General features: G+C 43.6%; 5 protein-coding genes and 3 pseudogenes across 6 annotated transcripts in view; 6 read left to right on the top strand and 2 right to left on the bottom strand.

The window, feature by feature from the left end:
• The first annotated feature begins 10,904 nt into the window (after positions 1-10,904).
• Positions 10,905-19,731, top strand: LOC143929996 (olfactory receptor 1J21-like). Its single transcript, XM_077453904.1, has 2 exons — positions 10,905-11,047; positions 18,552-19,731. Exon 2 carries the CDS (start codon positions 18,556-18,558, stop codon positions 19,498-19,500), a length of 945 nt encoding a protein of 314 aa, XP_077310030.1. The 5' UTR covers positions 10,905-11,047; positions 18,552-18,555; the 3' UTR covers positions 19,501-19,731.
• A 43,920-nt stretch (positions 19,732-63,651) lies between these two features.
• Positions 63,652-64,819, top strand: LOC143929995 (olfactory receptor 1E5-like). Its single transcript, XM_077453903.1, has one exon. The coding sequence runs from the start codon at positions 63,653-63,655 to the stop codon at positions 64,595-64,597; it is 945 nt and encodes a 314-aa protein (XP_077310029.1). The 5' UTR covers position 63,652; the 3' UTR covers positions 64,598-64,819.
• A 3,209-nt stretch (positions 64,820-68,028) lies between these two features.
• LOC143930929 (olfactory receptor 1J21-like) lies at positions 68,029-84,208 on the top strand. The gene is made up of 2 exons (XM_077455620.1): positions 68,029-68,052; positions 82,652-84,208. Exon 2 carries the CDS (start codon positions 82,661-82,663, stop codon positions 83,603-83,605), a length of 945 nt encoding a protein of 314 aa, XP_077311746.1. The 5' UTR covers positions 68,029-68,052; positions 82,652-82,660; the 3' UTR covers positions 83,606-84,208.
• Positions 84,209-91,622: 7,414 nt separating this feature from the next.
• Positions 91,623-204,700, bottom strand: LOC143930927 (ovostatin-like). Of its 2 annotated transcripts, none has more exons than XM_077455616.1 (36): positions 204,539-204,700; positions 197,984-198,167; positions 194,268-194,424; positions 180,412-180,464; positions 179,701-179,721; positions 176,206-176,374; positions 175,830-175,914; positions 171,213-171,339; positions 166,327-166,441; positions 163,877-163,992; positions 163,250-163,408; positions 161,357-161,587; positions 160,934-160,991; positions 158,450-158,592; positions 155,003-155,152; positions 151,768-151,935; positions 150,083-150,242; positions 136,808-136,883; positions 136,380-136,608; positions 135,407-135,530; positions 131,084-131,202; positions 130,637-130,688; positions 128,260-128,343; positions 123,987-124,163; positions 122,270-122,351; positions 118,168-118,327; positions 117,771-117,845; positions 116,865-117,027; positions 116,466-116,695; positions 114,375-114,590; positions 112,844-112,968; positions 105,108-105,198; positions 104,004-104,066; positions 102,225-102,327; positions 97,532-97,586; positions 91,623-91,761 (listed from the first exon to the last, which is right to left on the bottom strand). In XM_077455616.1, the coding sequence occupies exons 1-35, from the start codon at positions 204,601-204,603 to the stop codon at positions 97,537-97,539; spliced, it is 4,380 nt and encodes a 1,459-aa protein (XP_077311742.1). In that variant the 5' UTR covers positions 204,604-204,700; the 3' UTR covers positions 91,623-91,761; positions 97,532-97,536. The 2 variants fall into 2 exon arrangements, with proteins under 2 accessions (XP_077311742.1, XP_077311743.1); XM_077455617.1 differs by having other exon boundaries at positions 136,808-136,880.
• Positions 124,410-125,409, top strand: LOC143930030 (small ribosomal subunit protein eS6 pseudogene; annotated as a pseudogene).
• A 23,241-nt stretch (positions 204,701-227,941) lies between the features above and the next one.
• On the top strand, positions 227,942-247,624 carry LOC143929830 (olfactory receptor 1J21-like; annotated as a pseudogene).
• Positions 247,625-266,596: 18,972 nt separating this feature from the next.
• LOC143929994 (olfactory receptor 1J21-like) lies at positions 266,597-267,534 on the top strand (annotated as a pseudogene).
• Positions 267,535-269,286: 1,752 nt separating this feature from the next.
• LOC143930928 (ovostatin-like) overlaps positions 269,287-288,358 on the bottom strand; it is a 120,168-nt gene continuing 101,096 nt past the window's right edge. Inside the window, exons 26-36 of the mRNA XM_077455618.1 lie at positions 281,659-281,818; positions 281,293-281,367; positions 280,189-280,351; positions 279,780-280,009; positions 277,528-277,743; positions 276,009-276,133; positions 275,427-275,517; positions 273,944-274,006; positions 272,180-272,282; positions 271,855-271,909; positions 269,287-269,424 (exon numbers count right to left, since the gene is read on the bottom strand). Coding sequence (XP_077311744.1) covers positions 271,860-271,909; positions 272,180-272,282; positions 273,944-274,006; positions 275,427-275,517; positions 276,009-276,133; positions 277,528-277,743; positions 279,780-280,009; positions 280,189-280,351; positions 281,293-281,367; positions 281,659-281,818 — 1,276 coding nt within the window. The 3' untranslated portion in view covers positions 269,287-269,424; positions 271,855-271,859. The remainder of the gene's footprint in view (positions 269,425-271,854; positions 271,910-272,179; positions 272,283-273,943; positions 274,007-275,426; positions 275,518-276,008; positions 276,134-277,527; positions 277,744-279,779; positions 280,010-280,188; positions 280,352-281,292; positions 281,368-281,658; positions 281,819-288,358) is intronic.

Below are 288,358 nucleotides of genomic sequence, written 5' to 3'. Positions count from 1 at the left end.
TTGCTGTATGTCACGCTGCTGATGTCAGTGCTCTCTATCACGGTGCTGTTGTCAGATGACTCTGTCACGGTGCAGGTGTCATTGCTGTATGTCACGCTGCTGGTGATCATCTCCTGCACCCTCTTCTTTGCCTACCCTGGTCCCTGACCTTCCCTCTCCTCCATTGCCTTCATGCGCTCCACAGTCCTGAATTGTCACAACAATTTCCCATATAAAAAAAGAATGCTTGTAGTTGTCGATCCCAGATTCACCTCATACATGTGTTATGTCATTGGCCATGTGGTGGGACTATGTTTGCACAGCTATTAATTATTTTGCGGCTGCAAATTTGACCTGTAGGTTTGCGAAGTTCGCCTCCCATTGAAGTCAATGGGGCCCGCCGTGAACGTTCCAGTTCGCGAACTGTCGGCTGCGTTCACGGTCCGCGTTCGCAAAACGTCCCGTCGGAAGTTCGTCCATCACTACTGTGTACATTGCCTGTACTTTATTAGCAACTGTACTATGGCTGCACTGTAATGTGTACTGTGTACACCACCAGAAGTGTAGTAGAAACTGTACACTGTAGTAGAAACTGTATTAGATACTGTGTACACTACCCAAATAAGAGTAGAAACTGTACTACGGCTGCACTGTATTGTGTACAGTGTACACAACCAGAAGTGTAGTAAAAGTCCAACCTATGTGTGTGATTATATGTCAGTATTACATTGTATGTCCCTGTATGTTGCGGTCGTTCAGGTGCTTATCTAATAGTTTCTTGACCCTCCCCCACTGAGACCACCGCCTGTGGAAGGGAATTCCACATCCTTGCCGCTCTTACAGTAAAGAATCCGCGAAAAAAGTTTTATCCTTATTGTGGGGTCACCAGTATGGTATTTGTATATTGAAATCACATCCCCTCTCAAGCACCTCTTCTCCAGAGAGAATAAGTTCAGCGCTCGCAACCTTTCCTCATAGCCAATATCCTCCAGACCCTTTATTAGCTTTTTTGCCCTTCTTTGTACTCCATTTCCAGTACATTCTTCCTTAGGACTGGTGCTCAGAACTGGACAGCATACTCTAGGTGCGTAGAGGTTAGTAGATTGGTTTGGCAAGAGCGATTCTTCATGAATCCATGCTGATTACTGCTAATTATACCGTTCTCATTACTAAAATCTTGTATATAGCTCCTTATCATCCCCTCCAAGAGTTTACATACTATTGATGTTAGGCTAACTGGTTTGTAATTCCCAGGAATGTATTTTGGGCCCTTTTTAAATATTGGTGCTACAATGGCTTTTCTCCAATCAGCTGGTACCATTCAAGTCAGTAGACTTTACTGAGTTCCCTAAGTACCCTCGGGTGCAAGCCATCTGGTCCGGGTGATTTATTAATGTTAAGTTTCCCAAGTCTAATTTTAATTCTGTCCTCTGTTAACCATGGAGGTGCTTCCTGTGATGTGTCATGAGGATAAAAACTGCAGTTTTGATTACTGAAGCTCCCTGATTCCCTCGTGAAGACTGAGGAGAAGAATGAATTCAATACCTTTGCCATCTCCCCATCCTTTGTAACCAAATGTCCTTCCTCATTATTTATGGGGCCAATATGGTCTGTCCTCCTTTTTTACTGTTTACATACTTAAAGAATTTCTTGGGATTTTTTTTTTCTCTCCGCCGCTATGTGTCTTTCATGTTCTATCTTAGCCATCCTTATTGCACCCTTACATATCTCGTTGCATGCTTTATAAAGTCTGAATGCTGATGATGATCCCTCCACCTTGTATTTTTTGAAGGCCTTCTCCTTTGCTTTTATATGCATTTTTACATTGGAGTTAATCCATCCAGGACTTTTGTTCGCTCTTTTAAATTTATTACCCAATGGGATGCATTGGCTAATGCCCTTATTTAATATGCTCTTAAAGAAAACCCATTTCTCCTCCGCATTCTTTGTCCCTAAGATTTTATCCCAATTTATGCCTTCTAGTAGGGTTCGTAGTTTAGGGAAGTTGGCTCTTTTGAAATTCAGTGTCTTTGTATTCCCCTTATGTTTCCAATTTGTGTGATTTATATGGAAGCCAATTGACCTGTATTCGCTGTTCCCTAAATTGCCCCATATTTCCACATCCGTGATCAGGTCTGTATTGTTAGTAATCAGTAGATCCAGTAACGCCTTATTTCTATAGAAACTGTACACACTGTATTAGATACTGTGTACACCACCTCCACTGTATTAGAAACTGTACAACAGCTGCACTGTTTTTTTATACTGTGTACACCACCAGAAGTGTAGTAGAAACTGTACACACTGTATTGGAGACTGTGTACACCACTTGAAGTCTATTAGAAACAGTACACCATGGAATGCACTGTAGATATAGGCTAGACTGGATGCAGAGTTTTTATATATATATATATATATATATATACACAAGACTGTGTGTGTGTGTGTGTGTGTGTGTGTGTGTGTGTGTGTGTGTAAATATATATATATATAATATACACAAGACCGTGTGTAGTGGTAGTGTGGTACCCCACCAGTGGAAGGATGCAGGGTTCTCAACCAGGCAGGTTGAGGGGCTCCAGGGGAGTTGTTTATTTGGGAGGAAACTGGCTTTTCAGTTTCCTTATTGTTTACAAAAATCCAGTTGGGGACCTGGAGCCCGGAGATTCCATAGCGTTATGGGTGGGACGGAATCTGCAATCCTGGGACCGGGTTTTGGGAACAGCCAGAAGTCTGGTTGGTTGATTGAACAGGTGGGCTTATAACAGAGCCAAGACCAGGGTTCTGGGCTCTACCCTCCCAATGAGTCTAGGCAAGCAAGGGAGAAGTGTGCATGTCTGCACAGTTCTGTCTGTCAGAGCAGACAGAGGGTCCAAGCCTGTGGGCTGAAACAGCAAGGAAGCTGGAAGAGTGCTCAGGTACAGAGTGTACAGGAACTCCGTTATAGAGCCGAGAGGGCTGAAGCATAAGCCTGAGCAGCAGTGCTGCTAAAGAGAGCCAGGTGGCTTGGTATTTTTTGTTCAACTTACAGTGTTTGCTGTGGAAAGCTGATACCATTGTGTGGGCAACCCTTCTGTTATTGGACTTGTTTTCTTTTTCATGTAATAAAAGTGGGCCAGCAAGCCCTTAAATGGCATGACTGGCGTGGACTCTGCTCGCTGGTGTGCTCTACACAGAAGCCAAAGAACCCCCAAATATTACAATATATATATATATATATATATATATATATATATACACACATACATACATATAAAAAAGATATCCCCTGGGTGGGGTTTTTAACAGCATATATTACCTGTGAGGGCTGATATATATACACAGTAGGAATAACTACTGAGATGACGCGGAAAGTTTGTAATACAATTATTTATTGATAAAAGAATTAAATGGGTGACACGGTGGTCAGGAAATTGAACTCCACTTGGTGAATAATGGTACATGTATAGACAGGGAAATTACATCATATGAACCCTATTACATCTGTATACACAGTAAAACATAGATAAAAGTAATCCTTTACGCGTTTCGACCCACTCAGGGGTCTTCTTCAGAAGGTTTATCTATTGTAAAAGAGAGGACAAACATAAATATATATCCATACATTATGATATATTGAAGGTAACCTACTATAGACAGAGTGAATGTCTGATATAGTGATATTGTACAAATATCGGTTACTATATATCACAGGTGAATACCTGTATAATCCACGGTGGAGATCCTCTTTAAAAGACAGGAATATGCTCAGACACATCCCTCATATCAATCATTCATTGATGTGCCACAGCTCATCTAGCTGGTATAGGTCGCTGTGTCCTACCATCAAAGGAGGGCAGGGAAACGGAATCCAACAAACGGGATGGCTTGCGAGGGATCACATCCCTAATTCCACCTCCTGTGTGTAGGTTGGAGGGGAGTATAGACGTGGACAGCCCAGGGTCAAGGGCGACACCCTGCAGTAGGACAAAATATAGAGGTAATAAAAAAGTTTTTATATGTATAAGTGTATATAAAGTACACTAATTGGGTACTATCTGGTCTATAAATGGAGAACACAGGTCCCACCAGAATAGTGTATAAATAGGGAAACTTGTGTATGGATTCCCAGATAGATCAGCACACTATGAAACCACAAAGAGTGAACAACCATAAAAAAAAAAAATAAATAATCATAGAAAAAACACCTGTGAATGACACGGAAGTGTGAAGAAACTATAACCGTGAGAGTAAAGAAACAAAACAAGGGAAAGAAAAAACAAAAAAAGAAAAGGGAAAGGAAAGAAAAAGAAAAGCCAAATACATCACATGCCACAGTGAGCACAGATCAGAAAAGGCTGAATGAAATGGTGAAGCTGTCTGTGTAATTACCTATGTAATCTTGCAATACGTGCTCATGTGTTGGATGAGCCCAAAAAAAGGCAATATATTAAAACAGGAGGAAGAGGTCCTGCGAATTTGCGCAGGTCCACCCCTTTCTATTCAGGAACCGTGCAAAAACAGAGGGAGACTTTCGTCTACAAATAAATAAAAATAATAAAGAGTGAGCAATACAACAACCCAATTGTATCAGAAAGAAGTTGCAGTGTCAGCAAAGACAGACCAGTAGCTTACCCTCAAGCATAATGTCAGTGTATCAGGTGTCCTGTCACAGATGGAATGAATTCCTTATCCATGAAGGTGAGGTATAAATACCTTGTATCTAATTGGTTCAGCTGGCTCCATTACAAGCCCAGCTGAATCAGTTGTAAGCCCTATCAGGGAGTCCTGCCCTTCTGTCAGTCTAATAATTCGGTCGCCATCTTGGGCGACCGGATGTGGTCCCCCCGGCGTTCTGTAAATGACCCTTCCAACATGGCGGAAGGGTACCCAGCTTTGTCGCACCGGCGACAATATATATATATATATATATATATATATATATATATATATATATATATATATGTGTGTGTGTGTGTGTGTATATATATATAATATATATATAACTTCCACTAACTGAATCACCTGCTTAATTTAAATCAAGCTATCTCTCTGTCCTCTCCAACAAACACTACATACAGCCGCCGTCTAAGCAGCCTTATATAGTGAGGGGTGTGGACTGAGGCCCCCTGAGGCGTAGTTGGCCAAAGGCTCCCTGCCTTTGGCTAATTATGGCTCTCTTAGCATAACGTGCTATGATTGGCCAAAGCATGCAGATCAGGTGCATGCTTTGGCCAATAATCATACAGCAATGCACTGTGATCTCAAAGTGCATCATGGGGTATTCTGTGGCACTCAAATTTTGCGCAAACGCCCTATAATGTTTGCTGTTCTGCAAATGTGTGAACACCCAATGTTCGAGTTGAACTTGTGTTCGACCTGAACATTGAGGTCATCCCTAGTGTGCAGTCATGTTGGAACAGGAAGGGACCATCCCAAAACTGTGCCCACAAAGTTGGGAGCATGAAAATGATTTGAGTTCCCTTCACTCAAACTAAGGGGCCAAGCCCAACCCCTGAAAAACAACCCCACACCAAAATCTCCCCTCCACCAAATGATTTGGACCAGTGCACAAAGACAGTCCATAAAGACATGGATGAGCAAGTTTGGGGAGGGGTTCCGACCTCAACCCGATAGAACACCTTTGGGATGAATTAGAGTCGAGACTGCGAGCCAGGCCTTCTCCCCAGTGCCTGACCTCACAAATGCGCTTCTGGAAGAATGGTCAATCATTCCCACAGACACACTCCTAAAACTTGTGGACGGCCTTCACAAAAGAGTTGAAGCTGTTATAGCTGCAAAGGGTGGGCCAACTCAATTTTGGAAAAAAATAAAAAAAACAAAAAAACAGGCACCTTTAAGTGCACAAGGACTTCTTCATACTGAACATCTTTATGAAGAAGGAGTCTATCAGTCACTCTGAAACGTGTCCTGCTATTTAGATGTCCCTTCCGGGACAGTGCGTTTTCACGCTGGTTCCGGGAGCACTTCCGGTGATGCAATCGACGAGTCCAGCATTCTATCCTGGTCCACAACAGCACAGCAGTTTCCTCACTGGTCCTCTGTTATGCAGCTTCCCTCTGCTGGACACTTGGGACATTACTCCACGGCAGACCTGACCATCCCAGAACTACCATCATTGCTGGACTCCTTCACATAATGAGCCTTTTAACCACCACTTTTTTAGTAAGGCCGCGTACACACGCGGGGACTGTTCGGCCAACTTTGTCCGTCAAACAGTTTCGGCAAACAGTCCGCTCAAAATTAGCATGGACGGACATGGCCACACACGACGTACGAACAGTTTGCTGAAACCGTGCGCGATGACGTGAACGGCACGTACGACGGGACGAAAAATACGACGTCCTATACACTGCATTATAACTTTCGGCGTGTAAATCCTTTCTGAGCATGCGCGGAACTTAGTTTGTCGAACAAGCCTACACACGAGGGAACTGTTCGCTGAAACAAGGTTTCAGCGGACAGTTTTTCGGAAATTCCGAAAAACCTTGTTCAGCGGACTGTTCGCTGAAACTGTCCGCTGAAAGCCCACACACGGGCGGACTGTCCGCCGAAACACTGTTCAGCGGACAAAGTTGGCCGAACAGTCCCCGCGTGTGTACGCGGCCTAAGTGTTTTTAACCCCTTTGGCTAATAAAGTCCTTTTGTTCTTCGCTTAGAGGCCTCTTCTTTTTTTTTTTTTTGTTTCTTCAGAGTCGTTGCTTGGTTGCCAGATCCTTACCTACCGGTTTGGGGACAATTCCTCTGGACAGATGTTGCTATCCAGAAGCACCCTTTGTTTTTTTCTTTAATATCATTTAGGTTGTAAAGACTTTTGGAAAATAGTACATATTGTGTTTTTCTTTTCTTGTTTACTTTATTAATTCTCAAAAGCATTAATTATTTTAAATCATTCTTATTTTGTATCTTAATCCTACTGAGGTGTCCTCCCTTAGGCCACAGATGCTCTTTATATATCTCATCACCATATAACCAGATATTTGTGATCGGGTGAATATATAACATGCTGAATTTTTAATATTTGCTGTCCATAACAAAATAAAAGGTTTGCAGGAAAGATTCCTTTTTATATTCCTGATAGAAAAAAAATACTTAAAAGTATGGCTGAGATATAGGTTTAGCTATGAACATTTGAGAGTTGATTAACCACTTCAGCCCCGGAAGATTTGACTGCTCAATGACCAGACCTTTAACTGACAATTGCGCGGTCATGCAACGCTGTATCCAAACCATACTTTTTTTTACCTAGAAATAGAGCTTTCTTTTGGTGCTATTTGATCATCTCTGCAGTTTTTATTGTTTGCGCTATAAACAAAAGAGCGACAATTTTGAAAAAAAACACAATATCTTTTACCATTTGCTATAATAAATATCCCACATTTTTTTCTAAAAAACTAATTTTTCCTCAGTTTAGGCCGATATGTATTCTTCTACATATTTTTGGTTAAAAAAAATCGCAATAAGCGTATATTGATTGGTTTCTGCAAAAGTTATCGCGTCTACAAAATAGGGGATAGATTTATGGCATTTTTATTATCATTTTTTTACTAGTAATGGCGGCGATCTGTGATTTTTATCGGGACTGCGATATTGCGGCGGACAAATTGGACACTTTTGACACATTTTTGGGACCAACTGACAATTATACAGCGATCAGTGCTATAAAAATGCACTATAAAAATCACTGTATAAATGACACTGGCTGGGGAGGGGTTAACATTAGGGAGCGATCAAGGGGTTAACTGTGTTCTCTAGGTGTTTTTTAACTGTAGGGGGGATGGGACTGTCTAGGAGGAGAGAGAGATTGGTGTTCATACTCAGTATGAATACATGATCTGTCTCTACTCCCCTGAAAAAAACAGAATTTGTGTGTTTACAGACACAGATCCTGGTTCTGTCACGAGCAATAGCGGGTGCCTGGCCGTCATCGCCTCCGTCAGGCACTCGCTTCGGCTCCCGGCACAAGTTGCGGGCATTCCCCTAGTGGCCAAAGGGCAAAGTGACGTAAGGTAACGTTTCACCCAGCTATGCCATTCTGCCACAGTGAAATTGTGGCGGCTGGTCGGTAAGCAGTTCATTAAAATGAAATAAAGCAGCACAAGCACATAGAATACAGAATTTATTTCTGATTGAATACATTGCTTTATTTATTTTTTTTTATTTACTTTCTTACCTTTCTTAAATTGGATATTTCTACTATAGGTATACAAAATCATTGTTGTTTAATCTCTTGCACACATGGAATAAAACTGAGATAGGAAGGCCGTCACTATGAGGTTGCACTGTACAGTATTGTTAGTCTGGAGCTTGGAGCTCGCTTCCCGGAGGGGAGAGCAAAGGGAGGACCTCATCAATATCAATTCATCAGGTTGGGAGAGGGGAGGTAATTAAGTTAACAAAACAGCCATTAGGACATATTTCTGGAGCATAAAATTACATAGTAGGTGAGGTTGAAAAAAGACACAAGTCCATCAAGTCCAACCTATGTGTGTGATATTACATTGTATATCCCTGTATGTTGCGGTCATTCAGGTGCTTATCTAATAGTTTCTTGAAACTATCAATGCCCCTCACTGAGATCACCGCCTGTGTAAGGGAATTCCACATCCTTGCTGCTCTTACAGTAAAGAATCCTCTACGTAGTTTAAGCTAAACCTCTTTTCTTCTAATTTTAATAAGTGGCCACAAGTCTTGCTAAACTCCCTTATTATTAGATAATTTTCTGAAATTCTGCTTAAACATCCCCTTCTAATGGGTCTCTGGCTATCTGTTTTCAAACTTTCACCTTGTTTGAAAAAATAGTGACAAAAATATTAGAAAAAAATAAATAAAAATAAGCCATTAAATATTTTCTGTGGCACGTCTCTGCACAGGGGACATTAGATAATACACTGATTTGTGAAAGTATAAACTTTGCTCTTACTGTATTCATAATGATACGGATTTGGGGCTATAATGTGAAAATACCAACAGACCTTCCTTCTTCATATTTTTTGGTATCTGATACATGAATATTAAGTATCTTACTAGTCAGGAAATGCATTTGCCTTTCTCTTATCAACAGCCCTCTAATTGTCTTGAAAACATGTCTAACTTTGATTGTACAATCCCAACAGCGTTATCTGCTTTCTATGTTTTTTAATACTTTTCCTACTTTCAAAAACACAAAAAAGTTTTTTTTGTTTTGTTTTTTACATTTTATATTTATATTTTTTAAATATTGCCATCCATGACATTGCAATTTCCATATGGATTAAAAGTGATTTGTCATTAAATTGTCATAATCGCACCTGACTATATTCTAACTGGTGCTGCTTGACTATATATTATTAATATATTTATGGTTTTAGTGTTTTTGGGGTTGTATGATAAGATGTGTTGCTCAATTTTCTTATTTATTTATAAGTATCTATTTTTCCTATTTATAATTCTGCACTGCTGTATGTTAGGATTTGTTATTCATTTTCACATGAAAATGCTTTAAGTCTATATTTAATTAATTTAAAAAAATCAGCACAAAGAACTGTACTTACTGTACATTTAATGAGACGTAGCCCTTGTGCCGGTGTTGGCTGTATTTGAAATGTTTCATCCTTCCTTAACCCCCCAACAACACTGATACTTTGACTGTCAATTACTCAGTCATGCAATAGGGCACCCAAATGAGTTTTATATAATTTTTTGGGGGACAGATAAAGCTTTATTTTTGTCTTAGTTAATCTACAAATCTCCAAAGGAGTTTTTTTTTTATTTTTACTATATAAAGGATTATAGTAAAGGATATAAAAAAAAACCTCCATTAGCTTCTTGTATACAAAGTTGCAAATACGTTTTTATAAATGAAAGGCAAAATTTATTCTGATACATTTCTTTGGTTAAAAAAAATGCAAATAAGTTCATGTGAAAGTAATAGCGTCTACAAACTATGCTAATTATGTTTGAAATTGATCAGCACTGAAAGGGACAGTAAAAAACCACCACAAAAATGACCCCTTCTTGGAAAGCAGACATGCCAAGGTTTTTAGTAAGAGGCATGCAGAGTTTTTTGAAGTTGTAATTTTTGTCATAATTTATTGGAAAATTAAGAAAAGAAAAACACACAGGGGGTTATTTACGAGTGGGTTTGCCTTTAGTAAATAACCCCCACTGTCACCAGTACTGTACATCATCACATATAACTTGTGTGGTGGTGACTAGGAACACTGACTGGTGACAGTACAAAAAAATAAATAATAATAAAAAAAAATCTATTTAACTTTTTTATTATATTTATTTTTCTTTTCTTTTTTTAATGTTTTTTTTTAACACACTTTGACCAGAGCAATATAATGTTACCACAGTAATATTGTGCTACTCTGGGGAAGTGATCCATATTTTTTTTTTACACATTATGTTTGCCTTTAGCAATTAATTTCATTGTTATAAGCAATTAGTTTACTGAATGAAATTGATTATTGGTATACAAGGGCAAAATGTATTCTGAGACATTTCTATGGTAAAAAAAAAAAAAAAGCAAACATTTTGTTTGCGTGAAAGTTATAGCGTTATGCTATTTATATTTGAAAAATTTCAACTCTAATCCAGTGGACAGATTGATGTGCAAAACTACAATCTTAGTCCACTGGACTTTTGGGTAAAAAAAGTCTGCCAGAGCCCACACACGGGCAGATTGTCCGCCGGACTTGAGACCGGATTGTTTGATCGTGTGTACGGGGCTTTAAAGGGACAGTAAAAACACCCCCAACATAATACCTTTTTGTAAAGCAGGCACTCCAATGTATTTAGTAAGAGACATAGCAAGTTTAGGGAAGTTGTAATATTTGGCAACTTTTACATTTTTAAAAAAAAATTCTTTCAAAAAGTTGGAATTTTAAGTTATTTCTCGCCAGTTACATCCCAACACATGTTATTCTACTTCTCCAGAGTATGAAAATACAACATGTGTGGGATGGTTTTGCTGCCTAGATGCAAAAGGGGAATCTGGAGGCCATGAAGTGCCGGAATAGTAGAAACAGCCTAAAAGTGACCACCTTTTGGAATGCAGAGCGTCTAACATATTTGCTAAGAGGTATGTTGAGTTTTTTGAAAACTTCATTGTTTTTTGCCATAAGTTTTTGGAAAATGAGGAAGGAAAATTAAAAATTAAAGCTTCCAATTAAAAGAACATATATAGCACACAGTATGGGCATATTTAGACTTACACCCTAAAACACATTCGGCTACTCCTCCATTGTATTGGATACAACATGTGTTAGCCCCTGTACACACGGTCGGAGATTTACACAACCAAATCCGTCGGATTTTGCCCGTCGGATTTTGTCCGTCGGATCTTGTCCGAAACTGTTGCATACACACGGTTGGACAAAGTTGGCAAAAAATCCGATCTTTCAGAACGTGATGACGTAATTTCGTTACGATGGGACTACATTCAGGCTAGTAGCCAATAGCTTTGATGTAGGAATTTGATGTGAGCATGCGTGGCACTTGGTCCGATCAAAATTCTCTACACATGATCGGAGTATGTCCGATCAGCCCAGTTGGTCGGGAAATATTTCCAACATGTTGGAAAATTGGGTCCGACGGATATTCAGACGGAATCAGTCCGATGCATACCACACACAGTCGGATTATCCGACGACACGGTCCGATAGGACACATTCCGACGGATTCTCCGACCGTATGTACAAGGGCTAAGACTTTTTGTAGTCTAACCACATAGAAGAGGCCAAAGTCCAAGGAACACCTTCAGGCTTTCCTTACAGGGACGTTAAATTTCATTACTAATTTCCTCACTATCACATTTTTCACCAGGATGTACTGCACTGCTGGTGCTTATCTGCTGTGATTCATTATGATGTTCAGTGCCTTGTGATAAGTACACCTAGCTCTTTTTGCAGGGACCTCCTTCATCCTCAGAATCATAGGTGGTTGTTATTGAACCACTGATCTCCTTTTGTAATTTAAAACTCAATCTGACTGCTGGTCTGACACTGATATGGCAGTGATTAGGGCACTGCTGTTGGCTCTCACTGTCACTGGTGGCGCTGGCACTGGTGTGACCAGCAGTCAGGATGCTGTTGCTGGCTCACGTCGCTCTGGCAACACTGTACTGATCTGGCTAGGGCTCCGGATGCAGTTATTGGCTGCACTGGTGTGGTGACATTGGCACTGGTGTGGATAGTGATCATAAGTATGTAGCTGGCTGCACTGGCTCTGGCTGCACTACCACTTGTGTGGTGATGATCAGAACACTGCTTTTGGTCTACAATGGGACTGGTGTGATTAGCAATTAGGCACACTGCTCCTGGCTGCACTGGTCTAGTGACACTGTGGCTGATGTGGCAGTGATCAGGAACAATGTGGCTGGCTGAAATGGTATGGACACACTGGTGCTGGTGTGACAGGACAGTGATCAGGGACACTGTTATTATCTTAACCTCATACCAGTTTCTATGCTTTTTAATAATTGATTTCAAGTTTTACTAAACCCACACCAGTAAAATCTGTCTGTATATGCAGAATAGCATGTTTTCTATACTCACTGTGGAACTTAAGGGGTTAATCCTCTGCATTGTGTAAAAAGGCTCTTTGATCCTCCCCTCCGACAGGGTCTCTCTGGGTAAGGCCAGATAAGACAAATTCAGAGTGGACCCCCTGCACATGCTCAGTTTTGTCTCTATTGCTGGAAAGAACATTTCCTTGTTGAGATGAGCTGTTCAGGCCACATGATATTGACATCACACAAGTGGGTGTGTATACAGATCCTAACTGACAGCCCAGTCCCTCCCTCCTCCTCCATTCCCAGTAACTAAAAAATAATACAGTGGGTAGGATGTCACATCTTGGTTCATGATCTGCCTCCTATAACAGCATGAGGACACAGGCTATAATGGAAATCTCCTCCTACCTGAACACTCAGCAATCAGACAGACCCTGCAGTTTATCACATGGCGTGGTATACAGATCAGCCAAAAAGGTACATAGTGACAGTAATTTAATGTAAAAAGATTTACTGTATATATTGTGGGCACTGGGGGGCAGATTGATGATTCGCATTGGTCTGAGCTCCACATATACTTTGTAATCCACGTTTTTGTACACTTTTATCATCTTTTCAATCCTTTTTTTTCTCACTATCCCCATTTGGCTTGGATCCTTGACATACTTACAATTTTGATGTTTTCTGTACATTTACCCTTGTGTTTCAATTGAGGTGTAAGTATGCACACCATATAGGTGAATAATGGTTCCATTGGTATATAGTGGGTGTAGAAAATAATCACCTCTCCTTTAAAATAATCACATTTTGTTGATTTGCAGCCTGAACTGAAGACAGACAAAGTTTTTGTTTTATTCAGCACTTAGTAGAGCAACTTATAACTAGGGATGAGCTGAACATCCAGCCCCCAAACCCCCCTCCCCCCCATTTCGGTTCGCACCAGAACATACCGAACAGGTAAAAAATCTGGAAGAACACACGAACACCGTTAAAGTCTATGGGACACGAACATGAAAAATCAAAAGTGCTAATTTTAAAGGCTTATATGCAAGTTATTGTCACAAAGTGTTTGGGGCCCCGGGTCCTGCCCCAGGGGACATGTATCAATGCATTTGTTTTTTAAAAAGTCAGTTTTTTCAGGAGCAGTGTTCTTTTTAATGCTTAAGGTGAAACAATAAAAATGAAATATTCTATATATATATATATATATATATATATATATATATATATATAAAATTCCTTTAAATATTGTGCATGGGGGGTGTCTATAGTATTTTTCCCATGTTTATAACAGTACCACAGCAAAATGACATTTCTAAAGGAAAAATGGTCATTTAAAATTGATTGAGGCTGTAATGAATTGTTGGGTCTCGGCAACATAGATAAAACTCATTAAAAAAAAAAGTGTATGGGTTCCCCTCCCCCCAGTCCATTACCAGGCTCTTTGGGTCTGGTATGAATATTAAGGAGAACCCTGAACCAAAATGAAAAAAAAAAAAATTGTGTTCCCCTAAAATCTATACCAGGCCCTTCAGGTCTGATATAAAAATGAAGGGGAACCCTGCGCCAATTTTTTTTTTAAATGGCGTAGGGGTCCCCCCAAAATTCATGCCAGACCCTTATCTGAGCATGCAACCTGTCAGACCACAGGAAGAGAGGACGGTGAGAGAGCGCTCCTTCCAAACCGTACCAGGCCACATGCCCTTAACAGGGGGAGGGTGCTTTGGAGTAGCCCCCCACAGGACCTTGTCCCCATGTTGAACATGCGAACAACCAAAGTTTGACCTGAACTTATGCTCGGGCTGAACAGTTCGCCCATCCCTACTTAGACCATCCAAGTGAAAGATATAACACCAGCATGTCAGAAGAAATTAAATAAATTCAAAAACAGAATCACTGAGTTGGAAACAAATTTTATTTTCTTACATCAGGAGACACAGAGCCATAGTAATAACTATATAGGTTATATCGGCGTATCAGGTGCTGGACTCTGGCACGCCCCTTAATGCGTGAACTTCCCCCATATAACCCCTCCCACAACTGGGAGTCCTCAGTTGCTTTGCCAGTGTCTAAGGTGTTGGGCACGAGTAAGGATGTGTTGTGCTGAGCTCCATGGGCAGTAACCCTTTGATGAGAGCCAGCCATCCTGACCGGATCCATTCTGATGTCTAAATGAATGGTAGCCGGGCCTCGTAATCCGAATAAATTAGGTTTTGCTTGTGAATGCTTTTCTTTGAGATCTGGGCCCTGGGATCCAGTAGTGAGGCCAATAAAAGTTTACTGGCAGGGTCCTGTCGCATGTCCAGGATTGTGGGTTAACCTAAGAGTTTCCCGGTTCCTGAAGGTTTCCTTTAAGGTCTCGGAGCCTACCGTGAAGGGTGAAGATTTTATTTTATCTCTGATAAGACCCTGCTGCGAGGGAAGGTAGGGGAGATTTTCTCAGGAATCTCTCCTTCTATGCATTGTGTTGTCCTGTCATGTCTATGTGTCACCACTGGGTGCTGTATTGAGCACTCACCATTCTGACGCTGGAAACAGCAGAAGCTTTCTCTCTCCTCTCTTTCAAGCCAGCTCAGACCCTCTGGTAAAAGAAAGGGGGGTCTGATCTCTTCCTGGGCCCCCAGATTAGCAGTTTTTACTTATTTGCAGGCCAGACCAGCTGCCTTGTTCTTTTATAAAAAAAAAAAAAAACGTGCAGGATGCTCGCTGGAGCAGAGGATTTACCCCCCGCCATGCTGCAGGACGCTCGTGCAGGAAAATCAGTTCCTTTGTGAAAAAGGAAGAGGGGGTGCATACTCCGCGCGGGGGCATGGCTAATGGCGTCAGACGTCGGCCACACATGAAGGAAGTGTTTTGTGCACTGTAGGATTAATAGCAGTTATTGTGCTGTACTATAGCCTAACAAGTGTTACATTCTTTTGCTAGTAGCGCCTCTACTTTGTGCTGTAAGCTATGAGTGGAAAAGGGACCAGGAACTTCTCTAAGGGTTCTAAGGGGTTAATGGTATACAACAAGCTAAAAACCCTTCCAAAAGAATGTCAGTCTCCCTGGAGAGGTATACGGCTAGTCAGATGAGCCGTCAAGGGTAGAACACTTCTGTCCCTGTATATATCATACAAACAGGTTTTTTCTTCTACCATTTAAAAAACTGATGGCTATGAGGTCTCTCCATTGTAGGACTAAACATAGCAGATTCCCATCCAGTCCCCAGGGCCTTTTGTTGAGGTGCAGGAGGCTGGGCATCAGGTAGATCTTCCCAAATATTGGAAGATACTTATCTTTCCTCTTCGGAGGATCTTAACAGGGAGGGAGTAGCCTCACAAGTCACGTGTTTGTCTACTCCCTTACTTAACCCTTTTTTTGTACCTACAGCACAGGCTTTTGAGGTATCTACCTCTAATAAGGTTCATTTGAGCCTCCCCACACTTGGGGATGTTTTTTTATACATAGCTTATGTATTCTGAATGGGAACATTTCTATGAAGAAAGGGGGGGGGGGGGGGGTTCCAGCTATTGCTGCATTCACCTCAGTGAGCAGAGTCTCACATGTCCAGTGAATAATGCACTGATGTTAAAGGATCCAGAAAATTAAGGTTGGACTTTCCTTTTAAATACAGGATATCTTTTGCAGTTCTTGCTGCAATTGGAGTATCTCAGTCCATTAAACCTTTAATGTCTGCTCCACTATTTTGGTGGAGCACATTTTGAGTCATGCTAATTCATTGAAAAATGTGGACTCCAAAGGGTTAAGGAACAGGTTGTGAGATACCTGAAATTCTGCCTGATCAGCAGGCCTGGCAATGGGCTGGTGTATTTGATGCACTGTGTCTCACAGATACTATGAAAGACTCGATCGTTTAAGCCTTACAGCTTATACTTGGACTAGTGCATTCTCACAGAGGTCTGTGGCTGAAATATTGATCAGCTGAAGCACTATGTGAAAACCCAGTTTGTGTCCCTTCCTGGGGTACAGTTATTTAGAGTGGATAAGTACATCCAAAAAGGTAAATGTCTCTTTACCAGTAAAAGGAGGTTAAACATGTCTCCTTTATTCGTGCGGCCTCTCCTATGCCTGGGGCATCTGCCTTTAGGCAGTCTCGACGGTCGTAATTTTTTCAGTATGGATATTTAGGGGAACCCTGCGCCAAATTTGAAAAAGAAAATGGCGTAAAGTCCATACTAGACCCTTATTCGAACATGCAACCTGGCAGTCCGCAATAATAGAAGGGAGGACGAGAGAGTGCCCCCCTCCTGAACCATGCCAGGCCACATGCCTTCAACAAGGGGAATATGCTTTGGAGTAGCCCCCCAAAGCATGTTGTCCCCATGTTGATGGGAACAAGGGCCTCATCCCCACAACCCTTGCCGGTGGTTATCGGGGTCTGCGGGCGGGGGGCTTATCGGAATTTGGAAGCCCCCTTTAACATTGATCCAAGTATCACAAATAGTAAAAAATGACAAGAGACACTTTGGAATGAGTCCTTTATTAAAAAATTAAAAAATAAAAATGTCCTGTGATGTAAATCCATTTTACACTGACCGACAGATGCAAAAAAAGAAAACAAAACCCGCCACAGCTCCTTCTAAACATGGGAAAAATGCACCACTTTACATGCTATTTAAAGGAATATTTCATTTTTATTGTTTCACTTTAAGCATTAACCACTTGCTGACCGATGCCTGTATATATACGTCGGCAGAATGGCACGGCTGGGCAAAGTAACATACCCGTACTTTACTTTGAATTTCCTGCTGTGCGCGTGCCTGCCCCCTAGTGGTTAACCCCTCAACTGCCAGTGACATTTTTACAGTAATAAATGCAATTTTATAGCATTGATTGCTGTATTAATGCCAATGGTCCCAAAAATGTGTCAAAATTGTCCGATGTGTCTGCCGCTGATCACCGCCATTACTAGTAAAAAAAAAAAAAATATCAATAAAAATGCCATAAATCTATCCCCTATATTGTAGACGCTATAACTTTTTTGTGCAAACCAATCAATAAATGCTTATTGAAATTTTTTTTACCAAAAATATGTCTAATACATATCGGTCTAAACTGAAAAAAAAAAAAAATTATATATGTTTTTGGGGATATTTATTATAGCAAAAAGTAAAAAATAATGCGTTTGTTTCAAAATTGTTGCTCTTTTTTTGTTTATAGCGCAAAAAATAAATTCCGCAGAGGGGATCAAATACCAGCAAAAGAAAGCTCTATTTGCGGGGAAAAAATTAACGCCAATTTTTGTTTGGGTACAACATCACACGGCCGCGCAATTGTCAGTTAAAGTGACGCAGTGCTAAATCGCAAAAAGTTCTCTGGTTAGGAAGGGGGTACATCCTTCTGGGGCTGAAGTAGTTAATAAAATCACTGCTCCTGAAAAAATGTCTGTTTTTAAAACTTTCTTTTGCTATGATACATGTCCCCTGGGGCAGGACCCGGGTCCCCAAACACTTTTTATGACAATAACTTGCATATAAGCCTTTAAAATGAGCACTTTTGGTTTTTCATGTTAGTGTCCCATAGACTTTAATGGGTTGAACTTACATTCGACTCGAACATCGGGCTCATCCCTAGTGAGCTGTATTGGATTTCTGCTGGATATATCGTTTAGTGTTGAGGCCAAAACATAAAATTTTTATCTCATATGACCATAACACCTTTATCCATGTAGCCTCAGAATCTTCAAGGTATGTTTATGGTGGGCAGATGAGACTAAAATTTTATTTTTTTTGCCTCAACACCAAATGCCATGCATGAAGAAAGGGTCCTGTGTGACTCCAAAATGTTGCACTGCACTGTTTGTATTTGTGATCTTTAAAAAAAACAAAAAAAAAAACAGTTTTGATGTAATTGAAGATCCTTGGTGTGCTGGTGAATATTTACATTGCGATAGCTGTGATTGGTCACAGCAATCACGTGGTGCAAGGCCAAGCACCCCAAAGGTGAGGATATTTTAAAATTCCCTCTTGCCCTCAGGGAGCAGCAGTTCCGTTGTTTAGGTTTGACTACCAGAATGCAAGTGGTTAAATAAATTAAAAAGTAAAATGCATATATTTTCTTTCCATGCAAGGAAGATGGAGGAATGCTCAAACATTACAGAAGATATGTTCTACATTTCAGCTTTTCCCATCTCTGAAACTGGACAATGTCTCCTTTTCATTGCAGTTCTATTGATGTATCTGATGGCTGTCCTTGGAAACCTGACCATTGCTCTATTGGTGTGTCTGGTTCCCCAGCTCCATACTCCAATGTATTTTTTCTTGAGTAATCTTGCTATTAGTGATGTTATATATGTTTCCGTTACTCTTCCAAAACTGCTCTCCATACTCCTAACACAGGACCATCGGATGTCTTTTTCTCCCTGTATGGCTCAGGTATACTTCTTCTCATTGTCCGCTGCTTGTGATATACTTCTACTGACCTCCATGTCCTATGATCGATACGTAGCAATCTGTAAACCATTACAATATTCCTTACTCATGAGTAAAGATGTATGCCTTTCACTGGCTCTGTCCCCTTGGCTTATATCTGTGACTAATGCAGCAGCCCATGTGTTAACCACATCTCTATTATCCTACTGTCAAACACAAAATGTTGACCATTTCTTTTGTGAGCTGAAAGAACTGTATGCAATAACCTCTAGTGATGCTACAAGCAGAAACATATTTATGTTATGTGAGGATGTACTGTTGGCATTTTTTCCTTTTTTGCTTATTATGACCTCCTACATATTCATCATCTCCACCATACTGAAAATTCGTTCCTCAAAGGGACGGCTGAAAGCTTATTCCAGTTGTACCTCCCATCTCACTACGGTAATATTATTCTATGGCCCAATCATTATATTGTATGGCAAACCACAATCTGAAGGTTCCAAGGAACTGGACAAGTTGCTGACCTTGCTTTATACGGCTGTGGTTCCAATGCTCAACCCATTTGTCTACACTTTAAGGAACCAAGATGTTTTGAATGCTATACAAAATATAAAACAGAAGAGAAACATGGATTTCCTAAAATAATATATTTCAAAAGGTAGTAATTGTATCTTATTAGAGCCAATCTAAGTATTTTACAGCATTAGCTGTTGGCGGAAGGATGGACCTCTGAGGAGGAGAGCTCCCCCTCGGGCCTGGGGAAGAGATTGGAGGCTTGTTAATATCAGGACTTGGGAAATTCCTGAACTGTTTGCTATTGCCAACACTCTTTACTATTATCAATAATTGGAAATTGTGTAAAATGTTTACACAGAAGATTATACCATGTTGTGAACTGTTGTATTTTGTTAACCTCTTCAAGTAAAGTTGTAAGAAAATATACTTATTGCCTCATCATTGTCTCAGCCAAGTGAACAGTATTTAATGGATGTTGAGGGCTAAACTACTTATTGAAGAAAAGCTAATGTGTTATTTACTGTTGTAAGCCTGGTCGGCTGAGGAGAGGGAGGTGGTTGGGGAAAGGAATCATCATTCTGCATTACAATTAAGCCCTCCAATAAGGGAGGAAATTTCATTGTGTTGGATAACTATCAATACATTGCTATGTGTAACAAAATTCTGCAAAACCAACACTGGTATATTCTTGCAAATGGTGAAAAATGTATACCTAAACACTACGCCAATTGCAAAACAAAGTGGGGGTGTATATCCTCACATGTGAATGTACCCGTTTTTATATGGGCAAAACCAAATTAGAACTGTGGAGAAGGGCATATTGGCATGCATACAGTATAAGATCCCTGGTTAGCTGAGGAATGGGTGGTGGTTAGGGAAAACTAATCATCCTCCAGGCGGTGAAAGAGAACCCCCTCATGGAACACACACCAGGTGACCTGGGCCCCCATTTAGCATGGTCCCTGGGTGCTCGGATAGACTCCTGGAGCCCTAATATGCATAATGTCAAAGCAAAGGCCTATGTGTGCAATGCTCTGGGTGTTCAAGGGTTAATAGGAACTGTGACCAGGAGAGTTGCCTCAGGCCAGGATCTGTGCATGTGAACATTGTGTGAGCTTGAGCACCCAATGGGTGACCCTGAAGCTCTGTCTGTAGGCAAGAGCTCTGCTGCAATTGCAGGACACATGTATGGAAATTGGGCAGCCTGCTTACAAATGGTTATTAGAGCAGCTGTGGGATTCTCGTCAACTTGATTAAGTGTTTGATCATCATGCTTTTGAATGGGTTGAACGAAAAAAACGGACATATCCCCACATCAACAGAAATGATTTTGATGCAGGGATCTCCTCCGCTTAATTAACTGATAAGCTGAATAAACTGATCAGTGCTTGCAGCCAATGGCTGCAAGAGCTGAGAGAATGCTGGTTTTCCAGCATGACTGTGTGGCAGAAGTAAAAAAAAATTAAGAGGGTTGACAATCAGTGCAAAAACATTTGGTCGGTTCAATCCATAAAATATAGAGAAAAGAAAACCTAATGCACATGGCACGGTATAACCCCTCGGGACTTTAATTGACAGACCAAATGTAATAGAAAAAAATCAATATTTATTATACAAAATAGGTAAAGGTAAATACAACGACATAAAAATATTAAATTGTATAAAGTTGAACAAGATTAAAATACATAATATGCATGAGACTTGCATATCAGGTGTGGCAGAAGTCAGTCGTTAGACCAGCTTCTGTTGAACAGATAGCAGTACACATGGACCAAAAGTCGGCCAATTCTTGCTGAACCACGATTTTCGCTCCGTGTGTAACAGGCTTTAACCTGGATGACTTAATTGTATCTAAATACATTTTAATTGTAACAATGCACTCCAAGTTGTAGTTTTTGTTTTTTGTAAAAGTTTTTGATATGTTAATGAACAGGTTGATGCCACGCAAGTATATGCAATAATAGCATTTTACTAAATGAAAACTCTAAATTCTATTGCATATCTGGAATTGGAACTTTACAATGAACTGTATGCATGTTGTGTTGTGGTGGTTAGCTGTCTAGCTATTGTTATGTAAGGAATGTTTGTACTGTAAGAAATGTACTGGTCAGCTATTACTGTATACTGCTTGCCATCATTATGTGGTACCGATGATAAACAGCAAAAAATGAATATGAGATCTCTGTGTAATGCAATTAATGTTTACTTTGAAAATCCAGTACAAAATAGATTACAGCACACACATACAATAATGGCATTTAAATGTACTTTGTACAGTAAACGTTTATGGGGAGCTGTGTGGATGTATTTTGGCCCTTTTTTAAATATTAGTGCTACAATGACTTTTCTCCAGTCAGCTGGTACCATTCCAGTCAGAAGACTGTCAGTAAAAATTAGGAATAATGGTCTGGCAATTATTTGATTGAGTTCCCTAAGGACCCTCCTGTGCAAGCCATCTGGTCCCGGTGATTTTTTTTTTCACAATAAAGTTTATTGTAAAGATAAGGAGAAGGGGAAAGGAGTACAAGGAAAAATGAGTATTGTAAATACCCAAAATGCAATAGTTTAACAAATAATATAAATGTTATAACATAGATGTCAGACTGTTAACAGTTATATGAGATATGGCAGTATATTATATGAAATTATTTTTGTATAAAACCTAGAAAACTGAATTAACAACCATTGTTCATGTATAATATTAGAATTTGGTTGTGTGATGGTAAATACAAATGCATATGTATAAAAATACAAAGGTATACAAAGGTATATATACAAAGGTCTCAGGTTGAAAATGAACCAGGGTTTCCATCTGAGATGGAACTGAGTTGTGTTTTCTCTTTTAATTTCCAGTCGAAGTTCCCTAGTCCTGACGGTTAATATCCAGTTCCTATTAGCTTTCTGCTTTTTGCCACTTCCAACTCAATTTGGCCCACAGCACTATCAGGGCGTATCTGGCTGGGACTCAGCATTTCATGTTTTTGGAAGACCCTGATAGGCCTTTCTTTATTTTCTGCACACCCTATTAAAGCCATTCTCAAAGGGATCCAGAAGAGCAGCCCTCCTGCTGTGCTCAGCAGACTTCCCATCACGGTCATATTTTTTGTGATATGTCTGACATGCTCTCGAGGTCGCATTTTGGGTTGTTACTCAGCTTGGTGCTCAAGGCAGTGATCTATCTGGCCTTTCTTGGTTTTTGAGGCCAGAGGAGTTTACGCTCTGGCCCAGGGTCTCGCTTACTTTTGGCCAATCAACTGCTTAGGCACCCCGGCCATTTCTATTACATCTGCATGCATGCTAGAGTCAGCAATCGGGAGGTGGCACGGACATCATGTTCTTTGAGACTGGCAAGGCCTGGGCCCGGTGTTGGTGTTAGAACAGCTCGTCAGTGCTACGTCTGATAAACTCAGGGATGGTCCTCTGTTGCCTTTTCCTAGTGTTCCTCTCTCCGCAGCTCAATTCATACTTCATTGCCGTACCCCTTTTGGCCAATCTGTGTCTGGACCCTAAGGCATACTCTGGCCATTCATTCAGGATAGGTGCAGCTTCCATGGCTTCGCGCCAAGGGGTCCTGGCCCATGTTATTTAGAAATGTGTGTAGGTGGAGGTCATCTTGTTTCTCTAGGCATACAGAGCTATTATTTTTTTTTGAGGTGTCACAGATGCTGATTTAATGGCAGCTATGTAAGCTATCATCCTCTTTATTTTTGCCTCCCATTTAGGCATACTGACCACTGACCTTGGCATATCAAGTCAGTGTTCTTTGTTTTTTTTTTCCTTTCTTATACTATCCACAGATTGACTCAGAGTACAAGTTTAAGGCTGACCGCAGGTCATCCTGTTTTTGTAGGAGGAGTCAGGCTGCATAAAGCCTTTGCTTCCTCCCCTTGTGGTTGTAGGCTCTTTTATACCACCCCCACCCCTTTTCTTTTTCTTTTCATTTCATATCATACTCAGGTATGCCCCCTTTTAGGCATACTGACCACATGACCTTGGCACACCCCAGGTCAATGTTCTCTGTTTATTTTTCCTTTCCTATACTATCCACAGATTGACTGAGTACACATGTGAATTAGACAAAAGGCTGCATTATGTTCTAATTGAGTGTCTGTGATGTGGACTATATACATTTTAACTTGAGTCCAAAAGGTTTGAATGAGTGCTCAGTTCCACCATAATTGGAGGAAGGAGCCTGTTTCTGCGTTGCATCTCCAGCAAGTGTCTGATTCCCCGGGAGACTATTTTTTGAGTTTTGTCAGTGTGATGTGTGAAAAATTGGTATTGTATTGTCGGTGAGTGTGTATTTTACATGATATTTATTGTAAATGTGTGCTTAGGGAGCATTTATGGGTAAACGCACTGGCTTTTTCCCATTGTTGGGCTGAAAATTGCATGTTTAGCTCATCTTCCCATATTGTTTATACTTCTCCAGGGGAATCGGTGGTCGGCTGTGACAGCCAATTGTATGTAAGTGAAGTGGATTTTTTTGTTGGAGTTTGGTTGCGGCATATGTATTCAAAGTTAGTAAATGGACTCATTATATAATCGTTCTTTTTGTTGTTTAATATAAAGTCATGAATTTGTAGGTAGATCCAGAAGTTGATGGGTTTTGAGCCTAGTTCATGCTGTATATCTGTATAAGATTTTAGTTTATTGTGTTGAAGATAGTGATAGACCAGTAGAGGTTTAGTAGTCTTAGTTTGTGAAAGAGTGGTATTGTTAAGTCCAGGTGGGGAGTCTGGGTTGTTTGCTAGTGAGGGTAAGGGACCGGGCAGAGGATATTTTATGTTTAAGTGCTATCTTATGAAATACCTTCAGGGTTGTATGAATTAGGGGGTGTCTTTTAATGGTAAGAGTATATTGTCTGGGGTCAGTCCATGGTAGAAATTGTATGGCGAGTTTTGAGCAAGATTTTTCTAAGTTCGCCCAGTCCTTATTCTGATCATGGCAATGCCAATCAACTATTCTAGCTAGATGAGTCACATAATAGTATTTTATGAAATTAGGAAGTCCCATTCCTCCCTTTGTCTAAGGGCGTTGTAACAGACTAAGTTGTATTTGAGAACATTTGTTGGCCCAAAGAATCTATCTTTGGGTTGACATTAATTTTTTGAAGAACGTTTCTGGTAGATTTATAGGTAGGGTGTGGAATAGGTACAATAGTCTTGGCAGTACCATCATTTTTAGGATGGCGCCCCTGCCAAACCACGAGAACTGCTTGGAGTTCCAGTTTTTTAGATGTTTTTCAATCTCTTTGAGTAGTGGTTGGAAGTTGTGTTCATAAAGAGATTCTGTCTTGGGGGGTAAGATGGATGCCTGGGTATTTCAGTGAGATACTTTCTCATTGGGTTTATTTGTCTAAATTTCCATTACAAGGGCAATTCCTAAGTGTCAGTTGCTCGATTGTTTTCGAAAGTGTTAGGCTCATTGCTTCTGATTTTTTGTGAATAATTATAAAATTCAATAAGTAATTAAATTCTTGAAAAGTTTTATTTAGGTTTGGGATGGAAATGTGTGGTTGGGTAATATAGAAAAGTAGGTCATCCGCATAGGCTGCAAATTTGTAGTCTGTTTTGTCTATGTTAAATCCATGGATCGATATTTGTAGATTAATGGTTCTAATTAGTGGTTTAATAGAATGAATAGTAAGGGTGATAGGGGGCATTCCTGTCGTGTTTTGTTATGGATTTCTCTGGTATCTGAGTAAGAATTATTAATTTTAATTTTTTTGCGCTTGGATTGATATATGGGGATTTTACCCATGTCATCACGTTGTTGCCAAACCCAATGTGTTTACAGTAGACATGTGCAGACTGAAATATTTTATTTCGGAATTTCGCTTTCGTCCGAAAAATACATTTATTTAGTTACTCCCGAAATTCGTTTTTATTTATTTATTTTTCGTTAAAAAATTGCATTCGTCCGAAAATCCAAATGAATTAAGGTCGAATTATTGAAGGCTTATGGTGTCTGTCGAATGCTTAAAGAAGATTCGACGGAGCAGCGAAACTCACTGTATGATGCTTCAATCATACATTCCCGGGTCGAATATTTCGACTACAAGCTATAGTAGGATTCTAATGTTGTACGTCTTCTATGGTTTTTTTTAAGGCTATTTGCATTGCACACAGGTCATTAGCATTAGCATTAAGAAAAAAAAAAAAATTAAGAAAAAAAATGTGTGGGGGTCCCCCGAAATTCCATAACAGGCGCGTCGGGTCTGGTATGGATATTAAGGGGAACCCCGTGGCAACAAAAAAAATAGCGTGGGGGTCCCCCTCAAAATCCATACCAGGCCCTTCAGGTCTGGCATGGATTTTAAGGGGAACCCCGCGCCAAAAAAAAAGGGAGTGGGGGTCCCCTTCAAAATCCATGCATCAGAGGGGAGCGGAGTCACCGGGTGGCCCCACCCTCCGTTATATAAGAACTGTCAGAAGAAGAGAAGCGTCACACAGCGGGAGCCTCCCATTGCGTGGAGCAGCCAGAGAACGAAGAAGAGGCACCATGGAGGAAGATGCCAGATGAGAACACCAGAGCAAGAAGAAGAGGATCGAAGGAAGAAGAGGATCGGAGGAAGAAAAAGATGGAGGAAGAAACCATAAGATGAAGTAAGGAAGAAGATAGAAGACCAGAAGAAAGAAGATGAAAGAAGACTTTAATAAAGTACTTGTCAAAGACCGTCTCTTGTCATTTTTAACCCTTTTTTGTCACTTTTTTGGGGAAATGGTAGGGGTACTTTTGTACCCCCTTACCATTTCACACAGGGGGGGCCGGGATCTGGGGGTCCCCTTTTTAAAGGGGGCTTCCAGATTCTGATAAGCCCCCCGCCCGCAGACCCCCACAACCACCGGCCAGGGTTGTGGGGATGAGGCCCTTGTCCTCATCAACATTGGGACAAGGTGTTTGAGGGGCTACCCCCAAAGCATCCTCCCAATGTTGAGGGCATGTGGCCTGGTACGGTTCAGGAGGGGGGGCTCTCTCATCCCCCCTCTTTTCCTGTGGCCTGCCAGGTTGAATGCTCGGATAAGGGTCTTGTATGGATTTTGAGGGGGACCCCACGCCATTTTTTTTTGGCGCGGGTTTCCCTTAATATCCATACCAGACCCGAAGGGCCTGGTAAGCTCTTGAAGGGGAAACCGTGCCTTTTTTTTTACATTAAAGTCGTGTTGTAAGTCGCGCTGTGATTCACATTCAAGTCGTGTCCAAGTTGCCTCCCAAAGTCGTGCTGGAAGTCGTGTTACACCTGTGTGAATGGGCTGTTATGATACAACAAGTTCAGTAGACACAGATTGTTATTGTCAGCGTCAAGTCGAATCTCCTATCTGTATCGAACTGTGTCAATACGAAAATGAAAATAAAGCATTTATGGATCTTTAGTTTTTTGGATTCTGTGCTTTCGTTATCATTTGTCAAAAAATTGGGGGATAGGTAAGATGGGGGAAAGAAAAGAAGAAAAAAGGGGGGACGGAGGGGATTGGATGTGGAACTAGGGGGTGGTGTCTGGGGATGGAAAGAAAATAGGGGTATAGGAGTGTGATTCAGGTATGAGTCACAGCCATAGGTATCAAGTTAACACCCAAAGTTGTGTAAATTGTTAGAAAACTAGTATAAATGATTTAAAATGATGTAGCGGCGGCTCCTGAAGAGCACGCGTTATGCGTTTTTCAAAGTTAAACTTTGCCTAAACTGCAGTTTGGTTTGGGTTTATTTGTCTAAATTGGACCTCTGCATCAGTCTGACTGGATTGCGAGATGTTCAGCCTGGCCACAGGAGGCACTGTCTCTTTGGCAGGCGTGGAACTACAGTCTGGGTGGGTGCTTAAGTTACTCTCTTTCGGGGGCGTGGCTACCGCGCGCTGGTGTATGGACGCTTGAGCAGTGAGCTCCGCTCCAGCAACGGTCCCTCAGCAACACAGACGCGCCGAATAGTGATTCCGCCTGCGATCTCGGTGACCAGAGACCCTGCAGAATCGGACGCTATGTCCCGCGGCCAAACCGAAGAAATTGGTCGATTTCTTCAGACCGGCGGATCGTGGCCTGCGGCAAGATGGCGCCGGCGGAGGAGACTCGCCGCCACCTCCCTCGTGCAGCTCCCGGTCGGATGCATCTAGCCCTGAAGCAACTAGTGTACCATCTGGACGCTCTCCAGTGGCATCCACACCGAACTCCTGCAGCCCTGTGAAGTCTAAACCAAGGCTGGAAGAAGACTGCAGACAGGTGAGCACAGAGCAGGACTCATTAGAAGACACAAGAGAGCTGACAGACCCTTTCAATGCCTTCCCCACTGCTGATAGACCTGTTTCAGACACCATGCTTAAGGAGATGCTGCTCTCCCTCTGCACTTCCATGCATGCAGACATGCTGAAATGTGTCAGCTCTTTTAAAAACGAAGTGGGGGAGGTGAGTGGCAGAGTTGAACATATAGAGTCTAAAATGGGGGAATTTGCAACCTCACATAATACATTGATTGATGCCTTTCATGAACAAGCGGATGAAATCCCATGGCTAAAGAGTAAAATCGCAGACCTTGAGGACAGGTCGAGAAGGAATAATATCAAACTGAGAGGAGTCCCTGAGACTATCCTCCCTGCGCACCTACAACAATACGCCAAGGAACTCATGTGTGCATTCCTTCCCTCTACAGATGAAGCGGAGATGCAGGTAGATCGCATCCACGGGTTGCCTAAACCATCCCATCTGCCAGACAACATTCCCAGAGATGTGTTAATGCGAGTGCACTTTTCCAAACTAAAGAGAAGCTCATGATGGCGTTTCGCAAGCAGCAGTATCCACCAGAAAAATTTGCCCACATTCAATTGTTTGCGGACCTTTCGCAGTACACGATGCAAAAGCAGAAGTCGTTAGTATCAGTGACCAAAGCTTTGAGGAATCACAATATTCCATATAGATGGTGTTACCCAGTGAAACTGACTGTCACCCATGAAGACAACACCACTGTGGTGACTAATATTGAAGAGGGCCTAGCCCTGCTGCGCTCCCTAGCCATCTTGCCGGTGCACGCTGCTGACGAGCCCTCTTCTGCAAAAGTGGCACACTCTCCAGAAGAATGGCATACAGTGTCGCATAAGAAGAAGACGAAGATTAAGAAAAGTAATCTTTAATTTGCTTTCCTCCCTCGCCGAGGTGCAGGCGGATACATATTGGGTCCTTGCCGCACTATGGAGCACTAGTGCGTTCCTTTTCCCCCCCTTGTAATAATGGACGGTTTTTCCGCCCCCTGGTTCTTGTTGAATCCTGCTTTTTTATTAATGTTTTGTTTCCTTTTTATGGACATGACTTTATCCAGTGGCGGAATTATAGGGGTCGCCAAGATCGCCATGGCGACCGGGCCCCTTGCTGCAGGGGGCCCGAGGGCCCCCTGTACTCTTCGATAGGAGGGGAGGCTGAGAGGAGCTCCCCGATCATCAGCCGAACTGAAATCGGCACTGTGCGGGAGCTCCTCACATTAGGCTTAGTGAAAGCACAGTGTGTGCTCTTTGTCTCCCCCTAGAGTGCAGTACCCGGCAGGAAGAGCAAAAGGTAAATGTCTGCTGTTTTTTTTTTAATAAGACTATCTACTGTATTTGTGTTTGTATGTGTGTGTGTGTGTGTGAGCATGCTTGTATGAGTGAACATGCTTGTATGTGTGTGTGTGAACATGCTTGTATGTGTGTGTGTGAACATGCTTGTATGTGTGTGTGAACATGCTTGTATGTATGTGTGTGAGCATGCTTGTGTGTGTGTGTGTGTGTGTGTGAGCATGCTTGTATGTGCATGTGTGTGAGCATGCTTGTATGTGCATGTGTGTGAGCATGCTTGTATGTGTGTGAGCATGCTTGTGTGTGCGTGTGTGTGTGTGAGCATGCTTGGGTGTGTGAGCATGCTTGTGTGTGCGTGTGTGTGTTTGAGCATGCTTGTGTGTGTGAGCATGCTTGTGTGTGTGAGCATGCTTGTATGTGCGTGTGTGTGAGCATGCTTGTGTGTGTGAGCATGCTTGTATGTGCGTGTGTGTGAGCATGCTTGTATGTGCGTGTGAGCATGCTTGTGTGTGCATGTGAGCATGCTTGTGTGTGTGTGAGCATGCTTGTATGTGCGTGTGTGTGAGCATGTGTGTGTGTGTGTGTGAGCATGCATGTGTGTGTGTGTGAGCATGCCTGTATGTGTGTGCGTGAGCATGCTTGTATGTGTGTGTGTGTGAGCATGCATGTATGTGTGTGTGTGAGCATGCATGTATGTGTGTGTGTGTGTGAGCATGCTTGTATGTGTGTGAGCATGCATGTATGTGTGTGTGTGTGTGTGTGAGCATTAATGTATGTGTGTGTGTGTGTGAGCATGCTTGTGTGAGTGTGTGTGAGCATGCTCGTGTGTGTGTGTGTGAGCATGCTTGTGTGTGTGAGCATGCTTGTATGTGTGCGTGTGAGCATGCTTGTATGTATGTGTGTGTGTGTTCATATATGTATGTGTATGTATGCATGTGTGTGTGCATGTGTTTATCAGTGGCGGTGCATCCAAAAGGGTGCACAGGTTCCAGCCCCTCTATGACCAATGGATAGATTCATGCATAGCATAGCAGGAATCTATCCATGACCACCGCTGCCACCCCCATATTTAGGTGTCTGGTCCCTTTTGGGGTGCCGGGTGCCTAAATTACAGCGGCGGGGGGTGTTTTTGCAGCACCTGATTAGAGCCATGGGATCTAATAGGCTTCAAAATAGGTGAACTGTGAGCGCCATGCTTGACGCTCACAGTCTACCCAGGTGTGTTAGAAAAGTGAATTAATATTCACTTTCCTAACACTGAACCACCTCTCCACCAATCAGGTGTGTGGGTCTTTTACCCATCACCAGATTGGCTGAAACGATAGGTGCAGCTATTGGACGCCCATCAGGAGGAGAGGACGGGAGATGGAGATGGCAGTAGCTGCATGGAGGACCCCGCTCATGGCCGTTACCCGATGCCCCACCAAGACAGGGTAAGTGGCGGGCAGACAGTGAGCGGGCGGTGGGGATTCACAGTGGCAGCATTTGATGGGCACAGTAGCAGCATTTGATGGGTACACTGGCAGCATTTGATGGGCACAGCGGTGGCATTTGATGGGCACAGCGGCAGAGTTTGATGGGCACAGTAGTGACATTTGATGGTACAGTGGTGACATTAGATGGTACAGTGGTGGCGTTTGATGGGCACAGTGGCTGTAATTGATGTTTTTTAAATCGGTTCCTTTATATGCAGCCACCCACTTGGGACTGGGCCCTGGTGTTCCACCATCGGGCTCGGAGAAAAGAGCCCTGTCCGGAGGTCGGGGGGGGGGCCCCGCCATGGTTTCCTGCATCGGGGCCCTGAAGGTTCTAGTTACACCACTGACTTTATCCCTCCTTTTCCCCCCTTTTCGTTCCTATTTCCTGTGGTCTGCTCGTCTCCTCCGTCTCTCGAATGCAACTGTTATGGAGAATGGACTCATACAGTCGCATGGTTGCAGTGTTGCCATACAGGACATCGGCAGTCAATATTCCAGGAGCTGTGAGTATCATCATTTAACTGATAACTATGTCTTTTAAAGTAGTTTCTTTTAACGCTAACGGGCTGAATCACCCTGCAAAGCGCTCTTCTGCCTGGAAGGAAGCTATCAAACTCAGAGCAGATGTCCTTTACATACAGGAAACTCATTTTGAAGCAGATAAGGCACCAAAATTCCAAAACAAAAGTTTTCCGTTCCTCTTTATGGCCTGTGCACCAAAGAAACATAGAGGGGTCCTTATTGCTATCAGAGACGCTGTGTCCTTTACCCTGAAAGAGCTAAATGCAGACCCAGCTGGTCGCTTTTTAATAGTTCAAGGAGAGCTCAATAATAAGCCATATACCCTGGTCAACCTCTACGCGCCCAACACCCACCAAATTCGGTTCCTACAGAGACTCTATAGGAAGATTGCAGCTATACGGTGGGGTTCCTTGGTTATTTGTGGAGATCATAACATTACCCCTGATTTTGCCCTGGACTCTACTACAGTAGCTAAGAGGTCTCCTCCTAAATTACAACCTCTTCTACATGCCGCAGACGTTTATGATGTTTGGAGGTGCCAACACAGCGACGAACGAGACTATACATTTTATTCCTCCAGGCATAACTCGTATTCCCGTATAGACTTGATACTTGTAGATAAACAACTGTTACAGGCGGTATCTGCTTCCACTATACATGACATTACGTGGTCTGACCACGCCCCGGTCTCCATGGTGGTGATGGAGGGACACACTCCTGGACCTGCTTACATCTGGAGAGCCAACTCCCGTATCTTCCAAATGCCAGACCATGCTGCTAGCATTAGAGCTCATTTGAAAGACTACTTTGTTTGCAATGAAGGATCCGTAGATGATCCGATGATTTTATGGTGCGCCCATAAGGCATATATTAGAGGGGTGATGATCAAGATTCGTGCAGGGGAGAAGAGGCGGAGGACTCAAAAGGTTGACCAATTGCTCACTACCATAAAAACCCTTGAATCTCTTAATAAAACCAATACTGACTCCCACTTGGCCCAGCAGCTGTCTGGGGCTCGTTCCGATCTCAGACTTTTGTTAATTGATCAAAGTGATAAATACATGTGCTCCCTGAGGATGTCTTATTACTCCTCAGGGAACAGAGCAGGCAAATTTCTTGCTCAAAGGCTTAGAGGCATTAGGACTAAATCTAGAATACCGTATTTATTAAGGGCTCAAGACAATAGAAAGATGGTTAATCTGCAGGAGATTGCAGACTCATTTGCCGAATACTACGCAACACTATATAACCTGGATAGGGATCCAAACACTCCCAAACCGACTGACGAAGCCATACAATCGTTCTTAGCTAAAATTCAGTTGCCAAGGCTTTCGGAAGAGCAGCTTGCTATGCTTAACACCCCAGTGACGAAGTCTGAGATTGAAAGAGTCATTGGTACGCTCCCGTTGGGAAAGTCCCCCGGCCCAGATGGCCTACCAAATGACTATTATAAAGCTTTCGGTGAGCAATTGTCTTCAACGCTACAACAGGTATATGCAGCGGCGGTGTCCTCGGCCTCCTTCCCTAGGGAGATGCTTAAGGCATATGTAGTCACGATCCCAAAACCGGGAAAAGAACCCATAACTCCGGCTAATTTTAGGCCGATTTCTCTACTTAATACTGATGTTAAGATCTATGCAAAAATTCTAGCGCTTAGATTGCTCCCGATACTCCCTTCTATTATCAACCCTGATCAGTCGGGCTTCACCACGGGTAGGCAGGCATCTGATGCCACCAGGAGGGTCATTAATGTCGTCCAATATGCAAGAGCCTGTCGGACGCCTTCTCTGCTCCTTTCTTTGGATGCGGAGAAGGCATTCGACAGGATTCATTGGGGTTACATGAGGCAGGTTCTGATGAGGTTTGGCTTCTCGGGCCCCATACTCTCGGCTGTGCTGGCCTTGTACTCTTCACCCTGCGCACAAGTTTACACATCTAATATGCTGTCATCAGTTTTCGATATATCAAATGGTACGAGACAGGGATGCCCCCTGTCCCCCTCCATTTTTAACCTCCTCATTGAGCCACTGGCGGAGAGGGTGAGGTCCGATCCCTCCATCACTGGCTTCAAGGTACAAGGCAGAGAGCATGTGTTGAATTTATTTGCAGATGATATCATTTTGTTTCTAACTACCCCTGACATCTCTCTTAGACGGGTCCATCAGACCCTGAAGGAGTTTGGAGACATCTCTTTCTATAAAGTTAATTCTACAAAATCTTTAATCTTGGGTCTGGACATTCCCCCTCCTTTAGAGGCTGCATTAAAAAAGGAATTCTCCTATAGTTGGAGCAAGGAATACATTACCTACCTGGGCATTAAGGTAACAAAAGACTTAAAACAATTGGCCCCTTCTAATTATTCTTCCCTATTGGCAAAACTTAAAACAGAAACCGCCCAACTGAACAAAACCAAATTGACCTGGACAGGAAGATTAGCCACCTTTAAAATGATTATCTTACCACAAATTCTGTATATGTTCCGCACTCTCCCGATTCCCCTGGGGGATACTCATATTGGACCTTTCAATGCATTACTGAAGCAGTTCATATGGAGAGGCAAAAAGCCGAGATGCGCAAAATCACTACTGGTGAAACACAGACTAGCGGGTGGTATGGGTCTAGTGGACATCCGGGATTACTACAGGGCCTCGCTCCTTACACAACTTAAACACTGGTTTAATCCCTTATACGAGACACCTTGGGTCGCATTAGAAAAAGCCCTATGCCCGACAGACGAACTGAAGCTATTGCTTCTCCTAGACACCTTGAAACCATACTCCGTGCACACCCTTCCTCCCACTATCCAGGCCTCCTTGCTGGCCTGGAGAACCCTCCAAAAACTCGCTTCAGAAGGACAGGAAATCATGGAGATACCTGTACCATTAAAGGTTATCTCTCACATCGTTCCCAATCTCTCTGTGGTTAAATGGCATGACAAAGGGATTCGGTTCATCGCTGATTTATACGCTGAGTCTAGGCCCATCGACTTTGACATGCTTCAGGACCGATATGGCCTCCTACCCTCAGATAGATATACACACTACCGAGTGATGCATTGCTTAGGGTCCATGAGATCACACCAGGTGCTCATCCCGAAGGTTGCTTGGAAGTTCTATAACTCTAGTTCCCTGGCCCGGGGTGGGATTTCCCTTTTTTATAACATCTACCAAAGCAAATTAGAATTAGTTCAATCTCGCCCCTACGCGTTGTGGGAGAGAGATCTGAACACTACATTCACGCTCCAGCAATGGAAAGCAGCTTTCCGAGCTATTTATGTTTCCTCCAAATCTGTTAATCACTGGGAACTATCACAAAAAATTGCCCTATGATGGTACCTCACACCCTATAAAATCTCTAAGTTTGACCGTGGGGTGTCCCCGATGTGCTGGAGACGGTGTGGAGATATTGGAAACTTATACCACATGTTTTGGAGTTGTAGGAGCCTGACTAGCTTCTGGAACTCCTTGTTCCGCATCGTCTCCGGCATCTCGGGAATCATTACAAGACCTAATCCCTCCCTAGCCATACTGAATATAGGAATAATCAATTTTCCCCCTGAATCCAGAGTAGTGATAACACACATTCTATTGGTGGCTCGTACACTAATATCGAAACATTGGAAGTCCGACTCTGCCCCAAGGGTATCTGAAGTTTTGGTGACCACCCAAACCCACTTTGTGTATGAAACTTTAATTGCTAGTAGACAAGGTAATAGAATGAAGACAGTTGGAAAATGGCAAGTGTGGACTAAATGGTATAAACCTGCTTGACTCTATTATGCGTGTATTATACTAATACAGGAATGACAGATGGAGATGACCACTGGACCAATGACCCACTAACCCCCGTTTTCTCCCCCTCCCCTTATACCCCCTCCCTTCCTCTCTCCCTCCCCTTCCCTCTTTTCCCCTATGACTACCTACTGTCCTATATCAGAGCAGAGAGAATAGCGCTTACCATTGAAAAAACATTTTTTTTGAATGAATAATATACAGTTTGAATTATTAACCTACGCTTTCCGGATGGAACTTAATGTGAAATATATCTAATGCTTGTGCTCTGTCAATTGACCTGTGTACCTTTTCTACTTTAGTGAAATGTACATTTCCTTTGTTATCCCTGTTACTTGTCATCCTCTTTTTTTTTCATTTCTTCTTGTATATGTTTTATACAAAATTTTTCAATAAAAACGAATTGTTTAAAAAAAAAAAAAAAAAGTTACTCTCTTTCGGAGCCAGGTCAGTGGGAGTGGCCCTCTCGCTGTGCCCTCTGGGACAGGGTATTTAAGATGCAGATGTCACGTGGTTCAGGGTTCCGGTCCAGTATGATGTGCTGATTACATGGTCCTGGTCCTCCTGACCAGCCCTCAGGAAGCCTATGGCCTGGGGTGCAGATCCACCCAATTTTAAAGTCTCAGGGCTGGCTAGCCCGAGGCAAGGAAACTAAAGGAGGATTCTGAGGTGGTTGGGTGCCGTCTCTGGTTTGGGAGGGACCCAGTGTACTTCGGGCATTCCGGGGAAGGAATCTTTAGAAGAAGACCACGTACGGGTTGGTTTTCTTAACAAGAGCCTGGAAGGGCTGAAGTAACCGAGAGAATCCGGTCTTGTGGATATTGCAGAGCAGGCTGAAAGATCCAGGTATCCTACAAGTGTTCTACAGCTTAGTTTCCCTACATGTTCTGCAACAACGTCTGTGACAAAGACTTTGTTCCTGAGTAAGCACCTTGTTGGCTGCTTGGCCTTGTGAGAGGGGGACTGTCCAACTTGAGTGCTCATCCAGCTGCGAATGGCTATTCCCTGGATGCAGTCAAAGTAAGCAAGTTCTTTAACCTTTCTGGACTTTGACATTAAGAGTACCTGAACTTCCTTTTCCAACCCTCTGATCCCAAGTTGAAAGACTGTTCAATGGTTTGATTTTTGCAAATAAAATCCATTCAAGTGGATCTATTGTCAGTCTCAAGTTACTGGGCCACCACGGGACATCCCCTAAACATGCAACAAGGAGAACGGAAGGTAACGGTAAGCCCAAAAATAACCAGCAGCTCCTTCAGGGGGTTAGTGCTACAGTGATATCTGATTATATTCTGTTAGGGGTGAGTGGAAAGGTGAGAATGGGGAATATGATTTTTATTCAAGTCAGCAATCAGATAACTATTGTAAATCCTGTGATGATATGTTTCATAGATTGGAGGGCATAATCTCCATTAATGGTGCCTATATCAAATAGTTTATTTATAAGGAGCGATCTTTTATTATTTATATAGAGTGGTGAGAGCATTGATTTCACCCAAAAAAAGGTTAAATTTAGTTTGGTTTTCATATAGTTTAAGTTCTGGCATTTTTAGGAAGTGTGTTGTTGGTCGGGTGAAATCAAGGTATCTTCTGGAACCTGTGAAAAGGTAATTCAACATATTTGCTATTGTCTTGTAACTTTGTAACTAAACTAAATAAATCAATAAAACATTAAACAGAGAACAGCATAACTGTAATGCCATGTACACATGAGCATTGTGTGTACACGGCATGTCCGACAGAAAAAGTCCAACGGGAGCCTTTCATCGTATATTCCAATGGTGTGTATGACTCATTTGACTTTTTACGTTGAAAATTCTGACGCACCTAGAAATAGTTACATGTTCTAAATTTTTCCCACGGAACCAATTCCTATCGGGAAGACCGCTCATCTGTATGCTGTTCCGACGTACCAAAAACTACCCATGCTCTGAAGCAAATCATGAAGTTGTTATCAATTATACAATCTAGTTAACATCAGTAATATTAGGACAATACATATGTCCAAAAATAATATACCTGGCTCCAGCTGGGCGCATCCACTTCTTCAAGGATGGAAGGCCCAGGTTGTTCTTCGTCAGCCTCTGCTGGGGTTTAGGGACGGGTGGAGGGAAGGCTGCAGGGAAGGGTAGAAAGTGATTCCCGGGCTTCAGTCTGTTCATCCAGAAACCACAGTTTGTTGAAGTACCACAGTCTGAGTACATACACTTGCGCTGCTGATGCTCCTGATCTGGGTGATTTATGGCTCTTATTATGCTTCTTCTTACACATGTTCCTCAAGATCCCAATTTTCTTTTCCAAGAACACGATGGTTGCATCGGGGACCTGAGTCTTCACAAATTACAGAAGTTTCTCCAGCGTTGACCTCCTAGCTTGTTTATTATAAAATAAGTTGTGTTTCTCATCTCATCTCCCTGTATTTGTCTATGAAACTGGCCATGAATTCTGGGTCCTTAAATTGATTCATATTTGCTGTAAGACAATACACAAGAGAACAACACTAATGTCAGTCTAAACTCTCATAATCTTACTCCAATACAGGCCTCAATCTTTAATCAGTATAGGCCACTGATGTCCCAAGTTCAAATGTTACCTTTGTTAGAACGTTTGTCTTCCTTTCTCAGCACACAGAACGTACGTACGACACACGTGTGTTAACTCTATATACACTGTGCATGCGTGAAACTACCCGTGTCGCCCGCCCCTGATGTTCTTTCTAGAATATTCCCTGCCCCTTCTTTTTGGTGTGCAGTAGGAGTGACATGGCAGAGACAGAGCAGGTGTGTGAGAAGAGCAGTAATGATGGATGTCTGAAGAAACACCCAAAGACTTTGGGGTAACGGAAATATTATCCTCTCGGGGGTAATGCTTTGGTTCTCTTGGAATTTCTCTCAGGGATGATAGTTAGGAATTTGTGTTAGCCCTTGTACACACGGTCGGACATTCCGACGGAAAATGTCCGATCGGACCGTGTTGTCGGATAATCCGACCGTGTGTGGGCTCCATCGGACTGTTTCAGTCGGAATATCCGACCAACAAAGTTTTAGAGCAGGGCTATAACATTTTCCGACAACATGGTCCGATCGGACTTTGTCCGATCGTTTGTAGAGAATTCCGATCTGACAAAGTGCCATGCAAGGTCAGATCAAATTCCTAGACCAAAGCTATTGGCTACTAGCCTGAACGTAGTCCCATCATAACGAAATAATGTCACCACGTTCTGAACGATCGGATTGTCCGACAACTTTGTCCAACCATGTGTATGCAACAGTTTCGGACAAAATCCGTCGAACAAAATCCGTCAGACAAAATCCAACGGATTTGGTTGTCAGAATGTCCGGCCGTGTGTACAAGGGCTTACTGTTTGAAATATATGTTGTACAGGTATGCATTATACACTGACTCAGAATATGCAATGCCTCATTGTTAGGAGGTAGGGTTGTGCTGTTCCTGGTGCATGGATTCATTTTCCACAACTGGGGACAGTTTTGATTTCAGAGGGGGTGTATGTAGCGCCCACCACTTTAGGTGAATGCTATTAGTTTAGAAGTTAAGTTAAATTGCCAGTGCCTTAATGTATCTTGTACAGGCCTGGAGGTTTGTTTGGGTTAGGGTGGAGTTATAAGTTAGAGGGGGGTGTGGCCACCTGTTCATCACCCTGGGAAAACACTCCCTTTCTTCTCCAGAGAAGTATCTGGAAAGGAGGCGGGTCAGGCCCTGAAGGACAGGTAGTGTGTATGAGCCCTTGTCCAATCATTCATTTGCTTGGTCAGGGGTGCGGTCCATACATATACACTGGGGTCACATATTTCCCTGGGGAGTTGGAGATGGGAAGACTACTAATCCACAAAGGCAGAAAAATGTCACGTTAAGGCCCAGGGCCACAAATCTTCGCCGAAAGGTGATGGAGGATCGGGGACTCCAGAGCTGGAAGGTTTTCACCAAGCAAGAAGTATCTGCAACCCGACCAGAGTGAACCAGGGTTCACCTGGACCTTTCCTGAGCTGGACTGGGAAGAAAAGGGCAGAAGGAGAAGGTAGGTAAGGCCTGGGACTGCTAGCGTTTCAAAGTATCACATGTCTTTCAGAGGGGCATGCGAGTCAGCTCATTAAAGGAGAGGGACTATCACTCACACATTTCAATCCAGAGGCAACTTATATTCTGTGCATCACTGAGGTACTTTGTGAACTATTTGCAACTCCCAAGGGAGTAGTGCGCTTCATAAATATTGCAACAAAGTCCATAAAATTGAATTAAAAATATTCAGCAAAAGTCCATAGTAATGAATAAAGTGATCAGGTGCCTTCATGCAATGTGCACTCCTCCCCCACCAGGTGTACCCTCACCTTAAGGGCTTAAAATTAAGTTTAGAGTAGTTATCAGCAGATGGTCTGGGTCATTCTGATGTGTCCTTTTAATGTGCTGGCTGCTGCATGTAGATACTCCACACTGGTAACCTCCTGATCCCAATGGTAGCCCAGATCTATGTGGATTCTATTATCTCCTGGTTATTTCCACCAAGCCTCCTCACATAAACCACATGGAGAAAAATAATAGAGGCATACAATAGTGTAATACCATCTAAAAAATCTTTAATCTTTAAAATACTCGATTTACATTCAACTCACATTTGTATGACAAAAAAACGCTCATAAAGTGCTGTAGTGCTATAGAAGTGAGAGGGGATAGGATCACCTGTATCCTGGATCTGTAGCCCCGGTGTACACAGCGTTCAGAATGTCCTATGCCTCCTCTCCAGGCTACTTCCTACTTCCCACATGTCAGACAATCAGGCTCCTCTTACCGGTTTCGCCACAGACCTCGTGACTTCCCCTGGGATTTCTGATTGTCTGACGTTCCTCCTTGCTTTATATCCTGGCCACTCCCACCATTTTCTTGTAGCCCCTTCTTGTTCTTATATTGAAACACTGATCGCCGCCATTTTACCATGGTCCCTTATTATATTTAAATACTGATATATTACTTCCTGGAATCTGAATATTCAGTAGCCATATTGAAACATCTTATACATATATACAAACGTAGGAATCGCTGTATGATTTAAACATATTGCCTGTATAATAATAGGTTACTATTAACAAAAAACATACCCCCTCTCTCTAGGCTCATGTTACTCCCTTTCTCAACCTGGAAACCAACATTGGAGCCTTCAAATTGCTGCGCATCCTCCAGCAGTATATAGCTGACGCTGTGGTCAAATAATTCTGGGGACTCTTCCTTGCATGATGGTGGGGATACGGAAGGAGTAACTGTAGACAAGAAGCCGGTGGAATAGGCCGCTTTGGCAGCTATGTTGGAAGGAAAACAGTTAAATAAGACAAACGCACTTTTGAAAAATAAAAAAAACAGATCAGATCAAAACGGATCAGATCAGCCATCGCTGGACCCCAGAGAGATGATCATCCGTTGCTGGAGAGCAAGAGTGGATTACCACCGCTGGAATCTTTTTTTATTTTTAATAAAGGAATTTTTCAAAAGTGTGTTTGTCTTATTTAACTATTTTTTACACTTTCTTTGTGAAATGGTAGGGGTACTTTTGTACCCCCTTACCATTTCAAACAGGGGGGCAGGATCTGGGGGTCCCCTTGTTAAAGGGGGCTTCCAGATTCTGATAAGCCCCCCGCTTGCAGACCCCCACAACCACCAACCAGGGTTGTGGGGATGAGGCCCTTGTCCCCATCAACATGGGGACATGGGGGTTTGAGGGGTCACAGACCCCCAAAGCATCCTCCCAAGGTTGAGGGCATGTGGCTTGGTACGGTTCAGGAGGGCGGGTGGTGCTCTCTCGCCCCCCCTCTTTTCCTGCGGCCTGCCAGGTTGCGTGCTCGGATAAAGGGTCTGGTATGGATTTTTAGGGGGACCCCACGTCAAATTTTTTTAAAATTTGATGCGGGGTTCCCCTTAATATCCATACCAGTCCTGAAGGGTCTGGTATGGATATTTAGGGGGAACCCCATGTCAATTTTTTTTTTAATTTGACACGGGGTTCCCCTTAATATCCATACCAGACCTGAAGGGCCTGGTGATTGAATTTGGGGGAACCCCACGCTTTTTTTTTATATCAATGACTTTCAATGAGTGTTCTCTGTAGTTCATTATCGCCGTGAGTGATTTTAAAAGACTTTTTTTCCTGCAGAAATTACACTTTGTGCAGGAACAGTTCTAAGCACGAGAAACATGCGCCCCTTCATAGGCATACTACAGACACCCCCCAGGTACGAAATTTAAAGGAATATTACACTTTTATTGTTTCACTTTAATCATTATTAAAATCACTGCTCCCGAAAAAACTTCAGTTTTTAAAACTTTTTTTTGCATTGATCCATGTCCCCTGGGGCAGGACCCAGGTCCCCAAACACTTTTTAGGACAATAACTTGCATATTAGCTTTTAAAATGAGCACTTTAGATTTCTCCCATAGACTTGTACAGGGTGTTCCCGGCTTTTCGAATTTGCCGCAAACACCCCAAATTGTTCACTGTTCGCCAAACAGGCAATGTTCGTCTCAAAATCGAAGCTCATCCCTACTGTGTACACCACCATAAGTGTAGTAGAAACTGTACACACTGTATTAGATTCTGTGTATACCGCCTGCACTGTATTAGAAACTGTACTATGGCTGCACTGTATTGTGTATTGTGTACACCACCAGAAGTGTAGTAGAAACTGTACACACTGTATTAAATACTGTGTACACCACTAGAAAAGTAATAGAAACTGCACACATTGTATTGGATACTGTGTACACTACCCAGATAAGAGTAGAAACTGTACTACGACTGCCCTGTATTGTGTACAGTGTACACCACCAGAAGTGTAGTAGAAACTGTACACACTGTATTAGATACTGTGTACACAGCCTGCACTCTATTAGAAACTGAACTACAACTGCACTGTATTGTGTACTGTGTACACCACCAGAAGTGCAGCACATAGTTACATAGTAGGTGAGGTTGAAAAAAGACACAAGTCCATTAAGTCCAACCTATGTGTGTGATTATATGTCAGTATTACATTGTATATCCCTCTATGTTGTGGTCTTTCAGGTGCTTATCTAATAGTTTCTTGAAACTACTAATGCCCTCCCCCCGCTGAGACCACTGCCTGTGGAAGGGAATTCCACATCCTTGCCGCTCTTATGCCGCATACACACGATCAGAATTGATGGTTTTCTGATGGTTTTCCAGACGGAATTCCGACGGAATTTGGCTCAAACTGTCTTGCCTACACACGTTCACACCAAACTCCGATCGTTTATAACGCGGTGACGTACAACACATACGACGGGACTAGAAAACGGAAGTCCAATAGCCAGTAGCCAATAGCTTCTGTCTTGTAGTTGAATCTGAGCATGCGTGATTTTTGGTGTGTCGGAATTGCATACACACGATCGGAATTTCCAATAGAAATTTTTTCCGTCGGGAAAATTGAGAAAATGCTATCAATTTTTGGCTGGCGAAATTCGAACAGCTAAATTCCTATGGAGCGTACACACGGTCGCATTTACCGATGAAAAGCTCTCATCTGTCTTTTTCTGGCCAGAATTCTGATCTTGTGTACGTGGCATTACAGTAAAGGACCCTCTACGCAGTTTAAGGTTAAACCTCTTTTCTTCTACATTTAATGAGTCGCCACGAGTCTTGTTAAACTCCCTTTTGCAAAAACGTTTTATCCCTATTGTGGGGTCACCAGTATGATATTTGTATATTGAAATCATATCCCCTCTCATGCGTCTCTTCTCCAGAGAGAATAAGTTCAATGCTTGCAATCTTTCTTCATAGCTAATATCCTCCAAACCCTTTATTAGCTTTGTTGCCCTTCTTTGTACTTGCTCCATTACCAGTACATCCTTCCTGAGGACTGGTGCCCAGAACTGGACAGCATGCTCCAGGTGCGTAGAGGTAGTAGATTGGTTTGGCAAGAACGATTCTTCATGAATCCATGCTGATTACTGCTAATGATACCGTTCTCATTACTGAAATCTTGTATATAGTCCCTTACCATCCCCTCCAAGAGTTTAGATACTATTGATGTTAGGCTAACTGGTCTCTATATCTCAGGGATGTATTTTGGGCCCTTTTTAAATATTGGTACTACATTGGCTTTTCTCCAATCAGCTGATACCATTCCAGTCAGTAGTCTGTCAGTAAAAATTATGAACAATGGTCTGGCAATTACTTGACCAAGTTCCTTAAGTTACCTCGGGAGCAAGCCATCTGGTCCCGGTGATTTATTAATGTTAAGTTTCCCAAGTCTAATTTTAATTCTGCCCTCTGTTAACCATGAAGGTGCTTCCTGTGATGTGCCATGAGGATAAACACTGCAGTTTTGGTTACAGAAGCACCCGATTCCCTCGCGAAGACTGAGGAGAAGAATGAATTCAATACATTTGCTATCTCCCCATCCTTTGTAAACAGATGTCCTTCCTCATTATTTATGGGGCCAATATGGTCTGTCCTCCCTTTTTTAGTGTTTACATACTTAAAGAATTTCTTGGGATTTTTTTTTTGCTCTCCGCCCGTTATGTGTCTTTCATGTTCTATTTTAGCCGTCCTTATTGCACCCTTACATATTCTTTATAAAGTCTGAATGCTGATGATGATCCCTCAACCTTGTATTTTTTGAAAGCCTTCTCCATTGCGTTTATATGAATTTTTACAATGGAGTTAAGCCATCCAGGACTTTTGTTCGCTCTTTTAAATTTATTACCCAATGGGATACATTGGCTAATGCCCATATTTAATATGCTCTTAAAGCAAACCCATCTCTCCCCCTGTGTTCTTTGTTCCTAAGATTTTATCCCAATTTATGCCTTCTAGTAAGGTTCATAGTTTAGGGAAGTTGGTTCTTTTGAAATTCAGTGTCTTTGTATTCCCCTTGTGTTTCCTATTTGTGTGATTTATACGGAAGCCAATTGACCTATGATCGCTGTTCCCTAAATTGCCCCTTATTTCCACATCCGTGATCAGGTCTGTATTGTTGGTAATCAGTAGATCGCTTTATTTCTATAGAAACTATACACTGTATTAGATACTGTGTATACCGCCTCCACTGTATTAGAAACTGCTGCACGGTTTTTTATACTGTGTACACCACCAGAAGTGTAGTAGAAACTGTACACACTGTATTGGAGACTGTGTACACCACTTGAAGTGTATTAGAAGCAGTACACCATGGAATGCACTATAGATATAGGCTAGACTGGATTCAGAGTTTATATATATATATATATATATATATATATATATATAATATTTACAAGACTGTGTGTGTGTATATATGTATATATATATATATATATATATATATATATAATGAAGTGTATTAGAAACAGTACACCACAGAATGCACTGTAGATATAGGCTACACGGGATTCAGAGTGTGTGTATATATATATAATATATAAAATATACTAGACTGACTCTATATATATATATATATAATACTAACTTCCACTAACTGAATAACCTGCTTAATTTAAATCAAGCTATCTCTCTGTCCTCTTCAACAACACTACACACAGCCGCCGTGTAAGCAGCCTTATATAGTGTGGGGTGTGGACTTAGTCCCCCTGAGGCATGGTTGGCCAAAGTCACCCTGCCTTTCGCCAATTATGGCTCTCAGCATAGCGTGCTGTGATTGGCCAAAGCATGCAGATCAGTCGCATGCTTTAGCCAATAATCATACAGCAATGCACTGTGATCTCGCAGTGCATTATGGGGCATTCCGCAGCGCTTGAATTTTCCGCGAATGCCCTATAATGTTTTGCTGTTCCACGAACGTGCGAACACCCAATGTTCAAGTTGAACATCGAGGTCATCCCTAGTGTGCAGTCATGTTGGAATAGGAAGGAGCCATCCCCAAACTGTTCCCCCATGCAACCCCATACCAAAATCTCCCCTCCACCAAATTATTTGGACCAGTGCAGAAAGACAATCCATAAAGACATGGATGAGCAAGTTTGGGGAGGGGTCCCGACCTCAACCCGATAGAACACCTTTGGGATGAATTCGAGTCAAGACTGTGAGCCAGGCCTTCTTGCCAGTGCCTGACCTCGCAAATGTGCTTCTGGAAGAATGGTCAATCATTCCCACAGACACATTCCTAAAACTTGTGGACAGCCTTCACGAAAGAGTTGAAGCTGTTATAGCTGCAAAGGGTGGGCCAGCTCAATATTGTAAAAAACAAAAAAAACAAAAAAGAAGGCGCCTCTAAGTGCAGAACACAAGGACTTCTTCATACCGAACATCTTTATGAAGAAGGAGTCTATCAGTCACTCTGAAACGCATCCTGCAATTTAGATGTCACTTTCGGGACAGTGCGTTTTCACGCTGGTTCCAGGAGCACATTTCCGGTGATGCAATCGACGAGTCCAGCATTCTATGCTGGTCCACAACAGCACAGCAGTTTCCTCACTGGTCCTCTGTTATGCAGCTTCCCTCTGCTGGACGCCTGGGACATTACTCCACTGCAGACCTGACCATCCCAGGACTACCATCATTGCTGGACTCCTTCATATAATGAGCCTTTTAACCACCACTTTTTTAGTAAGTGTTTTTAACCCCTTTGGCTAATAAAGTCCTTTTATTCTTCAGTTAGAGGCCTCTTCTTTTTTTTTTGTTTGTTTCTTCAGAGTCGTTGCTTGGTTGCCAGATCCTTACCTACCGGTTTGGGGACACTTCGTCTGGACAGATGTTGTTATCCAAAAGCACCCTTTGTTTTTTTATTTAATGTTATTAAAGTTGTAAAGGCAGGCGTCCCAATACTCTTGGCAAAATAGTGCATATTGTGTTTTTTTTAATTTTTTACTTTATTAATTCTCAAAAGCATTAATTATTTTAAATCATTCTTATTTTGTATCTTAATCCTACTGAGGTGTCCTCCCTTAGGCCACAGATGCTCTTTATATATCTCATCACCATATAACCAGATATTTGTGATCGGGTGAGTATATAACATGCTGAATTTTTAATATTTGCTGTCCATAACAAAATAAAAGGTTTGCAGGAAAGATTTCTTTTTATATTCCTTTTAGAAAAAAATACTTAAAAGTATGGCTGAGATATAGGTTTAGCTATGAACATTTGAGAGTTTATTAACCACTTCAGCCCCGGAAGATTTGACTGCTCAATGACCAGACCTTTTTTTGGGCGATGCGGCACTGCATTACTCTGTCATGCAACGCTGTATCCAAATCATCCTTTTTTTTTTACCTACAAATAGAGCTTTCTTTTGGTGCTATTTGATCACCTCTGCAGTTTTGATTGTTTGCACTATAAACAATTTTGAAAAAAAAAAAAAACACAATATCTTTTGCTATTTGCTATAATAGATATCCCACGTTTAAAAAAAAAAAAGAAAAATTTTTTTTTCCTAATTTTATGCCGATATGTATTCTTCTACATATGTTTGGTTAAAAAAAGTTGCAATAAGCGTATATTGATTGGTTTGTGCAAAAGTTATAGCATCTACAAAATAGGGGATAGATTTATGGCATTTTTATTATTATTTTTTTTACTAGTAATGGCGGTGAGCTGTGATTTTTTTAATCGGGACTGCGATATTGCGGCGGAAAAATTGGACACTTTTGACACATTTTTGGGACCAATTGACAATTATACAGCGATCAGTGCTATAAAAATGCACTGATTACTGTATAAATGTCATTGGCAGGGAAGGGGTTAACACTAAGGGGCAATCAAGGGGTTAACTGTGTTCCCTAGGTGTGTTCTAACAGTAGGGGGGATAGGACTGTCTAGGAGGAGAGAGAGATCAGCGTTCATATTCAGTATGAACACACAATCTGTTTCTACTCCCCTGAAAGAAAAAAACGTAAAATGTAACTTTACTAAAACGTAAGGTAAACACACAAATCCCGGTTCTCGCTCTTGCTACCATTAGAGCACATTTCTGGAGCATAACATTACATAGTAGGTGAGGTTGAAAAAAAAGACACAAGTCCATTAAGTCCAACCTATGTGTGTGATATTACATTGTATATCCCTGTATGTTGCGGTCTATCGATGCTTCCCGCTGAGACCACCACCTGTGGAAGGGAATTCCACATCCTTACTGCTCTTACAGTAAAGAACCCTCTACGTAGTTTAAGGTTAAACCTTTTTTCTTCTAATTTTAATGAGTGGCCTTGAGTTTTGTTAAACTCCCTTATTATTAGATGCTTTTCTGAAATTCTGCTTAAACATTCCCTTCTAATGAGTGTCTGGCTATCCATTTTCAAACGTTCACCTTGTTTGAAAAAAATGGTAAGTGACAAAAATGATAGAAAAAAAATAAATAAAAATAAGCCATTAAATATTTTCTGTGGCACGTCTCTGCACAGGGGACATTAGATGACACAGTGATTTGTGAAAGTATAAACTTTGCTCTTACTGTATTCATAATGATACTGATTTGGGGCTATAATGTGAAAATACCAACAGACCTTCCTTCTTCATATTTTTTGGTATCTGATACATGAATATTAAGTATCTTACTATGCATTTGCCTTTCTCTTATCAACAGCCCTCTAATTGTCTTCAAAACGTGTCTAACTTTGATTATACAATCCCAACAGCGTTATCTGCTTTCTATGTTTTTAATACTTTTGCATAATTCCAGAAACATAAATTTTTTTTTTTTTTTTTTTTAATGTTTCATTTTTATATTTTTTTAAATATTGCCATCCATGACACTGCAATTTCCATATAGATTAAAAGTGATTTGTCAATAAATTGTCATAATCGCATCTGACTATATTCTAACTGGTGCTGCTTAAACATATATTATTAATATATTTATGGTTTTAATGTTTTTAGGGGTTGTATGATAAGATGTGTTGCTCAATTCTTTATTCATTTATAAGTATCTATTTTTACTATTTATAATTCTGCATTGCTGTATGTTAGGATTTGTTATTCATTTTCACATGAAAATGCTTTAAGTCTATATTTAGTTAATTTAAAAAAATCAACACAAAGAACTGTACATACATTTAATGAGAAGTGGCCCTTGTGCCGGTGTTGGCTGTATTTGAAATGTTTCATCCTTCCTTAACCCCCCAACAACACTGATACTTTGACTGTCAATTACTCAGTCATGCAAAAGGGCACCCAAATTAGTTTTATATAATTTTTTGGGGACAGATAAAGCTTTATTTTTGTCTTATTTAATCTCCAAATCTCCAAAGGAGGTTTTTTTTTATTTTTTACTTTATAAAGGAGTATAGTAAAGGATATATATATAAAAAAAACCTCCATTAGCTTCTTGTATACAAAGTTGCAAATACGTTTTTATAATTGAAAGGCAAAATGTATTCTGATACATTTCTTTGGCAAAAAAAAATTGCAAATAAGTGCATGTGAAAGTTATAGCGTCTACAAACTATGCTATTTATGTTTGAAATTGATCAGCACTAAAAGGCACAGTAAAACCACCACAAAAATGTCCCCTTTTTGGAAAGCAGACATGCCAAGGTATTTACTAAGAGGCATGCAGAGTTTTTTGTAGTTGTATATTTTGTCATCATTTATTGTCACCAGTGCAGTGCAGAATCATCATATAACTTGTGTGGTGGTGACTAGGAACACTGACTAGTGACAGTACAAAAAATAATAATAATAATAATAAAAAAAAAATCAATTTATTTAAAAAATATATATATATTTTTTAACACACTTTGACCAGAGCAATATAATGTTACCATATTAATATTGTGCTACTCTGAGGAAGTTATCCATATTCTTTCTTTTTTTACACTTTATGTTTACCTTTAGCAATTAATTTCATTGCTATAAGCAATCATTTCACTGAATGAAATTGATTATTGGTATACAATGTTGCAAATAAGTCTTTATAAATTAAGGGCAAAATGTATTCTGAGACATTTCTATGGAAAAAAAAAATACAAACAAGTGTACATTATTTTGTTTGTGTGAAAGTTATAGCATTATGCTATTTATATTTGAAAATTGTCAACCCAAAAAGCACCGTAAAAATACCCCCAACATGATCCCTTTTTGGAAAGCAGGTACTCCAAGGTATTCATTTTTTTTTTTTATATTTTCTTTCAAAAAGTTGTAATTTGAAGTTATTTCTCAAACACAACATGGGCATACAGTACTTACAATTACATCCCAAAACATGTTATTCTACTTCACCAGAGTATGAAAATACAACATGTGTGGGAGGGTTTTGCTGCCTAGATGCAAAGGGGGAAGGGAGGGATCCAAAATCCAAGGAGAATCTTCAGACTTTCAGGGGGCATAAATTATGCATCAAATTTCCTGACTACCTATCTGGAGTCCATGAAGTGCCAGAATAGTAGAAACTGCCTAAAAGTGACCACCTTTTGGAATGCGGACCGTCTAACATATTTGCTAAGAGGCATGGTGAGTCTTTTGAAAACTTCATTTTTTTGCCATAAGTTTTTGGAAAATGAGGAAGGAAAATTAAAACGTATATTTTTTTTTCCACAAAGCTGCCAATTAAAAGAACATCTATAGCACACAGTATGGGCATATTTAGACTTGCAATCCAAAACACAGTCTGTTACTCCTCCATTGGGATACAACATGTGTAAGACTTTTTTTGCAGTCTAACCACATAGAAGAGGCCAAAGTCCAAGGAACACCTTCAGGCTTTCCTTCCAGGGAAGTTACATTTCATTACTAATTTCCTCACTATCACATTTTTCACCAGGACGTACTGCACTGCTAGTCCTTATCTGCTGCAATTCATTATGATGTTCAGTGCCTTGTTATCAGTACGCCTTGCTCTTTTTGCAGGGACCTTCTTCATCCTCAGAATCATAGGTGGTTGTTATTGAACCGCTGATTTCCTTTTGTAATTTAAAACTCAATCTGACTGCAAGGCCTGACACTGAAATGGCAGTGATTAGGGCACTGCTGTTGGCTCACACTGGCACTGGTGCGACTAGCAGTCAGGATGCTGTTGCTGGCTTACCATGGCTCTGGCAACACTGTACTGATCTGGCTAGGGATTGGGGGGTTGATTGACTATTTTCATATTACTGGGTTTAGTAACACTTTAATCTCATTGTCTGAGCTCCACCTATACTTTGTAATCCACTTTTTTGTGCACTTTTATCATCTTTTCAATCTTATTGTTTCTCATTACTTTTATGTTCAATATATCTATTTACACTTTTCAGGGCTCTTTTTTTCTTGGGGCTCTGTTGTGTGTCTCGGCCCCGGGCTTGCTCCTCTTTTAGCTCCTGGACAGAGCTTACCCTGTGGATCTATCCCCATTTGGCTGGGATCCTTGACATACTTACCTTTTTGATGGTATTTTCTATGCATTAACTCTTGTGTTTCAATTGACGTATAAGTATGCCCACCATATAGGTGAATAATCCCTACCTCTGGTGAATAAAGAAAATAATCACCCCCTCCCCCCTTAAAATAATCACATTTAGTTGCATTGCAGCCTGGACTGAAGGCAGACACAGTTTCTGTTTTATTCAGCAATTACTAGAGCAACTTATAACATCCAAGTGAAAGATATAACACCAGCATGTCAGAAAAGAATAAAATAGATTCAAAAACAGAATCACTGAGTTGGAAATAAATTGTGGGTTATTCAGAAATTCAAATGTATCCGAATCTCCAAATAAAATAGTAACGAATTGTGATATATTTAATTGAAATCCATTAAAAAAAAATTTTGTTTATTCGTTTTCTAACAAATTCAAACTTTTCAGAATGATTAGAATTTGGATCGGTCGAAAAATGATGGACCAATTCAAATTCTACGTGAACAAATAGCTGGTTGTTAAGCAAAGGGCTAGGAAGCCGGCCGCCCACATCCTTAACAATCATGACTCATCATCTGTCAGCTGACTTCCCCACTGATGGCTGAATATAAAGATAAAGAATGTCGGCATTGTCCAGCAATAGAAAAATGTAAAACAAATGGCATAGGGTCTGGTATGGATTTTAAGGGGAACGCCAACATTTTTAAAAAAACGGCGTGCCCCCCCCCCCAAATCCATACTAGATTCTTATCCGAGCATGCAGCCTGGCAGGTCAGAAATGAGGGGGGGGAACAAGTGAAAGCCCCCTCCTTCATGGACCAAAAAGTGTCAAAAAGTAAGAAACACAGGAAACTGTTTTTGACAAATCCTTTATTAAAAAAGAAAAAAAAATAGTGTCCCTCAATGTACAGCCATCATCAATCACATTGCCCGCGGACCCAAAAAATTGCAAAATTACAAAAAACGCTTCGCTTCCCACCAACTGCCATCTCTGCACTTTGACAGTTCTTATATAGGTTAGGAGTTGTTTTATATTTATGAACTTTGATGCAATTTATGAACTTATTTTTTACAGATTTAATGTTCATAGATTGATGTATAGCTTGAAGTCACTATTTTTTTTAGCACATAATAGCACTGCACTTATATTTGATTGTTACGTTGTTTGAGGTGAATTCACTGGAAGTGGATAGCAGCTGTTATACATAAATGAATTAATTATTAACACTAATTTTTTCAGCCCATAGCACTTTAGGTAGGTGGCTCTAATTGTTCTTTATACACGATTATATAGGCAAGGGGCGGGCCACACGGTTACTTCACTCTGTGGCACCGCTCCCTTCTTTTTTTTTTTTTATTTACATTTTATAAATTTTTAAAAATATCTTATACAATGCACATATATATATGTTCAACTTTAATCTCGTTACACTTTATCGTGATTGCTTTATTATATTCATTTGATACCAGTCTACCCTCCCTGCCTCCCCCAAATCTGTTGACCTTTATTGAATCCTTTTCTATTTATTCCATTAGCGCCTGAATATAATGATCTGTCTTTTTGAAAGAACTCCACTTTTCCCATATTGGGCAATATCTGTTCATTTTATTTTCCTCCATTTTACTTAAGTATTCCATGTTGTTAATATTTTCCACTCTCAATATCCACTCTCTAATTGGTTTTTTTTTAACCTGTAACCAATTTTTAGGTATCAGCGCTTTTGCCGCATTAAGCAGAATGGGAACCAATGTACTTTTTATCTTTTTTTTAAATTGATTACAGGTATTTTCCTCAACCCCCAAAAACAAACATTCTCCAGGCTCACATGTTATTCTTACACCTGTTATTGTTTCTATATATGCTAATATATTACACCAGTATTGTTTTATCTCTGGACATCCCCACCATATATGAAATGTTGTTCCTGGTAATTTACATTCTCGCCAACACTGTATGGATTTTGAGGGGTCTATTCTATGTAGTCTGTCTGGCGTTAAGTGCCATCTCATTAGGCACTTATAATTAGCCTCAACTGATATTGTATCTGATACATATCTGTGTACTGCATTGATCATCTGAGTCTCATCTACTTTGATACCCATGTCCTGCTCCCACTTGGCTATTGCTGGTATAGCCCCTCGTCCTTCTATTTCTGAAAGGATATCATATACCCGTGACACACTGTGTTTTACTGTTACTTTTGCAGTACAGAGCTTTTCTATTGGCATTAATGTGTTCTCATCTCTGATAGGTTTTGGAAGTGAATTAATAAAATGTTGGATCTGTAAAAATTCCCAATCACTTAGTGTTTGCCATCTAGGCTTCTTTATTAGATCTTGTTTTAACATTAACTTGCCACCCCTCGTGATATCTTTTATTTGTAAATTTACCATTTGCTTACCTAACTGCGTGCCCTTTCCTGGAATAAAAAAAGAAGTGCCCTCTAGTGGTATTAGTGGTGAATTATATGCCCATTTATTTTTTCGGTATACTTTATCCCATGTTTTAAGTGTCGTTAAAGTGATTTCATGCACTGTCTTACTAATTGCTCTAAATTTTGGTGGGATCCATATATTTTTTTGTAGTTGTGATCCAGTAAGTGATTCCTCTATCATGACCCATTTCTTCTTAGTGCCTAAATTTGTCCACTCCACCAGTCTTGCCAGAGTGATTGCCATATAATATCTCAGGGTGTCTGACAATGCCATTCCCCCTCTATTTTTTTTTCTAGTTAGTGTTTTATAATTTATCCTTGCTTTTTTATTTTGCCATATAAATAAAAAAAAAGTGTTTTCATTATTTAAAAAAAAACTATTTGAAATGTTGATTGGAAGCATTTGGAATTTATAAGTAACTTTTGTCAGGACCACCATCTTCAACATATTTATTCTTCCTGTCCACGTGATTGGTCTATTTTTTATATTCCCTAACAATGTTTTAATCTCATTTACCAAAGGAATATAGTTAGCTTGATATAACTCATGGACTGTCTTTGTTATTTTTATCCCTAGATATGTTATTTCTTTTTTTTTCCCAAATAAAGGGGAATTCCTTTTGTAACCTCTTCTCTTCCCTGTTGTCTAAACCTATGTTCAAAATAACTGTTTTTACTGGATTTATTTTAAAATTAGAAAGAGCGCCATACTCCTTGATTTCTTTTATTAGGTTAGGTAAGGATAATCATGGATTAGTCATGTATAGGAGTATGTCATCCGCATATGCTGCCACCTTATGTTCTTCTCCCCCTATTCTGATCCCCCCTATGTTGACATTATTTCGAATCTTTGCCAATAATGGCTCCAAAGCGATCACGTATAGTAGGGGCGAAAGGGGGCAACCCTGCCTTGTCCCGTTTAACATTTCAAATGAGGATGACACACTCCCATTTACCCCCACTCTAGCTGAAGGACCGGTATATAAGTTACCTATCCATTTCAGCATTTTTGGTCCAATTCCTACTTTCTGGAGAGTTTCCATCATAAAACTCCAGTCTACTCGATCAAATGCCTTTTCGTCATCAATCGAGATTAAAATCATTGGGGGCTTACCTTCCTTATCTCCACCCATAAGCAACAGAGTTCGCAGGCTGTTGTCTCGGCCCTCTCTCTCGGGAACAAATCCCACTTGGTCTCCATAAATTAATTCTGGCATAAGGTTTTTTATTCTAGTCGCTAATACCTTTGCATATAGTTTAGTATCAGCGTTCAACAATGCTATAGGGCGGTAGTTGGAACAAATAGATTTATCCTTACCAGGCTTTGGAATTACTGTTATGTTCGCCAGTAGTGATTCTTTTCTTAAAACCTCCTCCTCCCCCAATTTGTTCCAAAATTTACTTAATTCTGGGACCAGTAGCTGTTTGAAGTTTTTATAGTACCTGATGGTAAAACCATCTGGTCCCAGACTTTTCCCATTCGGCGTCTCCTTTATTGCCTTGTAGACATGTGCAGAGTAAAATATTTCGTTTCGGAATTTCGTTTTCGTCTGAAAACTTAATTTATTTAGTTACTCCCGAAATTCGTTTTTATTTATTTCGTTTTTCGTTCAAAAATTGCATTCGTCCGAAAATGAATTACGGTCGAATCTGTCTTGGAAGGCTTATGGTGTCTGTCGAATGTATAAAGAAGATTCGACGGAGCTAACTATATAGCATACTTTAGAACCCTATTAAAGTCTATGGGACTCCAACGTTCAAAATCTAAAGTGCTCATTTTAAAGGCTAATTTGCAAGTTACTGTCCTAAAAAGTGTTTGGGGACCCGGGTCCTGCCCCAGGGGACATGTATCAATGCAAAAAAAAGTTTTAAAAACGGCCGTTTTTTCGGGAGCAGTGATTTTAATAATGATTAAAGTGAAACAATAAAAGTGTAATATTCCTTTAAATTTCGTAGGGGGGGGGTTGTCTATAGTATGCCTGTGAAGGGGCGCATGTTTCCCGTGCTTAGAATTGTCCCTGCACAAAGTGTCATTTATGCAGGAAAAAAAGTCCTTTAAAATCACTCGCAGCTATAATGAATTGTCGGCTCCCGTAATACAGAGAACACTCATTGAAAGTCATTGATAAAAAAATAAATAAATAAATAAATAAATAAAAAAAGCGTGGGGGTCCCCCAAATTCAATTACCAGGCCCTTCAGGTCTGGTATGGATATTAAGGAGAACCCTGCCTCAAATTTAAGAAAAAATTTGACGTGGGGTTCCCCCTAAATATCCATAACCAGACCCTTCAGGTCTGGTATGGATATTAAGGGGAACCCCGCGTCAAATTAAAAAAAAAATTGACGTGGGGTTCCCCCTAAAAATCCATACCAGACCCTTTATCCGAGCACGCAACCTGGCAGGCCGCAGGAAAAGAGGGGGGGACGAGAAAGCGGCCCCCCCTCCCTCCTGAACCGTACCAGGCCACATGCCCTCAACATTGGGAGGATGCTTTGGGGGTCCGTGACCCCTCAAAGCACCTTGTCCCCATGTTGATGAGGACAAGGGCCTCATCCCCACAACCCTGGCCGGTGGTTGTGGAGGTCTGCGGGCGGGGGGCTTATCAGAATCTGGAAGCCCCCTTTAACAAGGGGACCCCCAGATCCCGGCCCCCCCCCTGTTTGAAATGGTAAGGGGGTACAAAAGTACCCCTACCATTTCACAAAGAAAGTGTAAAAAATGTTTAAATAAAACAAACACACTTTTTAAAAATTCCTTTATTAAAAATAAAAAAAGATTCCAGCGGCGGTAATCCACTCTTGCTATCCAGCGACGGACGGTCAGCTCTCCATCGATGTCTAATGTCATCCAGCGCAGCGCAGCATCCTTCTTCTGTCTCCTCCACGGAGACACTGGAGGCATTCCGGCGCTGACGTTTCTTATATACGGAGGGCGGGGCCACCCGTCACCTGACCCCGCCCCCCTCTGACGCAAGGGGAAACCCGGGGTTCCCCGTGACGTATGGGTGACCCCGCCCCCCTCTGATGTAACGGAAACCTGCCTGTGTTACATCAGAGGGGTGCGGGTCACCCCTACGTCACAGGGAACCCCGGGTTTCCCCTTGCGTCAGAGGGGGGCGGGGTCAGGTGACGGGTGGCCCCGCCCACCCTATATAAGAAACGTCAAGCCGCCGGAATGTCTGTAGTGTCTCCTCCACGGAGACAGAAGAAGGATGCTGCGCTGCGCTGGATGACATTAGACATCGATGGAGAGATGACCGTCCGTCGCTGGATAGCAAGAGTGGATTACCGCCGCTGGAATCTTTTTTTTATTTTTAATAAAGGAATTTTTCAAAAGTGTGTTTGTTTTATTTAACCATTTTTTACACTTTCTTTGTGAAATGGTAGGGGTACTTTTGTACCCCCTTACCATTTCAAACAGGGGGGGGGCCGGGATCTGGGGGTCCCCTTGTTAAAGGGGGCTTCCAGATTCTGATAAGCCCCCCGCCCGCAGACCTCCACAACCACCGGCCAGGGTTGTGGGGATGAGGCCCTTGTCCTCATCAACATGGGGACAAGGTGCTTTGAGGGGTCACGGACCCCCAAAGCATCCTCCCAATGTTGAGGGCATGTGGCCTGGTACGGTTCAGGAGGGAGGGGGGGCCGCTCTCTCGTCCCCCCCTCTTTTCCTGCGGCCTGCCAGGTTGCGTGCTCGGATAAAGGGTCTGGTATGGATTTTTAGGGGGAACCCCATGTCAAATTTTTTTTAAATTTGATGCGGGGTTCCCCTTAATATCCATACCAGACCTGAAGGGTCTGGTTATGGATATTTAGGGTGAACCCCACGTCAAATTTTTTCTTAAATTTGAGGCAGGGTTCCCCTTAATATCCATACCAGACCTGAAGGGCCTGGAAATTGAATTTGGGGGACCCCCACGCTTTTTTTTTTATTTATTTATTTATTTTTTTATCAATGACTTTCAATGAGTGTTCTCTGTATTACGGGAGCCGACAATTCATTATAGCTGCGAGTGATTTTAAAGGACTTTTTTTCCTGCATAAATGACACTTTGTGCAGGGACAATTCTAAGCACGGGAAACATGCGCCCCTTCACAGGCATACTATAGACAACCCCCCCCTACGAAATTTAAAGGAATATTACACTTTTATTGTTTCACTTTAATCATTATTAAAATCACTGCTCCCGAAAAAACGGCCGTTTTTAAAACTTTTTTTTGCATTGATACATGTCCCCTGGGGCAGGACCCGGGTCCCCAAACACTTTTTAGGACAGTAACTTGCAGAATCTTTTCTCTCTGTCAAATCTTTTTTCTCTGTCGAATATTTTCTCTATATAATCTTGGACTAATAGAGGTAAGGTTAAGCACATTCGACCACAGGTTCTATAGACAGATTGTTATCGTCAGAGTCATGTCGAATCTCCTATTCTATATCGAACTGTTGTAACAATGAAAACGAAAATAAAGCATTTATTTATGTCGGATCTTTCGTTTTTCGGATTTTGTGCTTTCGTTATCGTTTGTCAAAACGAAAACGAAAATAGCTGAAATTCGGACGAAAATGCATTCGGACGAAAACGAATGCACATGTCTATTGCCTTGTAAATTTTCTCTGATGTGATCGGTTCATCTAGTCTATTAGTCGTTTCTTCGGTTATTTTGGGTAAACCTATATCACTCAAATAATCTTGGATTTTGATTTTCCTCATCCCCTTCTGTTTTTCTGACTCTGTATTCCTAATTGAGTATAAAGCGCTATAATATGTCTTAAAAGCATTTGCTATCTCTGATGATCTAAATTTCATATCCCCGTGCGTGTCTTTAATCTTTTCTATATAATTTGAGGCTTTTTTTTCCCGTACTAATTTTGCCAGATGTTTCCCTGTCTTATTTCCCCACATGTATCTTTCCTTAGCTACACTTTTGTATACTTTTCTTGACTCTTGTTCTGTCATGTCATTTAATTGTGTGCGTTGGCACCACCCCCTTCTGACATCACATGATGTCATATGATGTCAGAAGGGGGTGCCACTGGGTGACGTGACCAGGTGACCCGCCCCTTGCCTATATAATCGTGGAGGAGAGGGCATATGGTGGGTAGCCTCTTAGGAGGTGGAACGTTTTTTGCAATTTTTCTATTTTTACGGTCGGCGGGTGAGGTGATTAACGATGGATATACATCGAGGGCTACTTTTTTTTTCTTTTTTTTCCTATGTTTCTTACTTTTTTATACTTTTTTGATGAATGGGTACGGGTACCCATTCACATAGTGGGGGGGCGGGATCTGGAGGTCCCCTTGTTAAAGGGGACTTTCAGATTCCGATAAGCCCCCCACCCACAGACCCCAACAACCACAGGCCAGGGTTGTCGGAAAGAGGCCCTTGTCCCCATCAACATGGGGGACAAGGGACTTTTGGGTGGGGGGAGAGCATGTGGGCATGTGGCCTAGTATGTTTTGGGGGGGGCACAGCATTCATTGTCAGTGGGGAAGTGCACTGACAAATGATGAGTAATGATTGCTAAGGACGATTGTTCGTTGTTCGACCAATCCAAATTCTAATCGTTCTGAAAAGTTGAAATTCGTTAGAAAATTAAAGTGAAACTCATTTTAATGAAAAGGAAACTAAATTTAACGAAAACTAAATGAAACTAAGCTACTTCCGAAACCAAATTAAGCGAATTCCATAACGAAACAAAATTAGTAACATAATGAATCTATTCAAAACAAAACTAAAACACATTTTTCCATTCTGCACATGTCTAGTTATTTGGATGGTGATGAGCTGTAAGGATGAGCCAAAATAGTATGCCTGTAAAGTGGTGCAGTTTTCCCGTATTTAGAACATTACCACAGCAAAATGGCATTTCTAGAGGAAAAAAAGTCATTTAAAATTGATCACGGCTGTAATGAATTGTTGGGTCTTGGCAATATAGATAAAACTTATTGAAAAAAAAAAACGGCTTGGGTTCCCCCCCCCCGCCAGTCCATTACCAGGCCCTTTGGGTCGGGTATGAATATTAAGGGGAACACCGAACCAAAATGTAAAATAAAATTGCGTGGGGGTCCCCTTCAAAATCCATACCACATCCTTCAGGTCTGGTATGGATATTAAGGGGAACCCTGTGCCAAATTTAAAAAAAAATGGTGCAGAGGTCTCCCCAAAATCCATACCTGAAGGGTCTGGTATCGATTTTAAGAGGAACCCTGGACAATAGGGGGGACAAAAGAGCACCTCCCCTCCTGAAACATACCAGGCCACATGCCCTCAACATGGGAAGGATGCTTTGGAGTAGGTCCCCCAAAGCATCTTGTCCTCATGTTGATAGGGACAAGGGCCTCATCCCCCACAACCATTGCCCAGGGTCTGCAGGTGGGGGGCTTATTGGAATATGGCAGCCCCCTTTAACAAGAGGACCCCCAGATCCTGCCCCCTCATGTGAATTGGTAACAGGTACATTGTACCCCCAAAAATAGTAAAAATTCCAATAAACTTTGGGACAAGTCCTTTATTAAAAAATAAAAAAGTCCCACGATGTAGATCAATCTCATGCCACCCGATGGACCAAAAAAAGCCACAACAGCTCCATCTTCATGGGAGACTCTTGCAGAGTGATGCTTCTTATCGATGACAGCTTTTATATAGCTGAGGGCGGGGCCACTTGGTGATGTAAATGGGTGACCCCGCCCCCTGTGACATCAGAGTAAGGCGTAGTCACCGTTCACGTCACCGAGTGTCCCCACCCTCAGCTATATACTGTAACAGCTGTCAAAGTGAGAAGCATGCAGTGTGCAGGAGCCTCCCATGGAGGCGGAGCTGTTGCGGCTTTATTTTTTTTATTTTTTCGGTCCATTGGGCGGCGTGAATTTACATCACAAGACATTTTTATTTCTTTATTTTTTAATAAAGGACTTGTTCCAAAGTGTCTCTTGTCATTTTTACAATTTTTGACACTTTTTTTGTGAATTGGCGGGGTTACAATGTACCCGTTACCAATTCACATGGAGGGGCTGGGATCTGGGCATCCCCTTGTTAAAGGGGGCTTCCAGATTCTGATAAAGCCCCCACCCACAGACCCCCACAACCAGCGGGCAAGGGTTGTGTGGATGAGGCCCTTGACCCCATCAACATGGGGACAAGGTGCTTTGGGGGGCTACACCAAAACATCCTCCCCATGTTGAGGTCATGTGGCCTGGTATGGTTCAGAAGGGGGGCACTCTCTTGTCACCCCCTCCTTTCTTGTGGTCTGCTAGGTTGTGTGCTCAGATAAGGTCTGGTATTGATTTTGGGGGGACCCCTATGGCATTAAAAAAAAATGTTGGCGCAGGGTTCCCCTGAAAATCCATACCAGACCTGAAGGACCTGGTATGGATTTTAGGGGGCCCCCTACGCCATTTTCTTTTAAAATTTTGGTTTAGGGTTCCCCTAAATATTCATACCAGACCCAGATAATATAGATAAAACCCAGTTTTATCTATATTGCCGAGACCCAACAATATACATTACAGACGCGATAAGTTTTAAATGACTTTTTTTCCTTTTAGAAATGTAATTTTGCTGTGGTCTTATTCTAAACATGGGAAAAATGCACCACTTTACAGGTATACTATAGACACCCCCCCCCCCCCCCCCCCCGCCATGTTATTTTAATATTACATTTTTATTGTTCACTTTAAGCATTAAGATCACTGCTCCTAAAAAATGGCAGTTTTTAAAACTCTTTTTGCATTGATACATGTCCCCTGGGGCAGGACCCGGGTCCCCAAACACTTTTTATGACAATAACTTGAATGTAAGCTTTGGTTTTTCATGTTAGTGTCCCATAGACTTTAGCGGTGTTCCACGGCTTTCAAATTTGGCGCGAACACCATATAATGTTCATTGTTTGGCAAATACATTTGACTCTAACATCGGGCTCATCCCTAGTGAGCTGTATTGGATTTCCGCCAGACATATCGTTTGGTGTTGAGGCCAAATAATTACATTTTAGTCTCATCTGACCATAATGTCTTTTTCCATGTAGCCTCAGAATCCTCAAGGTATGTTTACGGTGGTCAGATGAGACTAAAATTGAATTTTTTGGCCTCAATACCAAATGTCATGCATGAAGAAGGGGTCCTGTGTGACTCCAAAATGTTGCACTACACTATTTGTAATTAGGGATGAGCCCAATGTTTGAGTTGAATGTAAGTTCTACTCGAACATTGCCTGTTTGCCGAATAGCAAACAATATGCGGTGTTCGCTGCAAATTCAAAAGGTGCCGGAACACCATTAAAGTCCATGGGACACTAACATGAAAAATCAAAAGTGCTAATTTTAAAGGCTTATGTGCAAGTTATTGTCATAAAAAGTGTTTGGTGATCTGGGTCCTGCTGCAGGGGACATGTATCAATGCAAAAACATTTTTTAAAAACAGCCGTTTTTTCAGGAGCAGTGATTTTTTTTAATGCTTAAACTGAAACAATAAAAATGAAATATTCCTTTAAATATTGTACCTGGGGGGTGTCTATAGTATACCTGTAAAATGGTGCATCCTGTCATTTTGCTGTGGTACCGCTCTAAAGGAAAAATTGTAATTTAAAACTGATCGCGGCTGTTATGAATTGTCGGATCTCGGCAATATAGATAAAACTCATTTAAAAAAAGAGCATGGGATCCCCCAGTTCATTACCAGGCCCTTCAGGTCTGATATGGAAATTAAAGTGAACCCTGCGCAAAATAAAAAAAAAATGGCTTAGGGGTCCCCTCCAAAATCCATACCAGACCCTTCAGGACTGGTATGATTTTTAAAGGGAACCCTGTGCCAAAAAAAAAAGAAAAATCAAAAATGGTGTAGGGGTCCCCCCAAAATCCATACCAGATCCTTATCCGAGCACGCAACCTGGCAGGCCACAAGAAAAGAGGGGGGAATGAGAGAGCGTCCCCCCTCCTAAACCGTACCAGGCCACATGCCCTCCCCATGTTGATAGGGATAAGGGCCTCATCCCCACAACCTTTGCCCGGTGGTTGTGGAGGTATGCAGGTGGGGGGCTTATCAAAATCTGGATGACCCCTTTAACAAGGGGACCCCCAGATCTCGACCTCCCCCCCCTGTGTGAATTGGTAATGGGGTACAATTTACCCCTACCATTTCACAAAAAAGTGTCAAAAACGGTAAACAAATACATTAGACAGCTTGGGACAAGTCCTTTATTAAAAAATAAAAAAATAAAAATGTCCCCTGATGGAACGAAAAAGAAAAAAAACAAAAACGCTGCAACTGTTCCACCTTCGTGGGAGGCTCCCGCTGACTGACGCTTCTTCACTGTGAGAGTTCTTATATAGCTGAAGGCGGGGCCACCTGGTGACGTAAACTAGTGACCCTGCCACCCTCTGATGCCACAGGGGCTTCCCCGTGTCTTCACCACCCTCAGCTATATAAGAACTGTCACAGAGAAGAAGTGCCAGTTGGCGGGAGCCTCCCACGGAGGCGGAACGGTTGCAGCTTTTTTTTGGTCTGTTGGGAGGAGTGAATTTACATCGCGGGACATTTTTATTTTTTAATTTTTTAATAAAGGAAGAAGAAGAAAGTGACTCTTGTCTTTTTTACCCCTTTTGACACTTTTTTTGAGAAATGGTAGGGGTATAAATGTACCCCATTACCAATTCATACAGGGGGGAGGCCGGGATCTGGGGATCCTCTTGATAAAGGGAGCTTCCAGATTCTGATAAACCCCCCACCCGCATACCCCCACAACCACCGGGCAAAGGTTGTGGGGATGAAGCCCTTGTCCTTATCAACGTGGGGACAAGGTACTTTGGGGTCAGACCCCAAACCACCCTCCCCATGTTGAGGGCATGTGGGCTGGAACAGTTTAGGAGGGGGGCGCTCTCTCATTCCCCACTCTTTTTGTGTGGCCTGCCAGGTTGCATGCTATGATAAGGGTCTGGTATGGATTTTGAGGGGACCCCTATGCCATTTTTTAAAACATCTTATTGCAGGGTTCCCTTTAAAATCCATATCAGTCCTGAAGGACCCCCGCGCAATTTTTTTAAAATTTTGGTTCGGGGTTCCCCTTAATATTCATACCAGGCCCAGAGGGCCTGGTAATGGACTGGGGGATCCCATGCTCTTTTCTTAAATTCATTTAATCTATATTGCTGAGACAGGACAATTCATTACAGCCGTAAATGACAATTTTTCCTTTAGAAATGTAATTTTACTGTGGTAGTGTTCTAAACACAGGAAAAATGCGCCACCTTACAGGAATACTATAGACACTCCCCACGCACAATATTTAAAGGAATATTTCATTTTTATTGTTTCATTTTAACTATTAAAAAAATCACTGCTCCCGAAAAAATGGCAGTTTTCTAAAAAATGTTTTTGCATTGACACATGTCCCCTGGGGCAGGACCCAGGTCCCCAAACACTTTTTTTTACAATAACTTGCATATAAGCCTTTAAAATTAGCACTTTTGATTTTTCATGTTCGTGTCCCGTAGACTTTAAAGCGGGAGTAAACCTGCAAGGGAAAAGGCATCATTAGCTCATTATGAAATACTTACCTTAGAATGAGGCGCCGGCATCTCACTGGGTCCACGCCAAGGGAGTTGACATGTTCCCTCGGTGTGTCTTCCGGGTATCGCAGCTCCAGTGCTGTGAGTGGCCGGAGCTGCGATGTCGTCACTCTCGCGCATGCGCACGGTAGTTTTCTTCCCGGCAAGGTCTGGCGTCTGCCGGATTCTCAGCCGAGAATCCCCTGTGCGTATGCACCGCTGAAGTCAGCGGGTCGTTGCAAAGGTAATATCTCCTAAACCTTACAGGTAAGCCTTATTATAAGCTTACCTGTAGGTTAAAGTAAAAAATTGGACTACATAACCGCTTTAACGGTGTCCGTGTGTTCTTCCGAATTTTTTGCCTGTTCGGTATGTCCTAGTGCGAACCGAACCAGGGGGTGTTCGGCTCATCGCTATTTGTAATTTGATCTTTTTTTTAAAAAAAACTGTTTCGATGTAATTGAAGATACTTGGTGTGCTGGTGAATATTTACATTGTGATAGCTGTGATTGGTCACAGCAATCACGTGGTGCAAGGCCAAGCAGCACAAAGGGGAGGCCATTTTGAAATACCCTCCTGCCCTCAAGGAGCAGCAATTCAGTTGTTTATGTATGCCAACCAGAACGCAAGTGGTTACATAAATGAAAAAAGTAAAATCCATTTTTTTTATTTCCATGCAAGGAAGATGGAGGAATGCTTCAACATTACAGAAAATATGTTCTACATTTCAGCTTTTCCCATCTCTGAAACTGGACAATGCCTCCTTTTCACTGCAGTTTTATTGATGTATCTGATGGCTGTCCTTGGAAACCTGACCATTGCTGTATTGGTGTGTCTGGTTCACCAGCTCCATACTCCAATGTATTTCTTCTTGAGTAATCTTGCTATTAGTGATGTTATATATGTTTCCGTTACTCTTCCAAAATTGCTCTCCATACTCCTAACACGGGATCATTGGATTTCTTTCTCTGCCTGTATGACCCAGGTATACTTCTTCTCATTGTCAGCTGCTTGTGATATACTTCTACTGACCTCCATGTCCTATGATCGATACATAGCAATCTGTAAACCGTTACAATATTCCTTACTCATGAGTAAAGATGTATGCCTTTCACTGGCTCTGTCCCCTTGGCTTATATCTGTGACTAATGCAGCAGCCCATGTGTTAACCACATCTCTGTTATCCTACTGTCAAACACAAAATGTTGACCATTTCTTTTGTGAACTGAAAGAACTGTATGCAATAACCTCTAGTGATGCTACAAGCAGAAACATATTTATGTTATGTGAGGATGCACTGTTGGCATTTTTTCCTTTTTTGCTTATTATGACCTCCTATGTATTCATCATCTCCACCATATTGAAAATTCGTTCCTCAAAGGGACGGCTAAAAGCTTATTCCAGTTGTACCTCTCATCTCACTACAGTAATATTATTCTATGGCCCAATCATTATATTGTATGGCAAACCACAATCTGAAGGTTCCAAGGAACTGGACAAGTTACTGACCTTGCTTTATACGGCTGTGGTTCCAATGCTCAACCCATTTGTCTACACGTTAAGGAACCAAGATGTTTTGAATGCTATACAAAATATAAAGAGGAAGAGGAACATGGTTTTCCTAAAATAATATATTTCAAAAGGTAATAAATGTATCTTATTAGAGCCAATCTAAGTCTTTTACAACTTTAGCTGTTGGCGGAAGGGTGGACCTCTGAGGAGGAGAGCTCCCCCTTGGGCCTGAGGAAGAGATTGGAGGCTTGTTAATATCCGGACTTGGGAAATTCCTGATCTGTTTGCTATTGCCAACACTCTTTACTATTGTCAATAATTGGGAGTTGTGTAAATTGATTATACCAAGATGCAAACTGTTGTACTTTGTTAACCTCTTCAAGTAAAGTTGTAAGCAAATATATTTATTGCCTCATCATTGTCTCAGCCAAGGGAACAGTATTTAATGGATGTTGAGGGCTAAGCTACTTACTGAAGAAAAGCTAATGTGTTATTCACTGTTGCAAGCCTGGTCGGCTGAGGAGCGGGGGGTGGTTAGGAGAAAGGGTATCATCCTTCTGCATTACAATTAAGCCCTCCGATAAGGGAGGAAATATCATTGTGTTGGATGAATATCAATACATTCCTATGTGTAACAACATTCTGCAAAACCAGCACTGGTATTGTCAGAATAACAGTACTTTTATTGATAGATTCAACAATGAATTTTACCAGATTGTAGATACCGCATACCTAAAGGGTGTGATCACTATGGACCAATGGGAATTTATTAGAACAACCTTTCCTACCGTACTCCTGCCTTTTATGCTCTACCTAAACTCAACAAGGACTTGAAACATTTACCCCTTTGTCTAATAATTTCAGGGAATGGCTCCCTTACCAAAAACCTTAGTACAAAGGTAGATGAATACCTAAGACCGTATGTTGTAAGCCTTATTACATACATACAGGATACCATCCATCTACTCCAGATCCCTAATGGGTTACATATATCTCATTTAGTTGCCATAGACATCTAGGCACGTTTAGTCCTACATGACAAGGGTCTGTCCTGCATAAAACGAGTCCTGTCACAGCATAGCTCACATGATCGACCCCTGACTGAATTCATTTTAGAGTCACTCAAATATATTTTTCATCACAATTATTATGTTGAATGCTTCCCACTCCCTCTAGGTATAGGGGGTGATGGGGACATGTGCCCCATCCTACGCAAATATGTACCTGGGGGAATGGGAACGTATGCTCCTGTCCTCGGAGGAGCTAGCTGTATACATGGATCACATCATTCTGTGGTACAGGTATATAGATGATGTGTTTGCTGTATGGGATGATTCACTCGATTTACCAAATGAATTTATAAATGTACTGAATGTACATTATTTCAATCTAAAATGTATTATGCTGGCCTTCACTTTTAAACATGCTAAATTCATAACAGATAATGTTGTCCAGAGTGAACTCAGAGGTAAAGGGAGGGGAGATCAATGTAAATATCCAGGCATGTTCACATGTAGCCACTGGCAAAACATAAATACCAAGAAACTCCTCTGGTCAAACCTTCTCACAAGTCTGATAAGTCTATTGACACCCCAAGCATAGAAGCAAAACATCAAAATTGATAATTATTATCTGCCCTATTATTTCTGCAACAGGTAAAGTAAAAGAGTCATTTGGGTCAAACTGTGTAACATCAACATTACTCTAATTTACACTTAATTTTACTTTAGTCTCATCATTTCATCAATTGCCTAAAGTCCCATACACACTATCAGATTTTCTTCTGAGTTTTTCCTTCAGATTTACCAAAACCATGTAGTGCAAGGGCCTGCCTGATTGCATACACATTGAATCTCCTAAGGTTTGACCTCATATGGTTATGGTAAATCTGAAGGAAAAACTCAGCAGAAAATCTGATAGTGTGTATGGGGCTTTAGACTCCTTCAGCCAATGGACCCCAGACACCCACTAATTTCTCGCCACGGAGAGCAGAATAAGTAAGAATAATGCACTATACACATGGTCAGATATCCCGACAACAAAATCCGTCCAATTTTTTCCGACAGATTTTGGCCCAAACTTGTCTTGAATATACACGGTCGCACAAAGTTGTCGGAAAATCCACACGAGGTGACGTACAACACATACGACGGGACTATAAAGAGGCCAGTAGCCAATAGCTTTCATCTCGTAATTTATTCTGAGCATGCGTGGCACTTTGTGCATTGGATTTGTCTGCACACGATCAGAATTTAAACAATCGGATTTTGTTGTCGGAAAATTTTAGATCCAGATCTTAAACTTTGTGTGTAAGAAATTCAGACAGAATTCAGACAGAAAAAAGTCAGATGGAGCCCACAGACGATCGCAATTTCTGACAACACAATCCAATCGCACATTTTCTGTCAGAAAGTCCGACCGTGTGTACAGGGTATTTGTTTCTTACCGTGGCCACTTGTCTGCTCAACGTTTATTCTATTTGAAATATGAATATGAATGAAATATGAATTTCAGAAGATGGTTATATTCTTTCTATGTTTTGTTTTCTATTCTATTGTGTTCTGTTTTACATATGTGTGTATGTATAATATATATATATTCTATTCTTGTATTTTTTGTTATGTTCTTTTCTATTCTATCATTTTTTTCTGTTCTATTCCTTTATTTTCTATTCTATTTTATTCTCTTTGGAAATTCAAAAACGATTCTAATTTTAAAACTATTCCAATCTGAAAACGTTTAGAATTCAGAAACTTTTTGAATTTGAAAATGACTACGACTACGATTCGAAAATGATTTGAATTTCATCCGATTTTTTTTCTTTCCGAAATTTCGTTTAAATTCGGTACTAAATTTGGTGATTTGGAATTTCCAAAAAATGAAAATTTGTCCGAATTTCAATTTGAAACGAAACGCACATGTCTATTCTTCAGATCAAGTGGATCGTAAACCCATCTGCACTATACAATGCATTATGGAGACCATCTGGCCACAGTTCACAGAGTAAGTTTAGTTTAGATACAAAATTTTTTTTTTCAGAATATTGGAACATATTTTGTCGTCCAGGAGGGACATAGGTCTCATGATGGCATTCTAGAATGTATTGTGTTGGCTTCTTGACCACAAGGTAGAATATTTTTCTGAATCTAAGGATCAGATCCTCTCTCCCCTAAGGCATTTGTAGGTGTCATTAAAGATGAGAGCACTATTAAAACTTTATGTTTTTATTTTTACTGCTAATAGTATTCTTGAATATTGTTACTTGAAAAATGTTCAATACATATTAATGAAAAAAAAAAAAGATGAGAGCACTATCAGCACTGCAGATCACCAAAAAGACGGGCTGGATTAAATTGCTTCTAAATCAGATTTTTATTTTTACTTAATGGTTTAATTCTCAAATGCATTTATTCTTCTTCTTATTATTATTATTTCCAATCATTTATATTTTGTATTTTAATTCCGTTGAGGTGCCATCTATGTCCTCCCTGAGGCCACAGAGGCTTTTTTATATCTCAGCTTCATGGCATAACTATATATTTGTAATCTGCTGAGTATGTGATATGCTGTCAGGTAGGATTTTCTGTCCATACCAAAATAAAAGGTTTGCAGGAAAGGTTTCTAGGTATAACCCTTTTATGAAAAAAAATATATAGATATACTGTATATAGAAAGCAGATTTCATTTAGAAATACCAAAAAGTACGCTTGAAATATAGGATTAGCTATATACATTTAAGATTTGAATAATTAATTCATTAAAGTAAATTAGGTAGAAGCAGAAAAGCAGGCTCATAAAAAAAATAAAAATGTATTTGCACTGAAAAAAAATGTAATATTTTAAAATATTGCTAACATGGGTATCAGAAACTATTTTTGTTTAATTAAAAAAAATGTTTAAAGAAAAAGGCTAAAAATAAACGTATTGGGGGGGCGTGGCCTGACCTCGGAGGGAAATGGATGCCTGAGAGCCGAGCTCCCGCCGCCATCCATCCCCTCAGTGATACCGGAGGCTTCTCACCGCTGAAACGATCGGCGAATCATGGGCACAGCGTCTAGGCAGTCCTCCGCATCCCGTTCTCGCTCTCCACGCCGGCAGCAAGGTAGCCATCACCTCACTATTCCGGATATCTTCCGCTCCCAGAGAGGTAACATGGCGGCTTCCCGCCAGTCTCTCACACAGCCCTCTCACACAGCGCAGCCGAGCGGCTCTCCCCACCTCACGCTGACAGACCTGGGAGAGCAGGGAAGTCAGCAGCAGCAGCAGCAACCCAGCCTCATGGATCTTAGAGCTGTGGCAGCGGACATTAAAGAAACCCTGTCTGCAGCTATAGCTGATCTTAGGCTGGACATTAGGGCTATTGCAGACAGAGTACATGAGGTAGAAGTAACAACAGCCCAGCACAGCTCATCCATCCATAATATGGGCTCCACAATAGACACTCACTCGTTACAGATGAGAGACCTCCAGCGCCATTTAGAGGATTTGGACAATAGGGGACGGCGACATAATCTGAGGGTGAGAGGCCTGCCAGAATCTGTGGAAACAGAGCAGTTAGAAGCGACAGTGACAGGCCTTTTCAACAACCTATTAGACAAACCAGCTCAGTCTACTGTAGCTATGGAAAGAATTCATAGAGCTTTGAGGCCTAAAGGGAGAGATTCTGACCCCCCACGGGATGTTGTGTGTTGCCTCGTGGATTATAAGCTTAAGGAAGAAATCCTACGAAAGGCACGGAACAGGATACAGCTAGAACATGAGGGCGCATCAATCCACATATACCAAGACCTGTCAGGAATCACTCTCCAACACAGAAGGGATCTACGGCCACTGCTGGACCAGCTACGAGCTAAAGGCATTCCTTACAAGTTTAAGTTTCCTTTCGGTCTAGCGGCTACCTATCGCGGCCGTAGCGCTTTACTTAGAGTCCCTGAGGAGCTCCCGCTCTTTTGTGAGGCAATGGATATTCCATTTATGGACATCCCTGCATGGTATGCAGGGTTTAGGAGCCGTTTGCAACTGAGAAGGGGAAGATCACAGGAAGAACCGATGGAAGCCCAAAACACCAGACATCGCAGGCGCAGATCCCCTTCGGGTACCAGGCACTACACATCTCGCAGGGAATCCTACACGGATGGCAGCCCTACCGACTCACCGAGATCCAGAAGAGCAAGACGGGACACCGGTCCCCCTAGGGGACGCTCTCCACGATATTGATCATCCGAAGTCAGCTAAGTCCGGGACTATTCCCCCTTTTGCCTTGTCCCTTATTCATTTTCTAGCTTCCAACTGCTCGCTGTCTCTATCCTCTCCTTTCTCAGCATCCTCCCTCCTAACATGCTATAGAGTTACCAAGAGTCCTAGGTATTCATAATGGAGTTCCTAGTTCCAAACTTGTAGAGTCATATACCTGACTGAATCCCTAATCCTAAAGATCCCCACTTCTTTGACTCCAACATCCACCCCATTGCTGAGCCTTTTCAAAAACGCAGGGTAAGATTTGACAGGATGACTGTTTGGGGAGCTGCAACCAAAGAATTCCCTCTTATACAGCTGCAATCCAAGACTCAAGATCTCCAGCAGGGGTTGTTAGGGTTTAGTTCAATGTACCCCATTCAACATGAAGATGAAGTGCTTGACAGGGACGGGACCAGGTTTCTGCTAGGCTCTAAAGGTCGTCGATTTAGAAGTTTGTTTACCGTGCCTACAGTTTATTATCTAATTCTATTCGCTTTATTATAATAGGGAAATGGAGATGCACCGAGGGAATGCAGGAAGGCCCCCAACCCTTCGACTTTACCGTGTTTGACTTTGCTCAACCACGTTTTCCCATACTCCTCATTACTTGCACAGATCCTTTGGAATCCAAAACTCAGCTCAAAAAGAAGACTTCAACCCCTATCTCCCAATATGTAGAGACCTTTGCACCAACTTGGGCCTTCCTGCACCCCCTCCTAGCTTAGGTGCAATATTCATCTCATCCACTAGCAGGTACATGAGGTTACAATAATCTGGTCGCATCCACATGCCAACTAAGATTCTCTCCGTGGTAGTAATATGGTGTACCCCTGACATGCTTACCAGCCGGTACAAAAGGCTAGTTGTGGGTACACATTCTCATAATATTGTAGATACTTAGACTGGGCATTACTTTCCCTTTTTAGTTTTCACGACTGATATGGGAAACAAGGGCGTTTATAGCATGCCCTTAGGGACACCATATGCTTAATCTGCCCCAGCCCATATTCTTATAGAAATTCCCCTTCAGACACCCTTAGGGGTCACATTACTATAGGCTAGAATACGGGGCAAAAATGGAATATATGACGCACGGAGGGATCCAACACGTTATCTTCAGCGTGGAAATGGCAGTGCAATGCTTGCTGGGACTCACAAACAGGTTTAAGAAATATACTTTACTGGTTTGTTTGTTGTTTGTTATCTGTTTTTTACAGTTATTGCTTCTAGCTTACAGCTTCCCAAGGTTTTGTTGCACACAGTTTTTCGTTCAGTACTCAATGACATCTATAATCCTTTTCCTCTACAATTTCGAGACAATATCATTTGTGGAATAGAGGTCTGCCAACCTATGGTTCTCTAGAACCAAAGGCAATACCATTAACTACAACTGGTCTGGTTAGACCTTGAGTTGCTGTTTATCTAGACGCATAGGTAATCAGCATGATACCCTAATGTAAAGGTTTATGTTTTTCTCGCCAGATCACAAATTGAATTGTAACATGTATGGTGAATAGATACCTCCCTATTTTCTGATAAATATATACTTCGGGCCATGGATGGCGGTGGCGCGAAATAGATTTATTGTTTATCCACATTCTAATTTCCTTCCGAGTGGTATTGTCCAACCCTCGCACAGGGACCCAGTGGGAAATACCTCTGACAACAGGGGTGGCCCCCAGCTGGGCGCTGTACCCATCCGAACACTAGAAACATTAAAGGAGGGGCTGGTCCCCTTCCTTTCCGGTACACCTCAGTGACGTGAAAATTCTCTTTTCTCTCTTACCTTGTACCCTATCACGTTCCCCTTCCCCCCCCCCCCCCCTTCCATTTTTTCACACCCCCACTCTACTTCTTATTTATCTGCTTAGTGGGATTCTTACATATCAATATGCCACGTAAAGACATCGCAACCCCATCCCCCCAGGTCAAGCTATACTCCCTAAACGTAAGAGGTTTAAATACACCTGAAAAAAGATCTCAGCTTCTTATACTCCTTAAAAAAGCTAGAGCCGATATAGTTTTCCTCCAGGAAACTCACTTCAAATCACACAACATGCCCGAATTGAAATCCTTATACTACCCGATCGCTTATCACGCCACCAATGTGGAGGCCAAATCTAAAGGAGTCTCAATTTTGATCTCCAAACACTGTCCTTTCCAAATTCAGGATACTCTAGTCGATGCAAATGCCCGCTACATATTTCTGAAAGGGAAACTGTACAACCAGACTGTCACTCTAGCCAACTTATACGCCCCAAACAAGCTACAAGTCCCATTCTTTCGAGATACGATTCATCAACTCACCTCCTTCTGCCAGGGAATGCTAGTGGTTGGGGGAGACTTCAATTTACCTCTTTCACCAACAGTAGACTCATCCTCGGGAACGTCTTCCGTTACCTACCGGGCGTTGCGCGCGATCAAAAAACAGTTGCAGATGCTAACTCTACATGACACCTGGCGCACCCTCCATCCACGAGATAGAGATTATACGTTCTACTCTCCTCCACACCGTAAGTACACGAGAATTGACTATTTTTTTATGTCTCAAAATGACTTAGATTCCCTTTTGACAGCGTCTATAGACCCTATGGTCATTTCGGACCACCACCCGATCGCTATAACTGTCTCCTTTACACGGTCACCAATCACACCTTTCACATGGCGTTTAGACGACTCTCTCTTGACAGACGCTGACAATGTTCACAAAATCAGTACATGCCTTAAACAACACTTCCAGGAGAACACATCCGACGACATAAACCCGCTCACGCTCTGGGCAGCGCACAAATGCGTGATCCGTGGAGAATTTATGGCTTTGGCAGCTAAACGACGGAAAATCAGACAGGCCCGCATACACGACTTATCTGAGCGCGTTCATACCCTTGAGACCAAACATAAGCAATCACTTGCGGAATCCACTCTCCAATCTCTCCAGTTAGCAAGAGAAGAGCTGACCACAGAATTAGGTAAAACCATCAGACGCAAATTCGCACTCACACAACGCATTTTCTATGAATTTGGCAATAAAGCCAGTAAATATTTAGCGAGGGCAATCCAAACAAAACGAGCCTCTTCGAACATTCATCATATCCTAGATCCTCAGGGAAACAAACATGTAATCCCCACTGATATTGCTAATCAATTTCGTCATTTTTATAAGAATCTTTATAATCTCCCACTTCCGAACACTGAGTCCGCTGTGCAAGAGAGACAACAGAAAATGATAGATTTTTTGGCACACTACAGCCCACAACCCATTTCCCCTGAAACGGCAGCAAGCTTAGATTCTCCATTTACAGGAGAGGAGATGATGATGGCCCTTAAGCAATTGAAAACAGGCAAAAGCCCGGGTCCAGACGGATTATCTACCGGGTATTATAAAATGTTTGCAGAAACCTTGCGCCCGTTTTTACTTACATTTTTCAATACATTGCCTTCTGATTCCACAAAACACTCTGACATCCTTGAGACCCATATATCAGTCATTCCCAAACCTGGTAGAGACACAGCCCTAGTCCCCAATTACAGACCCATCTCCTTAATCAACGTGGACATAAAACTCTATGCAAAAATTTTGGCGAACCGAATTCTTCCCCTTTTACCCTCTTTAATATCACTAGACCAAGTTGGATTTATCCCAAATCGCGAGGCTCGCGACAGCACCCTAAAAGCTATCAATATGCACTACTGGATGACAACCCACAACACCCCTGGCTTTTTTCTTTCCCTGGACGCGGAGAAGGCATTCGACAGAGTGGCATGGGACTACATGCTAGCAGCCTTACGATCGATGGGATTTGGAGAACATGTCCTAGCATATATCACAGCACTTTATTCGTCCCCGTCGGCTAAAATCAAAATTAACGGCCACCTGTCGGATGCCTTCTCCCTGTCCAACGGAACCAGACAGGGTTGTCCTCTCTCCCCCATACTTTTTGTTCTCACCATGGAACCAATGCTCCAAAGAATCAGGGAAAATCCATCTGTCAAAGGGGTGCAGGTTAAGGATATTCAACACAAAGTAGCGGCGTTCGCCGATGATGTACTCCTGTTCCTCACTGATCCGATCACCACAATTCCCAATCTGTTACAAGACTTTGCCCTGTTCAAGGAAATTTCCAATCTCCAAATTAACTTTGGTAAATCTAAAGCCCTCAATATCACTCTACCTGAAGATGTTGTACGGTTATGTAAAGCCAATTTTCCTTTTAGTTGGGAATCGCATTCCATCACGTATCTGGGTATACAGCTTCCGACCAAGTTGGGAGACTTATACCCCAGAAACTTTTTACCACTTCTTAATACCCTCAGACAGGACCTCGAACTTTGGCATAAAAAATCCTTTTCCTGGTTTGGTAGAGCGGCGATCCTGAAAATGAACGCCCTTCCCAGACTCTTATACCTTTTACAGACAATCCCTATTAAACTTCCTCTAACGTTTTTTTCCGCGTACAAAAGTATTTGCTTAAAATTCTTATGGGCAGACAAGCCTCCCCGCATCAAATGGGACACCTTAGTAAAACCCATTGGGCAAGGAGGAATAGGACTACCAGATGTACAGAAGTATCATTGGGCTTGCCTCTTGCCAGAATTGCCGAGATGGAAGCCCTAATACATCAAGACAAAGAAACCTCACATAAATTTCAAAATACATGGGCCTGCTGGCTGCAGTTTCAACAATCAGAGGAATACAAAAAACTTCTATGTACCTAGTAGCTTGACCTGGGGGGTGATCCCCCTTATACGTACCTACTTCAGGATATGCATATTATACATCTATACCTCACTATCTTATATTCCCTTTATCCTACCTCCTTTACCCCCCCCCCCCATACTTAACAATTAGTAGCAACTATGGTTAACCCTTTTACTGTCTCTAAACCTCACTGACATAGTTACTTTCAAACCTTACATGTTACAATCTCCAGTTGACGATGGGGCTGTCATTATTCACTAACAATGGGACGGAGTAAAAATAATTTCTTTTTTTTTTTTTATTGGGCTCCCCTCCCCTCTCACAGTCAGATCCCAGTTGGGGTGAGAGGGAGGGGGAGTGGAATACCAGGATCCCAAATCTTCACTTAATAGCCCTAAGGAGTAGAAGTTATGGCTTACTCTCCACCATGGTGGGCCTCACAAAACCCACTCAAGAACTACCTAATCCATATACTGCCGACAGGCTGTAGGACTATAACTCGGCGTCAATAAGGTTGTACAAGAGGTTCTACAGTCTCTTGTTCTTCGTCCCAGATTATAGAAACACACACAATATGCCTGTTAATAACAGAATATAGGATTATTCAGAATGAATCCCTTGTTGACACATAACTTACGGCACCCTAAACACTCTGATATGGGTTATAAATATGGAAATAAGTACAAATGTTATCCTTGCCACATAAAATATTTGTGTTACTAGATAACTGTAACTGTAACTTATACTACTTAACCTAATTTACGTGCCTTGATTGTCATTTTCCTACCTAAATATTTCTGACCTTAGGAACGTTTTTGTTATTCACTACATCTGGCGGCTGCGTCCGCAAAACATAAATTTCTGTTCTGTTTCTCAAAACTCAATAAAATGTTTTAAAATTAAAAAAAAAAAAAAATTAAAAAAAAAAATAAACGTATTGCAGATGCCACATCTAAGAATTGGTAAGCTGTAATAAATTACATATTCGGTCTTGGTTTTAATACCACTTTTAAATACAGTACCTCCCTTGTCGGGACACTGCATGGTGACAGTATGTACTTTTTTTTCTATGTACCGTGACCGGAGCAATACAGTGTTCTGGGGAGATGATCAGGTTTTTTTTTTTTTGTTTTGATTTCACACTATCATTCTTTATAGCAGTAAGTTTTTCTGTTATAAGCAAGCATTTTTACTGAATGAAATAGATTCATTCAGTGTGTACTGTACTAGGCTGTGATTGGCCCGGTCTGTACCATGTAATTGCTGTGACCAATCACAGCTAACATAATTGTACACAATGAATGGCATGAAACAATGCCATTCATTGTTTGCAATTGTCATGGGATCTGCTGTGAATGGTCACAGTGATCACTTGGTATCGGCAGCAGTGATCACATGGTACTGATCAGTCATCTGCTTTGCCTGGTGGGCACAGCGGGTGACCGATCTTGCTGGACATGACTCACCAGGCCCGCGTGAGTCGCTTACTGGGGAGGCCATCATATCACATCAACCCAGAACAATACGGCACCCGCTTGGGCACCATTTTACAATTGCCCTGGTGGGAAGCAGTTAATTCTTAGTATGTTAATGGAAAGAATATTTTATGGAAGGAAATAGTTTCATATTAACCACTTAGAGACTGCAATGTCAAACCCCCTTCCTGTCCAGGTCATTTTTCAGTTTCAGTATTGTGATAAGTTAACTGACAATTACCTGTAATATGCAACAGGTACCCAAAATCATTTTATAGAATTTTTTTGTGGCAGATAGGGCTTACTTTTGGTGGTATTTAATCTATTCTGGGGTTTTTATTTTCTATTATGTGAAGGAAAAAAATGACTAATATTAAAAAAAAAACAAAAAAAAAACCTTTGCCTTAATTTCTGTTATAAAACTTTGCTAATAAATAATCTTCCTTGTAAATTTGGACCAAAATATATTCTGCTACATTTCTTTAAAAATAATAATAATGAAGTGTATATTATTTGAAACGTGTGAAAATTAAAGAATCTACAAACTATGGTATATATATATATATATATATATATATATTTTTGAAATGTATCAACCCCGATGTTCTGACATTTTTAAAGCCTTAAAGTTCCAGGACAGTAAGAACATTACCGAACCGACCCTTTTTTTTTTTAGAAAGTAGACACTCCAAGATATTTAGTAAGTAGTAAGGTTTTAAAATTGTAATTTTTTTGCCACAGTTTTTTGGAAAAAACTTTTTCATAAAGTTGTCATTTTAATAGGATATTTCTCATACACGGCATAGGCAAACCATCCTCCACATGCGGGTACATTTTTTTTAGTGCCTTGAAGCATAGGGAAACTTAAAATTCAAGGGCCACATTAAAGTGATGCTTAAAGCGGGATTCCGCTGCCGTTTTTTTTTTTTTACCTGTGTCACTGGTGGGCGATTCCTACGGTGTCTTTGCAGTCACGATCGGCGTCTTTTTAACCCCCGGCGTGACGATTTTATTGCTAAGGAAAACTTTTAAAAAAGCAGTCCGGCGGTTTCCATTTTCACTGTGGGCGTTTGAAGCCCACAGGCATTTACTTCCTGGATGCGATGACACTGAGCTCCCAGCATCCACCGCTCCATCTCGCACATGCTCATTGAGTGTCCTCTTTGTTTTCCTTCCTCTTGCCTCGTGTGCTATAGTGGTAATGGCAGATAGAGCTGCCTGCCCACTTTCAAAATGGCAATTGCTGCCTGCCCACTTTCAAAATGGAAATTTCGGACACGCCCTCGTCACGTGACCGGCGTCCTCCTTCCGAAATCTCACGAGACTGTGTCCCCCACTGATTCCTGGGAAATAGCTAAAAAAGTTCCCAGGGACCATTGCGAAGCCGATAAACACACCTACTCCCACGGGAGGAGAGCCCCGGAAGTCGGCATAAACATTAAAAATAAAAGGTAAATACTGCATATTATTTTATTTCAATGGTCATAACTGCATCTATGTTCCAAAGCCATTTGAATAAGACGAACTTGCAATTTTCTGTACAAAACCGCTTTAAGGTACATTTTTTATTTAATTTTTACAGTATTTGAAGTGATCGATTCTCAAAATTGTTCAATTAACACCAATGTCCCTTTGTATTGAAAAAAGGAGGAGAGCCCCTTGAATGGATGGAACCATCTGGGTGCTATTCATATAATCAACAACAATTTGTAATTAAAAGAAATATTTTATTTGGACACAAATACATGAAATAAAAAAATTGTATATATTAATACTATTTCTTCCATACAGCAGAATACCACACTTTTAGTTCTACATGTTTCGCCTTTATGGCTTCTTCAGGAACATGCCTGGATAGTCATGTCTAATAAGTAAGAATACAAAAGTTATAATTACAAGTTTTACACATTTTAATGCTTTCACAGCAAGACCTTTTCAACAAGATTTTTTTTTTACAGATTTAATTAACCACTACAGATCCGCGCTATTGCCAAATGACGGCATTAGCGCGGACCTACATTTCCGGGACGACGTCTATTGACGTCGTCCCGGTTACGAGCGGCCTGCGCGCCCCCTGAGGGGCGCGCGCGGCGCGCTCTGTGATCGGCGAGTCCGTGAGACTGCTCCCGCAGTGCCATCCTGAAGTAAAATAAAAGCAAAAGTGCCCCCCGTCAGTGCCCATAGTGCCACCCACAGTGCCACCCACAGTGCCACCCAATCTGCCTCAAAGGTGCTGCACCCCAGTGCCGCCCATCAGTGCCCAGCAGTGCCGCCCATCTGTGCCCAGCAGTGCCGCCCATCAGTGCCCAGCAGTGCCACCTATCAGAGCCACCTATCAGTGCCACCTATCAGTGCCCATCAGTCCCATCTATCTGTGGTACCTATCAGTGCCCATCCGTGCCACCCATCCGTGCCACTTATCCGTGCCACCCATCCGTGCCATCTTATCTGTGCCCATCTTTGCCCATCAGTGCCGCCTTATCTGTGCCCATCGGTGCTGCCTTATCTGTGCCTATTAGTGCCGCCTTAACTATGCCTATCAGTGCCCACCGGTGCAGCCTATCAGTGCCCACCAATGCAGCCCATCAGTGCCCACCAATGCAGCCCATCAGTGCCCACCAATGCAGCCTATCAGTGCCGCCTAATCAGCGCACTTCAATGAAGGAGAAAAATGACCCGTTTGCAAAATTTTATAACAAACTATTAAAACATGATTTTTTTTTTTTTTTTTGCATCTTTTTTTGTTTGTTTAGCAAAAAATAAAACTCCGAGCTGTAACTAAATACCACCAAAAGAAAGCTCTATTTGTGGGAAAAAAATGATAAAAATTTCATTTGGGTACAGTGTTGTATGACCGCGTAATTGTCACTCAAAGTGCATCAGTGCTGAAAGCTGAAAATTGGTCTGGGACTGAGGGGGGTTTAAGTGCCCAGTAAGCAAGTGGTTAATCATATGACAGTACCTGAATATTTGAAAAACACCCTGGGAAATAAAACTCTGAGTTCAATTGTGGGATGATCTGAGTATATTCTGGAAGAAAAATGACACTGGAGCAGTTTGTCGGGCACAGAAATACTGACTCCCCCCAAAAAAAAGAAAAAAAGGGGGAGAAATTTTTATTTTATTTTTTTAAAATAACAAACATGTTATACTTACCTGCTCGGTGCAATGGTTGTGCACAGAGCAGTCCCAATTATCCACTTCTCATGTCCCTCGCCGGCGCTCCTGGCTCCTCCTCTTCTCCAAGTGCTCCCATATCAAGGGCGCTTGTTATGGGGGCACTTGTGCATCCTTACTCCCGAGCCCCACTCTGTGTGTCCATAAGAAACACAGAACAGGGCTCGGCCCCACTCCCTTCTCACTGGCTGAGAGTTGCTATTGACATTTCTCTCAGCCAATCAGGAGGCAGAGACCCAGGAGAGCATCCACTCATGTGCATCGCTGGATCGCGATCAGGCTTGTGTAAGTATTGGGGAGGCTGTGGGGGGGGGGAACAGATGCTGTCTTTACAACCTCTTTAAGGCTTTTGGGGAGCATAAATAAAGCTTCTGATTTCCTGGCTACCTATCATATTTTGTGAGGTCCTGAAGGGCCAGGACAGAAGAAAACACCCACAAAATGACCAACAGACCCTCTATTTTTTCTAAATTTTTGGAAAATGAAGAAAATGAAAGTTGTGTTAATAAGTTACTAACACACAACACGGGCATAGTTAGAAAACACATTCTGCCACTCATCCTGACATGGGGGTGTGAGACTTTTTTGCAGCCTAACCACAGAGGGGCCAAAAAAGCCAAGGATCACCTTAAGGCTTTCAAAGTACATTGTAATCAATCTAATCTAATTTCCTGAATATTTATCACATTTTTGGAGGGCCTAGAACACCAGAACAGTTGAAACACCCACAAGATGACCACATTTTAGAACAAACACATCTAAAAGTGTTTTTTAGTAGACATGGTGAGTCTTTTGAATATTTTATTTTTTGCTACTAAGATTTGGTAAATGAGAAAAGAAAAAAATTAAAATGTGTCAATCGATATTGAATTGAATATTTCTAACACACAGTATGGGCATATCCAAAATTACACCGCAAAACACATTCTGCTACTCCTCCTGTTAATGGCAATACCACATGGGTGAGACGTTTTTGGAGTCTAGCCACATAGAGGAGCTCAAAATCCAAGGATCACTTTAGGGCAATCAACAGGCACAAATTATGCATTCAATTTCCTGATTACCTAAATATTTTTCCCCAGGATGTACTACACTGTAGGTTTGTGCCTTCTGCATTCACTAATGTGTTGAGTTCTTGGTAACATAGCCTGCCTGAATATTTTTAGTAGGGACTCCTTCATACTCAGAATCATAGATGGCTGTTATTGAACCATTGCTTTTGTTGGGGTCATAATTCTAAATAAATCTGACTGTTAGGTACTGGTACTGATGTAGTGGTGATTAGGATACTGCGGTTGACTTCCACTGGCACGGATGACATGACACTGGTGTGGCTAGTGATCAAATCACTGTTGCTGGCTTACATTTGCACTGACAATGGTGTGATTAGCAATTAGGACACAGTTGCTGGCAGCACTGGTGTTTGGTAACACCGATACTGATATAGCTAGTGGTCAGGACACTGTTGCTGGCTGCAATGTTGTGGTGACAATGGCACTAGTGTGGCAGCAATCAGAACATGGTTTCTTGTTTACACTGCCACTGGTGCGGCTAGCAATCAGAAACAGTTTGCTGGCTTCACTTGTAAGCAGGTGCAGTTAGCTAATCTGCCACTAGGTGTCTCTGTCCCAAATTGTGTGGTAGTAGGGAATTCTGTAAGTGGGTGTTAGGTCCCCTTTAAGACAAAACCTCTCTCTAACTATGTAAATGGATGGAACTAGTGCCCATAGAAGTCCAGTAACAGAGGAGCCCTAGCCGAATGGGGCATGGGAGCCAAACACCCCAGAGTTATGTGGATGTAATCAACAACTGCCTAGGGCCCTTCATGGGGCTGAAACTCTGGGCGAGGTAGTTCAACAATCAGAAGAAGAACCAGCTGTAGTCACCCTGACTCTAGTTATGGTCTGAAATTAACTGTTAGTTGGGTGTAAAAGGACTGTGTTCTCTGGCCTGTATACTAGTACACCCAGGAGTTATGCCCCATACACATGGTCGGATTTTCAGACGGAAAATGTGCGATCGGATCATGTTGTCGGAAAATCCAACCGTGTGTGGACTCCATCTGACTTTTTCCGTTGGATTTTCTGACGCACAAAGTTTGAGAACAGGATCTAAAATTTTCCGACAACAAAATCTGATAGCATAAATTCCGATTGTGTGTAGATAATTCCGACGGACAAAGTGCCACGCATGCTCAGAATAAACTAAGAGGCAAAAGCTATTGGCTACTGGCACGTTTATAGTCCCAACGTAGGTGTTTGGCGTCACCTCGTTCAGAACGATCGGAAATTCCGACAACTTTATGCGACCGTGTGTATGCAACACAAGTTTCGGGCAAAACCCGTTGGAAAAAAATCTGACGGATTTTGTGGTCAGAATGTCAGACCGTGTGTATGGGGCATTAGAGTAACATCAGGGTGCGTGCCCGGCTGGGTAAAGCTATAGAGTGGGACTACAGAGTAAGAGACTAGTATGTTATAGAAAACCTCTTGCTAATCTTGGTTTGAAGTGAAATGGCGGATTTAACCCCTTTTCGGCCGCTAGCAGGGGGTTAAAACCACACGGCTAGCTGCTCAATAGCGCCACTAAAACGGCGCTAAAAATAGTGCCGCTTTACCGCTGACGCCCTAGGTGGGTTGGTGTGAAATCCCGCAAAGGGAAAAATGGCTTAATTATGTGCTGGTGTTCCACGCCTGAGTGTGCAATGTGCTGGTATTCCACATCTGCATAACTGGTGCAGAGGGTTTGCTTTTGTGTATGGCAATGTGTGTCGAGGAGTTCTGTCAGTATGTCAAAGTGATGTTAGACGTCACTGCCATATTTTTAAGTTACAGTAAAGTGCAAACATCATATTTCAAGTGGGGATATTCCTTTATGAATATAAAGACTCATGGCTTGGGAAGTTGTGGTTATGCCTATGGCAAGGAGTTGGTCACAATATGGTGAAGGTTTCTAACTACCGGCAGTAGGTCCCTTTTCTATTCAAGAAGAAGCATGTTGAGGACTTGCACATTTAGACTCCAGCACCTGGCTAATCATTCCCCTTACACACTGGTCTGGCAACACTAGCGCTTGTATGACAGCAATCAGGAACACTTTCCCTGGCTCTGGTGACACTGGAACTGATGTGGTTAGCAATCAGGAACACTGTTGGCTGCACTTAGTCTGGCAACACTGGCAATGGTGTGGCGGCGATCGGGAAAACTGTTAGCTGCACTGGTCTTGAGACAATGTCACTGGTGTTATCAGAGCCACGGTCTCTGGCTGCACTGGTCCAATGACAATCTGACCAATGTGGCTAGAGGTCAGAGACACTGTGGAAGGCTGGGGTGCACTGTATAAAAGGCTGCTGCCGACCACTGTAGAAAACATTCTGTTTCCTCCCACAACCAATCAGTGTGTGAAAAGAAACAAAGGGCTGGCTGTAAAATCAAGTCTTTGTTTACATTTACATCACAGCAATCACATGGTACAGGGCCAAGCACCACAAGTGGGAAGGCAGTCTAGTAGTTTATGTATGGCAATAAGAAGTGGGTGGTAAATTAATGAAAAAAGTGAAAATATTATATATATTTTTTTCCAGGCAAGGTAGATGGAGGAATGTTCAAACAATACAGAAAATATATTCTACATTTCAGCCTTTTCCATCTCTAAAACTGGACAATATCACCTTTTCATTGCAGTTCTATTGATGTATCTGATGGCTGTCCTCGGAAACACGACCATTGCTGTATTGGTGTGTCTGGTTCCCCAGCTCCATACTCCAATGTATTTCTTCTTGAGTAATCTTGCTATTAGTGATGTTATATATGTTTCAGTTACTCTTCCAAAACTGCTCTCCATACTCCTAACACATGATCATTGGATTTCTTTCTCCGGTTGTATGACCCAGGTGTACTTCTTCTCATTGTCCGCTGGTTGTGATATATGTCTACTGACCTCCATGTCCTATGATCGATATATAGCAGTCTGTAAGCCATTACAATATCCCTTACTCATGAGTAAAAATTTATGCATTTCACTGGCTCTGGCCTCTTGGCTTATACCGCTGACTAATGCAATAATCAATGTGTTATCTACATCTCTATTATCCTACTGTCTCACACAAAATGTTGACCATTTCTTTTGTAATATGAAAGAACTGTATGCAATAACCTCTAGCGATGCTACAAGCAGAAACATATTTTTGTTAAGTCAGGATGTACTGTTGGCATCTTTTCCTTTTTTGATTATTATGACCTCCTATGTATTCATCATCTCCACCATACTAAAAATTCATTCCTCAGAGGGACGACTGAAAGCTTATTCCAGTTGTACCTCCCACCTCACCACAGTAATATTATTCTATGGTCCAGTCATTATATTGTATGGCAAACCAGAATCTGAAGGTTCCAAGAAACTGGACAAGTTGCTGGCTTTGCTTTATACGGCTGTGGTTCCGATGCTCAATCCATTTGTCTACACTTTAAGGAACCAAGAGGTTTTGAATGCTATACAAAATCTAAAAAGGAGGAGAAACCTGATTTTCCTGAAATAATATATTTCAAAAGCTAACTAATCCATTTTATCAGAGGCAATCTAATGCCGCGTACACACGATCAGATTGTCCGGCATACTTAGTCCGCCGAAACGCATTTCAGCGGACAATTTGATCGTGTGTGGGCATCAGCGGACTTTTCCAGCGCGAAGTCCGGCGGACTAAGAAAGTATTTTTGCACTCCAATCTTCCCGTCGGACTTGGGTTTCAGCAGACAATACGTTTGTCAGTATGCTAGTACGGCAGACTAAGAATGACGCATGCTCAGAAGCAAGAACGAAAAAGGAAGCTATTGGCTACTGGCTATTGAACTTCTTTTCCTAGTCCCGTCGTACGTGCTGTACGTCATCGCGCAAGCGAACGTCCGACTTTCTGTGTGTCCGTGTGTGGCCAAGTCCATTCGGTAGAAAGTCCGCCGGATTATCCGCCGGATTGTATGTTGGACTAAGTACGCCAGACAATTCGATCGTGTGTACGCGGCATAAGTGCCATCAGCTGTTAGAGGAAGGATGGGTCTCTAAGGAGGAGAGCTTCCCCTTGAGCCTGGTGGAGGGATTGGACTCATGGAGGCTTGTGAATACCAGGGTGTTGCCAGCAAGTCCTCTTACCAAAAAAGTTGGACCCTTAAATTATAGAGTGGTCATATAAGCATGTGACACATATCTGTCTGCAACTCAGCACTGATCAGGAAGAACGTTTCCATTAACAAGCAATGAGCTGTATGTGTATATTCGAAACGAGCAGCTCCATGACCATACATTAGCTCCCAATTTACATAGAGATCACCAGAGTAATAAACATAAAAACTCCCATAGTGAAGCACGCTAAGAAAAATTCAAAAGGCTTTATTAAGAATGTACTAACAAAGTAATAACAGGCATTCAAACAATTTGACCACAATGGCCACCGCTACTAGCATGCTTGCGTCATACGCAAGGTCACCTGCTAACGAGTTTCATCAGCAGACATCGCCAGATGCGATACAGCTCATTGATGGCTGATAGGAGCTTTTCTACCTGATGTTCAGTGATGAGTTGATAGATCTATATCACATGCTTGTACAACCACTCTATAATTTTGAGGGTCCAACTTTTCCGATAAGAGGACTTGCTGGAAACACTGTGGTGTTGTGTGCTTTCTTAATCACGCTGAAGCTAGCTTGAGTCTTTCAGCAGTCTTTCCAATATCCATTATATGTTTTTTCTAATATTCACTATATGTGTTTTTAATGCCATTTAGTATATTTGATTAGCGCTGCATACTAGGATTTTATCTTTGCATTTGTAAACAAATGATTGTCTTCTTTAGAGGTATTGTGGATGAATTGTGTTTTTTTTGTTGCAAAAACCAGGACTTGGGAAATTTCTGAACTGTTTGTTACTGCCAGCACTGTTTACAATTATTCTCTTGTAGAACTTGTACTCTTCAAGTAAAGTTGAAAGATACTCATTGTCTAATCACTGTCTCTGCCAAGGGATCGTTATTTAGCAGATGTTGAGGGCTAAGCTACCTGCTGAAGAAGAGTTTATGTGTCAATTACCACACATCAATTTATAGATTTTTGCAAATAATCTTTCATAAATTTAGGCCAAAATGTATTCTGCTACATTTCCTTTGTGGAAATAACCCAAATCAGTGCATATTTATTCTGTAGTCCACAACCTATGGTATATACAGTATCTGAAAATGCACTGCTTATGAGCCTCTGAAAGACGTACACAGATAGGCTGAACATTAGGGATGAGCCGAACACCCCCCGGTTCGGTTCGCACCAGAACTTGCGAACGACCCCCGCGTTCGGTACGAACGTTAGAATCCCATTGAAAGTGCTAATTTTAATGGCTAATATGCAAGATAGTGTCCTAAAAAGGGTTTGGCGACCTGCCTCCTGCCTCAGGGGACATGGGTCACTGCAAAAAAAAGTTTTAAAAACTACCGTTTTAGCGGGAGCACTGATTTTAATGACGATTAAAGTGAAAAAAAAAGTGAAATATTCCTTTAAATATGGTGCCTGGGGGGTGTCTGTAGTATGCCTGTGAAGTGCCACGTGTTTCCCGTGTTTACAACAGTCCCTGCACAAAATGACATTAAGCGGAAATAACACCATTTAAAACTGCTTGCGGTTTTAATGTTATATCTGGTTCCTGCAATATGGTTGAAAATCATTCAGAAAAATGGCATGGGTAGCCCTCCCTGCCCATTACCAGCCTATTTGGGTCTTGTACGCATATTAAGGGGAACCCTGTACCCATATTAAAAAAAGGAAATACGTGTTGCCCCCAGGCCCTATATACTCAGAACAGCAGTATACAGGCGGTGCAAACAAGACAGGGACTGTGTAGGTTTGTTGTGTTAAGTTGAATCTGTTTGTAATTTTCAACTGGTACATTTTTAAAGTGTAGCTCCAGTCAAAAAAACTATTTTTAAGCTTTTTGGAAAACATAGGGAAGGGTTATCACCCCTGTATAATTTGTTTTGTCGTACATCTTTTTTCATCTCACTTGCTGTTGTCTCCTTCCGTTTGCAAGTAGGAGATGTTTGTAAATTGGATGTTTGAAAGTAGGGGCCTGCCCTATATGCTCTGCAGAAATGGCGGAACAAGGTGTTGGTTTTGCAACAACATTGTAAGCCCTCAAAGTGACTCTTGGTAGCCGCTGGAGCGCCCTGCTGTGAACGATTATATCAAGAATTGTAATTACATGCCATTGTTGAACAGTGGTAGAAAAATTGACCTTTGGTGGTTGTGGTGCTGGTGCCACAACACTATAAGTCCTCACAGTTACTCTGGGTGGGCACAGGAAGGGGCCCTCCTGTGAAATATTATATCAAGAATTGTAATTACATGTCCCTGTTAAACAGGGGCAGAAAAATTGGGCCTTAGGCACTGGTGCCATCACACTGCAACCTCTGCCATATACTCTAGTTTTTTTGCAGGAATTAGCCCTGCTGCAAAGCATTGCATCAAAAATTGTACTTAAACGCCCCTGTTAAACAGGGGCAGAAAAATTGGGCCTTAGGCACTGGTGCCATCACACTGCAACCTCTGCCATATACTCTAGTTTTTTTGCAGGAATTAGCCCTGCTGCAAAGCATTGCATCAAAAATTGTACTTAAACACCCCTGTTAAACAGGGGCAGAAAAATTGGGCCTTAGGCACTGGTGCCATCACACTGCAACCTCTGCCATATACTCTAGTTTTTTTGCAGGAATTAGCCCTGCTGCAAAGCATTGCATCAAAAATTTTACTTAAACGCCCCTGTTAAACAGGGGCAGAAAAATTGGGCTGCTGGCATCACCCAGAACCAAAAATGTTCTTCCAACATATCAGCGGAGGAGGAAGAGGATAGACAATCAACATAACAGGACAGTCACACAGCATCAGCATAGGCAGTCTTGAAGGGATGTGGTATTTCAAAAAAAATTATTCGGTTACATCAGCTTCAGGTGCTTGGTAGCTGTGGGTGATCCAAGACTGATTCATCTTGATGAAGGTCAGTCGATCAACTGATTCGGTGGACAGGCGCACCCTGTGATCGGTAACGAAGCCACCAGCAGCACTGAAGGTGCGTTCCGAAAGAACGCTGGATGCAGGACAGGCCAGTAGCTCAATTGCATACTGTGCAAGCTCTGGCCAGTGATCCATCCTCAAGACCCAGTAAGCCAGAGGATTTTCAGTGGGAAAGGTGTCCAAGTCTGACCTTGCCCCTAGGTATTCCTGCACCATGTAAATTAGACGCTGGCGATGGGTGCTGGAACCAATCATACCTTGGGGCTGCGGACTAAAAAATTGTCTGAAAGCATCAGTCAGACGGCCACCTTCTCCACCGCTCCTTCTGACTGATGCCTCAGCAACACGTTGTCCAGGACCAGGAGTTTGTGACCTCCCAGTCTCTGGGAACGCGTTGCACAGAGCTTTCTGCAAGGCCTCCCGGAGATGTCTCATCCTCTGCTCCCTCTGCGATGGCAAGATAAGGTCGGCAACCTTACCCTTGTACCGTGGATCAAGGAGAGTGGCCAGCCAGTAATGGTCCCTCTCCTTGATCCGAAGAATACGAGGATCCTTCCGCAGGCTTTGCAGGATCAGGGAGGCCATGCAGCGTAGGTTAGCTGAGGCATTCGGTCCGGAGTCCTCTGGGTCACTAAGGACAACATGATCCGCAGCTACCTCCTCCCAGCCACGTACAAGTCCACGTGTTTCTTGGGACTGTAAATCATCCCTATAAGACTGCTGCTGCTGAGTGCCAGCCTCCACCTCCATGCTGACACAATCATCCTCCTCCTCCTCTTCCTCCTCCTCACCCTCTTCCTGTGTGATGGGTGGCACAGCAGGAACACTGTCTGGATAAAGGGGGCCTTGAGAGGCAAGGAAGTCCTCCTCTTCCTGCCTCTGTTCTGCCTCAAGTGCCCTGTCCATTATTCCACGCAGCGTATGCTCCAAGAGGTGGACAAGAGGTATAGTGTCACTGATGCATGCACTGTCACTGCTCACCATCCTTGTGGCCTCCTCAAACGGTGACAGGACAGTGCATGCATCCCTGATCATGCCCCACTGGCGTGGTGAGAAAAAACCAAGCTCTCCTGACCCTGTCCTGGTGCCGTAGTCGCACAGGTACTCATTGATGGCCCTCTGCTGCGTGTGCAGCCGCTGCAGCATGGCCAATGTTGAGTTCCATCTGGTGGGCATGTCACATATAAGGCGGTTCTTGGGCAGGTTCAACTCCTTTTGGAGCTCAGCCAGCCGAGCACAGGCATTAAATGATCGGCGGAAATGCACACAGACTCTCCTGGCCTGTTTCAGGACATCCTGTAAGCCGGGGTACCTGCCCAAGAACCGCTGCACCACCAGGTTAAGGACGTGAGCTACACAGGGCACATGGGTCAGTTGTCCCTGTCGGAGGGTGGAGAGGAGGTTGGTGCCATTGTCGCAAACCACCATTCCTGGCTTAAGCTGGCGTGGCGTCAACCACCTCTCGGCCTGCCCCTGCAGAGCTGACAAAACATCCGCCCCAGTGTGGCTCCTGTCCCCCAAACAAACCAGCGCAAGCACGGCATGGCATCGTTTTGCCTGCGTACTTGCGTAGCCCCTGCAACGCCTACGGAGCACCGCTGGTTCTGAGGACAGAGCACTGGAAGAGGCCATGGAGGAAGAAGAAGAGGAGGGGGTGGAGGAGAGAGGTGTGTCACAACCAATAGTAGCATTTTGGAGGCGTGGTGGCGGAACAACCTCCAATACTACTGCACCTTGTCCTGCATCCTTCCCAGCAGCCAGAAGAGTGACCCAATGGGCCGTGAAAGACAGGTAACGTCCCTGTCCATGCCTGCTGGACCATGAGTCAGCGGTAATATGCACCTTACCGCTGACCGCCCTGTCCAGCGAGGCAAGGACATTGCCTTCCACATGCCGGTAGAGAGCCGGAATTGCCTTCCGTGAGAAAAAGTGGCGTTTGGGGACCTGCCACTGAGGAACCGCACATTGTACAAACTCACGGAAGGGGGCCGAGTCTACCAACTGAAAAGGCAGCAGTTGAAGTGCTAGCAATTTAGCCAAGCTAGCATTCAACCGCTGGGCATGTGGATGGCTGGGAGTAAATTTCTTCCGCCGGTCCAGCAGCTGGGGCAGGGACATTTGTCTGCTATAATCGGACGTGGATGTACCACTAGCAGAGTTCCCGGAAGCACTTGGCTGTGACACACCTAATTCTACACCTTCATTCCTCTCAGAGCAGGTTTCAGAGAGGACTGAAGGTCTAGTGGGGTTGGAGATGCCAGCTGATGAGGAGCAAGGAGAGGTCCGCTTTGTTCTTTGGTGTGGGTCTTTGAGGTATGCTTGCCAACGAGCTGCATGGCAGGTCAACATATGTCTGGTCAAGCATGTGGTGCCCAAGCGGCTGATGTTTTGGCCACGTGAGATACGCTTGAGACATATGTTGCAAATAGCAGCGGTGCGATCTGATGCACTCGTCTCAAAAAAGGCCCACACCAAAGAACTTTTAGAATAACGCGCAGAGGAAGCGCTCTGCGCAGAGGAAGCGCTCTGCGCAGGCGGAGCTCTGCGGTGTGATTCAGTCGGTGTGCTGCCCCTAAGCTGGCCCCCGGAGGGCATCCTGCCTCGTTGGACATGTGCCTCCTCCTCCTCCCTCCTTCCAGGCACCCACGTGGAGTCAGTGCCCTCATCATCCCCTCCCTCTTCATCGCTGTAGCAAACCTGGCAGTATGCTGCAGCTTGGGGAACATGACTGCCAGATTGCTGTCCTTCTTGAGCATCCCCTCTCTCTGTGCTCACGCTACTGCCTTCCTCTAGCTGAGTGTCATCATCAGAGCCCACCAAACACTGGGCATCCTCCTGGAGCATGTACCCAACACTGTGCTCAAAGAGTTCAGGAGACTCCTCAGGAGGACGTGGTGGGTCTAGGGAAGGAGTCACTGATGATGACATTAAGAGGAGGGACGACGATGTGTTGGCAGCTGCTTTTCTACTACCCTGAGACTGGGTGAGAGAGGATGAGGAGGATGAAGAGGGCTTGGTCATCCACTCTACCAAGTCGTTGGCATGTTGCGGTTCAACATGAACAGCTGCAGAAAAGAAGGACAAGCATGTCCCATGGCCACGTGCTGATGACAATGCACCGCGTCCACGACCAGCACTGTTGTCTCTAGACACAGAGCCTGCTTGCCCTCTTTTATCGGCTCGCGCCTGTCTGCCTCTCCTTGCTGGCCTTCCAGACATGGTAATGGCCTGAAGGGAGTTGGGTAAAACAGTAGTTGGGTAGTTTATATTGTGCTGGAGGCACACAACACCCACTAACTCCTGCAGATGCCTTTTTTATAGAACAGCAGAGTTAAAGGGGTATATACAGATGTATACTGTGCTGTGCTGGAAGCACACACAACTTCCAATAACTCCAGCAGATGTCAATCGGGCCCAAATAGAGAACAGCTATGTAGGTAGATAATAGCGGTATGTACTGGGTACAGAGCAGGCACACAGCACGCACTATCTCCTGAGTGACACTACTGACTGCAAGCTCTATTGTTAAAGATGGACCACTAGCTATATAGGTGAGGTGAATATGACGGTGTATACTGCGGTCAGGGCACGCAGACAATAACAAGAAAACAGCAGAGTTAAAGGGGTATATACAGCTGTATACTGTGCTGTGCTGGAGGCACACACAACTTCCAATAACTCCAGCAAATGACAATCGGGCTCAAATAGAGAACAGCTATGTAGGTGTATATAGTGGTATGTACTGGGTACAGAGCACGCAGACAGCACGCACTAACACTACTGACTTCAAGCTCTATTATTAAAGCTAGATCACTAGCTATATAGGTGAGGTGAATATAGTGGTGAATACTGCGGTCAGGGCACAGACAGTAACCACTACACAAGAGCAAAATAGTAAATCAGCCAAAAACGATTGGTGTGTAACTGTGTTGAAGGTACACAGAACACCCACTGCTTCAGATGCTAACAAACACTACACGAGGCCGCCTGAAAGGCAGCTTTATATAGTGTGGGGCGTGCACTACACAGTCTGAGCTATGATTGGCCACAGGCAGGATGCCTGTGGCCAACCATTGCTCTTCCCGCTACTGGCGCTGCGATTGGCCAAGCATGCGGGGTCACAGTGCATGCTTGGCCAATCGTGAGACAGCAATGCATTGCGCCATCGCAGTGCATTGTGGGCCACACGAATTTTGCCGCGAACGGCCCAAACGTTCGGAATTCGGCGAACGCACGAACGACCGATGTTCGAGTCGAACACGCGTTCGACTCGAACACGAAGCTCATCCCTACTGAACATTAGTGGAAGAGCGCATCCCTTACCTGTTGAGGATTGGGGGAGACATGTACAGCCCAGGAGAACCCTCTAACCACAGCTGAGATAAAAACATTTTCTCCCCAAACTATAATATAGTTACTGTACAAGGTAAATACCATTGCCTTACTTTGATATTGACAGGCACAATTAAGACAATTCACTTTGGAGATTAAGATAATTCACAACCTTGATTTAGTTTAAAACATTTATTGAACTTTCCAGTATTAGTTTATTTCCTACACAGGTTACATTACATAACTAGTGGAACCTGGACAGCAATACAGCATTTTGATGAATGAGCAGATGACCAAATCTTCAGAACTTCTTCTCCTGCAGGCAAATAAGACAAAAAGAAAATCAGTTATACATCCTAGATGCATTGTTATCTCAGAGTCAGACAAGACTGTCAATATGTATAATGCCATTGCTCGGCCCATAACCCACCTCCAACCAATTATAACCCTGCACTTTTGATTCAGCAGGGAGGGGACGTCACGCGATGAATAGCATACAACCATCCCTGATTTTGAGGGGCCGTCCCCGATTTGGAACAAAGTCCCTCTTTCCTCCTCATTTTGGTCTAATCTATAGAGTTGTATATAAAATGCACCATTTATCCCAAAAAAGTTTTAGGCCTTGTTCACACCAGTGGCGACTTGCTCTTTTTTGTGCTCTTGGAATTTTTTTGGGGGGGGGGGGGGGGCAAACAAACCTGGCCCCGTCAATAACCCCAACCGACAGCCCACCCCGTTCGATTTCCTCTTCGCTTGTTCGCCAGCCCTACACTTATCCCATTCAGGTCGCGGCTTTGGTGGCTTCCCCCCTGCACCTCCTCCCGAGTCCCAACAATCACTTCTCTCTGTAGGCCAATCAGGTCTTAGGACTCCCGGGCCAATTGGGTCTCAGGACCCGCTTCCTGATTGGCCAGGAGGAGAAGCAGAAAGACATTAGTGAATATTTGCTAGTGTCACACAAGAGGGTGGGCACTGCGCCCCCGAGACCACCCTTTTCAAAACCAATTAGAGCCTCGGGCTCCAATCCTATGCTTCAAGGAAAAAAATATAAAAAAAAAATTGAAATCCATGTATTTGGCACAATGCATGAGATTAGGGGCCAGGAGCATGGATTGGGGGGGGGGGGTGCCTGTTATGAGCGGCTACCACTGGTCCGCACCCTTGTGTAGTGACCTCAGTTTTCCTGAAGCAATGGGATTCGCTTCCCCTCTCACTTTTGGGCCGTATTAATGTCCTAAAAATGTCAGTGATGCCTAGACTCCTCTATCTTTTTGATACTCTTCCGATCCCAATCCCTATGTCCCAACTTAAGGCTGTCCAAAGAGCTTTTCTTAACTTCATTTGGCATTATCAAGCACATAGGGTTGCAGGTCCGGTGATGTTGGCTCCTAAATGGCGTGGAGGTCTGGGAGCCCCAGATCTGATCAAATATTACTATGCTACACACCTTAAACCAGTTATTACCTGGTAATCCCGGAAAGCCCCTACAGTATGGGCTGAAATTGAGATGAGCATCACCGGGCCTGCACACATCTGTGCCATGCTTTGGGCAGACCTTAAAACCTCCATGGGTCCACTTCGTAGCATTTGTCTGGCCCCGATGCTGTTTTCCTTGGAAATCTGGAGGAAATGCCTAAAGTTGTTTCCTCTGGCCTCCCAATGCCCTCCTTTGATAAACATACTGTTTAATCCAGATATCCCAGACAGCCTGGCATATGATAGAGTGATTCCTTGGTCCGAAGCTGGTCTGTTTCAACTCCGCAATATAGTGCATCCGCTCACCAGGAGGCTTCTATCATTCGCGGAATTGCAGAAACAGCACCAAATTCCCAAACAACTCTTCCACTCCTATCTGCAAATCAGACACTATTTTGCTTCTAAATCCCCCACTCTCTGTCTTGACAAGCCAACTCCATTTGAATTTTTATGTGCTCAGGGCCCATACCAGGCCCATTTAATCTCTGACATTTATAGAATACTCCATGAATCGGTGCCCATTACGGAATCTTCTCATTCATATATGCGTAAGTGGTCGCAAGTGTTAGAACATCCCATCCTACTCCCACAATGGCAGAGAATATGGGAAGCCGTCTCTAAGACATCCCGCTGTGTGGAACAGAAGGAAACGGCTTACAAGATTCTGCTCTTTTGGTATAGAACGCCTGAAATTTTAAATAAATATGATCCCAAGACCCCTGCGATGTGCTGGAGATGTCGAGGGGATATAGGTTCCCATTTCCATATCTTCTGGGAATGCCCATTGATCCGCCCATTTTGGATTACAATACAATCCTTCATCCAAGACTTGTTTGAGATTTCCCTCCCATTAGACCCTCTGTATTTCCTACTAGGGTTACCGATTCCTGGACTCTCTAGACATGCTCAGAAGCTCGCCACCTTTATTTTGTTAGGAGCTAAGAGAGCTATCCCTATACGGTGGCTATCATGTACTCCGCCCACTTTCCCCCAAGTCTTGCAGAACCTAGAACATATCGGCCGTATGGAGAAGCTTACAGCCATAGTCCATGACACTATGCCTCAGTTCTCTATGATTTGGGATCTGTGGTATCGCTCTAAACTGTATGCTGCTACTTAATATAGTCTTCTTATTTTTGACCTCCTATGCTGAGTTTAAGGCTCAAATTGACCGTTCACACTGTTTCATGCCCTTCTAAAGGAATGAAGTTTCCACATTTCCTGCTCACTGTCCTATGCCTATTTGATTGTGACGATTGCTGTTTTGTACCGCAAATAATTGTTAATTTATGTGAGGATATACTGAATGTGCTGAAGTATCCTGGCCCCCCCTCTTTCTTCCCTCCCCTCTCCTTCCTCTCCCCCCCTCTCTGTTTTTGATTTGTCTTATATGATGGACTTACTGTTTACCTGTGCACTTATGCAAGCATAAGACACTTTATCATTGTTATCTTTATATTTTCAATAAAAAATACAATAAAAAAAAAAAATATATATATATAATAATACAAATGATTCAATAATGTAATCAAATCCTAAAACACTGAAAAAGGGACACTTTTTGGTTGCTATGGACAATCTCCAAATTCCAGGCAGAAAAAAACTGTATTTATAATATAAAAGTGCATGCAGGGCACTGCACAGACCACTAGGGACAAAGGGGGTGTGTATTTTTTAATACAGTAATGTAATCTGTAAGATTACAGTACTGTGTGTTTTGTGTCTTTTTACTTTTTTGAATTTGGCGCCGATCTACGCTCCCGTGTGCCGTAACGTTGCAGGGAACGGAGCTCGGCGGTAGACTTGTGCACAACGGAAAATTTTGTTTGGTTTCGGTTCGTTATCATTCGTAAACTTCATCATTTAGTTCTGTTATATTCATTATGATACATTAATAAGTTTTCGGATAATTTGTTATTATTTGTAGAGTGTCGAATTCATTCGTTCGTATTAGTTGAAATTCGCTATTTTTGTATGTATAGACATTCGTGATAATGATTCGTAGTTTGGAAAGTCGTTTGTTTATTGAATCTTTTAACACACACAATGACAACGTCTCTTCTCCTCGGCTCCAATACAATACAACACCCTTCTAACTCAGTTCTCAGGAATGCACTTTGCCAGTAATCCATCCTCCGGCACAAAATTAATTAGCTGATTGGACTATAAGATTTACTTTGAGCTGACCTTTTGTTTCATTAGATCTTTAAAGAATTACCGAATTCATTCAAATTCATTCGTTATATTTCTTTCGTATTCGTTGTCATTCGTTGTTTTTTTATTCGGACATTCCGATGCATCCGAATGTCCGAAAGATGCAAAATTCGGCCATATTTCGATTCGTTAACGAAACAAATTGCACAAGCCTACTCGGCGGCATTGGGCACTGTGAAGCAAGCGGAGGACAGCTCGATCACACAGTGCGGAGGACATCCCTGGATCCAAAAAACAAAAGTGACAGGGGAGGGACCTCCAATAGATTGACAGCCTCAGCTCTGTTTTTGTGCGCTGTGTGGAGGTGGGCGTGTTTCTTCCCTCCAATCAGTTCTCAGAGCTCTCCTCACTGCAGAATGTAACTTCAGCCCTCTGCCCCCTTTTTCCTGAATCCTCAGTCAAGCTTTATAAATTTAGCACTTTGAAATAAATATAAATTCAAATATAGAGAAGAGAGGGCTGTAGATAAACAGGAAGAGCTTATAGAGGAGGATTTGTTTCATCTCTATTTATCACCTGAGGCCAGTCACTTCACTGTGTATATGAGAGGATTTACAAAGGGTACGTGGCAGGGGGTGTGTCCTATGCCTACATACTTTTACCAATAGGTGTCACATTTCCCCATTTCAAAGTATGGGGATGCAAAAGGACCCCCTCCCCCCCTTTTACAGGGATAGGATGATATCCATCATCGCCTTCCCTGATGAAATTCCCTTTCCCCTGGGAAGGGACCACTCTTCCCCCTCCTATCCTTCCCCCAACACAGTGATAATGCTGCTTATCCATTACTTTTCATAGCTGGCACCAGAGTGGGGGGGGGGGGGGGATTTACTAAAAAATGGTAGAGTTCAAAATCTAATGCAGTTGTGTATAGCCACCAATCAGCTTCTAGTTTTTTTTTTGTTTGTTTTTGTCAACTTGAGCAAGCTGGCCATACATTATACAATTTTTTTGTTCAATTTAATTTAAAAATTACCTTAATCTATGTAGTGCAAGGGCCTGCCTGCATGCAAATTGAAAGTGTTTAGGTTTGACCTAACATTTTATGGTTTTGGTAAATCTAAAAGGAAATTTGTACCAGAAAAAAAAAAAAACCTTGTAGAATATATGGCCAGCTATAGAAGCTGATTGCAAAATCTGTTGCAGCTGTGCATGGTGGCCACTCTCCAGCCCCTTCCCTGCCAGTGACATTTACACAGAAATCAGTGGCACTTTATAAAATGTCCCCAAAAAAATAAAATAAAAATGCCATAAATCTATCCCATAGATGGACACGATAACTTTGTGCAAGCCAATCAATATATGCCTATTCTGATTTTTTTTTTTTTTTTATCAAATATCTATATCAGCCTAAACTGAAATACATTTTTTTTATACATTTGTTTTTTTGGATATGTATTATAGCAAAAAAAATAATATAAAAAAAAAAAAAAAAAGTTTCTCCAAATTGTCGCTCTGTTTATAGTGCAAAAAATAACCGCAGAGGTGATCAAATGCCACGAAAATAAAGCTTGATTTGTGGGGAAAACACAAAACAATCAAAAAAAAACAAAAACCAACACACACAATTTTGTTTGGGTTCAGCGTTGCATGACCGCGCATTTGTCAGTTAAAGTGACACAGTGCCAAATTGCAAAAAATTGTCTGGTCTCTATGTGGACAAATCATTCCAGGGCCGAAGTGGTTAAGGTGCCATTCAAAACGACCAATACTGCAACACTTGTGTTTAACAAATTCTAAAAGGATTCTTAACAGAATTACAGCTACAAAAAGTGAATCGCCCATTAAACAATAAAAATAAATAAATACATAAAAAACTGCTAGAGTATTCCTTCGCTCACTCTGCCCCTGTAGTAAAGTCTTGCTGCCACTAGAGGTCATGATTATTCCATGTCTAATGATGGCAAGTATCATTCAACCCACTCCCTCTGTGCACAGGCTGTCCTGAACCAGCCACGGGGGAACATCCTCCTCCTAGCCTGGGCTCAGTAGTACTGCACCAAATAGTGCTCACTTCATGGGAGTGTCAATTATTGAAACAGTAAGGAGAGAGAGGAAGAGAGGAGACCAGAAGAGAGGAGGGACCTGTAATGTTGACTGATCGACTTCTAGAGGGGAAAAAAACAAAAAACAAAAAAAACCACACAAAGCAAGGGGACCTCAGGAAGGGGGTGTTGGGGGTGGACAGTCAGGACTCCTATTGTCACTTTTCAAAGGCATTGGCCTCTATATGTGTGGAAAACAGATACAACTGTATGCATTATATTTTTCATTTGGAGTCTACATCAGATGAAAATGGGCGCATCACCCCGCAACATTAATCGGCATCTTTTTTTCTTTTATTCTGCATGTTATAAAATATCACATATACATAGAATTTTGCCAAGCAGCCTTACTTTGTTTAGCCTGGAAGAGTGCATGGGTGGTGCAATTCAGCAGAGCCATTTTCATCTGTTAAAAAAATAAAGATTAATACAATACAAACAGAAAAGAAAAAACCCTCACCAATAAACAGTGCCAAATCTGTGTGTAAATCAGAATAGGGGCATCAAGAAAAGACTTATCCAGCAGCATAGGTGTGTGCAGTCTATTGCATTAGGGTGTGCACCCCAGAGCGCACACACACACCTGTGAGCATAGCAGTGGACGGTTTTGGTAGTTACATTTTTTGCAATTATTGGTTTACAATTATTTTTGGAGTCCCGTTGGGGGGGGGGGGGGGGTGCTTTGGTGAAATACAAAGGGTCTAAATACTTGAGACAGGGACAGATTCCCCAGTCCCTTTCTCCACAGCCTCAGCTGCATTGGACAGTGAAGGAATGGGAAGTGCTCTGCGAGGAGTGCAATAGATTACTATGCTTTACTTAAGAATGAACACAGGAGCGATCACTTACTGTGTTAATTCAGAAATGGAAGGGGCCGGTAAATTAAATATTTACCGGCCCCTTTCCCTCCTCTCCAGCCTAAAATATCCCCTGCAGCAGCCGGTGAGACATCCAGGGCGACGCAGAGGTCAACTTCCAGGTTTTTCCCCTCTCTGCTAAATATTCTCTATGGGAATTTTATACCTTTTATCCTACGTGGAGTCTTACCATATTAGCCAATAAGGGGCATCACAGATCACTTCCAATCTCTGTTGTCACAAGGAAGAAGCTAATGGGAGTGCCATCTGTACTAAATTATCTTCAGTGAAAGGCAGGTGAGACATCAGGGGTCCCTTACATTTCTATAAAGAGAACATCTTCACTAGCACACCTTGGTATAGTGATAATCTTGTCTTTTATTCACATAAGGACAACAGGCATGTAGGCAGGTGTAGTTTGTTCTCCCTGCACAGGTGGCGCTGTTCTGCAGCCACACGTAGAGAGGACAGGGGGAAGTCCGGTTCCTTCATAGGTGTCATCAGGTGGGCAGTTTGATTGGACACTGCTGGCCTGGATGACCTCCGTGGCCATCTTTAGTGTGAGAAGTGCCAACAAATATTTGGTGTGCATTTTTAGGTGTGGTTAGGTCAAGAACAGAAACCTGCTGGTTAGGGAGAATGTACCTAGCATAGGGAGAGGTTCCAGTGGAGGAGGGACAGAATAGGAACTGTTCAGCAGTTCTTCAGACAGGAGCTTTTCTGCTACAGGTGCTTTGTGGCACAACTGCCTTCCAGCCTCCTCCTCTGCCAGATGTTGTTGGCATCAGAGTATTACTCTCTGCAATTTCTGCACGGTTCTCTGTAAGTGTTGTTGGCCAGTTCAGTGTTGCCACATAGACCAAGTTCAGTGGTGGCTGGTGCTCAATATTTTGGGGGGGGGGGGGGCACAAACCAATGCAACCCCCACCCCTCCGTGGGAGACAGAAAGGGGGTGATCACCACCATGTGAGACGGACAGATGGGAAGGTGGTGATAACCACCCCTGAGGGATATGGACGGATGGGAAGGAACCGATTACCCCCCCCCCCCCCCCGCGTGGGCGACAGACAGGTGAACTGCGATCCCCCCCCAGTGGGAGACGGGCGTGAAGGCAGCGATCAGAGGCCTCACCTTAGGAGGCAGGATCTGGGGTTGGGCTGCTGCTCCCCACTCCAGGGCCTTTGCTTCTCCTCCCAGTCAAACAGGAAGTGAGTTCTGAGACTCCCAAGACTCCCTGGCCAATCGGGTCTCAGGACCTGCTTCCTGATTGGCTGGGAAGAGAATCTTGAAGACAATAGTGAATATTAGTTTGCTATTGTCACACAGCTGGCTCTAATCATGTGCTAAAGTAAATAAAATGAAATCCATGCATCCGATGCCCTGCATGTAGATTAGGGTCTGGACGCATGGATTGGGGGGGGCGGTGTCTCTGCGCCCCTTATGGACGGGCCACCACTGACTAGGTTACAGTTTAGTTGGAACGTCCATGGTCATTCATATCGAATCTCTGTGCGTCTTCCTTTCCCACTGGGTATCCAACGATTCAGCCCCTCCTACAGACATCACAGGCCAACGTTTTGGGACCTTGCAGGATCCATTTTTCAAGGCAGTGAAAAGGGAAGGAGGGATATCGCAAGGCCCATAAACATCAGCCTGTTACCTTATGTGAATAAAGGACAAGATTATCACCATACCAAGGTGTGGTTGTGAAGATCCCCATTTTACAATGATTGCATGGTGGTGCCATCCACTAAGTCACTGCAGCTCCCTACAAAACTGTTTGCAAGGCTGTAAGGACTGACCATTAAAGTGAACCTGTCAAAGAGTTTATATCCAATTTGTGATATAAAAGTTAAGAAAAAAAAATAAATAAAAGAAAACACATTCACTGCAAAGCACTTGTGAACCCCCCATAAAAAAAAAAAAAAAAAAAAATTGAGCTTGCCCCGCCCAGGTATGAAAACATGTTGTACATTCCTAAGAGCAATAATTCTAGGGTCATTGCTCAGTAAAGATTAAACTGGGTAACTAGGGACCTGTAAGAGTGTTGCCTATGAAAAATATAGGCTAATGCCGCGTACACACGGGCGGACTGTATGGCCTACTTAGTCCGCCGAAACACATTTCAGCGGACAGTCTGCTCGTGTGTGGGCTTCAGCGGACTTTTTCAGCGTGCAGTCCGGCGTACTAAGTATTTCGGATTTTTCGAAATACTGTCCGTCGTACTCGCATTTCGGCGGACAATCCGGCCGTGTGTATGCCAGTCCGCCGTACTTTTGAAATGAGCAGACTTTTCCCGCCCGGAGAAAAGTCTGCTCATTTCGAGCGGGTATCCAGGTAGGCGGGGCCCGCGAAGGAGACGTCGCTGGCCCCGCCGCCTGGTATGGACTTAAAGGGGAACCCCAACGCCGAAAAAATCGGCGTGGGGTCCCCCCAAGTCCACAACAGACCCTTGTCCGAGCACCCCCCTCCTGAGCCGTACCAGGCCGCGTGCCCTCAACACGGGGGGGTGGCCGCCCCCTTACGATGTCATAGTCCCCATGTGACATCAACCCATGTGACATAAAGCCATGTGACACCGCCCCTTGTCCCTATATAAGTGGCCGCGCAGTGCGTCCCTGGCATTCCGGCCGGAGAGATCGTCGAGGCAACATCTCTGGAGAAGAAGAAGAAGAAGAACGGAAGGCGGCGGCGGCGGCGACAGAAGACCGGGCCACCGCCTGTAAAAGAGCTATAAGAAGGCGCGGTGGCCCGGCAGAAGAACCGAAGAGGGGGACAAGACCCCCGAAGTCGGGAGAAGAGGCCGGCGGCGAGGAAGAAAGCCGGACTCCTCCGCTAGCAAAAGAGCTACAAGAAGATAGCGGAGGAGTCCGGCGAGAAGACCCCCGAAGACGGAAGACCCCCGGAGCTGTGCAATAAAGTATTTTATCTCGTGTGTTGTGTTTTTTTTGGTACTTTTATTTTACAGGTGAATGGGTAGGGGTACATTGTACCCCATACTCATTCACATAGGGTGGGGGGCCGGTATCCGGGGGCCCCCTTATTAAAGCGGGCTCCTGGATTCCGATAAGCCCCCCGCCCGCAGACCCCGACAACCAACGGCCAGGGTTGTCGGGAAGAGGCCCTTGTCCTCATCAACATGGGGACAAGGTGCTTAGGGGTGGGGGGGCCGCGCGGCCCCCCCTTCCCCAAGGCACCCCCCCATGTTGAGGGCACGCGGCCTGGTACTGCTCAGGAGGGGGGGGGGGCGCTCGCTCGCCCCCCTTTCCTGGCTGGCCAGGTAGCGTGCTCGGACAAGGGTCTGTTGTGGACTTGGGGGGGACCCCCACGCCGATTTTTTTCGGCGTTGGGGTTCCCCTTTAAGTCCATACCAGGCGGTGGGGCCAGCAACGTCTCTTTCGCGGGCCCCGCCTACCTGGAGACGCGCTCAAAATGAGCGGACTTTCCTCCGCGTGTGTGGGCGAGTCCGTTCATTTCAAAAGTAGGGCGGATAGTATGGCGGACTTAGTACGCCGTATTAGTCCGCTCAAAAAGTGGTGTGTGTGGTCAAGTCCGTTCATTCGAAAGTATGACGGACTGTCCGTCGGATTGTATGACAGACTAAGTAGGCCATACAGTCCGCCCGTGTGTACGTGGCTTAAGTCTTGTCATTGTGCGAACAGGCTCAATTTTAAAGCTTGACATATTGGTGATAGTTTTTTTTTTTCAGTGCAACCTCATTTTTTATGTTACCAAAAATTCTGGAAATATATATTGTGTCTGTATGCCCTAAACTGAACTTTAGTAATTTGCTGAAAATTTGCACGTAATAAACCTTTGCACAAATAATTGGAGGCAAAGAACTGGAACTAAACTATTTTATTCTCCAGGACCTCTGCTTTCATATCATTTTGGGAGGGGTTACCTAATCTGGCCTAAAAAAATTTGTACGTGTGCAAAATAGGAAAAAAATAAACTACAAAAAGCAGCTCTGCAAGCGAAGAGGTTAAAAGGGGGTTTAAAAAAAAAAATATGAAAAATTGAAAAATAAAAGACAGATAAGTGAATGTATTGCAGAGATTTTTTTAAAGTGTATTTTATGGCAGAAGTGAAAACACTGTAAACTTTTTATATTTATGGGCTTCAAACACTCCTAGATCTGGAATTGGGATAAAAATTCAGATTTAAAAACCGAATGTGTAGGTCACCTTTCTCGTAGTAGTCGTAGACCCGAACTGTTCTTGGCTGGAAGTTCTCCACTCTGGGTCTCATTTCTTGTGTTACATTAAAGGAGACGCCTTCACTGGTCATCTGCAAAAGGTAAGCAAAAATAATCAGTTTAACATCAAAAAAGAAAATGGTTTTGTCCTTCACCAATTTGTTTACAGGGGATTATGCAGAAGGGCTCTCCTCTAGTTAGGCTGCTAGGCTAAATTTTCTAGCTAGGGTGCTTGCTTTCTCTCATGTGCTTCTGGATGAAGTTTAGAATGTAGGACAGGAAGAGTCAAATGGCCAGCATAAATATGTTCCAGCCAATCCCAGAGGATGGCATTTAGAAGATGGCTGGGGAGGTGATAATGTTTTGGGAGGCCTTGCTAGAATATTCTGCCCTCTCCAGAGAGAAGTCCAGTTCTCCTGGGGCTGCTGCTCCTGGGAGATAGGCACTAAGACAATTGAAGTCTCGGCCTCAGGAGCTGGGCTGAGGGCCTGCAGTAGATTGCTAATGGATTTTTGCTGGAGGGCACTGTTCAGAAGTCCATGTCTGGAGACGGATCTATTATCTCCATCATCGAAGATGTACCTATGGATACTGGGTGACAACCAGCTCCTGGGACATCATGAGTAAGACCTGATTTGGGAGTGTAGCGTGTGCCTGCTTCTATAAAGCTATTCTGTCAACAAGTGTGTCCTCCCATTGATTACATCATTTTGGAGTATACTGTGACTCTTAACTGCTCTCCTGTTAAAGTTCTTCAGCAATAGTAAACAGAAAACCACACACCCATCTCCCAGGTAGAAAATTCCAAAGAGAGGTTAAGTCTGGCAATGTTAATGCTGCATGTCATGACAGTTTACCCCTCCCAATCATTGATAGCTGATGGTCTCATTCCAGCATCCTGGTTTTGGCTGCAATTCATTCTCCCTGTTTGTCCACCTGCAAGGTGAAGGTGATTGATGTGGTCAGTCTCTGGGTGGAGACCAAACCAGATTTAAGCCAGCAAAGCCTGCAGTCTCAGGCTTGTTAGAGAGCTTGAGCATGTAATACACATGCTGGGTTTGTCTGCCCTTTTCCTGCTCTGCTGTCAGGATTCACTTGTCGAGCTCAGATTGTATCTGAAATCTGAGTGCCTTTTGACTATGGATTTGACCCTGACTATTCTGAACCTTGCCTGCCTTGTAACTGGACAGTCATTGAACCATTCTGCCTGTCTGCCAACCACAAGTACCTGTTTGCTGTGCTCACTTTCCACCTGTCATGGCGTGGTAGCCAGGCACTATAGCACTGTGTACTGGGGACAGCCAAGTACCGGTAGACCAGCTTGCCTTATGGGAAAGGGGGCTGCTATAGTTGAACACAGAGGGCAGCTGTAGTGCCTGACCACCAGCTTAGGGATAAGCATGATGCTGGAGATGGACCCATCATATATGGACTACCTCCTGAAGTCTCGTGTTTATGCATGGGAATTGATGCATGAGAACTGTTACTTATTTTTGTCCCTAAATTGGACAAACATTTATGGAAACTGGCTTGATGTTTTGTGTAGTCCCTTGTGTTAGGATGTGGTGGAGTTGGTCTTATGATGTTCCTTTATGTCCTTGTGGAAATGGTCTACAGCGACAATGCTCTTTAATGAATATACTTTAGTGTGTGTGGGACTGTGTAAGTCTGGCAGCCTCTGTACTAGCAAGGGAGACCTGGGAATATTCTCAGCAGCTCCTCTGTGGGTGAGCGTTACATTCAGATTTCACTTCAGGGGACGACTTACATCATTCAAATACACAATAAGATGGTTTTTCAGCTGTTCAACTTTGGGAAACATAGATTGCAGCTGCAAATTAAAAATAAAACAAGTATAAGGAAACCAGGCGACACACAGATAGACATATGGTACAAGTCTGGTACTAAGTATATCAGATGAAACCCCTAAAGTTCACTCTACATACAACATCTACCTACAACTTCATTGTTTAAGAGCCTGACCGATTGGCTTGTTGAGGTAAGCATCCCTATCAGTTGAAAAAAAAAATCCAGGACAATTATGCCACATTTTGTGGGCACCTGACTATATTGGCTTAAGTTTACCTTCTCACATTTTAAAACCATAGCCATTAACTTGGGGTCCCCACTCCTTCAATCTTTGTGGGTATAATAGCCACCAATCTTTGAAGGAGGCTTTCCAGGAGATTTGAGTGTTTCTAGGGGAAGTTGTGCTTATTCAGTCAAACATTGATGTTGGCTCATGATCTGCATTCCAATTTATCCCAAAGGTGTTTATTAGTGTTGCATTCAGGGCTTTGTGCAGGACACTCAAGTTACAAAGTTAAAAAATAGGGAAGACGCAAACACCTAGTGCATTACCCAAAAAGTGTTTTATTCAAAGACAATATAACCAACCGGAATGCAAATGCTCAAAAGTGCAGTGTCAAACATATATGCTGGAGGACGCCATGTGGAGCAAGGTTCAAATGCTCCATCAACCTCCCATATACTAGCAAGCTGATGTATTTCAGCTCTGAGGAAGGGGGGTGCGCCCCCAAAACCCATCCGTTTTCTAATATATGGGAGGTTGTTGGAGCATTTGAATCTTGCACCACGTGGCATCTTCTGGCTTACATGTTTAACATTGAACTTTTAGGAGTATACATTCTATTGGGTAATGCATATACATTTTTGGGGAAATGCACTAGATGTTTGTTCCTTCCCAGTTTGGCATCTTTGTAGTTTCACATTGGATTCCCCCATGTGAAGTGGGTCGCATTCGCCAAGCATTGGGCAATGTATGGACCTGCCCCCCTACTGTTCCCACAACAAATCCCTTATGACGCTTTGCCAGGTATAAAATTCTGCCACATGGCTTTAGGAACGATACCTTAGAAAGAGAATGGTATTCCATTACATATCCCGATAAGAGAGGGATGTCTATCACAGCCATGTTGGACTTGTTCTGAATACCATGATAGCTGAGAAAAGAAAAAAAAAAGTAAAGCAATAAAGCGCAAGTAACAAAAAAAAACCTCTAAAAGGACTTATTGCGGTACATGTTTCTTATATACAAGCTGAAGCCTAAAAGTTATACCAGACCACGACTTACTCCCAGATCAATGGGAAGATAGATATTTGAATGAGTGATGTGATGTTTAAAATGTGAATTGTGATCTACTTTGGTTTTCGTTAATTGTTCCACTAGTGGCTCTTTGTTTGTGCTTCCATTCATATTAGTATAGGAGTTATAGGTAGAGTTATACAGCAGAGAATTTATTTTAAATTTTTTTTTTTTTTTTTTTAAAGAGTATTTATTGAGAAATAAATAAAGACACAAATACAGATGCAATAGTAACAAGTACGATATTGCAGAACCATCATCGCAGATGAGGTGTATAAAAAAAATGGGAGCAGGTTGTATCTTTATCGTAATGAACTAAGACCAGAAACTGAAATACTTAAACCGAGAGGAAGGCAGTGAAATTAGTAGAACAAAGCAGCAAACTGACGGCGACTGGATGGATCTTGCGTAAGAAATAGTTGCAAAAGTAATATATATACATATAACAGGATAATGTAATTTCCCATGAATAAGAAAAACAACGGATCATAGGATCAGGAGTATTAGATTGGATGTAGAAAAAAAAGAAATAATAAAAAGAGAGGAGGGGAGGGCAAGAGGGGAAGACATACAGAAAGGGAAATAAAAAGGTGAAAAGAGGGGGGGAAGGGAATGCGAGGTTTTCATGTAGAGTCCCTAAGGTAGGAGGGTTCCAAAGGGTAGTCCCGGAGGTCTGTAGGTTCCTGAGCGTGGCTCAAATATTAGATTGGGGGGGGAACCGACCCCGAGATTGGTAGTCGAGTGTCGTAATAGGAGAAGGTGAAGTGGTCCAAGTTGATGATGTCCACCGGAGGGAGAGTGTCAGATATGAAGAAGAGCCATCGCGCGTAGAAACGAGACTTCGCTTTTTCGTCCCTGAAGTTTGCGTTGTAACGATCTTTGTACAGGAGTGAAAGGAGTTCCTTCTGCATCTGGGCGACGGAGGGGGGAAGAGATGAAGTCCAGCTCTTTAGAATGGATTTCCTGGCAAGGAGTAGGCACAGCAGAGACCAGTCCACATGGGAGGGTTTGTACGGTGTGCCGCTTAGGGGCACTCGGTTGTTGATGGAAGACCATGGAAGCAGGAGAGGGTCCCAGTATCCAAAGATGAGAAGAAGGGGGTCCTTTGGCAGTTTCAGCAGGGTAACTTTAAAGATGTAGGAGAGGATCCGATCCCAGAAGGATGAGATGAAGGAACAGGACCAGAAACGGTGTGCCAGCGAGGGCCTGTTCTGGAGACATAGGGGACACTTGGTGCTGTCCTGACCGGAGTTGGATGGAAGGAAGGGAAGGTATGCCCTGTGGGCAATTTTTAGTTGCGTTTCTCTCCAGAGCTCGTTGGGGGTTAGGCGGTAAACTTTGTTAAGTCCTTGCAGGATTTTTTCTACTATATCCGGGTCAGGGAAGTCTTTCTCCCAGTTGGCGACTGATGAGGATGTCAATTGAGGAGTAACCTGCTGGAGTAACGGTGTGTAGATGTCTGAAATTTTATAAGTATCGTCTTTGAGCAGGCGGTCCAGAAAGGTTAGGGGGAAACGTTTACGTTCATCACTGCAGACATCCTTCAAGTAACTGACACATTGCCTGTAGTGGAAAACGTGAGCTGACGGGAGGGAGAACCTGTCCGCTAGAAGGGAAAAGGGCATAGGGCGCCCAGATTCAAGATCGCAGAGTGCAGCAAAACTGGTGATGCCCCTCTCTTTCCAGATGTGGAATGTCTTGTGGAGTAGGCCAGGGGAGAAAGTGGGGTTCCCCTGTATCGGAAGGTGTCTGGAGACAAAAGGGGGGAGCTTGAGGCATTTCCTGGTTTCCCTCCAAGCTATGGCAGTGTCTCTGAGTAGAAGGTTATGTTGAAACAGAGACGGTACTGACTTCCACCTGCAGTGGAGGAGAGCTGTCAATGAGAGTGGGGAGACCATGGCAGCTTCCAAGGAGTAGTTGGAGTATCTGGAGGATTGAGAGATCCAGTCCAGACTAATTCGTAACAGACATGACAGATTATACAGTCTTACATTAGGCAGGCTGATACCCCCCTCGCGTCTGGGAAGATGCAGCTTTTTTAAGGCTATACGTGGGCGTTTGCCCTTCCATATAAAGGAAGAAAAAGCCGATTCCAGAATTTTAATGTCCTTGTGAAGGAGGAGCAGAGGAATGGTTTGGAGCGGGTACAGTAGCCTGGCAAAGCTAACCATTTTCAGCAGGTGGCATCTTCCCAGAAGCGAGAGAGGCAGATCCATCCAGTTCACCATTTCTTGAGAGATTTTCGTGATCAGAGGGGGGTAGTTGAGGTGGTAAAGGGAGGAAGGTAATTTTCCAATTTTAATGCCTAGATAGGTGATATATGAGTTGGCGATGGAAAAGATGGAATGTTGTGTCCAGGGGGGTTTGCGAGAGGACCCTATCGGGAGAATTTCGCTTTTACCATAGTTTATACGTAGCCCTGAGCATGATCTAAAGACGTCAAAGACCTCTTTAATAACGGGCATGTCGGAAACGGGGTCAGACGAGAAGATGAGCACATCATCAGCAAAAAGGGAGGTGCCCAGGTCATGTTGGCCAATGCGAATACCGTGGAGAGGGGCCGATTGGGACAGATATCTGGATAGAGCTTCTAGGGCGATATTAAAGAGGAGCGGTGAGAGTGGGCAGCCCTGGCGAGTGCCTTTATGCAGGCGGAATTCGTCTGAGAGCACTCCAGCCGCGACTAATTTAGCTGCTGGGGAGGAGTACATGGCTTTGATGAGATGGCAGAAGTGCCCCGAGAAGCCCATTTCAGATAAAGTCATAAAGAGCCAGTCAAAACTGACATTGTCGAAGGCTTTCTCCGCGTCTAAAGTTATAATGGCAAAATCCCCATCCGGATTATTTTTAGCATGTTCCAGAGCGAGCATAACTTTACGTATATTCAAGGTTGCAGTTCTGCCTTTCACAAAGCCAGATTGGGCAGGATGAATAAGGGAGGGTATAATGGCAGCTAGTCTCGTGGCTATGATTTTGGACAGGATTTTGACATCCAGATTGAGAAGGGAAATCGGCCTATATGAGCCTGGGTCAAGCGGGTCTTTCCCTTTTTTGGAAAGGAGTTTTATAACTGCCAGGTTTCCAGAAGGGAGATATGAACCACCAGACCAGATGCCATTGTACACCTTCAGGAGAGTGGGTTCTGTAATGGAGGAGAGGGTTTTGTAGAATTCACTGGTAAACCCGTCGGGGCCTGGTGCTTTGGACGGGGTTAGTTTGCGGATCGTGGAGGAAACTTCATCAAGGGAGATGGGGGCATTGAGAGCTGCTAGTTGTTCAGGGGTAACTTTAGATAACAACACGCTATCGAGGAAGGAACGAGCCGCGGTATTATCTATGGGGTCTGGGGCGTAGAGGGCCGTATAATAGTTTAACATCGCCTTGTTAATAGCTTGTGGGGTAGATTGTACAACACCCTTCGCGTCTTTGAGGGAAGTGATGTGCGTCGGGTGGAATGGGCCCTTGCACAGCCTCGCTAGGAGCTTGCCCGCCTTGTTGCCAAACTTGTGTAGCGTTGCGTCGAGTTGGGATCTTTTAGTTTGTTCGAGAGTATCTGCCCAAGTGTCGAAACTTTTCTTGGCCGCCTGCCACTCGGTTTTATTGACAAGGGAATCGTTAGTGGAGAGGGACCTTTGGGCTAGATGTAGTCGCGCACTGGCCCGTTTGTAGTGAGACAGTGCGTTCCTCTTAAAGGAGGAGGCATAGGAAATGATCTGGCCTCTGAGGAATGCCTTACCGGCATCCCAGAAGAGGTTCGGGGAGTCCGAGTGAGGGGAGTTTGCTTCCGAGTATTCACGCCAGGAGTTTGCCATAAAATGTTGAAAGTCAGGGTTGTCATGGAGATACGAGGGGAAGCGCCACAGTCTTGGGTGAGGTGGGAGATCTAGATTGTCAAGACTAACAGAGATTGGGGCATGGTCAGAGATAGCTATATTAAGCACTTCAGCTTCAGTCAAATTAGGTATGAGATCGTCAGAGCCAAAAAAATAGTCGATTCTCGAGAACATATTATGTGGGTGTGAGTAAAAGGTATATTCCCTGTCTGCTGGGTGGGATAAGCGCCATAGGTCACGAAGATGGAGAGATTCCATGGTGGATGCAAAGTGGGAAGGAGTAGAAGAAACACTTGTCGCCCTGCGGCGTGGGGGAGGGGATCTGTCGTCTGTATGATGTAAGATGTCATTAAAGTCACCGCCAACTAAATGGGGAGTCTGGGTGGTCTGGAGTAGCCATGAGGTCAGGTAACTATAGAAGGACTTGCTAGGGTTATTGGGAGCATAAACGTTAGTGATCACTAGTTCTTTGGTCCCCAGGCGGGCGTGCAGCGAGAGGAGCCTTCCCTGTGAGTCTGAGTGCGTGGACAATACCTCGCACGGGAGGTTTTTGTGGATCAGTATGAGAACACCCGCTTTACGACTAACGGCGTCGGAGCCTAGGACTTTGCCGACCCAGATCTTCCTCATGCGATGAAAATCTGGAGCGAATAAGTGGGTTTCCTGCAATAGGGCGATATCTGTTTTCAATCTTTTTAGGTGCCGGAGGACTTTCATTCTCTTATTAGGAGATCTGAGGCCTTTCACATTCCATGAGACTATTCTCACGTCAGGGGTGTCGAGGAGAGGAAATGGGCCGAATTTAGAGATTTGTCGCCAGCCGGTGGGCAGGGCAGTAGAAGCTGTTGCTTAAATAAGAGGGACCCGGTAGGGCCGTGGGACATGTTAAGTGGGATGATCAGAAAGGAGACTCTGTCTCTGAAGGAAGGTGGGGGGAGGGGGCAGGGAAGGTGGGGAGCAAAATAAAACACATACAAAAACATAAACACTTTAGCGAACTTCGCTTTTTTCCGCATGGAGTCACTGTGTAGGCCAGCCCCCAGTGCACGACCCAGAGGTGTAGGGCAAGAGCGTCCGGGCGGTGGGCCTGAACATGAACAAGGGTGCGGCCATTGAACCAAGAGCCAAAAAGGGCGCGTGTCATGTTGAGGCAGCAGACATGCACAGTGAGTCCAGGAGGAGTACAACACAGTTTAAATAGACACGTGAATTAAAGTAGCAGACCCACGTTAACTTGAAACAGTACAGTAAGAGGACCCAAGAGTGGAATTATCCACAGGTATATCATACAAAAGTATAAACTAGAAAGTATCAAAGACAGTGTATAAAATACAGAAAAAGGCAGGATACACAATTCTAAAAAAAAAAAATATAGTATTATAAAAATATTAGGTGGCCGCAAAAAGAAAGAGCAGCGAGGGCAGCAGGGATTTCTGAAAACCTAGGCCAGGATGCCAAACAAAGCAGAGGCGGTCAATAGCACCGATGGTGCGTCTGCTAGATGGGAGCAGAGCTTAAGGCCAATATAACCAAGGAACAACAGGCTAGTCAGTGACCAGGCCTGAACGAGAGTATAAAAAAAAAAAAACAACATAGTAACTCACAAAGACAAGTCAGGCTGGTAGTCCTGGCGGGAGGGTCACCGGTGAGGTGAGGAGAGGAGGATCCAAGGGGATCGATATGTCATCAATGAGGGGTACCCCGATGGTGGGTATCTGGGGCAGAAGGCCTGAAGCGTTTGGGTGAGTCCTTCCGGGGGCTCCTTTGGTCCAGGGAGCAATTGAGCGATGAGGATTTGGAAGGGGTGTGAGGGTGTGCACCCTGGTGCAGAGAGCGGAGAAATGCCTCAGCTTCAGAGGGGTCTTGGAAAGATAGTTGGTCACCGTTTGGGGCCTTCAGGCGAAGGATAGCCGGGAAAGCTAGGGAGAACTTAAGTTGCATTTTGAAGAGTTCCGAGCACACCTGCTGGAAAGCTTTCCTTTTCTTGGAGACCTCAATGGAGTAGTCGGCAAAGATTAGGACCTTGATCCCATCCACTTTTAGAGAGCGCGTTTGCCTGAACTTCTGCAGGATCAGGGCCTTGTCAGAGTAGTTGAGGTACTTTGCGATTATGGGTCTAGGGGATTTGCGTTCTGGTGCAGGTTGACCCATACGGTGGGCGCGTTCGACCGTGCAAGGGCCTGGAAGGCCCAGGGCTTCTGGGATGCGCACTGCGCAGAAGTCAGATAGCTCCGAGGATTGTAGTGACTCGGGGATCCCTACGAATCGCAGATTGCTCCGTCTGGCCCTATTTTCCAGGTCATCAAGTTTCTGTAGAACATATTGATTCGTTCTGTCCTGGGAGCATTCCGTGGCTTGGGCCTGGTAGAGTTCCTCTTCTATATCTGACAGACGGTGTTCCAGGTCATTTAATCTGGTGTGGTGTTCGCCTATTTGGGCCTTGAGCTGCTGCATGCCTGCATTTACAGCTTTTTCCACAGATGCCGTTATCATGGGGGATAATAGAGCGGCCACGGCCTGGGCAATGCGCTCTGTGGTGGAGTCCCCTGCAGGCTGCGTGGAAAGACTGCCCTGTAGTGGAGGGGCTGGAGATGCTGGCAGTGATTGTGGAGAGGGGGGAGAAGCAGTGTCGCAGCTCACCTCCATGTCCGCGGCGCGCTGTGAGGAGAAGGGCGCCGAGTAGGCCGAAGCCGGGGCCTCGATTTGCGGCCGCGCCGCGGTCGCGGGCGGCGTCGTAGGCGCTCGTGCGCTGTTTTTTTCCAGGAACCGGTCCATGGCTATGAGGGGTGAGTCCGGGGGGTGTTTCGTCGGAAGCCCGGCTGCTCAGCAGGATTTTAAAGCCGATTTTGGGGTCGTGATGCGGGAGCTGAGGAGGAGAGCAGTCACTCCATGCGGCGCCGGAACCGGAAGTTTTTTTAAATTTTAATGTAGGATTGAATGAATGAATGAATGACTTGTATAGCGCTGCCTATACAAACTGAATCGCCTCAGGGCGCTTTTTTCTGTCCATCTGCAGCTTTTACACGGTCCTTTAACCTGTGGGTTGGTCTAAGTGCTGGAGAATTTGTTATAATAATTTATGCCCCACTGAACGGTTACGGGGAGATCTACAACTAGCACATGACATTCTTTTCTTTTACCTCTACAGATTACGACATCCTTAAAGTGGTTGTAAACCCTTACAACACACTTTGACCTACAGGTAAGCCTAGATTAAGGCTTACCTGTGGGTCCAAGAAATATCTCCTAAACCTACACGGTTTAGGAGATATTTGCCAAAAGACGGGCACCGCTGTGTACTGCGCATGCGTCGTAGACAGCAGCGCACTGAGTGCGGCACCGTCAACGGCGAATATGCCGCGCGTGGCGGCTCCCGTGCGCATGTGCGGGAGTGACGTCATCGCGGCTCCACCGAATGACAGCGGCGAGACCCACCGAGAAGATGGATGCGCTGGACTACAGGGGACAGCGGTGACTTCGCTGGCTCCTGTGTCAGGTAAGTGACACATAATGGACTACTATGCGATGCATAGTAGTCCGTTATGCTTTGCCTTTGCAGGGAATGAAAGAGGAAGTAAACTCATCAGGGTTTACTTCCTCTTTAAGTCATTGAAGATCTTCCATTAAAGCAAAAGCAGCTCAAGAACTAAAGATAATTCTTTACCCTACCTGGCATTCACTTGACAGTCAACCAAATACGCCACTCCATTCTGACAATTGCCTGGGAATGTGATCACTGACAATGAAAAGGCAGAATTTTTCTGTCTCACCGGAACGTTGAACTCAACTCCAGTCTGTAGGGAATAGACACAAACAGCAAATGTTAGCTTGTCCAATAATTTCTCCATTGAATGCATATAACAAATACAAAAAGGTAGCCTGGGATTCATTTACTATGGAACGAAGGAAAGGAGGAACATAAATCAGACTGGGTAAGCATCTGTAGGATCACCGCTACTTCTGACCAGCCCAAGTGATTAAACAAGTAGCAGCCTGATGTGGTTTGGTGGAGACATGTAGGCCGAGTCCACTCCTCATCTTTTATTCACCTGGGCTGGTCGGAAGTAGCAGTGATCCTTTCCTCTTTACATTTACTAACCCTCTGGATTGGTATCAGAATAAGCCTGCACCCCATGCTCTAATACAGGGGTATGCTTTTCATTTTTGCTTTGAGCAGCACCAAAAGCAATATAAACAGATTGTAGATGTAAAGTTCTGTTGTGGGAGACAAATGTGCTGAGTTTATGGAAAAAGTCCAAGATTTACTGTTCGATCTGTATTTCAATCCTTCTGATAATAAGCAACAGCTACTGACTAAAAAAACGTGATTGTGGAGCCAAACTCTTGACTGGATGAACAACGTGGCATTAGTCTCAGGTTTAGGATCTGGATGTGCCTTTTGGAGGTAGAGGACAACTTTTGGATGCCCCAAAGACATACCAGTATGTCTATTTGTAAGGGAGTACAGGAGCACATCAGCCGAGAGATACAATCTAAAAATGGTGAGTTGTGTGGAAATCTGATCACTCCCACCTGAAGTATTTGCCAGATATCCCTCAATTTTAATGAGCAAAAAGAATTATGGTTGGCTGCACATCCAGTAAAATCACCTTAAATTTCAGCAAGTCAAAAAAAAAAAAAAAAGATACAAAAAAAAAAACATCACCAGCTAACATGATTTGCGCTCCCTTAGCTCAAAGTCGGCTATGACTAAACACTATGACTAAGCGATAAGGGAGCATGAAACAGCTGCTGATGCAGTTCCCCTCCATTTGTATTTTTGGATATGTTTTATGGACTTGCTGAAATATATCCAACGTATCCATTTTCCACTCCAACCACCAAACCAAAATAAGTGGGAGGGTGAGGAGTGTTAAAAAAAAAAAAAAAAAAAATGGACTTTAATGTACCTTCTAGAGAGAATAGACATCCTAAAAATAGAACCTCAAATTGTATTACAAAAGTTAAAAGGGTATCCAACACATACCGTATATAATGCAATCAATCAACTCATTGATGATATCATGTCACACATTGAAGTGAAACATGGATAGTATGAAATTGATTTACTAAAACTGGAGTACAAAATATGGTGCAGCCGTGAATAGGAAACAATCAGTTTCCAGTTTTTTTTGTCAAAGTTTAATTCATTCACCAGGTGATCAGGCAATTCTAAAAATGAGCAGCAATAGAATGTTACCTGCAGCAGCACACAGCCATGGCCAGACACCACCATGCTGTAGTTCCCGGGAACCTGATGAAGAACCTCAGACTGGAGGAGGATTCTGCTGGATTGGTCAACATTGAATTGTCTGATGACTTGATCTCCAGATTTCAGCTGAACAGTGTTTGTGGCATTTTTCTGGTACACCAGGGCTCCATAACTACACTGGGCGTCCAGCACTGCCATGGTGTCCTGAGGGGGAATAAAAAAAAAAAAAGAAAAAGAAAAGAAAGAAGAAGCAATTCAGTATAGTTCTGATGTGTAGAAACAATCAACACTTGTGAAAAAATAAAGAAGGAAGCAGGCAACGACAAAATGGTTGGTACACAAGCCTTATATTACTTTGTACTTTGCACTGCAAAACTTTTGACTGTATTTTCTATAACAGGTTGCATTACTTATATTTTTCAATATTAAACCTAATTTGCCATGTAGTTGCAAAACCCATTCATTTATTGAGGTCTTCCTGTAAGGTTTCCACATCCTGAATTTATTGCAGGACAGATCCGTGTGGGGCACCACATACCAACCCAGCCCATTCTGGGTGCTTGCCATTGATCACCACCCTTTGGACAGGGCCCTGTAACCAGCTTCCCATCCAGGAACATAACCTATGGTCCTTGCCGACAGACCTCAGTTTGTAAAGTAAACGTTTATGGAAAACTATTGAATGTCTTTGCAAAATCCAGATATACTACATTCACAGGCCTTCCTTTATCTAGATGGCGGCTCATTTCCACATAGAATGTTAGTAGATTGTGACAAGAACAATCCTTCATGAATCCATGTGGATTACTACAAATTATATGGTTTTGCTATTGATGTTAGATATGCGTTTTATTATGGACTAAAATTTATATGGATAAGGACCCATTTTGGGGCCGGCTCCTATTATTCAGTGTTGTCCGATTATTGGTGTTGTCTCCAATAGAGCAATAATTCTAGCACCAGAGCTCCTGTGTACCTTAAAACTGAGGACCTGTAGGGACTTTTAAGGCTTTGCCTATGCAAAATACAGGGTATAGAAGTTGGTCACAATTATATGGGCGCATACGACGCGTTGGGTATCCATTTACTTAGCGCAGATTCAGCTTTTACACTTTACCAAAAAAAAAAAGTGGTAGTTTAATGTGCCCTAAAGTTTGTGTATTTTTTCTTTGACAAAAAGGTTTGACTGTAATCATACTGTACAGACATATGTAACCAGTGGAGATTACATGGAGTACACAGTGTGAAATGTAGACATGGGGTATAGCAAGCATCAGAAATACAGCCAAATGAGGTTCCGTTAAAGACATACAAGAAGGATCATAAAATGTGTATTTTTACCAAAATTTTGCATTTTGCTTCTACTACAGATGGTTTTAATTACATAATTTGGCAAACAAATGTAAACCATGTAGTGTTGTCAGAGTTTTGTGGCAAATTGTCCATCTCATATATACTTTTGTTTTTAGTAATAAAGGACCAATCTACTTGCGATGTTTAGTATACACATAGAAGGTCTCCAGCTGCACTCAGGTGTTGCTGTACCTTTGCATCAAAACTACATAGGGACTACCAGGTCGATCTAAATCCTGTATGACCAGATGGGATTGTGACTGTAAATTGCTGTCAACTGGTAAAAAAGCCAAAACATTTATTGGCTGCCATTGTCTGCAAACGAACACACGCAACATTAAAATGGCCAATCGAGAAGTGAATGGATGCAATTTGTTTAGCAACCAATTGCAGCAATCCATAATATATAGCAGACAGTATTTCATTCTGATGCTAGAATTTGCCCGTTTAGCTTGGATTTCAAGAGGACTTCCATAAAGCAGAGATAAGCATGGCTTTTATTTGATAACAAAGCATTGGTACTCTGTCTTGTGTATTGGAGTAGAATGACGTGAAATTCACGTTTGCAAACTGAACCTCAACATTCTAAGCAGTTCTCTGTTCACTTCTGTAAGCATACTGGCCATGAAGATTTTGCCAACACTTTAAAGCTCCATAAAACAGTCCAGTCCGTAACTCAATGGATTGTGAAAAATTCTTGAGCATTCCCAAAATCAGAAACCTTACCGATGTGGTGCTGTAAGAGCCATGTATATTCTGCTGTCGAACAAGAAAGTTGCTAATCTTTGCCATTTCGTTCAGGTCTTCTGCAGAAACTGTAGAGCTACTCTCCCCATAAGCCATACCCTTAAGGACAATGGCTGTTAGCTCCAACTCTGCTGAGGGGACACGAGGAGAGAACAGGTAGGACGCCTGCTGCTCTGGTCGCTGGTTACGTTGCCAGTGAAGAGTGTCACCTAGAAGGGCAGAGCAGAACAAAAAAAAAAATTGTATTTTACCCCAAAAAAAGGCTAATTTACCCAAGATGCACAAGTCATTCCTCCCCACCTTCTCGGGTTGATCACCTTCATTTTTGAACACATGTACAGTGTGTGTGTTTGACAAATGATTTGTTGGCTTTCGTACCTTCATTAATGGCCAAAGTTTTCAACTTTGCATGCATAGCATTGGCGCGCTCCACATTCCCAGACACCCGGAAGGCACTGTAGAGCATAGCGTAGTTATACACTGACTGATCCTTTCGAGAAGCGGCATCCAAGTAGGAGAGAGCGGGACGCAACAGTGCTGACTGGAAAGAGTTCAGGATTAGGTGTTCATTATTGTACAAAATATACACAGTAATACCTTGAATTACGAGCATAATTCGTTCCAGAAGAATGCTTGTAATCCAAAGCACTCATATCAAAGCAAGTTTCCCCATAGAAAATTATGGAAACTCAGATTATCTGTTCCACACCCACTGCTTGTCTACACAGTACCACATGTGGCCAGAGGTGCGGGGGCGCTGGAGACACTCGGGAATAGAGTGTTTCCAATAGTCATCGGCACCCATGCACCTTTGGCCAAATGTGGTACTACACCCCCAGCGGCTTGAGACAGCACTCGCAAAGAGTCAGGATTTTATTTAAAAAATAGCTTGTATTGCGAAGCGCTCGTATACTACATTACTTGCAATCTGATGTTCCACTGTATATTGCATTTGCTCTATTTTAATGACCAAAGTTATATCCTGTAACATGTTTTTGCCTTTACAACCCAATGTATAAGCAAAACATTTCAATAAAATTTTCACATTTATTTTTTTTGCATTGCTTAAGAACAGTCAACATAATTATGTCCTTGAATTGCATGCTATAATCCCATATTTTCCCAGCCTACAGTCATACATCACCAAAGTAAATTTTTTTAATAGCAATTAAAAAAAAAGTTTGATTTTGTACAGTGAAACGCAATACTGAGCTTGTGGAAGAAGCATATATTGGTCATCATTAAAACAATTAAGTACAGCTGATTTGGGGCAGAAATACTTACAAAGGATGCATAAGTGGTCTGAGCCATGAAAATTACCACAGCACATGTAAACCCAACGTCATCATCAGCACCTCCCTGAAAAAAAAAAAAAAAAAAAGTAATTTATATATATATATAAGCCATTAAATCCTACATGTGAATTGGATTCTTGAAACCACTTTGGACTACATTGATGGAACCCATGCCAAACAGCAATTAGCTGAGAGCACTGGCTGGCTGCTGATTTTCCAAACAACCAGCTTCTGTCAGACCGGTTGCCATACACACGGGCCGATTGGATGTTTATTGAACGACTGATGGTCTCCAAACATACAGCCCATGTGTACTAGGCTTAAGTATTCAGCACTAGATTTCCCATTTGCCTCTGGCTGAAAAAGAAAATTCACAGCGCTATTACCTTCAGTCCACTGTTAATTAACGTCCCCACTGGCTTGAACCCTCCAGTATTCAAGTTCTGCAAACGTTCCAAAAAGATAATGCCTTGCTTGAAGATGTTCTCATCAACAAAAGTGTATGGTCTTATATCCCACAAGGTTTTCAAAGCCAACACAGTCAACCTACAAATCAAAGAAAGTCATAATCTGGCCATTATCACTTCCTTTTAACGACAGCACCATCTCCCCCACCACGCAATTTTTTTTATTTTCTTCCCCATTTTACTGCATCTCCCCCCTCCCTACATTTTTTTCTCCCACCACCCCTTTTTAAAAAAAAAATTTTTAAACTACCTTTAAGAAAATAAAAGGTCATTGAGGTCTTTATGCTTCATGGATCAAAGGTGCCCTGTGTCCTTCAGGTTTAGGGCAACCTATAGGATCCTTCTACTGCAGTGGTAGAGATAGGAGGAGAGGCTGCTTTAGAGACATGGTCACTTTGCCTAAAGCAGCCAGAGTGACAGTGTCTTTAAATATTAAATAGGCAATAAATGTAACTTTAAGCAAGGTGTGTTTTTATTTTAAACATGGTTTAGCCCTTCTCCCCTCCTTAATTTAGGGCCCAGTTGAACAGTTGAACTTAAAAACAAAATATACACATATACACACACACACACACACACACCATCCCAGAACCACATTGGTGCTTTGTGAGCTCCAGGCATCCTGGAGTACTTGATGCAGCATCAGATGCAACCAATGAGAACATTACCCATGTGCATGTAAATCAATTTTTTATTATATTTTGCTCCCATTTTGTGAATGCCATAAGTGGACCCTGGTTTTGATCATGGCTTAGAGTGATATTAGACCCTCCCTCCTGTACCAATCAGTCTCCATGTGTATAGTTGCTGTACAGAGGGTAGGTTATAGAAGGGTTTCAGCCTCCGTGCACATGTAAGGAGGTATCAAGTAGGAAACAGGGTTTTTCGTCTACTACTTTTGTTTGGCATCTAAGATCTCCCTCTCACATTTAGAAATGAGCGATTCTATATGGAGCACAGACCACAAATCAGTCACATGACCCCTAATGTACTTGGTGCACTGGAGTAGGGAAACCCATCTGAGCACCAATTTGTCCTCTGCACAGGGCTTTGGTGGCCATCTCAGGAAAGCCAGTGCCTATTATTGTAATTAAATTCAACGAGATTTGAGCAGCCATTTTGTTAGGGCTGCAAGTATAAATGCCATGTGAGTGGAGTCCTGCATGGGAGTGATGAGGGGCAATTGCATGTGCAACCTGCAGTCCCTGAATGGGCTCCCTTTGCGAGGAGAGGGTTATTGCCCTCCTGCATACCTTCAGTGGGCATGCTGAGGACCTTTAGTGGAAGGAGCTGAGGTCGAGGTTCCCTGTCAGAACAAGTACCTGAAGTGAGAAGGCTTGTGAGTGTGGGCACTTCTAGCGACACTGTTCAGCCACAGGCTTGTACTTCATGGAAGAGCTGGTGTTTACCACTCCACACTTGACCCTTTCTTGTTTTTAATTTAGGAAGTATGCTGTAGCAGCTTGGGAATAGCTTATTTTCTGTTGAACTGTTCTAGCTGCCATGATTTTGAACTGTTTGCGCCATAATTTGGAAGTCAAGTAAAGACACTTCTTGCATTATACCACCTTGCTTGTTTCGCGCAAGATTATGAAAGTGGGCCTCATTAGGCCAACTATAGTGTGTGAATATGAGAGAGAGTGCTGGTAGGAGAGCTTGAGCCAATTTCATGCATTGCAACCTAATTTGAAGTTTTTAAATGCAACTAATAGTTGTTCCCTCCCCATATAAGGCCCTCTACACAAACCTTGGCAATGACTACCTCAGAAAAAAAAAAGAAAGAAATCAGCCGCTGAACACCATAACCAAGATACTAGGCAAAAAAAAAAAAATAGATATATCTATATCTATATCTTTATCTATATCTATCTATCAGGGGTTAACCAATAAATATTACTGTGACCATTGAAAAAGTGAAAAGAAATACCAAAAAAAATTTGTGGAAACGCATACACAAAAATTAAAGCTGAATCAGAAAATATAAATTCAAGTGTCCATATATAAATGCATACAAAAAAAATATATGTCAAATATAAATTCAAGTGCCCATGTATGAATTGATACAAAAAAATATATAAATGTCCAGTGTATGTATAATAATTTAAACTTGATTGTTCAATCAAATTGTATTTGACCACGTGGACAAATACAATGCGATTGAACAATCAAGTTTCTAATTATACATACACTGGACATTTTATTTGTTTTTTGTATCAATTCATATATGGGCACTTGAATTTATATTTTACATATATTTTTTGTATGCATTTATATATGGACACTTGAATTTATATTTTCTGATTCATCTTTAATTTTTGTGTATGCGTTTCCACAATTTTTGGTATTTTCTTTGCACTTTCAATGGTCACAATAATATTTATTGGTTTAGCGCTTTTTCTCTTTTATATTTTTTTTATTGATTATCTCAGATCGCTAGAGGGTGCTTCCATGCATTTATATGTCAGACTTTATTCCTTCTAGTTTTTACTTAAAGAAAGCTCAAATAATGTGGCAGATGATAAAGCCAAACTCCACCAAAAACATAGTTTCAAGGGTTGGATAGAAGTAGGAAAAAGGTAGAGTCAGTCAGGTTTTTATTGCCAACATTCCACATCCAGTCCCACACCGTCACCCAAAATCAGTATAGAAGGGTGCACTGCCAACCATTGCACTGTATAAATTCAAATGAAAGAAATAGCCAGCATTCCTTAAAACACTATGGAGTCTATGAAAAAAATTAATAAAAATTGCTGGATGAATGTCATAGGAATTGGTTACCTCTAGGCATACCTGATTTTAATTGATGTATTGCTGCATATGTCCCAAGATGAGAGCTTTATTAGATTAGCATTGGGATCACACTACACAGAGGGACCTTGACTAGGCAGTGTGGCTTCCACATAGGATTTCCAAATGTATGAAATCAACTCCTCTGCTTTTAATACATATGGGATCCATTTTTTTAAATTTGAAAATGTCAGAAGCAGCTGCCCAACCTTTATGAATTCTAATCATACTTTGCTTAAAGCATCTTCAGTTGGTCTTTTTCCTGGTTTTAATTTTGGGCCATTTTGATTGGCCCGGGCTGGAATGACCTCAATTCTGCACATGTGTGGTAGGTCATTCATCTCAGATAACACCAAGTTGCACATTCAGTTTCCATGCACAGTTCAGACAGGCAGATAAGAAATGTAGAGAAAAGACACATGGGTTGATTAAACTGGAGAGTGCAAAACCTGGTGCAGCTGAATAGAAACCAATGAGCTTCCAGGTTTTATTGTCAAGTTAGATTGGCTACCAACCACAGCTGCACTGGATTTTGCACTCTAGTTTTGGCAAGTCAACCCCATGGAACTCCACTTTAATATGTTTATTTCCTAGGATAGTCAATCCTACCTCAATTCACAATCAGAAAAATACGGGCTTTACTTTTTTCATGTCACCTGGTAATCCTGCCAGTACCACTTCCTGTTGGGGGTGACAACACACTTGTTCTACGGTGTCAGACAATGGAAACAGGGCAGGAGTATAGAAACCTCCCCCTTCCATAACAGAGGAACACGAGGCCCTCAGCCAGTTACCGACAACAGTAAGCAGGTGTACTTAAAGAGATATAACAAAATTCTTTACCAAGTCATGTTCCTAGTTTGGGTTCACAAATAAAAAAGGAGCAAGCATTTCATCTACCTTTAAGAGTGCTGCAGATGTAAAGCTATTTTTACATTTTTGCAAGTTTAGGCCAACATCTGCAACTGGTCACCGTTCCTAATAGCTGCCCCAACCCACATGCCATCGATTATTATCACCAAGTCTGAGCGTGTCCGTAAAGTGGTACAAGGACATCCATTGTAGAGGAATATGGACACTAGACATTGGCAAACCAAGAATAAATGGAATTGGTCAGCCACAGGTCACTTCTGCTTGTACTACTGAATTCACAAAAAAAAATCCTATAGCTGAAAGTATAGAAAGCTAAATTCTTGGCTTGTAACAGTGGCAGCACAAATTTTTAATAGCTTACCATCCACTTGGCTCAGACCTTCCTGGACCAAAGGCGCTGAAGCTTCCATCATAATTTATGTAACGCACTTGTCTTACGTATCCTAGGAATAACCGTTATGAGGTTAGAATTTAGGCCAACTGCCAATATTACAATATCTCAAGCATCCAGAAAAAACACACACACACACACACACACACGAAGTTCAATTATCCCATCCAACGTAGGTCATGGTAGTGGGAAGGTGCCAAATTTACATTCCAAATTAAACTTAAAATGGCTTACCACATTGATATGGATCCATACACATTAAATATAAGTGCATACACTGAAGGGTGTACATGGATTAAATACTTTCTGACTAAGCTGTTGCTTACAGCCAATGAGGCAGTTTCCCCAAATATACAGCATCTGCTCCAAGTTGGTAATCATGGTAAGGCAGTGTTGCTTAAAGTAGATAAAGCCGCACGGCCTTACAATTTTCATAGCCGGAACAGGGTTTAACTGTAACTATAGTCCATGTTGGTCATAGATGCTGTGCACATACTGAGAACGGCGCAACTTTGGCTTCCCGGGTTTGCCTAAGGAACTCAGTCTTCTGTGCTATTAGTATATTAAAGGTTTGAACTCAAATCTTCTTTACCTGTCCAGACTCTGGCGGACTATTTAGGTCTGGGTTGGGTGGGGGGGTCACCTACCACAGCAAGTGCCCTTTTTGGGGTGGTGGGGGACCTTCTGTCACTCTTCCCAAGACCGCCTGCAATAGGGTGTAGGTGTGAGATACACCCCCAATAACACTAATGAGCAGTGACGTTTAATTATTTAAGTAACCTTTAACAGGCCAACTTACCTGGATGGCTGGGATCCACGCCTGATAGATTTCCTCAAAGTTTTTCTTTTTGGGGCGTTTTGGTTTCCTGATGTGCCTACCCAGATCCGGGCCAAAGTTTACTACATGTTATGTTCCGTTACCTTTTTTATTTCAAACTGTATATTGCCTGTATTTTCCGACACCATATGCTTCTTTCTTGCTGGTCATAGTCTATTAACAAACACCTACTGTATTTCTGCTTGATGATGTAAGGCTGACGTGTCATGTTGTTCTTTCGGTTTACATAAAATCAATAAAAGCATTGAAAATAAAGTAGATAAAGCCCAACTCCACCCAAAGCGGTCAACCCTTCCCACCCAATCGGGTTTTTACTTACAAAAATAATTTTGCTTTGTTATTCTCCCCCCCTGCCCCCTTCATTAAAAACATGAGTTCCCCCATTGGTTAATGGTTTCCATTTCTAGTCTGAAGAAATGTAATGAACTACTGTATGAATCCAAGAGTCAGGTTTGGCAGGTGGAGCCATGTAGAGCATTACTTTATGCCCCAATGGTCAGCTCTGAAAGGCAGAAATGAACGTACCCCACCTAAAATAGAGCCAAATCAAATCTGCAGATGATAAATTTGGCTCCCAAATGATATGGAAACCATGACTTATGAAATGATTGGGGTTGATAGCCCCTTCTTTGGCTAATTTGTCCTGCAATTTTTTTTTTACCAGAACAGTTGAATACCCTTGAATACAGAACACTTGCAAGAAACTAAAAATAAATGATAAGATTTTACATTACCATTTACTGTAAATGAGATTATATACATACACACACTACATTAATACAATAGTTATAGCTTAACATGAGTGCTTCTATATATAGTGTTTGTGGGCATAAAAGGGATCAAAATTACCGTTAGCCATATATTGCACTGCACGTTGTCTAATTTCCTCTGTAAGACGACCTGTTAAATTCAAAAACTCCATTGCACGCACTATTGGCATTAGTGTAGCAAGATTTTGCTCTCCACATCCGGTGGGCTCAACGATTAAGTCCGCAGGATTTGTCAAAGCTCGGCCCAACATGTCTCCTGCAAAAAAAATAAATAAAGTCAAATTCAAGGTACCTTACCAAATGGACTTAAGACAAAACTGGAAAAAAAAAAAGAAATTCACAAAGGGAACAAAACTTGTCCAGGGTTTGTTTTTCTGTACCGTCACAGATGCATACATGACATAAATACACAAGAAATTCAGTTTGTGTTTATTATACTACTTTGTACAAACAAGTCAATTTCTGACCATATAGGTAGGACAGTAATGTCTGGTCAGGAGTGATGCTGGATCTTAAGGTAGTCAGTTTAAAAAGGTGTAGAGAATAGTGCATTGAGGCAACACAAGGCCAGTAGACTTTTAGAAAACAGTTGGTGTCTGCTTATTTAGGGGACTCCAGAAAGAAGGGCAGTGCCAAAAAGATGAACTGATGAATTGGTTGAGTTCAGTTCTTTTCAGTATAAGATTTCAACACTAGTTAATACACATCACACCCTGGACTAACACAAATTCTCCTCACAGAGGCCATTTAAGACACAAGCCTTGAAAATGTACTTTCCACCAAAAAAAAAAAAAAACATGTTGCTACCATTGTAGATGCAGTTATGTAGTATTTTTAATACACTCCTTTTGTATTTTATGTGCAAATTCCATAGTCCGCAGCAGGTTGTACTCGGTGTACTCAGCAAGGTTTCCCTATGAAACAGGGAGTTCTCACCCATGGCCGTGTTCGTCTGCTATTGAGTAAGGGTCACTCCTGTTACCGCCCCAGGAGGACTGGTGAGCGCAAACGCAAGTCTGTGCGTGGTTGTATTGTAGATGCCAGCTTAAGTGTGTTGAACTTGGTGATTGTCAGGAAAGGTGAGAAGGACATCCCTGGCCTCACAAACAACACTGTTCCACGTCGTTTGGGTCCTAAAAGGGCAAGCAGAATCCGCAAGCTCTTCAACCTGTCCAAAGAAGATGATGTGCGCCAATATGTGGTTAGAAAGCCTCTTGCTAAGGAAGGGAAGAAGGCCAGGACTAAGGCCCCCCAAGATTCAGCGTCTTGTAACACCTAGAGTTCTTCAACACAAGCGCAGACGTATTGCCCTGAAGAAGCAGCGCACTCAGAAGAATAAGGAGGAAGCATCAGAGTATGCCAAGCTCCTTGCTAATAGAACAAAGGAAGCAAAGGAGAAGCGCCAGGAACAGATTGCCAAGAGGCGTAGACTTTCATCACTGAGAGCCTCCACATCTAAATCTGAATCCAGCCAGAAATAAAGCCTCATGGTTTAAAATAAACTTGTTAAGGGTAGCACAGTGGTGTAGTGGTTAGCACTCCCACCTAGCAGTAAGAAGGGTCGCTGGTTCAAATCCCAACCACGACACTACCTGCCTGGAGTTTGCATGTTCTCCCTGTGCCTGCGTGGGTTTCCTCCGGGTACTCCGGTTTCCTCCTACAATCCAAAGACATGCAGGTAGGTTAATTGGCTTCTGTCCAAAAAAATTGGCCCTAGTATATGAATGGGGACCTAGGATTGTGGGCTCCTTGAGGGTAGGGACTGGTGTGCAGTGTACAGGGATGGGGACAGTTGTAGACACTCACTCAGGTTGAACTGGATGGACTGGTGTCTTTATTCAACCTTACTAACTATGAAACTATGAAACTATGAAACTACACCTCAACAGCAGTGTCCCTCCAATCCCAGAGTGTTTTCATGATTGAGCTTGCTCCAACAGAATGTGCTTGAGAGTCTGTATTAAGGGTTTTGATACCCTAACCAATCAGAGCCTCAACTTTGGACTGCGTTAGTTCCCTGCTTAAGCTGGCCATACACACTACAAATATTTCCCATTTATCTCATTGATTTCCCAATGTATGCCAAGCAGTGTAGATGGAGGAGAATCAGCTATTGGCATTCAGATATTTCATTGTGATTGGATGCAGGTGTCGTTGGTCGAGAGTTTTAAGATCAGCTCCCTTGACAAAAGTTGATTAAAAAAATAAAAATCACGTTTAGTTGACCTTGAGTGTTTACAGACAGGGCCTCCCACAGCTTGAATTTCAGCCAATTCGGCAGGAATTGGACCCAATTCAAATAGTGTATGGCCAGCTTAAAGATGGCAACTACCACACCCAACCCATTGCAGGGAAAAAAAAATAAATAAAAAATTATTCACACTGCATTGCATATGCATTCTTGACTTTTCCTACAAAAAAAAAATAAAATAAGAGTTAAAACCCCATTGAGTTTTAAGTTATTATCCATGTCTCATTGGGATGGCTTCACATTATTTCCTGTCCAAGAGACAGCAGGACATGAAACAAAACCTATCCAACGTTCCAGGAATTTCTCTTAGGCCGCGTACACACGGGCGGATTGTCTACCCAACTTAGTCCACTGAACCGTGTTTCAGCGGACAATCCGCTCGTGTGTGGGCTTCAGCGGACTTTTTCAGCGGACAGTCTGACGGACTAAGTCTTTCGGAATTTCAGTAATTTTGTCCGTCCAAACTTGGTTTCAGCGGACAGTCTGCTCGTGTGTAGGCAAGTTGGACGGACTAAGTATGGCGCATGCTCAGAAAGGATTTACACGCCGAAGGTTGCATTGCAGTGTATTGGACGTCGAATTTCTAGTCCCGTCGTACGTGCCATACACGTCATCGCGCAAGCTTTCCGCGGACTGTCTGCTCATCGTGTGTGGTCAAGTCCGTTCATTCAAAAGTTGAACGGACTGTCTGTCGGATTGTCTGACGAACTTAGTTGGGCAGACAATCCGCCCGTGTGAGGTCACCAGAACATGGGCCACCATACAGGCTTTCCCTTGACTTTTGTCCCGGGGAGAACACATTTTGGATTTCCCCCTCACCTTCTGAGAAGGAAGAAGGAAGGAGGAAGAAGATTTACTCAAGACATTTTTCAGCAGTGCATTCACTGTCGGATGGTTGCAAGAAAAATTTCATTACATTAACTGCCTACTGTAGCAGCTCAGACAAACATTTTTTTTTCTAAGTAAACAAAAGTAGAAAAAAATTAATTAAGAAATGTATTACGGAAAAGTTTATGGTAAACTCCCATCTATTTTCATTGAGGTGGTGTGAGCACTTAAATTTTATTAGCACCATCATATTATGTTGCATTTATTGAAAAAAAAAAAAGGTATAGCACCACACTTGTTGGTTTGTAAGTTTTACAGTGGGGACATTTGATCTCCTGCAGATTTTGTAAGTTTGCCCACTTAAAAAATGATTGACCCTTCATTTCTTTGTATCATAGGTGTAATTTAAATGACAAAATATCAACCAAAAATCCAGAGAAAAAAAATAAAAATAAATTACAAGTAGTGTTTGGAGGAAGAAAAATGCTGACCCCAAGAACACCATCCCTACAGTCAAGCGGTGGAAACATGATGCTTTGGGGCCGTTTCTCTGATAAAGGTACAGGCCAACTTTGACAGGCCAATAGACAGGGCCATGTATTGTAGAATTTTGGATGAGAACCTTCTTCCCTCAGCCAGAACATTGAAGATGGGTCATGGATGGGTCTTCCAGCATGACAATGATCAAAAACATACCGCCAAGGCAACAAAGGTTTGGCTCAGGAAGAAGCACATTAAGGTCATGAAGTGGTCTAGTCAGTCTCCAGAACTTAATCCTATAGAAAATGTATGGAGGGAGCTGAAACTTCAAGTTGTCAAGCGACAGCCAAGAAAACTTAAGGATTTAGAGAAGATCTGTAACGAGTGAACTAAAATCCCTCCTGAGATGTGTGCAAACCTGGTCACCAACTACGAGAAACATCTTACCTCTGTGCTTGCCAACAAGGATTTCTCCACCAGGTACCAAGTCATGTTTTGCTTGGGGATCAAATACTTATTTTACTCACTGAACTGCAATTTAGAACATTTGTATCATGTTTTTATTCTGAATTTTTGGGGTATATTCTGTCTCTGATTTAAAATACACCTATGATAAAAATGATAGATCCTTCATTTCTTTCTAAGGGGATAAACGTACAAAATCTGCCGGGGATCAAATAATAATTTTCCCCACTGTATACATTTTGTATTGGAGTATTGTGTTAGCTGCTTATTATATATCCTGGAGAGCCTATTTGGGCCCTAGCACAAATTTCTTTATTTTTCAGCTTACCGATTACTTGAACCTTCGCAAACATAGACCCAGGAACAATGCGTCCGGAGGGGTTGATGGTAACTTCTACGGATGAGTCTGAACCTGTGATAGAAGAAGAAGAAAACTCTAAAATCTCCACAGTTCAGGACAGACGGTCAGTTCTTGAGAGCACAGAACTTAAAAGCGTTGTAAAGACAGAAGGTACATTCTATGCACCAAGATAAAAACATCTTCTGTGTGTTTCTCATTACTTACCTGAGCCCCATCTCTCTCCAGCGATGTCCACGAGTGTCAGTAATCTGAGATGCTCCTCCTGATTGGCTCCCATGGTTGTCAAACAAAGTCAGTTAGCCAATTAGGGGAGAGATGGGACAGGGCCGGAGCTCCAAGTCTGACAGTGTGACTCGGCTCGGGTGCCCCCATAGCAAGCTGCTGGCTGTGGGGGCACGGAGCAGCAAAGAGGCACCCGATAAGAGGAGGATATGGGCTCCTCTGTGCAAAACCAGATGCACAGGAGGAGGCGGCAAGTATAACATGTATTTTTTTTTTAAACAAACAAGAGACTTTACAATCACTTGAACTCCAGTGTGAAGACAAAATGCAAAAGTAGGACCATCCTTTGCTAGTCAGCCCTCTGGTGCAGTTGTCGCCAACCACTGATTGTCCACGAGAAAATTGTTGGCCCCCAGGGCTTCTGCCGCAAGATCAACATGTATACTGCCCAATCTTGTTTCCAGTGTTCTCAATGTGCACTGATAGTCAATACGGTCAGCGTGCATTTATAGCCAATGCCTCCTCTGTAGTTCTAGCTGCCAAGGACTCAGAGGGAGACACCGGAAGTAGTGCAGCGAACGGAAGGTGAAGAACGAGGGGACTTCCAATGGCAGCGCTGATCATATGTGGGAGGGAGCACAGAGCTCGAGCACTTGGCTGGATAAGGAGGTGAGATCCAATGATGAGTCTGTAAGGCAGCAGTGTGATGACAGGGAGTGGAAAGGGGGCAAAGAGCCAGAGCATTCTGTGTATAAGGCATGTAAAATGTTAGTGGTCTGCAGGTTTCCAAATTTTGAGATTAGTGGTCCGAAAAGGTTGGCAAATACTACTTTCTCCCCAAGTGCTCAAGTTGAATTAAAAATGATACACCAAGTGTTTAAAAGAGGGTGTTTGGGGGTGGGAGATCTGAACCTTACCATGATAAAAGCACAGGTTCACGTTAAACCCTTCATACAATTTTATATTTACAGTAGATTCTCTCAAGACTGCTGTGAATGGTTGAAGTTGAATTCTATCCATGTTAACATGTTCAGAGGTGATGGGAACATTTAGACTTGCATGTGTAGATGAAGGAAAACTTCATACAAGCTCAACAGATCTGATAAGGCAGTTCCCACACAGCAAGACTTCCCTCAATGGGAATGCAAGGAGTATCTCAAACCATAGAAATATGGAAAGGAGCACCAAACCAAAACCAGATAAAAGTCCATTAATTGTTGGCAAAAATAATTTGGGGGCAACACTACTCCATCATGACTATTAGAACTAGCACTGAACTCTCCAAGATTCAACTTGACAGCAGCTGCTGAGCAGAAATTGGGTATAAAGCAGTTTATTCTATACCCATAGTTTTAAGTGTTTCATATGAAAATCGTGAGCAAAAATAAAAGTAAAAAAAAAAAAAAGTTAGGCAGTGTTGTTGTGCAACAATGTTTTATGACGTGAACAGTCAACTACTTAAAAGCTTCCATATCTCTTTGGAGTCTACTAGCGCCAAGTGATACACACCCCATTATAAGTATTTATAGTGGTTCTAAAACCTTAACTTTACATCAATGCAATCCTTGTATTAAAGGTAAAAAAAAAGTCTTGTGAGCCAAAGCTGTGCACAAGAACAGTGGCCATCTGTGCGCTCTCCATTTCCATAGGGAAAACTGATAGCAGTGGGAACCATTGGGGGCAAGTCTATGGACATGGACAGCGTGCCTACGCGAGTACCCCATCCTTTAGCAAATGGCTTGCTAAGGGGGTACTTGGAAGGGTGGATGAGTCAGGAGAACCAGCTGGAGACCCCAGAAGTGGAAGATTGGAGCTGATCTGTGCAATAGTTTTGCACAGAGCAGGCAAGTATAGCAAAGAATTTTTTTATTTTTTTTATTTTTTTATCACCCCCCCCCCCCCATATTCCTCATCCACATTTAGGGTACTGCAACAAACAATAGTCAGTCTGCAGTCCCCACCTCCAAACAGCTTCTTTACAGAATCTTTGTGATTTTCTACCAACTAGCACCTGTATTTTTTACTTTGACTTTAGAGTTTTTTTTAGATTTTTTGCAAATGGTTGAATACGCTAGTGTATGGAACATTAGCACAGACCTAGGAAACAGGCAGGTATTCTTACCTTTGACACAGACAAAGTCGGTTTTGGTCACTTCTTGTTTGATGCCTTCAGGCTTAAATAGAAAAACAAAAAATAAATAATCTTTGTACTGTCCTATCAAGCTATAACCAGTTTAATGCATAGCCATCATAAAATCATGTAGCCCCTGGCATTAGCATAGGTATCCAGGCAAGTAAAAAATATTGGCAGTCCATAAAAGTTGTTCACAAAAATAGAGAGCGCAAGATATGATAAGCCAGAGCACATGTGCAAAGAGACACCAACCAAGAGCAAAAAGAATGGCATAGAAATAAATATACAGAACACACATACTGTAAGTTATATATAAAAATGTTTTTAATATATTGTATACACACACACACACTATAATATATAAGACTTCTTTTCCAGGTTGTAAATTTTAACCTTTTATTTTTAGTTTTTGTCCAACAACCTTTGTCCACTCACCTCCACAGCGAAACTCTTCACTATCGTGTCCTTGTGGTTTGGTTCGTTAGGATCAGCAGGTCCCTCACATGACGCGCCAATGTGAATGGTTTCAGCCGTCACAGAGACATTAGCAACACCTGTACAATTGAAGTACATGTTATCACCATCTTCACAGTATACCTTGGTGTGGATATCAGTCATGGGCTGCAGTGACCAGAAGGCAGATGTGAGAGAGGAACTGGTGCCACGATCTACAGCAAGGTTTACATATATAGGCCCATTTATTAAGGAAAACCGGTTTGAACTAGGCTATCCATCTTTATCATAGGTTTTTTTTTGGTTGAGGAGTCCAAAATATACCTGGCCTACTCCTTTTCCTCCCCAGCAATTTTGACACTGAACTTCTCACATCCTGAAACTTATGTGGAATTCTTTTGGAAAAAAATCACTACTAGACTGCACAATACACGTGGTTAGAACATCTCAATCCATGACACCCAAAAGGAAAACTTCTCATGATGATCGTACCCAAAGGTCAGGGGCGCGACTCAGACTTCCAATGTAGCTATCAATTTGAGAGCCATAAAGGAGGGCCCTATAGAGCGCCTCTCCGATATGAGGTTCCCACTACAGTTAGTCTAGCAAATTTAGAATGCAACTCCTAGGGTCCAATAGGACCTGACACCGTGTTCAGAGTGTCTATCACCCCCCTCCAGTACACATGCATTTTGGGGCAGCAGAGCATAGGTGGGGGTGGCATTCCCATGCTATGAAATCTGTGAGGAGTATAGTATACTCTCAAAGTATATAGTTGTGTCAACCTTTGTGTCACGTTTAGAAAGCATATGGCCACTGACTGTAGGGCTTCCTCCCATCAATATTCGTCCAGGGGTCCTACATCCAATTCCCATTTTCTTTTAATGGTCAAGGGGTGTTTAGTGAGGTACTTACTCAGTAGCGTTCTATAACTCTGGGAAATTAATCCCTTAGAGGTCTCTGCCATCTTAAGCTGAAAGAGAAGAGGTGTAGCTTCCAAATGCCACTCGGAGGCCCTTGACTGGGCTATGAAAGCATGGCTGAGTTGCATATAATAAAAGTGCATATGCGCTGGTAACATGTCTCCCTCAGTTTCAAATGGCAGTAGTTTATCATTGCTGATAATTTGTGTCAAGTAAAGACCACCACAACTCTTCCACCTCTCCACATGGTGCAGTTTGGCTAGTTCGGGATAGGAATCATTTGCCCAAATGGGACTGAACTCACCAATACCCATCGCCCCCTGCAGATACTTGGTTGTATGCCATATCTTCTCTATTAAGCTACATGTGGGGAAGCTTTTTTGGAGGTTTTCCGAAAGCTAATGCCTCAAGAGCAGTTGGAATAGATTTTCCACCTACCGTGTAGAGAATAATGTTTTCTGAGGCACTGGGGGTTCTGTCTACTGGGTCTCCCTCCGGGGCCATGGTACCTATCAAATGTTGCGATGCTAAATACAGCCAAGGATTTGGCAGCACAAGGCCGCCGTCATCCTTGGGACTTTGTAGATGTTTTAACTTTATCCTAGGAGGTCGGTTCTTCCATATCAGCTCGCAAAATATACTGTTGACTATTCTAAAGGTCTTTAGAGGAATCACTACTGGGAGTTGTGTAGCATGTATAGCAGTTGGGGCATGAGGATCGTTTTGATCAGATTCACCTTGCCCGCAACCGACATACAAAGCATTCCACAAGTTTTGGCTCTTCAGCGAAACCTGGTCAATAGCGTGGACATATTTAGTTGGCTATATTCCCCGATTTGCAGTGTCACTTGTATCCCCAGGTATTTGAAGGAGGTGGCTATCGGTATGAAACCCACTCGCTCTCCATGCTGTAAATGTACGTCATCTATTGGCATTAGGGCTGACTTGGTCCAGTTTATTTTTAGGCCTGAGAACTCCCCAAAACGGACCAATCCATCGTCTTGCTCAAGGATTACTCTATATCTCCTAGCAGAATCATATCGTCAGCGTAGAGCACCATCTTCTCCTGTCTGTCTCCATAGCAGAAGCCGGTGATATCCTTGTGCTTTCTGATCCAAATTGCCAGCGGTTCTATTGCCAGGGCAAACAGCAGGGGGGGGGACAAAGGGCACCCCTGCCACGTGCCTCAGCCCAGCGCAAATGACAGCGACATTCTACCAGCTTCTCTAATGACCGCCTAGGGGCAGTGATATAGCAGACACACCCAGGAGATGTACACTTCAAAGCCAAATTGCTTCAGTACCTCCCAGAGATACAGCCAATCCACACTGTCCAATGCTTTCATAGCATCTAATGACAGAAGAGCCCTCTTGCCCACATTATCAGCTTGGGATTGCATATTGAGAAACAGTCTAAGGTTTATTGCCATTGATTTGTTGTTAGTCATAAAACCCGCCTGGTCAGGGTGTATAGTTGAAGTGATTACCTTATTTAGCCTGAGAGCTTATACTTTTTCCAGTATTTTTATATCTGACTGTAGTAGCATAATTGGCCTGTATGATCCCTGGGTCCACTGGGCCTTTATCAGGTTTTAAGATTAACACAATAATGCATTAGACAGAGGAGGGCAATACATTTTTCCCCTTACAGCATTAAACACCTCTAACAACTTAGATAGTAATATCTCTAAATACTGTTTTTAAATCTCCATTGGAATGTCACCCCCCCCCGGAGCTTTACAATTGGGAAACCCTGCCACCGTTGTCTGTAACTTCAAAGTTAATGGAGTCTAGAACCTCAGAATTTTAAAGGATCGGGTACACGATCCAAACTAGATAGGCAGATATTCCTATGATTTTTAGGCTGTAGGGTGTGTTTGAAAGCTTCTCACTACTTGCAATTCAAATATGTTAGTATAGCCTTAACATATGTTTTTAATACCTTTAATACCTTAATGCCAAAGGAAGGCACCTGGATGTTTTTTGAAGCAATCAACACTTGAAGAACAGAGCTACATCGTTAGTGTCAGAGGGAGTAATTGTTCCCCATCATTGGTGTCGATGACAGGAATTATGCCCCATTGTTGGGTCAGTTGGAGAAATCGTGCTTTTTTTATCAGTGGGAGGAAAAGTGCCCCAAAGGCCAGATAAAAGCTAACAGAGTCTGCATCTAACCTATGGACTGCAGTTTGGAGACCACTGCTCTATATCAGCAAATTGAACAGAATTAATAAAGAACAAACCAAAATATTGCGCTTGGGGCAAAACCTAAAAGCTGCAACTAAAAAACCATCAAATATCAAATTATGGATTAATGGATATGGTGCCCCAGGAGGACGTAAGGTATTACGAAACATGTCGGGCTGTTTGTGCTGATACCACCGGGATAGCACGGGTGTTTATTTGTTCTTAATTTAACCGGTTTTTATTTATTTTCTTTTTTTATGTGTTACAATCGGGCCATTTTGTGTCATACCTCTGGTCTGCTGTATATTTATTTTATTTTTTATTCAATAAATTTGTCGATTGTTTAACGGTACGTTCACGAGCGGAGTCCACTTCTGTTTTCCCCTTCCCCGGGCGGCCCGAGTGTTTTATGTTTTACTACAGGTTTTGTTCACTGAAAAAGCTTTGTATACGACAACTTATTGGAGAGCTCTGATAACTCCAGGAACTTACAGCGATCGGATGGCCACCTTGCCTTTTTTTGCTTCGTGACGACCGAGAGGAAAAGCAGGACGATTGGCTGGTTCCAAAACTCTTCGGCCCACGTTAGCAGTCTTCGGAGGACTTGCACGTACTCACGCCCTTAGTAGCGTGTGTGAACGGAATACGCATAAGTGATCCCTGCAGAGGGTTGTCAGCCAGCGCTAACGACTCCGTTGGTTTGGAGTCCACCCATTGCGGTAAGAGTCCAACTTTTTTCTGGTCTGGAAGCGATATTGGCAAAACCAGGAAGGTCTCACCAAATTTTTGAGAAGGACTGATTTCCCTGTTCATTATTCTTTAGTTAGAACCAGGATTTCTTGGCTATAAGGACTGTTTTTTGATTGAACTTTTTATATGGTGTTCTCTTTTTTGAGTTATTTGTTTTTTATATATAATCTATACTGAGTTTTATTACTTTTTTCATTATAGATTTCACGTACATCCAGCGCACAACTTTATGTATAACTTTAATTGAACAGCATTGGCCCAATACAAAACCCTAGGGCACACTGCTGGCAACATTACACTTTAGAGAAGAAGTCATCACTTTCATGTAACCAGTTTCCTATCCACATACATAGAGATTCATCAACTCCAACAGACCTCAAGTAAATCTAGATAAACTTCATACTATACTTTGCTGTACTTCAATTTTTCATGAATTCTTCTAATACCTATGGATGTAGCACTTATCTTCCAGGAGTAGGAGACCCTTTCCTGTGAACATACGCATTTCACCGATTCCGTATGAACCGGTTCCGCTGCATAGTCACCTGAAGACTGTAAAATAACACGTACCTGGGGAAGCACAGTAAAGAGAAGTCAAGAGAACATTCTGATTTCAGAAGCACCAATATAGCCCTTCTGTCTAGGAGGTAAAATGCTCAGAATATGAAATACTAATCTTCTCAGATGGAAATTATGGAGCTGTGTGCTAATCAGAGCATGAAAATCCTTAACTCTTGACTGGATTGGTAAACTTTTTTACACTGGGTCTGGCTTTGTTGGGCAGTGCAGCGGCATTAAGCACTAAGGAGCCAGTTGCAGAGAACAGAACTTGTATTAATGTAGAATCCAGAAAATCACAACCAGCCCAGTGGTAAGGCATCTGACAAGGAACACTCGTGGTATATAAAAAATAGTGTGTAGCTGAGCAGGTCTCAGATGTGCCAACAGCGTTTATCTTAAGGGGTGGAATATGGCTTGGCTGGTCATACCCAATTGGGGACATTTCCAAGGAGGATGGCGTGTCCCTACTCATCTGGAACCTCTCCCTGCCACTAATTAGCTGTCAGACGGTTGACTTGTCCCTACACTACCCACATGCAACATGCCTGGAAGTCAGGGTTTTAAATAGATTCTGCCTGACCCAAGATGGCCACCAGAGTCACATGGGATGGCAGCATCAACCATAGAGGAACCATGTTTCTCTTGACTTCTACCCTGAAGTGTCGCTGTGGTTCTCTACCTGCAGACGAAAAAATAAAAAAATCTTGAGCAAATGTCCGACTAAACAAGTATACTGTACATGCAGTAAAAATCTGCAGTTTCTGTTCCAAGTTTTAATTGTGCATCTTGTGATAAAACAAACCTCTATGCTCATATCAGATGCCTACAAAATAGCCAAGAATAAGAGACAGTAGTTACCTTGGCACACTTGTCCATGTAGTTAGCAACAGAACCCACTAGAAGCATGATTTCTCCACGGACGATGGAATCTGGAAGAGAGAGGTCTACAAACATCTTCTGGAAGGAAGTGAAGTTGGCTGGGTATTTGGTCATGCCGAAACCAGTCCCGTTGGACAGACACACCACATCACTTTTCCACTTAGTGATGGTGCCTGGGACCTCAAGGTTTGAAATGGTACCACTTTCCCTGAAAATTGGATTAGAAAATTAAACATACAAGTTTTACTGTATGTAGCAGAAATTATTTTTTTAGGAGTAAAATGGGCAAATTGCTCTATCCAGTCCTGCCCGTCAATAGACAGCTTTACCACATCAACCCAGTATGTAGGGAAAGAGGAATGTCTACTGCAAAATAAATATATCAAATTGTACAAAAACAAGCTCACCCCACATAAATGATCCCAAAAGACCACACTTCTGGAAAATATGTCCTCATGGTTGTCACTGGGGCTGTAGCACCTGCTAGAAAATAAAAATATTCCATATTTGTACACAATTTGTTTGCTGTATGAAAAGCACAGAACTGCTGATTTAATTAGCGACTGAAAATGGATTAAAAAGGACGGAGGTACTTCTCAGCTTGGGGCTTTTGGAGTCCAGACCAAATGAAAAATTGAATGTGCCAAACACAGATATAGTTGCAATAAAAAGTATGTGAACCCCCTTGGAATGATATGGATTTCTGCACAAATTGGTCATAGATGAAGATCAGATCACATTTTAAGTCACAATAGACAATCAGTCTGCTTAAACTAACAACACACAAAGAATTAAATGTTACCATGTTTTTATTGAACACACCAGGTAAACATTCACAGTGCAGGTGGAAAAAGCATGTGAACTCTTGGATTTAATAACTGGTCGGACCTCCTTTGGCAGCAATAACTTCAACCAAACGTTTCCTGTAGTTGCAGATCAGATGTGCACAACGGTCAGGAGTAATTCTTGACCATTCCTCTTTACAGAACTGTTTCAGTTCAGCAATATTCTTGTTTCGATTTTTATTGTTATGAAAACAAAGGAATACAAAACATAGAAATAAAGAAATACAGAGGGGCAAGTCGCCCCCATGAAGTTGGATACATCAAGCTGGTAAACAGACAATTGGCTCAATGGAAAAGACAAAAAAGGATGCAATAACCAGACTGAGGCTAATAGCATGCGGTTACATTAGCAGAATCAAGAAAAGGACATCAGGGCCTCCCAGCTTTTTGGGCACCTGGAAGCCTTTTGTTAGTATCCTCCGCCTGGGGATGGGATTGGCCGAGGGAAGAACGCCCCGCCGACCAAAATGGGAACACAATGGCAACTCCCCCCAGCCCCCAAACCCCCCAGGAGGAGGAATGGTTCAGTAACCTATTCCGACCAAGAATGTTAAACATCACAGATGAGAACTAGGAAGCATGCTCCTGTGTGCAGACCAAGTGCAGGCCAAGTGCTAGGCGCAGGCTACCAAAGAGGCAGAAAAAGTCATAGAGAAACTTCCTCTCAGGGTATAAACCAATAAACCTTTACATATAACATGTCCTACCCCCGAGGGACTCAGGCCGCGTACACACGGGCTCAAAATTTGCATGAACGGACTTGACCACACACGATGAACGAACAGTCCGCTGAAAGCGTGCGCGATGACGTGAACGGCACGTACGACGGGACGAGAAATTCGACGTCCAATACACTGCAATGCAACCTTCGCCGTGTAAATCCTTTCTGAGCATGCGCGAAACTTAGTTTGTCGAACAAGCCTACACACGAGCGGACTGTCCGCTGAAACCAAGTTTCAGCGGACTGTCTTACGGAAATTCCGAAAAACTTTGTTCGTCAGACTGTCCGCTGAAACTTTCTGCTGAAGCCCACACACGAGCGGACTGTCCGCTGAAACACTGTTCAGCGGACTAAGTTGGGCGAACAGTCCGCCCGTGTGTACGCGGCCTCAATCGTCAAGATGTAGCGCCCCCATCAAAAGGGAAAAAAAAGGGGGGGGTAGAGGGGAAGCTAGAAGTTGAACATCTTGGTTGTGGGAGAACTACTTCCCGAGGAAGCCTCGTCCTAGTGTGAAGCCAAGAAGAGGAAAAGGAAAGCAATCAGGAGGAAAGTGAAAAGGGGTGAAAATGAGAGGAAAAGAAAGGAGGAAGAAGAAAGAGAAGGTTGTCCGGAGAGGTAAGCGGCAACCAGGAGTGTAAATGAGGTCAGTGCAGAAGGGTGATTCCAACAAATGAAGCCCAAGGTTCCCAAGTATGATAGAATTTCTCAGAACGGTCCAAGATTACACCAGCCATCTTTTCTTGGTTCATGATCCATGAAATCTTTTTCTTAGCTAATCTGGGTGACACCGAAGATGTCTTCCAGGCTTTTGCCAGGGTGAGCTTAGCACCCAGTAAGATAAAGTAGATGAGGCGTTGTGTAAACCTGGACGTTTCCTTGATTGGGAAGTTGAGGAGCGCCGTGAGGGGAGATGGTAGAAAATTTTACTCCAAAAGTGACGAATCCTGGTACAGGACCACCATACATGAAACATGTCACCCCTAAGGTTACAGCCCCTAAAACAGAGAGGAGATGCTGTTGAGAAGATGCTAGCCAATTTTGTGGGTACTAAGTACCTTCTGGTGAAAACTTTTATGCTCGCGTCTATGAGACCGGTATTCAAAATGCCCTTGTATGAGCAGGAAAAATTCCTTTGCCAAGTCTCCAGGTTCCAATTTTGGGCCAAATCGCCTTCCCAGGCCAGCATGTAGGAGGTTTTGGACTGCTTGGATGATAGTGCCCTGTAAATCAGTGAGATCCCACCCCTCTGCTCAATGCCCTGCCCACACCATTGTTCATATGGGGTAATTTGCGGGCCTTCCGGGAGTGATTTGCATTTTTTGTGAAGGAACGCGGAAATCTGCGTGAATCTAAAGAATTCAGGCCTGGGCATATCCAATTTACTCACACAGAATGCTTTCGTTAGAGGGCCCAAAGGTCTGAGAAAGTGCCCTATTCTGTAGAACCCTTTGTCCAGCCACCACTGGAATGCTCTGATGTCTAGACCTGGGTTGTGAAATAAGTGTTTTAGGGGTTCTAAGGGGGAGATTAGGAGTGTGTTACTTTTTAGGGAGTCCCACAAAGTAAACTAATGAGACAGCGTGGAGGACATAATCGGAGGTCTGGATTTTCTGGGGCTCCATAGGAGGAAGTCCAGAGTATGAAGGGGGACTGCCAGCCTTTCAATGTGTATCCAGTCGGGGTTCCCAGCGTGAGTAGATCCTGTGAAAGTTGTGCCGCTTGGAAGTACCAGAGCAATTTCGGCAGACCCAGCCCCCCTCTGTCCTGGATCTACATAAAACAGACTTGGCGAATCTATGACCGCCTTTCCCCCAAATGAATTTGATGACCTTGGCTTGGAAAAGCTCAAGGTGTCGTTTATTGACTGGAATCGTAAGGGCTCTAAAGTAATATAGTTTACGCGGAAGTAGGGTGATCTTGATCGCATTGATCCTTCCTAACCAGGACATGGGAAGCCCTGACCACCTTGAGAGGTCCCCCTCCAGTTTTTTGTATAGTGGTGGGTAATTAGCTTGGTAGAGGAGATCCACCCTTGGAGTCAGTTTTATCCCCAAGTACGTGATGAACGAGTCACTCCAGGAGAACCGGAAACTCTCCCAGAGCCTGGAGAGGAGCAAGCCCGGAATATTAATGTTAAGTGCTTGAGACTTGTTATAGTTAACCTTGAGCCCAGACGCCAAGCCAAAGTCATCTAGGAGGCGACAAATGTTAGGGAGAGACGTTAGGGGAGAAGAGTATAAAAAGAAGTATGTCATCCGCAAATAATGCACACTTGTGGGTTTGTGAGCCACATGGAATGCCCTGGATATTAGGATTGTTTCTAATAGAAATTGCCAATGATTCAATAGCTATGGTGAAAATAAGTGGGGACAGGGGACATCCTTGTCTTGTTCCCCTCAATATGGGGAAAGATTCAGAGTAGAATCCCTGCAGACGCACCTGGGCTGACGGGGTTGAGTAGAGAGCACGCAGAACATTAAGAAAGGGTTCCTACGAATCCCCAACGCTGTAAGGTTGAAAAAATAAATGGCCAGTGAATGGAATCAAAAGCCTTTTGCAGGTCCAGAGAAAGAAGGCAGACTTGTCTTGGATCCCCCTTATCCCAGTTAGAATTTAGAATGGAAATCAAGTCAATGGCTCTACGTGTCTGGTCTGGGCCCTGTCTCCCTGGTATAAAACCCACCTGATCTTTATGGAACTATAGACTAATAAAAGAGGCCAGGCGATCTGCAAGGATTTTAGTCAGAATCTTTAGATCATTATCAATGAGAGAAATCAGTCTATAGTTGGATACTGAGCTAGGGTCCTTATCTGGCTTTGGGATAACCGTTACATAGGCCATATTAGAAGAGGCGTCTAATGAACCCCCTCTCCTGAGCTCATTGTAGAATCGAGACAGGTAGGGAGCTAGAGTGGTGGAGAAGGATTTGTAATAGGGTACAGAGAAGCCATCCGGGCCAGAGGCAGAGTGGGACTTTAACTGTTTGATCACTGCACAGACTTCTTCCTGTGAAATGGGGGAGTCCAAAATCTGGCGGTGTGTAGTCTTCAAGACTGGGTTCTGTACCGTGTTTAGGAATTGATCGACCTCCGCTTGCGACGGGCAGTCCTTATTACTATAGAGGGATTGGTAGAAGGAGTGGAATTGTTTCATTATGCGTTGAGGGTTTTGGGATAAAGTGCTGCCGTGTGTTTTGATTTTGGGAGGTGCAGTGGGTTTGCTCTTTGGTGAAAGTCTGTGTGCTAAAAACGTGCCTATCCTATCACCCTGGCAGTAAAATTGGGACTGATTCCAGCGGACCCATTTTTCAGCTCTAGTAGTGAGTGCTAAGTTTAGAGCAGTACGGGCTGCATTTAGGACCGAGATGGGAACCTCCGAGGGGTGAGCCTTATGCTTTTTGGATAAAGCTGCAAATTCCCGTTCCAATCTGTCCACTTCAGATTTTTGTGCTTTGTTAATTTGGGATGCAATTTGGATAAGGTGCCCTCGGAGTACAGCCTTATGTGCAGCCCAAAGGCAAGAGGGTCCAACATCTGGAGTGCCGTTAACTTGAAAGTAAGTTTTGAGTTTGAGGTCAATCTCTGCTTTTCTACTAGGATCACTCAATATAGATTCATTAAGGCGCCAGCTCCTACTGGGTTTAACAACCCCAGGGCGTTGGAAGGTCAAGACCACCATAGAGGGATGTAACTAAGATGTGATCTATTCTCGAGAAAGATTGGTGGGGATTGGAGAAATAGGTAAAATCCCGCAGGGATGGAATTCATTTCTCTCCAAATATCAACCAGCCCGTGTTGAGAGATTAGTTTGGCTATACGCAAGCTTTGTTTAGTGGGTCTAAAAGGGCGTTTACCCGGGGGGTGCGCCTTGTCCAGGCCCATGTCAAATGCCATATTTGAATCACCCCCAAAGACTACAGTCCCCTCTAATAAAGGAGATATAGTGTCCAGCTTTTCCTTAAAGAAGGCATATTGTCCCCTGTTGGGTGCACAATATGAAACGAATGAGTATACGTGTTCGTCCAGTTCTCCTATCACTAGAATATATCTACCTTCTGGGTCTTTAAGTTCTGATTTGAGGGATAATTTGCATCTATGTGAAATAAATACACCCACCCCTTTTGTTTTATCCTCTGCATTAGCCAACGAGAAATAAGGACATTTCGAGTGTATAAAGGATGGGTGGAAGCGTTTAGGGAAGTGAGTTTCTTGTACAAGGGCCACATCCACTTTTTGGGAATGGAGATGTTGAAATATTTTCCTCCGTTTAGCTGGGGAATTTAGACCTTGGGCATTATATGAGATTAGCTTAACCACTTAAGGACCGCCGTATTGCCATTGTACGTCATCACAATGGCACAGGCAGGCACAAGCACGTAGATGTACGTGCCTGCCTTCCAGCGGGTGGGGGGTCCGATCGGACCCCCTCCCACTGGATACGGCGGTCCAGTTCGCTCCAGGAGCGATCCGTGATGAGGGGATGGCCGTTGGTTTCTGGCCACCCCCTCTGGATCGCTCCTGGCCAATGACAAGCTTCCTCCCACTGTGTATTGTTTACACAGGAAGGAGGAAGTGATGTCATTCTCCTCGGGCGGTCTTTTTGACCGGACTACGAGGAGAAGACACAAAGTAAGTGCACCAAAACACTACACTGACACATAGGTACACATAGGTACACAAACCCCCCCCCCCCCCCCGATCGCCCCCCCCCCCCCCAGTCACAGTGTCACTGATTGCATTGATCTGCATTGATCATTTCTTTACTGATCACTGCATTCAGTGTCAGTTGTAACAGTTAAAATTGTCAGGGCAGTTAGTGTTAGGTCCAGGGTAGCCCCCTATCACCCCCCAATAAAGATTTAACCCCCTGATTGCCCCTAGAGTTAACCCTTTCACCCCCTTTAGCCAGTGTCACTATGCGATAATTTTTCTGATCGCTGCATCAGTGTCGCTACTGTCGCTAGGTAGCTAGTTATTTTTTAGGTTAACCGCCAGGTTTTTATATCGCTAGGTACCCCAATATACTACCCAATAATGGTTTTAACCCCCTGATTGCCCATAGTTAACCCTTTCACCCCCTTTTGCCACTGTCACTAAGTGATCATTTTTCTGATCGCTGCATTAGTGTCGCTACTGTCGCTAGGTAGCTAGTTATTTTTTTAGGTTCACCGCCAGGTTTTTATAGCGTTAGGTACCCTGATATACTACCCAATAATGGTTTTAACCCCCTGATTGCCCCTAGTTAACCCTTTCACCCCCTTTTGCCAGTGTCACTAAGCGATCGTTTTTCTGATCGCTGCATTAGTGTCACTAGCGTCGTTAGGTAGCTAGTTATTTTTTTAGGTTCACTGCCAGGTTTTTATAGCGTTAGGTACCCCCATATACTACCCAATAATGGTTTTAACCCCCTGATTGCCCCTAGTTAACCCTTTCACCAGCGATCACAGTATAAGTGTCACTGGTGACGCTGGTTAGCCAGTTAGTTATTTAGGTTCCCCGTCAGGTTTTTATATAGCGCCAGGGACCCCCATATACTACCTAATAAAAATTTTAACCCCCTGATTGCCCCTAGTTAACCCTTTCACCACTGATCACCGTATAAGTGTTACGGGTGACTCTGGTTAGTTTGCTTTTTATAGCATCAGGGCACCCACCATTTATTACCCAATAAAGGTTTAACCCCCTGATCACCCGGCGGGTGATATCAATTAGGTTTTAGGGTCAGGGTCTGCGTCGCCCCAGGCAGCGCTAGGTTAGTGCCAGTACCTCTAAAACCCACACGAAAAAGCATAAACCTCCTGTAGTGGTATAGAATCTGAACAGATCAATATCTGATCTGATCAGATCTATACTAGCGTGCCCAGCAGTTCAGGGTTCCAAAAAAACACATTGTTAGTGGGATCAGCCCAGATACCTGCTAGCACCTGCGTTTTGCCCCTCTGCCCAGCCCACCCAAGTGCAGTATCGATCGATCACTGTCACTTACAAAACACTAAACACATAACTGCAGCGATCGCAGAGTCAGGCCTGATCCCTGCGATCGCTAACAGTTTTTTTGGTAGCATTTTATATTTAAATCCGGAAGGCAGTGCTTGGTTCTTGGGGTCCCGTACGTGGCTAGGCTCCCAAAAAGTCCCCCACATGTGCTATCCCCGTACTCGGGAGAAGCAGCAGAATTTATTTTGGGGTGTAATTTGACTTCTGCCCATAGCATGTGTGAGCAATATATCATTTAGTTACAACTTTGTGCAAAAAAAAAAGTTTGTAATATTCCCGCAACTTGTGGCAAAATATAAAATATTCCATGGACTCAAATGCCTCTCAGTAAATAGCTTGGGGTGTCTACTTTCCAAAATGGGGTCATTTTGGGGGGTTTTGTGCCATTTTGGCATTTTATGGCCTTCGAAAATGTGATAGGTAGTAAGGAGTGAAATCAAAAATTTGCACCCTTAGAAATCCTGAAGGTGGTGATTGGTTTTCGGGGTGCCGTGCACGACTAGACTCCCAAAAAGTCCCACACATGTGGTATCCCCATACTCGGGAGAAGTAGCGGAATATATTTTGGGGTGCAATTCCACATATAACCATGGCATCTGTGAGCAATATATCATTTAGTGACAACTTTTTTGTAAAAAAAAAAAAAAAGAAAATTTCTTTTTTGTCATTATTCAATCCCTTGGGACAAAAAAAATATTCAATGGTCTCAACATGGCCCTCAGCAAATAGCTTGGGGTGTCTACTTTCCAAAACGGGGTCATTTGGGGGGGTTTTGTGCCATCTTGGCATTTTATGGCCTTCAAAATGTGAATGGGTAGTGATAGGTAGTGAGGAGTAAAATAAAAAATGTATGCCCTTAGAAATCCTGATGGCGGTGCTTGGATTTCGGGGTCCCGTACGCGGCTAGGCTCCCAAAAAGTCCCACACATGTGGTATCCCCATACTTGGGAGAAGTAGCGGAATATATTTTGGGGTGCAATTCCATATAAAACCATGGCATGTGTGAGCAATATATCATTTAGTGACAACTTTTTGTAATTTTTTTTTTTTTTTTTTGTCGTTATTCAATCCCTTAGGACAAAAAAAATAAATATTCAATGGGCTCAACATACCCATCAGCAATTTCCTTGGGGTGTCTACTTTCCAAAATGGGGTCATTTTTTTTTTACTAAAGACATGTGGCTGAATAAATTTTGCCCTAAATGTATGACTAAAATTGAGTTTATTCGATTTTTCTTATAACAAAAATTAGAAAATATAATTTTTTCTCAAAATTTTCGGTCTTTTTCCATTTATATCGCAAAAAATAAAAATCGCAGAGGCAATCAAATACCATCAAAAGAAAGCTCTATTTGTGGGAAGAAAAGGACGCAAATTTCGTTTGGGTGCAATATTGCATGACCGCGCAATTACCAATTAAAGCAGCGCAGTGCGAAATTGGAAAAAGACCTCTGGTCCTTAAGGTGTTTATTGGTCCGGGGCTGTAGTGGTTAAGGGGCATTTTATCTTGGTTAGTTACAGCCATTGTGAAACAAAAAAGTGTAGCGCTAAACAAGTGAGTAGAAACACACTAAATACAATTTATAAGCAAATGTGAACCACCTATGTTAAACCACAGAGGAGCTACACACTTGCTGTAAAATTTGTGAAAACACCACTATACAGTGGTGTGAAAAAGTGTTTGCCCCCTTCCTCATTTCCTGTTCCTTTGCATGTTTGTCACACTTAAGTGTTTCGGAACATCAAACCAATTTAAACAATAGTCAAGGACAACACAAGTAAACACAAAATGCAATTTGTAAATGAAGGTGTTTATTATTAAAGGTGAAAAAAAATCCAAACCATCATGGCCCTGTGTGAAAAAGTGATTGCCCCCTAAACCTAATAACTGGTTGGGCCACCCTTAGCAGCAACAACTGCAACCAAGCGTTTGCGATAACGTGCAATGAGGCTTTTACAGCGTCTGGAGGAATTTTGGCCCACTCATCTTTGCAGAATTGTCCTAATTCAGTTACATTAGAGGGTTTTCGAGCATGAACGGCCTTTTTAAGGTCATACCACAACATCTCAATAGGATTCAGGTCAGGACTTTGGCTAGGCCACTCCAAAGTCTTCATTTTGTTTTTCTTCAGCCATTCAGTGGTGGACTTGCTGGTGTGTTTAGGATTATTGTCCTGCTGCAGAACCCAAGTTCGTTTCAGCTTGAGTACACGAACAGATGGTCGGACATTCTCCTTCAGGATCTCTTGGTAGACAGCAGAATTCATAGTTCCTTTTATCACGGCAAGTCTTCCAGGTCCTGAAGCAGCAAAACAGCCCCAGACCATCACACTACCACCACCATATTTTACTGTTGGTATAATGTTCTTTTTATGAAATGCAGTGTTCCTTCTACGCCAGATATACTTGGACACACACCTTCCAAAGAGTTCCACTTTTGTCTCATCGGTCCACAGAATGTTGTCCCAAAAGTCTTGGGGATCATCAAGATGTGTTGTGGAGAAATTGAGACGAGCTTTGATGTTCTTTTTGCTCAGCAGTGGTTTTCTCCTTGGAACTCTGCCATGCAGGCCATTTTTGCCCAGTCTTTTCCTGATGGTGGAGGCATGAACGCTGACCTTAACTGAGGCAAGTGAGGCCTGCAGTTCCTTGGACGTTGTTGTGGGGTCTTTTGTGACCTCTTGGATGAGTCGTCGCTGCGCTCTTGGGGTAATTTTGGGCGGCCGGCCACTCCTGGGAAGGTTCACCACTGTTCCATGTCTTCGCCATTTGTGGATAATGGCTCTCACTGTGGTTCGCTGGATTCCCAAAGCTTTGGAAATGGCTTTATAACCCTTTCCAGACTGATAGATCTCAATTACTTTCTTTCTCAATTGTTCCTGAATTTCTTTGGGTCTCGGCATGATGTGTAGCTTTTAAGGATCTTCTGGTGGACCTTACTGTGTCAAGCAGCTCCTATTTAAGTGATGCCTTGATTGTGAACAGGTGTGGCAATAATCAGGCCTGGGTGTGGCTAGAGAAATTGAACTCAGGTGTGGACAACCACAGTTATAGTATGTTTTAACAAGGGGGGCAATCACTTTTTCACACAGGGCCATGATGGTTTGGATTTTTTTTCACCTTTAATAATAAACACCTTCATTTACAAATTGCATTTTGTGTTTACTTGTGTTGTCCTTGACTATTGTTTAAATTGGTTTGATGTTCCGAAACACTTAAGTGTGACAAACATGCAAAGGAACAGGAAATGAGGAAGGGGGCAAACACTTTTTCACACCACTGTATGTGCTCCATTATCCTAAAAGGACTATACATACAACTTATATATAAGCAAAATACAATAACGCGATATGGGTCAAAAAGAATAAGAATTGAGTAATATTCAATATATCAGTCTGTGCAAAAATCTTCATATATTATTAAGGCAAAGTCAGACAATTTTCTCTTGGAAACCTTGAGTTGGGATGGCAGAAAAATCAACGACAGAAATCTGTATGTGGTGATATCTGAAGACACCGCACTTAATAGAAATAAGGTGGACACCCTTACCAGAAATGTTGGACCCACCTGCCGTTCGACAGTGGGTCTACCAGGCGTATCATCCCGCAGGGACTGTGCTCCAATTCCTCATACTTGCCCATACACTAGGGTCAGGAATGGATCCAAATTCTGGTAAATTTGTGTTAAACCAAATAGGACTATGCGGGGAGATGTGTCCCGAGGATACGGGGCGTATTGAGTTAGCTACGTTCCATGTCCTTATAACTGCTCTCATTGCAGCGGTAAGAGGGAACAGGGCTCTAAGACCACGATACAGTATGTTCCGTAGTGCCTCATATGACCCCAACCACGCTGCTTCCAAAACCACTGCCGCGTTAGACTCGTCCGAAACTAGCCAATTGTGAGCGCGGGACAGGAGGGCCACCACGTATTAGGAGTGTAGGTCCGGGCAAGCCAAACCACCCTTCCCCCAAGGCCTCTGCAGCACCGTCAGCTTAAAAATCGGCTGTCCAGTGCCCCAGAGAAAGGGCATCAAGAGGGAGTTTATCGTGCGGAATATTCTTTTAGGAATCCAGATTGATGCATGTCTGAGAACATAGAGGAAAGCGGGCAAAAGCTTCATCTTAAATAAATTAATGCTCCCAATCAAGGTGAGAGCGAGATGCGTCCATGCCTTCAGTCTAGTCCTCATCTTCTGCACCAGTGGCTCCAGGTTGAGGGCACAAAATTCAGAGGTAGAGGAGGAAATATGAATCCCCAAATACTTGATTGCATGCGTCCACATTAATGGCAGGTTGGGGTCCGGCACAACTTTAGCCCCTCTATCTATTGACATAATCTGAGATTTGTCCCAATTTACCTTCAGCCCCGAACAGTCAGGGAAATGAGAAAGAATGAGTAGCGTCTCCCTGAGGGACTGGGCAGGTTCACTTAAAAAAAAAAAGTATGAGATCGTCTGATGAAGCTACCTTCTCTTGTATGGAACCCACCTGTATCCCTCCAACCCTCTCCGCCCGTCTGAGGGCTGATGCAAGTGGCTCCATCACCAAGGCCTAAAAGAGTCGGGCAACCTTGCCTCGTTCCTCTCCTGACAGCAAAGGGCGCTGACAAGGCACCGTCAATCTTAATCTGCGCCGATGGTTCCTTATATAAAATATTAATCCATTTACGAAATTCCACTCCAAAACCCATTACCTCCAGGACTGAGGACATAAACTGCCACGCCACGGGATCAAATGCTTTTTTGATGTCCAATGTCACCATTACCCTCGTGGAAGACTCAGTGGAAGGTAATTGCAGATGAGTAAACACTCTGCGTAAATTTATATCTGTGGATTTCCCTGGCATGAAGCCGGTCTGGTCTATATCAATCAGGGATGGCAGAACCGTTCGTAATCTGGTGGCAAGAATTTTTGTCAAAATCTTGGTCATAATTTAGTAGAGAGATCGGTCTATAGGAAGCACAAAGGGAGATATCCTTGCCAGGCTTGGGAATAAGCACTATGTGTGCCTGATACATAGAAGGAGGGAGTTGCATCTGATTTTTGCTGTCAGAGAACACTTTTAACAATTTTGGAGCAACTAATGGGGCGTACATCCTGTACCACTCTCCGGGTAGGCAATCAGGTCCAGGCGTTTTCCCACTAGGGAATGAACTAATTGCCTCTTCTACTTCCTCCAGAGTAAGGTCCTTATCTAGAAACTCACAATCCTCCTGTGAGAGAGTAGGCAAATTTAGGGAATAAAGAAACTCCTTCTGCGCTTCCACCGACCCCCCGGGACCTCAGCTCTAAATTCATTAAGTATTAGGTAGGGTGCGGACACTAACTGACCATCCGACCCACAGATCTCCGAGACGGCTGTCTGCATTTTAGAATCAGCCACTAAATTTGCTAGAAGTTTACCATTTTTGTCATCGGACTCAAAAATTCTCCCCGCCATAGTCTTTAAGTCTAAATGGGGAGCCGCTGCAAGATGATTCTGTTAATTTATAAAAAAAATAAAAAAAAATAAAAAAAAACGATTACCACTTCCTCTATGTCTGAAAGTATTTTTTTTTTGTGAAAAAAGTTTGCACACAGTAAATAGGTGTGTACACACACACACGCATGTAGATTTTCTATAATATGTATATATTTTAACAGGACAGACCTAAATTTCTGGAAGGGCTTTTATCCAAGTCTTCCCGTGCATGAGCTACCTGCACACCCCCCCGGGGGGCGGGTGTGACTCACTGTGACCAGAGAGTCAATGATCACGTGATCATCTGTCAGCCAAGGACAAGATCATGTGATGTAAAACAGAGCTGGTTAATCCCCCCCCCCCCCCCGATCAAAAGCCAATAACCCATCTGGGGGGAAATAGGACATCGGTCCTGCCCCACACTCCAGACCATGCAGTGCATTTCTCACTGCTAAGAAATGCCCACCAGTGCCACCCATCAGTGTGGCCCCTTTACAAAAAAGGTAAACTAGTAAGAAAACAAAAACTTGAAAGTTTTTGGCAATATCAACTTCCTAAAATATTTGCACATTTTCATAACATGTGTATTACATATATTATTACTCTGCGGTTTTTATATGGTTTTAAGAGACCAATGCATCACACTGAAGTTTTACCTGGTACCGCAGTTGGGCTTTCTGCAGATTTGAAGGTAGCTGTTGTAAGAGGCGTACTAGCAGAACCCATTGCCGAAAGAGTTGTTGGAGAAAAAGTTGACCCTGAGCACAACTGTGGCTGCTGGTAGGGCGTATCAGTGATCAGATGCATACCGATACCCTGAAAGAAACAGAAATGTGATGAGAAAAGGAAATGTGCAGGAGCTTATTGCAAATAAAAAATGTATACATACACACATAGTATCTCTCAAAAGTACACCCCTCACATTTTTGTAAAGATTTTATTCCATCTTTTCATGTGACAACACTGAAGAAATTACCCTTTGCTACAAAGTAGTGAGTGTACAGCTTTTATAGCAGTGTAAATTTGCCGTCCCCTCAAAATAACTCAACACACAGCCATTAATGTCTAAACTGCTGTCAAAAGGAAGTCTACACCCCCCCCCCCACCTTCCAGTGAAACTATCCAAATTGGGTCCAAAGGGTCAATATTTTGTGTGTCCACCATTATTTCACTGTAGGCAAGACACTTGTCTTTGTACTCCTCACCTGGATTCTGCCACACGCTTGACACCATCTGAATCAAATAAGTTTATCTTGGTCTCAGACCACAGGAAATGGTTCCAGTAATCCATGTCCTTAGTCTGCTTGTCTTCAGCAAACTGTTTGCGGGCTTTCTTGTGAATCATCTTTAGAAGAAACGTCCTTCTGGGATGACAGCCATGCAGACCAATTTGATGCAGGGTGTGGTCTGAGCACCGACAGGCTGACCCCCGCCCCTTCAACCTCTGCAGCAATGCTGGCAGCATACTCACAGGTCTATTTCCCCAAACACAACCTGTGGATAAGGTGCTGAGCACGTGCACTCTTGGTCGCCCATGGCGAGGCCTGTTTTGAGTGGAACCTGTCCTGTTAAACCACTGTATGGTCTTGCCCAATGTGCTGCAGCTCAGTTTCAGGGTCTTGGCAATCTTCTTATAGCCTAGGCCATCTTTATGTAGAGCAACAATTAATTTTTTAAGATCCTCAGAGAGTTCTTTGCCATAAGGTGCCATGTTGAACCTTCAGTGACCAGTATGAGAGAGATACCAAATTTAACACGCCTGCTCCCCATTTACACCGGAGACCTTGTAACACTAACGAGTCACATGGCACCGGGGAGGGAAAATGGCTATGACTTTTGTTGCCAGTGGTTTAGACAGTAATGGTTGTATTTTCAGGGGAGAGAAAATTGACACTGTTATACAAGCTGTACACTTGCTACTTTACATATGTTCTACTCCACATATAAGAAACACAAGGCTCGCAGCAATTTCATCTGGCCCTTGCACTCATGGCTTCTTTTCCAGACATTCGGCCACCTCTGGTTATCTCAAACTGCACTGAACTCCACATAAAAAAACCCACACACCACACTCCTAGTATCTCTCCTTTAAGATCATCCCACTGCAATCTGACCACACCCAGTTTGGTGTGGTTCAATGGGGGGGGGGGGTGGTTTAGTTTCTGCACCTATTCTCTAAAAAGGATAGCCCTGAACAAATGTTATATATAGTCCTATAGATACAACCAGGCCCTTTAAGGGCAATCACAATGCTGGTGTGGTCCACAATGAAATGGAGTTGACACCCCTGTGCTACTGTTTGAGGACGTAGGCTTGTGGACCATGAGCAGTGAATACTTACACTAAAAACCTTACTGACATCTTTCTGGGGAAAGCCAACAGGTTGCCAATAAGTGGCATTGACCAGGATCTGTTTATCATCATCAATACAGAGCGGCTGAGGAGGCTCTACATTGAATCCTGCTGCATAGTATCCATTCAGACTGGTGTACTGAAGAGCGTTATATACCTGTAACAATAGGATAGAATTACATTCAAGCCAAAATTGTAAAAGTGATTGTAAAGTATTTTCGAAACCACCCCCCCCCCACATTAAAACAAGCATGTTATACTTACCTGTCCTGTGTAATGGATTTGCACAGAGCAGCCCCTATCCTCCTCTTCTCAGGTCCCTCCCTCCTGTTGAGTGCCCCCACAGCAAGCAGCTTGCTATGGGGGCACTTGAGCCGAGTTACAGCTTCCTGTGTCCATTCAGACATGGAGCCCCGACCTGGCCCCCTCCGATTGGCATCACCGGGAGCCAAAGGCACCACTGCTGTGTTTCAGCCAATCAGGGAGGAGAATCTCAAACAGCTGAGAAACTTGTGGACATCACTGCACAGAACGGGACCCCAGGTGAGTGTTAGCGGGCCTGGGGGAGGGGGGGGTGACTGCTGCACTCAGAAGGATTTTTATCTTCTTGCGTAGAATGCATGAAGATAAAAAACCTTCTGCCTTTACAACCCCTTTAAAAATTGTATGTGTAGTGCTGACCCTTTGGCTGGCCCCACTATCATCACAGGTTCTTTCCCACCAGTGTAACGGCAGTCAGGCACAACAGCATCCGCACTTCTGTGAATAGTCTAGGGGATTTTTTTTTTTGTTTATTGCAGAATAACTTGTATAGGACAGAGGGAGTTGTGGGGTACTCCAGAATGTTGAATAATAAGAAGAGGGCTCCCTTTCTTCTGCAGCTACTCCTTAGGAAAATAGCTTTGTGAATGGACAGCACTGGGACACCATAATTAATGTTCCAGGGCAGGCAAGCCTCAGTCTGTGCAATGGGGATGTAACAGTTGCAATCACCCAGATCCTGCCCTCAGGTCTATACCTACAAGTCCTTGGTTACTTGAATGGCTCCCTCAGATCTAGGCAGCCAGTTACTTGGATTGGATTCCCCAGACTGAATTCTAGATGAAGTCCACCTTCTTTAGTCTGAAGTCTCAGAAGTAGGGCCCCCAACCATAACTTAACTGAGCCATGCTGAGTTATTAATAGAGGTGCTGGGATATTTGTGAGGGTAGTATTCCTCCGGGCTGGGTTTTCCTCCTACACTAACTGACCCAGACTATTTTCTCTCCAGTCACCTTCTGAGTAAGAGTCCCCAGGGATTGTCTGGGATCTCAAATATTCAGACTGTTCACTTAGACTGCTCCACGCCTATGGTCTGGAGCTTTCCAGAAAGCAGGGGGAAGCAATCAAGCCTGCAGCCGTGGAACCCTGATCAATCCAAAGCTATCAGCAACAGCACCACTGATTACAGAGGAGCTCAAAGAGGGGGAAAAAAAACCCCATCAGTTGGTTTGCCGCCTTTGTCCCATTGGAGAGATTTCCCCTTACTTCCCATCTCAGAGAGATAAGCACAAGAAAAAAAGCAAAAAAAAAAAAGCCAAGACAAGCGGTCACTGGAAGTTTTACCTTTACCTCTTGCAACAACTTATATTTTGGGTTTCTTGCGTTGTCTTGGTGATAGGCGTCACCAGGCCAAATAGAGAGTGAATCCATCTAGTGGGGATGCAGACTACAATAAAACAGCTGATTCCTTTTCTACACTATCCAAAAAAGAAACCAAGTTTTGTCCATGCATACACTTAAAGAGGAAGTAAACCCTAATGGGTTTACTTGTTCTGATTCCCTGCAAAGGTAAAGCATAATGGACTACTATGCATTGCATAGTAGTCCATTATGTGTCACTTACCTGACACAAGAGCCAGCAAAGTCACCGCTGTCCCCTTGTGTACGGAGCCTCCATCTTCTTGGTGGGTCTCGCTGCTCCGGCTCTGTCATTCGACGGAGCCGCAATGACGCCACTCCCACGCATGCGCACGGGAGCGGCCACATCGCCTTTAACAGCGGCGCGCTCAGTGCGCCTGTGCTGTAGACAGCGGTGCCTCTCCTTTTGGCAAATATCTCCTAAACCGTGTAGGTTTAGGAGATATTTATTGGACCTACAGGTAAGCCTTAATCTAGGCTTACCTGTAGGTCAAAGTGGTTTGTAAGGGTTTACAACCACTAAGGCTTTTCATATTTTCTACCAGGTTTGTGCTGCAGCCTCTTACCAGATCCCCACCCCCGCTCACAGTAGCCCTAGGAAACGATTTGTTGGGAAATCCTCTCTGCACACATCTTTTTATCCACAGTCCTCTTTACATGAGTTAACAAAAAACCTAGAGATTTTGTTATGCCCCACCTTCATGTATTTTTAGGTCTTGTATTAAAATGCATCAGATTATTATTGTTCATTAGAATGTTGACATCCATTAGCATTTTCTAGAAACTACAACTTGTTTACAATGTCCTGTTGGCATCTTCCTCTGTCCTTCCCTTTAATTTAACGCTAGTTAGTTTAGTCCTAGCTTGACCCTAGAGATGGAAAAGAGGGCTGTGAGAACCATGAGTCCTTAATTAAAATCAATGTAAAACAGCTAGTGTTGGATGCCTGTGACCGACCCGTCTGATGATTCTGAGTTCATATCCCTTCTCTCCCTTCCTTTATTGTCCACCCCCCATGTTTTTGTCTTTCCTCTTTTTCTTTCTGCTTGGTTTCTCTATGCTCCTTGGGTGCATAAACTATACTGCACCATTATCAGGGACTTAGTCTGTCCAGGTTTGACATGGATATCCATGTGGATCTTACCTGGACTTTGCTTTTCATTTGTTCACACTCTTTACATTTAACTATCGCTATGGATTTCCTTTGTTTGACACTGTATGCATCTTTATACTGATTTATAATGTTATCCCAAGCCAGTGTGGGCAGATCAAATGCTTTATGGTTCTTCCTTTAAATTGAATTAAAGAAATGTACCAACACATTAGTTGATCCATTGAATATATGGCGCCAGCAACCAGTCTACATAGGATTCTTAAGTCATACGAGCCTTAACAGCCTCCACTAAATAAACAGTAGGGTATAAAATCATTAAACTTCATCTCACATCACATGAAAGTATGAAGAACATGACTCTTCAGCAGAGAACGGCTTTTAATCGAACACAACATCTAAGGTCAACGCCTCAACCACATCAATATCTTACCGTAGCAGCAGAAAAGGCTTGCCCTGCATCAAGAAGCAGGAGGCTTGAATCAAAGACACGGATGAGGCAGGAAGAGGCCGAGGTTGTTTTCACTTCCAAGCCAACACGAGAGCCAGGGGTTTCTGTTGCTGATGTGAAGTTAGCAGAAACCTGGAGGAGAGCAATTCAATTGTATAAATAGGTAATGCTGTGTTTTTCACAGCAGTGGTCAGGCACAAACATTGGTTCCCAGCAGATATGATGCAACGATATTTATTTTTTTCTTAAAGAGATGGTTATGGAAAGTATGAAGGCTTCCAACTGCTTTGGTTTCAAGTCTTTGACATTTTGACCTAAACAGTGATAAAGAAATTCTAAACCAGCCAGTCTCAACCAGGGTTCCATGAAACTCTAATGCCCTGTACACAAGACCGGACTTTTGGTAGAAAAGGTCAAATGGAATCATTCTGTCAGACATTCCGATCGTGTGGGCTTCAGACCTGTCTAAAATTTTGACGGACCTAGAAATAGAACATGTTTCAAATCTTTCCGCCGAAACCAGTTCCTGTTGAGAAAACCACTCATCTGTATGCTGTTCAACGGCAAGGGCAGCTATTAAACTTTTCTAGTCCCATCATACGACATCACGTTCTAAATGACCAGACTTTGGTGTGATCATGTGTAGGCAAGTCCGTTTCGGCAGAACTGTTGAAAAGTCCTTCAGAGTTCAGTCCGACGAGAAGTCCGCTCATGTCTACGCGGCAGAAGGTTCCTCCAGAGGTTGTTAGAGGTTCCTTGAGCGTGATCTTCCATTTCTTGGTGCCTGCATAATTCTTGGATCGACACCACTTGACAAAGCTAAGAGCAGGACACCACTTACATTTTTTAGCCATCTGTAATGGTGGCATTCTGACCACCCCTGAAAAAAAGGGTTGCCTTCATCTACTGACTACCAATGCAAGTGAATTTGTTAAACACTCATGTAATCCACTCCTAATGCCATGTACACACGACCGGACTTTGACGGACTAGGTCTGGCGGAATGAATCTGTCGGATATTACGATCGTGTATCGGCTTCAGCTGACTTTCCCCCCCCCCAAAAGTCAGATGGACCTAGAAATAAAACATGTTTCAAATCTTTCCGACAGACTTGAGTCCGGTCGAAAATTCAGTTTGTCTGTATGCTAGTCCAACAGGCAAAAACCGATGCTAGGGCAGTGATTTGCTACTGGCTATAAACTTCCCTATTCTAGTCCGGTCGTACGTCATCACGTTCAAATCCATAGGACTGGTGTGCTTGTGTGTGGCAATCATTTGGAAAGTCTGTCAGAAAGACAGTCGGACCTAATCCGTCGAAAAGTACGGTTGTGTGTATGCGGCATAACAGTATTGAAGCCACACAAGAAGGCAGCTAAATGGCAAAAAAAAAAAGTAAGGTCACTTTAAGGAAACATAGGTCAAATTAGAATTCAGAAAAAAATGGATCATTTCACAATTGAAAAAAAATAAATAAAAGTTAATGCAGGTGCACTCACGCTGAAAGTCATTGGGGCTTATTTACTAAAAGGAAAATCCACTTTGCACTGCAAGTGCATTTGGAAGTAAAGTTGCTGTAGATCTGAGGGGGACATGCAAGCAAAATAAAAAACAGCATATTATCTTGCACATGATTGGATGATAAAATCAGCAGAGCTGCCACTCATTTCAGATCTACCCCTTAGATTTAGATTGACTGCACTTGCAGTGCAAAGTGGATTTGCCTTTCGTAAACAACCCCCATTGTGTACCTCGCATAAAATACTATCTTCATAACACAATACATGCTGTGCAATTTAACCCTGAGCCCTTGTACACACTGTTGGACATTCCGACAGAAAATGTCCGATCGGAACCGTGTTGTCAGATAATCCGACTGTGTGTGGGCTCCATTGGACTTTCCCGTCGGAATGTCTGAACAACAAAGTTTGAGAGCTGGATATAAAATTTTCCAACATGATCCGATCGGACTTTGTCCAATCATTTGTAGATAATTCCGATTGGAAAAAGTGCCACGCATGCTCATATCAAATTACGAGATCAAAGCTATTGGTTACTAGCCTGAACGTAGTCCCGTCGTAACTAAATGACGTCATCATGTTCTGAATGATCGGATTTTACGACAACTTTGTCCGACCGTGTGTATGCAACACCAGTTTCGGACCAAATCAGTCTGAAAAAATCTGGCGGATTTTGTGGTCGGCATTTGACCGTGGGCACAAGGGTTAAGGCTGCATTTCACACCTGAGCGTTTTCAGCTTGTAAAAACGCCCAACAAGAAAACTCTCATTCATTTCAATGGCACCCGTTCACATCTCAGCGTTTTGTCCCATGAAGCAAAGATTTTTTACATTGGTGACCTTCTGACCTGTACACAATTGCGTCAAAAAAAGTGCAACTTTCTGCCTGAAAACAAAATGATCAGGTGTGAATGCAGCCCAAATTCAGTGCCCGAGAGGAGAACATACTGTATGGTCCATTAAAAGGCTGTACTCCCAAACATTTCATGTTGACACATCAAAAGATATTTCCCCCTAAAACTATAGAGGACACATCTATAGAGATCCAGTCTAAGCCCACGTACACACGGTCGGAGATTTTGCCAACCAAATCCGTCGGATTTAGTCCGACGGATTGTGTCCGAAACTGTTGCATACACACGGTCGGGCCAAGTTGGCAAAAAATCCGATCTTTCAGAACGTGATGACGTAATTTCGTTACGATGGGACTACATTCAGGCTAGTAGCCAATAGCTTTGATGTAGGAATTTGATCTGAGCATGCGTGGCACTTGGTCCGATCAAAATGCTCTACACATGATCGGAAATAGGTCCGTCCGGCCCAGTTGGTTGGGAAATATTTCCAACATGTTGGAAATTTGGATCGGACGGAGATTCGGACGGAATCAGTCCGATGCATACCACACACAGTCGGATTATCTGACAACGTGGTCCGATAAGACTCATTCCGACAGATTCTCCGACCGTGTGTACAAGGGCTTAGGGCCTATTCACACTTGTCCAAATGCAACAGTTTTGCTGCATGAAAATGCATATTGCATAGAAATTCCATTGGTTCATAGCTACAGTTTATCATGAAAGACAAAAGGGTAACTATGAGCCTATTCACAGCCATACATGTGAATTACCATATGGTGCATGCAAATGGAACCGGGTAAATCCAGCCAAATGTAAAAGCAAGATTCACCAGATACAACCAATAAATGACTTCTGTATGCTGCCATTTTGAAAGCTCCTATATGCAGTCCAGAACCTGACAATAGTCCACATGACTCTTCTCCTGGACACAGATAAAAGGTAGAGCTGAACAAGTTCCTTTAGGCCACATGACAAATCTGCCATCAACCATACATGTTTTAGGAGTTCTTGGAGGCCATATCTTCTACATATTGTAGACAATGTTTCCACGTACCTGGTTTTTGAAGCATTTCTCCAAATTGAGATTAATGGCATCTCCCACTATCTCATCCTTCAGCATGTACTGTATGGCATATTGAACAGTAGGGACGTGATCAGGAGATGCTGTGTAGGTTAGGTTGAATTCTCCTTGACAAGCTGAGGGGAAAGCACAATGTAATCAGTTGGGTTTATAAATAAGACCGCACTTTTACCACCTCTAGCTTGTAAGGGACAGAACTGTTAGCCTAAAGTTTTGGTAAAACCAACATAAATTTAAAAACGCTCTACTGAATGCCACTCTTTCACACGGGAAGGAATCTATTTTGCTAAGCAGGGGATCTGTCCGCTGATCAGAGCAAACCATGGGGATGACAGGTCTGTCTCCGGTCAGTTTATGCAGAGCGGATATGGACTGAGCCCCCTCTGCTATATGGACCGGCGGGTGTAAACAGACTTCTGTCTCCTCCATTTACACCTGACTGTCCTTTGATCTGATCCACCTTGATGAAGGGGGGGGGGGGGTGGTAGATCCCATTTTTATAGTGGACCAGATTGGATTGAAGTTAGGCAGGTGTCCATTGAAGCCTGCTGGTCCATAGGGCTGAATGGAGGGTCCAGTCCACCTGAAAAACTCAAAAGGGGCCCGAATCACTATCTGGGAAAAAAAAAAAAACACCACACAATGAACATATAAATTCAAAAACGGTAAACACTTGAGCTAAAAAGTTAGTGATACATGAAACAAAGTGCACATGCCTTTAAATTCCCACACCATTTCAATCCATGCAGAAAAAAGTCCCAACACTCCAATGTAAAAGTCAAGTTTAATAATAGTGTGAACAACTTGTTACAGTGCACAATTCTCCATTTCTCCATGCCCAATTATAAGTAAAAGCTTACCAAAACTCCTTGGCACGGTGGATTGTGCCGATCTCTGCTGGATGTCGGCTGAAGCATTTTGGTAAGCTTTTACCTATATTTAGGCATGGAGGAACGGTGGAAGATTTCCTAGTGAAGTGCACTGTAACTTGTTTACTATTACATTGGACTTTTGCATTTGCGTGTTGGGACTTCTCTGCACTGATTGAAGTCTTGTGGAAATTTAAAAAGGCAGGTGCACTTTAGTTTAGCTCACCATCTTTTGGGTTCACACATTTACAGTTTTGCTTAAGGATTTGATGTAAATTATAGTGTTCGTCAACATTTAACTGCTTGCTTCCCAAGCCTATTCTGACACTCCTCTCCTACATGCAAAAATCATTTAGAACCCCAAAACATTATACAGTGGGTATAGAAAAGAATCACCCCTTTATTTTATCCAGCTGAATAAGTTCAACTTAGCACACCAACATGGAAAAAATAAAAAATAAAAATAAAAATCAAGTTAGAAAAAGGATCACCCCTTTCTGCCAGTATTTTGTTGCATTCTTCTATCTTGACAAGTGCTCCAGAGCAACAACCTCATAACAGGATATTACCACATCCATGCTTTACTGTAGTATGGTGTTAGTTGGAAGGTGAGCTGTATTAGTTTCTGACAGCTGAAATATGTGGTTCTCATGAAACTGGTCCAGTTAGCCAATGGATGACTTTCTGAAGCAGGAGGGGACCACTCCCAACGCTCACCAACGTTCCTCAGGCTTACCGGTTTTACCGCCACTCCTGAGAAATTATCCTACGGCTCACATGGTTGGCCATAGAAGTGACCAAATAATCTCTGATCACCTCTACGAACTTGGAGGACTGCTCATGTCTTTATGGACCTCGCTTTGTGCACTGGTCCAAATCATTTGTTGGAGTGGGGGGGGGGGGGTTATTGTGTAGGGTTGTTCTTCAGGGTTGGGCTTGGCCCCTTCGTTCCAGTGAAGGGAACTCTTAAGGCGTCAGCATAAAGACATTTTGGACAACTTCATGCTCCCAACTTTGTGGGAGCATGACTGTTCCGGCATGACTGCACACCAGTTCACAAACAAGGTCCATAAAGACATGGATGAGCGAGTTTGGGGTGGAGGAACTTGACCGACCTGCATAGAGTCCTGATATCAACCAGATAGAACACCTTTGTGATGAATAGAGTGGAGACTGTAAGTCAGGCCTTCTCTTCCAACATCAGTGCCTGACCTCATAAATGCGCTTCTGGAAGAATGGTCAAACATTCCCATAAACGCTCCTAAATCTTGTGGACGGCCTTCCCAGAAGAGTTGAAGCTGTTATAGCTGCAAAGGGTGGGCCAACTCAATAGCGAACCAAGAATGAGATGCCATTGAAGTTTATGTGTGTAAGGCAGGTGTCCAATATTTTTGGTAAAATAGTATATTTCTCACTTTTATAAGGTAAAAACCCTTGCCTCCCTTCTACGAGGCTAGCCTCTTAACAACTCTTCAGATTAGTCACCTTCAAATGACCACACCTATAGGGAATTAGACAGCATGGTAATACACAATAAACCGCTTGGCACATTTGACAAGGTTGGAGACGCCCGGCATTCTAAACTTACATTGTGACACGTCTACAGAATGTTCACCAGATTCCAGAATCTTTGCTCTTGCAATGACCTGCGACAGTAAAAGTAAGTGGATTAGTGGACTACAGATTATTAAAATCCAAATGTATGGCACATGAGAGATTACAAAATGGGCACCAAAAACACATTCATACATCCGAAACCAAACCTGGTTTAAAAGGAAAGAGCAAATGGGAAAAAAAAAAAAAAAAACCCCACACAGGGTTGTAGTAGAACGCCATCCTGAAAATATCTACTGTATTCAGAGACTGACTTATTGTTAGGGTACATCCTGCCATAGATACCTGTTCAGGGTATCATTGTGTAACTGGCAATATTTTGCATTCTTGTATTATCCTACCCCCGTCATATGTCCAAGAACCCTATAACACTTTCTAGAGTCCTCCATATGCTTACCATGTAGACAAATGTGATGGTGGTTTCTTCTGCAGCCAGAGCATCTTCGCCAAATGTGTACTGAACCCGGATGTTGTGTTTTTTACCACACTGCAGATCTTCTTTGGGGCCCTGAAGCTGCACAAAGCTAGCAGTGCGAGAGAAGAATCGTCTGACAGAGCGATAATCATCGGCGTAAGTGGGCACAATCCAGTTGCTATCATGGAATTGTTCTTGGTTCTTGTAAATCAGCTGTTGAGTAACAAACCGAAGAAAAAATTAATTCCAATACATCTTAGCCAAAACTGAAGTATTAGGGCAACCTATTCAGCCTTGGCATTTTCAAGATTGACAATATTTATTCAGAGCCAACCTACTATGCTGGCTCTTTAACATCTAATGATACTTCATTATTATTTTATTTTTATTTTTTATTTATTTTTTATAAATAGAAAGTGCGCAGGCAGGTGCCCAACAGGCAATTTGTGTGTTGCACTTAGAAGTTTTTATTCAGTGAGGAATTTGCCCATCAGGAAAACATTGCCCAAGTCTATGCTCAAAGGAATGCGCATTGCATGCAGAATAATCCATAGTACCATGCACAGAGTTAGGACCCTGCACACGTCTACCTTTGCAAGCAGCAGGGACCCCCATGATAGGGCCTGCTGCTTTGCAAAACCTTCATAGGGACATTGGGTTGAAGAGTAAAAGTGTAAAGGAGAGACATTGCATATTTCCTTAGATTTGTCTCACAATATTTAATGCCTCCAAACAGACAAATTTGCACATATTGAATACAACCCTAAAAAAACGTAAACTCATTAATTGTGATGAAATGAAGGTGTACAAGAACTAGTAGAGGAAAATTGTTCTACGCCATGTCCCTCAAAAATGACATTGTAGTCAGTGTGGGGCTAGGGGCAACTGGCAAGGGAAATTGGGTGATCCTTTCGTCATGGGGCCCGGTGGAGTACATGCCACGTTTGGAGTGGAGTGGTCTAGGGGACCATCTTAGGCCATTATGTAGCCCATTTATTATAAAATAAATTTGTCTCTTTTGTGAGCTGATGCCCATGGCGACCAAATCTAATTTCTTCCTCCATTCTGAAATGTGAAAAACCTGAAAGTGAAAAAAAGATCCCCAATTGGTCAACATGACAGAGCTCAGTTTTTGCATTTAAAGTGGTAGTTTTTTTATTTTATTTTGGAGGGGAAGAGAAATCAATAACCACTAGTGTCACCATGCAAGCAAGACTTACTACACACTAGTGTCCCTATGGTCTTACAGTGCAGAGATTAGAGTTCCCATTAGGGACACTAACTGAATGGAGCTTGCATGGGCTGTGCATTAATGTAGGGTCCTATAGATGCTAAGGTCTTTTACAGAGCAGAATACAGGCTGGGTGATTAATTGGCTTCTGACCAAGTAGATGCAATGCTTGTCTGTATTCTTACAATAGAATGTTAGACTTGCATAGAATTACCCTGAACTGCTGCAGAATGATTTGGCTATAAACACATGAAGTAAACAACTTATGACGTGTACACACGATTGGAAATGCCGCCAGCAAAAGACGTGAGCTTCTGGTCAGAAAATGCGACCGTGTGTATGCTCAGACTTTTGCTTGTAGCATTTCTATTTTTCCGATGGAAAAAGTTTCTATGGGAAATATCGTTTGTCTGTATGCAATTCTGACGCATGCTCGGAAGCACTGAACTTCATTTTCTCGGCTCGTCGTAGTGTTGTAGGTCACCGCATTCTTGATGGTTGAAAGTTCAGAGAACTTGTGACTGTATGCAAGCCAAGCGGAATTCCATCGGAAAAGCCACCCAAGTTTATTTTGACTGAAAATCCGTCGCGTGTACGGGGCATTAGAGATTCTGATGTGGCTGTACAGTGCAATATCCACTCACCTCAAAGTTGACATATGAAGTGGTAAGTGTTGAGGTATCAACTTCATATTGTGCTTTGCCATTCTCATCAGATGTCAGGTTCTGAAGAACCTTCCCGTCCATTTGGAGTTGTACCACCTGGCCACTCTCAGGCTGCCCGTGTGCATTCTCAACAACAATCTGTTGCATGCAGAGGAAAAAATGTCAGCATCTACTTCAGTTTTACACATGCATTTATCACAATACCTGTTCTATTTAAAAATATATGCTTCCTCTGCATGCTCCATCAAACAATGAGATACAAAAAAATGGCCTAGCATCTTTGAGCTGCTCCCATCATGTATAAACCAGAAACCCAATCTCCCATATTCATCCCTCCTTTTAAGAGGAGCAGCTAGGACTGATGGGTAGACTGTGGGTCAGACTGAGGGTCATGTCAGAGTATGCAAATCTGAGTCATGGTGAGGAGTAGAAAGTTTTTGCTAGAGGATTACAGTCATACAATTGAGAAGTTCTAGGAGTTTAAATAAATAAAAATAAATAAATAAAAAAAACACCCCACACACACTGGCCACTAGTAGCCCAAATCTGCCATGACAATGCACAATAAAAATGTAACATTTTTAAAAATGTTCCAAGTCAACTCACCCCCACAGTATAAGGGATTCCTATTTTGAAATATGGAAGCATAACCTCAGAGTCAAAACGGGCGCCGCCTAGCTGGCTGGTGATAGATATGGTCTTGGTTTCAGTTGCTTGGATATCTGTCCCAGAACACAATACAAATACTCATGTTCATGTATATACAAACCAGGAAGGATTAGGAGTACAGTCATACATCTGATGCAGCCCAATTAAGTTGTTATAGTGAATTTGGCTGTTTTTCCCTACTGACCAGTCACAAAAGGCAGTAGGTAAACTGAACACTGTGCAGAAGCCCCTAGAAGATAAACAGTGCAGTAAGTGGCACTCCCCACTCTTATCGACAGGGTTGTGGATGAGATGGGTTTTCCTTAATCCCTCCCGAGATCAGTGCTTGCATTCAGATAGATTGGAAGCAACCATAAAAATGTAAATATACACATGGATGACATCTTCAGCACCAAACCCCTGAAATATCAATTTTTGGGTAATTTTGCACTGCATTTCCCTTGCTTGCCCCATGTCGTCAGGACCTGGATCACCTGCCTGCTGGTGGCACTGTGCTTCCCGGCACAGAAGGTTGTAGTTTCAGTGTCCATCAGAAGGTGTCTCCCAGCAGAACCCAGTAATCAGCCTCCACCTGATGTTGGCTGCTGGGAAGGTATTTAGTCCCTCTTCTGCGGATACAGCTTTCTCCAGTGTTTTGCTTGCTGCCAGATACTGCTAGTCATCATCTTGTTCCTGCTCTTTAATCATGCCCTCTGCCTTTACCATGAACCCTGCTGCCTTGTTCTTCTCCCCCTTGTTCCAGATCCCAGTTTTGGTTTCTCCTTTCAAAAATGTTCCCTGCACCTCCAGTTTTACCCGGTTTCCCCCGTGTTCTCAATTTGCATATTATATAGTTAATTTGATATTTAGGATTTGTTTGGTTATTTAGTTAAGTATCTGGTCACTGGGTCTTTGGTTCACTTATACATTTATGTTTGCTGATCTTTGGATGTCTAATTTTACAATTAAGTTCTTTATTATAATATGGTCTGGTCTCAGTTTCCAACGTGTAGCCACACATCTGGCCATGATTCCAGACACACTTGTAATTGTGGAAACCCAAGCTTAAAATGATAAAACAAGAATGAATAAAAAAAATAAAAATAAATTGCAAAATTTTCATATTTCACCCCCTCCCTATCCCAGCACTTAAAACTTTTGAATTAAGCTTTTTAGTTTACATCGTTTGTTTAATAGATACAGGCTTCTTGATATTTTGCTTTTGAGTTGGAGAAGGAAGATGACATAATATACATAAAATTACCAAAAGTATTGGGATGCCTGCCTTTACACATAAACTTTAATGACATCCCAGTCTTAGTCAGTAGGGTTCAATATTGAATAGGCCCACCCTTTGTAGCTATACCAGCATCAACTCTTCTGGGAAGGCCGTCCACAAGGTTTAGGAGATGTGTCTATGGGAATGTTTGACCATTCTTCCCGAAGCGCAATTGTAAGGTCAGGCACCGATTTGGGAGAGAAGGCCTGGCTCGCAGTCTTTTTTTTTTGGGGAGAAATTGGAGCTGAGACTGCGAGTCAGGCCTTCTCTCCCAAATCGGTGCCTGATCTCACAATTGCGCTTCTGGAAGAATGGTCAAACATTCCCATAGACACACTCCTAAAGCTTGTGGACGGCCTTCCCAGAAGAGTTGAAGCTGTTTTAGCTGAAAAGTGTGGGCCTACTCAATATTGAACCCTACGGACTAAGAGTGGGATGCCATTACAGTTCATGTGCATGTAAAGGCAGGTATCCCAATAGTTTTGGTAATATAATGTAGGTTGGTATGTCGGCCACTGCCACCTTACTAGGCTTCTTTTCTTAACCCTTTATCCACCTCAACTTTTTTTTTTTTTTAATAAAGGAAAAGTAAATAGGAGAAAGAAAAAGGTAGTTGCATGTGATGCCAATAAATTCACTATATGCCTAGTCATTTAGAGAACAGATTTCGGCTAATTGAAAAATCAGTGTCGGAAAGGATTGGCTGGCTCCATCTGAAGTTCTGTCCCACCTCAACGGTCATATGGCTAGTTACAATGGAAATCAGGAAGTGAGCTTTCCATTTTTAGGGCTCATTCACATGGGCACTCCGCTATGTACGGTGTGAAGAGCCATTTGTTTATCTTTATGTAACAACTTCGATCTGCAGGCAGCTAAGGCTATAGAAGTGAATGAATATGCATTGGCTGTAAAGGCTCACCTATGTTAGCCTGCATGCCAATACCATATACATATCTTTAATGCATTATGTCAGGTTTTATCAAACCTGTGCGTCCTTTATAGGCAAGGTTGTCTGTGGCATTTGCAGAGTGCAGTACTGGTGACCACCGCTGCTTGTGTATTCTGCCATGAGGCTTTAACCCAATTATGCAGCTACAACATTAACACTTATGGCAAACCATTCACTTACTTGTCCCCTGTTCTGTAAGAGTGGCCTGCATTTTAAATGACATCCGGTATCCTGAGCGGTCAAACTGGAATGTTGAGAGAGAGACGTTTCCTTTATATGTACCTTCAGAATCAGTCTATTGAGAATAGAAGGAAGAAAAAAAATATATATAAAAAAATTCAAAACCAAAGTTGTGCCAAGAAAATAAAATGGAAACTAGGATCAGAGGGGCGCCTAGAAGCAATGGAAAAAAAAAAAAAGGAGCAGAAGGTCAAGCAAGCTGAAACACCACCTGAAAAAAATCTGACATCACCTTACACAGCCAGCACCATTGTCCATGTCAGAGAACAGTTACAGAAGAACTGCCAGATTTGCTAATGCAATGGAAGCACCGATTGGCATATAGGCATTCATCAATACAAATGTGAATGTGAACAGTTGCAAGGGCTAATGTGCAATTGCGCAAACAATGAGCAACTGATTCAGGTGCCAAGTGGCCCATTTAAAGCCAGCAGAATGATCCACTAGTTGCTTGATGATCTTTAGTGCCCCCTGTGTGTTCCCGTTTCTGCCATTATTGGATTCCCCATTACCGGCCTGGCTTGCCTTTGACCTGTCTTTTCTCCATTCCTGGCTTTGACCCTCGGCTTGCTACATTGACTTCGCTTTTGCCAGCTGATCCGTGTAGGACCTCTAGCTTGCTCTTCTTACTCTGCTGTTGCCAGAGTCCCAGTGTATGACCCCGGCTGACTCCTGACTCTGCTTGACTCCTGGCTGATATTCCATGCATGACTACTGGCCTGGCTCCTGACTCTGCTACTTGCTCTCCCTTCTGCCAAGTCTCACATCCTGCTCGTCAACTGCCACCCCATCACTACAGCCTGTCGCAGTTGGCAACCCCTGCTTCTTTGAGAATAGCACTCCCCTTTGCCACCTTCAGGGCGATATGCCTTAAGGTAAGCCCTCAGCAGTTTGACCGCCTACCAGTTACGTGACAGTCCCAAACTGAGGGTGCTTTAAAAAGCAGGGATGCTCCACCCATGGCCCGTTTGATGTGGCCCCAAAACCTGAAATCCATCACAACCCACATAGCCTCCTAAGTGTGCATGCTGGTCTACTTCAAAATCCCAGTGGCGGCCGTCATACTAGCTGTTCCGGATGTACCAGATTCTTGCTCCCTTTCTTTACACACAGACAGCGGATCTTTTAGCTGAGTGGATTACATCTAGTGGCATCCATACAAGGGTTCTGAAGGTAGATTCTCACAATTGTGAGATTAGCTTGGTGAAATTCTGAAAGCATGTGCGGGCATTATGTGTAATTTTATCTTTGCTTAATAAAAATGTTTAGTGCACTACTAGGCGCTTCCATGGCAGGTTTGTTAAGATTGTCCAGAGTTCTTGTTTTGCAATTCAAGGGAAACACGTTTTTGCAAGGTCTAATGGAGTAGCTTCATCTCAGACCTTTGGTCCGAGATGAAGCAACGCCATTAGACCAAGCGAAACACGTTGATATCATCAACAATGCTGCCTCGTCCCAGGACACAGTGGAAGGCGGACTTGCCTTGAGAGACTGGATACTGGCCGCAGTGAGCGTGGATTTCAGTAACTAAGTGGGACATCGATGCACAAAGCGGCTCAGCTAGGAGCTAGATATGCTAGCCATGGAGAAGCAACTAGCTCGCCAAAGATGGAACAAACTCTCCATTACTTGACACAATTCACACAGATAAGGACACTGGAACAGGCCCCTCTACAGCTGGGTGGTAAGGTATGGATTAACACTACAAGATGTATACTTGTTAAATCTTGCCACAAGCCTGTTTCCGATTACTTGGTCCTCTTGCTCCAACTTAGTGTTGCGGTAACATCTTTGATATTAAGGTTACCCCCACAGCGCTCACTGCTATAGAGTATCTGTAGCCATAGGAGACTGAACATTAATTGAACTACCAAATGTGAAATGTGCACCATTAATAAAATATGATGAAGATATAACCTCTATCATAATAATATCTACTTTCAACTATGGGATGTTAATTTGATTCAAATGCACCTTATGGACTGCCTGGCCCTCATTGGTTACCACAGAAGAGAATATTGGTGTTCTGCCTAAACATTTAGCATAACATAATGCCTCCACGAACAACAAATATCAGCGTGTTGGTTCCATGAATCTTATTTAAGAAGGCCTATCCTATTTGTGGTTTAACCAGCGGCCAGTCACTAAAAATTTGATGAAAGGGGATCCATATTAATCTCCCATGGTAAAATGTTAATAAATCCAATGAATTAAAGTGGGAGTAAACCCGCTGACTTTTGTTTTACACCTGTAAGGGAAAAGGCATAATGAGCTAGTAAGAGTCCACGTAGCAACAGCCAAAGGCTGCAGGCGAAAGGACGGCATGACAGTTGCTTTGAATGCACTGTCACAGTTTTTAGAGATCATAGGGGCCGCTTTAAGGATTTCGGGTAGGCGGGATTAGGGGCGGAGCCGGAACGTTCGGCCGGGAAGCCGAGCGGAAGCCAGGGCAGTTGGAGAGTGGAGGAGGAAGAGGTTCCCACCCACCTTCCCTTTTGTTAGTGGGATTTTGTTTTTATTGGGGTATGTTTACAGGGTGGGCAGGTTGTTTGGGGGGGGGGGTCATTTGAGAAGGTCAAGTGGTGCAGGTGGAGAATAGGTTGTACCCATCCATGGTGATGGGGATGGTTGGTGCTGTACTTCACGGTTACAAGGGGGTAAACGGAAGAGTAAAAGGGGTAGGTCACTGCATTGGTTTGGGTATAGCCTCCGAGACAGGGGAGTCTGTCTGGAGGTCAAGAGGTCAAATATATTGTGCAGTGACCAGTAGGGTCTTGGGTATGCTAATGACTCATGTTTCAGTATTAAGGGAAATTTTACATGTTAATAAAAAAGTTATTTATTGAAAGTTTATATTTGTTATATTTATACATATTTTGGTTAATAAATCAAGGCCTTCGACCATTTACTCCAAACGTAGTCTGGTCTGGTTAATGGGGTGTGGGGGGTTTGGAGGAAGGTGAGGAGTTGGTGGGATTAGTGGAAATGTGGTGGAAGTGTCAGACAATACAATGCTTACCTTAGAACGAGGTGCCGGCATCTCACTCGATCCACGGCAAGGGAGTTGACAAGTTCCCTCGGCGTGTCTTCTGGGTATCGCGGCTCCGTCTCTGTGAGTGGCCGGAGCTGCGATGTCACTCCCGCGCATGCACATAGGAGTTTTCACGGCAGTGTCTGGCTTCTGCCGGACTTTCAGCCGAGAATCCCCTGTGCGCATGCGCTGCTGAAGTCAGCAGCTCATTGCGAGGGGAAGATCTCCTAAACCATACAGGTTTAGGAGATATTCTTTTTGACCTACAGGTAAGCCTATAATAAGGCTTACCTGTAGGTAAAGTGCAACATTTAACTATACAAATGCTTTAAGTGTTTGCCTGACCGCTGGTCAATTCAATGTGTCTGGACTGTGTTCAGTGTTGTACAGTATTGTTGTGTGTTGTCTTGTCTGTTGAGGATATGGCAATTCTGTTTATGAAACTGCATCAGTGAAGTTTGATATTTTTCGATACATTTGATAATTGAATATTTATGATATATTCCAGGCTTGATCTAAAAATTCTTGTTGCTAAAAGTAACCTCTTTTCCAGTTTTGCACAGATCCTCCACTTCTGGTATGCCCCACCGGCGCTCCTTGCTCCTCCTTCATCGGGTGCCCCCACAGAAAGCCGTGCAGGCTTAAGCCACGTACACACGGGCGGACTGTCTGTCCAACTTAGTCCGCCGAAACACATTTCAGCGGACAGTCCGCTCGTGTGTGGGCTTCAGCTGACTTTTTCAGCGTGCAGTCTGGCGTACTAAGTATTTCGGAATTTCCGTAATATTGTCCGTCATACTTTGGTTTCAGCGGACAGTCCGCTCGTGAGTAGGACGGACTAAGTATGGCGCATGCTCAGAAAGGATTTACACGGCGGAAGGTTGCATTGCTGTGTATTGGACGTCCTATTTCTAGTCCCGTCGTACGTGCTGTACACGTCATTGCGCAAACGTTCAACGGACTGTTTGTTCATCGTGTGTGGTCAAGTCCGTTCATTCGAAAGTAGGACGGACTGTCCATCGGATTGTATGACGGACTAAGTTGGCCATACAGTCCGCCCGTGTGTACGCGGCTTTATTGCTCAGTCCTGCTGCTGCGTCCATTGATAGACAGCAGGACTCGACACCGCATCACAGGATTTGATTGACAGCAGCGGGAGCCAATGGCTGGGGCAGCTGCAGCACAGTTTTTTTTTTTTTTTACCTTTTACGCATTAAGGTGAAAAAACCTAGAGGCTTTACAACTACTTTAAGTGGACTGCACTCTTCAAAAGGCTTGAGAACCCTTGGCTTTAAGACCTTTGAAGCAGATGGGAGGTTGCTGTACATCACTGTTTATATAAAATGCAGTCACAATAATCACAGTTTATATTGCAAGGAACCATTCAGACCACAATGCAGTGCACATGTTCTGCATAAAGGAGTTGTGTTAGGCAGCCCGTTCATTTTTAATGAATTTTCTTACACAAACAGATGTTGCATGATTCCTCCCCCTCCCCCCCCTCCCCCACACATTGCACATGTATTCTCTGTGGTGGGCTACAATACAGGGCCATCCATTGCAGCATACTGAAGATGGACAACTTTGAATGACGTTGTACATCTACCCTGATTTGTATCATTACAAGGTACAGTGTGAGCGATTGGTAAGGGTTGATGTGGCACATGATCCTAATGGATCACAACCATAAAAACGCAACTATTTTGGAAAGTAAAAAGGAGAGAAATGTAGGCAAATGGAAAAGGTGATGATGATGATAATGATGATGATGATGATGATTGCAGTTGGGTCTCACCGTTCCAGTGAATGGCACACAGATACCATCAGGACTCCTATTGTAGGTGTTTCCTGTGTAATACTTATATGGCGGTCTGCACAGTCTCCCCGATATTTTCCCTGGGACCCCCTGATCATATGTGTACCTGGGGGGAGAAAAAAAAAAAAACTTAGTTCCGCACACCAATTTTGAAAGGTTGTCTGTTGACACGTTAAAACCAATCTGTATTCAAATTGATATATTTCTAAACACAAAAACTTAGGGGGAATAATAAGCGTTCCATCCCCCTCACTAGGGCCATCTGGTGCAGATGGTCTGGAGATTGGCAGTGTGGAGTTCAGCCACAGATCTTTGCAATTTCAGGGAAAAGGTTGAGGGTGGGGGGGGGGGGGGGGGGTTGGGGTTCAACTTCATATCTTGCATTAAACCATTGAAAAATGTGGATATTTTTGTAATTGTACTCTACCTGCCCTATTAAAATTGGGTGGGGGGGAAGATGCACTTTCTGCCTAGATTTAAGAAAATGCAGCCACCATAGGCTCGCACAGGGGGTGTGGCAGGTGTGCCTGGGCACCCCCTCCATTTACTACATGTGGTGCCGATTCCCCCTACTGCCTAGGCTTCCCCCTGTGTTGCCCCCTGCTCTGCTGGCTTCCCTCCCCTCCCCCAGCTGCTGCAGGGGATGTTTCAGGATGGGGAGTTGGGGAGGGGGCTAGTAAATATACAGAATTTACCAGCGCCTTCCTTTTCTATAAGGAACACTCACTGGGGTGTGTTTACTAAAGGCAAATATACTGCACTTTGCAAGAGCAGTTGCTCCAGAGCTTAGTAGAAGTCAGCAGGGCTTCTGCTCATTTATCATCCAATCATGTGCAAGCAGAAATGCATTTTTTTTTCTTGCATGCAATGTTTTTTTTTTTGCAAAGCTTTACCTGATTTACTAAGCTCTGGAGCAACTGCATAGTCCATTTGCCTTAGTAAATAAACTCCATTGTGTTCATTTATAACAGAAACATAGTAAACAGCTTACTATGCTTCAGCACAGAGCATTTCCCACTCATTCACTGTCCTCTGCAGCTGAGGAAGGTATGCGTGTTTGAGCTTTGGGGTGCACACCCTAATGCAATAGGCTGCACACACCTATGGCAGCCACAAATCTTAGAATTACAGGGCTTCAATTTTTAAAGACTGTTTTTAGATTTACTACTGCACCCAAGATAAATAAAGTTGGGAAAAGAAGAAATGAAGACAATGAAGGACAATGGGGAACACAAAGGAACATTTATCCATATCCGTCTAATATAAGAAATACTGAAAATGAACAGGCTCCATATAATTTGCTGCCCTCTGATGGCCTCTTCTATCCATGACGACATTGATAGGCAACTAAGCATGGATTAGGATGCAATGACCAGTGTAGCACTCTCATCCTTAGGTAGGTAGCTAGAGTTAGTGTGTGTAGAGCCAGTGCAGGTAAATTTTAGGCAGGACTAGCTGTGAGCTAGGCCTGTTTTTGATCTGGGGGGGTTGGGGAGAGGTTTAGTGTAGCAGTAGGTGACTGACGTACTTTATCTCTCTGGTGCCTCCTTTGTTTCCAGAGGGTTCTGGAAAAGAGGCAGGGTAGAGGATGAGAGTGGCACGGAGTATATCTGGGAGCCCTGACCAATCCCCAACTAGGATTGGCAGGGGGCAGGCCTATATATATATATATTCACATAGTCAGCCTGCTGGGGAGGAGTTGTCTGGTGGAAGAACTGAATGATGGAATGTTAGCCCTTGTACACACGGTCAGAGAATCTGTCGAAATGTGTGCTATCAGACCGTTTTGTCGGATAATCCGACTGTGTGTGGTCTGCATCGGACTGATTCCGTCGTAATATCCATCGGACCCAATTTTCCAACTTGTTGGAAATAATTCCCGACCAACTGGGCCGATCGGACATACTCCGATCATGTGTAGAGAATTTTGATCGGACCAAGTGCCACGCATGCTCAGATCAAATTCCTACATCAAAGCTATTGGCTACTAGCCTGAATGTAGTCCCGTCGTAACGAAATAACGTCATCACGTTCTGAATGATCGGATTTTTCGACAACTTTGTCCGATCGTGTGTATGCAATAGTTTTGGACAAAATCCGACGGACAAAATCCGACGGATTTGGTTGTCGAAATCTCCGACCGTGTGTACAGGGGCTTAGACTGTTGTGGCCCTTTTGGCAACCCCTCTTTCTGGGGGTGGGGGTGAACTCGAGTCTGGAGCCTCTTTCTACACGATCATTAAGAGGTGTCATGGAACATGAGGATGACAGTGAAGAGCACTTCTGGTGTGTCGAATACTGTCCCCCATCAGATAGTGTCCGCCCTGTACTGCACTTGTGCAGTACGGAGGACAAGGAGACGCCAAAGGTCTCCGAAGATGAACGGCGCCTGCGCTGTGAGTCCAGGTTCAAGCCCCACCATCTAAGTGGACATAGAGTTAGAATTAAAAAAAATTTGTTAAAAATTAAAAATTGCTAAGCGAGGCCGTGCCTGAAGTCTGGTGAGTGAAGCGAGCCCATGAGGGGCCCTGTTACTAAGTGCTACCGCATGTCCACTTGGATGGTGGGGCTTGCACCTGGACCCCTGTTCAGAGACTTTCGGAGTCTCCTTCTCCTCCGTACTGCGCAAGCGCTGCACCTGTGTAGTACGGGGCAGACAATATCCAATGGCGGGACAGTTTGACAGAACACCGGGCAAGTCATTCAGGAGGGATCCATGCCGGGGTCAGTGAGTGAGAAGCTCTGGGAGAGACATACCAGGATTGGATGTGAAGCCAGACGGAAAGACTGGGGTGTCATTGGAGTCAAGTTGCTGCAGTCAGGAGGGTTGGCAGGATTTGCACTGGACTTTCTGGGGGTCCGTAGTCCAGCAAGTTTGTTAGCACTCTGTCCTTTTTCATCGAGAACGGTTGCTACAACAGAGGGGACTGCAGACCCCTGCCAGCAAATGGCTACTAGTAAAATGTTGGGACTTCTTCAGAGTGAGGCTCAACAATGTGTCAATGGTGACAAGAATCTAAGATTGTACAGTGGAGAAAGCAAAGTCATCTTAACCTCCCTGGCGGTAAGATTATTTCGGATTTTAGGTGCTGAAAGCGGTACCATTATTTTGCATGAAAATTTGGCGTTTTATATTGTAGTCCTGTAATTCTTAAGCCGCATACACACGGGCGGACTGTATGGCCAACTTAGTCCATCAGACAATCCGACGGACAGTCCGTCCTACTTTCAAATGAACGGACTTGACCACACACGGATGAACAACAGTCCGTCGAAAGCTTGCGCGATGACGTGTACAGCACGTATGACGGGACTAGAAATAGGAAGTCCAATACACAGCAATGCAACCTTTCGCCATGTAAATCCTTTCTGAGCATGCGCCATACTTAGTCCGTCCAACTAGCCTACTCACGAGCGGACTGTCCGCTGAAACCAAAGTTGGACGGACAATATTACGGAAATTCCGAAAGACTTAGTCCGCCAGACTGCACGCTGAAAAAGTCAGCTGAAGCCCACACACGAGCGGACTGTCCGCTGAAATGTGTTTCGACGGACTAAGTTGGCCAGACAGTCCGCCCGTGTGTACGCGGCTTTAGGAATAACTCACTTAAATCTGTCCAAACCAGAGTCTAGAAGACATCCTGGGTATGATAAAGTTTGAAAAATTAAATCTCAAATTATAATATAATAATTATAAATAATAATTGTACCAAATATAACAATAATTCAAATTATTCAATAATGTAATCAAAACAAAAACACTGAAATTTGCTCAGTTGCAGAATTGTCATTACTTTTCAGTATTTGATGACGGATCTCCCCACAAATTGCTATCCCTCAATTCTGCGAGTGATTCCAATTTATTATCGCTATTTTCTAGCTGGTCTAAAATATTTTTTCATGTAAAGGGACAGTTTTGGTTGCTATGGACAATCTCCAGTTTCCAGACATAAAGAACAGTTTTTATAATATAAAACTGCATGCAGGACACTGGGCAGACCACTAGGGACAAAGGGGATGTGAAATAATTACATTATACTGTGTGTTTCACTTTTTGAATTTGGCGCCGATCTCCGTCCGTCGCAACGCTCGCAGGGCACGGAGATCGGCGATGTGATGAATCGAGCGAGACGCGGCTCGCTCGTACAGCGGGGGGACATCACTGGATCCAAGGGAGAAGGTAAGCAAGCGTCCTCCTGGATCCAGCGATGAGATCCCGAGTCTGGCTCGGGTTTACCGCTTTTGGCATAAAAATTCCACTCCGAGCCAAACTCGGGAATACCGTCAGGGGGATTAAGTAGTGTGCTGGGGGGAGTGTGAAGTATGGAAGACTCAAGTTAAATTCAACCAAGTAAGATTCATCATCTGGGCATCCCATGTCCCTTTCCCCATCCAAGTTTAATCCCTTAAATGAAAACAAGCTAAAGACTGTTTGCCGACTGGCAAAGTGTGTCTGAAATGAATGTCTGGCCAGGCAGGATGACGTGTGGAACTAGAACACGCAGTGACCCCATGGGACACCGCTACACCAACAAGTGTCAAGAGCTAAACAAATACACATTTTTTTTTTTTTTAACTACAATGGTCTTAACCTACCTGGCATTCACCTTGAAGGAAAGAATATCTTCCAGGATGGTTACACTATTCGGAGCTGTCAGCGTTAGACTAAACTTGGGCAAAACTGGGAAAAACAAAAACAGTTATTTATCTTTAAAAACTTTGGGGTCCGATAACTTCAGGGGGAATTCACACATCAGTGGCAACCCAAAGGCTAAAATGAAAAAAGTTAGCATTGAACAAGTAGAAAAGATTGCAGAAAGTAGCGAAAGGCTGAAGGAGAGCACAGAGCTGTCAGTGCTGGGGGAAGAGGAGGCAAACCCCGAGGCAAGTCTGCCATGATGTGCAATGGAAAAAAACTGCCACGGGATTTCCAACAGCACTGCTCAAAGAAGAAATCACCAGTCATACATACCATACTGCTCAGCCTTGATAGATTTAGTAACTACGGCACCAGACTGTCTTTTAGCTGTGATCTGATAATTTCCAAGATCTGGGTCATCAAGCATGGTGAAACTTTTGTAGAGGAAGGATCCCATCGTACTCTGATCCAGCCATTGATGTATCCGATTCCCAGCTGGATCCTAAAATGCCAAATTTAGGCAGTTATACAAATTCTGTAAAGGACTGAACGAGAGACACAGCAACTGATTTACTCTACCAAAGACCATAGATAACATTATCAGTTAATAGGACATTGGGAGATGAGCATCAACAGCAGATACATTCAAGGCTCCCAGAAACACATTTTGTGATCATCGTGTCATGGGACAAGCCTTTTCTGTGTTTCCAAATGTGGTTCAAATAAATATTTTGTAGACTGTCCTTCAGGAGGATAAACTGAACACATTTAACTTAATCTGGCCTCCATGGGTATGCTTCTAGCCTTTAACTTCCATTCACTTATTGGCGGACAGGTCCATATCTTTCTTTGGTAACAGATTACCTACCGTATTAGGGACCTGGTAAGTCATTCTCCTCTTTATATTGCAGTTTCCCCCACCCCCCCCTTTTTGTGATGTTTTACAGTGACGGCTGGTGTTTTTTTGGGGGACAGCAAACCACCCCCAGCAGGCAGCGGCACTATCCCACTCCCCAGTAGGTTCGGCGCTTACCCTGTCTAGGTGGCGGGCTGTAGGTAGCAGCTCCAGTGTTCTCATCTCCAGCATGGCAGCTTTCGCCATGCGTCTTCACTCCTCTTCCTCCATCCTAGGTGTCCAATAGGATAGTCTGACATTTTTGGTAAAAATCGGGAAACTGGTCTCACGTCCCGCTTTTTGATTGGTGGGGGAGGAGATTTAGTGTGGAAATAGCGAATATTCATTTGCTATTGTTACAACTGGGTGGGAGCCCACTAACTTTTTTTGAAGCCTATTCTGGCTCTAAACACATGTTCCAAAAAAACACCTTTATCTAACCCCTCTACTCCCCCCTGTTCCCAGCCCTACCTTTTGCATCTTCCTGCAGTTCTTAGAACTTGTCAGCCTATCCTATACTAAAAAAAAAAAAAAATATATATATATATATATATATATATATATATATATATATATATATATATATATATATATATATATAAGTCAGCTCCTAAGACCCAGCATTTAGCTTAATCAGTCTACTGTGCTATACATTGCAACAGCAGTACAAAAAGTTATCCTAAACTAACTTTGCAATCTCATTTGCAGTGAGTCACTTGCTTTTTTTTGCACTTGGTAGAGCCACATTTCTCAAAGTAAGGATCTTGCCCATCAGCTTGTTATACCAGGCTACAATTTTTATTTTTATTTTTTTAAATAACGTACTAGAGTATTTTTGGTACCATATGGCTGGTCATTTTACCATATTATACAGGTCACTTTCCTATTACACTGTGCACCATTCTCAAACAGGCTTTAGCCAGAGGTTGCTAGTGTTCCTTGACCCCATCTGATGGGGCCTGCATAGTTCTGCATTCAACACCATTTGGCAGAGCCAGTAGCATGACACCATTGAGTTTTTAGCTGTCTGTAAGTGTAGCATTCTATTATTCTATTGATTATTGATGGTCTGGTTTTAGCAGCGGTCCCAAGAACTAAAAATGTCAAGGGTTTCTCTGGGATAAAATTAAAGGCTGCTGCACACCAACAAGGGCCCAATATCCCTGTAATGTTCTGCATGGTTAAGTAATTAAAGCCATACAATAGAGAAGAGTACCCATGTTGTCAATGCTTTGTGTCCCTGCAGAGACAGATGTATGCATTCTATTTGTTCTGAAAATATCAGTTGAGCAGAAGGAAGTTGTCAAACAACATTCACAGGAGACCTGGTTGTTTCAACACATGTCAATCAAATGATCAGCTTCTGTTTCAATGCTAGGAAGAGCAGCATTCTCTGATTAACCTTACTTTTTTTTTTTTTTTTTTTTTTACTTTCAAAGTATTTTATTTTCATAGAACAGAATACAGAGAAACCGAAACATGCTTAACAAGTAGATCTTGAAGAACAACAATATGATGATAAAAGTTAGGTCGACCTCCTTGTCTGCTGGAGTGTGAAGGGTACTTGTTAAAAAAAAAAAAAAAAATCATGAACTAAAACAGCTCTAAAGGAAATGAGCTAGCATCCCTTCGTCATATGGGTGAGGGTGTGACCAAAAGGAAGCGCCAGAATCTAGGCATTATTGCACTTTGTCAGAGCTGGAGAGTCAAACTCCTGGGTTGAGCCCAACCTGAGCCAAACAAAGGAGGAGCCCTTATCCCCGCGCCCCTCTAGGGATCACACTGCGCAGGGAGAGGGTCCCTCTCACATAGAGCGGAAGCTCCCGGTCACTCCCCCCCAATTATCCAAGATCAACTATGAAATATTGCTGTAGAGGTCGATCAGTAACCCTGAGAGAGTGGGGGGATAGACCCCCAGAGAGTAAGGGAAGTCGTTAGGTTCTCAGTGATCAATGTTAGTTTAGAGTTTGGGCCGGGGTGATCCCTGGAATGATGGAGATACCTACAACTTGGGTCCAGGGTTCCCAGGTCAGCTAAATTTTTTTGTGTGGAATCATTGAGGGAACTCACTAGTTTTTCCTGGGTCATAATCCATGAGATTTTCCTTATAGCTAACCTAATGTGGACCGTAGGTTGCTTCCATGCTTTAGCCAGGGTCATATTCGCCCCTAAAAAAAATAAAGTGGGTCAATTTCCATTTATGTTTGGGGATGTGAGGGAGGTGTGCATTCAGTAAGGCAATATCTGGGAGCCTAGAGAGCTCGCATCTGGTCACTTTTTTGATTATGTTGAATAGTTTCTTCCAATAATGTCTAACTCTGGGACACTCCCACCATACATGTGCGATTGTGCCTATCAGTTGGCAGCCCCTGAAACACAGATGATCAGCCGTCGGGAATATCTTAGCTAGTCTTGCGGGGGTCAAATACCACCTGATGATTATTTTTATATTTGCTTCCATTAGGGAGGTGTTTAAGATTCCTTTAAATGCTACAGATAGGGCAGATTGCCAGGACTCCAGACTCCACTTGATCTGGAGATCCTCCTCCCAAGCCAGCATATAAGAGGACTTCCCCTGAGGTTGTGAGAGCGAAGCGTAGATGATTGAGATCCCTCCCCTTTGCTCCATGGCTTGACCACACCAGAGTTCGTAGTTAGAAAAATGTGGAGGGTTTGGTTTGTCTAGCCATAGACAGTGTAGGAAGTGACTGATTTGGCCAAATCTAAACCTTTCCGTTTGCGTTAGGTCTAGTTTGCTAATGCAATGTGCAAGAGAGAGTGGCCCTTTGGTAGAAAAAAAGTGTCCTATTCGGTACAGCCCTTTATCTAGCCACCATTGAAAGGCCTGTTAACCTTACATTTTAACTACAAAGTGTATAAAGATTGCATTGGATTGTGCCCACAAAACTGAATTTCATTCATTTATTTCTTACCGTTACAAAGACTTCAAGGAACTAAAAGGAAGAAGAAAAAAAAAAAAAAGTTAGACTAATGGATTGATAGTCGCATACATTTTTAATGTGCTGTTGTAGAGACTTAGGACACAAACAGAAGATGGATAAATTTAGAAGTTTGTGTTGCAGCCAATGGAAAATTTAAAGTGCCATGTTGAGTTTGACATTTTGCATCGCCCATCGAAGTCAACAGAACTGCACCCAAACCATGAGCCAAAGGTCAGGCTTACTGTTATCACCAAAACCCCAAAAAACTCCACAGGTGTTCCAGAGGCAGCAGTATCGCCTCACGTGCACCTGGAAACTGCTGCTCTACTGCCCTCAAGAGAGCAATCCACCGCAAATCCCCTTTCAGAGGTGCAGTAATGAATACGCATTTTAATGAAACCTGCAGATGTAAAAGCAAACTTTGGGCTTGCAGCAGAAATATGTAGTGCTCCTACCCATGACCAGTTGTGTGGACAGCCACACAACTGGCAAAAAAGGATCAGCTCCAGAGGAACCAGCTCTCTGGAGAAGAGGAAGCCTCCAAGACAAGGGAGAGCACCCCCTTCTTTCCAAGGCTAAACAAGCAGTATATGTGCGGTCCGACTGCCCACTGTGCCCAGCATTCCATCTTTTAGCTTATTCAATTTTAGTGTTTGGGTTTTTACCTACAATTTTAAAATCTGAGATCTGAACCCTACTCACCGTTTCCTCCACTGGGCGTAAATTATTGTCCATTGACATCACATACATCTGTACTGTAGACAAAAAAAAATAAAAATAAAAAATGTGCACCAAGTTACTCCAAGCACAACCAGGTATCCAGGCAGAAATAAAGTTTAACATAAAAGCCATTGTTTGAGGTTGTGGGCAGCTATATGAGAGGAATCAATAAACTAGAGGTTTGGTTGCTGCACCTCATTACTCTAATGCCATGTACATGCCATTTTATGCAAGCTTGTTGTCAGAAAGTCCGACCGTGTGTATGCTCCATAGAACATTTGCTGTCGGACTTTCCGCCAACATACATTAGAGAGCAGGTTCTCAATTTTACCTTTTGTTATCCAATTACCCCCCCCCCCCCCACTTCCTGTTTTCCTGGTGTGAAATAATCATTTTCTTTAAGAAAAATCAAAAGGTGAATTATAACTCCAGTTATTTTGTGTATGAATTCGGTCCCAAACTTTAAGTGCAGAACGTGTTATTTCATGTGTATTTAAACCTATTGGCCTATACTGTGGAGGATTCCATATTATTCGTCCTAATTGTGCTTGACTTATTATGTTTTTTAAACTCACCCATCTTTTTTCATTTGCCTCTTTCGCCCTCTCCACCACCCGTGAAAGAACCACTACATTATGGTATTTTTTTTAGGTCCGGAACTGCTAAGCCCCCCTGTTTTTTCCCCCTGCTTAACACCGCAAAAGAGAGTCTCGGCTTTTTATATTGCCATATATACTTAGAAAACTGTTTTCTTAATGTTTTAAAGAAGGCCTGGGGGAGCGAGATGGGCAACATTTGAAATTTATATATGATCTTTGGGACCAGTATCATTTTAACTGCGTTAATCCGTCCTAGCCAGGAGAAAGGGCATGTTGAAATTCTTTTTATTTCTCTTTTAATTTCATCTAATAATGGAATATAATTATTCATGTATATTTTTCTGATAGTATCAGAAAGGTAGACTCCCAAATATTTAATCTCCTTTCGCCAAGGAAAGCGGAATTATGCAAGGAGTTTCGCCTATTTAGGACTTCGGACTTGCCAAGGTTTATTTTCAGATTCAAAATTTTACTGAATTTTTCCAGCATCCTCAGCAAGTTCGGAATCATAATCCTAGGGTTGGTGATGAAAAAGAGCACATCATCCGCATATGCTGCGAGTTTATGTTCATCCTTACCCACCCTAATCCCCTCTATGTCTGGATTGTTTCGGATAGAGGCCAGTAACGGTTCGAGAGACAGAGCAAACAGGAGAGGTGACAGTGGGCACCCCTGCCTGGTGCCATTTCCCATTTGAAATTGGGCAGAGGATTCTCAGTTGACCTTTACCGAAGCCTGCGGGTGATTGTAGAGTACTTTGATCCACCGGATCATTCTCGGTCCGATGCCCATTACTTCCAGAGTTTCTAACATGAGTCCCCAGTCTACCCTGTCAAATGCTTTCTCTGCATCCAGCGACAGGAATAGACTTGGGGACCCATTATTTTTTAAGGCCTGGAGTAGGAGCAAAGCCCTCACGCCATTATCCCTACCTTCTCTCTCGGGTATAAATCTGACCTGATCTGGATGCACCAGTTCAGTCATCTTTTCCTTCAATCTAGATACCAGGACTTTAGCAAACAGTTTTGTGTCGGCATTCAATAAGGCTTTCGACCTATAACTGGAACAGAGCAAGCGATCCTTGCCCTCCTTCGGTATTACCATGATTGAGGCCTCTCCCTCCATTTCATATTTTGTGCCTAGTCCATTCATGTATTGACAGAGCTTAGGAACCAAGATCTCCTTATATTTTTTAAGATAGAAGGTCGTATACCCATCTGGTCCCGGGCTTTTGTTGGGTGCCGAATCTTTTAGTGCATTGTAAATTTCCTCTTCTGTAATGGGTCTATCTATATTACATCTCTCTTGTAGGTACGTTAGTTTCGCTTTGTTCAAATATTCTTTAATATTTTCTTTTCCCCTTTACCTTGAACCCCTTTCTGGCCTACATTATACGGGGCTTCGTAGTATTGCTTGAATACCTCCGCAATTTCCTTAGTTGTATGAACCATCTTCCCGTTCTTATCCTGTATTTTATCAATGAAATTAGTCTCTTCCCTTTCAACTGTATCGCTAGATAATTGCCCATTTTATTTCCCCCATAATATCTCTCTCTGGCTCTCCCCTCCAGCGCCCTCCTTGCTCCCTGGTCCCACATATCTTTAAGTTCCTCTCTCTTGTTGATCAATAGGTGAAAGAGTTCCTGCTGTTGGCCCTTTTGTTTTTTATGATCCTGCTCCAATCTATGAACCTCTTTAATTCATTTTTCCCTTTTCTCTATTCTTTCACCTATGGAGATGAGGATACCCCTAACATATGCTTTGTGTCCCTCCCACAGGGAGGCGCCCGTAGTTTCACCTGTATCGTTCACCAAAAAATAGAATTCTATTTCTTTCCGTATTATCTCGGCAACTTTCTCATCCTGTAAAAGGTTCTCATTTAATCACCATGTGAATGGTTGTCTATGTATTCCAGGTATCCTCATCTTCATTGTTATCAGGGAATGATCTGACAGAGATACTATTCCTATCTTCGTTTCCATCACTACCTCTAGCAGTCTATGATCCACCATTATGTAATCTAACCTGGAGTGCGTATAATCTTTTATTTTTTCGTGTTGTAACCTCCAGACATCCATCATTTGATGTTGTCTCAGTCTGAGTTTAATTGTTTTCAAAATCTTCTTGTTTGTCCACTTTGCCCGGGACGTACTATCTAGAGATGGATCCATGCAAAAATTCAAATCACCCGCCAAAATTACATCAGCTGGGGGGGCATGGCCGGGATGGTGGACTGAGCAGACGTGCTGCCTGAGCTCTGCTGGAGAATCATCCGTTTAACCATCCGTTTGCGGTGCTAACTTTTGCCAGAAACCCGTGTATGCCTTCAAGAAGCTCGGGGGGTCCCAGAAGGGCCAAGAAGTTGAAGTTCCTCCCGCCCGTTGAGCATTTAGAAGACCCGACACAGCGGCCTGCTTCAGTGTGCCTGAGCAATATGGCGTCGCAGACAGACCGCGTGGAGGACGCTCCACCTGGGATCCCGGAGGTGATGGCGGCTATTACGGCGTGCCAGGCTGCCCTGACGAACAAAATCGAGGCCGTGCAGCTTGACGTTGGGCTGCTGCGACAAGACATTGACAAAATCCGATCCCGGATTTCGGCGGCGGAACAGCGGATTGGTGATACGGAGGACGCGGTGACCAGTCATGAGGCTTCCATACGAGCGCTTCAAACGAAGGTCAGAGCATTGGAATACCGAGCGGAGGACGCCGAGAACAGAAGCCGTCGTAACAACCTTCGTATTGTGGGGCTCCCGGAGGGGGACGAAAGTAGAAATCCGACCGTCTTTACAGAGGACCTGTTACGTTCGGTTCTTCTGACTGCGCAACTGTCTCCGTACTTTACTGTGGAGAGAGCACACCGGGTCCCACCGAGGCCCGGCCCGGAGGGCGCCCCTCCGCGTACGATGATCCTAAGGCTGCTGAACTTCCGCGACAGGGATGAACTTCTTTGCGCGGCCAGAGCGGCGGGCGACGTTCCTTATCAGAATGTCAAGCTTATGCTGTTCCCTGACTACACTCTTGAGGCACAGCGACAACGCAGATCGTTCGATGCGGTCAAGGCCGCCCTGAGGAGCAAGAACATTCGGTACAGCATCCTGTTTCCAGCCAAGCTACGAGTGGTTGACGGTGAGACTGTGCGGATCTTCACCAGCCACAAAGATGCTAGTGCCTGGCTGGACTCCCTTCCTCGTGGGTGAACTGTAGCTGGAGTGTCGGGATTTAATCTGCTTTCTTTCTACACTAGGGATGAGCTGGACATGGACTGCCTTGGAGGGATGTTTTGCATTTGTTTATTTTCCCCGTTTAGTTCGGGAGGGTGCCTTACCTTTCCCCCCCCCCTTATGTTTTAGTTGTGGGGCCTAGCAGCCTTCTCGGACTGCCTTCTATTTTTGTGTTCTGCCCTCCTGTTTTGTTCCCTACTCTGGCTGTGCTGGGCTCCCTTGGGTGGCACTAATTACGTACTTTTGTCTGGGACTTATCGCCCCGGAGCTTTTGTTTTACTCCTGGGGGTCTCTCTGGACTTTTTTTGCCATACTGAGACATTTTCTTTTGGTTTCTTTTATTTTTCGTGGCACTTATATACTTTTGTATTTTCCTATTTTTCTCCGTACTCCAGCATCTCGGGACGGAGATGTTGACTGCAGTTTTTAATCTTCACATTCTTCCACTGTTCTGTGGTTGAGACTGTTGGTGCAACCCTGAGCGGGTGCGAATCCGGTGCCATTAACCCCATCTGAACTTGTTCATGTTTGTTTTTCGGGGGTGTATGTGCCCTCCACTGTTGGGAGGTGCACGGGGAGGGGACGCCTGTTGCGACCCATGGGTTACTGGGTTTGGGAATGTTTAAGTTCTGTTTTATTAGTTTGGTTGGTTTGGGAAGACATGAGTGGGTTTTATATGTGGGCTGTTTATCTGCTAAGAGGTGGAGGATCCTGATCAGATGGCGGAGCGGAGATCATGGCTGATTTGACAGTTCTTTCTTGGAACGTCCGTGGCCTCAATTCCACCGTGAAACGCTCCCTGGTATTTAAATTTGTGCACAGATACACTCCCAAAATCTGCATTTTCCAAGAAACGCATCTTATTGGTTCCAAGATCTTAGGTTTGAAGAAGGCATGGGTGGGAGCGCATTACCATGCCTCCTACTCTAGCTATGCTAGAGGTGTTAGTGTGTTAGTGCTCAAATCACTGGACTTTCGGCCTATGCTGATCAAAACGGATCCGGAGGGTCGCTATGTTTTGATTCATGCGCCGATTGCCGGCATCCCCTTCGTTATTGTGGGCCTGTATTTGCCCCCCCGGCGGATAGTGCCCTGCTTTACACTGATGAGGGTGGTGGCCCAGTTGGGGGTGGAGAGAGTGTTACTGGTTGGGGATTTCAATTTAGTTATGTCTAACACCTTGGACAGACTTCATCCCTCCCCTGTGTCCAGTTGTGGATTGTCCAACTGGGCCTCTGCATTTGGGTTAACGGACCTATGGAGGAACTTCCACCCTTCTGATGCACAGTTCACCTGCCTATCCGCCACCTATCGGACACTGTCCCGGTTGGACATGGCTTTTGCGTCCTCCGCTGTGCTTCGGGAGACGGTCTCTGCGGAGATCCTCTCCCGGGGTATATCGGACCATGCTCCCTTGTTGGTGTCGGTTGGCGGGGAAAGGGTGTCGGGACCGAGATTGTGGAGGCTGTCGAAGTACTGGATTGAGGAGGTGGGCATCCGGGATGAGATCCCAGAGGCGCTGTGCGACTTCTGGTTACACAATGAAGATTCGGTTGACCCTTTATGTGTCTGGGATGCATTCAAGGCCTGGGTTAGGGGCGAATACATGCGAAGGATTGGTAAAAGAAAGAGGGAATATGTGCAGTCTCTGCGGCAATTAGAGAAATGAGCGCGAGATCTGGAGGGGAGGTTTGTCGCCAACCCGCAACCTAATAACTACTCCCTTTGGCAGGGTGCCCTTCGGGAGTTATCGCTGCTCAGGATTGACCTGACCAAGAAGTCCATGTTATCCAGTGCCCAGAAGGTGTTCGAATATGGAGATAAGAATGGGCGGCTCTTGGCCTGGCTGGCCAAGGGACAGTGTCCGGTGACCCACATAGGGCGCTTGAGGGATGCCGGGGGTGCCCCCCTGACCACCCCTGAGGCGATTAACGACCGATTTCTGCACTATTATCGGGGACTATACTCCTCTAGGGTCAGTTATTCGGAGGCGGAGTTGGCTGGGTTCTTGGATAGGGTGAACATCCCATGCCTGAGCCCGGCTCGGCGGGAGGACCTGGAGTGGGATATTTCTCTTGAGGAGGTGCAGGTGGCAATGGGGTGTATGCAGGCGGGTAAGGCCCCGGGACCGAATGGTCTCCCGATCGAATTTTATTCTGCCCATCAGGAATTATTGGCCCCGAGGTTGGTCTCCCTTTTTTCCCAGTTTGCGGAGTTGGGCTCTCTCCCGGATTCCATGTCTGAGGCGGTGGTGGTGTTGGTGCCCAAACCCGGTAAGGATCCTGAGGACTGTGCGGCTTATCGGCCCATCTCGCTGCTTAATGCAGATGCTAAGCTGCTAGCAAAAATCTTAGCATGCCGATTGATGCAGGTGCTGGAGGACCTAGTCCACCGGGACCAGACGGGGTTCATGCCGGGGAAGGGCACTGATATCAACATTCGCAGGCTCTTTCTTAACTTGGACATGTCTCATGACAACACGGGCACTAGAGTCATAGCCTCTCTGGATGCAGAGAAGGCTTTTGATTCAGTGGAGTGGGCCTACCTCTGGGAAGTGCTCCGGAGGTTTGGGCTGGGTCCTAAATTTTTAGGTTGGTTACAGTTGCTTTATGGGAGTCCGAGGGCCAGGATTCGTACGAACGACACCCTCTCCGATTTTTTTCTCCTCCAGAGGGGCACCAGGCAGGGGTGCCCGTTGTCACCCAGCCTTTTTGCATTAGCCCTTGAGCCCTTGGCGATTTTAATTAGGGACTCGGCGGCGGTCAAGGGTCTTCGGGTGGGCCCTCTGGAGGAGAAAATATTGCTATATGCAGATGATGCCCTGTTGTATTTAGTGGATGCGGGGGCCTCGCTGCAGGCTGCCCTAGCTATTTTCGCCGAATTTGGCAGATATTCGGGCATCCAGATTAATTGGTCTAAGTCTATCTTATTCCCTCTGGATTCGCAGGCGAGGGCGGTGCAGACACCGTCCCCGCTGGTTTGGGTAGAAGAGTTCAAATATCTGGGAGTGTTGGTCGCGAGGGAGACTCGGACATTTCGTCGGCTTAATCTTCAACCCCTGGTGGCGAAATTTAAGGACCATTGTGTTAAGTGGAAAGATTTACCCCTGTCCCTATTGGGTCGGATTAATATTTTTAAGATGATGTTCCTCCCGCGCTTTTTGTATATGTTCCGCAACTGCCCGGTGTGGCTCCCTAGTTCCTTTTTTAGGGAGCTGGAGGGATACCTGAGCACTTTTTTGTGGAGTGGCAGGGCCCCTAGACTGGCCAGAGCTACCCTGCAGTTGCCGGTTCGGTGCGGGGGCTTGGCTTTGCCGAACTTGCAGGTGTATTACTGGGCGGCGATTCTAGTGTCGGTGAGATGGTGGTTTGAACAGTCGGGGGCTAATGCGGTGGTGGGACTGGAGGCGGCGGCCTTGGGGTCCATGCGAGAGCTCGGGAATCTGGTGTACAGGGGTCCTAGGGCGTATCGTTCTCTTCTGTCGGCTACTGCGACGACCTTGCGGGCTTGGGCGGTGGCTAGAAGGCGCTTCCTTCGGGAGGATCGATACTCGCCCTTTGTTCCGTTGTGGGGTAACCCGAGTCACCCCCACTTCCAGTCGGTTCCGGACCCGCAGCTGTGGGCCCGGTACAATATTCGGACCCTCAGAGATATTTATGCCGAGGGGTCCTTACTGCCCTTTAGAAGTCTAGTGGAAAGATCGGGGCTTCCTGGGTTCATGCTGTTTCGTTATTATCAATTGCGCCATGCGGCCAGGGCACAGTTTCCCAGGCCTATTGTGCTGTGTGTGGACCCGGTAGAAGATGCCCTGGCGCAGGAATCTCTCAAAAAGACCCTTACCACGCTGGTTCTGTTGTGCTCCGATTCTCCTAGGATGAACACCCTCTGGGACAAGTGGCAGGCGGACATCCCTGGATTGGATAGGCAGGATTGGGAGGAGTATTTGGAGGATGGGTCCCGGCTGCTGATCTCCTCTAGGGACCGGCTGATACACACAAAATTTTTACACCGTGTGTACTTTACGCCGCAGAGGCTGCACAGAATTTATCCTCATCGGTCCCCGGAATGCCCCAGGTGTCATTACCCTGAAGGCACTTTTCTACACATGTTTTGGGATTGCCCCCGAATTGTTCAGTTCTGGAGGGATGTTTTCAACTGTATAAACATTCGCCTGCAACTGACGGTTCCCATGACGCCTGAGTTCGCCCTCCTGGGGATTCAGGAGGATGAACAGCGCCCACGGTACAGTAAGCTGTTGCTTTCCCTCCTGGTGTTTTACGCCCGGAGGGAGATTCTCCGGCACTGGATATCGTCCTCGCCCCCTACGGTGGAATTGTGGGATGCTGCGGTTAATGCTGTCCTCCCCCTATACAAGTTGACTTATCTGGTTAGAGGGTGCCCGCAGAAGTTTGACCGGGTATGGTTACCTTGGGAGGAACAGTTTTGAATTCTTGGGATGTTGACGTTGGGCCTCCCCCTCCCCCCCCTCCCCCCTTTGCCACTCCCCCCCACCTCCCCCTCTCCCCCTTCCTCCGTACTTGTACTTTTGGTAAGGGTATGTTATGGGTCTATATGTGAGTCTGCTGTATGGGAACATTCTCTTTTTCTGTAGATTTGCTGTTCTGGCTCGTTTGCTACGTTGTGTTATTTTTGGATTACTTCTGTGCTGTACCAGTCTACTGAGATGTCTGCATATTGCTTGTTTTGTTTTGTCTTCTCAATAAAACCAACCATGTTGTTAAAAAAAAAATTACATCAGCTGACTTAAAATCTGCTAATCTCCTCAGGGTTTGTTTCAGGTATCCTATGGGGTTTTAATTTGGACAATATACGTTTGCCAAAGTAAAAATCCTATCCCCTAATTCTCCCTTCAGGAACAAATATCGGCCCTCGGGGTCGGTCAGCCTATCGAGCAAAGTGAACCTATCGCCACTCCCTTGGCCCTCCTTATTGGAGAATCCCCCTAAAACCAATTCGGGAAGTTATCAGAATATAGCTTAGTATTGGTATCATGAGTTAAATGGGTCTCCTGCAGAAACACCACTTCTGCTCCATATTGCTGCAGTTCCTTTAAAAGTTTATACCTTTTATCAGGAGAATTTAGACCCTTTACATTATATGACATAAATTTTACTTCTGTAAAATGGACCCCCTTTTTCTTTTTCCTTCACCTTTCCTTCCCTTTTTTTCTTTTCTTCTCTTCCCCCCCTCTGCAAGGAATATCTTCTCCCACTTTTCCCTCCTACCCCCCGCCCCTCCCGCATTCCCCCGGCCCAATCCTGGCCTTTACTTTGCATTAGGGGCTCGACTCCCTTCTGCAAGCATTACCTACCAGGGTGTGACTCCGACTGCGGCCCCCCACTTCTGTACCCCCTCTCCCCCTTAGGAGTAGGGATCACCCATTACAGACAAGGAGTGGTGAAGCCAGGGCCCTGCCTATTCCCTCCACCAATCCACCCTCTGCAAAAATACGGATGAAAGGCTTAGAAGACCAAAGCCAAAACCATCATCGTCCTCTCCCCCCCATCATCCAACAGTCATTTTCGTTAATTATTTGCGTGGATCTTTGGGGATCTTGGGGGTTGGTATTCCCAATTTATTACAAAAGTCCTCCAATTCGTCTAGGAACTTTGGCCTAATAGTTCTTCCCTCTCTTTGAACTAAAAGGGCTGCCGGAAACCCCCAGCTATATCTTATGTTTGCTCGTCTCATTTGTTCCAATAGAGGTTTTAGTTGTCTTCTCCGCGCCAGAGTCCCCGAAGACAAGTCTGTAAAGACTTGCAACGTTGTCCCATCATATTGTGCCGGAGTCAGCCCTCTAAGTTTACTCCAGATCTTGGCTTTATCCTCGTAAAGGTGAAATTTTATAAATCACGTCTCTCGGTACCTCTTCCCTTAATCCTGGGGGTTTCCTCACTCTATCTTCAGCTCTTAACCTTCCTCTCTTCCAGGATAGGGTTAAATATTTTCCCCATTTTTGCTCCTAAATCTTCCCCCTGCTGCTCTGGCAAGGCTCTAATCCTCAAGTTTTGGCGTCTGCTCTGGTTTTCCTGTTCCTCCAATTTATATAAAATGTCCCTGTGAACCTCTTGCATTTTTCTTGCATGAATTTTTTATTCAAGTATTTCCTGGGCCCGTTTTCCCATTAGTTCCTCTGCTTCTTCTATTCTCCTTAGCAGGTGTCCCATATCCGCCCTTACAGTTGAGATCTCTGCTTTAATTGTATTTTCTAGTTTCTTGAGCATTTCCTGCATTTCGCCTTTTGTTGGTATTTGAGAGGTATCCCTCTGCTCTCTTCTTTTACCCTCCAAATCTGAGTCCGTCTCCTCCCCGGAGGTGTCTCCCAGTATCCCGGCTGGTTTTGTTGCCTCTTTCTTCCTCTCCCTTCCACCCCATTTTTTTCTAAACCGGGGCTTTTTTGACTTGTTTCCTTGAGGTACTTCTGGATCGTGCTTGTATTTAGGCTCTCGAGGCTTTAGAGTCATTCGCTTTTTGGTTTCTTCCCCTCATGTTGTCCCTCTTTGTCTTTCTCCTCCCCAGGGTTCCCCCCTTATTTAATTGCTTCTATGAGGTAGGGAGAAAAAAAAAAGGGTAGACCGGGGTCAACACTCCTATCTTAATACCCCACTGGGGACGGGTACAAGTGTCTAGGTCCTTTCCTCAGAGATGTATTCTCTAGTACTTAGCTAGTAATTAGCTCAGATCTCAGGGCACTATGCAGCCTGCTCTTCTCTGTGACCCAGTACTCATCACTTTATATCCTTGCCTTTGCGATTTAAGTCAGAGTTAGATCAAAATTTATATCAAGTTGGTGTACCCCACAGCTGGCATACTATTAAATGGCCATCAAACCAGATATCCGAATGTCCAACCCAAGGGGGGGTCTTATTCAAAAAGTTACTCAGTACTGTATAAAAAAGACACAGTTCGTAATATGGAATAGTTCATAAGCAGGGCTTTTCAGCATATATATCAGGAGAGTGCCTTATAGGGGCTCTAGTTAGTTTTTCAGTCCATCAGCCACCTCTGGCAGGTTCGCATACACTCATTCATTTTAAGCACTCATCCAGACTCCAGAGCTCCAGGGACTTCCTGGTAGTAATTGCGCTTCTGTTATACTCCTGCTATATGTCTCAGGCCTTAGCAAGCCACAATTTGCCACACAGGTGTACCCAAAAGAATGAGAAAAGTACTATAATCTGACCTGTCCGTAGCTCTTTCTTTCAAAGTCCGTCAGTTTACAGGGAGATCGCGGGAGCAGGAGGGCGGGGGGGGGGGGGAATCAGGGGGTTCCCACATGCTGGCGGGATTCTCTGTACCATCCACCATCAGTGCACGTCTCCGGGTCTTGCTAGCGATGTTCCCAGGCTCGTACGGGCGGGCAGGCAGGTGTGGACAGCAAGATGAGATGCGGCTTCATTTACGGAGCGTCGTCCCCTCTCACTGCGCTCTGCTCCAGCTGATTCGGTGGGGCCTCCTCCATCCACTCGCGTGAGTGCTGCCGTCAAGCCCCTCTCCTCTCACGTACGATCCATCCCCCGGGTCTGGTTCCTCCATTCTGTCAATAGGTGGCACTGTTTTCTTTGCCATTCGTAATAATGAAGCCACAGCAAGATCAAGTTCTGAATATGCATCTCTTTCAGCCAATCAGGAGTTTCAGGCCACTGAGCATGCTGGGAAAGAGTATATATTTGGGAGGAAGTCAGGTGATCAGGGTCCGCTCACCCAGACTTTGGTCTGGTGTGGATGTGAGGTCTGGAGTCTGAGGCCTAGGGCCTGCCAGAGAAAGATTGTTCCTCACCTGGGGGCATGAGGGGAGCTTCCTGTTGCCTGGGGGCATGAAGAAAAGGATGGAGTTCTGAAATTAAGTACCAGAGGTTACTCTTCATGAGCTGGGGACTAAAGAGACTGGGAAAGCAGCAAGGTGGACTCATCCAAGGAAACCCTGCACAGTGGTGTGGTTTTGGTTGCTATAGGAGACAGCTGTTGCTACGTAGGTACAGAACATTGGGTGCAGGCCTAAGGCCCTTGTTCTGTATACCTTGTGGTTTTGTTTTTGGAGACTGCTGATCTGTCTGCATATTGTTCTAGGGTGTCCTGCACAACAAGCATTTTTCTGTTGTGAGAGAAACTCACTTTTGTTCATCCTAAAAGTGACTGGTGCCCATCTTTTCTACACCTGTCCACACCCACCATGCCCAAGAACCAGCACCATGATGTAAAATGTCAGCCCTCCCTGATGCTGGGGAGGGGGGGGGGGGGGGCTACATTAGAAATGTTCCTTCAGGGCTGTTGCAGACAGGAAAAGCAAATCTGCACCAGGGACAGAGATATCAAGTCTCCCCCCTCCCCCCATCCCCATCCCTCTTAAAGTAGGGGGAAGGCTAGAAGCCCTGTCAACTTGTCTGTGTCAGCTACAAATTTACCTTCACTTCCCATCTGGGGAAACAATTGCCATTGGACAAGCGAGGGCAAATGTGTCCAACAGAGCCCCGGATAAGGTTGGGTATTTTATTATATTTCTTCAGTATTGTCACATGAAGATGACACTGTGCCGCTGGTATAACTGTAAATTTACTGTCCCTTCAAAAATACCACACACATCCATTAACGTCTAAACTGCTGCATAAAAAAAGTACACCCCTAAGTGAAAAAGTCCAAGTTGGGCCCAATTAGCCATTTTCCCTTGCCGGTGTCATGTGGATCGTTAGGGTTACAAGGTCTCAGTTGTGAATGGGGAGCAGGTGTGTTGAATTTGGGGCCATTGCTCTCTCTCATACTGGTCACTGGAAGTTCAACTTGGCACCTCAAGGCAAAGAATTCTGAGGATAAAAAAAAAAAAAAAAAAGTTGCTCTACATAAAGAGCTATAAGAAGATTGGCAAGACCCTGAAACTGAGCTGCAGTATGGTGGCCAAGACCACACAGTGGTTTAACAGGACAGGTTCCAATCAGAACAGGCCTCGCCATGGTCAACCAAACAAGTTGAGTGCACGTGCTCAGCGTCAAATCCTAAAGGTTTCTTTGGGAAATAGATGCGAGTGCTGCCAGCATTGCTGCAGAGGTTGAAGGGGTGGGATTAGCCTTTAGGTGCTCACCACGCATTGCATCAAATTGGTCTGAATGACTGTTGTCCCAGAAGGAAGCCTTGTCCAAAGATGATGCACAAGAAAGCCGTCAGTTTGCTGAAGACGAGCAGACTAAGGACATGGATTACTCTAAGGTCCTGTGGTCTGATGAAACCAAGATAAAAGTATTTTGTTCAGATGGTGGCAAGCGTGTGTGGGGGGGCAACTAGGTGAGGAGGACAAAGACAAGTGTGTCTTACCTACAATCATGCATGGTGGTGGGAGCATCATGATCTAGGGCTGCATGAGTGCTGCCAGCACTGGGGAGTTACAGTTCATTGAGGGAACCATGAATGCCAACATGTACTGAGATATACTGAAGCAGAACGCCTCCCTTCGGAGACTGGGCCACAGGGCAGTATTCCAACATAACCGTCAAGACGACCACTGCCTTGCTAAAGAGGCTGAGGGTAAAAGGTGATGGACTGGCGAAGTAGGTCTGCAGACCTAAACCCTATTGAGAATCCTCAAAAACAGAAGGTGGAGGAGCGCAAGGTCTCTAACAGCCACCAGTTTTATGTTGTCATGGGAGGAGTGAAAGGACTCCAGTGGCAACATGTGAAGCTCTGGTAAACTCCATGCTCAAAAGGGTTAAGGCAGTGCTGGGAAAAAAAAAGTTGCTACACAATATTGACACTTTAGGCCCAATTTGGACATTTTCACTTAGGGGTGTACTTTTTTTTGTTGCCAGAGGTTTAGACATTAATGGTTGTGTTTTGTTATTGCGGGGACAGCAAACGCACACTGTTATACAAGCTGTACACTCACCACTTTACATTGTAGCAGAGGGTCATTTTTTCAGTGTTGTCACAAAGATATAATGAAATATTTACAAAAATGTGAGGGGTGTACTCACTTTGAGGAAAAATAAAAGTTACAGAATATAGTACCTTTCTGGCCACCCTTGTACAGTTCCTTGTCTGTCCGGATGAAGGCAACATTGCCAGTTGGAGCGAGGACCACGGACCTGCGAGCTGTGTAATTGTAGCTCCCACTGACAGCTCTGACAAGGAGGAACACCGGAGTTGGTTGTTTCACCTCTGGCACCTGTGCAGATGGAGGACAATTAGAGACAAAAGGATTAATGAACTGATTCTGCATATTGTAATACCAGATGGAAGTTTAAGGCTAGTGTTTAGGCAGGGTTGCTAGTACATTTACCTACCAGGCATAGTTGCCTTTGGCCAAATGTTAGGGGATAAATTCCACCCCAATTCTGGAATTGCTGCACCTCCCTTCTGTCACTAGATGGCCGGGTATCTGGTGACATTAGATAAGACAAGGGTGTTGCAAGGACAGATTAGGAATGGATAGGGTTTTTCAGCCAATGGGCAGGGATCTCCTTGGGTCCCTTGGCCTGCTGAGAGAGCCCATTTGGGGTGAGGTCAGGTGATCTGAGTTCTGCGTTACCTAGTCAGCTGTCTGGGTGGATGTGTGTTGTGCTGCTAGGCCAGAGCCTGATGCCTATCCTGGGCACATCTGGCTGCTAGGCTGTCTGAGGGCCTATCCAGAAGCAAGAGAGCAGCATAGGGTTGGGATTGCAGTCCAATCATAAGTGACGGTTCTGCCAGCTGGAGAACCCGTCATGAGTTGGAGGTAGAAGGGAGGCTGTTACCTCTAAAGGACCATCCACTTTATTACCTGGGACCACAGTGAGTAGCTGAAGCAAGTACTGGAGCAGTATTCTCACCAACCGGGGACAGTGAAGAATTGGGAAACTTCAACAGGTGTCAAGCCAGTGGAGGTGATGCTTGCAAAGCAGCTTTGCGTGCCCATCTATGGAACGAGCAGGCCAGAGGAGTGACACTTGAGTATCTGAGTGCCAAGCTAGGGACCCAGACAGCAGAGGTGACACTGTGCAGGCCAGTGGGGTGACGCATGAGGAAGATACTCGGTGAGAAGGTTGGAAGAGCTCAGGAGATCAGCAAGTCTAGTGAGAGAGACTGGGAGCTCAGTGGAGTGAAGATCTACAAGAAGTGATTGTAGAGGAAGTAAAGAAGACGTTCGCTACAACTTGTTTTAGAAACTGTGCCATAGGAGACAGCAATCCTACACATGCAGATGTAGTGTCTTGCTGAATGCCTTTCCCTGAATGGCTGTCTACCTATAGAAGTCACGGAGTCTGCTAAATCACATTGAAACCGCTAAAGGGTGTCCTGGCCCTAAACCCTCTCCCCCACAGTTCTGTTCAAGAGAAAAGCAATCTCTTTGCAGTCAAGAAGTGCCCATGAATCTACCTTGCATTACACCCACTATGCCATGTAACCCACTCTACACAGAAGAATGTCAGCTGTCCCCAACTCTGGGAGGTTCTTAGACCAAACGGGACCTTGTTCACACCATTGCAAATTAGATGTGGTTTCTCTGCATCAATTTGCAATAGCAGGAGGTTTTGATTGGCTCTCTATAGAGCTGGTTCACACATCTCCGCTATGGCTTTGGTGTATTCATACATTCAAATTGCTAATCATAAAGTTAGTTTTAAACCATAGTGGGAGGAATTAAAAAAAATAAAAAAAAATAAATAAATAAAAGCAGGATGAACATTTTTCTGACATGTGTATGTGGTTTTTGTTTGAGAAAAAAGTCATAAATTAGAATTTTAAAAACGAAGAAAAACAAAAATCCAATTTGTCAAGTCATCGATGCACTGAGAATTTTTGGATGTTTGAAAGTCTGCCTACTGTATGGCCAGCTTTAGACTAAGACTAGGGTATAGTCTTAAAGTGGAGCACCAACCAATAAACCTTTACTTGAGGTCACCTTCTTGCTTTGCTGTCTGGTAAAGTCCAGGGTTTTCTGTGATGGCAGACTACCTAAATTATCACTGATTGTAGTATACATTGTTCTTAAAGACTGGGGTGAATAAGGATGTTTGGGTTGAATGTGCAAGTTAATTTTTTTTCAAAAATTAACCCTGTTTCAATTTTTTTTTTTTTTATAAAAAAAACAAATAACGCCCACCACAAAACAAAACCTTTGTATTGATATGATTGTTATAGATTTTTATTCATTGGAGGGCATCCCTGAGGAAGCCCAGGATGGGGGCAAAACATGTTGGGAGTTACAGCTAAAGTGCTGTAGCCATAAAAATCATGTTTTGTGTACTTTGTCAAGTCATCGATGCACTAAGAATTTTTAGAGGTTTGAAAATCTGCCTACTGTATGGCCAGCTTTAGACTAGACTAAGGTATAGGTCTTAAAGTGGAGCACCAACCAATAAACTTCTACCAGACAGCAAAGCAAGAAGGTGACCTCAAGTAAAGTCCAGTTGAAGTTCTGGCAATTTCTGTATTACAGTTACTATTTGATTGAGGGCTTAAACATTTGATTTGCTGCAGAAAAGGATAGAGAAGCTCATTTAGCTGCGCTTCTCCTTTGGATCACAGGAGTGCAGTTTGTTCTACAGGCCGCTATCGGCTGACATCACAGACTGGTCCAGATCGCTAAAACATGGTCAGGATCCTCCCACAACCCTGGACAGGCACCTGACTCAGCCTCTCAGTGAGCTACTGAGAGCCTAAGCCAACCGCTCTCACCCCCTCCACAGCACGGCTCAGTACTCAAGCGCAAGGGGTGGGGGGGGCAGAGACTAGTGACCGACAGTCACCAGCTCTCTGCTCATGGAGCCCTGAGAGATGCAGATCGATGCTCCATTCATGTAGGAAAGTGTGATTCTTGGAGAGTCCTACTTCTTTTAAATACCCTGTGCTAAAAAGGAGGGTAGAGAGCTGGACTGTTGTGGAACTGGACAGGCGGTGGTCCAACATACCTCCTGTCTTTCTCACACTATCGCTATATGCCTGCTGTACTTATATGAAAACGTATCCTGTTCTTTGTATTGCTTTCTTTACGTGAAAACCATGTTCCTGCCAGTCCCTCCGCTTTCCTATTAAAAACTGACCAGACTAGGCATGAGAGCACAGCTTGGTCAGCTATCTAGCACCCAACCCCCCTGCACAACCATTCACAGGGTAGACCAGTGTAGTGCGGTTTCTCCCTCCCTATAGATCAGTTTGTTTTGACAGCACCAGGTCCTGCTGTGAGAGTTCAATGTCGGTGGAAAAGCGAGAGTGTGTGTGGTATGAAGTATTCCATCTACCTCATTTGTGTGGATGGAAAATGAATCAGTTGTAGTTTCAGTTCAGCCTAACACCACACACACACACACACACACACACCTTTTGACCCTCTGTTAGTGTCTTTAACACTTGTCACAAAGACAGGAGGATTGGGCTACAATGAGAAGTAACAACTGACACCTTCCAACCCTTCATCATTCTACCTAGAGCAAGTTTAGCCTCGAAATGTACTTTAATGGCACTTCCACCAACCAGTCCCCATTATGGAGAGGTGTGCATTCTCCTTGGCTGGCTGCCATACTAATTACTTCATAAACTTGTTATTGTGCGCATGAACATTTATGCCCTGGAAACAGGTGGAATACATACATACATAAGAATATCTGCTCATCAGCCACAAGTTCAATCCACCGGATGAGTCCTTCAGCTAATGTTGACTGCCAATCAAGGCCTTCCTGTGAAGGGCACCACTTCTCCTACCCCCGTTACACCACAGCTAGAAGTAAAAATATCTCAACACTAACCTGCAATTCATAGGTTTTAAAGATGTCACCGGGTGGGACTTGCTCATCGATAACAGTGTAGTTTGTTTCACCAACTTCAAGGATGACCTGAACATCCACGGGATCGGTGTGCCGCTTGACTGTCAGACATGTCTTTCCTGTCTCTCCACTTTTTAGGAGGCTAGGGATGAAAACTGAAATTTGCCTGCCAAAAATAAAAATATACACAAGATAAATAGGCATTCAGTACAAGTCCCAGAATTTTATCATCTGTTGAAGGATCTCTTTGTCATGATTAGAGAGCTGCCTAGAACCAGACCAAAGTCTACCCACACTATACTGTCATCATATGTCTGCTTCTTTGAAGAACATTTCACTGCATATCATGTAGAACCTCATTGTGCCATTTGTTAAATTTAGTTTTTTGGCCTCCCTGTAGCCAGGGAGAGCATTGATTTGTTAGGACTGCTTTTGGCTCTAATTATCGGCTCAATTACTACCGCCCCCATCCCCCCACCGTTTTCCAAGGGACCCTGGGACATAGTGGGTGGGAGAATATGACCTCAGCCTGCATGTTAATAGTTCTCCAGTCAATCCCTGGTCAATATAGCAGATGATCAGCAGGGGGCTGGGGGAGGTATAAAGGGGCTAGAGTCAAGAGCTCTTTCCTGAGGGAGCAAGACCCAGTGTGAAGGCTATGAACTACACCCGCATCCCTGGGACATCTGCCTGGCACGTAAACACATTTTGTGGGAACCCAGCTTTGGCTTGGCTGGGAGACCTCTGCTCCATCCTGCTGGAGCATTTACAGAAAGCCTCCTAAAGATGCAGGACACAAGCAACTGGATTGTAGAAGTTGACTGACATTGCACGTGGCTGCCAAGTGATCAGGAAATAGAGAGTACCAGCCTTCTGGATCTAAAGACCATCTTGGAGATCAGAAGTTACCATTTGTACACTCTGGACTGTATGCCTGTTAAAGAGCCTCTGTTTTTTACTGTTCATCTATACACTAACTCTTCAGGGTGAAGGCACCTCATTTAGTGTCCTAATTTTCAAGTTTAGTTACTGGAGTATCCCTAGGCTCGCCATCAACCTATCCAAGTTCTCCCCAAAAATAAAAAGAGCTGCATAGCCCATTTACTGACTGCGTAGAAAACATTGTGTGCCTATCAGAGAATGGAACCTGGGATCAAACCGCCAGACCAATCCAGTTTGCCCACTAAATCAGATATCTGGTTCATGAATGGACTAGCACCAGGCACAAAGGTTCAGGTCACTTTGAGGACTTTTTGAAGTCTTTAATAGTTAAGGGCATCAGATACAGCCAACAGAAGCCTCATCCTTCAGGACTTGAGCAATCTGCATGAATAAAGTCACAACAGAATGAATAAGGGAACCTGCATTAAGGCTTGATGAAGACCATCATCTCCTGAAGGCACTCTAGACAGACGGCTGCCTACAGTGCTGTTAGACTAGTCTTCATGAAGATGAACATTTGTACCAAGTTCTCCCCTGTACATATTCATGAACCTGCCATTGGGCAAGTGTCTTCTTGTGTCGTAATCAGAGAGGTAGTAGCCTAGGACCAGAGCAAGGGCCAGCCATACTAGACTTTAATCCAAATGGATTTGCTTTACAGTAGGTCCACCAGAACCCGATTTATTTTTATTGGTTCAGCACATCAGGTCACACACACATATCAGACACCAGATTAGACCAATTTACTTTACGATAAAAAAAAAAAAAAAAAAGTTACCATGCATCATCTGCTTTTTTGAGTATTTTTTTTTATACTAGACTTACTGAGATCTACAAAAAAATGGTAAAAGTTGTAGCTTGGCACCAAAATCCAAACTGCAGTCTAATGTAACTATTAGCCTACAGGTCACACCACGACTAACAGATACATTTGTGAGACTCAAAAAAAAAAATCTTGGCTGACTTTCATAAATTTCACACACTAACACACACCTATGAAACCACAGAGATCAAAACATCCTAAAAAGCTAATACAATTATACAAAGGGTGGAATAGCAAGGAACATGCAATTAAAGCGGTTCTTCACCCTAAAGGGGAAGTTCCGCTCATATGATCCTTCCCCCCCTCCGGTGCCACAATCAGCACCTTTCAGGGGGGAGGGCAATGCAGTTACCTGGATAATCCAGGTATCTGCACCCACTTCCGGGCAGACCGCCGCAGACCCCCGCAGACGCCCCGCCCCCCCGTTGTGTTCTGGGAAACACACAGTTCCCAGGACACAGCGGGGGACCAGAAAAGACGCGCAGCGCGGTAGGGAACCGGGCAGTGAAGCCGCAATGCTTCACTTCCCGATTCCCTGACAGAGGATGGCGGCGGGGGCAGCAGCGAGACGAGCGATCGCTCGTCATCTGCCGCCGACATCGCTGGACTCTGGGACAGGTAAGTGTGATTTTATTAAAAGTCAGCAGCTGCAATATTAGTAGCTGCTGGCTTTTAATTTTTTTTTTTTTTCGGTGCAGAACCACTTTAAGCTGTAATCTTGAAATGTGCCAAGAGAAAGCAGATCATCAAGTAATGCCTTCTATTTATGTGTCCTTGAGTGACGGTTTAGATTGGAGAGCCATAACCACAAATCTTTACACAGGATATAGGGGTGCCATGAACATTGAGATATAAAATGTGTCCCAGAGAGCATGGGTTGCAATATAACAATTTGAAATGGACTCAATGGCGTGTAGTGCCCACCACAATTAGGTGGGTGCTAAATAGGTTTAGATAAGGTAAGTGTTAGGTACATTTTACTAGAGCCTTGCACTTTTAGGCCTGGTTGTCCGTTTTGGGAGAGGGGAGGGACAGAGTAGAGGTAGTTGTGGCCACCTGCACTCTGACCCAGAAAGATTCCCCTTTACCTTCCATTGGAAATGTTCTGGAAGGGAGACAGACTTGGGACTGGGGTACAGGCAGCTTGTATGGAGAGCCCTGGACCAATCATTGGCAGGGGCAGGACTCGCATATAAGCTGGAGGTCACATGCAAGGAGTTGGAAGCAGAGAAGGAGGAAATATGTAATGAACATGGAGCAGGCTTGAAGGCCTGAGGGTTCAGAGACCTCAGTGCTGGATGGTCCTAGCAACCACAATGTAATCCAGAGAGGTGGACCGGGCATCCCAGCCTGGGATGTGCCCGACCATGCTGAGGAAGAAGTAACTGAAAAGAGGACGGAGTAAACCGGGATCGACCTTCTGTGGCAATCATGGACTGTCGATGGAAGAGAGCAAAAGGTAGTGCAACCCAGCAGTGCTCATCTGTCAAGGACTTTCCTGAACTGACGCCGGGAGGATTGCAGGAATCAAGATAGGCAGGTGAGGCCTGGGGCTTCCAACATCCACATACCACAATGTCTTTCAGAGGGGCATTGGTCAGTTCACTACAGGAAAGGACACGGGACAGAAATAGGAACCAGAGTGTTAGAGGTAATGTATTCTCTAACTGCTATGTAACATTCTTCAAGAAAGTAATAGAAGTTTTTCTAAAAGGTTATCATGGACTGTCTGCAGTTTGTTGGAATTTGTGCAGAGGCGGAACAAGTTAACTGAAAGGTATAAAACGCGCCCAGCAGTTCCCAAGGGAGTAGTGCGCTACAGGTGTGAATATTGTATGTCTCAGGATGATGGGCAATAACTAAGGGAAGCAAAGAAACAAAGGTTAAGACAGTGACATTTGGCATCACTAGTGCCTCCTGTTGTAGAGCAGAAATAGTGTGAACCGTCATACTGTCTGATCTCCGTTTAGATTGGCCTTCAAATGACCAATCTGATCAGATACATTATTTTTAGGGCTGTGTAAATTAAAGATTCATTTCTCGATTGCTCAAAAAAAAAAAAAAGACCCGATTAATCAAAATTCTTTCGATCGGTACTCTTTCTGCTGGCTTCCGGGTCTTTAGGGAGTTCCGGTGAAGTCACTGACATCGATGTCACCGGACTCCTCCCCTCTTCCCCAAGTGCCTCCGTCTGCTAACGAAGAGATGGTTGCATGTGAAATGCCCAGGAGAGCAGCAGTTTTTGAAATACTCAGACCAGTCTGACTGGCACCCACAAACATGCCACGTTCAAAGTAACTTAAATCCCCTTTCTGATGCTTGGTTTGAATTTCAGCAAGTCATCTTCACCACATCTAGATTTCTAAATGCATCAAGTTCCTGCCATGTGATTGGTGGATTGGCAATTTGTGCTACAAAGCAATTGAACAGGTGTACCTAATAAAGTGGTTCATGAGTTTATAACTATATAAATCAGACCAAAATGAGGAAGAACTAGGGACAGAGGGACTATGTTCCAAATCAGGGGCATTGCCTTGAAATGAGAGTTGGGAGATACACATGAACTGTGTAGGTCCCTTGCATTGTTCCATAATTATGACCAGCTTTAGGGACAGGAAAGGATTCTGCATGTCAGAAAAGCTGAGGAGTGCAGACCAGTAATCCCAAGTTATCAAACCTTGGTGCCAATTAGGTTTTAGATACAGGAAAAGACATGGGTGAGCGAGTTTGGGGTGGAGGAACATGACTGGCCTGCACAGAGTGCTGCCCTTAACCCTTAACAGAAGGCCTTGAGGATGAATTAGAGCAGAGCCTACAAGCCAGGACTTCTCACCCACCTCAGTGCCTGACCTCACAAATGCTCTTCTGGAAGAATAGTCAAACATTCCCATAGACACACTCCTAAACCTTGTGGACGGCCTTCCCAGAAGAGTTGAAGCTGTTATAGTTGCAAAGGGCGGGCCAACTCAATATTGAACCCTACGGACTAAGATGCCAATAAAGTTCATGTGCGTGTAAAGGCAGGTGTCTCAAACCAATGGCCCTCCAGCTGTTAGATGTCATGCTTGTAAGTGCCCATTCACACTACCGCGACTTGTCAGGCGACTTAGTCACCTGACAAGTCGCGCTCTGTACTGTACTATGGAACCGTTCTAATAGGAGCGACTCAAGTCGCTCCGACTTAGAAAAAAGGTTCCTGAACTATTTTTGGGGCGACTTCAGGCGACTTGCCTTGACTTCTATACAGTCGTCGTTTTGCAAGTCGCTGCTGAAGTCGTGTGCAGGTTGCATCTAAGTTGCGCTGCAAGTCGTGTCGCCCCTGTGTGAACGGGCACTAACTGTCAGCCTTGCAATGCCTCATGGGAATTGTAGTTTTGCAACAGCTGAAGGGCCAACAGTTTGAGACCCCTGGTGTAAAGGCAGGCATCCCAATACTTTTGGTAACAGTGTATGAAGGATGCCTGGCCAATCAAGGGAGATCATATGAAGATGTGTGGCCAATAATGGGCAATTTCCAAGATTCGTGTCCTCTGATGTTACCGAGTGTTGGGCCGCGTACACACGGGCGGACTGTTCGCCCAACTTTGTTCGTCAAACAGTTTGACAAACAGTCCGCTCAAAATTAGCATGAGCGGACTTGACCACACACGATGAACGAACAGTCCGCTGAAACCGTGCGCGATGACGAGAACGGCACGTACGACGGGACGAAAAATACGACGTCCTATACACTGCAATGCAACCTTCGCCGTGTAAATTCTTTCTGAGCCTGCGCGAGACTTAGGCCGCGTACACATGCGCGGACTGTTCGCCCAACTTTGTCCGTCCAACAGTTTCGGCAAACAGTCCGCTCAAAATTAGCATGGACGGACATGGCCACACACGACGGACGAACAGTTTGCTGAAACCGTGCGCGATGACGTGAATGGCACGTACGACGGGACGAAAAATACGACGTCCTATACACTGCATTATAACTTTCGGCGTGAAAATCCTTTCTGAGCATGCGCGCAACTTTGTTTGACGAACAAGCCTACACACGAGCGGACTGTTCGCTGAAACAAGGTTTCAGCGGACAGTTTTACGGAATTTCCGAAAAACCTTGTTCGTCAAACTGTCCGCTGAAACTGTCCGCTGAAAGCCCACACACGAGCGGACTGTCCGCCCAAACACTGTTCAGCGGACAAAGTTGGGCGAACAGTCCGCCCGTGTGTACGCGGCCTTAGTTTGACGAACAAGCCTACACACGAGCAGACTGTCTGCTCAAACCAAGTTTCAGCGGACTGTCTAACGGGAATTCCGAAAAACTTTATTCGTCAGACTGTCCGCTGAAACTGTCCGCTGAAACTGCCCGCTGAAGCCCACACACGAGCGGACTGTCCGCTGAAACACTGTTCAGCGGACAAAGTTGGGCGAACAGTCCGCTCGTGTGTACGCGGCCTTGGACTACTTGTTCTTCTTGCACAGTGTGCCAAAAATATAATAGTAGACGGCTCCCACCCGGCCGTATATATGCATTGGCACACACACACACACACACACACACCACTGTGGCATGAACTGGCCCTCAGATTTTATACAAAATATGGTTAATTTTATATAGATATAGATATAGATATATATAGATATATATTATATAAAAAACTATTATTTTTTTAAATAGACATATACCACATTTATATAAACACAGATGAATAGATATGATGGAGCCAACAGGTACACAGGAACTACAAAGGAAAGTAATCTATAAGTCCCTATAAGACGTAACTTACGGATCAGCATTGCCTGCAGGGATGACACACAGGAAGCACAGGGCCAGCAGATTTCTCCTCTCCATATCACCAGGTACACAACTCCTCACCCCTGTCCCAGATCCTCATCGCTCACCTGTCTATATACACCTGAGAAGGGGGCGGGGACTTCCTCATCCTCTTCAGCCAAGACCGGCTAAGATGAAGATATGCAAATATACTGGAATGTATTTTCCTCGTATGTCAGTAATAGGCTCCACTCACAGCTCCTGCTTTACAGATCATTAGGTAAGAAGGTCATCTGGATTTGAGGAACCAGATTTTTACAAAAATATTTGAAAATCTGTTTAACCACTAGCCCTCTGGAAGGTTTTACCCCCCCCCCCCCCCCATAACCAGGGCATTTTTTGCTATTTGGCACTGCGCTATTTTAACTGCCGGGTTCGCAGTCATGCAACGCTGTACCCAAATGAAATGTATAGTTCCCCCCCCCCCCCCCCCAACAAATAGAGCTTTCTTTTGGTGGTATTTGATCACCCCTGCGTTTTTTCTTTTTTCTTTTTTTTAATTTCTAAAGATGTTTTCTACTTTAACCACTTCAGCCCCAGAAGGTTTTACCCCCTCCCTGACCAGGCGATTTTTTTTTTTTTCCGTTATTTTAACTGACAATTGTGCAGTCGTGCGACGCTGTACCCAAATAAAATTACGTCCTTTCCCCCCCCCCCACAAATAGAGTTTCATTTTTGGTGGTATTTTATCACCTCAGTGGCTTATTTTTTGCGCTATAAAAAAAAAATCGTCAATTTAATAAAGAAAAAAAAACATTTTTTTCCTTTCTGCTATAAAACATATCCCATAAAAAAAAATAAAAAAAATGAATTTCTTCATTTAGGCCACTATGTATTCTGCTACATGTTTTTGGTTAAAAAAATAAATAAATAATAATCCCAATTAGCGTATATTGATTTTGTGCAAAAGTTATAACATCTACAAAATATGGGAGAGATTTATGGATTTTTTTTTTAGTTTTTTACTAGTAATGGCGGCAATCAGCGTTTTTTTTTTTTTTTTTTGGGGGGGACTGCAAAATTGCGGTGGACAAATCTGACACTCAGGCTGCTCTCACACTGAAAGCGCCAGCCGCTAGCGGTAAAGCGCTGCTAATTTTTAGCTTTTCGGCCGCTTAGCGTAGGGGTTAAAAACGCCCGTGCTGCGGCACTTCTGAAGCGTTGCCCATTCATTTCAATGAATGAACCCTGTTTTGGGTGCTCCTATACAGGGCTCCCAAACCACCCCAAAGATTCTGCTTGCAGGACTTTTTCTAACGTCCCGCAACTGCACTGCCGCAGAGTGAAAAGTCACACTAAAATGAATGGGAGGCGTTTTTCAGGTGCTATTTCTAGCACTAAAACCCCTGAAAACGGCCTCAGTGTGAAAGGGGTCTAAGTGATGCTTTTTGGGGACCAGTGACACCAATACAGTGATCAGTGCTAAAAAAAATGCACTGTCACTGTACTAATGACACTGGCAAGGAAGGGGTTAACATCGGGGCGATCAAAGGGTTAAATGCCTCCCTAGGAGGTTCTTTCTTGCGGGGGGGGGATGCTTTGACTAAAGGAAAATAGATCTGTGTTTCTGCTTAGCAGAAACACAAGATCTCAATTTTCCCCTCTGGCGGGCATCGGGTCGACCCGTTGATTGGCTCCCCCTGTGTCCAATCACAGCAGGGGAGGGTCTCCGGTGGCGCACGCATTCCCAGACCTGGAAGAAGAAATCACGTACAGGTACGTGATTTTGCACTTAATGGCCGCCCTGCTGCAGTATATGTACGTTGGATGGTCCTTAAGCGGTTAAAATTTAAAGGGTAACTCCACTTACCGGGGGGGCGGGGGAGATGGCAAATAAAGAAAAAATGCTATAGCGTATACAATTGCAAGACAAGTCATATTGTAATTGAATGTTATTAAAAATGACCTTTCCTTCTCAATCTGCAGCCGCTGTAATTTTCTGAAAAAGCAATATGGCCACCTGGAAGGTTTACAGAACGCCCCTCCCCCCCCATAAACATAATTTCCTTGAACGGCTCACTGAAGGGATGCAGACCCTGCAGCTTTCCTCATTAGAGCCCTGCAGGTGCACAGCTGATTGATAATTATAAAACCGCTCCCATTAGGCTGTTTCCCACATGGATACAGACAAACACACAGGGATTGCTTCAAGATAGCAAAAGATAAGAATCTGCAACAAAGTTTGCTAAAATCCCTGCAATGTACATAGATTTTTATTTTATTTTTTTTTATCATCAAAGTGGCGTTACGCTTTGATATCATCCATAAAATAAAAAAAAAATACAATTTCTTCATAAATGTATGCCAAAATATATTCTACTACATGACTTTGGTGAAACAAAAAAAAATCCCAAAGAGTGTATATTACTTGGTGTGTGTGAAAGGTAAAGTGTCTGCAATCTATGGTATTCTGTATATTCTTTAATTTTATGCAGCTATAGACACTATACTAGAATGGCAGAGATCAGCAACTTAGTGTGACTGTGATCGTGCGGCGGGCGATCTGGCTCTAATTGATGCTGCCTGGAAGGGTCACTAATACAGTGATCAGATATAATACTGTATACTGACACTGTACCAATAACACTAAAGTGTAAAGTGGCGCAGTTTTCCTGTGTTTAGAACAGTACCATAGCAAAATGACATTTCTAAAGGGGAAAAAAGTCATTTAAAATGCCCTCAGCAATATAACAGCTGTCATCGAGCAGACGTGTCACTCGGCGGGAGCCTCCCATGGAGGCGGAGCTGTTGCAGATTTTATTTTTCTTTTTTCGGCTCATCGGGCGGCGTGAGATGGATCTACATTGCGGGACATTTATATATTTTTTATTTTTTAATAAAGGACTTGTCCCAAAGTGTCTCCTGTCTTTTTTACTATTTTTGACACTTTTTTTTTGTGAAATGGTAGGGGTACCCGTTACCAATTCAAACAAGGGTGGAGGCTGGGATCTGGAGATCCCCTTGTTAAAGGGGGCTTCCAGATTCCGATAAGCCCCCCCGCTCACAGACCCCCCCAACCACCGGGCAAGGGTTGTGGGGATGAGGACAAGGTGCTTTGGGGACCCCAAAGTATCCTCACCATGTTGAGGCCATGGGGCCTGGTACAGTTCGGGGGAAATGCTCTCTCGCCCACCCCTCTTTTCCTGTGGCCAGCCAGGTTACGTGCTCGGATTAGGGTCTGGTAAGGATTTTGGGGTGACCCCTAAGCCATTTTTCTTATTTTGGTGCAGGGTTCCCCTTAAGACCTCAATCCAATAGAAAATTTGTGGTCAGACTTAAAGGACTTAAAGATTGCTGTTCACAAGCGTAAACCATCCAACTTGAAGGAGCTGGAGCAGTTTTGCAAGGAGGAATGGACAAAAATACCAGTGGTAAGATGTGGCAAGCTCATTGAGACTTATCCAAAGCGACTTGGAGCTGTGATAGCCGTAAAAGGTGGGGGTGAATACTTATGCACATTGACTTTTTCTGTTATTTTGTCCTATCTGTTGTTTTGCTTTACAATAAAAAAAAAAAAAAAAATATTCAAAGTTGTGGGCATGTTCTGTAAATTAAATGATGCAAATCCTAAAACAATCCATGTTACTTCCAGGTTGTGAGGCAAAAAAAAATGCCAATGGGGGTGAATACTTTTGCAAGGCACTGTATATTGCCGAGATGCAATAATTCATTACAACTGTTTTAAATGACTTTTTTTCCTTTAGAAATGTAATTTTGCTGTGGTATTGTTCTAAACATGGTAAACATGCGCCACTTTACAGGCATACTATAGCCACCCCCCAGGTATGAAATTTAAAGGAATATTTAATTTTTATTGTTTCACTTTAAGCATTATTAAAATCACTGCTCCTGAAAAGAAATGCTCTTTTTAAAACTTTTTTTGCATTGATACATGTCCCCTGGGGCAGGACCCGGGTCCCCAAACACTTGCTATGACAATAACTTGCATATAAGCCTTTGAAATTAACATGTTAGTGTCCCTTAGACTTTAACGGGGTTCCGCAGCTTTCGAATTTGCCGCGAACACAGCATATTGTTTGTTGTTGGCCGACCGTATAAACAACCAAAGTTCAGCCTGAACTTATGCTCGGACCAAACTGTTCGCCCATCCCTATTAGTGACCGGTGGCAATACATGAACCCCCCTCATGCTGTATATTACAAATACTATTGGTAATTAAAGGCTAAGTTCACCTTTATAGAAAAATCTGTAAGGTGAACCTACATAGGATGCCCTCCTCACGCACCCACCTGTCTCGCTGACCTGGAGCGCAGCGATCCCCCACACTAACACATGGGGCTGCCGCCTCACAGGTCCATGGCTTAAAAATCCCCACATCTTAATCTCCAAAATGTTCCTTGTCAGCGGGTATGTTTAGGAGCATCCTAATTGTTCAGCGCAATCCCATGGGTGGTGCCGACCAATCAGAGCCCATGTAGCTTGTTCTGGCACCATGGGCAAAGAGGAGAGAAAGCTGCAGTGATTTCAAATCCCTGAATCGGTACATTGATGATACCAGCTGTCTGTTTTTAAATATTGGTGCTACATTGGCTTTTCTCCAATCAGCTAGTACCATTCCAGTCAGTAGACTGCCAGTAAAAATTAGGAACAATGGTCTGGCAATTACTTGACCAAGTTCCCTAAGTACCCTTGGGTGCAAGCTATCTGGTCCCATCCTTTGTAGCCAGATGTCCTTCCTCATTATTTATGGGGCCAATATGGTCTGTCCTCCCTTTTTTACTGTTTACATACTTAACCACTTTCAGACCGGACCATTTTGCTGGTAAATGACCAGAGGTCTTTTTACACTTTGGCACTGCGCTGCTTTAACTGGTAATTGCGCGGTCATGCAATGTTGTACCCAAACAAAATTTGCGTCCTTTTCTTCCCACAAATAGAGCTTTCTTTTGATGGTATTTGATTGCCTCTGCGATTTTTATTTTTTGCGATATAAACGTAAAAAGACCGCAAATTTTGAAAAAAAATGATATTTTCTACTTTTTGTTATTAGAAAAATCCAATAAACTCAATTTTAGTCATACATTTAGGCCAAAATGTATTCAGCCACATGTCTTTGGTAAAAAAAAAGTCAATAATTGTATATTTATTGGTTTGCGCAAAAGTTGTCACATCTACAAACTAAGGTACATTTTCTGGAATTTACGCAGCTTTTAGTTTACGACTGCCTATCTCATTTCTTGAGGTGCTAAAATGGCAGGGCAGTACAAAACCCCCCCAAATGACCCCATTTTGGAAAGTAGACACCCTAAGGAAATTGATAAGTGGCATGTTGAGCCCATTGAATATTTTATTTTTTTGCCTCAAGCGATTGAATAATGACAAAAAAAATTTTTTTTTTTTTTTTTACACAAAGTTGTCACTAAATGATATATTGCTCACACATGCTATGGGCGTATGTGAAATGACACCCCAAAATAAATTCTGCTGCTTCTCCTGAGTACGGGGATACCACATATGTGGGACTTTTTGGGAGCCTAGCCGCGTACGGGGCCCCGAAAACCAAGCACCGCCTTCAGGCTTTCTAAAGGCGTAAATTTTTGATTTCACGCCTCACTACCTATTACAGTTTTGAAGGCCATAAAATGCCAAGATGGCACAAAACCCCCACAAATGACCCCATTTTAGAAAGTAGACACCCCAAGCTATTTGCTGAGAGGCATGTTGAGTCCATGGAATATTTTATATTTTGCCACAAGTTGCGGGAAAATTACAAACTTTTTTTTTTTTTTTTTTTTTTCACAAAGTTGTCACTAAATGATATATTGCTCATGCATGCCATGGGCATATGTGAAATGACACCCCAAAAAAAATTCTGCTGCTTCTCCTGAGTACGGGGATACCACATATGTGGGACTTTTTGGGAGCCTAGCCGCGTACGGGGCCCCGAAAACCAAGCACCGCCTTCAGGCTTTCTAAGGGCGTAATTTTTTGAGTTCACTTCTCACTACCTATTACAGTTTTGAAGGCCATAAAATGCCAAGATGGCACAAAACCCCCACAAATGACCCCATTTTAGAAAGTAGACACCCCAAGCTATTTGCTGAGAGGCATGTTGAGTCCATGGAATATTTTATATTTTGCCACAAGTTGCGGGAAAATTACAAACTTTTTTTTTTTTTTTTTTTTTTTTTTCACAAAGTTGTCACTAAATGATATATTGCTCACGCATGCCATGGGCATATGTGAAATGACACCCCAAAATAAATTCTGCTGCTTCTCCTGAGTACGGGGATACCACATATGTGGGACTTTTTGGGAGCCTAGCCGCGTACGGGGCCCCGAAAACCAAGCACCGCCTTCAGGCTTTCTAAGGGCGTTACAGTTTTGAAGGCCATAAAATGCCAAGATGGCACAACCCCCCCCCCCCAAATGACCCCATTTTAGAAAGTAGACACCCCTAAATTTAGGGGTACACTAGTGAGACTAGGTAATAAATGGCGGGTGCCCTGAAACTATAAAAAAATAACTAACCAACCAGCGTCACCTGTAACAGTTATATGGTGATCACTGGTGAAAGGGTTAACTAGGGGGCAATCAGGGGGCTTTATGCGGTAGTATATGGGGGTCCCTGGCGCTATAAAAAGCTGCGGCGAACCTAAATACCTACCTGCCTAACTAGCGTCACCTGTGACACTAATACAGCGATCAGAAAAACGATCGCTTATTAGGCTGGGTTCACACTGGAGCGATGCGGGAACGCCACGAATGCGCGGCGGGTTCCCGCATCGCATGCCTCCCGGCGGCAGTTCACACTGCCCTATGCGAACTGCTGGGAGTGTCAGTGAAATGTTAATGACACCCCCAGATCAGTTCGCATATCGCAGTGCGATCTGCAAACTTGGATCGCATGGTGTGAACACCCATGCGATCCGATTCTGCTGCGGACCAAAAAAAGGGTCCCATGCGAGTTTGCGGCGGGTGCGGCGGGTGCGACACGAATTCAGCCATACTATCTGTATAGCTGAACTCGAATCGCACAGAGATCGGATGTGATTTGCACTGCAGTGCGGTGCGAATCACATCCGTTCTCATAAACCGCTGCAATGTGAACCCAGCCTTAGTGACACTGGCGACGGGGGGTGATCACGGGGTTAAACCTTTATTGGGGGGGTTAGGGGGGTACCTTAGAACTAAAGGGGGCTAACCCTAACTGCCCTAACAGTTATTAGTCACAAATGACACCCGCCGGGTGATCAGGGGGTTAAACCTTTATTAGGTAATAAATGGCGGGTGCCCTGAAACTATAAAAAAATAACTAACCAACCAGCGTCACCTGTAACAGTTATATGGTGATCACTGGTGAAAGGGTTAACTAGGGGGCAATCAGGGGGCTTTATGCGGTAGTATATGGGGGTCCCTAGCGCTATAAAAAGCTGCGGCGAACCTAAATACCTACCTGCCTAACTAGCGTCACCTGTGACACTAATACGGCGATCAGAAAAATGATCGCTTATTAGGCTGGGTTCACACTGGAGCGATGCGGAAACGCCGTGAATCCGCGGCGGGTTCCCGCATCGCATGCCTCCCGGCGGCAGTTCACACTGCCCTATGCGAACTGCTGGGAGTGTCAGTGAAATGTTACTGACACCCCCAGATCAGTTCGCATATCGCAGTGCGATCTGCAAACTCGGATCGCATGGTGTGAACACCCATGCGATCCGATTCTGCTGCGGGCCAAAAAAAGGGTCCCGTGCGAATTTGCGGCGGGTGCGGCGGGTGTGGCGGGTGCGGCGAATGGCTGAACTCGAATCGCACAGAGATCGGATGTGATTTGCACTGCAGTGCGGTGCGAATCACATTCGTTCTCATAAACTGCTGCAATGTGAACCCAGCCTTAGTGACACTGGCGACGGGGGGTGATCACGGGGTTAAACCTTTATTGGGGGGGTTAGGGGGGTACATTAGAACTAAAGGGGGCTAACCCTAACTGCCCTAACAGTTATTACAGTCACAAATGACACCAATGCAAAAAAAAAAAAAAAAAAAATGACATTGGTGTCACTGTGACTGGGGGGCAGGGGTAATTGGGGGGGTGATCGGGGGGTAAAGGGGGGGTGTGAGTGTGCCTGGCATGTTCTACTGTGTGTGGGGTGTGTTGGTGCAACTCACCGATCCGCTCTCCTCCGTGTCGGAACGAAAAATACCGACACGGAGGAGAGAATACATCACTTCCTCTCCTGTGTTTACATTACAGGAGAGGAAGTGATGTCACCGGGGATTTCCATTCGTCGGGAGCGATCGCGAGGGGGTGGCCATGAATGAATGGCCATCCCCTCGTCCGGGATCGCTCCCGAACGAAAACCGACCGCCGCAGGCACCGGGCGGGGGCCCGATCGGGCCCCCGACCCGCGGGAGGCAAAGGACGTACATGTATGTCCTTATGCCTGCCCGTGCCATTCTGCCGACGTACATCGGCGTGCGGCGGTCGGCAAGTGGTTAAAGAATTTCTTGGGAATTTTTTTGCTCTCCGCCGCTATGTGTCTTTCATGTTCTATCTATGCTGTCCTTATTGCACCCTTACATATCTTGTTGCACTTTTTATAAAGTCTGAATGCTGATGATGATCCCTCAACCTTGCATTTTTTGAAGGCCCTCTCCTTTGCTTTTATATGCATTTTTACATTGGAGCTAAGCCATCCAGGACTTTTATTTGCTCTTTTAAATTTATTACCCAATGGGATGCATTGGCTAATGCCCTTATTTAATATGCTCTTAAAGCAAACCCATCTCTCCCCCGTGTTCTTTGTTCCTAAGATTTTATCCCAATTTATGCCTTCTAGTAAGGTTCATAGTTTAGGGAAGTTGTCTTTTTTTTTAAATTCAGTGTCTTTGTATTCCCCTTATGTTTCCTATCTGTGTGATTTATACGGAAGCCAACTGACCTGTGATCACTGTTCCCTAAATTGCCCCGTATTTCCACATCCGTGATCAGGTCTGTATTGTTGGTAATCGGTAGATCCTGTAACGCTTTATTTCTATAGAAACTGTACACATTGTATTAGATACTGTGTTCACCACCTCCACTGTATTAGAAACTGTAAAAACAGCAGCACTGTGTTTTATACTGTGTACACCACCAGAAGTATAGTAGAAACTGTGCACACTGTATTGGAGACTGTGTACACTGCTTGAAGTGTATTAGAAACAGTACACCATGGAATGCACTGTAGATATAGGCTAGACTGGATGCAGAGTATATATATATTATTAAAGCGGGAGTCCACCGGGACTCCGCATTTTTTTTTTTTTTTAAAAGCCAGCAGCTACAAATACTGCAGCTGCTGGCTTTTAAAATAGTGACACTTACCTGTCCAGCGCGCCCGCGATGTCGGCACCCGAAGCCGATCTGTAGATCGTCACCCGGGTGCTGCCGCCGCCATCTTGGGTATGGGAATCAGGAAATGGAGCCTTTCGGCTTCATTTCCCGGTTCCCTACTGCGCATGCGCGAGCCACGCTGCGCAATGAGGATGGTACCCGCTGCCTCTGGGATCTGTGTGTTTCCCAGCAGGCAGCGGGGCACTTGCGGGAAGGGGTGGGCACTTGCGGAAAGGGGCGTAAGTTACGCCCCTTTCCGCAGAGAGCTATCCCGGAAGTCGGTGCAGTTACCTGGATTATCCAGGTAACTGCACCCCCCTCCCCCCTGAAAGGTGCCAATTGTGGCGCCGGAGGGGGGGGGGGATTCCGATGAGCGGAGGTCCATTTTAGGGTGGACCTCCGCTTTAAACAGGATTTGTATAGTGCCAACAGTTTACGCGGCGCTTTACAATACGAGGGCAGACAGTACACTTACAATACAAATCAATACAGGAGGGATCAGAGGGCCCTGCTCTTTAGAGTATATATATATATATATATATATATATATATATATATATATATATATATATATATATATTTACAAGAGTGTGTGTGTGTGTGTGTATGTGTATATGTGTATGTGTGTATATATATAGGCTACACTGGATGCATAGCGTGCTGTGATTGGCCAAAGCATGCAGATCAGGTGCATGCTTTGGCCAATAATCATACAGCAATGCACTGTGATCTTGCAGTGCATTATGGGGCATTCCGCGGTGCTCGAATTATCCGCAAACACCCTATAATGTTTGCTGTTCCCCGAATGCACCCAATGTTCGAGTTGAACTTATGTTTGACCTGAACATCGAGGTCTTCCCTAGTGTGCAGTCATGATGGAACAAGAAGGGGTCATCCCCAAACTGTTCCCACAAAGTTGGGAGCATGAAAATGCTTTAAGAGTTCCCTATCTTTCTCCTTAAGCCTATGGGACAGACTGTTGAAGTCTAATGCATTCCACTCCACTCATTCCCCATTAGCTCCATTGTTGGGAAACCCTGATTTCACCCCGGGTCTTAATCCTCAGGAGTTCGCCTGGTGGTCTAATAAGGGCTTGATACGCATTGCTGATATGTGTGACCATAAAGGTATCTTATCGAGAAAAAAAAACCCTAACAGAAAAATATCAACTTTCGGATACGGAGGTATACCGCTACCTGCAGATCGTGTATTTTATGAAGGCTTTACAGCAGGCGAATGATATCACCACCTCCACCTCTATGGAATACCTGTGCAGGTCCATCGATAAGCATACAGGCCACATCTCAAAAATATATAGTATCTTATCCTCAATACCAGAAAAACTATTTTACATGAATAAGTGGGAACAGGATATAGGGGCAACACAAGAACTTGATAAATGGGTTAAAATGGCGCAATCCGCCTCAAAAGCATTTATCAATACCTCACTGATAGAGGCAAATTATAAGGTATTAATGCGCTGGTATATGGTACCTGCGAGAGTGGCCAATTATGCCCCAAACATCTCTTCTTTATGTTTTAGAGCTTGTGGTATGGAGGGCACGGTATTCCATATATGGTGGATATGTCCTAAAGTTAGGCGTTTTTGGATACGTGTTTACAATTTTATTTACACAATAACACAGGTTAACCTAACTAAATCACCACAACAGGCGCCGTTGGGAGACCAAATAGAAGGAGTGCCGAGGCACACGAAAAGATTTATATCATTTATCATTACAGCAGCCAGGATAGCGGTAGCTAGATCCTGGATGGCGCCGGTCGTCCCCTTCGACTTGGTGAAAGCGAAACTGTCATGGAATATGATCAATGAACGCCTCTCAGCAATCTTACAAGATAAACAATCAGTTTTTGATCAAATTTGGGAACCATGGTTGAAATATCTGTCCGAAGGTTTATGAGCTGCTGGTATAACTTAACCTCCTCGCGCCCGCCCTATAGCCGAATGACGGCCGTAGAGCAGGCGCGTTCGTCCGGGTGGTTGTCCCTGGACGGCCTGATGTTTACTTCTGCAATGCGCGCCGCCGCGGGCGCGCATCGCGGAAGTTCTGTGTTCGCCGTGTCCCCCGGGGACAGGCAAACACAGATCGCTGTAAACGGCCAATCACAGCGGCCGTTTACAGCGTGATCGGCGTGTCCAATGGGAGATGATCTCATATGTAAACATATGAGATCATCTCGCAGCGCCGCTCTCCTTCCTCGCACAGACAGTGCGAGAGGGGAGAGATGAACGGCTGCAGCGGCAGCCGTTCTGCCTGTGGAAAAAAAAAAAAAAAAAGAAATAAAAAGTGCCATCCTCCCCCAGCAGTGCCATCCGCCCCCAGCAGTGCCATCCGCCCCCAGCAGTGCCATCTGCCCCAGTGCCATCCACCCCAGTGCTACCTGCCCCCAGTGCCATCCACCCCAGTGCTACCTGCCCCCAGTGCCATCCACCCCAGTGCTACCTGCCCCCAGTGCCATCCACCCCAGTGCTACCTGCCCCTAGTGCCATCCACCCCAGTGCTACCTGCCCCTAGTGCCATCCACCCCAGTGCTACCTGCCCCCAGTGCCACCTGCCCCCAGTGCCACCTGCCGTCAGTGCCACCTGCCGTCAGTGCCACGTGTCATCAGTGCCACATAGTGCCATCTGTCATCAGTGCCACGTATTAGTGGCATTTGTCATCAGTGCCACCTGTCAGTGTCACGTGCCATCTGTTGTCAGTGTCACGTGTCATCAATGCCACTTATCAGTGCCATCTGTCATCAGTGTCACGCGTCATCGGTGCCATGTATTAGTGCCATCTGTCATCGGTGGCACATATTAGTGCCACGTATTAGTGCCATCTGTCATCGGTGCCACGTTTCAGTGCCACGTGTCATCAGTGCCACGTATTAGTGCCATGTGTCATCAGTGCCACGTATAAGTGCCACGCGTCATCAGTGCCACATATTAGTGCCATCTGTCATCAGTGCCACATATTAGTGCCATCTGTCATCAGTGCCACCTGTCATCATTGCCACGTATCAGTGCCATCTGTCATCAGTGTCACGTGTCATTGTCCTGGTGCTTCAAAAGTGTAATAAATAGTCAACAAGTTAGATGTGTAATTTATGTTCCTAGAACACATGATGGCGCTACCTGCATGTTGGGCCTCTCTATGTGGCCAGGCTGTGAAAAAGTCCCACATATGTGGTATTGTAATACTCAGGAGGAGTAGCAGAATTTTTTGGGGGGTGTCATTTGTGGTATACACATGCCACGTGAGAGAAATAACCTATTACAATGACAATTTTGTGGAGAAAAAAAAAAAATGAAAAATCTTAATTTTGCAAAGAATTGTGGGAAAAAAATGACAACATCAAAAAGCTCACTATGCCTCTTACTAAATACCTTGGAATGTCTACTTTCCAAAAAGGGGTCATTTGGGGGGTATTTGTACTTTCCTGACTTGTTCGGGTCACAAGAAGCGAGATAGGCCACCAGTACATCAGATGTGATCAATTTTGTGCGATTCGCACCACAGCTTGTAGACTCTCTAACTTTCACAAAGACCAAATAATATCTACTAATTTGGGTTATTTTTACCAAAGATATGTAGCAGTATAAATTGTGGCCAAAATTTATGAAGAAAAATTAATAATTTGCATAATTCTGTCACAGAAACAAAGAAATATGCGTTTTTTTTCAAAATTTTCGGTCTTTTTTCATTTATAGCGCAAAAAATAAAAACCCCAGAGGTGATCAAATACCACCAAAAGAAAGCTCTATTTGTGGGAAAAAAAGGACAAAAAATTAATTTGGGTACAGTGTTGCATGACTGAGTAATTGTCATTCAAATTGTGAGAGCACTGAAAGCTGAAAATTGGTCTGGGCAGGAAGGTGTTTAAGTGCCCAGTAAGCAAGTGGTTAATGGAGAAAATCAGGGTTTTTTTTTCTACTGTTTGTCTTTTGTTTTTATCTCTCCTCCTTCTACCCCTCCCCCTTGTTTCCTTCTTTCTTCCTCTCTGCGAGACATTTCCCTTGGAGTTTTACATGACAGACCAGTAGGGGACGGAGGGCCCCAGGGTCCTCTGGTTTGGGGGGGGCGGAGCCCCCAGCGCACAGTGTGATCCCATGTGGGGGGGCGGGTGGTGGGCCTCTCGTCCATCCTCTCTCCTCCAGTGCAGAAACTACAAAAATAAGGATAGTATCGGTAATTCCAAGGGAAATAAGAGCCTAAACAGATAAAAGTTGATTTTTTTTGTATCTCCTTTCCCTTTACATGATATGCTCCTAGTTTGTTTCTTGAAATGTCTCAACAGAGAAGGGAGTGGGAGGGAGAAGAGAAAAGGGAAATATAACCGATAAAGGAGAAATGAGGAAGAGGAAGACTCTGAAAAATAAATAGAAAAAATGTTTTCTTAAAGCATTGTAGGTCGTAAAAGCCTAGATAAGTTATGTTTCTTTCTCTTTTAAATGTCAAAACGTTTAACCACTTGCTTACTGGGCACTTAAACCCCCCTCCTGCCCAGACCAATTTTCAGCTTTCAGCGCTGATGCACTTTGAATGACAATGGCGCGGGCATACAACACTGTACCCAAATGAAATTTTTATCATTTTTTTTCCCACAAATAGAGCTTTCTTTTGGTGGTATTTAATTACAGCTGGGAGTTTTATTTTTTGCTAAACAAACAAAAAAAGATGCAAAAATAAATAAATAAAAAAAAATTATGTTTAATAGTTTGTTATAAAATTTTGCAAACAGGTCATTTTTCTCCTTCATTGAAATGCGCTGATGAGGCGGCACTGGTGGGCACTAATAGGCTGCACTGTTGGACACTGATAGGCACAGTTAAGGTGGCACTAATAGGCACAGATAAGGTGGCACTGATGGGCACAGATAAGGCAGTACTGATGGGCACAGATAAGGCGGCACTGATGGGCAAAGATGGGCACAGATAAGATGGCATGGATGGGTGGCACAGATGAGTGGCATGGATGGGTGGCATGGATGGGCACTGATGGGTACCACTGATAGATGGGACTGCTGGGCACTGATAGGTGGCACTGATAGGTGGCACTGCTGGGCACTGATGGGCGGCACTGCTGGGCACTGATGGGCACTGGTAGATGACACTGATGGGCATGGATACAGTATGTGGCACTGAGGTGCAGCACTGTTTTTGCGGCAGATTGTGGGCACTGATAGGTGGCACTGTGGGCACTAATGGGTGGCACTGATGAGTTTCACTTTTTCCCCTACTTAGATGGCACTGGCAGGGGGCAGGTGGGCACTGATGATCTGGCCATGAGCGGGATTGAAGTCCCGCTCACGGCCGCCGGTGATCATCTTTTTTTTTTTCTCCTTGTGCTGTCAGCACGAGGAGGAAAAATAGCCGATTACCGGCTCTGTTGCGATCACATGATCAACTGTCATTGGCTGCCAGCTGATCACGTGGTAAGGGGTCGGGATCGACCCCTTGCTCCGATCTATGATCAGGCGAGTCCCCTCAGGGGCCGTGCAGGCCTCTCGTGCACGGGACGATGTCAATAGATGTAGTCCCGGCAAAGCAGGTCCGCGCTGTAGCCGTCATTCGGCTATAGCGCGGATCTCTAGAGGTTAATGTATGGATCATCTGTTAAAACTAATAAAAATTATTGGAAAAGAGTTCCCTTCACTCAAAATAACTGGCCAAGCCCAACCCCTGAAAAGCAACACACCAAAATCTCTCTTCCACCAAATGATTAGGAACAGCGCACAAAGACAGTCCATAAAGACACGGATGAGCAAGTTTGGGGAGGGGTCCTGACCTCAACCCGATAGAACACCTTTGGGATGAATTAGAGTCGAGACTGCAAGCCAGGCCTTCTCCCCAGTGCCTGACCTCACAAATGTGCTTCTGGAAGAATGGTTATTCATTCTCACAGACACATTCCTAAAACTTGTGCACAGCTTTCACAAAAGAGTTGAAGCTGTTATAGCTGCAAAGGGTGGGCCAACTCAATACTGAAAAAAAAAAGAAGGCGCCTCTCAGTGCAGAACACAAGGACTTCTTAATACCGAACATCGGTATGAAGAAGGAGTCTATAGCCCCATACACACTATCAGATTGTCTGCTGAGTTTTTCCTTCAGATTTACCAAAACCATGTAGTAGAAGGGCCTGCCTGATTGCATACACATTGGAACTCCTAAGGTTTGACCTCATATTATATGGTTTTGGTAAATCTGAAGGAAAAACTCAGCAGACAATCTGATAGTGTGTACGGGGCTTATCAGTCACTCTGAAACATGTCTCGCCATTTAGATGTCACGTCCGGGACCGTGCAATTTCACGCTGGTTCTTTTGCGCACTTCTGGTCATGCAGCTTCCCTGGACACCTAGGACATTACTCCACTGCAGACCTGACCATCCCAGGACTACCACCATTGCTGGACTCCTTCACATTAATGAGCCTTTTAACCACCACTTTTTTACCGGGTGGCCCGCCCCTTGCCTATATAATCGTGGAGGAGAGGGCATATGGCGGGTAGCCTCTTAGGAGGTGGATCGGTTTTTTTTGGATAATTTTTTGCAATTTTTCTATCTTTACGGTCGGCGGCAAGGTGATTAACGATGGATATACATCGAGGGACACTTTTTTAATAAAAGACTTTTTAAAAAAACATTTCCTATGTTTCTTACTTTTTGACACTTTTTTTTTTTAACATAAATTTTATTAAGATTTTGCAAGTGTACAATATAAGCAAAAGATACATGCCATTTGATACAAACTGAAACGAAGTATATGACAGTATATGTAGAGACATAAATAAGAATGTATCATCAGATATAAAGGATAAAACCAGTGCGTCTGAATGAATCGGCCGAAGGCCTACATATGCAAAAACGTTCCCAATAGTGGTGGAAAGGAACTTTACCACGTATGGATAACTCACTAAATTTAGGTGTGCACTTGAACCGGGGCCGATGTGAAATACAGCAGAATACCGACCATCATTCTCCCACCACCGGTCACCCCAATGGGGAACTAACTGTGACCTAGGGGTGGGTATAATGAGGTTTCATAGAATTGGGAAGGGTCAGTAGATCCCTGTAAGTGAGTGGGTACCGTTTCTAAGTCATCAGTTGTGAGGATTTTACCATCTAGTTTGCAGAAGTAAAAGGTAGGCAAGAAGAGCCCTTTGGGGGCAAAAGTTGTAGGTATACCGAGGGGTATAACTGAATCAGGGGTAACTATTCTACAGCGTTTATATAACTAAGTCACTGGGCAATGGGGAAGAAGTGGGAGTACATGGGATGTAGTAGGGGACAGAAGGAGCTGTATGGTAGCGTTGTATGCGGTTTTTATAAAGTGTTCTGTGGGCTCAGTGTTGGGATCAGTGGCGGCTGGTGAAGTTTTTGGATGGGGGGGCGCCAGACCCCGCCCATCATGACCCCGCCCATCATTTTGGCCCCTCCCACTTCTCATAAAACACTCCCCTTATGTAATCTGAAAAAAAATTTGACGTGGGTTCCCCCTCCGAGAGCATACCAGGCCCTTAGGTCTGGTATGGATTCCAAGGGGAACCCCCTACGCCGAAAAAACGTAGTGGGGGTCCCCCCCAGATCCACACCAGACCCTTATCCGAGCACGCTACCTGGCCGGCCAGGAAAGGGGGTGGGGACGAGCGGGCGCCCCCCCCCCTCCTGAGCCGTACCAGGCCGCGTGCCCTCAACATGAGGGGGTGCCTTGGGGGAGGGGAGGCGTGCGGCCCCCTCACCCCAAAGCACCTTGTCCCCATGTTGATGAGGACAAGGGCCTCTTCCCGACAACCCTGGCCATTGGTTGTCGGGGTCTGCGGGCGGGGGGCTTATCGGAATCCGGGAGCCCCCTTTAATAAGGGGGCCCCGGATACCGGCCCCCCACCCTATGTGAATGAGTATGGGGTACAATGTACCCCTACCCATTCACCTGTGAAAAAAAGTACAAAAAAAACACAACACAGGGTTAAAATATTTTATTGCACAGCTCCGGGGGTCTTCCGTCTTTGGGGGTCTTCTCGCCGGACTCCTCCGCTATCTTCTTGTAGCTCTTTTGCTAGCGGAGGAGTCCGGCTTTCTTCCTCGCCGCCGGCCTCTTCTCCCGACTTCGGGGGTCTTGTCCCCCTCTTCGGTTCTTCTGCCGGGCCACTGCGCCTTCTTATAGCTCTTTTACAGGCGGTGGCCCGGTCTTCTGTCGCCGCCGCCGCCGCCGCCTGTTCTTCTCCTTCTTCTCCAGGAGATGTTGCCTCGACGATCTCCCTGGCCGGAATGCCAGGGACGCGCTGCGCTGCCACTTATATAGAGACAATGGGGCGGTGTCACATGGGTTGATGTCACATGGGTTGGTCACATGGGTTGATATCACATGGCGACTGTGACATCAACCCATGTGACCAACCCATGTGACATCAACCCATGTGACACCGCCCCATTGTCCCTATATAAGTGGCAGTGCAGCGCGTCCCTGGCATTCCGGCCAGGGAGATCGTCGAGGCAACATCTCCTGGAGAAGAAGGAGAAGAAGAAGAAGAAGAAGAACCGGCGGCGGCGGCGGAGGCGGCGACAGAAGACCGGGCCACCGCCTGTAAAAGAGCTATAAGAAGGCGCAGTGGCCCGGCAGAAGAACCGAAGAGGGGGACAAGACCCCCGAAGTCGGGAGAAGAGGCCGGCGGCGAGGAAGAAAGCCGGACTCCTCCGCTAGTAAAAGAGCTACAAGAAGATAGCGGAGGAGTCCGGCGAGAAGACCCCCGAAGACGGAAGACCCCCGGAGCTGTGCAATAAAATATTTTAACCCTGTGTTGTGTTTTTTTGTACTTTTTTTCACAGGTGAATGGGTAGGGGTACATTGTACCCCATACTCATTCACATAGGGTGGGGGGCCGGTATCCGGGGCCCCCTTATTAAAGGGGGCTCCCGGATTCCGATAAGCCCCCCGCCCGCAGACCCCGACAACCAACGGCCAGGGTTGTCGGGAAGAGGCCCTTGTCCTCATCAACATGGGGACAAGGTGCTTTGGGGTGGGGGGGCCGCACGCCCCCCCTCCCCCAAGGCACCCCCCCATGTTGAGGGCACGCGGCCTGGTACGGCTCAGGAGGGGGGGGGGCGCCCGCTCGTCCCCACCCCCTTTCCTGGCCGGCCGGGTAGCGTGCTCGGATAAGGGTCTGGTGTGGATCTGGGGGGGACCCCCACGCCGTTTTTTCGGCGTAGGGGGTTCCCCTTGGAATCCATACCAGACCTAAGGGCCTGGTATGCTCTCGGAGGGGGAACCCACGTCAAATTTTTTTTCAGAAATTTGGCGTGGAGTTCCCCCTTCAGAGCTCATTCTCTGATTGGCCACGGCAAAAGTCGCCTGGCCTGGGGAAACCTTTCTGGCTGTGAAAGCTTTTTGCATTCATTCAGCTAAACTCCACAAAGTAGAAGCTAGAAAGCCTTTATGCCAGTGTTTCTCAAATCCAGTCCTCAGGCCCCCCCAACAGGTCATGTTTTCAGGTTTTCCATTATGTTTCACAGGTGATTTGATCAGTTTCACTGCCTTAGCAATTACCACAGCCGTTTCATCTGAGGGAAATCCTGAAAACATGACCTGTTGGGCAGGGGCGTAACTAGAGATCACAGGGCCCCATAGCAAAATGTTGTATGGGCCCCCCCCCACCAAAAAAAAATGAACTAATGCCATTAAACAACAGACTACCACACCCATGTGGCACAGTACCCAGGCAACAGCTTATATTAATTTTGAACAACAAAGTATGCAGTATACTGTATGCAGCCCCTGAAGGGAACACATTGCAGACCTCCAGGCCTTTTAACCAATTTCTGTTCTGTTATACAAAATGAAATAGTTCAACTCACCATAATGCAAAATCAGTGGGATCCCTGAGCGTGTCACTTGCCATCATCGCCTGCCACCAGATGCAGATTGTAACTTGTCAAACGTTGCGGAATGTCACCTACCACATGTTGCGGATTGTCCACTTGCCACATCCCAGATTGTCACTTGCCAAGTCACCTGCCACACATTATGGATTGTCACTTGCCACACATTATGGATTGTCACTTGCCACGTCCTGGATTGTCACTTGCCACGTCACTTGCCACACATTATGGATTGTCACTTGCCACGTCCTGGATTGTCACTTGCCACGTCACTTGCCACACATTATGGATTGTCACTTGCCACGTCCTGGATTGTCACTTGCCACACATTAAGGATTGTCACTTGTCACATCACCTGCTACACATTGCGGATTGTCCACTTGCCACGTCGCCTGCCACCAGATGCAGATTGTCACTTGTCACACTTTGCAGAATGTCACCTGCCACATGTTGCGGATTGTCCACTTGCCACGTCCCGGATTGTCACTTGCCACGTTACCTGCCACACATTACGGATTGTCACTTGCCATGTCCTAGATTGTCACTTGCCACGTCTCGGGTTGTCACTTGCCACGTCACCTGCCACACATTACGGATTGTCACTTGCCATGTCACCTGCCACACATTACGGATTGTCACTTGTCACGTCACGGATTTTCACTTGCCACGTCACCTGCCACATGTTACGGATTGTCACTTGCCACATCCAGGTTGTCACTTGCCACGTCACCTGCCACACATTACGGATTGTCACTTGCCACGTCCTAGATTGCCACACATTACAGATTGTCACTTACCACATCCTAGATTGTCACTTGCCACACATTATGGATTGTCACTTGCACGTCCCGGGTTGTCACTTGCCACGCCACCTGCCACACATTACGGATTGTCACTTGTCATGTCACGGATTTTCACTTGCCACGTCACCTGCCACATGTTACGGATTGTCACTTGCCACATCCAGGTTGTCCCTTGCCATGTCACCTGCCACACGTTATGGATTGTCACTTGCCACGTCCCTGGTTGTCACTTGCCACGTTGCCTGCCACACATTACGGATTGTAACTTGTCATGTCACGGATTTTCACTTGCCACGTCACCTGCCACATGTTACGGATTGTCACTTGCCACATCCAGGTTGTCCCTTGCCATGTCACCTGCCACACGTTACGGATTGTCACTTGCCACGTCCCTGGTTGTCACTTGCCACGTTGCCTGCCACACATTATGGATTGTCATTTGCCATGTCATGGATTTTCACTTGCCACGTCACCTGCCACATGTTACGGATTGTCACTTGCCACATCCAGGTTGTCACTTGCCATGTCACCTGCCACACGTTACGGATTGTCACTTGCCACGTCCTGGGTTGTCACTTGCCACGTCGCCTGCCACACATTATGGATTGTCACTTGCCATGTCACCTGCCACACGTTACGGATTGTCACTTGCCACGTCCCGGGTTGTCACTTGCCACGTCGCCAGCCACACATTATGGATTGTCACTTGCTCTGCCACTTTCCTGCTGTGTCACAGAGTTAGGCAGCAGATTATCAGTCAGGCAGCAGAGAGATAATGTCATCTCTCTGCTTCCTGGCTGCCTGCACAGTGAGGGGGAACTGCACTGCAGGGATGAGAGGGCAGCGAGAGATGATGTCATCTCTATGCTCCCCCGCCCGTCAGCTCCCTGATTGGCCAGCCCGCTCATGCCCACTCTCATCTGCCTCCCACTATCACCCGCGGAGCCGCTCGCGGACCACCCGCGGAGCCGCCCGCGGACCACCCGCGGAGCCGCGGACTACCCGCGTCCGCCCGCGGACCACCCGCGGAGCCGCGGCCGCCCGCGGACCACCCGCGGACAGCCCGCTCTCACCCGCGGAGCCGCCCGCTATCTCCCGCGGAGCCACGGAGCCTATCCTCACCGGGCCCCACTTGACTGCGGGCCCCATAGCGCCCGCATGTGTTGCTATGGCGGTAGTTCCGCCACTGCTGTTGGGGGGGCCTGAGGACTGGATTTGAGAAACACTGCTTTATGCGGTGACTCACCTCTCACTGTCTGACAGCTCCGCTCGGGCTAAGGAACGGAGCTGCCTACGTCACTTCCGGGTTTCGTGAAGCAGCCGAAAGCCGGAAGTGACTGCCTGTCTAAGACTGACAATGCTCCCGCCCGTAGAATCACAGTGATTTTACGGGCGGAAGCTAGTCGGCGTTCTGCAGTGCGCCGCAAGGCGGGTTTTTAACCCGCAAATGAAGCGCCATGGATGCAATCTTGTGATTGCATCGACGTGGCGCTTCTCATAGTGCACTGTGACCGGCGCCACAGTACACTGTGTTAAATTGTTAAATGACATTTTTTTTTATTTTTTTTTTTAAATGTCTTAAAGGGCCCGTTTTTTTTTTTTTTTACTTTTTTTTTTACTTTTTTTTTTTTTTACACCTAGGGAGAGGGGGGGCGGTGCCCGGGCGCCCCCTATGGGCGGGCCGCCACTGGTTGGGATATGTCCTTGGTCTACAGACCTGATGGATTCTCTGAAGTTTTTCCAGCATGCCCATATTTTCCCATATTTAGTTGAGTCATCTTTAGCCTAGTGTATGAGGCTTTCCATGTCCGCTATTTTGTCTACCCGTGTCACACATTCTGTCAATGTGGGAAGTGAGGAGCTCCTCCAGTGGACAGGAATACACTGATTGGCCGCATTGATGAGGTGCATGGTAAGGGATTTAGCGTAGGCTTGTTTGGAAGTGGAGGAGTGATGTAGTAGGAACTGAGCAGGAGTAAAATCTGAGGTATACATTGTAATTTGGGAGATATGGTGATAAATTTCTATCCAAAATGGTTGTAAGAGCGGGCATTCCCACCAGATGTGGATTAGAGTTCCTAATGCATGTTTGCATCGCCAGCATGCTAGGGTAAAATTTCCAAATTTTGTCGGGGGTCCTATACCAGCTAGAGAATATCTTGTATCTACTTTCCTGAGTGGAAATGTTTATGGAGCCTTTGTAGATATGATGATATATACGATTCCAATCCTCAGTGGATAGATCTATATGAAGATCAGATTCCCAGCGTTGAACTAGTTTATCTCGCTGGATGTCATGTGTGGAAAAGAGAAGTGCATAGATCGTTAATATGACGTGTTTTTGGGGTTCATTACTGTTACATATGGATTCAAAAGGTGTGTGATCCCTGTACCAATTTGTATTGAGTTTGGAGTCTTGGAAAAAGTGCCTAAGTTGTAAGTACTTGAAAAAGTGAATGTGGTAGTCCAGAAATGAAGAGGCTAAAGTTTGGTGTGATAAAAGTTTTCCGTTTTGAAAAAAGCTGTGCGCTCTTGGCTTGGGTCCATGTGGAAGTGTCTGCGGTGTGCACAGGGATAGGCCCGGTGGAAATTCTGGGTTAATATCTAGTGGGGTCATGGGACCGGAGGTAGGGTTCAGTTCTAGGTATTTGCATGCTTCCCTAAATGGTTGCAGCGTGGTGTGTATGAATGGATTCGTTTACATGACTCGTGGAGTGTGTGACTTATGAATCCACGACAAGTGTGCCAGCGGAATCTTGGCGAATGCCTGTTCAAGTTTGATCCAGTCTTTATTAAATTCATGGAGTGCCAATCCACTATTCTGGTCAAGTGGCATGCCAGATTGTATTTCTGAATGTCCGGTACTCCCAGACCCCCTAGCGGTTTAGGGAGTGTCAATCGTTCCCAGCTGAGTCTGGGTGTTTTGGACAACCAGATGAAGTTTCTGCACATACGCTTGTAAGAGAGGAAAAACGACGGTGGGAGATTGATAGGAACAGCTTGAAGCAAATGGAGGAGCCTGGGTAGCACATTCATTTTTAAGATAGCCAATCTGCCGAACCAGGAGAAAGGTCCCATGAGCCATTTGTGTAGGTCAGTTTGAACCGTATGAAGGAGAGGTTGGAATTTTTTTGCGTATAAATCTTTCAAACTGGTGGGGATTTGAATACCAAGATATTTGATAGATTCAGGTTCCCAGCAAAATGGAAAGTTTTGTTTACATTGCGACACTAATGAGTGTGGGAGAGAAACGTTTAGGGCTTTTGATTTGGAAAAATGTATTTTCAGATTAGATAGAGCATGAAATAACGAGAAGTCTTTAAGAAGATTAGGAATGAAGGTAATGGGGTCTGAGAGAAAGAGCAATATATCGTCAGTATATGCTGCAACTTTATATGTTTTGTTGTTTATGTGAAGACCTTTTATATCCGGGTTTTCCCTGAGCTTACGGAGAAGGGATTCCATGGTGAGTAGGAAGATCAAGGGCGAAAGAGGACATCCCTGACGAATTCCGTTGGAAATGGAGAAGGCGTTCGACAGGCAACTGTTAATCCAGAGTTTGGCTGTGGGAGATGAATAGAGTACCATTATCATCGTAGTAAGTGTTGTGGTATGCCCACAGCCTGTAGTACTGCCTCCATGTAGTCCCAGGCCACCCGGTCGAATGCCCTCTCCACGTCAAGGGATAAGAAGAAGCCAGGGGTAGAAGTGGTGGAAAGCCAATGGTGAATGTGAAGCGCTTTAGTGGTGTTATCCCCGGCTTCCCTGCCAGGGACAAAACCAACTAGGTCTAAGTCAATTAAGCTCGGGAGGAGCAGCAAAATACAGTTTGCTAGCACTATGACATAAAGTTTCACGTCAACGTTGAGAAGTGATATAGGACGATAGTGACTAACGTGGGGTCTTTATCGGGCATCGGTATGAGGGTGATGTGTGCTTCTAGGATAACTTTATGGGCTACATTTGAGGGCGAAATATTGTTGAAGGCTTTAACCAATTGGGGGATTAGTGTGTCCGGCAAATATTTATAATAGCTGACCATTAGGCCATCAGGGCCTGGTCTTTTCCCAGGTTTTATTTGTTTCAGGGCGTTTAGGGTTTCTTCCACAGATAGCGGTGAATTTAAACCGGTGGATTCTTCACTAGTGATGGGGTCGGGCGAATATTTTTGTAAAAATGTTCGAATAGCAGTCGTGCGATCTGTCGGGGTGAACATCTGATGTGGGGCAGGAAGATTGTATAAGTTTGAGAAATAGTGGACAAATTAGTTTGCAATGTCTTCGGTCGAGGACAGTGTTGCACCCAAGGTGTCTTTAATTGTGTGGATAGTATGTTGCGCTTTCTTGACTTGAAGGGCTCTGTCTAATAGTTTACCAGATTTGTTGCCATATTCGTAGAAAACTTTTTGGGACAATGTGTAATTACGATTTACTTTTTTATGGAGTTCTCCCAAGAGTTCTTCTCTGGTTTGTGTTAATTCCGCCAAGACCTCAGCCGCTAGAGAGGCTTTGTGTTTCTTTTCCAAGGAGTGTATGCGCTTAGTTAGATCCTCAATGTGTGCTTTCCTGAGCTTATGAAGCTTGGTAGCTAGGGAGATAAATTCCCCCCTAACTACACATTTGTGAGCCGCCCAAATCGTGTCTGGTGCGGAATCTTCTGGCGAGTTACCTGTAAAGTAATTGGAAAGGCTTTGGGATATCTTCTGAACATTGTCAGGATCTGTAAGGAGGGAGTTGTCAAGGCGCCAGATGTGGGAGCGAACCACCGTGGCAGGAAGGAAAAGAGTCAAAGAGATTGGGATATGGTCTGATAAGACCATTGGTTCAATAGTGGCTCTAGTTAGAAAGGACAGGTCATTTTGGGATATGAAAAGGTAATCGAGTCGTGAATATTTGTTATGGGGCGGGGAGAAAAAAGTGAAGTATTTTTCGTTGGGATGTAGGGTCCGCCAAGAATCGTGTAGCAAGAGATCGTGGAGTTGTGATTTAATCGCATGGAGGGCCTGGTACGTCAATACGGAGAAGCCATTTGAGGTGTCTAGGGAGGGGTTTAGGGCGACATTGAAGTCTCCGCCGACAATAAGAGTACCAGATTGAAATGTGTTTAATTATTGGAGGGTATTGTGGAAGAATGTAACTTGATGTGAGTTGGGTGCATAAATGTTGGCAATAGTGATGGGCCTGTTGTAAAGCGTGCCTTTAAGAAAGAGGAATCTGCCTTGTGTGTCTTTCTGAGTTTCGGTAATTTGGATTGGGCAGTGTCGGAAAATTAGGATAGATACTCCTTTGGATTTGACATCTGCATTGGGTGCATGGTAGACTGTTGGAAAATGTTTGTTATGTAATTTCGGGACGGTGTCAGTTCTGAAGTGGGTTTGTAGTGGAGTGGGTTTGCAGGTCCACATGCATCCGGAAGTAGGGTTCCTGAGAGTGGAATATGGTCCCACCGTATCAGTCAGCTGTAGAAGGGAGATGCACCGGACAACATTGCACTTCCGGGTTGGCGTACTTTTAGGCTGCCACTGACGCCTTCCTGCGGAAGGGGGGAAACCAGTCTCAGGGCATTGTGGGGATTGTAATATGGGCCATTAGGAGCCGTAGCCATAGAGGGGGCTGTCAAAAGTCCCAGTCGCTGTAGCTTTGAAGCTAGGCACACAATGTAGATAAGTCAGACATGTTGTAAAAACCGTGAGTGTGAACAAGTATTAAAGCCATGGGAAAGATTACCGAGCGAGGTAGCTAGTGAAAGATCTGCATTGCCGCGGCTGTGCCGTTCCACATCCTAAACATTAAGACAAACTCAGAGTCCTAAACGTGGTCAAACCAAAAACCGCTAAACAGGGCATGTGTGTCTTGTTACAACTGCCAGTTACCTGGGAATGTAATCAGCGGTCTCTTCTAGCTCTCCGGGAACTGGGCGGGTAGAATGGGCTACGGTTTCGGCGGGGGCCCCTGGGTGCACTGCGGCCATCAGCTGCAAATGAAGATCTGCACCGTTGTAGACTGTGGTCCTGTGCTTCCATAGGCTCAGCTGGGGGTAGATCCTTTTTCACCGCTGAACGACGGAAATCCACAAACCAGTTTGGCACCTCTACCAGCGGAATATTGAGAGTGCGAAAGAAATGTGGTAGATCTTCCGACACTTTCAGGAGCGTGGTGCGACCCAGTGCTGAGACCGAGAGGCAAAATGGGAACTTCCATTTGTAAGTAATTCCGTTGGCTCAGAGGGTATCCAGTAAGGGTCTCAAATCTCTGCGGTGCTGCAGCGTGATACTGGATAGATCCTGATAGATTTGAATCGTCGTTCCAGCATGCGTGATTTGTGGTATTCCTCTGGCTTGTTTGAGGATTTCTTCTTTAAGTTTAAAGTCTGAAATGCAGCACACTATATCTCGCAGGGGATCCGAGTCCCTCCCTTTGGGTCTCAGAGCTCGGTGAATCCTGGTCATGCCTATAGGATTCTGGGGTGGCCTTTTGAGTAAATTGTTGAAAATGCTCGTCGCTGAGTGCAGGATCTGATCCCCTTCAATTGTTTCATGTGTATGTATATCACCCGTAGTTGGAGAGTGTGTGTATCAACGTGGTGTGTTGTTTTCCATAGCTGCGATTCTTGTTTCTGCACTGCATCCTCCATCTCAACCACTCTGTCAGTCAGAGGGCGGATGTCTAAGCAAAGCTCTGATATGGCCACACATAAAGTATCTTTTATGTTGGCAGCTATGGTCTTGAGGTCCTGTATGCTGAGCTGAGGTTGTGTGGGTGGTAGGGCACGGTGCGAGCCTTCATTTTCCACAGACAGCGCAGAGGGGGATTCGCGCTGAGTTGAAGGAACCAGGGCCTGCTGGTTTGTGTTTTGGGCAGCCGCCAGGTTCCCTCTATTGGCCTGGAATAAATCGAGGATTGTGTTGTTTAAACTCCCCGAATTCCCTCGGGGGGAGCGGGACCGGGATGTTGAGGAGTTCCGCAAAGCAGTCCCCATGAAGGAGCGAGTCTGAGCAGGTCGTAAGGCAGCGGGAGCTCAGGATCTAAGCGTCAATCTTCCAGTCCGGCCAGGCCACCTTTTGACACTTTTTTGATGACGGGTACCCATTCACATAGTGGGGGGGGGATGGGATCTGGAGGTCCCCTTGTTAAAGGGGAATTCCAGATTCTGATAAGCCCCCCACCCACAGACCCCAACAACCACAGGCCAGGGTTATTGGAAAGAGGTCCTTGTCCCCATCAACATGGGGACAAGGTGCTTTGGGGTGGGAGGGCGGAGCATGTGGGCATGTGGCCTAGTATGTTTGGGGGGGGGCACGGCATTCTTTAGCTTTACATACATTGTCAGTGGGGAAGCCCACTAACAGATGATGAGTAATGATTGTTAAGGACGATTGTTCGTTAGACCAATCCAAATTCGAATTGTTCTGAAAAGTCGGAATTCTTTAGAAAATTAATAAGTGAAACTAATTTTAATGAAAAGGAAACTAAATTTAACGAAAACAAAATGAAACCAAGCTAATTCCGAAACCAAATTAAACAATTTCCACAACAAAACAAAAATTAGTAACATAATGAATCATGTGTAAGGCAAAGTCTACAGGTTTGGAAATACCAGTTTGTAAATGGATAAAAAACTGGCTAAAAGACAGAATTCAGAGAGTAGTGGTTAATGATTCTTACTCTGAATGGTCTAAGGTTATCAGTGGTGTACCCCAAGGTTCAGTGCTGGGACCCTTACTTTTTAATATCTTTATAAATTATATTGGGTCTGGGATCAAAAGTAAAATTTCCGTCTTTGCAGATGACACCAAGCTATGCAGTGGAATAACCTCCTTACAGGATGTCTCCAATTTACAAGCCGACCTCAATGCTCTGTCTAATTGGGCAACCATGTGGCAGATGAGGTTTAATGTTGAGAAATGTAAAGTTATGTACTTGGGGGCTAAGAATATGCATGCATCATACTGTACATACTAGGGGGAGTACAACTGGGGGAATCCATAGTGGAGAAGGATCTGGGGGTTTTGGTAGATCATATGCTCAATAATAGCATGCAATGCAAAGCTGCGGTTTCCAAACCGAGCAAAGTCCTTTCCTGTATTAAGAGAGGTATGGACTCCAGAGAGAGAGATACCATTTTGCCCCCCTGTACAGATCATTAGTAAGACCTCATCTGGAATATGCAGTTCAGTTTTGGGCACCAGTTCTCAAAAAGGATATCGGGGAACTGGAGAAAGTGCAGAGAAGGGCAACCAAACTGATAAGAGGCATGGAGGAACTCAGCTATGAGGAAAGATTAGAGGAACTGAATTTATTCACTCTTGGTAAGAGGAGATTAAGGGGGGATTTGAGCAACATACAAATATATAAGGGGTCCATATAGTGAACTTGGTGTCGAGTTATTCACTTTACAGTCAACAAAGAGGACAAGGGGGCACTCTTTACGTCTAGAGGAAAAGAGATTTCATCTCCAAATAGGAAAAGGTTTCTTCGCAGTAAAATGTAGAATAGACTCCCTGCGGAGGTGCAGAGGTGGTTCTGGCCAGCTCAGTGGATTGCTTTAAGAAGGGCCTGGATTATTTCCTAAGTATACATAATATAACTGGGTACTAACATTTATAGGTAAAGTTGATCCGGGGAAAATGCGATTGCATTCTCAGGGGATCAGGAAGGAATTTTTTCCCCTGCTTTAGCGAATTGGATCATGCTCTGCTGTTTTTTTTTGCCTTCCTCTGGATCAACTGTGGGCATGGGATTGGGTATATGGTCTGGTATGATATGATTATATATATATATATATATATATATATATATATATATATATTGTAAGGGATCTTCCCGGGGTAGGGTGTGTTTGGACACAGTTCACAGCAGACTTGGAATTTATAAAGCAGATCTTGGCGTTTATTCGTGGTACAAACAGTCCAGCAAACAAAATATACAGCAACACCGTGCTTTCTAAGTACAACAAAAATAAAAGTCCTAGCCCGGCTGGGCGCTTACTAACAGGTTCTTCTCACCTATCTGACACTTACAAACACAGCGTCTTTCGCCTGGATATCGCAGGGTGAGTTTTAGCTCCAGCAGTGGCTGTGCTTGCAGCTTCCTTCAACACACAGATCGTTCATTCCCTGGCTGAGAGCGATCACCTGCAGACTCTGCAGAGCCTTTAGCTTCCCAGGCTAATTAGGATCAAAGCTCACCTAATCCCAAACCCAGAACTGGATCGGGGGATGTGGAATGACAGGTCCCTCTACCAAACCTACCTGCCATTCCATATAAACCCAGGCCCGGCAAAATTAAATAACAACTCAGCAGCATATCGCTGCTGAGAAACTGATCCATCCTGGATTTACCATCTCACACTGTGTAGCAACCTAGGTGAGATGTACACCCCCTCGATCACTTCTCCAGTGACATGTCTACATATCCCCCCCCTCTTTTTCAGACCGGAGGGCTGAGCCTTTTGTCCCCACAGACAACTTACCCTTGACAATGCGTCAGCATTTGCCTGTAATTTCCCTGGCCTGTGTTCCACAGTGAAATTAAAGTTTTGTAGGGAGAGAAACCATCTAGTCACTCTTGCATTTCTCTCCTTGTTTAACTTCATCCATGTTAGGGGGGCATGGTCTGTCACCAACTTGAATTTCCTGCCTAGCAAGTAATACTTTAACGATTCTAGGGCCCACTTCACTGCCAAACATTCTCGCTCCACAATGGCATAATTTTTCTCGGCCGGGGTTAGTTTTCTACTCAAGTACGTCACCGGATGCTCCTCACCATTCACTACTTGTGAGAGTACTGCACCTAAGCCTGTGTTAGAGGCATCTGTCTGGACCAGAAATTCTCGCCTGAAATCGGGGGTAACTAAGACAGGTGGTTGGCACAAGGCAGACTTAAGGCTTTGGAAAGCCTTCTCGGCCTCTGGGGTCCACGTGACCATTGCTGTCTTTCCGCCCTTTGTCAAGTCAGTTAGTGGAGCAGCAACTGAGGCAAATTTCGGCACAAATCTACGGTAATACCCCGTAATACCCAGGAAAGCTCTAACCTGTTTCTTTGTCAGGGGTCTAGGCCAATTCTGTATTGCCTCAATTTTATTTAGCTGTGGCTTAATCAACCCTCTCCCAATAATGTAGCCTAGATATTTGGCCTCTTCTAGGGCTAGAGCACACTTCTCGGCATTTATGGTCAACCCCGCATCACTTATGGCATCCAACACGGCCTGTACCTTACAGAGGTGACTTTCCCAATCAGGGCTAAAAATGACCACATCATCGAGGTAGGCAGCTGAGTAATCACGATGTGGTCGCAGAATCAAGTCCATCAACCTCTGGAAAGTTGCAGGCGCTCCATGTAACCCGAATGGCATCACTACATACTGGAATAGCCCATCAGGGGTGGAGAATGCAGTTTTCTCTTTAGCCTCACCAGAAAGTGGAATCTGCCAGTAGCCCTTTGTGAGATCGAGGGTGGTTATGTACCTGGCGTTACCCAACTTCTCAATCAACTCATCTACCCTGGGCATAGGATACGCATCGAACTTGGAGATCTCATTCAACTTTCTGAAATCGTTACAGAACCTCCAAGTTCCATTGGGCTTTGGGATTAGCACAATTGGGCTGGACCATTCACTCTGTGACACCTCAATTACCCCCAGAGCAAGCATACGTTTTACCTCGGCAGATACGGCTTCCCTACGTGCCTCGGGTATCCTATAGGGCTTAAGGTTTACTCTGCTTCTAGGCTCAGTTTCAATGTGATGATGGATGAGGTGTGTACGCCCTGGGAGGTCAGAGAACTTGTTTTTGTTTTTCTGTAAAAATTCCTGAGCCTCCTGTTTCTGTGACACTGATAGAGTATCACCTACCTTGACTGGAGGGATTGGTGGTGACAAATTATTAACAGTATTTGTCGCCACCAAGGATTCCCTGTCTTTCCAGGGCTTGATCAAGTTTATGTGATAAACTTGGAAAGGCTTCCTTCTACCTGGTTGGTGCACCTTGTAGTTCACCTCACTGACCTTTTCAACAATTTCATAGGGACCTTGCCACTTCGCCAAGAATTTACTCTCAACAGTGGGGACTAGTATAAGGACCCTATCGCCTGGGTTGAATGTCCTGATTCTTGCGGACCGGTTGTAAATTCTACTTTGGGCCTCTTGAGCCCTCTGGAGGTGTTCCCTTACCAGGGGCATTACAGTGGCTATACGGTCCTGCATTTGTGCTACATGCTCAATAACACTCTTGTATGGGGTGGACTCATTCTCCCATGTCTCTTTTGCAATGTCTAGTAGACCCCTAGGGTGATGACCATAGACCAACTCGAATGGTGAGAACCCTGTGGACGCTTGGGGCACCTCCCTAATAGCAAACATGAGGTAGGGTAATAAATGATCCCAGTCACGACCATCTTTTGCCACCACTTTCTTCAACATATGTTTCAAAGTTTTATTAAATCTCTCCACCAATCCGTCCGTCTGGGGGTGGTATACAGAGGTACGGATGTGTGAGATTTTAAATAGTCTGCATAATTCCTTCATTACTTTCGACATAAATGGCGTACCTTGGTCAGTTAGGATTTCTTTGGGGATCCCAGTCCTAGAGAACATATAAAACAACTCACGTGCAATTGTTTTAGATGCAGTGTTTCTTAAGGGTACAGCCTCAGGATAGCGGGTCGCATAATCCAGGACTACCAAAATATACTGGTGTCCTCTAGCTGACTTTACAATGGGACCCACTAAATCCATGGCAATACGCTCAAAAGGCACCTCTATAATAGGGAGCGAAACCAAAGGACTGCGAAAATGTGACACTGGGGCACTAACCTGACATGTGGGGCACGACTCACAGTATTTTTTAATGTCATCATATATGGCCGGCCAAAAAAACCTCTGGAGAACCCTCTCTCGCGTTTTGTCAGTCCCCAAGTGTCCCCCAAGAACATGGTTATGTGCCATGTCAAGCACCTGACGCCGGTACGGCTTAGGTACCAGAAGCTGTTCCACAATCTCATCCTTAATCTTATTGACTCTATAGAAAAGATCATTAGTCACCGAAAAATGTGGAAATCTTTTTTCAGCATCTGGTTCCTGAGGTACCCCATTCATAACAGCAACCTGCTCTCTCGCATTTTTGAGAGTGGGGTCCTGTAATTGTGCAGCCCCAAAATTATCGCTAGACACCTCTAAGTCTAGTATATTTTGCTCAGTGGGAGGAGCCTCCTCCTCCCCAGCCAGGACCTGCAAAGGAAAACAATCATTTTCATCCTGTACACTTTTATCATTCACAGTGGACAAGGCAACCACCTTAGAGGTATCCTCACTCCTTTTGGGGATTTTTCTTTTTTCCCAGAGAGCCCAGAATAAAGGAAAATCGCGCCCCAATATTACATTATGCATGAGGTTTTTAACCACACCCACTTCATATTGTACTGTGCCTTGTTCAGTCCCGACTTTAGCCAGCACTATAGGGTACACTTGTGTATCACCATGTATACACACAACGCTCATATGCTTTTTAGACTCTAAGTCCCCAGTCACCAGGCTAGCATGCACCAAGGTTACAAGGCTTCCTGAGTCCATTAACGCTTTAACAGGAAAGTCATTGATTGTGATGTTGCAGATTTGCGGTTCAGTCTCTAGTCCAGGAACTGCAGCACAAGATGGTTCCGCAAATAGCGACTGACGCCGGCTAGCGTCACATTCCATGGGTTCAGAGGTAAGAGGGCAATGGGCCGACACGTGTCCCGCCTCATGGCATCTCCAACACTGGATAGGGCCTGGTCTCTTTGGCAAGGAGTCCTTTTCAGAGCCCCTTAGCCACCCGGGACCATCACCAGTCTTTTGTCCCTGAGACACCACTTGAGCCCTTTTCCCTCCATCAGCACCCCTCCACACTCCCCCAATAGATGGAAGTCTCTTACCAGCTGACGGCACAGATCTGGCGCTCCGGGGAGGTGAAGATGCTGCAGGAACATCACGGAGGTAGTCCTCAGTCGCCTGGAACCTCTCCACAAGGTTGACAAGTTCGTTTGCATTCTTAGGATCACCTTGTCCCACCCAGCGTTGCAGGTCAGTAGGAAGCGCTCGGAGGTAGCGATCCATCACGACCTTCTCTAGGATTTGTGCAGGAGTAGAAGTGTCTGGCTCCAACCACTTTCTTGCCAAATGGATTAGGTCATACATCTGGGACCTCGCTGATTTGTCCAGACTGTAGCTCCAGTTGCGTACCCTCTGGGCACGGACTGCAGTAGTAACTCCTAGTCGGGCAAGTATCTCCTCTTTTAGCCGAGTATAGTCCTTAACCTCTTGCTCACTGAGGTCATAGTAGGCCTTTTGGGGTTCACCTGTTAAATAGGGCGCAATTACCTCTGCCCACTCAGCGGCTGGTAACTTCTCTCGCTCAGCCACGCGCTCAAATACTGTTAGAAAGGCCTCAACATCGTCCTCAGCAGTCATCTTTTGCAGCGCTTTCTGCACAGTCCTTCTCCCAAAAAAAATCTCTGGAGCGGCTCCCATCACTGTGGGGGGATTAGCAACCACAGGCGCCTCTCGAATTGCTATCAGGTGCTCGATAAGTTGTTGTTGTGCAGCCATGGACTGTTCATGTCGTCTATTGGCCTCTGTCTGAGCCTGCTGTTGTTGCAAACTCACTTGCATAAACTGCTTCAGCATCTCCTCCATGTTGCTGGACTGTTCTTGGAGTGTAGTTGCAGCTTTCACCCAGGACATCAGCAGCTGTAGCCAAGTCTGTCCACACCGTTGCCCCTAGCAACCGTGTTGCCCGCTACCTCCACCAATTGTAAGGGATCTTCCCGGGGTAGGGTGTGTTTGGACACAGTTCACAGCAGACTTGGAATTTATAAAGCAGATCTTGGCGTTTATTCGTGGTACAAACAGTCCAGCAAACAAAATATACAGCAACACCGTGCTTTCTAAGTACAACAAAAATAAAAGTCCTAGCCCGGCTGGGCGCTTACTAACAGGTTCTTCTCACCTATCTGACACTTACAAACACAGCGTCTTTCGCCTGGATATCGCAGGGTGAGTTTTAGCTCCAGCAGTGGCAGTGCTTGCAGCTTCCTTCAACACACAGATCGTTCATTCCCTGGCTGAGAGCGATCACCTGCAGACTCTGCAGAGCCTTTAGCTTCCCAGGCTAATTAGGATCAAAGCTCACCTAATCCCAAACCCAGAACTGGATCGGGGGATGTGGAATGACAGGTCCCTCTACCAAACCTACCTGCCATTCCATATAAACCCAGGCCCGGCAAAATTAAATAACAACTCAGCAGCATATCGCTGCTGAGAAACTGATCCATCCTGGATTTACCATCTCACACTGTGTAGCAACCTAGGTGAGATGTACACCCCCTCGATCACTTCTCCAGTGACATGTCTACAATATATATATATATATATATATATATATATATTTTTTTTTTTTGTGGTTGAACTGGATGGACTTGTGTCTTTTTTCAACGTGACTAACTATGTAACTATGTAACTATTCTAAACAAAATTAAAACACATTTTTCCGTTCTGCACATTTCTAGTTATTTAGATGATAAGCTGTAAGGATGAGCCAAAAAAAAACCATGTTAAAGTCTATGACACACGAACATAGAAAATCAAAAGTCAATGCAAAAAAAGTTTTAAAAATGGACGTTTTCCCGGTAGCAGTGATTTTAAGAATGCTTAAAGTGAAACAATAAAAAAATGAAATATTGCTTTAAATATCATGCTGGGGGGTGTCTATAGAATGCCTGTAAAGTGGCTCAGTTTTCCAGTATTTAGAACAGTACCACAGCAAAATGACATTTCTAAAGGGAAAAAGTCATTTAAAATTGATCGCGGCTGTAATGAATTGTCGGGACTTGGCAATATAGATAAAACTCATTTAAAAAAAGAGCTTGGGTTGCCCTCCCCCGGCCCCTGCCAGTCCATTACCAGGCCCTTTGGGTCGGGTATGAATATTAAGGGGAACACTGAACCAAAATGTAAAAAAAAATTGCGTGGGAGTCCCCCCAAAATCCATACCAGGTCCTTCAGGTGTGGTATGGATATTAAGGGGAACCCTGTGCCAAATTTAAAAAAAATTGTGGAGGTCTCCCCAAAATCCATACCTGAAGCATCTGGTATGGATTTTAAGAGGAACCCTGTACCAAAATAAAAACAAAATGGTGTAGGGGCCCCCACAAACTTCATACCAGACCCTTATCCAAGCACGCAACCTGGCAGGCCGCAGGAAAAGAAGGGGGACAAAAGAACATGGGAAGGATGCTTTGAAGTAGCCCCCCAAAGCATCTTGTCGTCATGTTTATAGGGAGAAGGGTCTCATCCCCACAACCATTGCCCAGGATCTGCAGGTGGGGGGCTTATTGGAAAATAGAACCCCCAGATCCTGCCCCCCCCCATGTGAATTGGTAACAGGTAAATTGTACCTCTGCCAATTCACAAAAAAGTGTCAAAAATAGTAAAAATTACAATAGACACTTTGGGACATGTCCTTTATTAAAAAATTAAAAATAAAAATGTCCCACGATGTAGATCCATCTCATGCCACCCAATGGACCAAAAAAAGAAAAAAAAAGCAGCAACAGCTCTGTCTTCATGGGAGACTCTTGCCGAGCAATGCTTCTTATCGATGACAGCTGTTATATAGCTGAGGGCGGGGGCCACTCGGTGATGTAAATGTGAGACCCCGCCCCCTGTGACATCAGAGTAAGGCGGAGTCACTGTTCACGTCACAGAGTGTCCCCACCCTCAGCTATATAACAGCTGTCAAAGCGAGAAGCATGCAGTGTGCGGGAGCCTCTTATGGTGGCTGAGCTGTTGCGGCTTTTACAATTTTTGACACTATTTTTTGTGAATTGGCGGGGTTACAATGTACCCGTTACCAATTCACATGGGGGGGCTGGGATATGGGCATCCCCTTGTTAAAGGGGGCTTCCAGATTCTGATAAGCCCCCCCGCCCACAGACCCCCACAACCACCGGGCAAGGGTTGTGGTGATGAGGCCCTTGACCCCATCAACATGGGGACAAGGTGCTTTGGGGGGCTCCCCATGTTGAGGTCATGTTGCCTGGTATGGTTCAGGAGGGGGGATGCTCTCTTATCACCCCCTCCTTTCTTGTGGCCTGCCAGGTTGCGTGCTTGGATAAGAGTCTGGTATGGATTTTGGGGGGACCCCTAAGACACCCCCCTGGCATGATATTTAAAGGAATATTTAATTTTTATTGTTTCACTTTAAGCATTAATAAGATCACTGCTCCTGAAAAAATGGCAGTTTTTAAAACTCTTTTTGCATTGATATATGTCCCATGGGGCAGGACCTGAGTCCCCAAACACTTTTTATGACAATAACTTGCATATAAGCTTTCGTTTTTCATGTTAGTGTCCCATAGACTTTAACGGTGTTCCGCGGCTTTCACATTTGCAGCGAACACCGCATAATTTTCATTGTTCGGCAAACAGGCGAACACCTGATTTTCGAGTCGAACTTACATTTGATTAAAACATCGGGCACATTCCTAGTGAGCTGTATTGGATTTCCGCCAGACATATAGTTTGGTGTTGAGGCCACATAATTACATTTTAGTCTCATCTGACCATAATGCCTTTTTCCATGTAGACTCAGAATCTTCAAGGTATGTTTACGGTGGTCAGATGAGACTAAAATTTTATTTTTTGGCCTCAATACCAAATGTCATGCAAGAAGAAGGGGTCCTGTGTGACTCCAAAATGTCGCACTACACCGTTTGTAATTAGGAATAAGCCCAATGTTCGCCGAACAGCAAACAATACGAGGTGTTCGCTGCAAATTCAAAAGGTGCCGGAAGATCATTAAAGTCTATGGGACACTAACATGAAAAATCAAAAGTGCTCATTTTAAAGGCTTACATCCGAGTTATTGGCATAAAAAGTGTTTGGTGACCCGGGTCCTGCTCCAGGGGACATGTATCAATGCCGTTTTTTTGGGAGCAGTGATTTTTTTTAATGCTTAAAGTGAAACAATAAAAATGAAATATTCCTTTAAATATTGTACCTGGGGGGTGTCTATAGTATACCTGTAAAGTGGTGCATTTTTTCCGTGTTTAGAAATGTCATCTTGCTGTGGTACCATTCTAAAGGAAAAATTGTAATTTAAAACTGATCACGGCTGTAATGAATTGTCGAGTCTCGGCAATATAGATAAAACTCATTGAAAAAAAGAGCATGGGATCCCCCAGTTCATTACCAGGCCCTTCAGGTCTGATATGGAAATTAAAGTGAACCCTGTGCCATTTTTTTTTTTAAATGGCGTAAGGGTCCCCTCCAAAATCCATACCAGACCCCTCAGGACTGGTATGATTTTGAAAAGGGAACCCGGGCCAAAATAAAAAAAAAAGAAAGAAAAATGGTGTAGGGGTCCCCTCAAAATCCATACCAGATCCTTATCTGAGCATGCAACCTGGCAGGCCACAGGAAAAGATTGGGAAACGAGAGAACATCCCCCCCTCCTAAACTGTACCAGGCCACATGCCCTCCCCATGTTGATAGGGATAAGAGCCTCATTCCCACAACCATTGCTCTGTGGTTGTGGAGGGGGGTTATCAAAATCTGGAAGCTCCCTTTAACAAGGGCACCCCCAGATCTCGACCTCCCCCCCTGTGTGAATTGGTAATGGGGTACATTGTACCCCTACCATTTCACAAAAAAAGTGTCAGCTTGGGACAAGTCCTTTATTAAAAAAAAAAAAAAAAAGTCCCGTGATGCAAATTCACGCCACCTGACGGAGCAAAAAAAAGAAAAAAACGCTGCAACTGTTCCACCTCCGTGGGAGGCTCCCGCTGACTGACATTTCTTCTCTGTGAGAGTTCTTATATAGCTGAAGGTGGGGCCACCTGGTGACTTAAACGAGTGACCCCACCACCCTCTGATGCCACAGGGGCCTCCCCATGTCTTCACCACCCTCAGCTATATAAGAACTGTCAGAGAAGAAGCGCCAGTCGGCGGGAGCCTCCCATGGAGGCGAAACGGTTGTAGCATTTTTCTTTTTTTTCTTTTTTGGTCTGTCGGGCGGCGTGAATTTACATTGCGGGACATTTTTATTTTTTATTTTTTAATAAAGGACTCGCCCCAAAGTGACTCTTGTCCTTTTTTACCACTTTTGACACATTTTTTGTGAAATGGTAGGGGTATAATATACCCCATTATCAATTCATACGGGGGAGGCCGGGATCTGGAGATCCTCTTGTTACAGGTGGCTTGATAAGCCCCCACCCGCATACCCCCACAACCACCGGGCAAAGGTTGTGGGGATGAGGACTTGTCCTTATCAAAATGGGGACAAGGTGCTTTGGGGGTCAGACCCCAAAGCACCCTCCCCATGTTAAGGGCATGTGGCCTGGTATGGTTTAGGAGGGGGCGCTCTCTCATCCCCCACTCTTTTCCTGCGGCCTGCCAGGTTGCATGCTACGATAAGGGTCTGGTATGGATTTTGGGGTGACCCCTACGCCATTTTTTAAAACATTTTGGTGCATGGTTCCCCTTAAAATACATACCAGTCCTGAAGGGCCTGGTATGGATTTCAGGGGGACCCCCACGCAATTTTTTTAAAATTTTGGTTCGGGGTTCCCCTTAATATTCATATCAGACCCAGAGGGCCTGGTAATGGACTGGGGGTATCCCATGCTCTTTTTTTTCAATGAATTTTATCTATATTGCTGAGACAGAACAATTCATTTCAGCCGTGATCAGTTTTAAATGACAATTTTTTCCTTTCTAAATGTCATTTTGCTGTGGTACTGTTCTAAACACGGGAAAAATGTGTCGCCTTACAGGCATACTATAGACACTCCCCAGGTATGATATTTAAAGGAATATTTCAATTTTACTGTTTCACTTTAACCATTAAAAAGATCACTGCTCCTGAAAAAACTTCAGTTTTCTAAAAAATGTTTTTGCATTGATACATGTCCCCTGGGGCAGGACCCAGGTCCTCAAACACTTTTTATGGCAATAACTTGCATATAAGCCTTTAAAATGAGCACTTTTGATTTTTCATGTCCGTGTCCCATAGACTTTAAAGAGGGAGTAAACCTGCAAGGGAAAAGGCATAATGAGCTGGTATGCACCGCATACCAGCTCATTATGAAATACTTACCTTAGAACGAGGCGCCAGCATCTCACTTGGTCCACGCCAAGGGAGCTGACATGTTCCATTGGCGTATCTTCTGGGTATCGCGGCTCCAGCGCTGTGAGTGGCCGGAGCTGCAATGTCATCACGCTCGTGCATGCATGTGGTAGTTTTCTTCCCAGCAAGGTCTGCCATCTGCCGGACTTTCAGCCGAGAATCCCCTATTGTGAGGGGAATATTGGTCACAGCAATCATGTGGTGCAAGGTCAAGCACCACAAAGGGGAGGCCATTTTAAAATGCCCTCCTGCCCTCAAGGAGCAGCAATTCAGTTGTTTATGTATGACAGCCACAACGCAACTGGTTACATAAATGAAAAAATAAAATCCATTTTTATTTATTTCCATGCAAGGAAGAGGAATGCTTAAACATTACAGAAAATATGTTCCACATTTCAGCTTTTCCCATCTCTGAAACTGGATAATGTCTATTTTCACTGCAGTTTTATTGATGTATCTGATGGCTGTCCTTGGAAACACGACCATTGCTGTATTGGTGCGTCTGGTTCCTCAGCTCCATACTCCAATGTATTTCTTCTTGAGTAATCTTGATATTAGTGATGTTATATATGTTTCAGTTGCTCTTCCAAAACTTCCATACTCCTAACACATGACCATTGGATGTCTTTCTCTCCCTGCATGACTCAGGTGTACTTCTTCCCATTGTCAGCTGCTTGTGGTATACTTCTACTGACCTCCATGTCCTATGACCGATACGTAGCAATCTGTAAACCATTACAATATTCCTTACTCATGAGTAGGGATGAGCTTCGTGTTCGAGTCGAACGTACGTTCGACTCGAACATTGGCTGTTCGTCCGTTCGGCGAAATCCGAACACTTGGTCCGTTCGCGTCAAAATTCGTGTGCCGCTCATGGCCCACAATGCACTGCGATGGCGCAGTGCATTGCTGGCTCATGATTGGCCAAGCATGCACTGTGACCCCGCATGCTTGGCCAATCGCAGCGCCAGCAGCGAGGAGAGCCATGATTGGCCACAGGCAGGATGCCTGTGGCCAATCATAGCTCAGGCTGTGTAGTGCACGCCCCACACTATATAAGGCCGCCATTGAGGCGGCCTCGTGTAGTGTGTTGGCATCTGAAGCAGTGGGTGTTCTGTGTACCTTCAACACAGTACACATCGATCGTTTTTGGCTGATTTCCTATCTTGCTGTTGTGTAGTGGTTATTGTCTGTGCCCTGACCGCAGTATACACCACTATATTTACCTCACCTATATAGCTAGTGATCTATCTTTAATAATAGAGCTTGCAGTCAGTAGTGTTAGGAGATAGTGCGTGCTGTCTGCGTGCTCTGTACCCAGTACATACCGCTATAATCCACCTACATAGCTGTTCTCTATTTGAGCCCAATTGCCATCTGCAGGAGTTATTGGAAGTTGTGTGTGCCTCCAGCACAGCACAGTATACATCTGTATATACCCCTTTATCTCTGCTGTTTTCTGGTTATTGTCTGCGTGCCCTGACCGCAGTATACACCGCGATATTCACCTCACCTATATAGCTAGTGATCTATCTTTAATAATAGAGCTTGCAGTCAGTAGTGTTAGGAGATAGTGCGTGCTGTCTGCGTGCTCTGTACCCAGTACATACCGCTATATCCACCTACATAGCTGTTCTCTATTTGAGCCCAATTGCCATCTGCAGGAGTTATTGGAAGTTGTGTGTGCCTCCAGCACAGCACAGTATACATCTGTATATACCCCTTTATCTCTGCTGTTCTCTGGTTATTGTCTGCTTGCCCTGAACGCAGTATACACCGCGATATTCACCTCACCTATATAGCTAGTGATCTATCTTTAATAATAGAGCTTGCAGTCAGTAGTGTTAGGAGATATACCCCTTTATCTCTGGTGTTCTATAAAAAAGGCATCTGCAGGAGTTAGTGGGTGTTGTGTGCCTCCAGCACAATATAAACTACCCAACTGCTGTTTTACCCAACTCCCTTCAGGCCATTACCGTGTCTGGAAGGCCAGCAAGGACCAATTTTTCTGCCCCTGTTTAACAGGGGCGTTTAAGTAAAATTTTTGATGCAATGCTTTGCAGCAGGGCTAATTCCTGCAATAAAACTAGAGTATATGGCAGAGGTTGCAGTGTGGTGGCACCAGCACCAGTGCCTAAGGCCCAATTTTTCTGCCCCTGTTTAACAGGGACATGTAATTACAATTCTTGATATAATATTTCGTAGGAGGGCCCCTTCCTGTGCCCACCCAGAGTAACGGTGAGGACTTATAGTGTTGTGGCACCAGCACCACAACCACCAAAGGTCAATTTTTCTACCACTGTTCAACAATGGCATGTAATTACAATTCTTGATATAATCGTTCACAGCAGGGCGCTCCAGCGCCCACCAAGAGTCACTTTGAGGGCTTACAATGTTGTGGCAAAACCAACACCTTGTTCCGCCATTTCTGCAGAGCATATAGGGCAGGCCCCTACTTTCAAACATCCAACTTACAAACATCTCCTACTTGCAAACGGAAGGAGACAGCAGCAAGTGAGATGAAAAAAGATGGACGACAAAACAAATTATACAGGGGTGATAACCCTTCCCTATGTTTTCCAAAAAGCTTAAAAATAGTTTTTTGGACTGGAGCTACACTTTAAAAATGTACCAGTTGAAAATTACAAACAGATTCAACTTAACATAACAAACCTACACAGTCCCTGTCTTGTTTGCACCGCCTGTATACTGCTGTTCTGAGTATATAGGGCCTGGGGGCCACACGCATTTCCTTTTTTTAATATGGGTACAGGGTTCCCCTTAATATGCGTACAAGACCCAAATAGGCTGGTAATGGGCAGGGAGGGCTACCCATGCCATTTTTCTCAATGATTTTCAACCATATTGCAGGAACCAGATATAACATTAAAACCGCAAGCAGTTTTAAATGGTGTTATTTCCGTTTAATGTCATTTTGTGCAGGGACTGTTCTAAACACGGGAAACACGTGGCACTTCACAGGCATCCTACAGACACCCCCCAGGCACCATATTTACAGGAATATTTCACTCTTTTTTTTCACTTTAATCGTCATTAAAATCAGTGCTCCCGCCAAAACGGCCGTTTTTAAAAACATTTTAGGCATTGACCCATGTCCCCTGGGGCATGAGCCAGGTCCCCAAACCCTTTTTAGGACAGCATCTTGCATATTAGCCGTTAAAATTAGCACTTTTCATTTCGAACGTTCTAGTCCCATAGACTTCAATGGGGTTCTAACGTTCGTAACGAACGTGGGGTCCGTTCGAAAGTTCTGGTACGAACCGAACCGGGGGGTGTTCGGCTCATCCCTACTCATGAGTAAAGATGTATGCCTTTCATTGGCTCTAACCCCTTGGCTTATATCTGTGACTAATGCAGCAGCCCATGTGTTAACCACATCTCTATTATCCTACTGTCAAACACAAAATGTTGACCATTTCTTTTGTGAACTGAAAGAACTGTATGCAATAACCTCTAGTGATGCTACAAGCAGAAACATATTTATGTTATGTGAGGATGCACTGTTGCTATTTTTTCCTTTTTTGCTTATTATGACCTCCTATGTATTCATCATCTCCACCATACTGAAAATTCATTCCTCAAAGGGACGACTGAAAGCTTATTCCAGTTGTACCTCCCATCTCACTACGGTAATATTATTCTATGGCCCAATCATTATATTGTATGGCAAACCACAATCTGAAGGTTCCAAGGAACTGGACAAGTTGCTGACCTTGCTTTTATACAGCTGTGGTTCCAATGCTCAACCCATTTGTCTACACTTTAAGGAACCAAGATGTTTTGAATGCTATACAAAATATAAAGAGGAAGAGGAACATGGATTTCCTCAAATAATATATTTCAAAAGGTAATAAATGTATCTTATTAGAGCCAATCTAAGTCTTTTACAACTTTAGCTGTTGGCGGAAGGATGGACCTCTGAGGAGGAGAGCTCCCCCTTGGACCTGGGGAAGAGATTGGAGGCTTGTTAATATCAGGACTTGGGAAATTCCTGAACTGTTTGCTATTGCCAACACTCTTTACTATTATCAATAATTGGGAATTGTGTAAATTGTTTACACAGAAGATTATACCACAATCTGAACTGTTGTAGTTTGTTAACCTCTTCAAGTAAAGTTGTAAGCAAATATACTTATTGCCTCATCATTGTCTCAGCCAAGGGAACAGTATTTAATGGATGTTGAGGGCTAAGCTACTTACTGAAGACAAGCTAATGTGTTATTTACTGTTGCAAGCCTGGTCGGCTGAGAAGCGGAAGGTGGTAAGGGGAAAGGGTATCATCCTTCTGCATTACAATTAAGCCCTCCAATAAGGGAGGAAATATCATTGTGTTGGATAACTATCAATACATTCCTATGTGTAACAAAATTCTGCAAAACCAACACTGGTATTGTCAGAATAACAGTACTTTTATTGCTAGATTCAACAATGAATTTTACCAGATTGTAGATGCCGCATACCTAAAGGGTGTGACCACTATGGACCAATGGGAATTTATTAGAACAACCTTTCCTACCGTACTCCTGTCTTTTATGCTCTACCTAAACTCAACAAGGAAACATTCACCCCTTTGTCTAATAATTTCAGGGAATGGCTCCCTTACCAAAAACCTCAGTACAAAGGTATATGACCGTATGTTGTAAGCCTTCTCACATACATACAGGATACTATCCATCTACTCCAGATCCCTAATGGGTCACATATATCTCATTTAGTTGCCATAGACATCTAGGCACATTTAATCCCACATGACAAGGGTCTGTCCTGCATAAAACGAGTCCTGTCACAGCGTAGCTCACATGATCGACTGAATTCATTTTAGAGTCACTCAAATATATTCTTCATCACAATGACTATATGTTGAATGGTTCCCACTCCCTCCAGGTATAGGGGGTGATGGGGACATGTTGTGCCCCATCCTACGCAAATCTGTACCTGGGGGAATGGGAACGTATGCTCCTATCCTCGGAGGAGCTAGCTTTATACATGGATCACATCATTCTGTGGTACAGGTATATAGATGATGTGTTTGCTGTATGGGATGATTCACTCGATTTACCAAATGAATTTATAAATGTACTGAATGTAAATTATTTCAATCTAAAATTTATTATGCTGGCCTTTTAAACATGCTAAATCAATAACAGATAATGTTGTCCAGCATAAACTCAGAAGTGAAGGGAGGGGAGATCAATGTAAATATCTGGGCATGTTCACATGTAGCCACTGCGAAACATGAAAACCAAGAAACTCCTCTGGTCAAACCTTCTCATAAGTCTGATAAATCTATTGATACCCCAAGCATAGAAGCAAAACATCAAAATTGATAATTCTTATCGCCCCTATTATTTCTGCCACAGGTAAAGTAAAGGAGTTATTTGGGTCAAACTGTGTAACATCAAAATTACTCTAATTTATACTTAATCTTACTTTAATCTCACCATCTCATCAACAGCCTAAGACTCCTTCAGCCAATGGACCCCAGACACGGCTAATTACTCGCCACGGAGAGCAGAATAAGTAAGAATATTGCCCTGTACACACGGTCGAACATTCCGATGACAAAATCCATCAATTTTGGCCCAAACTTGTGTTGCATACACACGGTCGCACAAAGTTGTTGGAAAATCCGATCGTTCAGAACGAGGTGACATACAACACGTACGACGGGACTATAAAGAGGCCAGTAGCCAATAGCTTTCATCTCGGAATTTATTCTGAGCATGCATGACACTTTGTGTGTCAGATTTGTCTACACACGATCGAAATTTAAACAATTGGATTTTGTTATCGGAAAATTTTAGATCCAGATCTCAAACTTTGTCAGAAATTCAGACGGAAAAAGTCAGAGGGAGCGCACACATGATCAGAATTTCCTACAACACAATCCGATTGCACATTTTCAGTCGGAAAGTCCAACCGTGTGTACAGGGCATTAGTTTGTTACCGTGGCCACTTATCTGCTCAACGTAAGTTTTGTGTCTCCCTTCCCGGGAGCCCACTGGACTGTATCCGAGTTGATGACACCAATCTGTTAAATCTTTAATTTAAGGGTCTTCAAACAAGACATTCAGATGAGATAGTAGATCCAGATCTTAAGATACTATAAGTAGGTGCTTTCATTCACTGCAGTGGAGAAATACAACACAGTTCTCGGCTACTATAATCGAGTAAAAGTGTTTCTGCCGTACAAACATCAAGTTTAACAATATATACGTATGAATATGCATAAGTTCTAGACGTATTATAGGTGTGATCATATAGTTGAGACCAATCAGCATTCATATCTTCTTAGTAGCAAGGGAACAGTTAAATGGGTGGTTACATCATGTGACTGATAGAAAGCGAAAGAAAATATGGGCGCCCCCATGACAGTACTGGATCATACCAGCTAGATAAGACTGTCCATTTCGTGGAGCAAAAAGGGAGTAAACTGTTGCTTCTTATCTGGTGTGAAGGTCATCATAGACTGAAGACTGTCTAAGAAGAAGCAAGAAATTATATATATATATATATATATATATATATATATATATATATATATATATATATATATATATATATATATATTACTTACCATCATCAGACCCCTATAATTCTACTCAGTGACCAATTGAAGGGGTGGCAAAGAAAAAAGTAAATCACATATCACATCATCACTTTTGGTTCTCCCCCGGGGTCAGTCCTCTACAGATATTTTTACCCCAGGACACAGGATATGGTACACCTGCAGAGGAAGAATTCCACTCATCCCAACACGAGCCGGAATCAGGCTGAGTATTGAAAGTCACATTACATCAAAATCACAATAACAACTCCAATCACAATAAAACAGCTTACAATTGGGACCTGTCTACATGTATGATAAAGAATTGTTCAATAATTCCTTTCATACTGTAGCTTCATATTCTTCAGTAGACATGTCCAGAAGGAAAAATATTGTTTTGTTTCCATTCGTTGTTTACATGAATTTGTTTATTTAAATTTGCCTAATTCATTTTCAGAATTGGTTTCATTTATTTTATATTCAAATCAATAGGAATTTTCAAATTCAAATTGATTGAAAAAGTTTTTCAATTCAAATCGTTTTTGAATTTGAAAAGTTTTCCAATTTCCAAACAGAGTTAAAAGAAAAAAGAGAAAATAAAGGAATAGAGTATAAAAAAATATGTTAAAACAGAAAAGAATATAACAGAAAATAAAAGGATAGAATATAATAGAGTAAAACAGAAGAAAGTAGGATAGGAAATAAAAGAACAGAATAGAAGGGAATATAATAGAAAAGAATTGAATAAAAATAGAATAGAATTAAATAGAAAGATTATAACCATCTTCTAAAATTTAAATAGAATAGAAAAGACTAGAATTAAAAAAAATAGAATAGAATAGAAACAAAATAATAATTTTCCAAAATTCAAATAGAATCAATTTGAATTTGAATAGAATAGATAAGATTAGAGTAGAATAGAATAGAAAATAAAACAATAGTATAGAAAAAAAAAACAATAGAATAAAATGAACATAACCATCTTCCTATTTTTTTTATTTTTTATTTTTTTAATCTTTATTTTTTTTTTTCCATCAATGTACAAAAATAGTAAGAAACACATTATTCCCATTTACAAACATTTCTTAATACCTTCTTAATTTATACATGCTCCCTCTAAACCTTAAATTCCCTTCTATCTTCCCCCGCCCCCTCCCTACCCACCGTCCTACTCTTCCTTGCAGGTTTCTCGTGGGATTCATGATTAAGTCATCTTTTTCTAACAGGAGTTATTTTTCCTTAATATTATTGTGTTATTTCCTCAACATATCTCCATGATTTTTAAAATTTCTCCCAGGGTTCCCATTTCCAACACCGCCCTCTTTTACTGTTAAGTCCTCTCCCCCTTCATTAAAACATTCCATGTTTTGTATTTCGTTTACTCGGAAGATCCAATCCTGTATTTTAGGGCTCTCCTTCTCTCTCCATTTTTTTGGAATTAAACCTTTCGCGGTGTCAAGCAGTATGGGGATTAGCGAGGATTTATATTGCTTTATGGGTTCATCTGTGGAATAAAACAATCCATGGGTTTTCTCTTATTTCTTTTTTTGTTGCAACTTTTATTATATCAATAATCTTCCTCCAATATTTTTTAATAATGGGACAGTCCCACCAAATGTGGCCCATATTCCCAGTTTTCTTACATCCCGCCAGCAATCCGAGGATTGTTCAACTCCAAATTTGCTCAATTTATCAGGGGTGGCATATCAACTTGCTAGGCATTTATAATTCGTCTCTATCAGTTTATTATCCACCACCGCACAGTGAACTAATTTAAATATTTTCTTTCTAGTTGGAGTGCTACATTGTGACCCCAACTCGTTTTCCCATTTTTTGATAAACGCAGGTTCCTCCAGTTCGTCCCCCTCTGAGAGTATTTTATATATTCGAGCTATGTTATTTTTTGATTTTTCTCTCTGACAAAGCCTTTTAAAGGGCCTTAGTTCTTCTTCACCTTGTACTGGTTGGGGAAGCTTTGCGACAAACTGACGTAACTGGACTAACCGCCATGCATCAATCCTCATAAATTCAGTATCCTCCCTAAGTGCTTGAAAAGTGACTAATTTACCCTTAACTAATATATCTTTTAATTGTGCATTATTTTTTATTATCCAATTACCCCCCACTTCCTGTTTTCCAGGTAAAAAATAATCATTTTCTTTCAAAAAAATCAAAGGTGAATTATAACCCCATTTATTTTGTGTATGGATTTGATCCCAGATTTTGAGTGCATATCGTGTTATTTCATGTGTGTTAGGACCTATTGGCCTATATTGTGGAGGGTTCCATATTATTCTCCCTAATTGTGCTTGACATATTGCATTCTCTAAACTAACCCATCTCTTATCGTTTACATCTTTCGCCCACTCCGCCACCCGTGAGAGTACCACTGCATTATCATATCTTTTTAAGTCCGGGACTGCTAACCCCCCTTTTTCCCCCTCCTTAACACCGCAAAAGCAATTCTCGGCTTTTTATATTGCCATATGTACTTAGAGATTAATTTTCTTAATATTTTAAAGAAGGCCGAAGGGAGTGAAGTGGGCAACATTTGGAACTTATATATGATCTTCGGGACCAAAATCATTTTAACCACGTTTATCCATCCTAACCACGAGAGAGGACTAGTTGAAATTTTTTTTATTTCTCTCTTAATTTCATCTAATAATGGGATGTAGTTATTCATGTATATTTTCCTAATAGTATCTGACAGGAAAACTCTCAGGTATTTGATCTCCTTACGCCAGGGGAAGTCAAATTCTGCTCAGAGTCTCACCTCCTCCTGATTGCTAATATTAATGTTTAGAGCTTCGGACTTGCCAAGGTTTATATTCAAATTTGATATTTTACCATATTTTTCCAGCGTCCTTAGCAAGTTCGGAATCGTTATCCTAGGGTTGGTGATGAAAAAAAGCACATCATCCACATATGCTGCCAGTTTGTGCTCATCCTCTCCCACCCTAATCCCCTTTATATCTGGGTTGTTTTGGATAGAGGCCAATAACGGTTCGAGAGATAGCGCAAACAGAAGGGGTGATAATGGACACCCCTGTCTGGTGCCGTTTCCCATTTGGAGTTGTGCAGATGCTTCTCCGTTAACCTTTACCACAGCCTGCGGATGGTTATAGAGTACTTTAATCCATCGGATCATCCTCGGGCCCATACCCATAACTTCTAGAGTTTCTATCATGAGTCCCCAGTCTACTCTGTCAAATGCTTTCTCTGCATCCATTGACAGGAATAGACCTGGGGACCCATTGTTTTTTAGGGCCTGGAGAAGGAGCAATGCCCTCACCCCATTATCCCTACCTTCTCTCTCGGGTATCAATCTGACTTGATCCGGGTGTACCAGTTCTGTAATTTTTTCCTTTAGTCTAGACGTCAAAACTTTAGCGTATAGCTTTGTATCTGTGTTCAATAAGGCTATCGGCCTATAATTAGAGCAGAGCAAGTGATCCTTGCCCTCCTTCGGGATCAACGTAATTGAAGCACGCAGGCCCTCTCCTCCCATTTCGTATTTTGTACCTAATCCATTTATATATTTACAGAGTTTAGGGACCAAGATCTCCTTGTATTTTTTTAGTAGGAGATCGTATACCCATCTTGGCCCGGGCTTTTACCTGATGCCGTTTCTTTTAGTGCATTATAGATTTCCTCTTCTGTGATGGGTCTATCCATATTATGTCTATCACTATCTAGTAGACGCGGTAATTTTGCTTTGTACAACAATTCTTTGATTTTTTCCTTTTCCCCTTTACCTTGTACCCCTTTCTGGCCTACATTATACAGGGCTTCATAATATTGCTTAAATACTTCCACAATTTCCCTAGTTGTATGAACGATCTTCCCATTCTTATCCTGAATTTTTTCAGTAAAATTAATCTCTCTCTTTCTTTTCACCTGTCTCGCTAAATATTTACCTGTTTTGTTTTCCCCATAGTATCTCTCTCTGGCTCTCCCCTCTAATACCCTCCTTGCTTCCTGGTCATACATATCTTTAAGTTCCTCTCTCTTATTGATCAATTGATGAAAGAGTTCCTGTTGTTGGCCCTTTTATTTTTTATGTTCCTGCTCCAAACTGTGGACCTCCTTTATCAATTTCTCCCTTTTCTCTATTCTTTCCTTTTTTTTTTCTTGCCCCTATGGAGATGAGGATACCTCTAACATAAGCTTTATGTCCCTCCCATAGGGAAGCACCCGTCGTCTCACCAGTGTCATTCGTCGAAAAATAGAATTCTATTTCTTTCTGTATTATTTCTGCGATTTTATTATCCTGTAAAAGGTTCTCATTTAATCGCCAGGTAAACGGATGTCTATGTATTCCAGGTATCCTCATCATCATTGTCACCGGGGAGTGATCTGACAGAGACACTATTCCTATCTTTGTTTCCAACATGGTCTCCAACAATCTATGGTCAACCATTATGTAATCCAGCCTGGAGTGCGTCCCGTGCACCGGGGAGAAAAAAGTATAATCTTTTATTTTTTCATGTTGTATCCTCCAGGCATCTATCAATTGGTTTTGTCTCAGTCAGAGTTTAATTGTTTTCATGCTCTTCCCACTCATCCCCTTTGCACGAGACGTACTATCAAGAAGTGGATCCATACAAAAATTAAGATCACCCGCCAATATTACATTTCCTGTTTTAAAATCTGCTAATCTCCTCAAGATTTGTTTCAAATATCTTACAGGATTTTTATTTGGACTGTATACATTTGCCAGAGTAAAGGTCCTATCACCGAGTTTTCCTTTCAGGAACAAATATCGGCCCTCAGGGTCGGTCAGCCTATCGATCACGGTGAACTTTGTACATTTCTCAAACCCAATCGCCACTCCCTTGACCCTCCTTATTGGGGAGTCCCCGTAAAACCAATTCGGAATACAGTTTAACATTTGTGTCTTGAGTTAAATGGGTCTCTTGCAGAAATACCACTTCTGCTTTATATTGCTGTAATTACTTTAAAAGTTTATATCTCTTATCGGGGGAAGTTAGGCCCTTTACGTTATATGACACAAACTTTATCTCTGTCATCCGAGGTGCTTAATCTACCCCTTTTAATCTTACAAATCATTTGAGCCCCCTTTTCTTTTTTCCCCTTCTCCTCCTCTGCAAGGAATAGCTTTTCCCCCCTTTCCCTCCTACCTCCTACCTCCCCTCCCCCCTGTCCCTCTCCATTCCCCCGGCCCATTCCTGACCTTTGCTTTGCATTGTGGACTCAACTCCCTTCTGCAAGCGCTATTTACCAGGGTATGACTCTGACTGCGGCACCCCCCTTCTGTACTCCCACTCCCCATCACCCCCAGGGAGAAGGGGTCACCCTCTACAGACTAGGAGTGGTGGAGCCAAGGCCCCGCCTAATCCCTCCATCAATCCGTCCCCCCCTCCACCTCCCTCTGTCCAACACCCCCCTCCCGCGTCAGCAGACTAGAAAAAAAAAAAGAAGAAAAAGAACAAGAGATGGTCCTCATACTCTCCCCCCGTCACCCATCATCCATTATTATTATATTTCACGTGGATCTAGAGGGATCTTGGGGGTTGGTATTCCTACTTTATTACAGAAATCCTCCAGTTCATCTAAGAACTTTAGCCTAATAGTTCTTCCCTCTTTCTGAACCAAGAGGGCAGCCGGGAACCCCCAGCTATATCTTATATTTGCTCGTCTCATTTGTTCCAGTAGAGGTTTTAATCGTCTTCTCCGCGCCAAAGTTCTCGAAGACAGATCTGTAAAAACCTGTAATGTTATCCCTTCATATTGAACTGGTGATAGTCCTCTGAGTTTACTCCAGATCTTGGCTTTGTCTTCATAGAGATGGAATTTTATGATCACATCTCTCGGTACCTCTTCCTTTAACCCAGGGGGTTTCCTCACTCTGTGCACCTGATCTATTTTTAACTCTGCACCTTCCTCTCTTCCTAGTATAGGGTTAAAGTGGTTGTATACTCAATTTTTTAACTTTTACCTACAGGAAAGCCTATAATAAGGCTTACCTGTAGGTAAAAATAATATCTCCTAAACCTGTACGGTTTAGGAGATATTCCCCTCGGTATGCGCCGCTGACTGCAGCGGCGCATGCGCACAAGGGGATTCTTGGCCTGAAAATCCGGCAGTGGCCAGCCGGCTGGAATGAAATCTCCCGTGCGCATGCGCGGGAGTGACGATATTGCGGCTCCGGCCACTCACAGCGCCGGAGCCGCGATACCCGGAAGAAACGCCGAGGGAGCATGCTGACGTGGATCGGGCCAGATGTCGGGGCCTCGTTCTAAGGTAAGTATTTCATAATGAGCTAGTATGCGGTGCATACTAGCTCATTATGCCTTTTGCTTTGCAGGTGTTAAAAAAATAAAAAATTAAATTGCGGGTCTTTATGCACCGAATACTGGCCAAAAGAGATTTTATAATGACCTAATATCAAAAATTACCCCCTACAGATCCAACCCAGTAATACTTTGTGGAGACTTCAACAAAATCATTGACAACTCCTTAGACACATCTAATCCTATCAAACGAAGGCCATCTGCGCTGTCCTCTTTCCTACACACTGAGTACCTCTATGATCCCTGGAGATGCACACATGACACGGAGCGAGATTACACTTTCTACGCCAACACCCAACAATCTTACTCTCGGATTGACATGTTCCTGACAGATAAATTCCTCTTACAATCAATCTCTGAAGCGCGCATAGGTACAATTACCTGGTCTGACCACGCGCCAATATCTTTCACAATATTCAACAGCACCAAACCTGCAAATCACTCTATTTGGAGACTAAACACGTCCCTACTCACAAACCCTGCATTTGAAGGGGAAATTCGATCTGAGATTAAGCGCTATTTTGAGAATAACCAATATTCTGTTGATGATCATTCTATTACTTGCATGCGCACAAAGCTTTCTTACGTGGTCTTCTCATAAAATGCGGTGCACAAGCTAAAAAGCAACATGCAGCTACCACTGAGAAATTGTTAACACAAATTTGTGCTTTAGAACACGTCAATAAACAAACCCCCACCAAACAAACTTCCACTGACCTACAAACCCTAAGGTACCAATTAAGTGAACACTTACATAAAAAATGTGATTATCACATAAAACGCCTTAGACTCAAATACTATGCATCAGCCAACAAACCCGGGGCATTCCTAGCCAAACAACTGAAAAAACACTGTGCCAATAACAAAATACAGTTCCGGACTGATTGCCACGTAAAAGATTAGACATAGCTAATGAGTTTAGTGCATTCTACGCCAAACTCTATAATCTTAAGAATTCAGAGCCAGCAGCTCAGCCTGACAGTGAGGACATAGAAGCATTCCCCTCTTCTATTGAACTCCCTTCTATATCCACCACACAACTGAAAAGCATCTCCTCACCCTTCTCTTCCTCGGAAATCCTTAAAGCTACACAGACACTGCCCCTTCACAAAGACCCAAGCCCTGATGGCTTTCCAAACAAATATTATAAAAAATTTTCTGACTTGCTCACTCCACGTCTAAGCAACACCTTTAACCACGATACCACCGCACATATACAAGGGATATCTGGCAACAGAAAATACCCAGACTGAAGAAACACATTCTTTTATCTCCAGTACAAAATGGAGGGATGGGAGCCCCCAACATCCAGGCATACTACAAAGCAGTGGTACTGGATCAACTAAGAAAATGGTGGTCACCCGCCTCCAACAAAACATGGATCCAAATTGAATCGGAGGCTCTCAAAGCCAGCCTAAAACATACCCTAACGGCTGTCCTGCTTACTTTGAAACCGTAACCTCACTTCCTGCAATCGGTAACATCGGTTCTATGGGTGTGGTCGGCCTCCACACAACAAGCCAGGGGAATACCCAGTTCTATCATCTCTAAACTTCCTATACAAGCATTGGACCTGATATCGCCAGACTTGCCTCTCAAATCTTGGATACAGAAGGGATTAACCAACCTAGAGCAATTAATGTTTACATCAGGACTCCACACATTCTCACAACTGCAAAACACGTTCAACATCCCTACCACAAATTTTTTCTTATACCTACGAATTCCATCTCTCGTTTCCTTACTAAACTACATAGATGATAAGGCTCCAATAGCCAATATCTTGAAATTCCACGACACCCCCTGCTCCAGCAGTCAAAGGAATATCAATGATATACCAGACTTTGATAACTCGCCCAGCAGATCAACCATCATCGTCTATTGTCTTCTGGTCATCCTTCACAGTTTCCCCACCATAACCAACCCTCAATATGGCACAAAGCCATGACTCTCCCTCTTCGAGCATCACAATGTATTTCCCACTGGGAGTCAGCACAAAAGTGGTACTTTACCCCAGCTAGACTAGCCAAGATCTACCCTTCTACTTCGCCGCTATGCTGGAGAAACTGCACCGAAAGAGGTACACTGTAACACATATGGTGGGAATGTCCTATCATTCAAGGATACTGGCAGGAAGTCTCTACCTTAATCTCTACGGTTTGCGAGATCCCCTTACCATCAAGGCCACTGGATCTTCTCCTGGGTCTCAATGTTCCCAATTGGCTGAAGCATATCAGAGTATTGGCGACCCACATACTAATTGCTGCCCGTTTGGCACTGGCGAAAAAGTGGAAATCACCACACTCTCCCACCAGACCTTATTGTTCTGCTGAACATGCATTTCCAAATGGAGTTCTCCTTCGCAAAAGCCAACCTAACCATCACATTGTTCCTCCAAAACTGGAAACTCTGGATCACAGACCCAAGAAGTATTATAAATATTACCATTATAAAGTACAATATCCCATTAAAACTGAACCAGCTGTACCACCAACTCTCAAGGCAACATCCCCTCAAACCTAGCGTATACAAGCCGTTTGTACCCCACAACTTTACACAACACACCGAATAGGCAACAGCCTGCCTGACGCTATCCCACTGAAGTTTTGTTACTATAGTGTATATACGTAGCAGGAAAAATCCCAAGTTTTTCTTTTGATTGTTACCATTACCAGTTGGTTAAGCGTTCCCATGCTGTCACTAGTTGTGCAAACTATTTAAGTTTTGACAACTGACGGTGGACGGGGCTGGCTCCCTCCCCATGGCACAGTAAGAGCCCAAATTGGGGTGCCGAGGCGTGGGGTCAGCACTGACGCCATCAGAATACTACCTGAATGTTACTACTTAAGCTGTAACTCTTAACGGAAAGCATCTCATATGCATACATATTACTTAGAATGCAAGTTAATCTCTGCTATAACACACTGAACGATTGTTAATATAATATCACTGTTGACTTTATGTAATGTCGATTTGTGAAAATTACAATAAAACAATGTTTAAAAAATAATAATCGCTGATCGCCGCCATTTAAAAAAAATATATATATTAATAAAAATGCCAATAAATCTATCCCCTATTTTGTAGACGCTATAACATTTATGCAAACCAATCAAACGCTTATTGCAATTTTTTTTATCAAAGATATGTAGAAGAATATGTATCTGCCTAAACTGAGGAAATTTATATATATATATATTTATATATATATATATATATATATATATATATATATATATATATATATATGTTTGGGGGATATTTATTATAAAAGAAAAAACGTAAAAAACCAATGTGTTTTTTTTTTCAAAATTGTCACTCTTTTTTTTTATAGCGCAAAAAATAAAAATCGCAGAGGTGATCAAATACCACCAAAAGAAAGCTCTATTTGTGGGAAAAAAAATACGTCGATTTTGTTTGGGCGCAACGTCAATTGCAATTGTCAATTAAAGTGATGCAGTGCCGAATCGCAAAATGTGCTCTGGTCAGGAAGGGGGTAAAATCTTCCGGGGCTGAAATGGTTAAAGATGACAGCACTATCAGATTAAATGTGCTTCTAAATCTGATTTTTATTTTTACTTAATGGTTTAATTCTCAAATGCATTTATTGTTTCCAATCATTTTTATTTTGTATCTTAATTCCATTGAGGTGCCATCTATGTCCTCCCTGAGGCCACAGAGGCCTATATATATCAGCTTCATGGCATAACTAAATATTTGTAATCTGCTGAGTATGTGATATGCTGTCAGGTAGGATTTTCTGTCCATACCAAAATAAAAGGTTTACAGGAAAGGTTTTTAGGTATAACCCTTTTAGGAAAATAATATATAGATATACTGTATATAGAAAGATTTCATTTAGAAATTCCAAAAAGTAGGCTTGAAATATAGGATTAGTTATATACATTTGAGATTTGAATAATTAATTCATTAAAGTAAATCAGGTAGAAGCAGAAAAGAAGGCTCATAAAAAAAAAAACAATTTATTTGCACTGAAAAAAATGTAATATTTTAAAATATTGCTAGCATGGGTATTGGAAACCATTTTTGTTTAATTAAAAAAAAAAAATGTTTAAAGAAAAAGGCTAAAAATAAACGTATTGCAGAAACCACATCTAAGAATTGGTAAGCTGTAATAAATTACGTTTTCGGTCTTGGTTTTAATACCACTTTTAAATACAGTACCTCCAGTGTCGGGACACTGCATGGTGACAGTATGTACTTTTTTTTCTACGTACCGTGACCGGAGCAATACAGTGTTCCTGGGAGGTGATCAGGTTTTTTTTGTTTTGTTTTTTCACGCTACCATTCCTTATAGCAGTGAGTTTTTCTGTTATAAGCAAGCATTTTTACTGAATGAAATAGATTCATTCAGTGTGTACTGTTGTGATTAGCCACAGTTAATCACATAGTACAGGTAGGCTGTGATTGGCCCGGTCTGTACCATGTAATTGCTGTGACCAATCACAGCTAACACAATTGTATACAATGAATGGCATGAAACAATGCCATTCATTGTTTACCATTATCGTGGGATCTGCTGTGAATGGTCACAGTGATCACATGGTATCGGCAGCAGTAACTGATCAGTCATCTGCTTTGCCTGGTGGGCACAGCGGGTGACCGATCTTGCTGGAGCATGATTCACCAGGCCCGCGGGAGTCGCTTACTGGGGAGGCCATCATATCACATCAACCCAGAACAATACGGCACTCGCTCGGGCACCATTTTACAATTGCCCTGGTGGGAAGCAGTTAATTGTTAGTATGTTAATGGAAAGAATATTTTATGGAAGGAAATAGTTTCATATTAACCACTTAGAGACTGCAATGTCAAACCCCCTTCCTGTCCAGTAAATTTTTTCAGTTTCAGCACTGTGATAATGTAACTGACAATTACCTGTAATATGCAAAAGGGACCCAAAATAATTTTATATAAATTTTTTTTGTGGCAGATAGGGCTTACTTTTGGTGGTATTTAATCTACACCGGGGTTTTTATTTTCTATTATGTGAAGGAAAAAATGACTAATATTAAAAAAAGGAAAAAAACCTTTACCTTAATTTCTGTTAGAAAAATGTGCTAATAAATAATCTTCCTTGTAAATTTGGACCAAAATATATTCTGCTACATTTCTTTAAAAATAATAATAATGAAGTGTATATTATTTGAAATGCGTGAAAGTTAAAGAATCTACAAACTATGGTATGTGTATATATATATATATATATATATATATATATATATATATATATATATATATTTATTTATTTTTTTTAAATGTATCAACCCCCGATGTTCTGACTGCCAGTTTTTTTAAAGCCTTAAAGTTCCAGGACAGTAAGAACATTACCAAATCGACCCTTTTTATTTTTGGAAAGTAGACATTCTAAGATATTTAGTAATTAGTAAGGTTTTGAAATTGTAATTTTTTTGCCATCATTTTTTTGAAAAAAACTTTTTCATAAAGTTGTCATTTTAATAAGATATTTCTCACACACATAAGCAAACCATCCTCCACATGCGGGTAACTTTTTTTAGTGCCTTGAAGCATAAGGAAACTTAAAATTCAAGGGCCACATTAACCACTTCAGCCCCGGACCATTTTGCTGGCCAATGACCAGACCACTTTTTGCAATTCGGCACTGCGTCGCTTTAACTGACAATTGCGCGGTCGTGCGACGTGGCTCCCAAACAAAATTGACGTCCTTTTTTTCCTGCAAATAGATCTTTCTTTTGGTGGTATTTGATCACCCCTTCGGTTTTTATTTTTTGCGCTATAAACAAAAACAGAGCGACAATTTTAAAAAAAACGCATTCTTTTTTATTTTTTGTTATAATAAATATCCCCCAAAAATATATAAAGAAACATTTTTTTTCCTCAGTTTAGGCCGATACGTATTCTTCTACATATTTTTGGTAAAAAAAAATCGCAATAAGCGATTATTGGTTTGCGCAAAAGTTATAGCGTTTACAATATAGGGGATAGTTTTATGGAATTTTTATTAATCATTTTTTTTTTTTTTTACTAGTAATGGCGGCGATCAGCGATTTTTATTGTGACTGCGACATTATAGCGGACACATTTTTGGGACCATTGTCATTTATGCAGCAATCACTGCTATACAAATGCAGTGATTCCTGTGTAAATGACACTGGCAGTGAAGGGGTTAATCAGTGGGTGGCAGTGTAGGGGATAAGTGTTCCTAGAGGTGTGTTACTAACTGTTTGGGGCTGGGCTTTCATTTAGTGAACACTGATCTCTGCTCCAATCACATGGAGCAGAGATCAGCGTCACTAGTTGCTAGGCAGAATGGGGAGATGCTGATCTCTCCGTTCAGCTGCCCCATGAGACGATCGCGGGTATCCGCGACCGGACTCACGGGGGGTTCCGACAAGCACGCGAGTGCACCGCCAGCTGCGAGCTCGCGATGGCAGGGCAGCAAATTTAAAGGGACGTACAGGTACGCCCCATTTGCCTGGCCGTGCCATCCTGCCGACGTACATCAGCGTGCGCGGGTTGGGAACTGGTTAAAGTGATGCTTAAGGTACTTTTTTTTTTTTTGGGAGTATTTGAAGTGATCGATTTCCAAAATTCTTCAATTAACACCCATGTCCCTTTGTATTGAAAAAAGGAGGAGAGCCCCTTGACGGGGAATGGATGGGACTTTCTGGGTGCTATTCATATAATCAACAATTTGTAATTAAAATAAGTATTTTATTTGGACACAAATACATGAAAGAACAAAATGGTATATATTGACACGTTTCTTCCATACAGCAGAATACTGCACTTTTAGTTCTACATGTTTCGCCTTCTGTCTTCTTCAGGAACACATTTTAATGCTTTCACAGCAAGACATTTTCAACAAGATTTTTTTTTTTTTTACAGATTTTATTAATCATATGACAGTACCTGAATATTTGAAAAACACCCTAGGAAATAAAACTCTGAGTTCAATTATGGGATTATCACAGTATATTCTGGAAGAAAATTGACATTGGAGCAATTTATCGGGCACAGAAATGCTCACCCCCCCCCCCCCCCCCCCAAAAAAAAAATGAAAAAAAAGGGGGAGAATTTTTTTTCTAAATAACAAACATGTTATACTTACCTGCTCTGTGCAATGGTTGTGCACAGAGCAGTCCCAATTATACACTTCTCATGTCCCTCTCCGGCGCTCCTGGCTCCTCCTCTTCTCCAAGTGCTCCCATATCAAGGGCGCTTGTTATGGGGGCACTTGTGCATGCTCACTCCCGAGCCCCACTCTGTGTGGCCATAAGAAACACAGAACAGGGCTCGGCCCCACTCCCTCCTCACTGGCTGTGAGTTGTGATTGACATATCTCTCAGCCAATCAGGAGGCAGAGACCCAGGAGAGCATCCACTCTCATGTGCATCGCTGGATCGCAATCAGGCTTGTGTAAGTATTGGGGAGGCTGGGGGGGGGGGGGGGGGCAGATGCTGTCTTTACAACCAATTTAAGGCTGTTTGGGGAACATAAATAAAGCTTCTGATTTCCTGGCTACCTATCATATTTTGTGAGGTCCTGAAGGTGCGGCTAGCAATCAGAAACAGTTTGCTGGCTTCACTTGTAATCAGGTGCAGTTAGCTAATCTGCCACTAGGTGTCTCTGTCCCAAATTGTGTGGTAGTAGGGAATTATATGAGTGGGTGTTAGGTCCTCTTTAAGACAAAACCTCTCTCTAATTATGTAAATGGATGGAACTAGTGCCCATATAAGTCCAGTAGCAGAGGAGCCCTAGCCAAACGGGGCATGGGAGCCAAACACTCCAGAGTTATGCGGATGTAATCAACAACTGCCTAGGGCCCTTCATGGGGCTGAAACTCTGGGCGAGGTAGTTCAACAATCAGAAGAACCAGCTGTAGTCACCCTGACTCTAGTTATGGTCTGAAATTAACTGTTAGTTGGATGTAAAAGGCCTTTTAGGCCAGACTGTGTTCCCTGGCCTGTATACAAGTACACCTGGGAGTTATGCCCTGATGGAAAATATGCGATCGGATCATGTAGTTGGAAAATCCAACTGTGTGTGGGCTCCATCTGACTTTTTCCGTTGGATTTTCCGATGCACAAAGTTTGAGAGCAGGATCTAAAACTTTCCGACAACAAAATCCGATCGCTTAAATTCTGATTGTGTGTAGACAATTCCGACAAAGTGCCACGCATGCTCAGAATAAACTAAGAGGTGAAAGCTATTGGCACATTTTGCAGGCAGATTTAACCCCTTTTCGGCCGCTAGCAGGGGGTTAAAACTGCACTGCTAAAATGGCACTAAAAATAGTGCCGCTTTACCGCTGACGCCCTAGGCGGGTCGGTGTGAAAGAGCTCTAAGGGAAAAATGGCTTAATAATTATGTGCTGGTGTTCCACGCCTGAGTGTGCAATGTGCTGGTATTCCACATCTGCGCAACTGGTGCAGAGGGTTTGCTTTTGTGTATGGCAATGTGTGTCGAAGAGTTCTGTCAGTATGTCAAAGTGATGTTACACGTCACTGCCATATTTTTAAGTTAAGGTAAAGTGCGGAAAACATATTTCAAGTGGGGACATTCCTTTCTTATGACAATAAAAAAAGACTCATGGCTTGGGAAGTTGTGGTTATGCCTTTGGCAAGGAGTTGGTCACAATATGGTGAAGGTTTCTAACTACCGGCAGTAGGTCCCTTTTCTATTCAAGAAGAAGCATGTTGAGGACTTGCACATTTAGACTCCAGCACCTGGCTAATCATTCCCCTTACACACTGGTCTGGCAACACTAGCACTTGCAATCAGGAACACTGTTCCTGGCTCTGGTGACACTGGAACTGATGTGGTTAGCAATCAGGAACACTGTTGTTGGCTGCACTTAGTCTGGCAACACTGGCAATGGTGTGGCAGCGATCGGGAAAACTGTTAGCTGCACTGGTCTGGAGACAATGTCACTGGTGTAGTTATCAGAGCCACGGTCTCTGGCTGCACTGGTCCAGTGACAATCTGACCAATGTGGCTAGAGCTCAGAGACACTGTGGCAAGCTGGGGTGCACAGTGGGCCATCTTTAATATTGATTGGACCCCAGGCAAAAAAAATTTTGGGGGCCTCTCCCATGCAATTTCACTCTCCACCTGCTCTGAGACATACAATAAATAGAAGCTGGACTTAAAATCAGTTTACTGTATCAGGTCAGGCAGCAATTGTGATTGGTTGCCAGAGGTTACAGCATATCATTACTGCTAACTGACTGGTTGCTAGAAGTTACAGCACACATTAAGGCTCACTGATTAGTTGCTAGAGGTTACAGAAAATGATTTCTGCTTGTTAATTAGTTAATAGAGATTACTGTACAGTAATACTGCTCACTGATTGCTAGAGGTTACAGCACATCATCTTCTCACTGCAGGGGAGCATGATATACATATGATATCCACCTTTTACATATCAATGCAGATGGCCACAGCTATTTGCTTAGTAATGCTGCTGCTATTTACATATGAATGCCAGTTATTTACATGTAAACACAGGGTCTGCAGGTGAGTCATCTGTACACAACAATAGGGCTAAAACTTCAAGGGACAAGGAAATTTAAACCAGGATAGTTGGCAAGTATGAGGCAGCTGCTTTGGGCCCTACAACAAAGACAGGGCCCAGGGCAGCTGCCCCTTTTGCCCTGCCTTAAAGACGGCCCTGGGTGCACTGTATAAAAGGCTGCTGCCGACCACTGTAGAAAACATTCTGTTTCCTCCCACAACCAATCAGTGTGTGAAAAGAAACAAAGGGCTGGCTGTAAAATGAAGTCTTTGTTTACATTTACATCACAGCAATCACATGGTACAGGGCCAAGCACCACAAGTGGGAAGGCAGGCTAGTAGTTTATGTATGGCAATTAGAAGTGGGTGGTAAATGAATGAAAAAAGTGAAAACAATATATATTTTTTTTCCAGGCAAGGTATATGGAGGAATGCTCAAACAATACAGAAAATATATTCTACATTTCAGCCTTTTCCATCTCTAAAACTGGACAATGTCACCTGTTCATTGCAGTTCTATTGATGTATCTGATGGCTGTCCTTGGAAACACGACCATTGCTGTATTGGTGTGTCTGGTTCCCCAGCTCCATACTCCAATGTATTTCTTCTTGAGTAATCTTGCTATTACTGATGTTATATATGTTTCCGTTACTCTTCCAAAACTGCTCTCCATACTCCTAACACATGATCATTGGATTTCTTTCTCCGGTTGTATGACTCAGGTGTACTTCTCATTGTCCGCTGGTTGTGATATATGTCTACTGACCTCCATGTCCTATGATCGATATATAGCAGTCTGTAAGCCATTACAATATCCCTTACTCATGAGTAAAGATGTATGCATTTCACTGGCTCTGGCCTCTTGGCTTATACCGCTGACTAATGCAATAATCAATGTTTTATCTACATCTCTATTATCCTACTGTCTCACACAAAATGTTGACCATTTCTTTTGTAATGTGAAAGAACTGTATGCAATAACCTCTAGTGATGCTACAAGCAGAAACATTTTTGTTAAGTCAGGATGTACTGTTGGCATCTTTTCCTTTTTTGATTATTATGACCTCCTATGTATTCATCTCCACCATACTAAAAATTCATTCCTCAGAGGGACGACTGAAAGCTTATTCCAGTTGTACCTCCCATCTCACTACAGTAATATTATTCTATGGTCCAGTCATTATATTGTACGGCAAACCAGAATCTGAAGGTTCCAAGGAACTGGACAAGCTGCTGACTTTGCTTTATACGGCTGTGGTTTCCGATGCTCAACCCATTTGTCTACACTTTAAGGAACCAAGAGGTTTTGAATGCTATACAAAATCTAAAAAGGAGGAGAAACCTGATTTTCCTGAAATAATATATTTCAAAAGCTAACTAATCTATTTGATCAGAGCCAATCTAAGTGCCATCAGCTGTTAGAGGAAGGATGGGTCTCTAAGGAGGAGAGCTTCCCCTTGAGCCTGGTGGAGGGATTGGACTCATGGAGGCTTGTGAATACCAGGGTGTTGCCAGCAAGTCCTCTTACCAAAAAAGTTGGACCCTTAAATTATAGAGTGGTCATATAAGCATGTGACAGACAGATCTATCTGCAACAGATCTATCTGCAACTCAGCACTGATCAGGAAGAACGTTTCCATTAACAAGCAATAAGCTGTACGTGTAGATTTAAAACGAGCAGCTCCATGACCATACATTAGCTCCCAATTTACATAGAGATCACCAGAGTAATAAACATAAAAACTCCCATAGTGAAGCACGTTAAGAAAAAATGCAAAAGGCTTTATTAAGAATGTACCAACAAAGTAATAACAGGCATTCAAACAATTTGACCACAATGGCCACCGCTACTAGCATGCTTGCGTCATACGCAAGGTCACCTGCTAACGAGTTTCATCAACAGACACCGCCAGATGCAATACAGCTCATTGATGGTTGATAGGAGCTTTTCTACCTGATGTTCAGTGATGAGTTGATAGATCTATATCACATGCTTGTACAACCACTCTAATTTTGAGGGTCCAACTTTTCCGGTAAGAGGACTTGCTGGAAACACTGTGGTGTTGTGTGCTTTCTTCATCATGCTGAAGCTGGCGTGAGTCTTTCAGCAGTCCTTCCAATATCCATTATATGTTTTTTCTAATATTCACTATATGTGTTTTTAATGCCATTTAGTATATTTGATTAGCGCTGCATACTAGGATTTTATCTTTGCATTTGTAATCAACAAATTATTGTCTTCTTTAGAGGTATTGTGGATGAATTGTGTTTTTTTTGTTGCAAAAACCAGGACTTGGGAAATTTCTGAACTGTTTGCTCTTGCCAGCACTGTTTACAATTATTCTCTTGTAGAACTTGTACTCTTCAAGTAAAGTTGAAAGATACTCATTGTCTAATCACTGTCTCTGCCAAGGGATCCTTATTTAGCAGATGTTGAGGGCTAAGCTACCTGCTGAAGAAGAGTTTATGTGTCAATTACCACACATCAGTTTATAGATTTTTGCAAATCTTTCATAAATTTAGGCCAAAATGTATTCTGCTACATTTCCTTTGTGGAAATAACCCAAATCGGTGTACAGGGCTGGACTGGGACAGAAATTTGGCCCTGGAATTCATCCAGACTGGCCCACTTGCATTTTGAGTGTCCCATCACCAGCCACTTACAACAGTGTCCCATCAGCAGCCCCCTTACATCAGAGTGTCCCATCACCAGCCCCCTTACATCAGAGTGTCCCATCACCAGCCCCCTTACATCAGAGTGGCCCACTGAGCCATCGGCTCACTGGGAAACTCCCGGTAGTCCCGATGGCCAGTACATGCCTGTCGGTGTATATTTATTCTGTAGTCCACAACCTATGGTATATACAGTATCTGAAAATGCACTGCTTATGAGCCTCTGAAAGACCTACACAGATAGGCTGAACATTAGTGGAATAGTGCATCCCTTACCTGTTGAGGATTGGGGGGAGACATGTACAGCCCAGGAGAACCCTCTAACCACAGCTGAGAAATAAAAACATTTTCTCCCCAAACTATAATATAGTTACTGTACAAGGTAAATACCATTGCCTTACTTTGATATTGACAGGTGCAATTAAGACAATTTACAACCTTTATTGTTCCATTTAAACATTTTTTATTGAACTTTCCAGTATTAGTTTATTTTCTACACAGGTTACTAGGGGAACCTGGAAAGCAATACAGCATTTTGATAAATGAGCAGATGACCAAATCTTCAGAACTTCTTCTCCTGCAGGCAAATAAGAGAAAAAGCAAATCAGTTATACATCCTAGATGCATTGTTATCCCAGAGTCAGACAAGACTGCCAATATGTATAATGCCAATGCTCGGCCCAAAACCCACCTCCAACCAAATATAACCCCGCACTTTTGATTCAGCAGGGAGAGGCCGTCACGCGATGCATAGCATCCAACCATACCTGATTTTGAGGGGCTGTCCCCGATTTGGAACAAAGTCCCTCTTTCCTCCTCATTTTGGTCTAATCTATAGCGTTGTAGATAAAATGCACTATTTATCTAAAAAGTTTTAGGCCTTGTTCACACCAGTTACGACTTGCTCTTTTTTGTGCTCTTGCAAATTTTTTTTTGGGGGGGGGGGCAAACAAACCTTGCCCCCTCAATAACCCCAGCCAACCCCCCACCCCACTCTTGCCTCTTCAATTGCTAGTCATCCCCACACTTATCCCATCCAGATCGTGGCTTTGGTAGCTTCCCTCTGCACCTCTTCCCGAGTCCCAACCATCACTTCTGCTTCTAGGCCAATCAGGTCTAAGCTCTTGTACACATGGTCGGAGATTTCGACAACCAAATCCGTCGGATTTTGTCTGAAACTGTTGCATACACACGGTCGGACTAAGTTGTCGAAAAATCCGATCATTCAGAACGTGATGGCGTAATTTCGTTACGATGGGACTACGTTCAGGCTAGTAGCCAATAGCTTTGATGTAGGAATTTGATCTGAGCATGCGTGGCACTTGGTCCGATCAAAATTCTCTATACATGATCGGAGTATGTCCGATCGGAGCAGTTGGTCGGAAAATATTTCCAACAAGTTGTAAAATTGGGTCCGACGGATATTCCGACGGAATCAGTCTGATGCATACCACACACAGTCGGATTATCCGAGAACAAGGTCCGATAGGACACATTCCGACGGATTCTCCGACCGTGTGTACAAGGGCTTAGAACTCCTGGGCCAATTGGGTCTCAGGACCCGCTTGCCGATTGGCCAGGAGGAGAAGCAGGAAGACATAACAAATATTAATTTGCTAATGTCACATGAGAGGGTGGGCATTGCTCCCTGAGACCCCCCTTTTTGAAGGCAATTAGAGCCTTGGGTTCTAATCATGCGCTTAAAGAAAAAAAATAGAATAAAATAACACCCCATTGAAAATCATGCATTTGGTGCAATGCATGGAGATTAAGGGCCTGGAGCATGGATTGGGGGGGTGCCCCTTATGAGCGGCTGCCACTGGTCCACACCATTGTGCAGTGACATCAGCTTTTCTACACGGGTTCTGCAAGGGCTCAAAGAGCAAATCAATGGTTCTCTATGTGCCCTGTTCACACCGCACCATGGATTTTCTGCACAGGAATCTACAATATGTATGAAAATTAGGGTAATTCCCTGGTAACCCCCAGGCCACCAGAACTAGTGTTCCCATTGGAGGATTTCCCCTCCATTATTGTTCTTGGGACAGCCCAAAAAGTGTGACTCTCTTACTTTCAATGATAGGGGTAAACAGGACAAAGAAGGCGACTCCTTAATGGGGGACACAGACAGCAATATAAACTGACAAGCGCTCTAATTCCCTCCACTTTATCTGAAGTTAAAAAAAAAAAAAAAAAGTTTTACATTTTACTTTAACCACTAGAAGACCAGCTCCCACAGATCTACTGTGGCAGGTCGGCTCCTTCGCAAATCAACATACCTGTACGCCGGTCTGTGCAGGGTGAGTGTTCTCGCAGACTGGATTCCCGCCAGCAACCTGCGATTGCGGTGAGGAGAAGCAGAAATGGGAACTGCCTATGTAAACAAGGAGAGTCCCCATTTTGCCCAGTGACATGACAGATCTACTGTTCGCAGCGATTAGGAATAGTGATCTGTCATGTTCCAGTGAGCCCATCCCACTACAGTTAGAACACGCTGAGGGAACACACACAACACCTTGCTTGCCCCCTAGTGTAAGCCCCTTCCCTGCCAGTGACATTTATACAGTAATCAGTGGCACTTTATAAAGGTCAATGGTCCCAAAAAAAAAAAAGTGTCAAAAGTGTCCAATCTGTCCACAGCAAAACCACAGATCGCTCCCATTACTAGTTAAAAAAAATAAATAAACACAAAATGCCATAAATCTACCCCATAGTTTGGAGACACAATAACTTTGCGCAAGCCAATCAATATACGCCTATTCAGATTTTTTTTTATCTATCTAAACTGATCAACACTTTTTTTTAATATATTTTTTGGATATGTATTATAGCATTAGACTCTATATGTGTGGAAAACATATACAACCTGTATGCATTATATTTTGCATTAGGAGTCTACATCAAATGAAAATGGGTGCATCGCCCCGCAACGTTAATTGGCATCTTTTTTTTATTCTGCACGTTAGAGAATATCACACATACATAGAATTATGCTAAGCAGACTTACTTTGTTTAGCCTGAAAGAGTGCATGGGTGGTGCAATTCAGCTGAGCCATTTTCATCTGTTAAAAAAAAAAAAAAAAAAAATTGACACATAAGATGTAATAAAATGTCAACACAAAATAAAAAAACCTTTACCAATAAAACAGGGCCAAATCCGTCTGAATCAGAATAGGAAAATCAAGAAAATACTTATCCAGCCAATAGGCTGTGTGCAGCCTATTGCATTGCATTTAAAAAACTGTAAACTTTTTATATTTATGGGTTTCAAACACTCCTAGATCTGGAATTGGGATAAAAATGCAGATTTAAAAACAGAATGTGTAGGTCACCTTTCTCGTAGTAGTCATAGACCCGAACTATTTTCAGCTGGAAGTTCTCCACTCTGGGTCTCATTTCTTGTGTTACATTAAAGGAGACGCCTTCACTGGTCATCTGCAAAAGGGAAGCAAAAATAATCAGTTTAACATCAAAAAAGAAAGTGGCTGTCCTTCACCAATTTGTTAGATTGATTACAGGGGATTATGCAGAAGGGCTCTCCTCTAGTTAGGCTGCTAGGCTAAATTTTCTAGCTAGGGTGCTTGATTTCTCACGTGCTTCTGGATGAAGTTTAGAATGTAGGACAGGAAGAGTCAAATGGCCAGCATAAATATTATGTTTCAGCCAATCCCAGAGGATGGCATCTAGAAGGTGGCTGGGGAGGTGATAAAGGTTTGGGAGGCCTTGCTAGAGTATTCTACTCTCCAGAGAGAAGTCCAGTTCTCCTGGGGCTGCTGCTCCTGGGAGATAACCACTAAGACAATTGAAGTCTGGGCCTCGGGAGCTGGACTGAGGGCCTCCAGTAGATTGCTAATGGATTTTTGCTGGAGGGCACTGTTTGGAAGTCCACGTCTGGAGAAGGATCTATTATCTCCATCAGTGAAGATGTACCTATGGATACTGGGTGACAACCAGCTCCTGGGACATCATGAGTAAGACCTGATTTGGGAGTGTAGCGTGTGCCTGCTTCTATAAGGCTATTCTGTCAAGAAGTTTGTCCTCCCATTGATTGACATCATCATTTTGGAGTATCTTGTGACTCTTAACTGCTCTCCTGTTAAAGTTCTTCAGCAATAGTAAAAAAAAAAAAAAAAAAAAAAAAAAAAACACCCCCATCTCCCAGGTAGAAAATTCCAAAGAGAGGTTAAGCCTGGCAATGTTAATGCTGCATGTTATGACAGTTTAGCCCTCCCAATCATTGATAGCTGATGGTCTCATTCCAGCATCCTGGTTTTGGCTGCAAGTCATTCTCCCTGTTTGTCCACCTGCAAGGTGAAGGTGATTAATGTGGCCAGTCTCTGGGTGGAGACCAAACCAGATTTAAGCCAGCAAAGCCTGCAGTCTCAGGCTTTTTAAAGAGCTTGAGCATGTAATACACACGCTGGGTTTGTCTGCCCTTTTCCTGTTCTGCTGTCAGGATTCACTTGTCGAGCTCGGATTGTATCTGAAATCTGAGTGCCTTTTGACTATAGATTTGACCCTGACTATTCTGAACCTTGCCTGCCTTGTACCTGGACAGTCATTGAACCATTCTGCCTGTCTGCCAACCACAAGTACCTGTTTGCTGTGCTCACTATCCATCTTTCATGGCGTGGTAGCCAGGCACTATAGCATTGTGTACAAGTCCTGGGGGCAGCCGAGTAAAGGTAGGCCAGCTTGTCTTATGGGAAAGGGGGCTGCTATAGTTGAACACAGAGGGCAGCTATAGTGCCCGACCACCAGCTTAGGGATAAGCATGATGCTGGAGATGGACCCATCATATATGGACTACCTCCTGAAGTCTCGTGTCTATTCATGGGAATTGATGCATGAGAACTGTTACTTATTTTTGTCCCTAAATTGGACAAATATTTATGGAAACTAGCTTGATGTTCCTTTCTGTCCTTGTGGAAATGATGGTCTACAGCGACAATGCTCTTTAATGAATATACTTTAGTGTGTGTGGGACTGTGCAAGTCTGGCAGCCTCTGTACTAGCAACGGAGACCTGGGAATATTCTCAGCAATTCCTCTGTGGGTGAGCGTAACATTCAGATTTCACTTCAGGGGACGACTTACATCATTTAAATACACAATAAGATGGTTTTTCATCTGTTCAACTTTGGGAAACATAGATTGCAGCTGCAAATTAAAAATAAAACAAGTATAAGAAAACCAGGTGAGACACAGACATATGGTACTGAGTATATCAGATGAAACCCCTAAAGTTCACTACATACAACTATGGTATACAACTTCATTGTTTAAGAGCCTGCCCGATAGGGATGCTTACCTCAACAAGCTAATCAGTCGAAAAAAAAAAAAAAATCCAGACAATTATGCCACATTTTGTGGGCACCTGACTATATTGGCTTAAGTTTACCTTCTCACATTTTAAAACCATAGCCATTAACTTGGGGTCCCCACTCCTTCACTCTGTGGCTATAATGGCCACCAATCTTCGAAGGAGGCTTTCCAAGAGATTTGAGTGTTTCTAGGGGAAATTGTGCTTATTCAGGCAAACACTGATGTTGGCACATGGTCTGCATTCCAATTTATCCCAAAGGTGTTTAGTAGTGTTGCGCTCAGGGCTTTGTGCAGGACACTCTAGTTACAAAGATAAAAACGGGGAAGACACAAACACCTAGTGCATTACCCAAAAAGTGTTTTATTCAAAAACAATATAACCAACCGGAATGCATATGCTCAAAAGTGCAGTGTCAAACATGTATGCTGGAAGATACCACGTGGAGCAAGGTTCAAATGCTCCATTAACCTCCCATATACTAGCAAGCTGATGCATTTCAGCTCTGAGGAAGGGGGGGTGTGCCCCCAAAATCAGTTTTCTAGTATATGGGAGGTTGTTGGAGAGTTTGAATCTTGCACCACGTGGCATCTTCTGGCTTACATGTTTAACATTGCACTTTGAGTATACATTCTATTGGGTAATGCATATACATTTATTGGGAAATGCACTAGATGTTTGTGCCTTCCCAGTTTGGCATCTTTGTAGTTTCACATTGGATTCCCCCATCTGAAGTGGGCTGCATTTGCCAAGCATTGGGCCGTGTATGGACATGTCGCCTGTATAGCCATTTTTCTGTGGAGGACCTCTGAGCACTGGGAGTGATTGTTTTTCTTTTATGAGGATACTCAAGTTGCGCAACACCAAAACTGGTCAACCGTGTGTTTATGGAGCTGGCTTTGTACAAAGTGGCACAGTCATGCATGAACAGAAAAGGGTCTCTCAGATTTGGTGCAACATTTTGAGAAACAGAACTGGTTTTTAAGCTGTAACAGTCACAATGCCCTTCACTCCAACATGAGTGTCTTACATTTGGCTGCACAATATGCTTATTGACAAGTTTTTCCCTACTAGGGTTCTCCTTCAAGTCACTCCTGTGCATCTACCACAATCTGTGTTGGAATTTGAGCACTTCAACCATCTTATGCTGCACCCCGTAGCTTGCGCCCCCACCCCCCCCCCCCCATTGTTCCCACAACAAATCCCTTAGGACGCGTTGCCAGTTATAATTCTGCCACATGGCTTTAGGAACGATACCTTAGAAAGAGAACTGTATTCCATTACATATCCCGATAAGAGAGGGATGTCTATCACAGCCATGTTGGACTTGTTCTGAATACCATGATAGCTGAGAAAAGAAAAAAAGTAAAGCAATAAGCGCAAGTGACAAAAAAACCTCTACAAGGACTTATTGCGGTACATGTTTCTTATATACAAGCTGAAGCCTAAAAGTTATACCAGACCATGACTTACTCCCAGATCAATGGGAAGATAGATATTTGAATGAGTGATGTGATGTTTAAAATGTGAATTGTGATCTACCGGTACTTCGGTTTCCGTTAATTGTTCCACTAGTTTAATCCATATTAGTATAGGAGAGTTATACAGCAGAGAATTTATTTTAAATTTTAATGTAGGATTAGAGCCCCCTTGCTGGTTGGTCTAAGTGCTGGAGAATTTGTTTTAATAATTTATGCCCCACTGTGAAGGATTACGGGGAGATCTACAACTAGCATGTGACATTTTTTTACCTCTGCAGTTTACGACATCCTTCAGTCATTGAAGGTCTTCCATTAAAACAAAAGCAGCTCAAGAACTAAAGACAATTCTTTACCCTACCTGGCATTCACTTGACAGTCAACCAAATACGCCACTCCATTCTGACAATTGCCTGGGAATGTGGTCACTGACAGTGAAAAGGCAGAATTTTCCTGTCTCACCGGAACGTTGAACTCAACTCCAGTCTGTAGGGAATAGACACAAACAGCAAATGTTAGCTTCTCCGATAATTGCTCCCTTGAACGCATATAACAAATACAAAAAGGTAGCCTGGGATTCATTTACTATGGAACGAAGGAAAGGAGGAACATAAAGCAGACTGGGTAAGCATCCGTAGGATCACCGCTACTTCCGACCAGCCCAATTGAATAAACAAGTAGCGGCCTGATGTGGTTTGGTGGAGACATTTAGGCCGAGTCCACTCCTCATCTTTTATTCACCTGGGCTGGTTGGAAGTAGCAGTGATACTTTCCTCTTTACATTTACTAATTGTCTGGATTGGTATCAGAATAAGCCTGCACCCCATGCTCTAACACAGGGATATGCTTTTCACCTTTGCTTTGAGCGCCACCAAAAGAAATATAAACAGGTTGTAGATGTAAAGTTCTGTTGTGGGAGACAAATGTGCTGAGTTTATGGAGAAAGTCCAAGATTTAATGTTCGATCTGTATTTCGTCCCTTCTCTGATAATAAGCAACAGCTACTGACTAAAAGAAAATGTGATTGTGGAGCCAAACTCTTGACTGGATGAGCAACGTGGCATTAGTCTCAGGTTTAGGATCTGGATGTGCCTTTTGAATGCCCCAAAGACATACCAGTATGTCTATTTGTAAGGGAGTACAGGAGCACATCAGCCAAGAGATACAATTCTAAATGGCGAGTTGTGTGGAAATTTGTGATCACTCCCACCTGAAGTATTTGCCAGATAGCCCTCAATTTTAATGAGCAAAAAGAATTATGGTTGGCTGCACGTCCTGTAAAATCATCTTAAATTTCAGCAAGTCAAAAAAAATACAAATAAAAAAAAAGATACAAAAAACAAATATCACCAGCTAACATGATTTGCGCTCCCTTAGTTCAAAGTCGGCTATGACTAAACACTATGACTAAGCGATAAGGGAGCATGAAACAGCTGCCGATGCAGTTCCCCTCCATTTGTATTTTTGGATATGTTTTATGGACTTGCTGAAATGTATCCAACGTATCCATTTTCCACTCCAACCACCAAACCGAAGTGGGAGGGTGAAGAGAGGCTTAAAAAAAAAAAAATAAAAAAAAAAAAATTTGTCTTTAATGTACCTTCTAGAGAGAATAGACATCCTAAAAATAGAACCTCAAATTTTATTACAAAAGTTAAAGGGTATCCAACACATATATAATGCAATCAATCAACTCATTGATGATATCATGCCACACATTGAAGTGAAACATGGATAGTATGAAATTGATTTACTAAAAGTGGAGTACAAAATATAGTGCAGCCGTGAATAGGAAACAATCAGTTTCCAGTTTTGTCAAAGTTTAATTCATTCACCAGGTGATCAGGCAATTCTAAAAATGAGCAGCAATAGAATGTTACCTGCAGCAGCACACAGCCATGGCCAGACACCACCATGCTGTAGTTCCCAGGAACCTGATGAAGAACCTCAGACTGGAGGAGAATTCTGCTGGATTGGTCAACATTGAATTGTCTGATGACTTTATCTCCAGATTTCAGCTGAACAGTGTTTGTGGCATTTTTCTGGTACACCAGGGCTCCATAACTACACTGGGCGTCCAGTACTGCCATGGTGTCCTGAGGGGGAAAAAAAAAAAAAAGAAGCAATTCAGTATAGTTCTGATGTGTAGAAAAAAATCAACATTTGTGAAAAAATAAAAGGAAGCAGGCAAAGACAAAAAGGTTGGTACACAAGCCTTATATTACTTTTATTACTTATATTACTTATACTTATACTACTTTTTGTACTGCAAAACTTGACTGTATTTTCTATAACAGGTTGCATTACTTATATTTTTCAACACTAAACCTCATTTGCCATGTAGTTGCCCAACCCATTAATTTATTGAGGTCTTCCTGTAAGGTTTCCACATCCTGAATTTATTGCTCTGCTTAGCTTTTTATCAGCAAACACTGAGAGACATTTATCCCATCCTCTATATAATGTATGAATAAATGGAATAGGATTGGTTCCAGGACAGATCCATGTGGGGAGCCACATACCAACCCAGCCCATTCTGGGTGCTCGCCATTGATCACCACCCTTTGGACAGGGCCTTGTAACGAGCTTCCCATCCGGGAACATAACCTATGGTCCATGCCGACAGACCTCAGTTTGTAAAGTAAACGTTTATGGAAAACTGTATTAAATGCCTTTGCAAAATCCAGGTATACCACATTCACAGGCCTTCCTTTATCTAGATGGTGGCTCATTGCCACATAGAAAGTTAATAGATTGGTCTGACTAGAACAATCCTTCATGAATCCATGCGGATTAATACAAATGATATGATTTTCATCAGCAAATTCTTGAATATAGTCCCTTATTCCCTCTAATAATTTACAATCTATTGATGTTAGATGTGAGTTTTATTATGGACTAAAATTTACATGGACTCATTTTGGGGCCGGCTATTATTCCGTTTGGTTGTATCTGATTATTGGTGTTGCCTCCAATAGAGCAATAATTCTAGCACCAGAGCTCCTGTGTACCTCAAAACTGAGGACCTGTAGGGACCTTTAAGGCTTCGCCTATGCAAAATACAGGGTACAGAAGTTGGTCACAATTATATGGGTGCATACAATTTTAAGGTTTGACATGTTAGGTATCCATTTACTTAGCGCAGATTCAGCTTTTACACTTTACCAAAAAAATGGTAATTTAATGTGCCCTAAAGTTTGTGTATTTTTTCTTTGAACTGTAATCATACTGTACAGACATACGTAACTAGTGGAGATTACATTGAGTACACAGTGTGAAATGTAGACATGGGGTATAGCAAGCATCAGAAATACAGCCAAATGAGGTTCCGTTAAAGACATACAAGAAGGATCATAAAATGTGCATTTTTACCAAACTTTTGCATTTTGCTTCCACTACAGATGGAGGTTTTAATTACATAATTTGGCAAACAAATGGAAACCATGAAGTGTTGTCAGTTTTGTGGCAAATTGTCCATCTCATATGTGCTTTTGTTTTTAGTAATAAAGGACCTACTTGCGGTGTTTAGTATACACATAGAAGGTCTCCAGCTGCACGCAGGTGTTGCTGTACCTTTGCATCAAAACTACATAGGGACTACCAGGTCGATTTAAATCCCGTATGACCAGATGGGATTGTGACTGTAAATTGCTGTCAACTGGTAAAAAAGCCATAACATTTATTGGCTGCCATTGTCTACAAATGGCTGAAAACTAACACACGCAATATTAAAATGGCCAATCGAGAAGCGAATGGATGCAATTTGTTTAGCAACCAATTGCAGCAATCCATTATATATAGCAGACAGTATTTCATTCTGATGCTGGAATTTGCCCGTTTAGCTTGGATTTCAAGAGGACTTCCATAAAGCAGAGATGAGCATGGCTTTTATTTGATAACAAAGCATTGGTACTCTGTCTTGTGTATTGGAGCAGAATGACATGTGAAATTCACATGTTTGCAAATGTATTGCAAACTGAACTTCAACATTCTAAGCAGTTCTCTGTTCCCTTCTGTAAGCATACTGGCCATGAAGATTTGCCAACACTTTAAAGCTCCATAAAACAGTCCGGTCCGTAGCTCAATGGATTGTGAACAATTCTGGAGCATTCCCAAAAATCAGAAAACTTACCGATGTGGTGCTGTAAGAGCCATGTATATTCTGCTGTCGAACAAGAAAGTTGCTAATCTTTGCCATTTCGTTCAGGTCTTCTGCAGAAACTGTAGAGCTAGTCTCCCCATAAGCCATACCCTTAAGGACAATGGCTGTTAGCTCCAACTCTGCTGAGGGGACACGAGGAGAGAACAGGTAGGAAGTCTGCTGCTCTGGTCGCTTGTTACGTCGCCAGTGAAGAGTGTCACCTAGAAGGGCAGAGCAGAAAAAAAATAGTAATGTACCAAAAATAAAAAAATAGGCTAATTTACCCAAGATGCACAAGTCATTCCTCCCCACCTTCTTGGGTTGATCACCTTCATTTTCGAACACATGTACAGTGTGTGTGTGTGTGTGTGTTTGACAAATGATTTGTTGGCTTTCGTACCTTCATTGATGGCCAAAGTTTTCAACTTTGCACGCATAGCATTGGCTTGCGCCAAATTCCCAGACACCCGGAAGGCATAGTAGAGCATAGCGTAGTTATACACTGATTGATCCTTTCGAGAAGCGGCATCCAGGTAGGAGAGAGCTGGACGTAACAGTGCTGGCTGGAAAGAGTTCAGGATTGGGTGTTCATTAATTGTACAAAACACACACAGTAATACCTTGGATTACGAGCATAATTCATTCCAGAAGAATGCTTGTAATCCAAAGCACTCATATCAAAGCAAGTTTCCCCATAGAAAATTATGGAAACACAGATTATCTGTTCCACACCCACTACTTGTCTACACAGTACCACATGTGGCCAGAGGTGCGGGGGCGCTGGAGACACTCGGGAATAGTGTTTCCAATCGTCATCGGCACCCATGCACCTTTGGCCAAATGCGGTACTACACCCCCAGCGGTTTGAATTCTGCTCGTCTTGAGACAGCACTCGCAAAAGAGAGTCAGGATTTTATTTTAAAAATAGCTTGTATTGCATTACTCGCAATCTGATGTTCCACTGTATATTGCATTTGCTCTATTTTAATGACCAAAGTTATTATATCGTTTTAGCTGCAACATCTATTGCCATGATCATGGCAGGTACAAGAACTAAGGCAAACCACAGTAGCCAATGAGAGTACATCCTTCATTTATCCAATTAGTAGCCATGAAAGCTCATGATCATTGCCTTATTCCCCTTATTAAACTGGCCATGCACTTTGGTTTTGTATTGCACAGGATGCTACATATTTTTTCCTTTACAACCCAATGTATAAGCAAGGCATTTCAATAAAATAAATACATTTTTCATTTTTTTGCATTGCTTAAGAACAGTCAACACAATTATGTCCTTTTATTACATGTTATATTCCCATATTTTCCCAACCTACATTCATACAGCACCAAAGTCAAAATGTTTAATAGCAATTAAAAAAAAAAAAAAGGAAATTTACAAGTTTGATTTTGTACAGTAAAAGGCAATACTGAGCTTGTGGAAGAAGCATATATTGGTCATCATTAAAACGATTAAGTACAGCTGATTTGGGGCAGAAATACTTACAGCGGATGCATAAGTGGTCTGGGCCATGAAAATTACCACAGCACAAGTAAACCCAACGTCATCATCAGCACCTCCCTGGGAAAAAAAAAAAAATTAATTTTTTATATATATAAGCCATTAAATCCTACATGTGAATTGGATTTTTGAAACCACTTTGGACTACATTGATGGAACCCATGCCACACAGCAATTTTCCAAACAACCGGCTTCTGTCAGACCGGTTGCCATACACACGGGCCGATTGGACGTTTATTGAACGACTGATGGTCTCCAAACATACAGCCCATGTGTACTAGGCTTAAGTATTCAGCACTAGATTTCCCATTTGCCTCTGGCTGAAAAAGATAAAATTCACAGCGCTATTACCTTCAGTCCACCGTTAAATAACGTCCCCACTGGCTTAAACCCTCCAGTATTCAAGTCCTGCAAACGTTCCAAAAAGATAGTGCCTTGCTTGAAGATGTTCTCATCAACAAGAGTGTATGGTCTTATATCCCACAAGGTTTTCAAAGCCAACACAGTCAACCTACAAATCAAAGAAAGTCATATTCTGGCCATTATCACTTCCTTTTAATGACAGCACCAGCCCCCCCCCCACGCCATTTTTTTATTTTCTTCCCCATTTTACTGCATCTCCCCCTCCCTAAATTTTTTCTCCCACCATCCCTTTTTAAAAAGTGTTTTTTTTTTTTTAAACTACCCTTAAGAAAATAAAAGGTCATTGAGGTCTTCATGCTTCATGGATCAAAAAAGGTGCCCTGTGTCCTTCAGGTTTAGGACAACCTATAGGATCCTTCTACTGCAGTGGTAGGCAGATAGGAGGAGAGGCTGCTTTAGAGACATGGTCACTTTGCCTAAAACAGCCAGAGTGACAGTGTCTTTAAATATTAAATCGGCAATAAATGTAACTTTAAGCAAGGTGCGTTTTTATTTCAAACATGGTTTAGTCCGTCTTTTCTCCTTAATTTAGGGCCCAGTTGAACTTGAAAACAAAAAATATAATATATATATACTAGCAGCCCGGAACCACATTGGTAGTTTGTGAGCTCCAGGCATCCAGTACTTGATGCAGCATCAGATGCAACCAATGAGAACATTACCCATGTTCATTTAAATCAGTTTATTATATTTTACTCCCATTTTGTGAATGCCATAAGTGGACCCTGGTTTCGATCATGGCTTAGAGTGATATTAGACCCTCCATCCTGTACCAATCAGTCTCCATGTGTATAGTTGCTGTACAGAGGGTAGGTTATAGAAGGGTTTCAGCCTCCGTGCACATGTAAGGAGGCATCAAGTAGGAAACAGGGTTTTTCGTCTACTACTTTTGTTTGGCATCTAAGATCTCCCTCTCACATTAAGAAATGAGCGATTCTGTATGGAGCACAGACCACAAATCAGTCACATGACCCCTAATGTACTTGGTGCTTATATGGGTTTCCCTAGTCCAGTGCACCAATTTGTCCTCTGCACAGGCCTTCCACCATCTCAGGGAAGCCAGTGCCTATTATTGTAATGAAAAGCCACGAGATTTGAGCAGCCATTTTGTTAGGGCTGCAAGTATAAATGCCATGTGAGTAGAGTCCTGCATGGGAGTGATAAGGGGCAATTGCATGTGCAACCTGCAGTCCCTGAATGTGCTCCCTTTGCGAGGAGAGGGTTATTGCCCTGCTGCATACATTAAGTGGGCATGCTTAGGACCATTAGTGGAAGGAGCTGAGGTCAAGGTTCCCTGTCAGAATAAGTACCTGAAGTGAGAAGGCTTGTGAGTGTGGGCACTTCTAGCGACACTGTTCAGCCGCAGGCTTCCACTTCATGGAAGAGCTAGTGTTCACTACTCCAAACTTGAGTAGCACAGCACCCTTTCTTGTTTTTAATTTAGGAAGTATGCTGTAGCAGCTTGGGAATAGCTTATTTTCTGTTGAACTGTTCTAGCTGCCATGATTTTGAACGTCAAGTAAAGACACTTCTTGCATTATACCACCTTGTTTGTTTCGCGCAAGATTATGAAAGTGGGCCCCATTAGGCCAACTATAGTGTGTGAATATGAGAGAGAGCGCTGGTAGGAGAGCTTGAACTAATTCCATGTATTGCAACCTAATTAGAAGTGTTTAAATGCAACTAATAGTAGTTGTTTCATCCCCATATAAGGCCCTCTACACAAACCTTGGCAATGACTACCTCAGATCGCCAGAGGGTGCTTCCATGCATTTATATGTCAGACTTTATTCCTTCTAGTTTTTACTTAAAGAAAGCTCAAATAATGTGGCAGATGATTGTCAGGTCACCTTGAGACGAGGTGACAGATGCACACCGTAGGGATCAGGAGTGCACCGCAAGGTTGTGGACCCTACGGCGGACTGCTGCGGACGGGAGACAGATCCCACTGGGGTTAGAGCGTAAGATTCCCTGGGGCGTGGAGTCTAAGAGCCAGCAGGTGTTCACCAGCACCTCTAGTGGTGAGGATGGACTTGGCTGCAACTGGCTCCCGGTCACGACCCCCAGGGTCCCCCAGCTCACACCCACAGTAGGCAACAGGAGGATAGGGATAGTGAGGGACAAAGCCAAGGTTGGGGGCCACAAGCAGACAGGAATAGTCAGGAACACGCCAAAAGGTCAGGATCACAGGCAAACAGGGATAGTCAAGGACACGCCAAAGTCGGTAACGGAACAACAGAAGAGCACATGGTAGATAACAGGAAGCTAACACACAAAGGAATACACAATGGTTGATCAGCACTGTTGGCTTGCAGTGCACAGGTTAATATAAGGTTCCCTGATAGTGCCTGGGGTGGAGCCATGCTTAGAGGAGAGGTTATAAAAACCAACAAATGGAAGTGGCTGGCCTCTTAGTCTGAACACATGAGGGGAGGTAAGCATACAGGAAGATCACTGCATAACCATGACAGTACCCTCCCTCTTACGAGGCCTCCCCCTCCCCCACTTGGGTCCAGGCTTAAAGGGAAACTCCAGATGGAACCTCCTCAACAGACGAGGAGCAAAGACCTCAGATGCAATGATCCAAGACCTCTCCTCAGGGCCCAACCCTTTCCAATGTACGAGGTACTGAAGAATGTCTTTTACGGAGCCGGGAATCCAAAACTTGACTAACCTCGTATTTTAGATTATCCTCAGAGACTGGAACCAAGGTAGGGAGAGGACAAGAGGACTTGAGGACTAAAGGCTTTTTAGGAGTGGGCAAGGGCATGAGAAGATCAGGAGTCTGAGCAAGGTCCCCCAAACCCTTAAAGAGGAGCTGGACATCCAGCACAGGACCACCAGACTGGGGAGAGGTCAGTGGATCCCTGAGGTCAGGTTGGTTAGAAGGTGACATGTCACAAGAGTCAAGCTGGATAGCTGAAACAGAATGCAGAGAGCCCTGAGAAAAAGATTGAAAACCCCACCTGGCTGAATGAGGTATTCTATCCAAAGGATGGATTGAGCCTCTTAAACGGGTTTGAACGGACATAGTAGCAGTAGAGTGAGGCCAGGTCACAGAAGGTCCTGAACAAGAAGCAGGAAGCTCATTGGGCATGGGCTGGACTGGCATAACTGGTGCAGAGGCCGACTGAATAGTATTGTCAGGTATAGCGACCATCTCAATCGCATAACAGGGAATAGCGACTGTGGAACTTGCAGACAAGTTAGCCTGGCTGTGCGTCCAAGGGAGATTAGGGACAGGCAAAGGTAAATGGTTATGCAAACTGGAGTGAATGATCAACTCAGGCTCATAGGTGGGCCCCTCAGCCAGAGTACCACATGACCTAGAGAGTGCATCTGGCTATTGCAGGACGCAGCCCAGAGATCACTATATACAGCAGGAAGAGCAGAAGATACTGGGATGGTGGTAACAGGAAGTTTCTCTTTTGGGGTACCCTTGAGTAGGCAGGAAGAGGAACAGGAGGAACCCCAAGCCAGGATCTGTCCAGCAGACCAGTCAACATGTGGAGAATGGAGCCGTAACCAAGGAAGACCTAATATGATAGGAGATGAAGCCTTAGGTAAGACAAGGAAGGATATCCACTCCTGGTGGAGTGTCCCTACTGACATCTTAACAGGAAGAGTCTGGAAGCGGATAGGGCCCCCTGGGAGAACAGTGCCATCAATCGCCAAGACCACCAATGGCGTCGTAAGGGGCAAAAGCGTAAGTCTCATGGAGGATGCAGTTTCCCAATCCATGAAATTAGCAGCAGCTCCGGAATCCAGATGTGCCAAGACCGAACGAGAGGAAGGACCGACATGAAGCAACACAGAAAGGAAAAGACGAGAAGGTGAAAGTGATATTTCAGGGTCTAATACTCCACCTTCCAGATGTATTAGCCCTGAGCGTTTTTCCGGACGAAGAGAACAAGTGTCACGGAAATGACCTTTGGCCTTACAATAGAGGCATAGGCCCAGAGTTCTGTGCCTAGCACGTTCTTCGGGAGATAACTTAGTCCAGCCCAACTGCATAGATTCCTCGGTAGGCAGGGGGTGCTCCTCGGATCGAAGAGAAGGGACCGGGGACTCAGGCTGCCTAAAGAACGGGGAGTGCCGGCGTATTTTTTCTAGGGCCCTCTCCTGAAAGCGAATATCGATCTGGTTACACAAGGTGATGGCACTGTCCAGATCAGCAAGAAGGGATCTTCCTGCTAATTCATCCTTCACTCTATCAGAGAGGCCATGTAAAAAGGTTGCAACTAGGGCCTCATTATTCCAGCTGTGAGGATATGGAACTGAAGAGCATACTGTCCCACAGACGTGGACTCCTGACAGAGACGTAAAAGAGCGCTAGCCACTGAGGAGACACGACCCGGTTCCTCAAAGATATTCTGAAAAAGTTTCAAGAAATCAGACAGGCTAGAAACCACTGGATCATTCAGTTCCCACGGAGGGGAAGCCCAAGCTAGCGCCTCGCCAGACAGGAGGGATATAATATATGCAACTTTCGCCCGATCGGACAGGAAGTTTTGGGGCTGAAGTTCAAAATGAATTGTGCACTGGCTAAGGAACCCCCTGCAAGCCTTGGAGTCCCCAGAGAAACGGACCGGAGCTGGTAGTTGTAACGAATGTGTGGCTGCGACTGATGCGATAGGTGCAGCAGCAGATAGCGGTTGAGGTTGTTGAACTGGGGGTCCTAATGAGACCTGAACCTGTTCAAAACGGGATGCCAAATCCTGAAGGAATCGCATCATCTGGGTCTGATGCGATTCTTGGGTCTCAAGTCTGCGAACTAAGCCCTGCAATGGATCGACTGCAGGAAGCGGCACGTCAGCCGGGTCCATGGCTGATCAAACTGTCAGGTCACCTTGAGACGAGGTGACAGATGCACACCGTAGGGATCAGGAGTGCACCACAAGGTTGTGGACCCTACGGCGGACTGCTGCGGACGGGAGACAGATCCCACTGGGGTTAGAGCGTAAGATTCCCTGGGGCGCGGAGTCTAAGAGCCAGCAGGTGTTCACCAGTGCCTCTAGTGGTGAGGATGGACTTGGCTGCAACTGGCTCCAGGTCACGACCCCCAGCTCACACCCACAGTAGGCAACAGGAGGATAGGGATAGTGAGGGACAAAGCCAAGGTCGAGGTCACAAGCAGACAGGAATAGTCAGGGACACACCAAAAGGTCAGGATCACAGGCAAACAGGGATAGTCAAGGACACGCCAAAGTCAGTAATGGAACAACAGAAGAAGAGCACACGGTAGGTAACAGGAAGCTAAACACACAAAGGAATACACAATGGTTGATCAGCACTGTTGGCTTGCAGTGCACAGGTTAGTATAGGGCTCCCTGATAGGGCCTGGGGTGGAGCCATGCTTAGAGGAGAGGTTCTAAAAACCACCAGGTGGAAGTGGCTGGCCTCTTAGTCTGAACACATGAGTGGAGGTAAGCAAACAGGAAGATCACTGAATAACCATGACAATGATGAAGTCAATCTCCACCAAAAACATGGTTTCAAGGGTTGAATATAAGTAGGAAAAAAAGGTAGAGTCAGTCAGGTTTTTATTGCCAACATTCCACATCCAAATTCAAATGAAAGAAATAGCCAGCATTCCTTAAAACACTATGGAGTCTATGAAAAAAATACAATAAATTGCTGGACAAATGACATAGGAATTGGTTACCTCTAGGCATACCTGCTTTTAATTGATGTATTGCTGCATATGTCCCAAGATGAGAGCTTTATTAGATTAGCATTGGCATCACACTACACAGAAGGACCTTGACTAGGCAGTGTGGCCGCCACATAAAATTTCCAAATGTATGAAACCAACTCCTCTGCTTTTAATACATATGGGATCCATTTTTTAGATTTGAAAAAGTCAGAAGCAGCTGCCCAACCTTTATGAATTCTAATCATACTTTGCTTAAAGCATCTTCAGCTGGTCTTTTTCCTGGTTTCAATTTTGGCCCATTTTGATTGGCCGGGCTGGAATGACCTCAATCCTGCACATGTGTGGTCGTTCATTCATCTCAGATAACACCAAGTTGCACATTCAGTTTCAATGCACAGTTCAAACAGGCAGATAAGAAATGTAGAGAAAAGACACAGGGGTTGATTAAAATGGAGTGCAAAACCTGGCGCAGCTACATAGAAACCAATGAGCTTCCAGGATTTATTGTCAAGTTAGATTGGCTACCAACCACAGCTGTACCAGTTTTTTGCACTCTAGTTTTGGCAAGTCAACCCCATGGCACGTGTCTCTTCTGCATTAAACCACCTTCTTTAAACTCCACTTTAATATGTTTATTTCCTAGGATAGTCAATCCTACCGCAATTCACAATCAGAAAAATACGGGCTTTACTTTTTTCATGTCACCTGGTAATTATACCAGTACCACTTCCTGCTGGGGGTGACAACACACTTGTTCTACGGTGACAATGGAAACAGGGCAGGAGTATAGAAACCTCCCCCTTCCATAACAGAGGAACACGAGGCCCTCAGCCAGTTACCGAGAACAGTAAGCAGGTGTACTTAGAGATATAAAAAAATGCTTTACCAAGTCATGTTCCTAGTTTGGGTTCACAAATAAAAAAAAGGAGCAAGCATTTCATCTACCTTTAAGAGTGCTGCAGATGTAAAGCT

Source organism: Lithobates pipiens, unplaced genomic scaffold, assembly GCF_037356315.1.
Source record: "Lithobates pipiens isolate NorthernLeopardFrog02 unplaced genomic scaffold, aLitPip1_a1.2 Scaffold_25, whole genome shotgun sequence".
Lineage (NCBI taxonomy): Eukaryota > Metazoa > Chordata > Amphibia > Anura > Ranidae > Lithobates > Lithobates pipiens.
Note: the sequence above shows the minus strand (reverse complement) of the source record. Positions and strands in the feature narration are given on the sequence as shown.

Coding starts and splice junctions, on each gene's coding strand:
- LOC143929995 (XM_077453903.1), top strand. CDS start 63,653: ATGGAGGAATGCTTCAACATTACAGAAAATATGTTCTACATTTCAGCT.
- LOC143930927 (XM_077455616.1), bottom strand. CDS start 204,603: ATGGAGAGGAGAAATCTGCTGGCCCTGTGCTTCCTGTGTGTCATCCCT. Junction 151,936..155,002: donor AAGCCTTTTCTGCTGCTACG/GTAAGATATTGA, acceptor CTATTGTTACAG/GTATATAACGCTCTTCAGTA. Junction 150,243..151,767: donor ATGTCAGTAAGGTTTTTAGT/GTAAGTATTCAC, acceptor TGTTTCTTTCAG/GGTATCGGTATGCATCTGAT.
- LOC143929996 (XM_077453904.1), top strand. CDS start 18,556: ATGGAGGAATGCTCAAACATTACAGAAGATATGTTCTACATTTCAGCT.
- LOC143930929 (XM_077455620.1), top strand. CDS start 82,661: ATGGAGGAATGTTCAAACAATACAGAAAATATATTCTACATTTCAGCC.